Below are 288358 nucleotides of genomic sequence, written 5' to 3'. Positions count from 1 at the left end.
AGGGAGTCTACCGGGTGATCCAGGAATACGAGAGAGTGTTCAGTAAACACCCGCTGGACTTCGGGCAAGTAAAGGGAGTGGAACATCACATCCCCACGGGAGATCATCCTCCCATAAAGGAAAGGTATCGTCCCGTACCCCCTGCACACTACCAACACGCAAGGGGATGCTTAGAGACATGAAGGAGGCTGGGGTAATCAGGGATAGCTGTAGCCCCTGGGCAGCTCCACTAGTCTTGGTTAAAAAGAAAGACAACACCATGAGAATGTGTGTAGATTACCGGAAAATCAACCGTATCACACACAAAGATGCGTACCCCTTACCAAGGATAGAGGAGTCTTTGGCTGCTTTAAAATCTGCTAACTTCTTCTCCACTTTGGATCTCACTAGCGGGTACTGGCAGGTTCCTGTCGCAGAGGCGGACCGGGAGAAGACCGCATTCACTACCCCGATGGGACTTAGCGAGTTTACCTGCATGCCGTTCGGACTCTGCAACGCACCAGGAACCTTCCAACGATTGATGGAATGCTGTCTGGGACACCGGAACTTTGAGACGGTCCTGCTGTACCTGGACGATGTTATAGTTTATTCCAAAACCTACGAGGACCACCTGAAACACCTGGCGGAAGTGTTTGAAGCCCTGGCAAACTACGGTCTGAAGGTGAAACCGTCGAAGTGTCACCTGCTAAAACCAAAAGTGCAGTACCTGGGACACGTGGTGAGTGCTGACGGAGTGGCTCCCGACCCTGATAAGATCACCGCGATTAAGGAATGGCCAAGACCCTCCAGCGTAAAGGAAGTGCGGCAGTTCCTCGGGTTGGTAGGCTACTACCGAAGATTCATTCCCGGTTTCACCAAAAAGGCAGCTCCTATGCAGGACCTCCTGATAGGCCAGTCCAGGAAGGCCAAGAACCAGAAGCCGCCCTTCAGATGGGAGAAGCTGGAAGAAGAGTCCTTCCGCCAGCTCAAGATGGCCCTCACGGGGGATGAAATCCTGGCGTACCCTGATTACACAAAGGAGCTTAATAGATAGAGGCAAAATAGTAATAGTGGCCCTAGTACGCACAATGTATTCCATATCTATAGTAGATTGCCCACCTACGGACTAATCCGGTAAGGGATCATCGTGTAACACTACACAAAGAGGGGGGAGGAGGCCGAAGCCCAAAAAAAAGGATGATCCATAGTGGTAAAAAGGTATAAATTTATTAGAAATGGGGGTAAGATAACACACATAAGATGCAAAGTATAAAAAATGGCGCACACATTAGGTGGAAACACTCAGGATCAGGTGAGATATACATATGGTAGCCAATAACCAAAAGACCTGAACTGGCTAGAGCATATAGCATTTGTAATATACCACATAGCACATAGAGACCTTAAATTATACATAAACTTTACTATATAACATGACAGTAAGTCCCCAAAGGATAGTCTACCTGTACCTGGTATGTGTGCGCAAACCCCGACGCGCGTTTCGGCGGGCAGCCTTTGTCAAGGGGTATGTGCAAAGTAATCACAGTGCAGTATAAAAAGGTACAAACAGCCAATAGAGGAGGTCCACCCTGCCGCGCCCCCCCGCCAATTAATTATGCAACAACAAAGTATCTGTGAATGCCCCGCACGTGACGCGCTAGTAGGATGTAATATACCACTGTCACGGAGACCGGCATGTAGCTTAGAGAAACCGCCCACAAATATTACCCAGGAATGCAAAGCGCAAACCGGAAGTGACGCGCCCGTTCCCGAGGTAACCAGGACGCGCCCCAGCAGCGACGTCACTGGGACGTCGCCAGCTGGAGGGAGTGCAGGGACCACGGGACGCGCGCGTACAGGTAAGCAAAGCACCCTGACGGGTTAAAGAGGCGGGGAGGGGTTACAGCCACAAAAGATGGATATAAATACCCATAGAGTGGGTTTGAAAGATTAATAAATGCATTAATCATGAATATATAAAGCCAAATGTGTATAAGATTTATGGACGATTTAGACAAAATATCATATGCATGTAGTAGTATATCAATAATGTATCGAAGTATATGCAAATTGGAATACCCCTTGTCTAATGACCAATACGTAAAGAAATCGAATTGCAATAGGATATATATACAGCAATAATTATAACATACATAAACAAAGCAAAATGATATATATGATAATAATCAATACCACAATAAAGAGGGATATATGAATACAGGAAATGCAGTATAATATATTAGCAGCAATACAATCATTATAAATATATGAACCAAAATCTCATACAAAATAATAATATAAAGCCGATTGTGGTTGTAAGGGGAGGCTTTTTGTATACATCATGACACATAATTCAGATCTTGAATGATCATAAGCATCATGAGAACGCAGAATAGGACATTGGAGGACGTACCTAAGATAAAAAGTATAATTAAAATCAAAGCGAATTCAAAAAAACAAATACAGTGAATCCATGGTGTACACGTGGATGGAAGAAGGAAAAAAGAGGGGAAGGGAGAAAGAAGGAAAAGGGGGGAGAAAGGGAAGGGAAACCAGGGGAAGGGGGGGGGAAGGGGAAGGGGAAGGGGAGGGGGGAAGAGGGGAGGGGGGGGGGAGGAAATGGCAGTCACAAGAAGGGGACGAAACTTAAATTCTCATTGAGACCATGTGGATTGGTGGTGTTAAGTGTCCAAATCCACCTGGCCTCAAGTTGGGCCAGGCGTTTGGAAATGGGCCCCCCACGAATCCCCATATCTAGGCAATCAATTCCTTTAACTCTCAGCAAGTTGCCATTACATTGGTGATACTGTTTAAAATGGCGTGGGATAGTTTTAAGACTAGACATGTCAGTCTGCTCCAATGCCGCAAAAATACCCAGAACGTGTTCCCTAATCCTTATCTTGAGTTGTCGTGTGGTTAACCCAATATAGATAAGGCCACACGGACATGTGGCATAATATATTACGTTCTTAGTAAGGCAATTAATGCGTTGTTTGATTTTATAAACTTTTTGACCACTAGAGTCACAAAAATCAAAAGCTCTATCGACATTAATGCACGCTCTACATTGGCCACATGGTATACAACCATTTCTTTTTGATGAAGTATCAAGAAAAGAAGGATTAGATTCACCCACATAGTGGCTTCTAGTGAGGTGATCCCGAAGATTCTTAGATCTGCGAAATGTAATAGATGGTGTAGAAGACACAAATTTGGATAGTATGGGATCACATTTTAACACTGGCCATGCCTTGATTAATGCCCTTTTCATGGCAGGAATCTGTGTGTGGAATTTGGTAATGAATCTAACTACCTCCTTCCGTGGTTTCTCTTGCGTCTTATATAATAGATCGTGGCGTGATGCAAATTTCACTCTATGATAAGCTTTTTTAAGAGATCTCCCACTATAGCCTCGTTCACGGAATCTAGATATCAAATCTTTAGCTTGAATTTCGAAGTCTAGATCCGTCGAACAGATCCTGCGCAAGCGCAGGAACTGTCCGATTGGCACCGACTGTATTACATGGTGAGGGTGAGATGATGAAGCATGTAGAAGCATGTTAGTTGAAGTAGGCTTCCTATAAATGTTGGTCTGAACTCGACCTTCTCCATCCTTCCTCAGGGAAATATCCAAAAACTCAGCCTTCACTGCACTAAATTGATATGTAATATGAATATTAAGGTCGTTGGTGTTCAACATTTCCATAAATGGTACCAGATCAGAATCTGTAGCCTGCCAGATAATCAAAATGTCGTCAATGTACCGCGTCCAAGACAGGACGCGGCACATCGACGACAGACGATCTGACAGGAAGAGGTCCCTTTCCCACAGCCCCAGGAACAGGTTGGCGTAGGAGGGCGCAAAGGCCGCTCCCATCGCTGTCCCCTGGAGCTGCAGAAAAAAGGACCCCTTAAAAGTAAAAAAATTATGAGTAAGGGTAAATTCTAATAATTCGAGTACCAATTTTTTAATAGACTCTGGGATGTCAGACCCATCTAAGAAATATTTGGTTGCCTTTAAGCCATCCTTGTGTTTAATGTTCGTATACAATGACTCTATATCAGCTGTTACGAAAATGGTATCTGTATCTAGATATAATCCATCCATCCTGCGTAGTAGGTCCATGGTATCCTTTATAAAGGAAGGCAGGGTCTCGACAAGGGGTTGGAGTTTAGAGTCAATCCATCTATTGACCGACTCCAAGTAGTTTCCTCCCCCAGATATTATGGGTCGACCGGGGGGAGTAGATGCATTTTTATGCAATTTAGGTAAAAGATAAAGAGTAGGTATTGTAGGTTCACTAATAGTTAATGCCACAAAGAGGTCACGAGTGATCACTTTATTGTCCAATGCTTTGTTGAGAATAGCCTGTAGTTGTCGGCTGAAAGCGGACAAGGGGTTATAGGTCAATTTTTTGTAGCATGTGGTATTATTTAACTGGCGAAATGCCTCACGCTCATACATTTTCTTAGGCCAGATTACAATGTTACCACCCTTGTCCGCAGGTTTCAGCACGACATCAGACAGGTCACTCAAATATTGTAGTCTAGTCCGTTCAACCCTAGTAAGGTTATCCCTATAGATTTGACTGGGTATATTACGGAACTCATTCGTTACAATTTGTACAAACAAATCCACATTGGTACAACTCGAGAGGGGAGGAAACTTCTTGGAGTGAGGTACAATAGATGGAGGAATCTTACCATGCTCGGAAGTGGCATGTTCAGTGGCAAGCTCTTCAAGGGTTCTTAAGGCCAGTTGTTCCTCTTCTGTTGGAAACAATTTGTCAAGATTAGTGTCATGGAAATAACGTTTGAACATCAACGACCTAGCAAAAATATGTAAATCTTTAATGGCGGTGAATTGATCGAACCCAGAGGAAGGGGAGAAGGTGAGACCCTTAGATAGTAAAGATAGATCATCCACAGAGAGGACATGGTTGCTGAGGTTGATTACCTTATTATCTTTTCTCCTTTTGGCTGCTGTAATGGATTCATGTCTTCTATATGGATGAAAATTATAACCATGTTGTTTAGCGGTGCTTGATCTAGTCATCATAGATGATGATGAGGTGTCCGAAGCCTCACTACAGGACGTCACCGAAGCAACGGATGGAGTCCGTGACGAATGGGAAAAATGGTTCCTAGGCTGACGCCAACGGTAAACCGTTTTCATTTGGTAATCTCGCATATCGCGGTTAAGCTTATTGCTTTGCGAGTCATGAATCTTTTTGACCATACTGTCAATAGTAGTGTCCATTTGTGATTCGAAATGCGTCAGTTTATCAGTTGGGCAATTAGACTTCAAGTTAGTTTGTGCTACATCAATCAATTTGTCCAGATGCGTGATTGTATTGGTATTAGACTCAATCAATAGTGTCATAAAATTATTGGAGCAGACATTACATGCTTCTTCCCATTTTGAAATAAAATTCTCATCATCTATGGGGAAAGTGGGGACTACCCTTACCCTTAGGCCTCTCGGAATTATTTTGCGGTTAATGTATCTTTCAAGGAACACCCGGTTCCACCACAATTTGGTTTTTTTAACCATCATATATTGAATATCAGAGAACTGTTCATCCCAACTGTGATTGCCATCCAAAGAAACATCCACATGATCACCCCCAAAAGTTTGCTCAATTTGTGTGAGCCAAGCTTTTTCTTTGGCTCTAAAGTCCATTGTATCCACAGCAAAACCTGTGCAAAACACAGAAATAATTAGACAAAGGAGCTTAATAGATAGAGGCAAAATAGTAATAGTGGCCCTAGTACGCACAATGTATTCCATATCTATAGTAGATTGCCCACCTACGGACTAATCCGGTAAGGGATCATCGTGTAACACTACACAAAGAGGGGGGAGGAGGCCGAAGCCCAAAAAAAAGGATGATCCATAGTGGTAAAAAGGTATAAAATTATTAGAAATGGGGGTAAGATAACACACATAAGATGCAAAGTATAAAAAATGGCGCACACATTAGGTGGAAACACTCAGGATCAGGTGAGATATACATATGGTAGCCAATAACCAAAAGACCTGAACTGGCTAGAGCATATAGCATTTGTAATATACCACATAGCACATAGAGACCTTAAATTATACATAAACTTTACTATATAACATGACAGTAAGTCCCCAAAGGATAGTCTACCTGTACCTGGTATGTGTGCGCAAACCCCGACGCGCGTTTCGGCGGGCAGCCTTTGTCAAGGGGTATGTGCAAAGTAATCACAGTGCAGTATAAAAAGGTACAAACAGCCAATAGAGGAGGTCCACCCTGCCGCGCCCCCCCGCCAATTAATTATGCAACAACAAAGTATCTGTGAATGCCCCGCACGTGACGCGCTAGTAGGATGTAATATACCACTGTCACGGAGACCGGCATGTAGCTTAGAGAAACCGCCCACAAATATTACCCAGGAATGCAAAGCGCAAACCGGAAGTGACGCGCCCGTTCCCGAGGTAACCAGGACGCGCCCCAGCAGCGACGTCACTGGGACGTCGCCAGCTGGAGGGAGTGCAGGGACCACGGGACGCGCGCGTACAGGTAAGCAAAGCACCCTGACGGGTTAAAGAGGCGGGGAGGGGTTACAGCCACAAAAGATGGATATAAATACCCATAGAGTGGGTTTGAAAGATTAATAAATGCATTAATCATGAATATATAAAGCCAAATGTGTATAAGATTTATGGACGATTTAGACAAAATATCATATGCATGTAGTAGTATATCAATAATGTATCGAAGTATATGCAAATTGGAATACCCCTTGTCTAATGACCAATACGTAAAGAAATCGAATTGCAATAGGATATATATACAGCAATAATTATAACATACATAAACAAAGCAAAATGATATATATGATAATCAATACCACAATAAAGAGGGATATATGAATACAGGAAATGCAGTATAATATATTAGCAGCAATACAATCATTATAAATATATGAACCAAAATCTCATACAAAATAATAATATAAAGCCGATTGTGGTTGTAAGGGGAGGCTTTTTGTATACATCATGACACATAATTCAGATCTTGAATGATCATAAGCATCATGAGAACGCAGAGTAGGACATTGGAGGACGTACCTAAGATAAAAAGTATAATTAAAATCAAAGCGAATTCAAAAAAACAAATACAGTGAATCCATGGTGTACACGTGGATGGAAGAAGGAAAAAAGAGGGGAAGGGAGAAAGAAGGAAAAGGGGGGAGAAAGGGAAGGGAAACCAGGGGAAGGGGGGGGGAAGGGGAAGGGGAGGGGGGAAGAGGGGAGGGGGGGGGGAGGAAATGGCAGTCACAAGAAGGGGACGAAACTTAAATTCTCATTGAGACCATGTGGATTGGTGGTGTTAAGTGTCCAAATCCACCTGGCCTCAAGTTGGGCCAGGCGTTTGGAAATGGGCCCCCCACGAATCCCCATATCTAGGCAATCAATTCCTTTAACTCTCAGCAAGTTGCCATTACATTGGTGATACTGTTTAAAATGGCGTGGGATAGTTTTAAGACTAGACATGTCAGTCTGCTCCAATGCCGCAAAAATACCCAGAACGTGTTCCCTAATCCTTATCTTGAGTTGTCGTGTGGTTAACCCAATATAGATAAGGCCACACGGACATGTGGCATAATATATTACGTTCTTAGTAAGGCAATTAATGCGTTGTTTGATTTTATAAACTTTTTGACCACTAGAGTCACAAAAATCAAAAGCTCTATCGACATTAATGCACGCTCTACATTGGCCACATGGTATACAACCATTTCTTTTTGATGAAGTATCAAGAAAAGAAGGATTAGATTCACCCACATAGTGGCTTCTAGTGAGGTGATCCCGAAGATTCTTAGATCTGCGAAATGTAATAGATGGTGTAGAAGACACAAATTTGGATAGTATGGGATCACATTTTAACACTGGCCATGCCTTGATTAATGCCCTTTTCATGGCAGGAATCTGTGTGTGGAATTTGGTAATGAATCTAACTACCTCCTTCCGTGGTTTCTCTTGCGTCTTATATAATAGATCGTGGCGTGATGCAAATTTCGCTCTATGATAAGCTTTTTTAAGAGATCTCCCACTATAGCCTCGTTCACGGAATCTAGATATCAAATCTTTAGCTTGAATTTCGAAGTCTAGATCCGTCGAACAGATCCTGCGCAAGCGCAGGAACTGTCCGATTGGCACCGACTGTATTACATGGTGAGGGTGAGATGATGAAGCATGTAGAAGCATGTTAGTTGAAGTAGGCTTCCTATAAATGTTGGTCTGAACTCGACCTTCTCCATCCTTCCTCAGGGAAATATCCAAAAACTCAGCCTTCACTGCACTAAATTGATATGTAATATGAATATTAAGGTCGTTGGTGTTCAACATTTCCATAAATGGTACCAGATCAGAATCTGTAGCCTGCCAGATAATCAAAATGTCGTCAATGTACCGCGTCCAAGACAGGACGCGGCACATCGACGACAGACGATCTGACAGGAAGAGGTCCCTTTCCCACAGCCCCAGGAACAGGTTGGCGTAGGAGGGCGCAAAGGCCGCTCCCATCGCTGTCCCCTGGAGCTGCAGAAAAAAGGACCCCTTAAAAGTAAAAAAATTATGAGTAAGGGTAAATTCTAATAATTCGAGTACCAATTTTTTAATAGACTCTGGGATGTCAGACCCATCTAAGAAATATTTGGTTGCCTTTAAGCCATCCTTGTGTTTAATGTTCGTATACAATGACTCTATATCAGCTGTTACGAAAATGGTATCTGTATCTAGATATAATCCATCCATCCTGCGTAGTAGGTCCATGGTATCCTTTATAAAGGAAGGCAGGGTCTCGACAAGGGGTTGGAGTTTAGAGTCAATCCATCTATTGACCGACTCCAAGTAGTTTCCTCCCCCAGATATTATGGGTCGACCGGGGGGAGTAGATGCATTTTTATGCAATTTAGGTAAAAGATAAAGAGTAGGTATTGTAGGTTCACTAATAGTTAATGCCACAAAGAGGTCACGAGTGATCACTTTATTGTCCAATGCTTTGTTGAGAATAGCCTGTAGTTGTCGGCTGAAAGCGGACAAGGGGTTATAGGTCAATTTTTTGTAGCATGTGGTATTATTTAACTGGCGAAATGCCTCACGCTCATACATTTTCTTAGGCCAGATTACAATGTTACCACCCTTGTCCGCAGGTTTCAGCACGACATCAGACAGGTCACTCAAATATTGTAGTCTAGTCCGTTCAACCCTAGTAAGGTTATCCCTATAGATTTGACTGGGTATATTACGGAACTCATTCGTTACAATTTGTACAAACAAATCCACATTGGTACAACTCGAGAGGGGAGGAAACTTCTTGGAGTGAGGTACAATAGATGGAGGAATCTTACCATGCTCGGAAGTGGCATGTTCAGTGGCAAGCTCTTCAAGGGTTCTTAAGGCCAGTTGTTCCTCTTCTGTTGGAAACAATTTGTCAAGATTAGTGTCATGGAAATAACGTTTGAACATCAACGACCTAGCAAAAATATGTAAATCTTTAATGGCGGTGAATTGATCGAACCCAGAGGAAGGGGAGAAGGTGAGACCCTTAGATAGTAAAGATAGATCATCCACAGAGAGGACATGGTTGCTGAGGTTGATTACCTTATTATCTTTTCTCCTTTTGGCTGCTGTAATGGATTCATGTCTTCTATATGGATGAAAATTATAACCATGTTGTTTAGCGGTGCTTGATCTAGTCATCATAGATGATGATGAGGTGTCCGAAGCCTCACTACAGGACGTCACCGAAGCAACGGATGGAGTCCGTGACGAATGGGAAAAATGGTTCCTAGGCTGACGCCAACGGTAAACCGTTTTCATTTGGTAATCTCGCATATCGCGGTTAAGCTTATTGCTTTGCGAGTCATGAATCTTTTTGACCATACTGTCAATAGTAGTGTCCATTTGTGATTCGAAATGCGTCAGTTTATCAGTTGGGCAATTAGACTTCAAGTTAGTTTGTGCTACATCAATCAATTTGTCCAGATGCGTGATTGTATTGGTATTAGACTCAATCAATAGTGTCATAAAATTATTGGAGCAGACATTACATGCTTCTTCCCATTTTGAAATAAAATTCTCATCATCTATGGGGAAAGTGGGGACTACCCTTACCCTTAGGCCTCTCGGAATTATTTTGCGGTTAATGTATCTTTCAAGGAACACCCGGTTCCACCACAATTTGGTTTTTTTAACCATCATATATTGAATATCAGAGAACTGTTCATCCCAACTGTGATTGCCATCCAAAGAAACATCCACATGATCACCCCCAAAAGTTTGCTCAATTTGTGTGAGCCAAGCTTTTTCTTTGGCTCTAAAGTCCATTGTATCCACAGCAAAACCTGTGCAAAACACAGAAATAATTAGACAAAGGAGCTTAATAGATAGAGGCAAAATAGTAATAGTGGCCCTAGTACGCACAATGTATTCCATATCTATAGTAGATTGCCCACCTACGGACTAATCCGGTAAGGGATCGTCGTGTAACACTACACAAAGAGGGGGGAGGAGGCCGAAGCCCAAAAAAAAGGATGATCCATAGTGGTAAAAAGGTATAAAATTATTAGAAATGGGGGTAAGATAACACACATAAGATGCAAAGTATAAAAAATGGCGCACACATTAGGTGGAAACACTCAGGATCAGGTGAGATATACATATGGTAGCCAATAACCAAAAGACCTGAACTGGCTAGAGCATATAGCATTTGTAATATACCACATAGCACATAGAGACCTTAAATTATACATAAACTTTACTATATAACATGACAGTAAGTCCCCAAAGGATAGTCTACCTGTACCTGGTATGTGTGCGCAAACCCCGACGCGCGTTTCGGCGGGCAGCCTTTGTCAAGGGGTATGTGCAAAGTAATCACAGTGCAGTATAAAAAGGTACGAACAGCCAATAGAGGAGGTCCACCCTGCCGCGCCCCCCCGCCAATTAATATGCAACAACAAAGTATCTGTGAATGCCCCGCACGTGACGCGCTAGTAGGATGTAATATACCACTGTCACGGAGACCGGCATGTAGCTTAGAGAAACCGCCCACAAATATTACCCAGGAATGCAAAGCGCAAACCGGAAGTGACGCGCCCGTTCCCGAGGTAACCAGGACGCGCCCCAGCAGCGACGTCACTGGGACGTCGCCAGCTGGAGGGAGTGCAGGGACCACGGGACGCGCGCGTACAGGTAAGCAAAGCACACTGACGGGTTAAAGAGGCGGGGAGGGGTACCCTGATTACAGCCAGCCCTTTATCCTCTACACCGACGCAAGTAACATCGGACTAGGAGCCGTACTGTCCCAGATCCAGCAGGGGAGAGAACGGGTAATTGCTTACGCCAGCCGAAAACTGCGACCCACCGAAAGAAACCCTGAGAATTACAGCTCATTCAAGCTCTTCCTGGCGGTAGTGTGGGCAGTCACCGAACGCTTTAAGCACTACCTCGCCTCTTCCCAGTTCACCGTGTACACGGATAACAACCCGTTGACACACCTGGACACTGCAAGACTCGGTGCCCTGGAGCAGAGATGGATGGCCCGCCTGTCCAACTATGAGTTCACGATCAAATACCGGGCAGGACGCTCCAATACCAACGCGGATGCCTTGTCCAGAATGCCAAACCTACCGGACGTAGGGGAAGATCCAGAGGAACTGGAAGAAGTTGAACTCCCCGCGTTTCACCGTCATGGGACTACCCAGTATTCCCACCGTGTAAGGGGTAAGCAATCCGCTACGTTCAACCCCTTACCTCATTACAACTGGGCGGAAACGCAAGACAGTGACCCCGCCGTCCGACTAGTGAAGGAGATGCTGACTCAGCCAGATGCCCGCCTTGACCCAGACGCTCCGGAGGAGACCAAGCAACTGTGGGCTGAGAAGAGTCGACTGTTCCTTTACAAGGGGAAGTTGTGTCGCAGAATGGTTAACTCCCGGACGCATGAACTGATCTGGCAAGTAGTGGTGCCAAGAAGAGACGCGGCTATGGTACTGGAGGTATACCACGACGGAGCTGGGCACTTCGGGTGGAAGAAGCTGGAGTTCCTGCTGCGCGGGCGATTCCACTGGGTAGGCATGAGAGGAACCATCGAGAGGTGGTGCAGAGACTGTGGCCCATGCAACCTAAGAAGGAAGGACCGTGCCAGCCAGAAGACTCCCCTGCAGTCCATCGTCACCAGGCAGCCGTTGGAACTGGTAGCCTTGGACCATGTAAAACTGACCCCCAGCAGAAGTGGCTACGTCTATGCGTTAACCATCGTGGATCACTACTCCCGGTTCTTGGTTGTAGTCCCCGTCAAGGACTTAACGGCTCAAACAGCAGCTAGAGCCTTCCAGCAGCACTTCTGCCGTCCACACGGATACCCAGAGCAGGTGCTGATGGACCAAGGACCTGCCTTTGAAGCGGAAGTCTTCCAGGAGTTCTGCACTCTGTATGGCTGCCGGAAGATAAGAACAACACCCTATCATCCGCAAACCAATGGACTTTGCGAGAAGATGAACCAGGTGGTGATAGACCTTCTGAAAACATTGCCCCTGGAAGAACGCAGTCTGTGGCCTGAGAAACTGCCTGATCTGGTGGACCTATACAACCACATCCCTGTAGGTTCTACCAACTGTACCCCGGCTTACCTAATGAGAGCAAGACCTGGTAAGCTGCCTGTTGATCTGGATATGGGAGTCCTGACACCCGAGGACACTTCACCAGAAGCAGACTGGGACACAGAGAGGCAGCAGCAGTACCGGAAAGTACAGGAGAGCGTTGAGCGAAGTCTCTGTCAAGCAAGAGAAAGACAGGAGAAGACTTACAACCAGTATGCTCCCGCTGTTCCCCTGGTACCTGGAGAGCAGGTCTTGAAGAGGAAAAGACGGCTCCACAAGTTGGACGACCAGTGGGAGAAGGACCCGTACACCGTACTGCCATCAAGCCATGGAAACCCAAAAATCTGCACAATCAGTAAGGATGGAGGAGTAACCACAGCCATTGTCTCCCGAGATCACCTGAAGAAGTGTCCCGAGCAGCTACGAAACCCTAAAGAAGATCAAGAAAACCCTCGACCCGCAGAGGAAAGGGAAGAGATGGTCAGTACTGTACTCGGAGACTTCCCTCGGTCTTGGACACAAGTAAATGGCGCTGTTGTGGTACCCGTCCTCACCTTCCTCCAGCCAGCATCCCAAGTGCCTACGGAAAAACAGGTAGAGCTGGAAGAGCAGCCGGTCCAGGAGGCAGAAGACCCCACACAAGCAGACCAGGAGAATCGACCCTCTGCTTATAGTGAGCCTGCCGTGCCCCTAGTGAGCCAAAGAGTCCGTAGACAGCTGCCCAGCTTACCTTTGACAGCTCCTACACCCTGTAGCTCAGGACCGGTCAGTAAGCTCCGTAGGTCTACTAGGGCCAATAGAGGCCAGTTGCCCATACGTTGGAGGATCTAAAGTGTTCAGACTGTTTTATTGGTATTTACCTGTTTACTGTTGCTTGTAAATAATTATGTTTTTCCAGTTATTTTATAGGTGTCTTTTGTGGATTAACCGGAACTCTGTTGTATATATGTTTGGAGCGTAACCCAGGAACGGACTATAGACTGTTAAAGACTCGGGGCAGGACAGACCCCTACCTGGTTACGGCTCCCCGTTCTTTGGTGAAATGGACACCCTTATTGCTTCAAAAATTGCACCCGGTTGCGGACACGCCGTGACCACCCTAACGTGTTTTTTTTTTCCTATTGTATTGTTCCTGTTTATACCCTGTTATGTTTTCAAAAATATGTTTAGTCCCGGAGTACTAAATTTTACTAGGGGGGAATGTGGCACCCCAGGGGTCTGGTTACCACAGTAATAGCAATATTACGTCTGAGAGCAGGTGGGAGGTCTCCTGGTCAGGAACCCTAAGCATGCAACACCTCCTGCCCAGTCCTGGGAGGGGAAGAACTTCCCCTATATAAACTGGGACTGAGGCGGGGTTAGAGGAGAAGAAGAGGAGTCCCAGACAGAGACACAGTCTGGTCTGGAGTGGAGCAGATACAGGGAGAGCAAGATCAGGAGCTCTGTGGGAGCAGTGATAAAAGGGGTCAGGGACTGGAAGCTGTAGAGCTCGTCCTGACTGAAGAGATCTCACCGGACACGGAGTCCGAGGCTGTGGGGACTGATCCATACCCAGCAGCAGAAACCGACCGGCAGGGGATTTCAGGTCCTCTGGCCAAGAAACCCGAAGGCACGGTCACACGCAAGGGACCAGCACCGCCGTCGTGGAGCGGAGGCTACCAGAAGGCCCCGAGTCACCGGCCATACGGGTGAGCACCACACGGTACACTCAGGGACGTGGGCTACTTTTACCCGCTTCTAGCAAGGTAGCCAGGGAGAGTACAATTAGTTGGGGAGGCCTACAACTCCGCCTGGCCGGGGGAGATCCTATCTGCTCACGGACTGACCAGGCCCCGATCGCTAGCCAGTACTCCCGGGACGGTCTACCTTTGCCACCAGTAAAGACCCTGAACTACACCGCACCGTCTCTGAGTGGTTCCTGGTGCCTGCGTGCAATTCTGCTATCCCCATCATCCACGTCCGCTGCCCTGAGGCCATACCCCTCCCGTTGGGGGTTATACTATCCACGCTGCACAACCGTACCACCGGCCTCAGCGGTCTGCCCTGCAGCGGCGGTTTCATAACCGCATTCAACGGGTGGCGTAGTCGAACACTATAACATCTTATACTAAATTCCGCCACTTAGTTTGACACCCTGAGCACGGACCGGGTCACCGCCACGAGGACTACTAACCCCAACAGATCCGGCTCCGGGTATTCCCTGAACATGGCCCAGGGGGCGCGTCACTTAGTTCACTGCCAGAGCAGTTTTCAGCTGATAAAGGGATGGGCCGGGTGCCCGCACCCCACTGATCTCAGATCACCGGTTTATTCAACGAAGTGGCCATTTAATCATTAAAGGGGTTGTCAGACAATTTTGTTTTGATGGCCTATCATTAGGACAGGTGATGGATATCTGATCGGTGGGATGCAACATCCAGCTCCCCCCACTGATCAGCAGTTCCCGGTGCCCATGGTATGTGCTCACTTGCGGAGTGGAACTACACAGCTCTATCAACTGCATAGTGGCCACGGCTGGGCACTTCATATCCACTCTTATTGATTAGGCGTAGATTTGCATTACCCAGTTGCAGCCATTATAAAGGATAGCCCATCAATATAAAAGCAATGGACAATCCCTTTAAGTCCTGCAGAATCTCTTTATGTAGTTTCTCACCATAGCAATGCCATACATGTCAATATTAAAGAGAACCTGTAATGTCAGAAAACGCTATTTACCTGGAGATATAGAGTCAATCTGCAGGTAAATATCTTCACAATGCTACATGGCCGTCTTACTGTAAGTGCAGCTACCAGGAAAGAATTAACTTATTTCCTCCCGGGAGCTATGGGCTTTCAGTCATAGAAGTTACATTCATGGCTCACAGCACTGCTCACTATACTGTAAGCACGCCCCAGAACTTTTGATTTTCTCCGCACAGATGCGCTGCACACTGAGCTGGCAACCCAAGTGCTGGAGAGTGCTTACAGCAACTACTCATAGTGTAGTAAGCCGGCTTAAGCAACTCCTTGCATGACTGAAAGCCGATGGCTCTTGAAAGAAGTATAGTTCAGTTTCCCAGTAGCTGAACTTTTAGTAAAGCTGCCAGGAAACGTTGTAACACTATTTACCTGCAGATTATTGCTGTATCTGACGTTTTCAGCTATACCATTTTTGGTATATGGCTTTTTGATAATTTTTATTCTACTTTCTGTCAGTATGATGGAAAAGCTACATTTTTCACATGTCAGTATCTCCAGTGCTGGAGACATTGATTCACGTAGACCCATTCAAATGAATTGGTCTGTACACATCTCAGTGTGTTTCCACAGACCGTGTCCATGTGCTCCACATACTGACATGTCTGTTTTTTTGCAGATGCACGGTCCGCAAAATGTACCACACGGATGACATCCGTGTGTCATCCGTGTGACACGTACCGGTGCCTGGGAATCAGCGCTGCAGTTAGCGCTGTTCCCAAGCGCTGGGTGCTGAATGCTGCCCTCATCATGGTTCCCTGCCGGCGCTGCGATCAGCACCAGCAGGGACAATGATGACGGTAGTAGTGTCTGATCTCGCAGTGTCCACCTATAAAAATAATAAAATCCATATGCTCACCTCTCCTAGGTGTCCCCCGCTGTAATCCTCTGACCAATGCTGCCAAGGAGCAGGGGAGAATGAGTGGCTCTGGAACTGCGCTCAGTAAGTGACAGGACACGGCTTCTGAGCTCAGCTCTGGAGCCACTCATTCTCCCCGGCTCCTCTGTATCAGAGGTTTACAGCGGGGGACACCTAGGAGAGGTGAGTATATGGATTTTATTGTTTTATTCTTAGTTTTACACAGGGACACAGCGGGAGCAGACACTACCACTACCCTCATCCTTGTCCCTGCTGGTGCTGATTGCAGCGCAGGCAAGGAATCATGATGAGGGCAGCGTTCAGCACCCGGCGCTTGGGAACAGCGCTAGCTGTACACTGATTCCCTGGTGCCAGTATGTGTGATCCTGATGCAGCACATGGGCCGCACACGGATGCAACATGTAAAACGGATATCTCCGGTAACGGAAATATATGCGAAACCGGCCTAAACAGATTTTGTGGCGTTTTTTGGTGGAGATTATAGGAATCTACAGTACGTTTAATAAAGTCAGTTTTATTCACCAAAAAAACTGCAAAATCAGTGTTTTCTCATTTTCTTATTGCTATGGGTGAAAAACGCTGCAAAAACGCTTTTGTTCAATGTCCTCGTTGGGGCATACGTTCGAACCCTACAAGAAACGGGATATGGATATTTGTGCCTACAGGGCCATAGACTGTAATGATGCCGGCAGAGCAAACGTGCGCTGTGCATAATTTTCTGGAGTGCACGCCTACAGGAGGTGGACACTCAGACTTAATAGACTGCATCTGAATGTCTGCTTCCAGTATGTGTACACTTCCGAAAATGATGCCAGCAGAACGCACGTTCGCTCTGTCGGCACCATTACAGTATATGACCCCATAGGCACATATGTCTGAATCCCGTTTTGTGGGGGGGTCCGGACGTATGCCCCGATGGGGACATTGAGCGTAATATGAAGGCACAGTAAGCCAGGGATATGGTACAGATTTATACCACAAATGTGGACTTTTTTTTTCACTTTCAAGTTTAGTAGCAGAATACTTTTATTTCATATTTTATTTAGATTTTTTTATGTAGCTTTTAACTTTTACTTTATAGTCACTGATCTAATGTCCTGCAATACTTCTGTACTGCAGAATATTAGGTCTGTCTGTCTGTCTTATATTGACAGTTCACATGTAGGACCCTGCATATTCCAGGCCCCAAAGATGGCTAACCCAAAGGCCATTACTTGGCCTCAGGTTACCATAGGCTTAAGAGTAAGCCCCTCCCCTGAAATAGCCATCTAGATGCCGCTGTCACAATTGATGGCGGTATCTAAAGGGTTAAACGGCCGCGATCGGTGTTAATACCAATTGTGGCCGTTAAAGTAGGTTGTCAGCTGTGATGTACAGCTTACCTCAGCGGATGATAGTGTCGGCTCTGCATGTGAGCCGGCACTATCATCTTGCTGTACACGTACAGCCACAGCGTATGTCACCTGCAAAATCCAGCAATGGGAGGGAAAGTCACGCCTCCGCTCTCTGTGCGCTGGTGTGATGTCATCACACAGCGCCAGAGGGATGTCAACGCAGGGCCACAGCCACTATGGAGCGGCGCACTCCTCCTCTCTGCTAGGGTCAGACATGTGGTGCACCGCGGGCCGCAGATGCCTGCCTCAGGGGCCGCATGTGGCCCGCGGGCCGCTTGTTTGAGACCATTGAGTTAGCCGGATGTAACGCACAGACAAACACATACCCTCTAATCGTATGTTACTTTATCTACTGACAAGGGTAATGGACACATATAGGCCATTATGCTCTGCGGTGTGGAACACATAACTACGGGAATGCGCAGTCACGGGTACGAGTGGCGCGGCGGCAATCAGTTTATCTGGTGTTTCAGTGTAAAGTACATCACTTCCGCACATGCACACTAGGGGATGGACATTATCTGACCTCTAGCTCATGAGAAGTAGCGCAGGCGCTGTACATTATTGTAGACAGACTCCATTCTATATGTCCTATCACAATTCACCTTTAGGAATGGGAATGAGTCTCCTAGTCTGGGGAGGTTTTTTTTGCATGAAGTGGGATATTTAAACATGGACACCTGGCTATTAGGCACACTATACTGAACATCATGAATTATTATCCCTGTATCAAGCCTCCTGATGAACCTGTTGAGGAAACACGTTGAGGCGGATTATTGAAACATTCTCTGATGAGTACCATACCCTTTCCTTTATATATACCCTGAGATATATCTGGTTTTATTTAATGTATCAGTCTAATTTTTGATATACACTACCGTTCAAAAGTTTGGGGTCATTTAGAAATTTCATTATTTTTGAAAGAAAAGCACTTTTTTTTTCAATGAAACTAACATTAAATGAATCAGAAATACACTCTATACATTGTTAATGTGGTAAATGAATATTCTAGCTGAAAACGTCTTGTTTTTATTGCAATATCTACATAGGTGTATAGAGGCCCCTTTCCAACAACCACCACTCCAGTGTTTTAATAGTACATTGTGTTTGCTAACTGTGTAAGAAGGCTAATGGATGTTTAGAAAACCCTTGCACAAGTATGTTAGCCCAGCTGAAAACGGTTTGACTGATTTGAGAAGCTATAAAATTGACCTTCCTTTGAGCTAGTTGAGAATCTGGAGCATTACATTTGTTTGTTCTATGAAACTGTCAAAATGGCCAGAAAAAGAGAACTTTCGTGTGAAACTCGACAGTCTATTCTTGTTCTTACAAATAAAGGCTAATCCATGCGAGAAATTGCCAAGAAACTGAAGATTTCCTACAACTGTGTGTACTACTCCCTTCAGAGGAGAGCACAAACAGGCTCTAACCAGAGTAGAAAGAGAAGTGAGAGGCCCCACTGCACAACTGAGCAACAAGACAAGTACATTAGAGTCTCTAGTTTGAGAAATCGACGCCTCACAGCTCCTCAACTGGCAACTTCATTAAATAGTACATGCAAAACGCCAGTGTCAACATCTACAGTGAAGAGGCGACTCCGGGATGCTGGCCTTCAGGGCAAATTGGCAAAGAAAAAGCCATAGCTGCGAGTGGCTAATAAAAGGAAAAGATTAATATGGGCAAAAGAACACAGACATTGGACAGAGGAAGATTGGAAAAAAGTTTTATGGACAGACAAATCAACATTTAAGGTGTTTGGATCTCACAGAAGAACATTTGTGTAGCATCGGCATCTCTGCTCCGTACTAGGCAGAGACGCCGTCCCTCTCACCTCCCCGCTCCTGGCGCGGCCTCCTCCAGCGCTTCTTCCCCCGCTGCTTCCGGCACGCGCTCCTTCCCCGGCAGTGTGCTTAGAGCGCGCGCGCGCTCCCCCTCTCTTAAAGGGACCGCGCGCGCCGTCCTAAGGAGTCCCCGGCCAATTGCCGGAGGACCTCCCATATTTAAGGCACCTCCTCCAAAATGGAGGTGCCCGAGCAATGTTGTAGCACTGTTCACTACTCTGCTTCAGCCCTCAGGTCCCGTTGCCAGTTACCTGCCAGATACCTGCCAGATTCCTGCCAGCTTGCTGTCTTATTCCTGCCTGATATTCTGCTACCTGCCTGCTAGCCTGAGGTCCGACGGTCTGCCTTACAACTCCTGTCAGTCTGTCTATGGACCAGCTTGCCCGCTCACCTGGGAGCGCACACCTGCTACCTGCCTGCTAGCCTACCTGGAGGCTCCGCCATCACGTGCTGTGACCACCTGCCTGTCCAGTGACTCCTGCCCGCTCACTTGGGAGCGCTCATCTGCTGCCTGTCTGCTAGCCTACCTGGAGGCTCCGCCGTCACGTGCTGTGACCACCCGCCTGTCCAGAGACTTCTGCCCGCTCACCTGGGAGCGCTCATCTGCCGCCTGTCTGTTGGTCTTCCTGGAGGCTCCGCCGTCACATTCTGTGACCACCCATTTACCCAGAGACTGCCCCGGTCACTTGCCGTGACCATCTACCCTTTACCCAGAGACTGCCCCGATCACTTGCCGTGACCATCTGCCCGTTCATCCAGAGACTGCCCCGGTCACTTGCCGTGACTTCCTGCCCATTCTTCCAGAGACTGTCCCGGTCACCTGCTGTGACTGCCTGCCTGGTCGCCACCCGCTCCCTTACAAGGACCGCCCCCTTGTATAATAGCTCAGAGGTTCCGCCTCCCAGACCCGTTACAGTTTGCTCGGGCCATGGAACCCGGTGGCACCCAAGCTCCCTCGCTCTCGGACCTGTGTCATGAACTGTCCCGTCAGAGGTCCCAACAGGAGTCCATCCTGGGTCACCTGCGGAATGTCAATTCTCGCCCGGACACTCTGACTGCTCCGCCAGCAACCTCCGCCAGTGCCATGACTCGCAATCCGGCAGCTCCGCTGCCCACCAATTCCATGGTATCCTTCCCCGGACCCCGGCTTTCTGCACCTCCTCGCTTCGGAGGCGACCCCGCTCAGGCTCGGGGCTTCATTAATCAGTGCACCCTGCACTTTGAACTCCTGTCCCATCAGTTTAACTCCGACCGGGCCAAAATTGCCTTCATCATGTCCCATCTCACCGGGGAGGCCCTGGCCTGGCTAAATCCTCTTTGGGAGAGAGGAGACCCCCTGGTGTCCGACCTGCCTGCCTTTCTCACGGCTTTCCGGAAAGTCTTCGACGAACCCGGACGGAAGACCTCATCTGCATCATCCCTGCTACGCCTCCGTCAGGGAAGTCTCACTGTGGGCCAATATGCCATACGGTACCGTACCCTTGCCTCGGAGCTGGCCTGGGATAACGACGCTCTGGTATCTGTCTTCTGGGAGGGTCTGTCCGGCCGTATTAAAGATGAACTCGCCGGTCGGGACATTCCTACCACTCTCGATGACCTAATAACTCTTGCCACCCGGATTGACCTACGGTTCCAGGAGCGTGCCAAGGAGGTCACCCGTGAGAGGAGGTTTCCACGTCTAGCTCCTACTTTTCAGAAACCCGTCATTCCCTCCGTCTCTCCCCAAGTACACTCTCCTGAGCCTATGCAGGTCGACCAGACCAAGATGGTCAAAACCCGTCAGGACTTACGCCGTGCCGAGGGGAGTTGCTTCTACTGTGGCAGTATGGAGCACTTCATTCGTTCCTGCCCGGAAAAGCAGGGAAACGCCAGTGTCTAGGACCGCTCGGAGAGGTCGTCCTAGACAAAAGTAAGCCCTCTCCGTCTCTGACTCTACCGGTCTCTATTGCTTGGGGAAAGAACCGCCACTTTGAACTCGCCCACCTGGATTCCGGAGCTGCTGGAAACCTCATCTCCCAGTCTCTGGTAGAGAGATACCGAATTCCCACCAAGTCCCTGGCTGAACCATTGTCAGTCGCCTCCGTGGATGGAAGACTTCTCTCGGAGACCATCCTGTTCGTCACTGAGCCCATAATCCTGCAGGTGGGAATGCTGCACTCTGAGGAGATCTCATTCCATGTGCTGTCCGGACTTTCTCACTCCCTGTTGCTAGGTCTACCTTGGCTCCAGACACACGAACCCGTATTGAACTGGCGATCCGGAGAAGTACTCCGATGGGGTCCAGACTGCCATAGGACCTGCCTGGTCCCGGTCCGCCCACTTCGTCCTCCGCCTACTCCTGCTAATTTACCTGGTCTCCCGGCTCCCTACTGGCCCTATGCGGACGTCTTCGGTAAGAAGGAAGCAGAGACGTTGCCACCCCATATTCCATATGACTGCCCGATCGACCTGGTACCACTCCGCCCCGTGGGCGTATCTACCCGTTGTCTGCAGCCGAGACCCGGGCCATGTCTGAGTACATCGAGGAGAATCTGGCTAGGGGATTTATCCGAAAATCTACCTCCCCGGCTGGAGCCGGATTCTTCTTTGTCAAAAAGAAAGACGGCTCGCTACGTCCCTGTATTGACTACAGAGGACTCAATCTCATCACTGTAAAAAACAAATACCCCCTGCTGCTCATCTCCGAATTGTTTGATCGTCTCAAGGGCGCCAGGATCTTCTCCAAGCTGGATCTTCGAGGAGCATATAACCTGGTCCGTATCCGACAAGGAGACGAGTGGAAGACGGCATTCAATACCCGGGACGGTCACTATGAGTACCTTGTGATGCCCTTCGGTCTTTGTAATGCTCCCGCTGTCTTTCAGGAACTAGTTAACGACATCTTCCGTGACCTCCTGTACTCCTGCGTAGTGGTATACCTGGACGATATCTTGGTTTTCTCTCCGGATCTCTCCACACACCGAAGGGATGTTCGTCAGGTCCTGCTTAGGCTTCGGCAGAACCATCTCTATGCCAAATACGAGAAGTGCCTCTTCGATCAGACCTCCCTACCGTTCTTGGGCTATGTCATCTCCCAGACAGGCCTGCAGATGGATCCCGAGAAGCTCTCTTCCGTTCTAAAATGGCCTCGTCCTGAAGGTTTGAAGGCGATACAGCGATTCCTGGGCTTCGCTAATTACTATCGTCTTTTCATCCCACACTTCTCGTCTCGGACTGCTCCCATAGCTGCACTTACCCGTAAGGGGGCTAATCCCAGGACATGGTCGCTTGAAGCCGAGGAGGCCTTCCTTTCCCTAAAGAAAGCCTTCGCCTCTGCTCCCGTCCTGCACCGTCCAGACAGTAATAAACAATTCTTCCTGGAGGTTGATGCCTCCTCCTCCGGAGCCGGAGCGGTGCTCACCCAAAAATCTTCTACCGGGAGAATGGTAACCTGCGGTTTCTTCTCCAAGATCTTCTCCTCGTCTGAGCGCAACTACTCCATTCGAGACCGTGAATTGCTAGCCATCAAATTGGCACTGGGGGAGTGGCGCTATCTGCTTGAAGGGGCTCTCTACCCGGTAATTATCTACACGGATCAAAAAACCTGGCATATCTCCAAAATGCCCAGAGACTCAATCCTCGCCAGGCCCGGTGGTCATTGTTTTTTGCCCGTTTCAACTTCATTCTTCATTTCCGTCCGGTGGACAAGAACGTCAAAGCTGATGCCTTGTCCCGGTCCTTCCTGTCCTCCGATCAGGAGGAGGAGCCTACGCACATCATCGACTCCTCCAAAGTGATGAATGTGGCCCCCTTGGATCTGACTCGTCTCCCACCCGGTAAGACGTTTGTAGCTGTACCAGATCGGGAGAGGGTTCTTCGCTGGGGTCATTCTTCTAAACTTGCTGGCCATGCTGGCCAAAAGAAGACCTTCCAACTCATTTCCCGGCATTACTGGTGGCCTACCCTGCGTAAGGATGTGGTAGACTTCGTCGCGGCCTGCTCTTCCTGTGCTCGTAATAAAGTTCCCAGACATCTACCAGCCGGTCATCTCCTGCCCCTTCCCGTACCTGCTGCTCCTTGGCAACACATCGCTATGGACTTCATCACCGATCTTCCTATTTCTGCCGGTTGTACTGTCATTTGGGTTGTCGCAGACCGCTTTTCTAAGATGGCCCACTTCATTCCCCTGCCTGGTCTTCCGTCTGCACCCGAGCTGGCTAAAGACTTTATCCGCCACATCTTCCGTCTCCATGGCCTGCCCCGCCACATCGTGTCGGATCGTGGGGTTCAGTTCACCTCACGCTTCTGGAGAGCCACATGTAAGCTGCTAGACATTACCCTGGACTTCTCCTCCGCTTATCACCCACAGTCAAATGGTCAAGTGGAGCGGATTAATCAGATCCTGACCAGTTACCTCCGGCACTTCGTTGATGCTCACCACTCGGACTGGGTGGATCTCCTACCATGGGCTGAGTTCTCTTACAACAACCATGAGAGCGAATCCTCTTCCAAATCCCCGTTCTTTATAGTCAGTGGCCAGCATCCCCGGATTCCACTTCCTGTCTCCGTTTCTGTGGACAAGCCTGCTGCGGAGTCTCTTGTCAGCGAATTTTCTACTATTTGGGAGAGTACCAGGTCCGCTCTTCTTCTGTCCTCTGAGCGGATGAAGAGATATGCTGATAAGAGACGTCTGGATCCGCCTCAATTCCGTCCGGGAGACAAGGTTTGGCTCTCATCCAAACATGTGCGGCTCAAAGTACCCTCCTTCAAGTTGGGTCCTCGTTTCATCGGTCCCTTCGAAGTCCTCAGGCAAATTAACCCTGTGGCCTACAAATTAAAACTCCCGGCCACCCTACGGATTCCCAACTCCTTCCACGTATCTCTCCTCAAACCCGTTGTCTTTAACTCTTTTTCCAAAAATCCAGGTGCTCCTCCTGCTCCGGTTTCCGCTGATGACGTCTTTGAGGTAGAGAGTATTCTGGCCTCCAAGAGGGTAAGAGGAAAGACCTTTTTTCTGGTAGATTGGAAGGGGTTTGGTCCCGAGGAGAGAACTTGGGAACCCAGGGAGAACATCAACGCCCCGCTTCTCCTTGAAAAATTTCTTTCTGGCCCAAAAAAGAGGGGGCCTAAAGGGGGGGGTACTGTAGCATCGGCGTCTCTGCTCCGTACTAGGCAGAGACGCCGTCCCTCTCACCTCCCCGCTCCTGGCGCGGCCTCCTCCAGCGCTTCTTCCCCCGCTGCTTCCGGCACGCGCTCCTTCCCCGGCAGTGTGCTTAGGGCGCGCGCGCGCTCCCCCTCTCTTAAAGGGACCGCGCGCGCCGTCCTAAGGAGTCCCCGGCCAATTGCCGGAGGACCTCCCATATTTAAGGCACCTCCTCCAAAATGGAGGTGCCCGAGCAATGTTGTAGCACTGTTCACTACTCTGCTTCAGCCCTCAGGTCCCGTTGCCAGTTACCTGCCAGATACCTGCCAGATTCCTGCCAGCTTGCTGTCTTATTCCTGCCTGATATTCTGCTACCTGCCTGCTAGCCTGAGGTCCGACGGTCTGCCTTACAACTCCTGTCAGTCTGTCTATGGACCATCTTGCCCGCTCACCTGGGAGCGCACACCTGCTACCTGCCTGCTAGCCTACCTGGAGGCTCCGCCGTCACGTGCTGTGACCACCTGCCTGTCCAGTGACTCCTGCCCGCTCACCTGGGAGCGCTCATCTGCTGCCTGTCTGCTAGCCTACCTGGAGGCTCTGCCGTCACGTGCTGTGACCACCCGCCTGTCCAGAGACTTCTGCCCGCTCACCTGGGAGCGCTCATCTGCCGCCTGTCTGTTGGTCTTCCTGGAGGCTCCGCCGTCACATGCTGTGACCACCCATTTACCCAGAGACTGCCCCGGTCACTTGCCGTGACCATGTACCCTTTACCCAGAGACTGCCCCGATCACTTGCCGTGACCATCTGCCCGTTCATCCAGAGACTGCCCCGGTCACTTGCCGTGACTTCCTACCGTTCTTCCAGAGACTGTCCCGGTCACCTGCTGTGACTGCCTGCCTGGTCGCCACCCGCTCCCTTACAAGGACCGCCCCCTTGTATAATAGCTCAGAGGTTCCGCCTCCCAGACCCGTTACAATTTGTGAGATGCAGAACAACTGAAAAGATGCTGGAAGAGTGCCTGACGCCATCTGTCAAGCATGGTGGAGGTGATCTGATGGTCTGGAGTTGCTTTGGTGCTGGTAAAGTGGGAGATTTGTTCAAGGTAAATTGGATTTTGAATAAGGAAGGCTATCACTCCATTTTGCAATGCCATGCTATACCTTGTGGACAGCGCTTGATTGGAGCCAATTTCATCCGACAACAGAACAATGACCCAAAGCACACCTCCAAATTATGCATGAACTATTTAGAGAAGAAGCAGGCAGCTGGTATTCTATCTGTAATGGAGTGGCCAGCGCAGTCACCAGATCTCATCCCCATTGAGCTGTTGTGGGAGCAGCTTGACCGTATGGTACGCAAAAAGTGCCCATCAAGCCAATCCAACTTGTGAGAGGGACTTCAGGAAGCATGGGGGGAAATGTCTCAAGATTACCTCAGCAAATTAACAGCTAGAACGCCAAAGGTCTGCAATGCTGGAATTGCTGCAAAGGCAGGATTCTGTGACGAAAGCAAAGTTTGAAGGAGAAAATTATTCTTTTTAATAAAAATCATTATTTCTAACCTTGTCAATGTCTGGACTATATTTTCTAATCATTTTGCAACTCATTTGGTAAATAAAAGTATGAGATTTCATGGAAAACACAAAATTGTCTGGTTGACCCCAAACTTTTGAACGGTAGTGTATATCACAGTTGACTAGGGCTTCTGAGGTACAGCCACCAGTGAGCGGGGGCGCCATTATCGTCCCTTAGGGTGCCAACCTCCGCAGCTAGGCAGTATCCGCTTTGTTTAGGTATGGGGTAGAGTAAGGTAGTGACTGTACCAATTATTCAGCAGCATCATTGTTTACATCTGTTTATATACATCCACAGAAAGCCACTGAGCTTGTAATTTTGCTAGTTATATGTATTTATATAATAATGTTGTTAGTCCAGTTTTCAATGCATATATGTAAAAAAGGTTTAAGATTTCATTTTAGAGGGGTTTTCCCACAGTATTGCCCCCTACACACACAATATGGTACCATCCACCCCACCGACTACCCCACAGCTAATGAATAAATACTCACTGAGCCCCATTCTTGGTGTAGATACTAATGAACCCAGGACCTATGAGATATATGCCACACAATAGGTAGCAGGTTCGTATCATCCATAGTGGCAGCCCTTGCGGCCGCAATGGTGCCCATGAATTGAGACGGCTCAGCACCAAGCATGCTCTCTTTACCCATCATCACAATTTCAGTGATATCCACTTTCCCATGATGGGGATACACTGCAGGCACAATGGCGTCACTACATCACACCTGTAGTACGGAGCCTCAGTACTCACACTGCACAAACCGGAGCAGCGCATCTCAGGAAAGGGGTTGGTTGAGTAATGTGTGTGGTTTTGTTTTTTAATATCAGTAATTGGGGGGGGGGCAATTGTGGCGCCCCTGAGGGTTCGGCCGCCACAGGAATGCTGCACTTCTTCAATGGAGTGTGGTGTTCCTCCTCTGAGGTAAGTCCGGTGCGATGGTAGTTACCTAGCTTTTTGCATCCAACACCACATTTCCACCAGAAGGAGCTAGTATGCACTAGGTGCTGCTCCCCTGGTTACAGGGAGACTGGGGAACACAAAGTGGTAGGAACCAGTTAGTGGGTGTGGGTGGAGGAACAGTTAGTTTGTTACTCTTCTAATTTCATATTTAATAGAATGCCATCTTGAATCTTGGTCCTTCAGTCCTTTGATCTTGGTTCTGCTCTGGTCCTGTGTGGACCTGTCCAGCCCTTCAGACCTGTGTGGTCTCTGACAGTGTGTCTGTCAAGTGGTCGTACTGTGCTGTCAAAATACTGTGTGTTAAGTGCCTTCCCTCCGGGAGCGCAGATCCTGTGTGGGTCTGCACCGGCATGGGACACAGCCCTCGTACCCCGATCTATGGGACGAGAGGGAGGTTGCAGACAAGGAATGTCTCAACCCGGCCAAGGACCAGGATCAAGAAGGCCCGGGAGCTTTAGAGTGTGGCTCCCTAGCAAATGGGACCCGGGGAGGATGCAGACGGAGCGGAGTTCGCCACTTGTCATCTCCTACCTGATCTATTCAGAGGGATTCCAGCTGCAAGAGGGGTACCGGCCCCCGACACCCGACCTCGTACTCTATGTCCAGGACGGGAAAGCCCGGTTAGGCCCTGAGGATCCCGGCGGGCTTCGGATGGAGAGGAATTGCCACCCGAGCCATACACCTGAGAGGAGCTCAGAGGGAGACCCGGCCTATCTACACACGCACAGACGGGAAAGGGTAAAGTCTGTAGTGCAGGAACACTCTGGTGTAGGGATGCTGCCGGACACTGGACTTCCTCGGAGGTAGTCGGACCCCCGTCCCTGGTGGCCGCAGGACTCCGCGAGGAGCAGGGAGAAGCCTTGCGCTGCTTATGAGAACTGTGAGTAAAGCCTTGGAAATTCATCCCTATGGCCTCCGGACTGTTCATTACGTGCCATACCACGCCCTACTCCCGCACTACTACCCCCCCTTCATCCCGCCTTGCCTGCCCTGAGGCCGCGCTCCGCCTGTGGGGAGCAGCGAGAACTTTGGCCGCCATGACATCGGGTCTCAGCGAACTGTAGTGGCGCTGGTGGCGCATCACCAGACACCACAGGTGGCGTAGTCGACAATTACCACTCAACCCGGATAGCCCTAACATCATTTTTAATGTGACGGCCCTGGGCACGGAACGGGTCAATGCCACGACTGCATCCCCCAACGTCTGACCCAGCTCCGAGTACCCCATCTTCCCAGGGCAGGGCTTGAGAGGCGTCACATCACTGGCGTAGTCGGCAGGATGTCGTGCCCGCAGCAACGGAGAAAAGTGCCCATTGCTATCGGGTACTGTGTGCCTTACTCCTTGGACTGTTATTTTGACACTTAAAATGGCGCCCGCCCAAGAAGAATAGGCGCCATCACGCAGTGGAAAGACTGACTTTGTACACCTCCCATCGTGGGCTGGGCTCCCGCTTGGCGCCAAAAATGTGGACTGCCCCTTCCATCAGAAACTGTCCGCGGGGTAATGCCCGTCAAACTGGATGGGCTGAACAAAGGCGGGCCTGTTAGCATGCCGCCCAGGAACCGCCCTGAAAGAGGAGGAAGAAGAAGGAAAGTAACAAGGTGCGGCCATGTCAGTTGGAGCTTGGCAGTGAACAGAGGCGGTCATGGATGCCCCTGGAGAACGAAGCCATGCGACTGCTGCACCTGATCCAGGCCCTTCATCTGGCGGAGAGGCTAGTGGCAGTGCGTTGACACCGGGAGACTTCGCGTTTCTCAACCAGGAGGCCCCAGAGCTGGCTAGGCGGCAGAGAGAGGCCCAGGAGGCGGTGACGGCTGCATGGAAAGCAGAGATGCTGCAGCGGATCCGAGATCGCCGCCGAGGAGTAGAGGCTCCGGGAGCAGTCGGCCCGGAGGTCGAAGTGGAAACCGACCTGACGGCAGGTGAGGAGGCCACCCCTGCCCCGGCTGCGGAGCCCTCAGAGCTGATCCTGGACCTTATGGCGGAGTATGTACATCCCCAAGCCGTCACCTGGGAGCAAGCGTTAGCCCCCGAGCTGCAAGCGGCGGCTATCGGTGGGGGTTTGCACTGCCACGAGGTCTCTGTGACAGAGGTACCTGGAGTTGCGGAGGAGACTACCGACTCCAACCCAGATTGGTCCGCACTACTCGAGGACTTGCAGCAGCCCGTCCTAACACCGCTACCTGCACCGACGGTGACCTGGCCCGAGGCCGAAGAGTGGGCCTGGGAAAACCAGGGGGGCGACCTGATGGGCTTCCTGTGGGAGACCACGTCTGAAGCGCAGAGGAGGAGCCAGTTGTGTAGTGATCAGGTCCTCCAGCTGGCACGGGAGCGACGTCGGCGGGAGCAGCGCAGCGAGAGACTCGAAGTCCGGACCAAGGCTTCTAAGACTCGGGCGCGACTGGAGGAGGCTACCCATCCCGGTCCCCGGTAAAAGGGCAGGGTCGTGCGATTCCACCACGAGGAAGGGTGGGGGTTTATTCGGTGTCCCCTCTTCCGTGATGATGTGTTCGTCAGCAGGCTTGACGTCGAGCCGCGCCTGAAGAAGGGACACCCCGGCCGGAACCTGTTCCCGGCCGATACTGTGACTTTTGCTCGCCACCAGGGGGAGCGTGGGTGGTACGCCCTGGACGTCTGCAAAGTGTCCGGGAGTGACGTCACCACCTCCTCAGCCTCGGGTGACCGGCTACCCTCTGTCGGGAGGAATGAGTCCTTCCCTCCTCGCGAGCCCCAAGTCTAAAGCAGCCCCGGCTGCTACTGCTGTTGTTTGAAGTTATTATGATTGCTGCTATCTTTTGTGTTTTCCTTTTCTTATAGAGACTTTGGTCCCTGTGGACTATGGCAGGTGGCCGACTGCAATGTAAATATGCACCTATTTAGGTGCTCCCTATTGGTTTTATACAAAACCGTGCATACTTTCTACCTCAGACCTCAGAAGCAAAACCTGTCTGGAGTGGCATGTGTGGGGGTCCAACTCCGGATCTTCATGCCCTGCAGCCACCCCAGGGCCCACGTAGAGGGTTTAGGGCAGGTTCCTCTTGCTACTGAACTGACCGTCGTCACTTTAAACCAGTTCGCTGCCTTAATCAAAAAGTCTCTTGCCTTAATTTATAATTTTGCACTTTTATATATTTGTACTTTTATAATTTTATACTTTTGTACTTTTATACTGTTATGCGACGTTACAAGAATTGTGCCTCCCATAAAGGGATGATAGTTCTACTTATTTATATATAAAAAGAATTTTTCTGGGTGATATTCCCTTGCAGCCCGCGGACGTGCTGTCTTTTACCAGGGGGGAATGTGGCGCCCCTGAGGGTTCGGCCGCCAGAGGAATGCTGCACTTCTTCAATGGAGTGTGGTGTTCCTCCTCTGAGTTAAGTCCGGTGCGATGGTAGTTACCTAGCTTTTTGCATCCAACACCACACTTCCACCAGAGGGAGCTAGTATGCAGGGCTTGAGAGGCAGGGCTTGAGAGGCGTCACACAATCATACTTTGTAATGTCTGTGGGGGCAATCATACTGTCTGGGAGCCCTCATTCTGGCTAGATGGTCACACAGAAGAACAATTTCCTGGTGATGAGTCAGATCAGGGATAAGTAAGTGAGTTCAGTCAGTTCATTCAGTCCATCTGGTTGCGGACTTGACTTGATATGGTGTTGTGTGCAGGAGGGAGACATCAAATAGTATGTTCTGAAGGAAAGCAAAGATATAATGGCAGTGTGAATCTGGATTCCAGGCAGGAAGCATAGTGGAGACAAAGAGCAGGATAAGGTCCTTACCTTGGGTCAGGAGGCCTACTTAGATGGTACAGAACTTTGCCCTGAGTGGACAGTAGGCCTATTTAAAGAAGATTAAGTTAAGGAAGGATTCCTTATCTTAAGCAAACAATTGTCTATACTAGAGAGGAAGCCACAGTATCGCCAAACTGGGACACAAGTTTTCCTATGGAGAACTGAAGATGCAATGACATAGAAAGGAGTATGTGGCCCTCATCGAATGGACTTTCACATTACTAGTGAGGAGTCGTACCGATGCACCTCAGCCAGTGATGTCCTCACAAATCAACTGGGAGCTGAGAGTAGGTCTGAGGGCCTATAGCGACACATCTCAACCTGTATGGTCCCCACAAGGGATGATGGGCCTTCCTATAATAGTTTACTGGACTGTTGTAGCTTGTAACAAAGTTATGTACCGCTCCATGTAACCGTAAAGTTCCTGACTCTGCATAATGCAGAAGAAGCAGTCATAAAGTGTTGAAAAGTTTAGTTTTGAACTTTGGTCTCCCTCATTCATCTCCATACTGTCTGGTCAGTGCCTGCCAAATACAAAAGCAGCATGCTGTCTGCAGAGTTGGAGATATGACAAATATATATATGTGTGTGTGTGTCTGTGTATATACCCTGCTCAAAAAAATAAAGGGAACACTCAAATAACACATCCTAGATCTGAATGAATGAAATGTTCTCATTGAATACTTTGTTCTGTATAAAGTTGAATGTGCTGACAACAAAATCACACAAAAATCATCAATGGAAATCAAATTTATTAACCAATGGAGGCCTGGATTTGGAGTCACCCCAAAAATTAATGTAGAAAAACACACTACAGGCTGATCCAACTTTGATGTAATGTCCTTAAAACAAGTCAAAATGAGGCTCAGTATTGTGTGTGGCCTCCATGTGCCTGTATGACCTCCCTACAATGCCTGGGCATGCTCCTAATGAGGTTGCGGATGGTCTCCTGTGGGATCTCCTCCCAGAGCTGGACTAAAGCATCCGCCAACTCCTGGACAGTCTGTGGTGCAACGTGACGTTGGTGGATGGAGCGAGACATGATGTCCCAGATGTGCACAATCAGATTCAGGTCTGGGGAACGGGCGGGCCAGTCCATAGCTTCAATGACTTAATCTTGCAGGAACTGCTGACACACTCCAGCCACATGAGGTCTGGCATTGTCCTGCACTCAGAGGAACCCAGGGCCAACCGCACCAGCATATGGTCTCACAAGGGGTCTGAGGATCTCAGCTCGGTACCTAATGGCAGTCAGGCTACCTCTGGCGAGCATATGGAGGGCTGTGCGGCCCTCCAAAGAAATACCACCCCACACCATTACTGACCCACTGCCAAACCGGTCATGCTGAAGGATATTGCAGGCAGCAGATCGCTCTCCATGGCATCTCCAGACTCTGTCACGTCTGTCACATGTGCTCTGTGTGAACCTGCTTTCATCTGTGAAGAGCACAGGGCGCCAGTGGCGACTTTGCCAATCCTGGTGTTCTGTGGCAAATGCCAAGTGTCCTGCACGGTTTTGGGCTGTGAGCACAATTCCCATCTGTGGACGTCGGGCCCTCATACCACCCTCATGGAGTCAGTTTCTAACCGTTTGTGCAGACACATGCACATTTGTGGCCTGCTGGAGGTCATTTTGCAGGGCTCTGGCAGTGCTCCTTCTGTTCCTCCTTGCACAAAGGCGGGGGTAGTAGTCCTGCTGCTGGGTTGTTGCCCTCCTACGGCCCCCTCCATGTCTCCTGGTGTACTGGCCGGTCTCCTTTATTGAGGGTGTCTTGATAGAACATTTTTCAAGATGATAATGCATCCTGCCATAGAGCAAAAACTGTGAAAACATTCCTTGAAAGAAGACACATAAGGTCAATGTCATATCCTGCAAATAGTCCGGATCTCAATCCAATTGAAAATCTTTGGTGGAAGTTGAAGAAAATGGTCCATGACAAGGCTCCAACCTGCAAAGCTGATCTGGCAACAGCAATCAGAGAAAGTTGGAGCCAGATTGATGAAGAGTACTGTTTGTCACTCATTAAGTCCATGCCTCAGAGACTGCAAGCTGTTATTAAAGCCAGAGGTGGTGCAACAAAATACTAGTGATGTATTGGAGTGTTCTTTTGTGTGTTTGTTTTTCATGATTCCATAATTTTTTCCTCTGAATTGAGTGATTCCATAATTTTTTCCCTCTGCTTGATCTGAAAAAAATTACCCTTACTGAGTACCCAGTGCCCTGGGCTTTAAGAGCCTGACCCGTATTAGTACGTCATGGCGATCGCGCGCGCACACAAGCTGTGCGGGCGCGATCGCCGCCGGGTGTCAGCTGATAGTACCGGGTGTCAGCTGTGACAATGTGCAGGGAGTGGTCCCGCACCGCTCCCGGCACATTAATCCCAGCAATGCTGCGATCGAAGTCGATCGCAGCATTGCGGTGGCTAAGGGGAGGTGATCGGTATACTCACCTCCTCTTCCGGCCTCCAGCGCTGTCTGCCGCGGCTTCCCGGATGTTGCCATGACGACCCGATGTCGTCATGACAACATCCGGGTCACCAGACAGCAGGAAGATTTTTTGGTCATGCGCAGTACATGACCAAACTATCTTCTCACTGTGCAGCGCTGACAGCCTGTATAGAACAGGGATGGTGCTCCATTCCTGTGCTATGCAGGCGATCAGAATAAAAAAAGTGAAAGTCTCATAGTGGGGCAAAGTAAACAAATAAAAAAACTGTCAGAAAGTGAAAAAAAAATTGTAAAAAATTGTAAAAATATAAGAAAAAAAAAAAAAAATAATCCACCAAAAATAAAAATATAATGTACCCATCAATAAATATTATTATGAAAATAAAAAAAACAATAAAAGTACACATATTTTGTATAGCCGCGTCCGGAACGACCTGACCTATAAAATTGTCCCACTAGTTAACCCCTTCAGTGAACACGGTAAAAAAAAAAAATAAAGCATTGTTTTTTGCTTCATTTTTTATTATCATACCGCCAAACAAAAAATGGAATAACACGCGATCAAAAAGACGAATATAAATAAAAATGGTACCGCTGAAAACGTCATCTTGTCCTGCAAAAAACAAGCCGCCATACAGCTCCATCATCCGAAAAATCAAAAAGTTATAGCTCTCAGAATAAAGCGATGCAAAAAAATATTTTTTTTCTATAAAATAGCTTTTATTGTGTAAAAGCGCCAAAACATAGAAAAACAATATAAATGTGGTACCGCTGTAAACGTACTGACCCAAAGAATAAAGCTACCTTATCAATTTTACCACACGTGGCGTAGAATAAAAAAAAAAAAAAAAAAAAAACAATTCCTGAATTGTTGGTTTTTGTTTATTCTGCCTCCCAAAAGCTGGAATAGAAAGCGATCAAAAAATGTCACGTGCCTCAAAATGGCACCAATAAAAACGTCAACTCATCCCGCAAAAATCAAGCTGTCACATGACTGTCTGCCAAAATATAGAAAAATTATAGCTCTCAAAATATGGCGATGCAAAAACTAGATTTTACAAAATATGTGTCTTTTAGTGTGTGACAGCTGTTAATCATAAAAACCCGATATGATTCTGGTATCTCTGTAGTCGCACCAACCCGAAGAATAAGGTTGTCTAATCACTTATACCGCACTAGGAACGGCGTAAAAAATAAACACTAGGGCTGGGGTTGGGATTAGGGTTGTGCTAATGTTGGGGTTAGGGTTGTTTTGTTTTTTAAAAAAAAAAAAGAAAAAAAAGATGATGATATGGTTACTAGTGTTGAACGCAAGTGCTCGCTACTTGAGTTTGCATCGGGTGCTCGGGTATGCATTGAGTATTGCGGGTGCTCAAGTCTCCGCCCCATATGCTTCGCGGCCAAAAAAACCTCGCGGGGATTGCCTGCCATGCACGAGCGATCCCCGCATGTTTTTTTTGGAGTGTCTAATAACCGTGAAACATGCGGGCGGGGACTCGAGCATTTCAGTTGAGCACCCATGATACATGGTGCATACCTGAGTACCTGATGCAAACTCACTTGTGCTCAAGACTAATAACAACTTATTCAATATGATGACCTGATGTCATCAAATTCTGTGTTGTACCTCTGGGTTCAAAATGTTCACTATACCCCTTGATAAAATCCTTGAAGGGTGTAGTTTCCAAAATGGTGTCACTTGTTGGGGGTTTCCACTGTTTAGGCACATCAGGGGCTCCTCAAATGCAACATGGCGTCCGCTAATTATTCAAGCAAATTTTACATTCAAAAAGTCAAATGACGCTCCTTCAATTCCGAACCCTGCTGTGCGCCCAAACAGTGTTTTTTCCCCACATATGGGGTTTCTGCATGCCCAGGGGAAATTGCACAACAAATTTTGGGGTCCATTTTTTCCTGTTACCCCTGCAAAAATAAAAAAAATGGGTCTAAAGTAACATTTTTGTGAAAAAAGTTAAATATTAATTTTTTTCTTCCACATTCCAAAAATTCCTGTGAAGCACCTGAAGGGATAATAAAGTTTTTGAATGTGGTTTTGAGCACCTTGAGGGGTGCAGTTTTTAGAATTGTGTCACTTTTAGGTATTTTCTGTCATAAAGACCCCTCAAAGTGACTTTACATATGATGTGGTCCCTAAAAAAATGGTTTTGTAAATTTTGTTGGAAAAATGAGAAATCTCTGGTCAACTTTTAACCCTTCTTTTTGGTTCCAAAATTGTGCTGATGTAAAGTAGACATGTGGGAAATGTTATTTATTAATTATTTTGTGTGACATATCTCTCTGATTTAAGGGCATAAAAATTCAAATTTTCAAAATTTTCGCCTAATTTCCTTTTTTTTCACAAATAAACACAAGTGATATCGAAGAAATTTTTACCACAATCATGAAGTACAATATGTCACGAAAAAATAAATCTCAGAATCAGGGGGATCCGTTGAAGCGTTCCAGAGTAATTACCTCATAAAGCAACAGTGGTCAGTATTGTAAAAATTGGCCTGGTCATTACTGTGCAAACCACCTTGGGTTGTAAAGGGGTTAAAAATGATGGTAATCCTAATTGACCTAAAATGGGAAAGGTTTATTCTGATTTCATGTCAGATATTGAGTAAAACATGCAGATGTGTCTTTTTATATAGTGTATGTAAACTTTTGGTTTCAAATGTATATATCCAGGGGTGGGTTAAGGATAGCCAGGCCCCGGGCAGTTCAGACTGTGTGGACCCCCGGGGGGTCACGTGATGGGTCATCATATACCTGAAACAGATTATTTATGAAAAAAAATAGCTGCTGAGTGAAACTATAACCAAAAAAACCATCAATTAATATAAAATTTACCTACAGTTAAAAGATTGTTGAAGCCATAGTATTGAACAGACCAATTGTAATATGTAACAAGTCTCTTTCCAGTTGTCACAAGCTTTTCATATCAATAGTGCAGCACAAACACAGAATACTGTAGAAAGCATTTACAGTATCACATTTCCACTACAATAGAAACATCAGTCATTATATCAATAATAAAGTGTCAAATGTATAATGTAAAATAAATCTATATATATTTCATAAAGCTGCCAGGACCATAAACTGTAGAAAGTGTCCTCTCACTAAGCCTAAGCTCAAGCACACAGATAGTTTGGGGTTTGTTACTTGTTACATTTTATAGGTTAATTTGACCTTCAACCAAGGGGACTTAGTAGAGATTTGTCTCTGGAAGCGTTACCCTTTTCCCCTGTATGATGCTGACCAATCATAAACTGGAGGCAACATGGAGGGAAAAGAAGAAAACACCCCCAGATTAGGTAAGACCTGACCTTTTCTGTGTAATAGAAGACTCGTGTTTGAAGCACTACTCCAGGAACTTCGTTTAGTTGCATCATTCCAGCACTGAAATAAAAAAAACCAAAACACTAGACCGTAGCTTTAACCAGGTCACAAAGCTCTCACTAGCGGTGATTACTGTGCAGGGGAGGAGAGCGGAGGTGTGTGATTCCATGTACTGCTCTGTATCTATCCCAGGCTGTGTGGAATAATGTCCTGGGACCTGGGGTAAACGCTGAGCGCTGTATGTGACAGGTGCTGATCGGACACTGCAGCTCTCATCTCAGTCCTGTCCTGCTGCTGTGAGACTAGAGCTGTGGTGTGCGATCAGCATTTATCCCAGGTACCGGGAAGTTATTCCCCAAAGCCTGGGACGGATGCGGAGCAGTATATGGAATCTCACATCTCTGCATAGTAATCGCTGGAAGTGAGATTTTTTTTAACTAGTTAGACGTGTATTATATCAGATACAGAGAAAGCCAGTTCTGATATTCTCTGGAGGTGTGCTCTTTATCCTCTGCATGACACCTCCTGCATATTATTCGACAACGTCATACAGGGGAAAAGTAAATGCCCCCTTAGTTGAAGGGAAAATTGGCGTAAAGTTTACAAGTTAATATCTCTGCAATGGAGATGAGAAATAAAAGAAACCATGTTTTATTCATATCTTCAGTCACTTGAATGTAAAGTAACTAATTCCTCTTTAAAGGGAATCGTTTAATAATATGAACCTGGCCCAAACCTCATATATAGGCATGCAGGTCCTTGAAACCTAAATCCAATGACACCTTTATATCTTTTATCTGTTGCAGCATACTCAAGAAATCAGTTTTGTGACTGGGCAATATGATAACTAGTGGGTGACTGGTCTGATGGGCATTGTTTTTCTTAGACTAATTGTTTCACAGTCCCACTAATCATGTTATCATGCCCTGTGGGTTTGAGTGACATTATTTGCAAGAGCGGTGCCACCAACAGCTCTTTGTAAATTTCAGCATCTCTGATAATGCACAGTAAGCCAGGTGTCTACCTTGGCTTCATGGGAACACTGAGCATGGCCGGGTATGCAGCACGGACGCAGGACACAGCCAGCTGCGGAATTTGCAGAGAACCGTCTGTGAAGGCTGGCTGTGTCCTGTCATCATTGCCTGCAGTTAATACACTGTGCCCTGATAAAGTTGGGGTGAATACGCCTGACTTACTGCGAAATGTCAAAGAGCCAGTGGTAACAACGCTCTTGTAAATAATGTGACTCATGATGTCAGGGGTATAACGTGATTAGTGGGACAATTAGTCTGGGGAAAACAACGCTCCCACAACTAGTCCCCCACTACTTAGCAAATTGCAAGCCCTGTTATAAAACTGATTTTATGCATAGGCAGCAATTAATAAGCCCAAAAAAAGCCTTGTAAGAAGGGTATAAAGGGATCAATAAATAAGTGGTTACAGATTGGAGATCCTGACCGATTCCCTTTAACCCCTTTACAACCCAAGGTGGTTTGCACGTTAATGACCAGGCCAATTTTTACAATTCTGACCACTGTCACTTTATGAGGTAATTACTCTGGAACTCTTTAAAGGATTCCACTGATTCTGAGATTGTTTTTTCGGGACATATTGTACTTCATGATTGTGGTAAAATTTCTTCGATATCACTTGCCTTTATTTGTGAAAAAAAACTAAAATTTGGTGAAAATTTTGAAAATTTTGCAATTTTCAAACTTTGAATTCTTATGCCCTCAAATCAGAGAGATGTGACTCGCCCCCAGGGCCGTGGGGCACTTGGAGCCAGGCAATAGGGAGACGATGGGGGTAGTAGTGGCAACCCAGTCCGTGGCTCAGGGTGGTCAGACCAGTGGCAGTCCTTTATAAGTTTTAAGTGATGTCCGACTACGCCACCCGTGGATTGCGGTCAGTGCTAACCACCGCTGCAGCGCAGACCTCTGGGGCAGATGTGAATGTGCAGCTCAGAATAGTACAACTCCCCATGTGAAGAGTAGGGCCCCAGGGCAGTATATGACGGATGATGGAGGGGATGATTCCGACCGCGATAGCCAGGAGACGGAGGCCTCTTCAACAGTTCAGGGTCTTTATTATAACAGGTAAAACGACCCAGAAACAGGCCCGGCTAGGAGGGGGCCTGGATGTCTGAGAACAAGTGGGAAGCTGGCCCTGGTCAAGGTGAGGGTGAAGGCCTACCGTGCTCTCTGTGCTCCTTCTGGCTATTTCCCTTCTGGTAATGTACAGCCCACGTTTCCGAGCTCTCCGTGTATTCTCGCCTGCATGGTCTGCAACGTGGGTCCCTTTCTACTCCCGGCCTGTTACGGCTTTGCTGGTCTCTTCTGCTGTGGCGGAGCCTCCGGGCTTCTTAGGCCAAGGAACATACAGTCCCCTGCAGACTGGTTATCTGCTGTAGGACGTGGAATCCTCACAGCCTCAGACACCAAAGTCTGGTAGATTAGTCTCTTTATCTGCCAGGACAGGCTCACTTCGCCTTTGTTCCTGGCTCGTGGCTCTCCTACTGCCACATGTCCTCTTAGGCTGCAACACAACTGTCTCTCCCTGCTCTGGGACACTTCTCTATCCAGAGACAGGTCGTCCAGTTCTCTCTAACCCTGCCCCCAGTTCCAGCTTTTATAGGGGCAGCCTGCTCCCCCTACTGGCCTGAGACAGGAGGTATTGCATGCTAATGTTCCCCTGACTAGAGAACCTCCCCCTTGCTCTCAGACACAGCTTTATTATATTTGTGGCATCCAGGCCAGGGTGACACAGATGACATGTGGGAAATAACATTTCCCACATGTCTACTTTACATTAGCACAATTTTGGAACCAACATTTTTTTTTATTAGGGAGCTATAAGGCTTAAAAGTTGACCAGCGATTACAAAACCATTTTTTTAGGGGCCACATCACATTTGAAGTCACTTTGAGGGGTCTTTTTGACAGAAAATACCCAAAAGTGACACCATTCTAAAAACTGCACCCCTCAAGATGTTCAAAACCACATTCAAGAACTTTATTAACCCTTCAGGTGCTTCATAGCAATTTTGGGAATATGGAAGAAAAAAATTAACATTTAACTTTTTTCACAAAAATGTTACTTTAGACCCAATTTTTTTTATTTTCGCAGGGGTAACAGGAAGAAATGGACCCCAAAATTTGTGGTGAAATTTCCTCTGAGCACGCAGATACCCCATATGTGGGGAAAAAACACAGTTTAGGCGCACGGCAGGGTTCGGAAGTGAAGGAGTGCCATTTGACTTTTTGAATGTAAAATTTGCTTGAATAATTAGCGGACGCCATGTTGCATTTTTTGGAGCCCCTGATTTGCCTAAACAGTGGAAACCCCCCATAAGTGACACCATTTTGGAAACAAAACCCTTCAGGGAACTTATCTAGATGTGTGGTGAGCACCTTGAACCCCCAAGTGCTTCACAGAAGTTTATAACATTGAGCCGTAAAAATAAAATTTTCGCATTTTTCCCACAAAAATGTTTTTCAGCCCCCAATTTTGCATTTTCATAAGCGTAACAGGAGAAAAATTGCTCCATGCAGTTTGTTGTGCAATTTCTCCTGAGTAAGCAGATACCCCATATGTGGGGGAAAACCACTGTTTGGGCGTATGGCAGGGTTCGGAAGAGAAGGAGCGCCATTTGACTTTTTGATTGTAAAATTTGATTGAATAATTAGCGGACGCCATGTTGCATTTGGAGAGCCCCTGATGTGCCTAAACAGTGGAAACCCCCCACAAGTGACAATATTTTGGAAACTAGACCCCTCAGGGCACTTATCTAGATGTGTGGTGAGCACGTTGAACCCTCAGGTGCTTCACAGAAGTTTAGAACATTGAGACGTAAAAATAAAATGTTCACATTTTTGCAACAAAAATATTTTTCAGCCTCCAATTTTGCATTTTCATGAGGGTAACAGGAGAAATTGCACCATGCTATTTGTTGTGCAATCCCCCCTGAGCACGCCGATACACATTATGTTTGGGAAAACCACTGTTTGGGCGCACTGCAGGGTTCGGAAGGGAAGGAGCGCCATTTGACTTTTTCAATGTAAAATTTGTTTGAATAATTAGCGGTCGCCATGTTGAGTTTGGAGAGCCCCTGATGTGCCTAAACAGTGGAAACACCCCACAAGTGACACCATTTTGGAAACTAGACCCCTCAGGGAACTTGGCTAGATGTGTGGTGAGCACCTTGAACCCTCATGTACTCCACAGAAGTTTATAAGATGCAGCCGTGAAAATAACATTTTCACATTTTTCCCACAAAAATGTTTTTCAGCCCCCAGTTTTGCATTTTCATAAGGGTAACAGGCAGGGTTCGGAAGGGAAGGAGCACTATTTGACTTTTTGAATGTAAAATTTGCTTGAATAATTAGCGGATGTACCCCTGATGTGCCTAAACAGTGGAAAACCCCAACAAGTGACACCATTTTGGAAACTAGACCCCTAGGGAACTTATCTAGATGTGTGGTGAGCACCCTGAACCACCAAGTGCTTTACAGAAGTTTATAACATGGAGCCATGAAAATAAAAAAATCAAACTTTTTCCACAAAATGATGTTTTAGCCCCAATTTTTTTATTTTCACAAGAGTAAGAGGAGAAAATGGACCCCAAAAACTTTTGTGCAATGTCTCCTGAGTACGCCAATACCCTATATGTGGGGAAAATATAGTGTTTGGGCACACGGCAGAGTTCAGAAGGGAAGGAGCACTGTGTGACTTTTTGAACACAAAATTGGCTGGAATTGAGAGCGAACGCCATGTCGCGTTTAGAGAGCCCCTGATGTGCCTAAATAGTGGAAACCCCCCACAAGTAACCGCATTTTGGATTCTACACCCCTCAAGGATTTTATCAAGGGGTATAGTGAACATTTTGAACCCAGAGGTATGACACAGAATTTGATAACATTAGATCATCATATTGAATAAGTTGTCAATAGTCTTGAGTGCAAGTGCTCGCTACTTGACTTTGCATCGGGTACTCAGGTATGCACCATGTATCGCGTGTGCTCGAGTGACATGCTGGAATCCCCGCCCGCATGTTTCACGGTTATTAGACACCCTAAAAAAACCATGCGGGGATTGCTCGTGCATGGCAGGCAATCCCCGCAAGTTTTTTTTGGCCGCAAAGCATATGGGAGCGGAGACTCGAGCATGTCACTCTAGCACCCGCAATACTCAGTGAATACCCGAGCACCTGATGCAAACTTAAGTAGCGAGCATTTGCGCTCAACACTAGTTGCCATATCGTCATCTCTTTTTTTTTTTACTTTTGAAAAAAATCCCAACCCTAACCCCAACCCTTCTACAACCCCAACAATAACCCTAGCCCAACCCTAACCCCAATCCTAACCCTAACCCTAGCACAACCCTAACCCTAGAGTTTATTTTTTACGCCGTTCCTCGTGTGGTATAAGTGATTAGATGACTTTATTCTTCGGGTCGGTGCGATTACAGCGATACCAGAATCATATCGTTTTTTTATGATTGACAGCTGTCACACACTAAAAGACGCATTTTTTGGTAAAATCTAGTTTTTGCATCACCATATTTTGAGAGCTATAATTTTTCCATATTTTGGCCAACAGAGTTATGTGACGCTTGTTTTTTGGGGGATGATTTGACGTTTTTATTGGTATCATTTTCAGGCACATGACATTTTTTGATTGCTTTTTATTCCGATTTTTGGGAGGCAGAATAAACAAAAACCAACAATTCAAGAATTGTTTTTTTAAAAAAAAAATGTTATGCTGTTCCGCGTGTGGTAAAACTGATAAGGTAGCTTTATTCTTCGAGTCAGTACGTTTACAGCGATACTACATTTATATTGTTTTTTAATGTTTTGACGCTTTTACACAATAAAAACTATTTTATAGAAAAAATAATTTTTTTGCATCGCTTTATTCTGAGAGCTATAACTTTTTTAATTTTCAGAATATGGAGCTGTATGGCAGCTTGTTTTTTTGCGGGACAAGATGACGTTTTCAGCGGTATCATTTTTATTTACTGTACATTCGTCTTTTTTGATCGCGTGTTATTCCATTTTTTGTTTGGCGGTATGATGATAAAGCATTGTTTTTTGCTTCGTTTTTTATTTTTATTTTTTACCGTGTTCACTAAAGGGGTTAACTAGTGGGACAGTTTTATAGATCAGTTCGTTCCGGATGCGGCGATACCAAATATGTGTACTTTTATTGTTTTGCTGTTTTTTTTTTCATAATAATATTTATTGATGGGTACATTATATTTTTATTTTTGGTGGATTATTTTTTTGATTTTTTTTTTTTACTTTTATACTTTGTCCCACTATGGGACTTTCACTTTTTTTACTCTGATCGCCTGTATAGCATAGGGATGGAGCATCATCCCTGTGATATACAGGCTGTCAGCGCTGCAGATGCAAAAGATACTTTGGTCATGCACTGCGCATGCCCAAAGTATCTTTCTGCTCTCTGGTGACCCGGATGTTGTCATGACGACAGGAGAGGTGAGTATCGCGATCACCTCCCCTTGCCTCCGCAATGCTGTGATCGACTTCGATCGCAGCATTGCGGGGGTTAATGTGCCGGTAGTGGTGCGGGACCGCTCTGTGCACATAGCACCGGGTGTCAGCTATGACAATCAGCTAACACCCAGCGGCTATCTCGCCCGCACAGCCTGTGTGCGGGCGAAATCAACAGGGCGTACTAATACGTACCTGGCTCTTAAAACCCAGGGTGCAGGTACGTATTAGTACACCTTGGGCTTTTAAGGGATTAAAGTTAAAATTTCTTGGAAATTAATAGACCTGAATATTAGTGATGGGCGAGCACTAAAATGCTCGGGTACTCGTTGCTCGGGTCGAGCAAATTGAGATGCTCGGGTGTTCGACCCGAGAAACGAGCCCAATGAAAGTCTATGGGAAACTCGAGCATTTTTCAGGCGGCTTCCCTCGGTGGTCTGCAAAGGGCCTAAAAATTGCCCAAATCGATGGGAACAGTGCTCAAATGGCATGGGAACAGCATGGGGAAGAGCCCTGGAAGCATTTCTGACTCCCCGGTCACTGCTGTGAACAACGTTGTCAGATGTATTACGCCACTTTTACGGACTTACAATAAAACATACAAAAACGAAATCAAAATGGATTTTCCTGGGAAATATGTTAAGGAACATCCTTTCCAGGGTAATGACTTGTATATAAGGCAAAATAAATAACCAAAACCAAAAATACTCCTCCACACCTTGGGCTATATTCACACGTAGTGTTTTTGATGTGTTTTTGCACTTTTGGACTGCTTTCAACCATGACAAATGCATTCACCGGGAAATGTCATTTTAACATTTTACAACGTTATCTGGCCATGTGGTGTGCAAGACATGATCAGACACATCCTGTTTCATTTATGAAGGAGGGACTCTGAAGGTCACAAAGCCTATTTTTATAGGGCCATCAGGCGGCCTTTACTATTCTTAGAGAGCCATCAGCTGGCTATGCTTTGTTGTTCCCATTACTAAAGAGTGGGTATCCTATACTGTTATTGCATATGCAGTGAGTGGCAGGGCTACCCAAAATTTGGACGCACCCCAATACCCCTTTGAAGAGACGTAGAGGAGGGCCTCCTGAAAAAAAATGTTCCCATTATTAGAAAGTGGATCTCCCATTGTGTTTGCCTATGCAGTGAATGCAAGGGTTGCCAAAAAATTGGAGGCACTCCAATGCCCCTTGGAAGAGACGTGGAGGTCAGAGGGACTCCTGAAAACAATGTTCCCATTATTAGGAAGTGAACCTCCCATTGTGTTTGCCTATGCAGTGAATGCAAGGGTTGTCAAAAATTGGGAGGCACTCCAATGCCCCATGGAAGAGATGTAGAGGGCCTCATGAAAAAATATTCCCATTATTAGGAAGTGGGTCTCCCATAGTGTTGGCCTATGCAGTGAATGCAAGGGCTGCCAAAAATTGGGAGGCACTCCAATGCACCTTGGAAAAGGCGTGGAGGAGGGCCTCATAAAAAAATGTTCCCATTATTAGGAAGTGGGTCTCCCATAGTGTTGGCCTATGCATTGAATGCAAGGGCTGCCAAAAATTGGGAGGCACTCCAATGCACCTTGGAAAAGGCGTGGAGGAGGGCCTCATAACATTTTTTTCCCATTAGAAAAGTGCGGGTCTCCTATACTTGTAACGCCCATGCACTAAATGTATGGGCTGACAAACATTTACCTTTGGGGGTATACATGAACATACTGTATAATTTTTTTTTTACAGGCATCATAAACACCCTTTAAAAATTTTACGGGCATCATAAACACCCTTTAAAAAAAGTATGTGGGTGTTGCATCACTGACCACGGTCACCCTGGTGATATGGTGGTGGAGGATGAGGAGAAGGAGGAGGACAAGAGCAAATAGCCAAAATCAGGAAGCGTATACCCATGTGTGGGTCTGAAAAGATGCATGGGAATACACCTCCCAAAAAAAGACACTGGATTTGAGTTTATGTTACGCTTCTATCATTCGGTGGTGTTGAGAAGTCTGGCCCAATCCAGCCCTTGTCCATTTTTATAAGAGTCAGCCTGTCAGCATTTTCAGTTGACAGGCGGATGTGCTTATCAATTATAATTCCACCAGAGATAAAAAAACCCGCTCTGATAAAACGCTGGCGGCAGGGCAGCCAGGACCTCCAAGGCGTAGAGAGCCAGTTCATTCCACGTGTCCAGCTTGGATACCCAGTAATTATAAGGCCCAGAGGAATCATGGAGGACGTTGGTACGGTCGGCAAGGTACTCCTTCAGCATCTTCCCAAACTTTGCACTCCTTGTGAGAGAAACCCGCACCTCAGGGCCTGTGCGATGGGAGGCGCTGAGAAAACTCTCCCAGAACTTTGACAGTGTTCCCCTGCCTCTGCTGGATTGGAGTTGTGTCTCTCTCGGCTGTACTCCTTGGTTGTCCAACGAACTGTGGCCTCTGCCGTCAGCGTTTTCAGATGGGAATTTTTTTAATAGTTCCGCAACAAGGGCCTTCTGGTACTGCCCCATTTTTGTAGACCTGTCCACCTCAGGAATAAGAGATATAAAGTTCTCCTTGTAGCATGGGTCTAGAAGTGTCACCAACCAGTAATGACTGTCACCCAAAATTTTGAGAACGCGAGGGTCATGGGAAAGGCAGCGTAACATAAACTCAGCCATGCGTGCCAGACTGCTAACAGTCAAGACTTCCGTGTCCTCACCAAGAGGACGACTGACCATGCTCTCCTCCTCCTCTCTGTCCTCATGCCATCCACGCTGAACAGACGGTATGACAGTTGTGCAGGTAGTACCATCTATAGCGCGTGAAACTAGCTCCTGTTCTTCCTACTCCTCCTCCTCTTCCTCATTGTCACCCAATCCACGTTGGGAGACGAAATGAGGCTGGGCTGTGTGTAATCACCCTGTATGGTTCCTTGCTCCATCTCAACGTGCTGCACCTACAATGCATTCTCTTTGATTGTGAGCAGATAGCGTTTCAGAATACAGAGAAGTGGGATGGTGTTGCTAATTATGGCGTCATCGCTGCTCACCATCTTGGTGGAGTCCTCAAAGTTTTGGAGGATGGTACAGATGTCTGACATCCATGTCCACTTCTGAGGTCTTATGTGTGGAGTCTGAACTCCGACAGCCTTGTTGATGCTGGTAGTCAACAACTGCCCTCTTCTGCTCACAAATCCTTCCCAACATCTGCAGTGTAGAGTTCCAACGTGTTGGGACATCACACACCAGTCAGTGAGCTGGAAGCTGCAAATGCTGCTGAAGCACGGCAAGGGCGGCGGAAGCTGTAGCTGACTTTCTAAAATGGGCACACAGGCGGCGTACTTTGACAAGCAGATCTGGCAGCTCCGGGTAGCTTTTGCGAAACCGCTGAACCATGAGATTAAAACACATGGGCCAGGCATGGTACATTTGTGAGCTTGCCTTGCCTCAGAGCCACCACCAGGTTCCGGCCATTGTCACACATGACCATGCCTGGCTATAGGTTCTGCAGTGTCAGCCACAGATCAACCTGCTCTTTCAGAGCTGTCCACAACTCTTCACCATTGTGCGGTTTGTCACCTAAGCATATTAGCTTCAGCACAGCCTGTTGCCATTTGGCCGAGGCAGTGCTTCCAGCTTTTGACTGATGTGGTCATTTCGGAGATGGAGGCTGAGGAGGATGAGGTGAAGGAGCTGTAGACTGTCGGGGCAACCCTGATTGACCTAGGACCCGCAATCCTCGGCGTCGGGAGGATGTGTTCCATCCCAAGGTCCGACTGGGTCCCTGCTTCCACTATGTTAACACAGTGTGCAGTCAGCGAGATGTACCGTCCTTGCCCACAAGCACTTGTCCACGTGTCCATGGTTAGGTGGACTTTCCCTGTAACTGCATTGTTGAGGGCATGGCTAATGTTGTGAGACACGTGCTTGTGTAATGTGGACAGTACACTGGGAGAAATAGTTTAGACTGGGGACCGAGTACAGAGGGACGGCCACAGCCATCAGGTTGTGGAAAGCTTCTGTCTCCACGAGCCTAAAAGGCAACATTTCGAGCGAAAGCAGTCGCGAAATGTGGGAATTTAGTAGTGTGGCCTGTTGGGCGTTGGCTGCGTATTTGCGCTTGTGTTCCAAGGACTGGAGTATGGACAGCTGAACGCTGCGCTGGGACAAGGAGGTGCTTGATGATGGTGCTAGTTGAGAGTGTGCAATGACAGGTGCAGGGCAGGAGGCATCTTCACATACACTATGGACAGAGGATTGGCTTGCACTCACAACAGCAGAAGAAGCAGTGGTGTCACCCGCAGATAATGTTCCTGGACCCTGGGGTTCGGCCCACAAAGTCGGGTGCTTTGCTGCCATGTGCCTGATCATGCTGGTGGTGGTCAGGCTGGTAGTTTTGCTACCCCTGCGGATGCTGGCCTAGCAGGTGGTGCAAATGGCTTTTTTGGTGTTATCGGCAGAGTCTTTAAAAAACAACCAGACTCGGTAAGACCTAACAGTTGAACTGGCATCTTCTGTCATGTTGGTGTTACGGAGAACAATTGCCCACCTTCTGTCTGTGGCCAGCACACTGCTTCTTCCTGCCTGTTGGGAGGCTCTGCCCCCCTCCCCCTGTGTGCTTCTGTCCTTGCTCTGCATGTCCTCCTGCCAGGTTGGGTCAGTTACTATATCATGCACCACCTTGCCTTCCACTTCCGCACCCTGGTCCTCCTCCTGACTTTCTGGCAATTGTGGCTCATCATCGTCCACCTCTTGTGACACTTACCTACTGTCGCCTTTGTATGACCGTGGCTGCTCAAATATTTGGGCATTCCTACATGCGATCTCCTCTTGCCCCGCTTCAAGTGGACCAGGTGAGGCGCCCGAATCTACAAATGGAAAAGTGAACAGCTCTTCGGCATGTCCAAATGTGCAATTAGTTGTCTCTGGGCACTCGGCATGGTGGGAGGAAGGAGGATCAGGGTGAAAAATATGCGCTCCAGATTCTTGGCTACTGACACTTCACCATGTGGAAGACAGGGTGGTGGTGGTGGTGGTGGCTAAGTGACTGAAAGCATTATCTGTTATCGAACCAATAACCTTTTCACACTGCTCTGTGTTCAATAGTCGTAAACTGCGGTCCCCTATTAATTGGGATAGGAAGGTCGAGCAAGAAGATGTGGGTGTTTGTTATGGCACAATTTCAGCTTGCCCAAGGCCTTGGCCTCTGCATGCACCATCACGATCACCATCATGTCCAGTTCCTCATCCATTGCCACGTGCCTTGCCCATTTTAAAGGGAGGACAATATCTTCCATGTTCACTACAAATGGCAGAATTTGGAGCAAACTTATATGTGATCTGTGTGACGGACAAACCAGTTTTAAATAGCTGGCCTGTAGGTAACTATTTTTAACAGCGCTGACGTCCTGTCAATAAGTTCACTGACACACTGAAACAAAATTTCAATGGAGGCCAGAAATGGCAATATTTTCAATGCAATTATATGTGATCCGTGTGACGGACAAACGACAGTTTTAAATAGCTGGATTTTTAGCGCTGTAATATGGAAAGGACCTGGCTGTATTCTGCAGTGCCAACAATCAAATGTCCAAGATAAACGATGTTCTCTGGATTGCTTTTTAAGCAAATAATCAAAATTAAGATAAAAAATAAATTATTCCTGGCCCCTGATATCTGGGCCTATTTCTACAAATATCTGTAAAAGTGCCAGCAGACAGAACTGGAGTGGACCCTCTTGCTATGTGCACTGTAGTCTGCTATATACCCTGCCAGCATGCCTAGCATGGCAGCGCCAGGTCTGATATAGACCTGATGACGCTGTGCGGCCAGCCAAACACTGTAATGCCACAACCAACATGGCTGCGGCATTACAGTGTGTGGCAGACAATCACTGCATGTTGACTGGTGCTCTAATGATCGCCAAACATGCAGTGAGGGGACCCGAGCTCCCGCCGAGCAACCCCGGAAATGCTCGGCTAGCGCCGAGCATCTCAAGCAGTGAGATGCTCAGGCGAGCACCGAGCAGTAGCGAGCATGCTCGCTCATCACTAGTTAAGGTTCATTACAACATTCCACTCTAAAGCGACAGAATTACGTGACTGTCTTATCAAATCATGGCCCATTTTAATGGCTGACCCCATATTGGCAAAATATCTACCAGAGAGACAGAAAATCACTTTCAGAAAGGCAAAAAATCTCTGTGTTCACCTCATGAGAAGCCACTATTATCCTACCACTCCCCCTAATTTTCTGAAAAGACCACCTCCAGTAAATGGATGTGTACCATATGGTAGATGTGTGGAGTGTCCGAATGTTGAACATGCTAACTCTTTCACAGATTCCCAGGGCTCTAGGACCTATTACATCACCAAACCGATAACTTGTACCTCTAAAGCGGTGGTCTATTATGCGACATGCCTGTGTCCTAAAATCTATGTAAGGTTCACAACTAGACAACTTAAGACAAGAATACGTGAACACGTCCTAGGTATTAAAGCGGCGGTAAATGAAACTGATATTTCTACGTTAAAAACTATTCCCAAGCATTTTAGAATACACCATAAGTGTGACGCATCTAAACTTAAAGTTCGGGGTATTAACATGATCACCACTAATATTAGGGAAGGTAGAGTGAGCCAACTATTAGCCCAGAAAGAGAGCAGATGGATTTGGACTTTAAAAACACTCCATCCATTGGGCTTGAACGAAAATATTAGTTATGCCCCATTTCTCTGATCACCTATATCCACATTGTTTTAGCTATTTTGTCTTACCTTTTTATCTAGTATGGTTGGGTAGTTTTTTTTATTTTAACTTTTTCCTATTTTTTTAGTGTTCCCCTATGAGAGGTCGTCGTCTTTTTCTACCAAATTTTCATAAAGGCATTACATGGTGATTGGCATGTTTGTATACGTGATATCTCCATTTCTACCAGTCAATGACGTTGAGGACTTCCATTCTGCTATTGGATAACAAAGACATAATTGCCGGCACTATTTGGCTCTCAAGATCTGTAACTTTTTTTCTGTGTGCACATTTTTAATCCATACAGTTAATATTGTATATCTTTCGCATTTATAGATAGATATTTTGAGAGATATTTTCTTATATCTTATTATGCATTTATACTATGATCTCATATAATCATGTTAAACTTCAAGCTTTTCTTAACGATATACTTTGTTTTGTCATTGCCAATTAACTTCTCTTACTTATATATAATTGGCTATCGCCTATACCCAATATATATATATATGGTACAGACCAAAAGTTTGGACACACCTCATTTAATGATTTTTCTGTATTTTCAGGACTATGAAAATTGTACATTCACACTGAAGGATTCAAATCTATGAACACATGTGGAACTATATACTTAACAAAAAAGTGTGAAATAACTGAAAATATGTCTTATATTCTAGGTTCTTCAAAGCAGCCACCTTTTGCTTTGATGACTGCTTTGCACACTCTTGGCATTCTCTTGATGAGCTTCAAGAGGTAGTCACCGGAAATGGTCTTCCAACAATCTTGAAGGAGTTCCCAGAGATGCTTAGCACTTGTTGGCCCTTTTGCCTTCACTCTGCGGTCCAGCTCACACCAAACCATCTCGATTGGGTTCAGGTCTGGTGACTGTGGAGGCCAGATCATCTGGCGTAGCACCCCATCGCTCTCCCTCTTGGTCAAATAGCCCTTACACAGCCTGGAGGTGTGTTCGGGGTCATTGTCCTGTTGAAAAATAAATGATGGTCCAACTAAACGCAAACCGTATGGAATAGCATGCCGCTGCAAGATGCTGTGGTAGCCATGCTGGTTCAGTATGCCTTCAATTTTGAATAAATCCCCAACAGTGTCACCAGCAAAGCACCCCCACACCATCACACCTCCTCCCCCATGCTTCACGGTGGGAACCAGGCATGTAGAGTCCATTCGTTCACCTTTTCTGCGTTGCACAAAGACACGGTGGTTGGAACCAAAGATCTCAAATTTGGACTCATCAGACCAAAGCACAGATTTCCACTGGTCTAATGTCCATTCCTTGTGTTCTTTAGCCCAAACAAGTCTCTTCTGCTTGTTGCCTGTCCTTAGCAGTGGTTTCCTAGCAGCTATTTTACCATGAAGGCCTGCTGCTCAAAGTCTCCTCTTAACAGTTGTTGTAGAGATGTGTCTGCTGCTAGAACTCTGTGTGGCATTGACCTGGTCTCTAATCTGAGCTGATGTTAACCTGCGATTTCTGAGGCTGGTGACTCGGATAAACTTATCCTCAGAAGCAGAGGTGACTCCTGGTCTTCCTTTCCTGGGGCGGTCCTCATGTGAGCCAGTTTCTTTGTAGCGCTTGATGATTTTTGCAACTGCACTTGGGGACACTTTCAAAGTTTTCCCAATTTTTCAGACTGACTGACCTTCATTTCTTAAAGTAATGATGGCCACTCGTTTTTCTTTACTTAGAATTTGTATTATGGCAAGAAAAAAGCAGCTAACAGTCTATTCAGTAGGACTATCAGCTGTCGATCCACCAGACTTCTGCACAGCTGATGGTCCCAACCCCATTTATAAGGCAAAAAAAAACCACTTATTAAACCTGACAGGGCACACCTGTGAAGTGAAAACCATTTCCGGTGACTACCTCTTGAAGCTCATCAAGAGAATGCCAAGAGTGTGCAAAGCAGTCATCAAAGCAAAAGGTGGCTACTTTGAAGAACCTAGAATATAAGACATATTTTCAGTTGTTTCACACTTTTTTGTTAAGTATATAATTCCACATGTGTTAATTCATAGTTTTGATGCCTTCAGTGTGAAGGTACAATTTCCATCGTCAAGAAAATACAGAAAAATCTTTAAATGAAAAGGTGTGTCCAAACTTTTGGTCTGTATTGTATATACATTTGGGTTATGCTATTATTGTCAGTTTACCCCATTATGCTAGTTTCCTTTTCTCTCCGGTTGTATTTGACTGTATATGTCTGTGGACTGGGCAGTACGCATGGCTTCACTGTTCTCTGTGGTGTCCTCACTGGCCGTATCAATATTTGCTCCATGATGCGCGGTCACGAGGTTCCCCAGTTGCTTGTGGCATCATGGATGATGTTGCCGTGGATGCGGCGGTGATTGCCATGTGTCATGCCACTCCCTCCCCACACCCATTGGCAGAGAGACTACACACCCCCTTTTCTATTGGCTCAAGGGTTTCTAAACCCTACCCACCTTCATTGACGTCACCTCCTGACGAAGGCAGCCGTGCCGAAACGCGCATTAGGGTGAGTGCCATTGAGGACCATGTTCACATCCACTGTGGCTGTAAGTATTCTATAGGATTCATGCTACACTCTTTTTGGTGCCGTTCTTTAATCTTTTTTTCCTACTTAGGTGCATTTTCTAGTCTTTAATATGTATTAGTGTAGCACCCTGAGGACTCGGCTGCTACAGGGGTATTACACCTCAAGCCAGAGGTGTGGTATTCCACTCCCGGGTAAGGATGGAGTGTGGAACTGAGCTCAGTAGGCTGCATGCACTACATACATCCCATTTCCGGGGGACAGACCAACGGTACTCCCACCAGTTAATGTGCAGGTACGACAGTGTCTGTCCCTGGCTGGAGTGGGAGGGGGGTGGAACATCCCAGTAGTGTAGGGGCAGATAGGGGGAGCAGTCTGGGTAGTGCTAGGAGCTCATTGGGTGCTGGTCACCTGAGCTCACACATAGAGGGAGTATATAAGGTGGGAACCATCTTAGATCAGGGTCAGTCTGTCAGTCTTTTTGCAGAGTCAGAGGAAGAGAGCAGAGGAGAAGAGCAGCTCCAAGGCCAAGAGAGAGAGAGAGAGGAGAAAGAAGGACCCAGAGGGGGAGAAGAGGGAACTCCAAGAACCCAAAATTAGACCAGAGGGTGAAGAGTTGGCACAAGGGTACCGGATCCCAAGCTGGTGGAGGGCACTAATCCTTAGCCAGAGACCGGAGGTCGTGGGCAGGATCTGCCACGACCACCCACTAAATCCACCCGGAAGGCAAACCAAGAATAGGGTCAGGGAACCCAGAGACAAGGGTTTACCAACAAGAGGCCCGAGGGAGCCGGACTTAGGTGGATCCCTGGTGGGGAAGGCCAGAGAGAAGGAACGTCAGAAAGGGAGCTCAGGATCACGCTCCAGAATTACTTGGGAGTTGGCCGAGTCCAGGACCTGGTGGACGCAGCACGGCTCGGGTGGTCACTCAAGGCTGGAGTGACCAACACAAAAGCAGTAAGTAAAAACCCTGAACTGCACAGCCCGACTCTGAGTTTCATTACCATCCTCACTGCACCTCCACAACCACCATCCTCTGCAACTGACCCCCTGAGGCTATACCCCTCCCGTTGGGGGTTATACTACCTGATCTGCACACACACCACCAGCCTCAGCGGACCCTGCTGCAGCGGCGGCCGTAGTGACCGCAAATCAACGGGTGGCGTAGTCGACATAAAAGAACATCTAGTAACATCTGTAGGACTGCCACACACTGAGCTTGACACCCTGGGCACGGACCGGGTCACTGCCACTCGGAGACTACAACCCCCATCTGATCCGGCTCCGGGTATCCCCCAAACAACACTGGCCCAGGGGGCGCGTCAACTTTGGCGTAGTCGGCAGGATTACGTGCCCGCAACAACCGGGTACTGCGTGCCTGAAGAAAAGTTCACCGTTACCTTAAAAAGAAGTCTCCCGCCGGTTCCGGAGGGTCCCCGCAAACGGACCCCATCACAGGTCGTTTCCCGCCGGTTGTCCGCCATTTGCAGCTTTTTCCCGCCATCCATGGAGTTTCCCGCCACTGGGAGACGATTCCCGCCATTTCCAAAGATTTCCCGCCTTGGAAGAGCGGACGCCATTATGGGCGTGCCAGAGGGTGGCAAGAGGCCACCTCCCATCGTGGGCCAGGTCGAAGAATGGCGCCAAAAGCGGAAACCGCGCCCACCAACAGAGACTGTGATGCTGGAAGTGTCCATCAGCGTGAGAGAACTGCCCCTGGAACTGAAGTTGCCCCGGGACCACCCTCAATGTGGGCGGAGACAGAACAAGAGAGAGAAGATGGGTGCAGCCTGGAGCAGTCTGGAGAGAGCGCACCCGGAGACAAGACGTCTGGAGAGGAGTCCAGAGAAAGCCTACCCGGAGATGGAGGGAGAGTCAGGCAGCACCGACCCAGTGGTCAGGAGCCTGCTGCAAGCAACGACCCCACTAGGCTTAGTGGAGGTCCTGGCACAGCTCCCCCGAGACCGGGAGTGTGCACAGACTGCGCTGGAGAGCCTCGCATGGAGGATGGCCCGGGTACAGCGAGAGACGTTGGCGGAGTGGAGCCGAGAGATGGCCCAGCAGACCGAAACCCGTCAGCGGAGCACGCCACCCGAGACGAGGAGACAGACCGCCTCTGAGGATGGTGCAGGAGGACTGAAGGCCGGAGACGGCGCCGAGAAGGGAGCTGAACGGACGGAGGCAGGTAAAGGGGACGTCTCTACCCCGAGCCGGGAAACCGCGTGCCTGCCCCAGCTCCCCGTCGCAGAGCCCGAAGTTCCCCCTGCCGTGCCCGTCGCTGCATCGTCACCGCCGCCGACTAGGCCTCAACCGGAAACCGCGGCCGCGACCCCTGTGACGTCACGCGCCTCAACCCTGAGCGTGGCGAAGCAGGAAATACCATCGGCCTGGTCGCAAGGTCTAGTACCCCCGGGCGCCGCCATTCCAACAGCGCCCCCTACCTCCGCGGAGCTACCAGCCTGGTCGCAGGGCCGAGTAACCCAGGGCGCCGCCGTTCTTACGGTGCCCTTTGCCTTTAGGGTGCCCCAAGCCTGGTCGCAAGGCCTGGTCAACCCGGGCGCCGCTACCATCAACGCGCCCTCAACATCTAGAGTGCCGCACCTGGGTGAAAATCTATTTGCCCAGCATACGTGCCCGGATGGGCAGCCCTTTGTACGGCCCCAGGAGTACATTCAGCTGGAACTCCAGAGAGCAAGGCCCATGTGCGAGCCCCTGATTCCGGCTCCGAAGCCTGTAAAGAGGACCTCACCCCCGCTGGAGGAGGCACAGTTTGAGTGGGACCCCACCGGAGGAGATCTCATGGGGTTCACTCAAGAAACGCGGGCAGCCGCAGCAGAGCGAGTGGAGTGCTGCCGCCAGCAGTTGGCAGACTTCGAGCGAGAACGGAGAGAGAGGCGGGTCCGAGAGCAGCGGCTGCAAGAACAGAGCGCAGGGCAGAAGAGCCGGACCAGGAGGAACCCCCGTGCAGCTCATGGTCCCCGTACCACCGGGACTGTGATTAAATTCAACCTGCAGCATGGGTGGGGCTTCATTAGAGACCATCATACCCCCGGCGACGTCTTTGTGACCCGCAGAGACGTAGAAAGCCATCTGCCGGAGGGACACAGAGGTCGTGACCTGTATGTAGGGGACGAGGTCACCTTCACCCGGCACAAGTGTGCCAAAGGACCCTACGCCCTCCATGTACATCGCCTGACGGAGGAGGAGCTGCGGTGTGAGGAGGAGCAAGAGGACCCGGACGGGTCTGAAACTGAAACCAACCAACAAGAAAGAGCAGGAGGACGCCGTCGTTGAAGTACGGTAGAGAGAGACTGTAAATAGTTACCCGTCGGGGTACCAAGAACTGTTACTTATTTAAAATATGTTCCCCGTTGGGACAAAGTGTGAACTAATGCCCGTGTGTCCCTAGTTCCTAATACCTGGCCGAGGACTGAGAGCGGCCATATCCCCTTTGTATATAGTTGCGCTTGCTAAAGCGCCCCCTACTGGTTTTATGGGAAAACCATTTTTCTTCAAGAGACTGTCGCACTTTACCCGGTCACAAGTTGCACCGTGACCGGAGGAACGAGAGACAGGAATGTTTACAAGAATGTTATTTATATGAAAAGTTTATTGCTGATAATATATGTGATGTTTTATATGTTTATATGTTGATGTTTATGAAAAATAATTGGATGTTTTGGATGTTTTTATCTTACAGCCCGAGGACGTGCTGTGATTTACCAGGGGGGAATGTAGCACCCTGAGGACTCGGCTGCTACAGGGGTATTACACCTCAAGCCAGAGGTGTGGTATTCCACTCCCGGGTAAGGATGGAGTGTGGAACTGAGCTCAGTAGGCTGCATGCACTACATACATCCCATTTCCGGGGGACAGACCAACGGTACTCCCACCAGTTAATGTGCAGGTACGACAGTGTCTGTCCCTGGCTGGAGTGGGAGGGGGGTGGAACATCCCAGTAGTGTAGGGGCAGATAGGGGGAGCAGTCTGGGTAGTGCTAGGAGCTCATTGGGTGCTGGTCACCTGAGCTCACACATAGAGGGAGTATATAAGGTGGGAACCATCTTAGATCAGGGTCAGTCTGTCAGTCTTTTTGCAGAGTCAGAGGAAGAGAGCAGAGGAGAAGAGCAGCTCCAAGGCCAAGAGAGAGAGAGAGAGGAGAAAGAAGGACCCAGAGGGGGAGAAGAGGGAACTCCAAGAACCCAAAATTAGACCAGAGGGTGAAGAGTTGGCACAAGGGTACCGGATCCCAAGCTGGTGGAGGGCACTAATCCTTAGCCAGAGACCGGAGGTCGTGGGCAGGATCTGCCACGACCACCCACTAAATCCACCCGGAAGGCAAACCAAGAATAGGGTCAGGGAACCCAGAGACAAGGGTTTACCAATAAGAGGCCCGAGGGAGCCGGACTTAGGTGGATCCCTGGTGGGGAAGGCCAGAGAGAAGGAACGTCAGAAAGGGAGCTCAGGATCACGCTCCAGAATTACTTGGGAGTTGGCCGAGTCCAGGACCTGGTGGACGCAGCACGGCTCGGGTGGTCACTCAAGGCCGGAGTGATCAACACAAAAGCAGTAAGTAAAAACCCTGAACTGCACAGCCCGACTCTGAGTTTCATTACCATCCTCACTGCACCTCCACAACCACCATCCTCTGCAACTGACCCCCTGAGGCTATACCCCTCCCGTTGGGGGTTATACTACCTGAGCTGCACACACACCACCAGCCTCAGCGGACCCTGCTGCAGCGGCGGCCGTAGTGACCGCAAATCAACGGGTGGCGTAGTCGACATAAAAGAACATCTAGTAACATCTGTAGGACTGCCACACACTGAGCTTGACACCCTGGGCACGGACCGGGTCACTGCCACTCGGAGACTACAACCCCCATCTGATCCGGCTCCGGGTATCCCCCAAACAACACTGGCCCAGGGGGCGCGTCATTAGGATATACTTTTACTTTGTAGCCTAAGGGGTCAGGGCAATGATACCACTTATAAAGATCTGCTACCCCCGGTATGAGCTATCTAGATTAGTACCTATATATAGACAGCAGTATGACTAACCTCTTATATAGCAACTACTTCTGACCTACCTCATAAGCACCTGCACTTTTATTGAATGCTTCACTGCATTTTAACAATATATTCTTATTTTTTTGGCAGCCCAATTATGTATTTACATCAGAAAATAATCATGTTAATCTGTCTCATGCTCCTCATTAGTGCTCCTCCATTGTTTTACTATTAACTGTCTGTTTCTGCAATTCATATTTTTTTCCTGTATAAATTACAGTTAATAACATTTTGTAATTTTTTTCAGTATTATATGGGACTCGGACTTGAAGATTTTTCCTCGTTTCTTATGTATGGAAGACTTTGTGGGGCCCATTATTCTGTATGGAGGACTATGTGGGGCCCATTATACTGTATGGAGGACTATGTGGGGCCCATTATACTGTATGGAGGACTATGTGGGGCCCATTATACTGGACACTGGTTGGCCCACGACTTTGTCAAAGTTTTTCATTTTGGCCCTCTGCATGTTTTGAGTTTTACATCCCTGATGTAAAATCAGTATGGGTAATGTACAGTACAGACCAAAAGTTTGGACACACTTTCTCATTTAAAGATTTTTCTGTATTTTCATGACTATGAAAATTGTACATTTACACTGAAGGCATCAAAACTATGAATTACCACATGTGGAATTATATACTTAACAAAAAAGTGTGAAACAACTGAAAATATGTCTTATAGTCTAGGTTCTTCAAAGTAGCCACCTTTTCTTTTGATGACTGCTTTGCACACTCTTGGCATTCTCTTGATGAGCTTCAAGAGGTAGTCACCGGAAATGGTCTTCACTTCACAGGTGTGCCCTGTCAGGTTTAATAAGTGGGATTTCTTGCCTTATAAATGGGTTTGGGACAATCTGTTGTGTTGTGCAGAAGTCTGGTGGATACACAGCTGATAGTCCTACTGAATAGACTGTTAGAATTTGTATTATGGCAAGAAAAAAGCAGCTAAGTAAAGAAAAATGAGTGGCCATCATTACTTTAAGAAATGAAGGTCAGTCAGTCCGAAAAATTGGGAAAACCTTGAAAGTGTCCCCAAGTGCAGTTGCAAAAACCATCAAGCGCTACAAAGAAACTGGCTCACATGAGGACCGCCCCAGGAAAGGAAGACCAAGAGTCACCTCTGCTTCTGAGGATAAGTTTATCCGAGTCACCAGCCTCAGAAATCGCAGGTTAACAGCAGCTCAGATTAGAGACCAGGTCAATGCCACACAGAGTTCTAGCAGCAGACACATCTCTTCAACAACTGTTAAGAGGAGACTTTGTGCAGCAGACCTTCATGGGAAAATAGCTGCTAGGAAACCACTGCTAAGGACAGGCAACAAGCAGAAGAGACTTGTTTGGGCTAAAGAACACAAGGAATGGACATTAGACCAGTGGAAATCTGGGCTTTGGTCTGATGAGTAGAAATTTGAGATCTTTGGTTCCAAACACCGTGTCTTTGTGCGACGCAGAAAAGGTGAACGGATGGACTCTACATGCCTGGTTCCCACTGTGAATCATGGAGGAGGAGGTGTGATGGTGTGGGGGTGATTTGCTGGTGACACTGTTGGGGATTTATTCAAAATTGAAGGCATACTGAACCAGCATGGCTACCGCAGCATCTTACAGCGGCATGCTATTCCATCCGGTTTGCGTTTAGTTGGACCATCATTTATTTTTCAACAGGACAATGACCCCAAACACACCTCCAGGCTGTGTAAGGGCTATTTGATCGAGAAGGAGAGTGATGGGGTGCTACGCCAGATGACCTGGCCTCCACAGTCACCAGACCTGAACCCAATCGAGATGGTTTGGGGTGAGCTGGACCGCAGAGTGAAGGCAAAAGGGCCAACAAGTGCTAAGCATCTCTGGGAACTCCTTCAAGATTGTGGGAAGACCATTTCCGGTGACTACCTCATGAAGCTCATCAAGAGAATGCCAAGAGTGTGCAAAGCAGTCATCAAAGCAAAAGGTGGCTACTGTGAAGAACCTAGAATATAGGACATATTTTCAGTTGCTTCACACTTTTTTGTTAAGTATATAATTCCACATGTGTTAATTCATAGTTTTGATGCCTTCAGTGTGAATGTACAATTTTCATAGTTATGAAAATACAGAAAAATCTTTAAATGAGAAGGTGTGTCCAAACTTTTGGTCTGTACTGTACATGGAAATGGTAATAATGCAAAGCTGCTAATTGGACTTTGCTACAAGCCTCCTAATATAGCTGAAGACGTAGAGGATGATATGCTGCAACATATTAAAAAGGCAACAAAAACAAGTCATGGTCAAGGTGCTGGCTCCCTTGAAATTGTTCCAGAAAATGAAGTAATTCTCCCAGAAAATTATTGAAATTACACTTTTTGCTATACACGTTTATTTCCTTTGCATGTATTGGAACAACACAAGAAAACAGAGAAAAAAAGGCAAATTGAACATAATTTCACACAAAATAGGCCGGACAAAATTGTTGTCACCTTGCCAAAATTTTGGGTAAACAACTTTGTTTCAAGCATGTGAAGCTTGTTCAAACACAATTGAGGCAAGTAACAGGTGTGGGCAATATGAAAATCACAACTAAAACCAGATAAAAATGGGAGAAATGGATTCAATCTTTGCATTGTGTGCATATGTGGGCCACACTAAGCATGAAGAAAACAGAAAAAGGAGAAAAGAACTGCATAATCAATAAATTTACAACCCATACAGTCAAATATGGTGGAGGTTCAAAGGTGTTTTGCTGCCTCTGACTGTGTGCAAGGCATCATGAAATCTGAAGATTAGCAAAGGATTTTGGGTCACAATGTAGTGCCTAGTGTCAGAAAGCTGGGTTTGAGTCCTAGGTCATGGGTCATCCAGCAGGACAATGACCCCAAACATACTTCAAGAAGCACCCAGAAAATGGATGGAAACAAAGTGCTGGACAGTTCTGACCAGCAATGAGTCTGGATTTAAATCCCATTGAACACTTGTGGAGAGATCTTAAAATTGCTGTATGGAGAAAAATATTAAAATTTGAGAGTCCTTAGTGGTTGATACCATCTTTTCAGTTAGCCATTAGTCAGTAAGCTTTCGAGACTACTCAGGTCTCTTCATCAGACAAAGAATAACACAAAATCTGAAGAGTCAAATATTTATACATAATAGGGCACAGGAATAATGCAATAGATAAGACAAGTGATGTGAAGCAGAACTATCAGTTTCGGAAGGGGATAAGCAGTTGTGGCCGCAAAAATGTGTGGCCACAAGTAGATCTATTCTTTTTTAGTGTGGCGATGAGAATTCATCCAAGTTTTTGCCTGGTCTCCCCTACATACAGATCCCCAGTTGGACATTTGGTACATTTAATTAAGTACACTACATTAGTTATGATGCAGCTGAAAGTACCTGGGATCTTGTGGTCCTGATGTGAGTTGGGAATCTTTATCTTGACCGTGGTCTTTATAAATGGACAGGTTTTACATTTACAGTTGGTGAGGATGAATTTTATAAGTTTCACCACAAAGGTGAAACTATCCTTCCGGTCAGTTTGCTTTCCCTCCCAGTACCTTTTCATTCTAGCAATGTTAGGTTTCTAGGAGATTATACTCCTTCCTTTTATTTTTGGTTCTCCTTAGCTTGCCTTCTTTGCCCTATATGAATGTGTTTTTGTTTCTCATTCAGGTTTTTTGTATATTACTTCATACTTTCCTTTCCCCTTGTTGACAGTGTGTTGCAGCCTCCCCTCTGGTTCCTCAGGAGGTATGACAAACTCCTCAACGACTTATTAGGGAGTTAGGTCTGTGGTGGTGTTTTTAGTTGTGCAGCTAGGGCCTTTCTTGTCTGTACAGAGACTAGTTGGGTGTAGTTGCGGCATTCTCCCCAGTGTGGGTTCTTCGGTGGTTATCAAAATGCGCTTTCTGGTTAAAACATTTCCCACAATCTGAAAATGAAAAAGGCTTCGCCCCTGTGTGGGTTCTCTGGTGCTCATCAAAATCAGAATTCTGGTTAAAACATTTTCCATATTCTGAACATGGAAAAGGCTTCTCCCCTGTGTGAGTTCTTAGATGTTTGGTAAGAGTTGATTTCTCTGTAAAACATTTCCCACATTCTGAACATGAAAATGGCTTCTCTCCTGTGTGAGTTCTCTGATGTTTGAAAAGATATGATTTATTTGCAAAACATTTCCCACATTCTGAACATGAAAAAGGCTTCTCCACTGTGTGGGTTCTCTTGTGCTTAAGAAAACTAGATTTCTGGTTAAAACATTTTCCACATTCTGAACATGAAAATGGCTTCTCTCCTGTGTGAGTTCTCTGATGGCTGATAAGAGTTGATTTCTCTGTAAAACATTTTCCACATTCTGAACAGGAAAATGGCTTCTCTCCTGTGTGAGTTCTGTGATGTCTGATAAGAGTTGATTTCTCTGTAAAACATTTTCCACATTCTGAACAGGAAAATGGCTTCTCTCCTGTGTGAGTTCTCTGATGGCTGATAAGAGTTGATTTCTCTGTAAAACATTTTCCACATTCTGAACAGGAAAATGGCTTCTCTCCTGTGTGAGTTCTGTGATGTCTGATAAGAGTTGATTTCTCTGTAAAACATTTTCCACATTCTGAACAGGAAAATGGCTTCTCTCCTGTGTGAGTTATCTGGACTTGATTTCTGATTAAAACATCTCCCACACTTGGAGCAAGAAAATCTATTCTTCGCTGTGTGAATTTTTTGATGTTTAAGAAAAGACTTTTTGAGAGGAAAACTATTTCTATATTCTGAATGTGAAAATGGCTTCTTTGCTTTAGGAGCAGTTTGTTTTTTAATGGTTATTTTGTGACTTTGATTTTCCTTAGTAGTCGGTAATGAATCAGAAGACAGGACCTGTTTCAAAGGATCAGATGGCAGATCTTTGCTGTGAAGGGATGATGGTAAATCTGGAGAAATGGCATTCTCTTCAATTGTATCCTGTGGGATCTGAAAATTATCTGATTTGAAAATTGAAGATGTCAGCTGTCCCTCTGATCTCCTGGTACAGACATCTGCCAAGAATAAAACCAATTATTATTTTTTAATAAAAAATCCTTGAATTTTATATTTTTGAACATTTCTACTTAAACTGTCCATAAAAAAGGCAAGTTATATAAAAAAAATCACTTATTCACCACAACAATGACCATCTAATAGAAAATCTCATAGGATGAAGCAGTGGAGCGTGGTGTTCAACTGTTTGTTCATTCTGCCTCCCAAATATGGAGTAAAAGGCGCAGGCTCTGTCCAGCCACTAAGTTTAGGGTTGCTGGTACCTGTAGTACCATCGAGTCTGACAGTATGGGTGTGTGTTCTGTCTAGATGGATTATTCTGCTCCCTGCTTCAGCAATTTGGAAAGCACCACACCCTACTAAAGCTGGAAGCATATTGCCGGAAGCTGCCAGATACAGCCTTGTTCTCCTCTGGTTCAGTCCTCTGCGCTCAGCTCCCAGCTTGTGTATTTGCTTCCTGTTGTGACCTCGGCCCGTTTACTGACTACTCTTGTGTCTTCTGATTTTGTATTTTCTCTATCCTCTAGGTTCTGACCCGGCTACCTGACTATTCTTCTTTCCATCTCACTCCACCGAATAGCAGGTAACACCGTGGCCCAAGCCTAGGGGTCTCTGTATAGGTGCAGATCTATGTAGAGGGGTTAAAGGGTGATGATCAAAGTAATTTGTGAAATCTGTAAACAGGGTAGATAGTGATAAGCCTGTTCATGGTAGCTATCTTTTGAGCATTCCCAATAGCTTAATGTCGCTCCTTCCCTTCTTAACCTCCCATGTGCCCAGACAGTAGGGTACAACCATATATAGTGTATTGTCAGATTCAAAAGAAGTTGGAAAATAATTTGTAAGGTCCATTTGTTTCCTATTATCCTTTGTGAAGAATTCCAAAATTATCACCACATAAAGTGACACACATCAGATTTGAAAAATGGGGCCTGATTAGAAACATAATACTGGCTGCGGGAAGTGGTTAAATCAGAGGATTACTGAAGTAAAAAACTGTGACTACAGACAATAACACACCTACTGAAATGATCAAACTGAATGTATGAAGGGAGAAATCCAACACTAAACTGGAGTTGCACTCATTTATGGTTGACCATTTGGCGCGAACAAGCCGGAACCCCGAACACGAACCGGAATTTGAAATGCCGAACAAATTCGCTCAATACTATTTATGACGCGGAGTGAATCCATGAAACCAGGGCTGGAGCCATGCCAACACATCTCCTGCAGGCGTGAATAAATGTATATTACAGCCATCAGCCACGCACAGCTTAGAGATATATCATGGCACAGGTGTAATGTTTTTTATATGTACTTTATCACAATCCTGTTTGAAGTTAGTTGGTTTTAAAAGAAATTGAACAGTCAGGATAAAGGGAAACTCTGTTGTTATTGTACAGAAATTCACACTTGTCCCTCACTGCACATTTAATGTTATCGATCAAAAAAGCGAAGTTTGGCCAGAAAGACTGGACCTGGTCTTGTAGGGACCATATGAGCACATTCAGCAGCACAGAAGGGAGAGAAGGTGGATTCATCCAATAAGATATCGGGGTTCTACGAAGCCAACAGCATCATTACCCTCCACTTTCTCTTAGAGGCCCATCATATTTTTCTTCAAGTCATTTTTTAACTTGTCAGCACATTCTACATACGCTGTCATTTGGCTTTATAGTTTACACACCTGGGCAGGTAACGGTCAGCTTCACCTAATCCCAGGGGGTAGGTGGATCCTCCAGGTTGTAAGTTCTATAGAAAGGGGCTTTCCCAATTACACAAAGTAATTTGTATATTTTCGGACGGAGGAGAATGTTGTGGTCTAGAGCCAAAATGGTGATCACACGATTATGATACGGCCGGACTACACCAGCGATAAAGCAGCAACAGACAGGGACTGAGAAGAATCTGTGACTTCTCTGTATTCAGTGGTTACTCACCTGGGTAGTCATATGTAGGAATCTCCTCTTTACACCGCTCATCATCCCTCACATATGTTTCTGTAGTATTAATATGGGTCAGATCTTCACCCTGAAACAAATATTATAAAAGTCAAAGACAGATGGAGAAGTCACAAGTTTGATCGGCTCTAATCCTGCCATCTCCACACTAATATAAAACATAATAATCGTGGATAAAACAAAACTGAAGACATGACCTTTACAGCCGTCTACATATCATAGGGGAGATCTCATGACACCTTCTCTCCATCTACCTGATGATCCTGAGGAACATTGGGATCTTCTTGTTTACAGTCCTGTGGAAGAAGAGGACGAGGACATCTCTCTGGTGTTGTCCTCTTACTGGATAGAACTGGAGGAAACACATACAGGGACTGAATTCATTCTTTACATACAGATAATTATAGGCCGTGTGTATTTAGTCCTGTCTATTACCTGGTGATGTGAGGGGCTGGGGAACCTCCATCATGACGTCATTGTACAGATCTTTGTGTCCTTCTAAATACTCCCACTCCTCCATGGAGAAATAGACAGCGACATCCTGACACCTTATAGGAACCTGACACATACAATGATACCGTCATCCCCCGATCCCTTCATAGCGTTACTGTATAATGTCCCAGCAGTGTCACCTCTCCAGTCAGCAGCTCAATCATCTTGTAGGCGAGTTCTAGGATCTTCTGATCATTGATGTCCTCATGTATCAGGGGGTGAGGTGGAGGCCCTGTGATTGGGCTCAGGGGTCTTCTCCATCCCTCAGACACTGGGTCCTGACAGCGCTCACTAGAGGTCTTCTTCACTACTGTGTAATCCTGGTTATGGAGAGACACATTAATAAATCTCAATACAGACATTTCCAGAGTCCTCACCTTTCCAGTTCTGTTCATCTGTTATTCCCATAGATAAGAATAATGTAATGTGACGTCATCAGAATCTCTCACCTCTCCAGTAATCCGGAAGAGGATCTCTAGGGTGAGGTGTAATATCCTCTCCGCCATCTTGTCCATCATTTTCCTGGATAAATCAGGAAAATTTTCTTATATAGACGATCTTCACTGAGAGGATCCGGTATTTTAGAGATCTGAATGAGAAAAAGATAAGCTGATGGATAAGACCATTTTTCTGCAAACGATGATGCGGAATCCAAAATGTACCACGAGTACCCTTTATCCCTTAATCTGGTGTTCAGGTCTATTGCCTGTATATTAAAATCTGTGATATTCGAGCAGTACCTTCTCAACCATAAAAATTGGCCCTTGGGTTTTCCTCTTTTTATGGGGATGGGGGTGGTGGTTATCCCACTTCAATAGTTTATTAGTGCTTGAAGGCTTATGGTAGATGAGTGTCCCTAGGGTCCCATTACAATACTTCTTGATCAGTACATACAGGAAAGGCAACTGGTAATAATTGGTGTTTAAACAAAATGTACTTTTCAGGTTATATCCTCAGTACCCTCACTTTTCATCCCTTCTTTTGAGGCCCACACAGTCAGACTCTATCGGCCCTTCTCCCTGCAAGTGGCGGTTGTGTATCGACCTCCGTGCCCCTCCCGTCAGTTTGTGGATCACTTTGCCACTTGGCTTCCAAACTTTCTATCCTATGACATCCCCACCCTCATCATGGGAGACTTTAACATCCCAATAGGCGATTCCCTCTCCTCATCTGCCGCTCATCTTTTATCGCTAACTTCCTCCTTCTGCCTTTCACAGCTTACTAATTCTCCTACACATGAAGATGGAAATACTCTTTGACCTGATCTTCGCCCGGCTCTGTTCAATACATGACTTTACTAACTCTCCTCTTCCGCTCTCTGATCACAACCTTCTTTCATTCTCTGTCAAGAACTATCACCCTGCTCAAGACACCCCCACTTTCCACACTTATAGAAATATACATGCCATTAACTCCCAGAAATTTATGAAAAAGTTGCAATCATCATTGGCCCCAATCTCCTCCCTCTCATGCCCTGACTCTGCACTGAAGCATTATAACGAAACATTGCAATGCGCCCTGGATGAAGTCGCACCTCCTACACAGAGAACAACTCGGCACAGACGGCGACAACCCTGGAACACGCTGCAAACACATTTTCTCCTGCGGGGCTCCAGGTGTGCCAAACGGCTGTGGACAAAATCTAATCTGGCCGAAGATTTCCTCCATTATAAATTTATGCTTAAAACCTATAACTCCACCCTTCACCTCTCCAAACAAACCTACTTTAACAACCTCATCATCTCATGGCCCAATAATCCTAAACACCTGTTTGACACTTTCACTCTCTCCTTAATCGAACAGCACAGGCCCCAACCACCAACCTCCTCAGCACTGACGATCTGGCCAATTATTTCAAAGAAAAAATTGACCATATCCGACAGGAAATTTTCTCTCAATCCCCAAATGTTATGCATGCTCCTCCCTCCCACACTGTATCTTGCTCATTTTCTGACTTCGAACCAGTCACGGAAGAAGAAGTGACAAGGCTCCTTGCTTCCTCTCGCTCTACCACCTGCACCAGTGACCCTGTTCCTTCACATCTCCTTCAGTCCCTTTCTCCAGCTGTCACCACTCACCTAACTAAAATATTCAACCTCTACCTCTCATCTTGTATTTTTCCCTCCTTTTTTAAACACTCCAACATACATCCATTACTTAAAAAAACATCCCTCGACCATAACTGTGCTGCTAACTACAGACCTGTTTCCAATCTTCCCTTTATCTCTAAACTCCTGGAACGACTGGTCCACTCCTGTCTAATCCGCTATCTCTCAGATAACTCCCTTCTGGACCCTTTACAATCTGGTTTCCGCTTTTTACATTCTACTGAAACTGCACTCACTAAAGTTTCTAATGATCTACTAACAGCCAAATCTAATGGTCACTACTCCCTGCCGATTCTCCTGGATCTCTCTGCAGCATTCGACACTGTGGATCTACCTCTCTGACCGCGCCTTCACTGTGTCTTTTGTTGGCTCCTCTTCTTCTCCCCTCCCCCTTATTGTCGGGGTTCCTCAAGGATCAGTCCTAGACGCCCTTCTTTTCTACTTTTATACCGCTCCTATTGGACAAACAATCAGCAGATTCAGTATCATCTCTATGCTGATAACACCCAATTATACACCTCTTCTCCGGACATCACCCCTGCATTATTACAAAATACCAGTGATTGTCTTTCCGCTGTCTCTAACACTATGTCCTCCCTCTATCTAAAATTGAATCTGTCAAAAACTAAACTACTCCTATTTCCTCCGTCCACTAACCTACCTATGCCCGATATTGCCTTTTCCGTTTGTGGCTCCATCATTACTCGCCAGCAACATGCCCGCTGTCTTGGGGTCATACTTGATTCAGATCTTTCCTTCACTCCTCACATCAAATCACTCGCTCGCTCGTGTCATCTACACCTCAAGAACATCTCTAGAATCAGAAATTTTCTTACCTTTGACTCTGTAAAAACTCTTACGTAGCTCTTATTCATTCTCGTCTGGACTATTGCAACTCTTTACTTATCGATCTCCCTCTTTCTAAACTTTCCTCTCTCCAATCCGTCCTGAACGCAGCAGTCAGGGTCATATTCCTTTCCAAACGACACAACGATGCCTCTTCCCTGTGCCAGTCATTGCACTGATTGCCCATCCAATACAGAGTTCAATATAAACTTATCGCTCTTACCCACAAAGCTCTTGATGATTCAGCACCACCCTACATCACCTCCCTCCTCTCAGTCTACCACCCTACCCATGCCCTCTGTTCTGCTAATGACTTAAAACTAAAATCCTCCGTAATCCGAACCTCCCACTCCCGTCTCCAAGATTTCTCGCATGCTGCACCAATTCTTTGGAATGCACTACCCAGGACAATTTGATTAATTCCCAATACCCACAGTTTTAAGCGTGCCGTAAAAACCCATTTCTTTAGATTGGCCCATCACCTCAACGCACTTATCTAACTGTCCCAGTTTGGCCCATATTAAAATTTTCTTCAAAATCATGCTCATACCATCCATGCACTGAATAGCCTCTGTCTGTACTGTACACATAATGGCTGGCAATCAGTTCATGTAGTGTTATGTACTTACCCTATTTAGTATATTAAGGTGGTATTATACAATATATGTACATTTTACCTTTTGTGTCCCCCCTATTTCCTCATAGACTGTAAGCTTCTGAGCAAGGCCCTCACTCCTTTTAATATCTGAGTTATGCTTATTCTGGAAAGTCTGTATTGTCTGTATAAGTCCCCCCTAAATTGTAAAGTGCTGTGGAATATGTTGTCGCTATAAAAATAAAAATTATTATTATAATAAATTCAGATGTAAATCTAAGGCCCACTCTATTGATGTTGAGTTCCCCGACAAATTCAAAAGATTGTTCACTTGTCCCTGACCAGATGATAAAAATGTAGTCAATATATTAGTACCATACCCCAATATATGGCTGCCACCGCTTATGATTATCCCTGAATATTGTAGATTCCTCCCACCAGTCAAGAGATAAGTTAGCATATAAGGGGGCACAAATGCTTCCCATCGCAGTAACCCCTGAGCTGGTGGAAGTACTTCCTGTCAAAAAGAAAGAAGTTATGAGTAAGAGTGAATTTTAGAAGATCCTCCATGAAGTCAATATGTCTGCTACACTCTATTGATCTCAATTTCAAGAAACGTATTACTCCTCTGATACCATCGTCATGCGATATATTACTGTACAAAGCCTTGATATCTAGTAAGGCCTGCTCCCCTACATGCAAGTATACATCCTCGAGGGTATACCTGGAGGGGAGCAGGCAAAGGGAAAAACATTTTCCAGAGGAATTATTCCAACTGCAGGACCTCAAGCGGTACTGGGGGAACATTATACTGTGGGGGGGCATCATACATACTGCATAAGGGGCATAATGGGGACAATACATTGTGTGGGGGCATCATACATCCTGCATAAGGGGCATAATGGGGACAATACATTGTGTGGGGGCATCATACATCCTGCATAAGGGGCATAATGGGGGCATTACACTGTGGGGGCATCATACATACTGCATAAGGGGCATAATGGGGGCATTACACGGTGGGGGCATCGTACATACTGCATAAGGGGCATAGTGGGGGCATTACACTGTGGGGGCATCGTACATACTGCATAAGGGGCATAATGGGGGCATTACACTGTGTGGGGGGCATCATACATCCTGCATAAGGGGCATAATGGGGGCATTACACTGTGTGGGGGCATCATACATCCTGCATAAGGGGCATAATGGGGGCATTACACTGTGTGGGGGCATCATACATACTGCATAAGGGGCATAATGGGGGCATTACACTGTGTGGGGGCATCATACATACTGCATAAGGGGTATAATGGGGGCATTACACTGTGGGGGCATCATACATCCTGCATAAGGGACATAATGGGGGCATTACACTGTGGGGGCATCATACATCCTGCATAAGGGGTATAATGGGGGCATTACACTGTGGGGGCATCATACATCCTGTATAAGGGGCATAATGGGGGCATTACACTGTGTGGGGGCATCATACATACTGCTTAAGGGGCATAATGGGGGCATTACACTGTGTGGGGGTATCATACATCCTGCATAAGGGGCATAATGGGGGCATTACACTGTGGGGCCAGTAAAGGGGTCCTGTACTATGAGAACAATACGTTTCATAGATTCATAGAATCATAGAATGGTAGAGTTGGAAGGGACCTCCTGGGTCATCTGGTCCAACCCCCTGCTCAAAGCAGGATTCACTAAATCATCTCAGACAGATGTCTGTCCAGCCTCTGTTTGAAGACGTCCATTGAAGGGGAACTCACCACCTCTCGTGGCAGCCTGTTCCACTCATTAATCACCCTAACTGTCAAAAAGTTTTTTCTAATATCTAATCTGTGTCTCCTCCCATTTAGTTTCATCCCATTGCTTCTAGTCTTTCCTTGTGAAAATGAGAATAAAGATGATCCTTCTACAATGTGACAGCCCTTGACATATTTGTAGACAGCTATTAAGTCTCCTCTCAGTCTTCTTTTTTGCAAGCTAAACATTCCCAAATCCTGCAACCGTTCCTCATAGGACATGGTTTGCAGACCAGTCACCATTCTGGTCGCTCTTCTCTGAACTTGCTCCAGTTTGTCGATGTCTTTTTTAAAATGTGGTGCCCAAAACTGTACACAGTATTCCAGATGAGGTCTGACCAAAGAGGAGTAAAGACCGATAATGACTTCACGTGATCTAGACTGTATGCTTGTTAATACATCCCAGAATTGTATTTGCCTTTTTTGCTGCTGCATCACACTGTTGACTCATGTTCAGTCTATGATCTATTAGTATACCTAAGTCTTTTTCACATGTACTGTTGCTTAGCTCTATTCCTCCTATTCTGTATATGCTTTTTTCATTTTTATTGCCCAGATGTAGTACTTTGCATTTTTCCCTGTTAAAAAACATTCTGTTGGTTGCTGCCCACTGCTCCAGTTTATTTAGGTCTTTTTGAATCCTCTCTCTCTCTTCTCTAGTATTAGCTATCCCTCCTAGCTTTGTGTCATCAGCAAATTTAATCAGTTTACCCTCAATTCCTTCATCTAAATCATTGATGAAGATGTTGAACAATACAGGTCCCAGGACAGAGCCCTGTGGTACCCCACTTGAGACATTCATCCAGCTGGATGTGAAGCCATTTACAACCACCCTTTGAGTCCGATCACTAAGCCAGTTATGAATCCACCTAACAGTTGCCTGGTCCATTGCATACTTGGTCATTTTTTCAATAAGGATGGTGTGAGATACTTTGTCAAATGCTTTGCTGAAGTCAAGATATACTATATCTACAGCATTTCCCTGATCCACCCAGTCAGTGATTCTGTCATAGAAGGAAATTAAGTTAGTCTGACATGACTTGTTAGTTACAAACCCATGCTGACTCTGGTTAATCACTTCATTCTTATCCAGGTACTTACATACATGTTGTTTAATAATTTGTTCAAAGATCTTTCCTGGTATAGAAGTCAGACTCACCGGCCTATAGTTCCCTGGGTCCACCTTCTTCCCCTTTTTGAAGATAGGAACAACATTTGCTCTTCTCCAGTCTTCTGGGACTTCTCCTGTTCTCCAAGAATTTTCAAAGATTATGGAGAGTGGTTCTAAAATTTCTTCTACGATCTCCTTCAGTACTCTGGGGTGTAATTCATCTGGACCTGGAGACTTGAACTCATTTATGTTAGCTAAATATTCCTTCACAATCTTTCTGTTTACAGATAACTTGGATTCTTCTATTCCTTTAAAAGGACAGTGAAGATCAGTTGATGTTACATTTTCTTTCTGAGAGAAAACAGATGCAAAATAGGAATTAAAAAGTTCGGCCTTCTCAACATCCTCTCTTACCATTTCTCCATTTTCATCCTGTAAAAATCCTATAGCATCTTTGACTTTTCTTTTACTTTTGACATACCCCCAAAATCCTTTTTTATTGCTTTTGACATCTCTTGCAAGCCTTAATTCATTGTCAGCTTTAGCTAACCTGATACGTGCCCTACAGGATCTGCAGACTGCATTATAATCTTCTTTAGATATGCCTCCCTCTTTCCATTTAATAAACATTTCTTTCTTGCTTTTTAGCATGTGTTTAAGTTCTGTGTTCATCCATCCTGGTTTCCTTAAATGCTTCCCATTCTTCCTACTTTTCGGGATTGTTAACGATTGTGCTTTGAGAATCTCATTTTTAAAAATTTCCCATCCTTCCTGGACATTTTTGTCCTTAAGGACATCCAGCCATTGGATCCCTCCTATTCTTTTTCTGAGTCTCTTAAAATCTGCCTTTCTAAAATCTAACCTTGAAGTTTGAGTCTTCACATGTCTTCCTCCTCTAGTTATCCAAAATTCTATAATAGCATGATCGCTGCCTCCTAGGGTCCCAGCCACCTTTACCTCCTCAACCATTTCCTCCCTGTTTATAAGGATTAGATCCAAAGTAGCTGATCCCCTTGTTTTCTCCCCTACCTTTTGGAAGATAAAGTTGTCAGCAATAGAGGATAAGAATTTGCTTGACCTGTTAGTTTTACTTGAGAGAGATTCCCAACAAATGTCTGGATAGTTGAAATCTCCCATGACCACTACGTCATATTTTTTGGAGAACTTGGTCATTTGATACATAAAGAGTTCATCCATATCTTCAGCTTGCCCAGGTGGCCTGTAGTAAATGCCTACAATGGTGTCCTTTCCGTTGTTCTCTCCTTGTATTCTTACCCAAACAGTTTCCACAGAACTCCCAGTCTCTGAAGCTTCAATCTCTGTGCAGATATACGCTTTTCTAACATACAATGCGACACCTCCTCCTCGTTTATCAATTCTGTTTCTTGCAAATAAGTTGTATCCTTTTAGCCTTTTATTCCAATCATGTGTATCGTCCCACCAAGTTTCAGTGATTCCAATGACATCATATTCCTTTTCCTGCATTAGTAGTTCCAATTCTCCTTGTTTGTTGCCCATGCTTTGTGCATTTGTATAAAAACATTTTAGTTTGTGATTGGTTTCTCTTCCTCCCATATTTTTATTATTTAGATTTTTTTGTCTTTGTTCTTCTTTTCCACTTCCAGTAGCAGAGATCTCAATAGTATTTGTCAGCTGTATGGCTTTTTCTGGCCTTTTGCTTCCCTTCCCACATTGTTCTAGTTTAAAGCTCTTCTGATGAGTGTAGCAAGGCGACTTCCAAATACATGTTTTCCAGTCTTCGTAAGGTGCACCCCATCTCTAGCAAGTAGTCCATCGTATAGGTAATTCATTCCGTGATCCAGAAATCCAAATCCTTGTTGACGGCACCATCGACGTAGCCAGTTGTTCACCTGTAGAATCTTATTCCACCTCATTGTTCCATGGCCATCCACTGGGAGGATGGATGAGAAGACCACCTGCGCTCCCAATTCTTTCACTTTCTTGCCTAAGTCTTCAAAGTCACTGCAGATGGTTTCCAGGTCCTTTCTTGCGGTGTCATTTGTCCCCACATGTATTAGCAGGAATGGGTAGTGATCTGTAGGTCTGAAGAGTCTTGATATCCTGTCAGACACATCTTTAATTTTTGCTCCTGGAAGACAGCACATTTCTCTTGAGGTTATGTCTGGTCTGCAGATAGCGGCCTCTGTTCCTCTTAACAGGGAATCCCCCATGACCACCACTCTCCGTTTTTTCTTCACAACATTCTTCTTTCTCCATCCAGGAGGATTCTGAGGGCTTACAAGGTTATTCATTGCTGGCAAAGTCTTATTTTGCTGTATTTCTTCATGGTTCTCCTGCGTGAGAGCCTGGTACTGGTTCCTGAGTAGTATGGGTGCTGACTGCCTCTCGATCCTCCTGCTTCTGTGGGTCACATGCTTCCATTCCTCTGTTTCCTCAGGTGCAGTTCGAATTTCTTCTCTTTCTGAATCATGAAGAGATAATTCTGCTCTGTCTAAGAACTCTTCACCTTCCTTAATGATTTTCAAGGTAGTTAACCGCTCTTCTAGATTTTGCAACTTTTCCTCCAACAGGGACACAAGCTTGCATTTCTGGCATGTGAAGTTTGGCTTTTCCACTGGCAAGTCTGTGAACATGTAGCAGGATATGCAGCTCACCAAATGGCTCCTGGACTCTTCCATGTTCTTACTGTTAATGTTCTGAAAACAGTGAAAAAAGCTTCAATATGCGTGCGCCGGCAGGCGCGCGGTTTACTGATGTCCTCTTTCCAGCTCCAACAGCCAAAATCCAGTGTTCTTTGAGCTCGCGGAGACTCTTCACTTACCCCAAAATGCAGTGGGAATATGCAAATTATCTCCTCAGGACTCCTCCCCTGGTTTACTGATGTCCTCTTTTCAGCTCCAACAACCAAAATCCAGTGTTCTTTGAGCTCGCAGAGACTCTTCACTTACCCCAAAATGCAGTGGGAATATGCAAATTATCTCCTCAGGACTCCTCCCCTGGTTTCCTCCCTTCCTGTCTCCATAGTTGGGTCGTATGTATCTATTACAGGAAACAGAACAAAAACCTTATGATTCTTATAAAGGGGCAACACAAGACCCCAAAAGAGTCTCGGTGCTGAAGGGGTTAATGCCCCCTGCGCCCAGTAATGGGGTCTCCACATACCTCCACCTGCAGAGCCGCCACCACATATATGGCTGCTCTGTGCGCACAGGAGCTGTGATGAGGTCACAGGAGGGGAGGAGTCAGGGGTCACATGATCAGGGGCCTCAGTGGATGCAGGACTCTGCTGTGCTGGTTGTCATGGTGCTGGATGAGCTGAAGTTTATGTGTGGGGTCAGGAGGGGTTTACAGTGTGGATGTAGCAGAGCCGTGTGTGTACGAGGTGTACGGAGCGGAGCCATGTGTGTACGAGGTGTACGGAGCAAAGCCGTGTGTACGAGGTGTACGGAGCAGAGCCGTGTGTGTACGAGGTGTACGGAGCAGAGCCGCGTGTGTACGAGGTGTACGGAGCAGAGCCGCGTGTGTACGAGGTGTACGGAGCAAAGCCACGTGTGTACGAGGTGTACGGAGCGGAGCCACGCGTGTACGAGGCGTACGGAGCAGAGCCGTGTGTACGAGGTATACGGAGCGGAGCCGCGTGTGTACGAGGCGTACGGAGCGGAGCCGCGTGTGTACGAGGAGTACGGAGCGGAGCCGCGTGTGTACGAGGAGTACGGAGCGGAGCCGCGTGTGTACGAGGTGTACGGAGCAGAGCCGCGCGTGTACGAGGTGTACGGAGCAGAGCCACGCGTGTGCGAGGTGTACGGAGCAGAGCCACGCGTGTGCGAGGTGTACGGAGCGGAGTCGCGCGTGTACGAGGTGTACGGAGCGGAGCCGCGCGTGTACGAGGTGTACGGAGCGGAGCCGCGCGTGTACGAGGTGTACGGAGCGGAGCCGCGCGTGTACGAGGTGTACGGAGCGGAGCCGCGTGTGTACGAGGTGTACGGAGCGGAGCCGCGTGTGTACGAGGTGTACGGAGCGGAGCCGCGCGTGTACGAGGTGCGCGGAGCCGCGTGTGTACGAGGTGTACGGAGCGGAGCCGCGCGTGTCCGAGGTGTACGGAGCGGAGCCACGTGTGTACGAGGTATACGGAGGGGAGCCGCGTGTGTACGAGGTGTACGGAGCGGAGCCACGCGTGTACGAGGTGTACGGAGTGGAGCCGCGCATGTACGAGGTGTGCGGAGCCGTGTGTGTACGAGGTGTACGGAGCAGAGCCACGTGTGTACGGGGTGTACAGAGTGGAGCCGCGCGTGTACGAAGTGTGCGGAGCCTCGCGTTTACGAGGCGTACAAAGCGGAGCCGCGCGTGTACGAGGCGTACGGAGCGGAGCCGCGCGTGTACGAGGCGTGCGGAGCCGCACGTGTACGAGGCGTACAGAGCGGAGCCGCGCGTGTACGAGACGTGCGGAGCCGCACGTGTACGAGGCGTACGGAGCGGAGCCGCGCGTGTACGAGGCGTACGGAGCGGATCCGCGCGTGTATGAGGCGTACCGAGCGGAGAAGCGCGTGAACGAGGCGTATCGAGCGGAGCCGCGCGTGTACTAGGCGTACGGAGCGGAGCCGCGTGTGTACGAGGCGTACGGAGCGGAAGAAGCACGTATAAGAGACATCCACAGCAGAGCCGTGTGTGTTTGGCAGTCCTCGCCAGGTCTGTGGAGTCAGAGTTGAAATCGGTATAAAATGGACTGACTCCGACTCCTAAAATACACTGCTCAAAAAAATAAAGGGAACACTTAAGCAACAGAAAATAGCTGGTCACTTTTGAATGTTGGTTGTGCTTTCACACTTGTGATAGCATGAGACCGACTCTACAACCCATAGAAGTTGCTCAGGTAGTGCAGCTCATCCAGGATGGCACATCAATGCGAGCTGTGGCAAAAAGGTTTGCGGTGTCTGTCAGCGTAGTGTCCAGAGGCTGGAGACGCTACCAGGAGACAGGCCAGTACACCAGGAGACGTGGAGGGGGCCGTAGGAGGACAAAAACCCAGCAGCAGGACCGCTACCTCCGCCATTGTGCAAGGAGGAACTGGAGGAGCACTGCCAGAGCCCTGCAAAATGACTTCCAGCATGCCACAAATGTGCATGTGTCTGCACAAACGGTTAGAAACCGACTCCATGAAGGTGGTATGAGGGCCCGACGTCCACAGATGGGGGTTGTGCTCACAGCCCAACACCGTGCAGGATGCTAGCTATTTGCCACAGAACACCAGGATTGTCAAAGTCGCCACTGGCGCCCTAAGCTCTTTACAGATGAAAGCAGGTTCACAATGAGCACATGTGACAGACGTGACAGAGTCTGGAGACGCCGTGGAGAGCGATCTGCTGCCTGCAACATCCTTCAGCTTGACCGGTTTGGCAGTAGGTCAGTAATGGTGTGGGGTGACATTTCTTTGGAGGGCCGCACAGCCCTCCATGTGCTCGCCAGAGATAGCCTGACTGCCATTAGGTACCGAGATGAGATCCTCAGACCCCTTGTGAGACCATATGCTGGTGCGGTTGGCCCTGGGTTCCTCCTAATGCAGGAGTGTGTCAGCAGTTCCTGCAAGATGAAGGCATTGAAGCTATGGACTGGCCCGCCCGTTCCACAGACCTGAATCCGATTGAGCACATCTGGGACATCATGTCTCACCCCATCCACCAACGTCACGTTGCACCACAGACTGTCCAGGAGTTGGCGGATGATTTAGTCCTGGTCTGGGAGGAGATCCCACAGGAGACCATCTGCAACCTCATCAGGAGCATGCCCAGGCATTGAAGGGAGGTCATACAGGCACGTGGAGGCCACACACAATACTGAGCCTCATTTTGACTTGTTTTAAGGACATTACATCAAAGTTGGATCAGCCTGTAGTGTGTTTTTCCACTTTGATTTTGGGGTGACTCCAAATCCAGGCCTCCATTGGTTAATAAATTTGATTTCCATTGATGATTTTTGTGTGATTTTGTTGTCAGCACATTCAACTTTGTACAGAACAAAGTATTCAATGAGAATATTTCATTCATTCAGATCTAGGATGTGTTATTTGAGTGTTCCCTTTAATTTTTGAGCAGTGTATATAATACGTTGGGTACAGTAATTCAATGCAGTTTGTGAGGAATATTTTTCATAAGAATTTGGGAAAGTTATGAAATGTCCTATAAATGTCTGTCCTATTCCTGATCTAAGGGTCTAGACTTTTAGCTGAAAAAATGTGTCCTACCGTAAATTTATCACTTAAACATTAGCCGTGTATGAGGGAGTCGTGGAGTCAGTGTCATGGAAATTGATTAGTTGGAGGCGAAGGTTTGGCTTACCGACTCAACAGCCCTGGTCCTCGCTTGTGGGGGCCAATAGCAAAGCCCCCGAGGTGTGAACAACATACAACCCCCTAAAGTGACCCCATTTTTGACACTGTAGGTCATCTGAGGGTGTGCTGTCCTTTGTTTGAAAAGACTTTCAGCCATTTTGGGCATTACCTAATGTTACATGATTATTGTATTGTTGTGCTTTGCTGCCATCTACTGGCTATTGTTATAACATGTATTATTCCTGTGTTTTACCCACAACACCTTTCGGTCTGTAACTCCTCCTATCTCCTGCTCCTCACTTCCTTCTTCTTCATCACATCCATCTTGACTACACACGCTGCAGGACTGGAGAAAGGATTCTCTTGTTACCACTTTACCTGGCACTTCTAATACCTACAATTCCTACCCTTTCCTCATCCTTCACTTTCCCTCACCTCATCAAGAACTGTAAATAAATCTGTTGAATTCATCACTGCATCATTATTCCGGATTACCACGCGCAGGTCAGTGAGTTGACGCTATATGCCATTGCTTATACAGAGATCCGTGTCACATCCCTCATACACATCTCGCCCCATGTACATCGGTGGCAGAATAGTAACAAGAGACCTAAGTCTTCAGTATCTGTGTGCATATGCATGTCTGCTAGCAAGTCTACCATCTTAGCTAAAGCATGTCTACAAAAGGCACAGTGCATCCGTCTGTAGGAGAAGCACATCATGTTCCTGACACCACAGATGCTCCAGGAGCAGAGTCCACACTAAAGCCCCCGTCTCACATAGCGAGATCGCTGCTGTGTCACGGTTTTGGTGATGCAACAGCGACCTCACCAGCGATGTCGCTATGTGTGACACTTTGCAACGATCAGGCCCCTGCTGTGAGGTCGCTGATCTCTGCAAAGTGTCCTGGACCATTTTTTGGTCGTTGCTCTCCCGCTGGTCAGCACACATCGCTGTGTGTGACCAGCGGGAGCAGCGATCAGGCTGGTAACTATGGTAAACATCGGGTTACTAGGGGCACACGCGCTCCTAGTAACCCGTTGTTTATAATGGTTACGAGCCTGCTAAAGTGAGCGGTAACGTCCCGCTCACCGTAGCAGGCTGGTAACCATGATAAACAGCAGGTTACTAGGAGCGCGTGTGCCCCTAGTAACCCGATGTTTACCATAGTTACCAGCCTGCTCCTGCTTCAGCAGGCTCGTAACCAGGAGCAGGACATCGTGGAAAGATTCTTTCCACGATGTCGCTGCTCCCCTGATCGTTGGTGAGCCTGCCTGTTTGACAGCTCACCAGCGAACACATAGCGACGCAGCAACGATTCCTGACAGATCTTATCGTTGTCGGGATCGTTGCAGCGTCGCTAAGTGTGACAGGGCCTTTACTGCAGAGCAGGATGTACGACCAAAACGTGTAACCAAGCCGACACAATAGATCAGAGAGAACCTGAAGACAACCAGATATGAGCTCCATGATAACATAGATCATTTATGGGCAGAGTTGAGCACTATTTAGCAGCTCTTCCATGTGCTAACAATGACGCAGCAGATTTAACCGCCAAATTGAAGAGTTTATCTGCCGCCTATGATCGCTACCAGAGACTGTCTGTTAAGTACATTGCATTCCAGAGTAACTGTGATATGGATGATGCCCCAGCAGAGCTGGCTGAAAGGGAGACTCTTCTCCAAGAAAAGACCGTATTAGTGTCAGATGCCCAGGATAAGGCAGAACTCGACATCGCACACCTCCAAGAGGTTAGGTCACATTGTACAGCCTCGACCAAAATCACATCTCGGTCTTCCAGATCATCTCAGTCCAGGAAGTCAACATTGTCTGACAAGACACTGGAAATCCGTGCATCTGCAGAGGAAGCTAGAGTAAGGAGCTCCTTTGCTAGGAAGGAGGCTGAAGTAGAAGCCCAATTAAAAAAGCAGGAAGCTGAGATGGAAACTCAATTAAAAATACTCCAAGCAGAAAGGGAAGAAGCAGCAGCCCTCGCTAAACTGACGGTCCTTGAACAAGCACTAGGTTAAGATGCTAATATGAACTGCTTTATTCCAGGAGAAATGGAGGACCCAGCTGATTGCACTACAGACTATGTGCTAATACATTTACCATCTGTACCAATCCTATAGAGACTAAACCACAACTTAACCCTCATGCCACATCATTCCGTCCTGATCCGTCTCAGTCATATAAGCCAGAGAATTTACATTCCCCAGGGATACCACAAGTTAATTCTGCAACTATGACCGGGAGGTCGGACATGTCTGAATTTGCCAGATATATGATTCGCAGGGAGTTAATAAACATCAGTCTCTCAAAGTTTGATGATTGTGCCGAAAATTATAGAGCCTGGAAATCAACCTTTCAAGCAGTAATCCAAGACCTTAATCTTACCGGCAAGGAACAACTAGGTTTGCTTGTCAACTGGTTAGGCCCTGAATCAGCGGAGCGCATCAAGACAATAAGGGAAGTTCATGTGGACTATTCAGATGCAGGTCTTATTGCAGCATGGGAGAGACTGGAGCAAACCTACGGCAGCTCAGAAGCTATAGAGTCTGCCTTATTTAAGAAACTGCAAGCCTTCCCAAAAATAACTAACAAGGACAATCGAAAACTTCAAGACCTGAGTGACCTGCTAAAGGAAATAGAATTGGCAAAATTAGACCCACATCTTTCAGGAGTGAGCTACCTTGATACTGCTCATGGCGTGACTCCAGTAATTCTCAGGCTGTGTGCCCACTATGCGTTTTTCAAGCGCTTATGCTGCGGAATTTCCGCAGGGTAAACGCTTGGGAAATGGTTGGTAATCCACCCCCCCATGGTCCCCAATGACAAGCCGCACTGTCAATGCCCATGCTGCGGATTTTTCCGCAGCGTTTATGCTGCGCTCAAAAATCTGCAGCATGTCCATTAATTTTGTGGACACGCAGCGTAATCGCCGCCATTGACTTGCATTGGACCGCGTCATATCCGCATCACTGCATCTGCACAAGCGGATATCACACGGTTCAATGTGCAGATGGTACCCAGGTCTGGAGGAGAGGAGACTCTCATCCAGACCTGGGTACCATTGTACTTGTAAAAAAAAGAATAAAATAAAAAATAAAGATTATATTTACTTTCTGGCGGCCCCCGCAGCGCTTGTTCTCCTTTGCCGGCAAATCGCAAAGGACTGAAGGACCTGCGCTGACGTCATAGTCATGTGACGGCAGGTCTTTCAGTGTACTGCAGCCAGAACGGAGCGAAGCAAGACACCGGGGGCCATCAGAAGGTAAGTATAATATTTATTTTTTATTTTTTACCATTCTCTCGGGTCACACTATATCAATCCATGCCGGTTGCATGGATTTATATAGTGTGACCAAGTTGTCAAGCACTTTCCAAGTGATGCTAAAATCGATTGGAAAGCGCTTGACACCCGCATGCGGAAATACATGTGAAGAACGCTTCACATCCGCATGTACACTGTGTGCAGAATTATTAGGCAAATTAGTATTTTGATCACATGATACTTTTTATACATGTCGTCCTACTCCAAGTTGCATAGGCTTGAGAGCCAACTACCAATTAAGAAAATCTGGTGATGTGCATCTCCGTAATGAGGAGGGGTGTTGACTAATGACATCAACACCCTATATAAGGTGTGCTTAATTATTAGGCAACTTCCTTTCCTTTGGCAAAATGGGTCAGAAGAGAGATTTGATGGGCTCTGAAAAGTCCAAAATTGTGAAATGTCTTGCAGAGGGATGCAGCAGTCTTGAAATTTTCAAACTTTTGAAGCGTGATCACCGAACAATCAAGCATGGATGGGCCAGAGGCTGGATCAGTAAAGGGCAGAGAGCTCCACTCTGACTTACACGCCAGCAAGGTGGATGTGGGGTACTGGTATGGGCTGGTATCATCAAAGATGAACTTGTGGGACCTTTTCGGGTTGAGGATGGAGTGAAGCTCAACTTCCCAGACCTACTGCCAGTTTCTGGAAGACAAATTCTTCAAGCAGTGGTACAGGAAGAAGTCGGTATCGTTCAAGAAAAACATGATTTTCATGCAGGACAATGCTCCATCACATGCATCCAACTACTCCACAGCGTGGCTGGCCAGTAAAGGTCTAAAAGAAGAAAAAATAATGACATGGCCCCCTTGTTCACCTGATCTGAACCCCATAGACAACCTGTGGGCCATCATAAAATGTGAGATCTACAGGGAGGGAAAACAGTACACCTCTCGGAACAGTGTCTGGGAGGCTGTGGTGACTGCTGCACGCAATGTTGATCGAAAACAGATCAAGCAACTGACAGAATCTATGGATGGAAGGCTGTTGAGTGTCATCATAAAGAAAGGTGGCTAAACTGATCACAAATTTTTTTGGTTTTTGTTTTTGCATGTCAGAAATGTTTATTTCTAAATTTTGTGCACTGATATTGGTTTACCTGGTGAAAATAAACAAGTGAGATGGGATTATATTTGGCTTTTATTAAGTTGCCTAATAATTCTGCATAGTAATAGTTACCTGCACAAACAGATATCCTCCTAAGATAGCCAAATCTAAAAAAAAACACTCCAACTTCCAAAAATATTAAGCTTGGATATTTATGTCTTTTGGGTTGATTGAGAACATAGTTGTTGATCAATAATAAAAATAATCCTCTAAAATACAACTTGCCTAATAATTCTGCACACAGTGTATTTGGCAGGAAAAACGCATGCACAATCTGCATGCGTTTTTTCTGCCAGGGAGATGCAGAAATGCTGCAGAAATTTTCTGCTTCATTTCTGCATCGTGGGCACATAGCCTCAAGTTGCCAAAAGGCATGCAGGATAAATGGGCAGACCATGGCTCACGGTATAAAGGGCAGCATAATGTGTCTTTTCTTCCCTTTTCATATTTTTCCAGATTCGTCAGTGATCAAGCTTGGAAGAAGAATGATCCCAGCTTTGACTTCACTGAACCTACTCCACCAGCTTCATCATCATCATCATCATCATCTACAAGGTATGATAACAATATCACCAAACGTAGAGAGTTAAGGAGCACAGTATCCGTGAGAAAGACTGACGTTCCACTTACTGCACCCTCTTTTAACAAAACAAACGCTGTTGTTCCTAAAACTATGGACAGTAACCGTATGTGCCCTATTCACAAAAGACCTCACCCACTTAAGGAATGCCGTGGAGTCAGGGCAAAGACTTTGCAGGAATGCAGACATAATCTCAAGGAGCAAGGGATATGTTACAAGTGTTTCGCCTCCTCAGATCACCTTGCTAAGGACTGTATGGCTGACATTAAGTGCACTGAATGCAGTAGTGACAAACACGTTACATCTATGCATCCCACACCAGCTCCACAAAATTCACAACCTTCTGCAGCACCCAATCCTGCTCAAAATCATGGCGGGGATTTCCTGATCCAGCTGCAACTGCTGTTTCCTCCTCATGTATGGAAGTATGTGGAGAAGGGACTGGTCTTAAATGCTGCGCTAAAGTATGTCTGGTCAAGGTCTATCCAGAAAGACTACCCGACAAGGCCTCCAAAATGTATGCCATAATAGATGAGCAAAGTAACAGGTCTCTAACAAAGCCAAAACTCTTTGAGATCTTCAATATAAAAGGACAAACGGCTCCGTACACCCTCAACACCTGTTCTGGTCATATTGAGACTTCTGGTAGGAGAGCCTCTGGGTACATTATCTCTTCAATCAAGGGGAACGTGCACATACCCTTGCCAACTTTAATTGAATGTGACCAGATACCTGATAACATGGAAGAAATTCCTACGCTTCATCACCCCCACTTGAGGCACTTAACTAATGAAATTCCTCCACTGGACAGGAATGCTGATATTCTAATCCTACTGGGGAGAGACATTCTAACGGTCCACAAAGTACGCCAACAATGCAATGGCCCAGATGATGCTTCATATGCCCAAATACTTGATCTAGGCTTGGTAATCGTGGGCAATGTATGTCTGGATAAGAGTCACAAGGCATCCGAAGTCAACTCCTTTAAAACGTATGTACTTCAAAATGGTTGCACAACTCACTTCAAACCATGCTCTCATCAGTACGAGGTGAAAGAAAGGTTCTCTGACTTCATCCAAGAGCCTGACATCATTCCCACTCCCTATGGTGACGACTTAGGGAGAACAGTGTTTCGCACAACACAAGATGACAACAAGGTGGCCTTATCCATAGAAGACAAGGAATTTATTAAAATAATGGTCAGTGGATTCTTCAAGAACGAATCTGACCATTGGGTCGCTCCCTTACCCTTCAAGGGTACAAGGGCCATGCTTCCTAACAACCAAGAACAGGCCTTATCAAGTTTCACCTCACTGCAGAGAACATTGCAAAATAAGCCTGAAATGAAGGACCATTTTGTAGCATTTATGGAGAAGATATTTTGCAATGACCACGCAGAGCCAGCTCCACCCTTGCAAGCTAATAAAGAATGCTGGTATCTACCTTCCTTTGGAGTAATAATAATAATAATAATCTTTTTATTTATATAGCGCCAACATATTCCGCAGCGCTTTACAATTCAGACAATTTCCAAGAAAGCCTAAACAAATCAGAGTGGTGTTCGATTCAAGCGCCAAACATGATGGTGTATCTCTGAACGATGTTCTCCTCACTGGTCCCAACCTGACTAATAACCTGGTGGGAGTGCTCATGAGATTCAGAAAAGAGCCAGTCGCCATTACTGCTGACATTGAACAAATGTTCCATTGTTTCATCGTGCGACAAGATCACAGAAATTATCATACAGTGGTGGCCAAAAGTATTGGCACCCCTGCAATTCTGTCAGATAATACTCAGTTTCTTCCTGAAAATGATTGCAATCACAAATTCTTTGGTATTATTATCTTCATTTAATTTGCTTGCAAGGAAAAAACACAAAAGAGAATGAAGCAAAAATCAAATCATTGATCATTTCACACAAAACTCCAAAAATGGGCCAGACAAAAGTATTGGCACCCTCAGCCTAATATTTGGTTGCACAACCTTTAGCCAAAATAACTGCGAACAACCGCTTCCGGTAACCATCAATGAGTTTCTTACAATGCTCTGCTGGAATTGTAGACCATTCTTCTTTGGCAAACTGCTCCAGGTCCCTGATATTTGAAGGGTGTCTTCTCCAAACTGCCATTTTGAGATCTCTCCACAGGTGTTCTATGGGATTCAAGTCTGGACTCATTGCTGGCCACCTTAGAAGTCTCCAGTGCTTTCTCTCAAACCATTTTATAGTGCTTTTGGAAGTGTTTTTTGGGTCATTGTCCTGCTGGAAGACCCATGACCTCTGAGGGAGACCCAGCTTTCTCACACTGGGCCCTACATTATGCTGCAAAATTTGTTGGTAGTCTTCAGACTTCATAATGCCATGCACACGGTCAAGCAGTCCAGTGCCAGAGGCAGCAAAGCAACCCCAAAGCATCAGGGAACCTCCGCCATGTTTGACTGTAGGGACCGTGTTCTTTTCTTTGAATGCCTCTTTTTTTTTTCCTGTACACTCTATGTTGATGCTTTTTCCCAAAAAAGCTCTACTTTTGTCTCATCTGACCAGAGAACATTCTTCCAAAATGTTTTAAGCTTTCTCAGGTAAGTTTTGAGAAACTCCAGTCTGGCTTTTTTATGTCTCGGGGTAAGAAGTGGGGTCTTCCTGGGTATCCTACCATACAGTCCCTTTTCATTCAGACACCGACGGATAGTACGGGTTGACACTGTTGTACCCTCGGACTGCAGGGCAGCTTGAACTTGTTTGGATGTTAGTCAAGGTTCTTTATCCACCATCCGCACAATCTTGCGTTGAAATCTCTTGTCAATTTTTCTTTTCCGTCCACATCTAGGGAGGTTAGCCACAGTGCCATGAGCTTTAAACTTCTTGATGACACTGCGCACGGAAGACACAGGAACATTCAGGTCTTTGGAGATGGACTTGTAGCCTTGACATTGCTCATGCTTCCTCACAATTTGGTTTCTCAAGTCCTCAGACAGTTCTTTGGTGTTCTTTCTTTTCTCCATGCTCAATGTGGTACACACAAGGACACAGGACAGAGGTTGAGTCAACTTTAATCCATGTTAACTGGCTGCAAGTGTGATTTAGTTATTGCCAACACCTGTTAGGTGCCACAGGTAAGTTACAGGTGCTGTTAATTACACGAATTAGAGAAGCATCACATGATTTTTCAAACAGTGCCAATACTTTTGTCCACCCCCTTTTTAGGTTTGGTGTGGAATTGTATCCAATTTGGCTTTAGGACAATTCTTTTTGTGTTTTTTCATTGATGACAAATTAAATGAAGATAATAATACCAAAGAATTTGTGATTGCAATCATTTTCAGGAAGAAACTGAGTATTATCTGACAGAATTGCAGGGGTGCCAATACTTTTGGCCACCACTGTATATTATTTTCTATGGCACTGAGACAACGACACCAGCAAGGAAATGGTTGAATACCGCATGAAAGTGCACGTGTGTAGCGTCGGCGTCCCTGCCTCCTGCTAGGCAGGGACGCTGTTCCCCTCACCTCTCCGCTCCGAGCCCGGCGTCCTCCTCCCGCTCTGCTGGCAGCGCGCGCTCCTTCCCGGCCACGGTGCTTAGGGCGCGCGTGCGCGCGCTCCCCCCCTCTTAAAGGGGCCGCGCGTGCCGTCCTAAGGAGTCCCCGGCCAATGGCCGGAGGACTTCACCATATATAAGGCACCTCCTCCAAAATGGAGGTGCCCGAGCAATGTTGTTGCACTGTTCACTACTCTGCTTCAGCCCTCAGGTCCCGTTTCCAGTTACCTGCCAGTTTCCTGCCAGTTTGCTGTCTGATTCCTGCCTGTTATCCGCTTACCTGCTTGCTAGCTGAGGTCCGACGGTCTGCCTTCCGACATCTGTCAGTCTGTCTATGGACCAGCTTGCCCGCTCACCTGGGAGCGCTCACCTGCTACCTGTCTGCTAGCCTACCTGGAGGCTCCGCCGTCACGTGCTGTGACCACCTGCCAGTCCAGAGACTCTTGCCCGCTCACCTGGGAGCGCTCATCTGCTACCTGCCTGTTAGCCTACCTGGAGGCTCCGCCGTCACGTGCTGTGACCACCTGCCAGTCCAGAGACTCTTGCCCGCTCACCTGGGAGCGCTCATCTGCTACCTGCCTGTTAGCCTACCTGGAGGCTCCGCCGTCACGTGCTGTGACCACCTGCCAGTCCAGAGACTCTGGTCCGCTCACCTGGGAGCGCTCATCTGCTACCTGCCTGTTAACCTACCTGGAGGCTCCGCCGTCACATGCTGTGACCACCTGCTTATCCAGAGACTCTCGCCTGCTCACCTGGGAGCACACATCTGCCATCTGCCTGCTAGCCTACCTGGAGGCTCAGCCGTCACAGGTCGTACCTACCCTTTATCCAGAGACTGTCCCGGTCACTTGCCGTGACCTCCTGCCCGTTTACCCAGAGACTGTCCCGGTCACTTGCCGTGACCTCCTGCCCGTTCACCCAGAGACTGCCCCGGTCACTTGCTGTGACCTCCTGCCCATTTACCTAGAGACTGTCCCGGTCACTTGCCGTGACCTCCTGCCCGTTCACCCAGAGACTGCCCCGGTCACTTGCTGTGACCTCCTGCCCATTTACCCAGAGACTGTCCCGGTCACTTGCCGTGACCTCCTGCCCGTTTACCCAGAGACTGTCCCAGTCACCTGCTGTGACTACCTGCCTGTCTTCCCTGGTCGCCACCCGCTTCCTTACAAGGACCGCCCCCTTGTATAAGTTGCTCAGAGGTTCCGCCTCCCAGACCCGTTACAGTTTGCTCGGGCCATGGAACCCGGTGGCACCCAAGCTCCCTCGCTCTCGGACCTTTGTCATGAACTGTCCCGTCAGAGGTCCCAACAGGAGTCCATCCTGAGTCACCTGCGGAATGTCAATTCTCGCCTGGACACTCTGACTGCTCCACTAGCAACCACCGCTAGTGTCATGACTCGCAACCCGGCAGCTCCGCTGCCCACCAATACCATGGTATCCTGCTCCGGACCCCGGCTTTCTGCACCTCCTCGCTTCGGAGGCGACTCCGCTCAGGCTCGGGGCTTCATAAACCAGTGCACCCTGCACTTTGAACTCCTGTCCCACCAGTTTAACTCCGACCGGGCCAAAGTAGCCTTCATCATGTCCCACCTCACGGGGGAGGCACTGGCTTGGCTAAATCCTCTATGGGAGAGAGGAGACCCCCTGGTGTCCGACTTGCCTGCCTTTCTCACGGCTTTCCTGAAAGTCTTCGACGAACCCGGACGGAAGACCTCATCCGCATCGTCTCTGCTACGCCTCCGTCAGGGAAGTCTCACCGTGGGCCAATATGCCATACGGTTCCGTACCCTTGCCTCGGAGCTGGCCTGGGATAACGACGCTCTGGTATCTGTCTTCTGGGAGGGTCTGTCCGGCCGTATTAAAGATGAACTCGCCGGTCGGGACATTCCTACCACTCTCGATGACTTAATAACTCTTGCCACCCGGATTGACCTACGGTTCCAGGAGCGTGCCAAAGAGGTCACCCATGAGAAGAGGTTTCCACGTCTAGCTCCTACCTTCCAGAAACCCGTCACTCCCTCCGATTCTCCCCAGGTACACTCTCCTGAGCCAATGCAGGTCGACCAGATCAAGATGGTCAAAACCCATCAGGACTTACGCCGTGCCGAGGGGAGCTGCTTCTACTGTGGCAGCAAGGAGCACCGGATCCGTACCTGCCCGGAGAGGTCGGTAAACGCCTGTGTCTAGGTTCGCTCAGAGAGGTCGACCTAGACAAGAATAAATCCTCTCCATCTCTGCTGCTGTCAGTCTCAATTATCTGCGGGGAGAACCGTTATTTCGAACTAGCCCAACTTGACTCTGGAGCAGCCGGGAATCTTATTTCACAGTCCCTGGTAGAAAAACACCGCATTCCCACCAAACCTCTGGCTGTACCCTTATCTGTCGCTGCCGTGGATGGGGGCCTCTTACCACGTCCCATCCAACTCATCACCGAATCCATTACTCTGCAGGTGGGAATGCTGTATTCTGAGAGCATCTCTTTTCATGTTCTGCCTGGACTCTCTCACGCCCTCTTACTAGGCCTACCTTGGCTCCAGAAACATGCACCCGTGCTTGACTGGAAGACCGGAGAAGTCCTTCGTTGGGGACAGGACTGCCATAAGACTTGTTTGGTTCCCGTTCATCCCGTCCGTCCTTCTCCTACCCCAACTAATCTACCTGGACTTCCGATTCCTTATTGGTCATTTGCTGATGTCTTTAATAAAAAGGAGGCAGAGACATTACCCCCTCATAGGCCATACGACTGTCCTATCGACCTGTTACCCGGTACTACGCCTCCCCGTGGTCGTATTTACCCATTGTCCGCTGCTGAGACCCGGTCAATGTCCGAATATATTGAGGAGAATCTGGCCCGGGGATTCATCCGGAAATCTACCTCCCCGGCAGGAGCAGGCTTCTTTTTCGTTAAAAAGGAGGACGGCTCTCTCCGTCCCTGTATAGACTATAGAGGCCTTAACCAGATCACGGTGAAGAATAAGTACCCCCTTCCGCTCATTCCGGAATTATTTGATTGTCTGAGGGGGGCTAGAATCTTCACCAAACTGGACCTCCGTGGGGCGTACAACCTGGTCCGTATCCGTCAGGGGGATGAATAGAAGACGGCATTCAACACCCGGGACGGCCACTATGAATATCTGGTAATGCCCTTTGGTCTCTGTAACGCTCCTGCCGTCTTTCAAGAGTTCGTCAATGACATCTTCCGGGACCTTCTCTACTCCTGCGTAGTGGTGTACCTGGACGACATCTTGGTCTTCTCTCCGGATCTCCAGACTCACCGGAGGGATGTTCGTCAGGTCCTGCTCAGGCTCAGGCAGAATCACCTCTTCGCTAAATATGAGAAGTGCCTCTTTGAGCAGACCTCGCTTCCGTTTTTGGGCTACATTATTTCTCAGACCGGCCTCCGAATGGATCCAGAGAAACTGTCTGCCATCGAGAAATGGCCTCGACCGGAGGGGTTGAAGGCTATTCAGCGGTTCCTGGGCTTCGCCAACTACTACCGCCTCTTCATACCGCACTTCTCTTCCCGGACTGCCCCAATTTCTGCGCTCACCCGTAAGGGCACCAATCCCAGAGAGTGGCCGCCCGAAGCAGAGGAGGCCTTTCTTTCTTTAAAACAGGCCTTCTCTTCCGCCCCGGTGCTGCATCGCCCGGACGGCAACAAGCAGTTCTTCCTGGAAGTTGACGCCTCCTCCTCTGGAGCCGGTGCGGTACTTACCCAAAAATCGTCTTCCGGGAGAATGGTAACTTGTGGCTTCTTCTCCAAACTCTTCTCCTCTTCTGAGCGCAACTATTCCATAGGAGACCGAGAGTTATTGGCCATCAAGCTGGCATTGGAGGAGTGGCGTTACCTACTCGAGGGGGCTCTTCACCCGGTAATAATTTACACTGACCACAAGAACTTGGCTTGCCTCCAGCATGCCCAGAGACTTAACCCGCGCCAAGCCCGGTGGTCCTTGTTTTTTGCTCGTTTTGATTTTGTTCTTCATTTTCGCCCGGCTGACAAAAACATCAAAGCGGACGCCTTGTCCCGATCCTTTCTGGTGTCTGACCTCGAGGAAGAACCTAAACATATCATCGATCCCGCCAGAGTAATGCAGGTGGCTCCCGTGAGTCTAAATCGTCTCCCTCCCGGTAAGACGTTCGTATCGGTACCTGATCGGGAGAGGATCCTACACTGGGGTCATTCGTCTAAACTAGCTGGCCACGCTGGTCAGAAAAAGACCCTCCAGCTTATTACCCGGCACTACTGGTGGCCTACCCTGCACAAGGACGTAATAGACTTTGTTTCTGCCTGTGTGTCCTGCGCCCGCAACAAAGTCCCGAGACACCTGCCAGCCGGTCGCCTCCTTCCGCTTCCTGTACCTGCTGCCCCCTGGCAGCATATAGCTATGGATTTCATAACTGATCTCCCCGTCTCTGCCGGTTGTACGGTCATTTGGGTGGTCGCTGACCGCTTTTCCAAGATGGCTCACTTTATTCCCCTGCCAGGCCTCCCGTCTGCACCCGAGCTGGCTAAAGACTTTATCCGCCACATCTTCCGTCTTCATGGCCTGCCCCTCCACATCGTGTTGGATCGTGGGGTTCAGTTCACCTCACGTTTCTGGAGAGCCACTTGTAAATTGCTAGACGTCACCCTGGACTTCTCCTCCGCTTACCATCCACAGTCTAATGGTCAAGTGGAGCGGATCAATCAGATCCTGACCAGTTACCTCCGGCACTTCGTTAATGCCCACCATTCTGACTGGGTGGATCTCCTGCCATGGGCCGAATTCTCTTACAACAATCACGAGAGCGAATCTTCCTCCAAATCCCCGTTTTTTGTAGTCTTCGGTCAGCATCCTCGGATCCCATTTCCCGTCTCCACCTCGGTGGATAATCCGGCTGCGGAATCTCTTGTTAACAAATTTTCCTCCATGTGGGAGAGTACCCGGTCCGCACTCCTTCAGTCGTCCGAGCGTATGAAAAGACATGCTGACAAAAAACGTCTGGATCCTCCTCAATTCCGTCCAGGGGATAAGGTCTGGCTCTCGTCCAAGTATGTCCGGCTCAAGATTCCTTCCTATAAGTTAGGGCCTCGGTTCATCGGTCCTCTGGAGATCATCAGTCAGATCAACCCGGTGGCCTATAAATTGAAACTCCCGGCCAACTTGCGGATCCCTAACTCCTTCCATGTATCTCTCCTCAAACCCGTGGTACTTAATTCTTTTTCCAAGTCTACAGGTACGCCTCCTGCTCCGGTTTCCGCTGAAAACGAGTTTGAGGTAGAGAACATTCTGGCCACAAAAAGGGTAAGAGGAAAGACCTTTTTTCTAGTAGATTGGAGGGGGTTTGGTCCTGAGGAGAGAACGTGGGAGCCCCGGGAGAACATCCATGCCCCTCTCATCCTTGCTAAATTTCTGTCTGGCCTAAAAAAGGGGGGGCCTAAAGGGGGGGGTACTGTAGCGTCAGCGTCCCTGCCTCCTGCTAGGCAGGGACGCTGTTCCCCTCACCTCTCCGCTCCGAGCCCGGCGTCCTCCTCCCGCTCTGCTGGCAGCGCGCGCTCCTTCCCGGCCACGGTGCTTAGGGCGCGCGCGCTCCCCCCCTCTTAAAGGGGCCGCGCGCGCCGTCCTAAGGAGTCCCCGGCCAATGGCTGGAGGACTTCACCATATATAAGGCACCTCCTCCAAAATGGAGGTGCCCGAGCAATGTTGTTGCACTGTTCACTACTCTGCTTCAGCCCTCAGGTCCCGTTTCCAGTTACCTGCCAGTTTCCTGCCAGTTTGCTGTCTGATTCCTGCCTGTTATCCGCTTACCTGCTTGCTAGCCTGAGGTCCGACGGTCTGCCTTCCGACATCTGTCAGTCTGTCTATGGACCAGCTTGCCCGCTCACCTGGGAGCGCTCACCTGCTACCTGTCTGCTAGCCTACCTGGAGGCTCCGCCGTCACGTGCTGTGACCACCTGCCAGTCCAGAGACTCTTGCCCGCTCACCTGGGAGCGCTCATCTGCTACCTGCCTGTTAGCCTACCTGGAGGCTCCGCCGTCACGTGCTGTGACCACCTGCCAGTCCAGAGACTCTTGCCCGCTCACCTGGGAGCGCTCATCTGCTACCTGCCTGTTAGCCTACCTGGAGGCTCCGCCGTCACGTGCTGTGACCACCTGCCAGTCCAGAGACTCTGGTCCGCTCACCTGGGAGCGCTCATCTGCTACCTGCCTGTTAACCTACCTGGAGGCTCCGCCGTCACATGCTGTGACCACCTGCTTATCCAGAGACTCTCGCCTGCTCACCTGGGAGCACACATCTGCCATCTGCCTGCTAGCCTACCTGGAGGCTCAGCCGTCACAGGTCGTACCTACCCTTTATCCAGAGACTGTCCCGGTCACTTGCCGTGACCTCCTGCCCGTTTACCCAGAGACTGTCCCGGTCACTTGCCGTGACCTCCTGCCCGTTCACCCAGAGACTGCCCCGGTCACTTGCTGTGACCTCCCGCCCGTTTACCCAGAGACTGTCCCGGTCACTTGCCGTGACCTCCTGCCCGTTCACCCAGAGACTGCCCCGGTCACTTGCTGTGACCTCCTGCCCGTTTACCCAGAGACTGTCCCGGTCACTTGCCGTGACCTCCTGCCCGTTTACCCAGAGACTGTCCCGGTCACCTGCTGTGACTACCTGCCTGTCTTCCCTGGTCGCCACCCGTTTCCTTACAAGGACCGCCCCCTTGTATAAGTTGCTCAGAGGTTCCGCCTCCCAGACCCGTTACAACGTGTTTGGAAACAGTCCTTCTCCTGCAGTTGCTACATACGGCCTACATAGGACCGCCTCTGATGGTGAAGCAGAATTCGGGAAGGATGCCCAACAGTTCGTTGAAAAGGACTTCTACGTGGACGACGGTCTCAAATCCCTGCTCACAGCGGAAGAAGCCATAGATCTGCTCAAATGGACACAAGGTATGCTTTCTAAAGCTCATTTAAGATTGCATAAAATTGCCTCCAATAGTGCTGTTGTCATGAAGGCCTTTCACTCTAATGATCATGCTTCAGAATTCAGAGACTTGAATCTAGGTTCAGACAACCCACGAGTACAGAGAAGTCTGGGCTTGAGATGGAACTTGCTAAAGGACTCCTTCAGTTTTCAGGTTAGTGGCACAGAAAAAACATTTATTAAGCGTGGAGTTCTGTCAGTGGTGAACAGTCTATACGATCCACTCGGGTTTGTTGCACCCCTGACTATACAAGGCAAGCTTCTGTTAAAGCAACTTTCAGAGTCTATTAAGGACTGGGACGCACCACTCCCTGCTGACAAACAACTAAAGTGGAAGTGATGGAGGGAATCTCTTTGCGCCTTGGATAAAATCCACATACCACGTTGTTACACTCCAGCATCTCTTGCTACGAGTCAAAGGAAAGAGATCCATATATTCTCTGATGCCTCTACTGAAGCTATTGCAGCTGTTGCCTATTTGAAGGTTCTAGACTCTAACAATGAAGCCCATGTTGGATTTCTATTTGGAAAGGCTAAATTGGCTCCTAAACCCGAGCACACCATACCCAGACTTGAACTCTGTGGGGCTGTACTAGCCATCGAGATTGCAGACTTCATACAGAGTGAACTAGCTTTTCACGTGGATGACATAACATTCTACACAGACAGCAAGGTTGTTCTGGGCTACATTTACAACCAGACAAAATGCTTCTATGTCTATGTCAGTAACCGCGTTGAAAGGATCAGGAAATCCCCTAAACCTGAGCAATGGCAGTATGTTCCAACCCATCTTAACCCTGCTGACCTTGCTACTAGGCCATTGTCAGTTGGTGCCTTCGCAAACTCTTCTTGGTTAACAGGACTGGAGTTCCTTTGCGACCAGTGTGAAGAGACTGCCGTTGAAGACAGCTTCAGTCTTCAGGATCCAGACGTTGACCCAAAGATCCATCCTGAGGACAGCACCCTCATCACCAATTCCAAGGAAAAGGATGGCTTGGACTGTCGGCGATTTGATCGCTTCTCCAGATGGACAAGGCTTGTTCATGCTATTGCAAGGTTAGTCCACATCGCACAATGCTACTGCAATAAGGTCAGTAACGCTGAGTGTCGCGGTTGGCACATCTGTCATAAGCCTCTCTCTGCAGAAGACATTATTCTGAGTGAACTGTTTGTGATACATAATGTGCAGCAGAATGTTTTTCACAAGGAAATGGAATGCATACTTAAAAAGCAAGATGTCCCTAAAAACAGCCCTATTGTCGACTTAAATCCCATAATTGACAAGAAGGGTTTACTGAGAGTCGGTGGTCATTTAAACAAAGCCAAGTTGGAGGAGGCAGAAAAGAATCCTCTAATCATTCCTGGCCATCACCACATCACCACTCTGCTAATACGACATTACCATGAAAAGGTCAAACATCAAGGCAGACACTTCACTGAAGGTGCCTTAAGAGTTGCAGGCCTCTGGATTGTGGGAGCAAAGAGACAAGTTTCCCATTTAATTCATCTTTGTGTTCAGTGTCGCAAGGCAAGAGGAAATCTGCAACAACAACAGATGTCTGATTTGCCTGCTGATAGCACAAGCACAGAGCCACCGTTTACCTATATTGGTTTGGACGTTTTTGGCCAGTGGGAAGTCACTGCACGTAGGACTAGAGGCGGACATGCACAAAGTAAATGTTGGGCAGTATTGTTGACATGCATGAGTGTACGAGCAATACACATAGAAGTAATAGAATCAATGGATTCCTCCGAGTTTTATCAATGCCTTAAGACGATTCCTCGCCATACGAGGACCAGTCAAGCAAATAAGGTCTGATTGTGGAACAAGCTTTGTAGGTGCCTGTCGAGAACTACAATTAGATTCAACAGCAGTCCAGGATTTCTTGACAAACAATGGCTGTTCGTGGGTCTTGAACCCTCCTCACACTTCCCATATGGGGGGATCATGGGAAAGAATGATAGGCATCAGTCGTCGGATACTGGAGCCTATGTTGATGGACTCAAACCTCTCGAGACTCATTCATGAGACCTTAACCACTTTCTTAGCAGAAGTATCTGCTATTGTAAACTAAAGACCACTTGTTCCCATATCTACGGATTCGGAATCTCCTGCTATTCTTACACCAGCAACTCTCCTCACTCAGAAACTTGGAACCGTTCCTAACCCACCTGAAGACTCTGTGTCCGGTAACAAATATCATAGACGTTGGAAACACGTGCAACATCTGGCTAACTGTTTCTTGAGTAGATGGAAGAGGGAGTACCTTAATCTTCAAGGATGGAGAAAATGGCAACAAGTTAAACCTAGCTTACAAGTAGGAGATTTTGTTCTCATGAGACCAGAAAGCGGAAAGAAACGCATGGCCTATGGGACTTATATCGAAAACCTTTCCAAGTGAAGATGGCAAGGTGTGCAAAGTGGAAGTAACAGTCACGAAGCAAGGTGACCCCAAATCTTTCATTAGACCTATATCAGAGGTCATCTTACTTATGTCCGTTGAGAATTAAGGACTATCCATTCAACCATAAGGAACTTTCCAAGAACTGTAACCACTGGATTACAATTGGGTTGGAGACAGTTTGGCCTAGTGCGGCTTGTCCAATCCGAAGATGGGCATCCTTTGGATTGCTTAAGTAACTGTTATAGACATTCGTTTACCTCGTTTGTTATTTGTTATTGTTGCTTTGCATGCATTGTTTGTCTTTCAGGTTGAGGTATCCCTCAGTACTTGAGGAAAACACCTCCACCTCAAGACATTTAATATAGTGAAATCCAGGGATTTCAGATAGGGAGTGTGCTGTCCAGCTCTTTGTTTGAAAAGACTTTCAGCCATTTTGAGCATTACCTAATGTTACATGATTATTGTATTGTTGTGCTTTGCTGCCATTTACTGGCCATTGTTATAACATGTATTATTCCTGTGTTTTACCCACAACACCTTTCGGTCTGTAACTCCTCCTATCTCCTGCTCAGCACTTCCTTCTTCTTCACATCCATCTTGACTACACATGCTGCAGGACTGGAGAAAGGATTCTCTTGTTACCACTTTACCTAGCAACTCTAATACCTACAATTCCTACCCTTTCCTCATCCTTCACTTTCCCTCATCTCACTTCATCAAGAACTGTAAATAAATCTGTTGAATTCATCACTGCATCATCATTCCGGATTACCACGTGCAGGTCATGAGGAACAGAATCGCAGGTCAGTGAGTTGACGCTATATGCCATTGCTTATACAGAGATCCGTGTCACATCCTTGAGACACATCTCGCCCCACGTACATCGGTGGCAGAATAGTGAGTATCATTAATAGTTTAGTTTCTGCATGTATTTTGTCAATCCAAGGTTGAGATGTGAGTGTCCAGAGAGAGAGGTCCTCTTCCAGTTTCATCCACTGCTTATTTTACATAAACCTAAATCAGTCCACTGTTCTCATAAGAATCGAAGATTGATGGGATTTTTTTTTAGATCTGGCAGATGTACCCCATTTTATTCTTTGGGACGACACAATATTTTAACACGTATCCTAGGCCTCGATGTTCCCCATACAAACTTGCTGTTAGAATTGTTGAGATGGGAGAAAAAGGTCTGAGGAACGCAGACAGGAACGGTCTGGAATATATAAAGAAGATGTGGTAAAATGCCAATTTTGATCACATTAAAACGTCCAAACCAGGACAAGGGATTTAAGTTCTAATTAATTAGATTTTGAATCGTTTGTTCAAGGATGGGGGATATAATTTAAATGATACAGATCATCCAAGTTCACCGGAATTTGTATACCCAGGTACTTTCTAGCATCTTTCTGCCACTTAAAGGGAAAGTTAGAAATAAGTTATTGTGTCGGTTCAGCGTTAAAAGTTATGTTTATGGCTTCTGTTTTAGAGTAGTTGACTTTAAAATTGCTTACATGGCCAAATTCTTTTAAATCCTTTATTATAGAGGGAAATGAGATAAGTGGGTTTGAAACATAGAGCAACAAGTCATCTGCATGTAGAGCTAGTTTATAGATATGTGAGCCTATAGTAACTCCACTAGTATCTGGATTTTTACATAACGCTACCGTGAAATGTTCCATCACCAATGTGTATAGGAGAGGTGATAAGGGACACTCTTGCTTTGTCTCATTTTTAATAGAAAATGTGTCAGAATGAAGGCCGTTTACCATATTGCTTTAGGGTCAGCGTATAAGGATCGAATTTTAGACAACAAGAAAGAGCGCAACCCAATTTGTGGTAAGGTGCTCTTCAAGAAAGTCCAATGCACTGTGTCAAATGCTTTTTTAGCGTAGACAGAAACAAGGCACATTGGGAGCCCCTCGGCTTTTGCATGTGAATTTAACAACAATGTTTTATCTACAGTATATTATCACGAGCTTCTCTAACCTTAACAAAACCAACCTGATCGTTGCTAAGAATTGAGGGTAGATAGTGGGAGAGCCATGTTGTAATTATTTTAGAAAATATTTTGACGTCTACATTAATGAATGATATTGGATGAATATTAGGGCAGGTATTTGGTCCTTTTCCAGGCTTTGATAAAACCATTATATAAGCTTCAAGTGATTGGGGGGTAAGGTCTTCTGAGATTTTATTGAACACTTTAGTTAAAAAGGTAATAACAGAGGTGCAAACATCTTATAAAATCTATTACTGAATCCATCTGGCCCAGGGCTCTTCCCGATAGGAGAGGCCATTAAATCATTCCCTATCTGTTGTTCAGTGAAAGCTTTGTCTAGTACCTCCTGCTCAGGGGTCTGTAAGGAAGGAAAGTCAGTGTCCATAATATATTTATCAATTTTTGTTTCAAGAGTATTAGTGGTCTTGTCCATGAATATTATGAAGTGAGCTATAATAGCAATGAAATGCTTCAGCTATGTCAGTGGGGTTATGAATTTATAGCCGCGGTGCTCCTTTTATTTAGGATACGTATGTCCTTTGCATCCGTGGATGTAACTTCCTTGTCAATGAGAGACCACATTTATCTGTGAATTCGTACGAGTACCTTCACATGCGATCTTGATATTTTGTATACGTTTGATCTAGTAAAGACCTTCGCTCCTTTCTTTTTTTCAATCAGATCATTTTTATTTAACAAAAGAAAGAATTACCAACATTTTGTTTTTGTCATATAAACTTTGTGACAAAAAAAAATAAAAAGAAAGAAAAACCAGTAAACAATACAAGAACCGGTTTACAATGATATAAATCCCAATATCGCTCTATAGTACAATGTTTTGGAATAGTAATTTTACATTTGTACATAAATATCTGAATACTTCCTGACGGCTTATTTTATTCCCTATTGGGACATCAAAAGAAAAAGAATATATCTAAGAAGGGGCAATTGTGTGGACTGAGACAATTATTATTTGCTGACACCTTAGGTATCAGGATATAAATTCCTGGTTTACTGCAGGGATATGTACAAATGGTCCAGTATAGTATTTCTGAAGCAATACCTGGGGTAATTAACCATTGCTCCCATATGTGTATAGATTTCTTGAGAGCGTTCCTTTTTATATAATCTTCTCTTTCCAAGCATAGAGTGTTATTTATCCTGGGTTTTAGTTCTGTTATCGTTGGAGGAGAATTGTCTATCCAATGTAGGGCCAACAACTTTCTGGCTTGGAATAATATTATTGAGCGACCTATTGCAATATGGGAGTCTGGATCTACGTCCTCTCCCAGGAGTCCTAGGATACAGATTTTAGGTTCCAACTGAAGTAATATCCCAAATACAGATCGTACAAGAGCCATCACTCCCTTCCAGTAGTCGCCAATATTTACACATTCCCACGTCATATGCATCAGGTGGGCGTCATTTTGAACACATCTAGGACATGTGTCATCCGTTTGTATTTCAATTTTAAATAAAATACTTGGGGATCTATATACCCTATGAATGAGAAGAATTCGGGACAATCTTTGTGACTCTGACAATGAAAGTTTCGGTGTCAAAATCCAGTATTTCCCCCATTGCTCCTCAGATAAGGGACCCACATCCTCCTCCCATTTTGTCTTAACCATCAAAGGATATTTATCCAAATGTAACATAGTATCATAGTGAGATGTAGGTTTCCATGCAAGCAAGTGATGGCTTATTAAGGAAAAGTCTCTACAACTATATGTATTGTGTAAAGGAGAATAATACGTACAATCCTTTAAGTCTGGATGTAGTATCCTCCATACATCGACCAGTTGGAAAGAAAAGAGCACGTTTAGCAAAGCTTTTGATTGTGATTTAGATTGGTGATTCCGGTGCAGGGATGCATCTAAAGAAGGATCCAAGACAAAATTTAAGTCACCTCCAATGATGATAAGGTCCTTAGCAAAAAGTAAGTATTGACGGCCTGTCTTAATTTGGTCACAATTTGGGAGATAGTTTACCAAAGTCAAAACTTTGGAGTAGAGATCTTAAACACATACCTCCTCTCCGTGTCAGAGTGTTTCTACAATAGTATGCGGCAGTGATCTGTGCCGGCCTATACTCAGCACCTTAGACTTCGAAACAGCATTTTTCTGGGACGCCAAGATGAATAATATCTGTTAGAAAACTGAGGTACAGTATATGATCGCCTCTAAAGTGTGACTCCTGAAGAAAGAGAAAATGTACGTGCTGTTTATGCCTACGATAAAACACTTGAGCTCCTTTCTCTGGAACATTAAGTCCTCTGACATTTAATGAGCAAGTTTTCAGTTGTGTCATATTACAGTTATATGAAAAAGTTTGGGCACCCCTATTAATCTTAAGATTTTATAAAAATTGGTGTTTTTTCAACTGCTATTTCAGTTTGATATATGTAATAACTGTTGGACACAGTAACGTTTCTGCCTTGAAATGAGGTTTATTGTACTAACAGAAAATGTGCAATCTGCATTCAAACAAAATTTGACAGGTGCATAAGTATGGGCACCCTTATCATTTTCTTGTTTTAAATACTCCTACCTACTTTTTACTGACTTACTAAAGCACTTTTTTTGGTTTTGTAACCTCATTGAGCTTTGAACTTCATAGCCAGGTGTATGCAATCATGAGAAAAGCTACTTAAAGTGGCCACTTGCAAGTTGTTCTCCTGTTTGAATCTCCTCAAAACAACTGTAAAATGATCTGAAAACAAAGATTATTCAACATAGTTGTTCAGGGGAAGGATACAAAAAGCTGTCTCAGAGATTTAACCTGTCAGTTTCCACTGTGAGGAACATAGTAAGAAAATGGAATAACACAGGGACAGTTCTTGTTAAGGCCAGAAGTGGCAGGCCAAGAAAAACATCAGAAAGGCAGAGAAGAAGAATGGTGAGATCAGTCAAGGACAATCCTCAGACCACCTCCAGAGAGCTGCAGCATCAACTTGCTGCAGATGGTGTCACTGTGCATCGGTCAACTATACAACGCACTTTGCACAAGGAGAAGCTGTATGGGAGAGTGATGCGAAAGAAGCCGTTTCTGCAAGCACACCACAAACAGAGTCGGCTGAGGTATGCAAAAGCACATTTGGAGAAGCCAATTTCTTTTTTGAAGAAGGTCCTGTGGACTGATGAAACCAAGATTGAGTTGTTTGGTCATACAAAAAGGCGTTATGCATGGCGGCAAAAAAACACAGCATTCCAAGAAAAACACTTGCTACCCACAGTAAAATTTGGTGGAGGTTCCATCATGCTTTGGGGCCGTGTGGCCAATGCCGGCACCGGGAATCTTGTTAAAGTTGAAGGACGCAAGGATTCCACTCAGTATCAGCAGATTCTGGACAATAATGTTCAAGAATCCATGACAAAGTTGAAGTTACACAGCGGATGGATCTTTCAGCAAGACAATGATCCAAAACACCGCTCCAAATCTACTCAGGCATTCATGCAGAGGAACAATTACAATGTTCTGGAATGGCCATCCCAGTCCCCAGACCTGAATATCATTGAACATCTGTGGGATCAGTTGAAGAGGGCTGTCCATGCTCGGCGACCATCAAACTTAACTGAAAAGGAATTGTTTTGTAAAGAGGAATGGTCAAAAATACCTTCATCCAGGATCCAGGAAATCATTAAAAGCTACAGGAAGCGACTAGAGGCTGTTATTTTTGAAAAAGGAGGATCTACTAAATATTAATGTCACTTTTCTGGTGAGGTGCCCATACTTATGCACCTGTCAAATTTTGTTTGAATGCAGATTGCACATTTTCTGTTAGTACAATAAACCTCATTTCAAGGCAGAAACATTACTGTGTCCAACAGTTATTACATATATCAAACTGAAATAGCTGTTGCAAAAAACACCAATTTTTATAAAACATTAAGCTTAAGATTAAAAGGGGTGCCCAAACTTTTTCATATAACTGTATATGAAAAAAAGGGGGAGGGGAGGAGAGAAAGATTAAAAGAGGAAGTATAGACAGTAGATAGTAACGTCTACCTCTCAGTGTCTAAGAAGTATAGATTATGAATATATCGAAACAGTAGGAAATTGCGAAACAAGCAGATCCCAATGCAAGTCCCTAACTGGGGGTTGTCTTTACAGGTGTAAGTCAAACCTTCAGTCCTAGGCTTCCTATTAGTGGGAACCATGGAATACATAGCGAGTAAAGCAATACAGCCTGATATTACAGTAATATAATGTGAAGTCAACTTAAACGCCGTTCTAAGATATGAACGGAGACATTATGTATAGCGGAAGAGTGGCACCTAATGCTCTATTTACATATATCTTATTATATGCTTAAAGAAATAAGTAAGCATCGGCAAACTGTCTCTCATCAGGGAAGACAACATTCATTTCAGGAGCTCATATGATTGGCAGGTTCCTTTCTCGTCTGGGTGCATCACCATAAAGTTCCTGATCCATTGAACACCTTCTGTGACGTGCTGGAACTCTCTGTGGCAATGGTGGAGCAGGTGGCCAGTCAGATATATGGATTCTGGGAATGTCCAGGACATCACAGAAAGGTCTCGTCACTTTAATCTTTCAAAGTATACAATGTTCCATTTTTTTTGGACCTGCAGCTGGAAAGGTACCACAGGGGTAAATCAGGCCATTTTCCCGGATGGCATCAAGTAGTGGTTTCAATACCCTTCTTTTAGCAAGTGTCATTCAGGATAGATCTATGATCGATTGTATACGTTTTCCATTGAAAATCACCAGGACCCAACTCCGCTGCTTTCCTCACTACGGCCTCTTACATTGAAAAAAATGTATGTGACAGATAATGTCCTTTGGATGCTCAGGATCTGAACCATAATTGCCTAATGTATGGTGCGCCCTGTCGGTCTCCAGCTCCTTATCAATAGGATCACCAAGGATATTATTGATTAATGTCAGTAGTGTTGGCATAATCACTTGTGCATTGATGCTTTCAGGTATACCCCTTATCCAGATATTATTGTGATTTTCATGGCCATCAACCAAATTAAACAGACTGTTTATTTATGAGCATTTTGATGGTCCACGTCTTGTAGGACATCAGCCTCTAATCTCTGTACCTTGTCAGTAACCTGTGACAGGCTAGAAGTGAGGGGACGTATTTCAGTATTGTATGTGGTCTCCAGCCTTTGTATATATTGCTGCATCTATTGTTTAGTAGGGATAGATGCAATCTGATATACAAATAAGTTATGTTGTTCATATCAGAATTCCCTGTGGCTGGGGGGTAAATGTCCCTGTGAAGCAAGCACTGCTCAGTATGTGGGTTTCGGTGAGAGTACAGGGAGATTTATGGAGCTGTCTGGCATCATGAGGGTTAAGACTGCTTCTTGCTGAGATGAGGCAGTAATAGCTCTGGAGCAGGAAGATAAGACTTTCCATAAGAAACTGCATACCAGACATGCTGACAGAGGTGGAGGACCTCAGATTAACCTCCGATCTCATCTTTCTTTCCTATATCAGACGTCATGTTTGAGGCTGTAAATTGCTTATAATTCCCCCAGGAACACGGTCTGAAGAGAGTGTTTTCATTGTGTGCCTTCTCTCGGTGCTATGTCCATGCCATGTCCTTCCTGTTGATGTTCAATACATCCAAAGGTGGCGTTGATTGGGGACAGGATTGTGTGATGTAACAACCTTATGTGAGCACTGGAAACACAAGTTGTGACACCAATGGAACGGTGCCAGAATGGGAGGTGCGTATCATTGTTTTTTATTTTAACATGGCCAAACATGAGGAATGAGAAGGAGTCGTCCTAGTAGTGGAAAACCCCTTTAAAAAGATACAATTTTAGATTAGAATGAAAAACGCCTCTCCCCTGTGTGACTTCTCTGAAGTTTAAAAAAAGTTGATTTCCAAGGAAACCATTTCCCACATTAAGAACATAAAAATGTCTTCTCTCATGTGTCTGTACTTTGGTGACTAAGAAGTGATGATTTATTCACAACACATTTTCCACATTCTGAACATAAAAAGGCTTCTCCCTTGTATGAGTTCTCTGATGCTTGTTAAGAGATGATTTATCAGCAAAACATTTCTCACATTCTGAACATGAAAAGGGCTTCTCCCCTGTGTGAGTTCTCTGGTGATTAACCAAAACTGACTTCTGGATAAAACATTTTTCACATTCTGAACAAGAAAAAGGCTTCTCCCCTGTGTGAGTTCTCTGGTGACTAACCAAAACTGACTTCTGGCTAAAACATTTTACACATTCTGAACAATAAAAAGTCTTCTCCCCTGTGTGAGTTCTCTGGTGATTAACCAAAGCAGATTTCTGGCTAAAACATTTTCCACATTCTGAACAAGAAAAAGGCTTCTCTCCTGTGTGGGTTCTCTGGTGTTTAACCAAATCTGATTTTCGGCTAAAACATTTCCCACATTCTAAACATGAAAAAGGCTTTTCCCTTGTATGAGTTCTCTGGTGACTAACCAAAGCTGATTTATGTCTAAAACATTTCCCACATTCTAAACATGAAAAAGGCTTTTCCCTTGTATGAGTTCTCTGATGCTTGTTAAGAGTTGATTTATCAGCATAACATTTTCCACATTCTGAACAGGAAAAAGGCTTCTCCCCTGTGTGACTTCTCTGGTGTATAACCAAACCTGATTTCCGGCTAAAACATTTCCCACATTCTGAACAGGAAAAAGGCTTCTCCCCTGTGTGAGTTCTCTGGTGTATAACCAAATCTGATTTCTGGCTAAAACATTTCCCACATTCTGAACAGGAAAAAGGCTTCTCCCCTGTGTGAGTTATCTTATGTCTGATAAAACTTGATTTCAGCTGTCCCTCTGATCTCCTGGTACAGTCATCTGGCAAGAATAAAACCAATCATTATTTATGAATAACATATCCTTAAAATTTATATTGATGAATATTTCTACTTAAACGCTCTTCAAAAATGCACTTTATGTAAAAGTATCATTATCTACCAAGAAAACATCGCAGAAAAATCAACCTTACCAACACCAATCAGATAACAAATGCACTAGCAATTTAGTGTTTGTTGGGTGTACTGGGGTGTCTGTCCATGTGGGGTGCACTTATATAGTGCTGGACAGCCCCCCTGATCTAATAGTATGGGCATCATCACTATCCTAAGCCAGACACTGCATCACACCTACCTGTGTGACTGGCATCCTATGCAAGCTTCATCTGTGTGCATCTTTAATACTAGGCAACCACCTTCTCCATGAATTGGTAGGTTTGTGAGTGGTAGCTTCATCAGTATTTTGCACCTGCGCTGCCCCCACCTTTATCATGGGGGTCTGCGGCATCCTGTAGCATTTGTTATATGATTTGGTGTTAGTAAGGCTGTATCTTTTTCTGTGATTTTTTTTTAATTTTGCCCTATGTTAGCCGTCATTATTCACCAAGACAATAACAGTTCACAGTCTAATAGAAAACCTCATAGGATGAACCAGTGGAGCGTGGTGTTCAACTGTTTGTTAATTCTGCCTCCCAAATATGGAATAAAAAGCCACCAAACAATGTTATGTAGGCAAAAATAATATCAATAAAAACTTATACTCATCTCACAAAAAACAAGCCCCCACTCAGGTCCATCACCTGTCAATGGAAAACCAGAGGTTTCCACATTATTAGTGGCTCAAAGGCTTTTGAAAAGCAACATGGCTTCCATAAACCAATCCAGCAATATCCGCTCCCCCAAAGTCAGATCTCCCCCTCACTTCTGAGCCTTGCAGTGCGCCCAAAACACATTTAGCATCCATGTATTTGACATTACTATAGTGAGAAGAACCCACTTAATTGATGGTGTGTGTCTCCTGGAGCACAATCTGGTCACTATGTGTTGGGTAATGAAACTATATATTTGTAATTTTCACTCTCCAACATCCACTGCATGCTAATTTCTGGAAAGTGCCTGTGGAGTCAAAATAGTCACTACTCCTATAGATTATATCACTGAGGGTTATAATTTCCAAAATGGAGTCACTTTATGGGGATTTCTACTGCTCTGGTTTTTGGCAATTTGGTCACATTAGGGCTTCTACAAATGGTGGGTCCCATCTCCTCTGAGATCTGCTCCTGCGACGTCTGCTTCTCTCACCAGGAGCCGCCTTATTCATCCTGCAGGCGGCGCTGGTGATGGAGGATACATCAGAATTAGAAGCTCTGGGCGGCGCAGGCTCTGTCCAGGGTTGCTAGGACCAGTAGTACCATCCAGTCTGGCAGTATGCTTCAGGCAACTGGAAAGCACCGCACCCTACTAAAGCTGGAAGCATATTGCCGGAAGCTGCCAGATACAGCCTTGTTCTCCTCTGGTTCAGTCCTCTGTGCTCAGCTCCCGGCTTGTGTATTTGTTTCCTGTTGTGACCTCGGCCCGTTTACTGACTACTTTTGTGTGATTTTGTATTTTCTCTGACCTCCTGGTTCTGACCCGGCTATCTGACTATTCTTCTTGGCATCTCACACCACAGAACATTAGGTAACACGGTGGCCCAAGCTTAGGGGGCCTCTGTCTAAGTACAAATCCATGTAGAGGGGTTAAAGGCAAACCCTGGGATCTGGATAATGGAGTAGATAGCGCTAAGCCTGTTTGTGGTGGCCATCTTTTCAGCTGCCAGGTGACAACGAACAGTGCCCCCAATACATTGTGTCTGCACACTATCCCAGCAAGATCTGCATTCAAATAGCTAAATGGCGCTCCTTCCCTTAACCTGCCATGTGCCCAGACAGTAGTGTACAGCTGTATATAGGGTATTGTCAGATTCAAGAGAAGTTGGAATATTATTTGTAAGATCCATTTGTTTCCTATTATCCTTTGTGAAGAATTCCAAAGTTATCATCATATAAAGTGACACACGTCAGATTTGAAAAATGGGCCCAGATAGGAACACAAAACTGTCTGCAGGCAGGGGTTAAATCAGAATATTTTGGGCACTAACTACTGTAGTCAAAACTGTGAGTAACAATAACACATCTACTGAAATGATCAAACTCAACAGTCTCCATCAGTAAGTAGTGAGTAACTTGTGGTGAAACCTCTCTGGGGTAATTAGAGTATGGGGCTCGGGGGCTCTTGGCAATCTAAACTATCGTAAGGGACAATATTTTCTGTCAAATGAGTTTCAAGAAGAAATATTAGACGTTCAAAGAGAACTTGTTATAATACTGCAGAGCTGAGGTGTCTTAAATTTAGCTTAGAGATATATCATGGCACAGGTGTAATTTTTTTTGTTGTTTAGTTTATCACAATCCTGTTTGAAGTTAGTCGGTTTTAAAAGAAATTGAAAAGTCAGGATAAAGGTAAACTCTGTTGTTATTGTACAGAAATTCACACTTGGCCTCACTGCACATTTAATGTTGTTGATCATAAAAGTGAAGTTTGGCCAGAAAGACTGGACCTGGCCTTGTAGGGACCATATGAGGACATTCAGCAGCACAGAAGGGAGAGAAGGTAGATTCATCCAATAATATATCAGGGATCTAGGAAGCCAACAGCATCATTACACTCCGCTTTCTCTTACAGTCCCATCATAATATTTTTCTTCAAGTGATTTTCTGGCTTTGTGGTTTACAGATCTGGGCAGGTAACGTCTCCTAATCACACGGAGTAGGTGGATCCTCCAGGTTGTAAGTTCTATGGAAAAGGGTTTCAAGGCCCAAATCATTTGAACAGTTTTGGGTGGAAGAGAATGTTGTGGTCTAGAGGCAAAATGGTGATCACACGATTGTGATACAGCCGGACTACACCACCGATAAAGCAGCCACAGCCGGTGACTGAGAAGAATCTGTGACTTCTGTGCATTTAGTGGTTACTACTCACCTGGGTAGTCATATGTAGGAATCTCCTCTTTACACTGCTCATCACCCCTCACATATGTCTCTATAGTATTAATATGGGTCAGATCTTCACCCTGAAACAAATATTGTAAAAGTCACAGACAGATGGAGAAGTCCCATCTATGATCAGCTTTAATCCTGCCATCTCCACCGTTCTCATTACACAAGTATAAAACATATAATACTGGTGGATAAAACAAGACTGAGCACAAGACCTTCACAGCCGTCTACACATCATAGGAGAGATCTCATGACACCTTCTCTCCATCTACCTGATGATCCTGAGGAACATTGGGATCTTCTTGTTTACAGTCCTGTGGAAGAAGAGGACGGGGACATCTGTCTGGTGTTGTCCTCTTACTGGATAGATCTGGAGGAAACACATACAGGGACTGAATTCATTCTTTACATACAGATAATTATAGGCCGTGTGTATTTAGTCCTGTCTATTACCTGGTGATGTGAGGGGCTGGGGAACCTCCATCATGACGTCCTTGTACAGATGTTTGTGTCCTTCTAAATACTCCCACTCCTCCATGGAGAAATAGACAGTGACATCCTGATATCTTATAGGAACCTGACACATACAATGATACAGTCATCCCCCCGATCCTTTCATTGTGTTACTGTATAATTTCCCAGTATTCCCAGCAGTGTCACCTCTCCAGTTAGCAGCTCAATCAACTTGTAGGTGAGTTCTAGGATCTTCTGGTCATTGATGTCCTCATGTATCAAGGCTTGAGATGGTGGCCCTGTGAATGGGCTCAGGGGTCTTTCCCATCCCTCAGACTCATGGACCTGACGGCGCTCACTAGAGGTTTTCTTCACTACTGTGTAATCCTGGTTATGGAGAGACACATTAATAAATCTCACTACAGACATTTCCAGAGTCCTCACCTCTCCAGTTCTGTCCATCTGTTATTCCCATAGATAAGAATGATGTAATGTGACGTCATCAGAATCTCTCACCTCTCCAGTAAGCCGGAAGAGGATCTCTAGGGTGAGGTGTAATATCCTCTCCACCATCTTGTCTCTGTCCAAATCCATCTTTGATGGGTAAAATCAGGAAAATTCTCTTTAATAGATCTTCACTGAGAGGATCTGATATTGTAGGGACCTGAATGAGAAGATGATGAGCCGATGTAACATCATAAAAATCCTGTGTAAGAATACAATTACTGGAGATAATAAATGGAAACATATGAGATTTATTATTTTACAGTATTTTGTTTTCTTTTTTACATCTAGTAATAAAACCTATATACTTTAGGCCACAGACAACAAGCAGTTTCTTCCTTGGAGTCTGCAGCTGAATACGTTTCTCATAGACTCATCTTCCATAAAGCTAATTCTCGTCTCATTTACCGACACTGGAATCGGCATTAGCAATACTGCAGGAGATATTCATTACACGTGACATGAGAAATAACTACTTCATGAGGGCGACATCTTCATCTTCTACTACGGCTCTAGAAACATATTTAGCCAGAGTGCTTCACTGACTACATCTCCACCAGCTGTCTATATGAATGTTTCCCGTCTTCCCGGGACTGTAATCTTCTATCACATTAGATCTCATGTTTGATTCACACACAGAAGTTTGAGGCTTTGACACATGGTAAGGTTTTTAATATTATACAGAGTAGGACTATCCCGAATGGGTTCACCTTGCCATGGTGGGATAGCTTTCATGCTATTTTTGATCAAAAACAGACCGCCAGGGGGAGCCGCCTGAAAAATGCTCGAGTTTCCCATAGACTTACATTGGGCTCGTTGCTCGGGTCGAGCACCCGAGTATTCCAATATGCTCAACCCGAGCAACGAGCACACGAGCATTTTAGTGCTCGCCCATCACTAGTTCTGAGTTTAAATCCCTGGTGCAGAAAAAATAAACTTTTGTTTTTTAAATGATGCTGGCGAGCACACAAACTTCACTGATGCTTGGCTTTGATATCTGACTTTTCTCACACATCAGAATAAGAATCACAATTACTAAGTATTATCATGGTTAATCTCATAAGCCAAGAAAAACCTGTAGGGACACTGAACTTTTTATTATTAATTATTATTATTATTACTATTATCCTTTCAAACCAAAACTATGTGACACAGATGCCTTACCATTAAACTGTAGGTTCATTATTTGATTATTTAGGTAGTGATATATAATTATAATAATTACATAGCAAAAGTAAATTGGGAGTTTGCAGCCAGTTCTTGGGTGGATGGAAAGAAAAATTGACAAAAAAGAAATGTTATCATTAGACCCCTTTAAGAAATTATGCAAATGAACAGTCACTTGGAAATAGATATGTAGTAAATTAGTACCTCCCAATTTACTTTGGCTATGTAATTTACCATGCAAATACACAGCGTGTCTGAAACTCTTAACACGTCAGGATGACAATCAAAATGTCAGATATTAAAAGTAAAACACCCCTGTAGTTTGTGTACTAAACAGGGATAGTTAAAAAAAATAATAATATTTCTATTGGGATTTGAACTGTGACACTTTAGTTTCAGAGGCTGATGCCTTACCATTGAGCTATCCAGGCAAGTGATAGTAACTGGCAGCTTTTCTTGTCTTATGAGATCAACCATGAAAATACTCAGGGTGACTAAAAGTCATTGTGATTCTGATTCTGGTGTTTGAAAAAAGTCACACATCAGACTCACACATCAAAATCAAACATCATTTGAATTTGTCTTGCTTGCAGTCTGTGCATAAGTCCCAATGAGTTTCAATCAGATTTGCAATGAAAAGCATATAACCAGATGGAACTCCTAGGTTTCTTCAACTGAGTTAATAGCTCAGTGGTTAGTGCACTGGAGTCTTGATACAGAATTTTAGGTTCAAGTCCCAACAGCGAACAGTGACTTTTTTTATTATTATTATTACAGTTGTAAAAGTCACTTATCAAAATCACTTTTCAGAAACACTTGTCAGACAGGGTATTTAGCCTCAAACTGACATCATTATGATGTTTGATTTTGATATCTGATCATGTCTTAAAATGGACACTGTACTCCTGTGACTGTGTTAACCCCTCTAGTTGCTGGATGCTTCTGGAGTACAACACTTCCTGTCTCATGTGCTTGTGTTACTGCTAATAGTTGCTGAATGCTTTTAAAGCAACAGCACTACTTCTGCATGTCACACTCTGCAACAGCACTACTTCTGCATGTCACAACGGGCATTGCAGAAAATGACCTTGGTGGATGACGTTCAGGCCTTCCTAACGTTGTTTGAAAGGGTCGCTGAGAGGGAGAAACTTGCGCCAGAGCAGTGGGCTGAGGTATTGGTGCCATACTTGACGGGAGAGCCCCAGAAGGTGTACTATGATTTAGCTTTGCAGGACGCCAAAGGGTAAGGCAAGTTAAACACTGAGATTCTCGCCCACTTGGGGGTGACAATGACTATCAGGGCACAGTGGGTTCACCGCTGGGGAAATTCGCGGGACAAACCACCTCGCTTCCAAATGTTTGACCTGTTGCACCTGGTCCAGAAGTTGCTGGTACCGGATTCACCTACACCCGCACAGATGGTAGAGTGGGTGGTGATGGACCGGTTTGTGCACTCCCTGCCAAGGCCCATACAGGCTTGGGTTGCCCAGGGTGATCCCTGGAATGCGGATGACCTGGTTGGACTGGTCAAGAGATACCAGGGGGTTGAAGGTTCCTTGGGAAGGCAGCCCACTCCATACTGGGGTTCCCAACAGGGGGCGGAGACTCAAAAGGGGGTGAGCCATCCAAGGTCCAAAGGGGCGGGGGAGGTGGTGCCTAAGGTCCCTACAGGTGATGATGTTTACTGGAGGAGCCACGGCCCAGGCCATATAGCCGCCCATTGTCCGCTGAGCCGATGGACTGCAGCATAGGACGCCATTGTTCCTATTAAGCTTATCTGACCTGCAGTGTGAAATGTCAACCCAGCGAGGGGCCACAAGCATGTTCTGTGAAGGTGAACAGACAGGAGGTAACGGCACTGCTAGAATCCGGGAGTCTGGTGACCCTTATGATGGCCACCCTTCCTCTTCAAACGATCCCGGGGAAAAAAAGTTGGCATTCGGTGCATTCATGGTAATGCTAAGGACTAGCCCATGGCCAGAGTAGACATTGAAATGGCTCACAGTACTGAGTCCCACGAGGTCAGCGTCATTCAGGACTTGTTGCACCCTATTACTATAGGCTGGGACTTTTGTTTGTTTTGGGATGTGTGGGGGAAGAGTTCCGGGTTTGCTGGCTCAGATAAGAAACCAGTTAACCCTGAGGAGGCATCACCACACCCAGAGTCAGACAGGTTTCCCTTTTGTGTCCTTATTGGGGATAAGGAGGTAGTGCCCCCCGAGTCTGCCATTCCGGAGTTAGGGGTGACCAGTGAGAATTTTGGGTTTGCCCAACATAGGGACCTAACTCTGAAGGAAGCCTTTAATAATGTCACTGTCATAAATGGGGTTACACAGGAGCCGGGGGTCGACACAAGGTTTCCCCATTTTATGATGAGTGGGGAGTCGTACCGGGTCAAGAAAGTGAGGGAGGAGCGAGTGGAGCAGTTAATAGTGCCGGGCCCCTATAGAGAGAAGGTGTTGGACATGGCCCATTGACATGTCTTGGGGAGATATCTGGGAGTGGAAAAAACACAGGAATAGATTGTGCAGAGGTTCTATTGGCCGGCTGTAAATATTGCAAGTCTTGCCCTACACGCCAGTTAACCGCCCCCACCTCTCACTTTCAAAGTCCCCTTGTGCCTTTGCCCATTATTGTAGAGCATTCAAGAGAATTGCTATGGAAATTGGTTGGTCCCCTGATTGAATCTGCTCGTGGGCAACATCAAAATACACTGCTCAAAGAAATAAAGGGAAAACTCAAATAAAACATCCTATATCTGAATGAATTAAATATTCTGATTGAATACTTTGTTCTGTACAAAGTTGAATGTGCTGACAACAAAATCACAAAAAAATCATCAATGAAATCAAATTTATTAACCAATGGAGGCCTGGATTTGGAGCCACCCCCAAAATTAAAGTGGAAAAACACACTACAGGCTGATCCAACTTTGATGTAATGTCGTTAAAACAAGTCAAAATGAGGCTCAGTATTGTGTGTGGACTCCACGTGCCTGTATGACCTCCCTACAATGCCTGGGCATGCTCCTGATGAGGTTGTGGATGGTCTGCTGTGGGATCTCCTCCCAGACCTGGACTAAAGCATCCGCCAACTCCTGGACAGTCTGTGGTGCAATGTGACGTTGGTGGAAATTTGCTCACTGAGTTCCTTTGGAGCTTGTGAATCCAGTCTGGAAATCCACTCACTTTCCATTTTGAGGATACATCTAATGAGATCACCTTCTCTCACATTGGGTTTAACCACCTCAATGATGCAAAAGGAGATGTCTCTGGTTTCACCTCAATGTACACTGTTCATGTGTCTCACTAATGAGGTGTCCCGGCCATGGCGTATATCACCCAAATGCCCCCCCCACAATCCTCTTGGTCGTGCATACATAATCTAGGGGGCAGTTGCATGTGGCCACATATACAAGTCCTGAGGTTTTACAGTTGGAATAATCCCTCTGGAAAAAGGCTTCAACCGTAGATGAACTCGAGAAAGATTTATATGGTCTCATGCAATTATATGTACAACTTTCTCCACAACTAAAGAAACCACAGATTCTTCTACCTAGCCAAGTTTTTATAGAAACTATGCACTAAACGGTCCATAATTGACCAACCCTTTATGAAAGTTATTGTGGGAGTAGATCCCACAGCACCCTCAGGTAAGGGTCGACCACAAGTACATACTAGTGTTTTCTGAGGATATTAAAGATAAGGTCACTCTGATTGTGACAAGTTCCTACTACTTGTGTTAGCCCATATTTTTCTTGGTTAGGCATGGAGGAGTGTCCGTCTATCCTGTTTTTCTGCAAACAATTGTACGTAATCCAAAATGTACTGTGGGTACCTTTTTCCTTGAATCTGATGTTCATGTCTATTGCCTGTATATTAATATCTGTGACATTAGAGCACTTTCTACTCAACTGTAAAAATTGGCCCTTGGATATTGTTGTTTTTTTTTTAGTAATTTAATAGTTTATTAGTGCTCATAGGTTAATGGTAGATGAGTGTCCCTAGGGTCCCATCCCGTTCTTTCTTGAGTAAGGCAACTGGTAATAATTAAACTCTGATATAAATCTAAGGCCCACTCTATGGATATTGAGTTCCCTGACAAGTTCAAGAAATTGCTCACTCGTCTCTGACCAGATGATAAAAATGTTGTCAATATATCTACAGTTATATGAAAAAGTTTGGGCACCCCTATTAATCTTAAGCTTAATGTTTTATAAAAATTGGTGTTTTTGCAACAGCTATTTCAGTTTGATATATGTAATAACTGTTGGACACAGTAATGTTTCTGCCTTGAAATGAGGTTTATTGTACTAACAGAAAATGTGCAATCTGCATTCAAACAAAATTTGACAGGTGCATAAGTATGGGCACCTCACCAGAAAAGTGTCATTAATATTTAGTAGATCCTCCTTTTTCAAAAATAACAGCCTCTAGTCGCTTCCTGTAGCTTTTAATGATTTCCTGGATCCTGGATAAAGGTATTTTTGACCATTCCTCTTTACAAAACAATTCCAGTTCAGTTAAGTTTGATGGTCGCCGAACATGGACAGCCCTCTTCAAATGATCCCACAGATGTTCAATGATATTCAGGTCTGGGGACTGGGATGGCCATTCCAGAACATTGTAATTGTTCCTCTGCATGAATGCCTGAGTAGATTTGGAGCGGTGTTTTGGATCATTGTCTTGCTGAAAGATCCATCCCCTACGTAACTTCAACTTTATCACTGATTGTTGAACATTATTGTCAAGAATCTGCTGATACTAAGTGGAATCCATGCGTCCCTCAACTTTAACAAGATTCCCGGTGCCGGCATTGGCCACACAGCCCCAAAGCATGATGGAACCTCCACCAAATTTTACTGTGGGTAGCAAGTGTTTTTCTTGGAATGCTGTGTTTTTTTGCCGCCATGCATAACGCCTGTTTGTATGACCAAACAACTCAATCTTGGTTTCATCAGTCCACAGGACCTTCTTCCAAAAAGAAATTGGCTTCTCCAAATGTGCTTTTGCATACCTCAGCCGACTCTGTTTGTGGCGTGCTTGCAGAAAAAGCTTCTTTCGCATCACTCTCCCATACAGCTTCTCCTTGTGCAAAGTGTGTTGTATAGTTGAGCGATGCACAGTGACACCATCTGCAGCAAGTTGATGCTGCAGCTCTCTGGAGGTGGTCTGAGGATTGTCCTTGACTGATCTCACCATTCTTCTTCTCTGCCTTTCTGATGTTTTTCTTGGCCTGCCACTTCTGGCCTTAACAAGAACTGTCCCTGTGTTCTTCCATTTTCTTACTATGTTCCTCACAGTGGAAACTGACAGGTTAAATCGCTGAGACAGATTTTTGTATACTTCCCCTGAACAATTATGTTGAATAATCTTTGTTTTCAGATCATTTGACAGTTGTTTTGAGGAGCCCATGATGCCACTCTTCAGAGGAGATTCAAACAGGAGAACAACTTGCAAGTGGCCACTTTAAGTAGCTTTTCTCATGATTGCATACACCTGGCTATGAAGTTCAAAGCTCAATGAGGTTACAAAACCAAAAAAAGTGCTTTAGTAAGTCAGTAAAAAGTAGGTAGGAGTATTTAAAACTAGAAAATGATAAGGGTGCCCATACTTATGCACCTGTCAAATTTTGTTTGAATGCAGATTGCACATTTTCTGTTAGTACAATAAACCTCATTTCAAGGCAGAAACATTACTGTGTCCAACAATTATTACATATATCAAACTGAAATAGCTGTTGCAAAAACACCAATTTTTATAAGACATTAAGCTTAAGATTAATAGGGGTGCCCAAACTTTTTCATATAACTGTATATCATACCCCAATATATGGATGCAACCACTTATGTTCATCCCTGAATATTGTGGTTTCCTCCTATGAGCCCAGGAATAGGTTAGCATACGAGGGGGCACAGGGGCTCCCCATCGCAGTACCCCTGAACTGGTGGAAGTACTTCCTGTCAAAAAGAAATATGTTATGAGTAAGAGTGAGTTTTAGAAGATCCTCCATGAAGTCATTATGTCTGCTACACTCTATTGATCTCAATTTCAAGAAATGTCTTACTCCTCTGATACCATCCTCATGCGGTATATTAGCGTACAAAGCCTCGATATCTAGTAAGGCCTGCTCCCCTACATGCATATATACATGCTCGAGGGTATACATGGAGGGGAGCAGGCAAAGGGAAAACCATTTCCCAGAGGGATTATTCCAACTGTAAAACCTCAGGCGATACTATGGGAACATTATACTGTGTGTGGGGGGGATGGTGGTAGTGTAGGAATATAATATACACCTGTTTAAATGGAATGTGCTCATTCCCTTGTAATCTTGATATATTTCATGTTCATCCCATGTGCAAGATACACAAGAAATCCATAATATCTCTACATATGTTTGGACCTGTATGTTTTTATGTTCATTCTTTTTATTTATTCCTGATCTTCATTCTTTTTTTTAAACTGTGTGGGGGGCATCATACATCCTGCATAAGGAGCATTACACTGTGTGGGGGCATCATACATCCTGCATAAGGGGCATAATGGGGGCATTACACTGTGTGGGGGCATCAAACAACCTGCATAAGGGGCATAATGGGGGAATTACACTGTGTGGGGGCATCATACATACTGCATAAGGGGCATAAAACATCCTGCATAAGGGGCATAATGGGGGCATTACACTGTGTGGGGGCATCATACATACTGCATAAGGGGCATAATGGGGGCATTACACTGTGTGGGGGCATCATACATACTGCATAAGAGGCATGATGGGGGCATTACACTGTGTGGGTGTAATGCACACGCCCGGGCTGAGCGGTGTGTGCGTGTGATTGTAGTGATTCCACTGGACCGTGCCGGAGAGCGAATGCCTGGAGGGGCGTAACTAGGTATTCACCCGATCCGACCAGGGTCGCACGACGGCATACGACGCCAGTGCACCAAGGAGGAACCGAGCAGAGGGACCAGGTGCTACTCCAGGACAGACCCCGGACACGGCTGTTGACCCACACAGGGGAATACAGGAACAGACTGGTTAGGCTGGCGCACAGACTGGTGGGTATAGGCAGGCACGACTGGTATGCAGGCAGGGGGGTACAGGCAAGCACAGCTAGAGTGCAGACAGGGAGGCACTAGCAGGTAGGAACACAGGCGGGATAGGACCCAGTACACACTGGGACTCAGGAACAGAACCACAGATGTGGCGGAAAAACACAGCAGAGTGAGGCCGCCCAGAGAGGTGAGCGAGAACAGGGCAGGACAAGACCGCCTGGAGTGGTGAGCATGAGTAGAGCAGGACAAGGCCGCCAGGAGCGGTGAGCAAAGGGTCAGAGCTGAGCGAGACTGCCGGAGCAGTGAGCAAGAGTAAAGCAGGACGAGGCCGCCTGGAGCGGTGAGCAAGAGTGGAGCAAGACTGCCGGAGCAGTGAGCAAAAGGATAAGAGCGGAGCGAGACTGCCGGAGCGGTGAGCAAAGGAGTCAGAGCAGGCTAGAACCGCCGGAGCGGTGAGCAAAGGAGTCAGAGCAGGCTAGAACCGCCGGAGCGGTGAGCAAAGGAGTCAGAGCAGGCTAGAACCACCGGAGCAGTGGGCAAAGGAGTCAGAGCAGGCTAGAACCGCCGGAGCGGTGAGCAAGGCAGAGCAGGGGGGGGGGGACAGGGCTCTGTTCACACGGAACAGACAGGAAGAGAAAGGCAGAGCCAGATACCCACAGGGTACTTGCAGTGAAGTAGCGAGTGGACCACAAACTCACAAACGGGAGTACAGAGACAACAAGCAGGAGTTAGGTACGGGTTCAGACTCTGCAGAAAAAGGAAGGGAACGGACATCGGACATAGAGGCAAAACAGGTAAAGGATAGGAGAGAGTTCAGACTGGAACTGAGTGTACGGAGGAGACCGACACTGCAGAGGGATACAGGAGCGGGTCTGGGAATACGGCCCCCAGAGAGGCGGGAGGAACAGGCTAGGAGCGTGTTCAGACAGGACAGACAAAATACAGGAGCGGGTCTAGGTAATCGGCCCCTAGAAGGCGGGAGGAACAGGCTAGGAGCGTGTTCAGACAGGCCTGGAAATACAGCCTCCAGGAAAGGCAGACAAGAGAACACAGAACGGGACCTGGCACCTTCAGAGTGCAAGCACACACTGAATGAACCACTATGCTCAGGCAGGGATTGATTGGAGCAGCTGAGCTATATACCAGGTGACAGACAGCAATAGGCTGAGGACGCACAAGGGGTGTGACCCACAGCAGGTACAAAAAGCAGGAAGTGATCGGGCGCCGCCCTTAAGCAGCAGAAACAGACACAAACAGACAGCATGGAGGGAAGCCAGAGAGACATTCTGGACTGGAGATCAAGTGCGCGCTCTTGCACAGTGGGAGATGGACCACCATGCAAGGACGCCGCCAGGTATGTTACAGTACCCCCCCCTTACGCCCCCTCTTCTTCAGGCCTGCCAGAATCTTCCGCAGGGAAATCGAGGACCAGTTGTTCACTTCAAGGAGATCACTTCCACTGTCCACAGGAAAAACTGATCCCATCTGGTTAGCTAGGATGCTACCTCCTATCCAGCCATCCTCAGCAATAGACGAAACGGGTGGAGTACCAGGAACAGCACACAAGGAAGTCTCTCCACATATTTTCAGGTGGCACCCCAGAGGGTACAGGAGACAACTGGAAGTCCTTCACCGGGTTGGAGGGGGACAGAGACTTGGGGGTAATCTCTGCTTCGAGGTACATCTTGTCAAGCTCACAGGAAGAAATAGACGGGTTATCAGGTACATAATGAGGAAAAGTCACTGTCTCTTTGTTATCTGGTGGTACCCCGGAGAATTCAGGAAACAACTGGAGGTCCTCCGCCGGGTCAGAAGAGTGCAGAGGCTCAGAGAAAACATCTGCTTCAGAGTACACTAGGTCGGACTCACTGGAGGAAGCAGGCGAGGTATCGGGTACCGAGTATAGGAAAGTCTCTGTCCATTCACCACCAGGTGGCACCCCAAAGGGTTCTGGAGACAACTGGAGGTCCTTCGCCTGGTCAGAGGAGTGTAGAGACTCATGGGTAACCTCTGCTTCAGAGTACACTAGGTCGAACTCACTGAACGAAGCAAGCGAGGTATCAGATCCAGGATATAGGAAAGTCTCTGTCCATTCACCACCAGGTGGCACCCCAAAGGGTTCTGGAGACAACTGGAGGTCCTCCGCCTGGTCGGAGGGGTGTAGAGACTCGGGAGTAACCTCTGCTTCGGAGTACACTAGGTTGGACTCACTGGACGAAGCGAGTGAGGTATCAGGTACAGAGTATAGGAGGGTCTCTGTCCTTCCGCTACCAGGTAGCACCCCGAAGGGTTCTGGAGACAACTGGAGGTCCTCCGCCTGGTCGGAGGGGTGTAGAGACTCGGGGGTAACTACCACTTTGGGGTACCCATTGTCAGGCTCACAGGACGAAGCGGACAAAGTATCGAGTACCGGGTGTAGAGAAGTCTCTCTCCATTTGTCATCGAGTGGTATCCCGGAGGATTCAGGAGGCAACAGGGGGTCCTCCACCAGGTAGTAGAGGTGCACAGACTCTGAGGTAACCACAGCTTTGGAGCATCCTTGGACATGCACACCGGTTAAAGTGGGTGAAGCATCTGATGCCGGGTGCAGGAAGTTCTCCTGTGTGGAGTCTGGATGGGCAGAAGTCTCTTCGGGCAGGAGAACCGGTGCACTACCCACGCACATTACCCGTTGGGGCTTCTCCGGGATACAGGGAGATGAAGCTTCAGTAGGGACTTCAAGGTTGGGGTCAGGAGGTCTCAGGGAGGACAGACGCTGGCGTGACGGCTTGCCTCTACGTCTAGCACGTCTGGACTGCCTCTTGAGGTTGGGAGAAGTATTCCGGAAAGAATAAATCACCCTGTGAGGATTCTGGGTGGGCAGTAGTCTCATTGGGCTGGAGGACTATTGCGCTACCCACACACATTACCCATTGGGGCTGCTCCGGGATATTGGGAAGTGAAGCTTCAGCAAGAGCCTCCGGGTTAGGATCATCAAAGACCATTAGAAAGGCCACCAGGAAGGCCATTAGGTCCAGGAGGATCGGATCCTGTGTTTCATATAGGGGGTTGATCCATTCCAAGGCATCACCCGCCAGGTAAGACATAATGAATGCCACCTTAACCCGATCGGTGGGAAAACATAGAGGGTAGAACTTGAAGTGTAGCATGCATTGCTCCACAAATGCACGACTTTGTCTTGGATCCCCATAGTAACGTAGCGGATCCGCAGGAACGAGAGCAGATAGATCCATCTGGACGGGTGCGTAATTCGCCTGGAACTCAGCTAAGAAAAAAAATGTTTTATTTATTTATTTTAATGCATGTATTCGCTGGAAAACTTCTCAGAGAGTGAAGGCCGTGGGGCTCAACGGGAACCATGGCCTGAGCATGCTGTAATGCACACGCCCGGGCTGAGCGGCGTGTGATTGTAGTGATTCCACTGGACCGTGCCGGAGAGTGAATGCCTGGAGGGGCGTAACTAGGTATTCACCCGATACGACCAGGGTCGCACGACGGCATACGACGCCAGTGCACCAAGGAGGAACCGAGCAGAGGGACCAAGTGCTACTCCAGGACAGACCCCGGACACGGCTGTTGACCCACACAGGGGAATACAGGAACAGACTGGTTAGGCTGGCGCACAGACTGGTGGGTATAGGCAGGCACGACTGGTATGCAGGCAGGCGGGTATGCAGGCAGGGGGGTACAGGCAAGCACAGCTAGAGTGCAGACAGGGAGGCACTAGCAGGTAGGAACACAGGCGGGATAGGACCCAGTACACACTGGGACTCAGGAACAATACAGGCAGAGGGGTACAGGCAAGCACAGCTAGAGTGCAGACAGGGAGGCACTAGCAGGTAGGGACACTGGCGGGATAGGACCCAGTACACACTGGGACTCAGGAACAGAACCACAGATGTGGCGGACAAACACAGCAGAGTGAGGCCGCCCAGAGAGGTGAGCGAGAACAGGGCAGGACAAGACAGCCTGGAGCGGTGAGCAAAGGAGTCAGAGCAGGCTAGAACCGCCGGAGCGGTGAGCAAAGGAGTCAGAGCAGGCTAGAACCGCCGGAGCGGTGAGCAAAGGAGTCAGAGCAGGCTAGAACCGCCGGAGCGGTGAGCAAAGGAGTCAGAGCAGGCTAGAACCGCCGGAGCGGTGAGCAAAGGAGTCAGAGCAGGCTAGAACCGCCGGAGCGGTGAGCAAAGGAGTCAGAGCAGGCTAGAACCGCCGGAGCGGTGAGCAAAGGAGTCAGAGCAGGCTAGAACCGCCGGAGCGGTGAGCAAAGGAGTCAGAGCAGGCTAGAACCGCCGGAGCGGTGAGCAAAGGAGTCAGAGCAGGCTAGAACCGCCGGAGCGGTGAGCAAAGGAGTCAGAGCAGGCTAGAACCGCCGGAGCGGTGAGCAAAGGAGTCAGAGCAGGCTAGAACCGCCGGAGCGGTGAGCAAAGGAGTCAGAGCAGGCTAGAACCGCCGGAGCGGTGAGCAAAGGAGTCAGAGCAGGCTAGAACCGCCGGAGCGGTGAGCAAAGGAGTCAGAGCAGGCTAGAACCGCCGGAGCGGTGAGCAAAGGAGTCAGAGCAGGCTAGAACCGCCGGAGCGGTGAGCAAAGGAGTCAGAGCAGGCTAGAACCGCCGGAGCGGTGAGCAAAGGAGTCAGAGCAGGCTAGAACCGCCGGAGCGGTGAGCAAAGGAGTCAGAGCAGGCTAGAACCGCCGGAGCGGTGAGCAAAGGAGTCAGAGCAGGCTAGAACCGCCGGAGCGGTGAGCAAAGGAGTCAGAGCAGGCTAGAACCGCCGGAGCGGTGAGCAAAGGAGTCAGAGCAGGCTAGAACCGCCGGAGCGGTGAGCAAAGGAGTCAGAGCAGGCTAGAACCGCCGGAGCGGTGAGCAAAGGAGTCAGAGCAGGCTAGAACCGCCGGAGCGGTGAGCAAAGGAGTCAGAGCAGGCTAGAACCGCCGGAGCGGTGAGCAAAGGAGTCAGAGCAGGCTAGAACCGCCGGAGCGGTGAGCAAAGGAGTCAGAGCAGGCTAGAACCGCCGGAGCGGTGAGCAAAGGAGTCAGAGCAGGCTAGAACCGCCGGAGCGGTGAGCAAAGGAGTCAGAGCAGGCTAGAACCGCCGGAGCGGTGAGCAAAGGAGTCAGAGCAGGCTAGAACCGCCGGAGCGGTGAGCAAAGGAGTCAGAGCAGGCTAGAACCGCCGGAGCGGTGAGCAAAGGAGTCAGAGCAGGCTAGAACCGCCGGAGCGGTGAGCAAAGGAGTCAGAGCAGGCTAGAACCGCCGGAGCGGTGAGCAAAGGAGTCAGAGCAGGCTAGAACCGCCGGAGCGGTGAGCAAAGGAGTCAGAGCAGGCTAGAACCGCCGGAGCGGTGAGCAAAGGAGTCAGAGCAGGCTAGAACCGCCGGAGCGGTGAGCAAAGGAGTCAGAGCAGGCTAGAACCGCCGGAGCGGTGAGCAAAGGAGTCAGAGCAGGCTAGAACCGCCGGAGCGGTGAGCAAAGGAGTCAGAGCAGGCTAGAACCGCCGGAGCGGTGAGCAAAGGAGTCAGAGCAGGCTAGAACCGCCGGAGCGGTGAGCAAAGGAGTCAGAGCAGGCTAGAACCGCCGGAGCGGTGAGCAAAGGAGTCAGAGCAGGCTAGAACCGCCGGAGCGGTGGGCAGAGGAGTCAGAGCAGGCTAGAACCGCCGGAGCGGTGGGCAGAGGAGTCAGAGCAGGCTAAAACCGCCGGAGCAGTGGGCAAAGGAGTCAGAGCAGGCTAGAACCGCCGGAGCAGTGGGCAAAGGAGTCAGAGCAGGCTAGAACCGCCGGAGCAGTGGGCAAAGGAGTCAGAGCAGGCTAGAACCGCCGGAGCAGTGGGCAAAGGAGTCAGAGCAGGCTAGAACCGCCGGAGCAGTGGGCAAAGGAGTCAGAGCAGGCTAGAACCGCCGGAGCAGTGAGCAAGGCAGAGCAGGGGGGGGACAGGGCTCTGTTCACACGGAACAGACAGGAAGAGAAAAGCAGAGCCAGATACCCACAGGGTACTTGCAGTGAAGTAGCGAGTGGACCACAAACTCACAAACAGGAGTACAGAGACAACAAGCAGGAGTTAGGTACGAGTTCAGACTCTGCAGAAAAAGGAAGGGAACAGACATCAGACATAGAGGCAAAACAGGTAAAGGATAGGAGAGAGTTCAGACTGGAACTGAGTGTACGGAGGAGACCGACACTGCAGAGGGATACAGGAGCAGGTCTGGGAATACAGCCCCCAGAGAGGCGGGACGAACAGGCAAGGAGCATGTTCAGACAGGACAGACAAAATACAGGAGCGGGTCTAGGTAATCGGCCCCTAGAAGGCGGGAGGAACAGGCTAGGAGCGTGTTCAGACAGGACAGACAAGATACAGGAGCAGGTCTAGGTAATCGGCCCCTAGAAGGCGGGAGGAACAGGCTAGGAGCGTGTTCAGACAGGCCTGGAAATACAGCCTCCAGGAAAGGCAGACAAGAGAACACAGAACGTGACCTGGCACCTTCAGAGTGCAAGCACACACTGAATGAACCACTATGCTCAGGCAGGGATTGATTGGAGCAGCTGAGCTATATACCAGGTGACAGACCGCAATAGGCTGAGGACGCACAAGGGGTGTGACCCACAGCAGGTACAAAAAGCAGGAAGTGATCGGGCGCCACCCTTAAGCAGCAGAAACAGACACAAACAGACAGCATGGAGGGAAGCCAGAGAGACATTCTGGACTGGAGATCAAGTGCGCGCTCTTGCACAGTGGGAGATGGACCACCATGCAAGGACGCCGCCAGGTATGTTACAGTGGGGGCATCATACATACTGCATAAGGGGCATTACACTGTGTGGGGGCATCATACATACTGCATAAGGGGCATAATGGGGGCATTACACTGTGGGGGCATCATACATACTGCATAAGGGGCATAATGGGGGCATTAAACTGTGTGGGGGCATAATACATCCTGCATAAGGGACATAATGGGGGCATTACACTGTGTGGGGGCATCATACATCCTGCATATGGGGCATAATGGGGGCATTACACTGTGTGGGGCATCATACATTCTGCATAAGGGGCATAATGGGGGCATTACACTGTGTGGGGGCATCATACATCCTGCATAAGGGGCATAATGGGGGCATTACACTGTGGGGGCATCATACATCCTGCACAAGGGGCATAATGGGGGCATCATACATACTGTATAAGGGGTATAATGGGGGCATTACGCTGTGGGGCCAGTAAAGGGGTCCTGTACTATGAGAACAATACATTTCCTCCCTTCCTGTCTCCATAGTTGGGTCGTATGTATCTATTACAGGAAACAGAACAAAAACCTTATGATTCTTATAAAGGGGCAACACAAGACCCCAAAAGAGTCTCGGTGCTGAAGGGGTTAATGCCCCCTGCGCCCAGTAATGGGGATCTCCACATACCTCCACCTGCAGAGCCGCCACCACATATATGGCTGCTCTGTGCGCACAGGAGCTGTGATGAGGTCACAGGAGGGGAGGAGTCAGGGGTCACATGATCAGGGGCCTCAGTGGATGCTGGACTCTGCTGTGCTGGTTGTCATGGTGCTGGATGAGCTGAAGTTTATGTGTGGGGTCAGGAGGGGTTTACAGTGTGGATGTAGCGGAGCCGTGTGTGTACGAGGTGTACGGAGCGGAGCCGCGCGCGTACGAGGCGTACGGAGCGGAGGCGCGCGCGCACGAGGCGTACGGAGCGGAGGCGCGCGCGCACGAGGCGTACGGAGCGGAGGCGCGCGCGCACGAGGCGTACGGAGCGGAGCCGCGCGCGCACGAGGCGTACGGAGCGGAGCCGTGTGAGTACGAGGCGTACGGAGCGGAGAAGCGCGCGTACGAGGCGTACGGAGCGGAGCCGCGCGCGTACGAGGCGTACGGAGCGGAGCCGCGCGCGTACGAGGCGTACGGAGCGGAGCCGCGCGCGTACGAGGCGTACGGAGCGGAGCCGCGCGCGTACGAGGCGTACGGAGCGGAGCCGCGCGCGTACGAGGCGTGCGGAACCGCGCGCGTACGAGGCGTGCGGAACCGCGCGCGTACGAGGCGTGCGGAGCGGAACTGTGTGTACGAGTTGTAGGGAGCAGAGCCGCGCGTGTACGAGGTGTACAGAGCTGAGCCGTGTGTACGAGGTGTATGGAGCGGAGCTGTGTGTACGGAGCGGAGTCAGGTGTGTACGAAGTGTACGGAGCGGCCAAAAGCAAAGCCCTCCAGGTGTAAAGAACATACGACCCCCTAAAATGACCCCATTTCGGACACTGTACCCATGAGGGAAGTCATCTGAGGGTGTAATGGTTCTTACGTTCTTATCCCACAGGTGTCTCACTGATTTCTTTACCACTTGTTTGTGTGTAAATAATATTACATTTGTTCAGAGCCGCAGCGAGGGGTTCAGCCAGGGGTGGACACACCGCCGATGCAGCCACACCCGGGCCCAGAGGTGAAGGGGGGCCCATGCAGGAAGGGGCGTAGTGCTCAGGCAGCAGACCATGCAGCTGCTATGGTGCCCCTTAGCATCAGGGCTGATGCTGCTTAACCCCGTCCACTCCCACCCGTAATGATTTTTGATACTCAGGGCAGAGTGTGGACAATGAAAAATGGGGCATGTCATGCAGGAGAGAGGCCGCTGGCCAATGAACGCTGCCCCATCAGACTGATAAGAGCGCTCATTGGCTGCTCTCTGTCCTCCTGCAGGGTCTTACAGGGGGCCTTCTGCCTCCTGCGGTTCCTTTCCCAGCAGCATTTCCTCAAAGAGTAGAGGGTGAGGGAGGAGAGTCCACAGCATCAGACAGCACGCAGGGGCAGGAAGCTGAAATCAGTCCTGTCTGCTGTGTACCCTCCACCACAGTGGGTTCTGCAGCCCTCTCCAGAAGACCGTGATATCATGAAAGATTAGTATATGAGTGTATGTATATCTGCGGAGCTGCCGCCAGGAATTTCAGACCCCTTACTGGCAAAAAAATTTCGGGCCCCTTGAGACTCCGCCCAGGCTCCATCCCAGCTCCACCTCCACTCCTCAAACCTTCCACAGTCACACCGCCCACTCTTGGAAAAACTCCACTTCTGCACCACATCCTTATCAGTCACACATTAAGGGTATGTGCCCACGCTCAGGAGGAGCCTGCAGCACCGAATACAGCCCCCAGAGAGGCGGGACGAACAGGCAAGGAGCGTGTTCAGACAGGACAGACAAAATACAGGAGCGGGTCTAGGTAATCGGCCCCTAGAAGGCGGGAGGAACAGGCTAGGAGCGTGTTCAGACAGGACAGACAAGATACAGGAGCGGGTCTAGGTAATCGGACCCTAGAAGGCGGGAGGAACAGGCTAGGAGCGTGTTCAGACAGGCCTGGAAATACAGCCTCCAGGAAAGGCAGACAAGAGAACACAGAACGGGACCTGGCACCTTCAGAGTGCAAGCACACACTGAATGAACCACTATGCTCAGGCAGGGATTGATTGGAGCAGCTGAGCTATATACCAGGTGACAGACAGCAATAGGCTGAGGACGCACAAGGGGTGTGACCCACAGCAGGTACAAAAAGCAGGAAGTGATCGGGCGCCGCCCTTAAGCAGCAGAAACAGACACAAACAGATAGCATGGAGGGAAGCCAGAGAGACATTCTGGACTGGAGATCAAGTGCGCGCTCTTGCACAGTGGGAGATGGACCACCATGCAAGGACGCCGCCAGGTATGTTACAGTGGGGGCATCATACATACTGCATAAGGGGCATTACACTGTGTGGGGGCATCATACATACTGCATAAGGGGCATAATGGGGGCATTACACTGTGGGGGCATCATACATACTGCATAAGGGGCATAATGGGGGCATTAAACTGTGTGGGGGCATAATACATCCTGCATAAGGGACATAATGGGGGCATTACACTGTGTGGGGGCATCATACATCCTGCATATGGGGCATAATGGGGGCATTACACTGTGTGGGGCATCATACATTCTGCATAAGGGGCATAATGGGGGCATTACACTGTGTGGGGGCATCATACATTCTGCATAAGGGGCATAATGGGGGCATTACACTGTGTGGGGGCATCATACATCCTGCATAAGGGGCATAATGGGGGCATTACACTGTGGGGGCATCATACATCCTGCACAAGGGGCATAATGGGGGCATCATACATACTGTATAAGGGGTATAATGGGGGCATTACGCTGTGGGGCCAGTAAAGGGGTCCTGTACTATGAGAACAATACGTTTCCTCCCTTCCTGTCTCCATAGTTGGGTCGTATGTATCTATTACAGGAAACAGAACAAAAACCTTATGATTCTTATAAAGGGGCAACACAAGACCCCAAAAGAGTCTCGGTGCTGAAGGGGTTAATGTCCCCTGCGCCCAGTAATGGGGATCTCCACATACCTCCACCTGCAGAGCCGCCACCACATATATGGCTGCTCTGTGCGCACAGGAGCTGTGATGAGGTCACAGGAGGGGAGGAGTCAGGGGTCACATGATCAGGGGCCTCAGTGGATGCAGGACTCTGCTGTACTGGTTGTCATGGTGCTGGATGAGCTGAAGTTTATGTGTGGGGTCAGGAGGGGTTTACAGTGTGGATGTAGCGGAGCCGTGTGTGTACGAGGTGTACGGAGCGGAGCCATGTGTGTACGAGGTGTACGGAGCAGAGCCGCGTGTGTACGAGGTGTACGGAGCAGAGCCGCGCGTGTACGAGGTGTACGGAGCAGAGCCGCGCGTGTACGAGGCGTACGGAGCAGAGCCGCGCGCGTACGAGGCGTACGGAGCGGAGCCGCGCGCGCACGAGGCGTACGGAGCGGAGCACGTACGGAGCGGAGCCGTGTGAGTACGGAGCGGAGAAGCGCGCGTACGAGGCGTACGTAGCAGAGCCGCGCGCGTACGAGGCGTGCGGAACCGCGCGCGTACGAGGCGTGCGGAGCCGCGCGCGTGCGGAGCGGAACTGTGTGTACGAGTTGTAGGGAGCAGAGCCGCGCGTGTACGAGGTGTACAGAGCTGAGCCGTGTGTACGAGGTGTATGGAGCGGAGCTGTGTGTACGGAGCGGAGTCAGGTGTGTACGAAGTGTACGGAGCGGCCAAAAGCAAAGCCCACCAGGTGTAAAGAACATACGACCCCCTAAAATGACCCCATTTCGGACACTGTACCCATGAGGGAAGTCATCTGAGGGTGTAATGGTTCTTACGTTCTTATCCCACAGGTGTCTCACTGATTTCTTTACAACTCGTTTGTGTGTAAATAATATTACATTTGTTCAGAGCCGCAGCGAGGGGTTCAGCCAGGGGTGGACACACCGCCGATGCAGCCACACCTGGGCCCAGAGGTGAAGTGGGGCCCATGCAGGAAGGGGCGTAGTGCTCAGGCAGCAGACCATGCAGCTGCTATGGTGCCCCTTAGCATCAGGGCTGATGCTGCTTAACCCCGTCCACTCCCACCCGTAATGATTTTTGATACTCAGGGCAGAGTGTGCACAATGAAAAATGGGGCATGTCATGCAGGAGAGAGGCCGCTGGCCAATGAACGCTGCCCCATCAGACTGATAGCAGCCAATGAGCGCTCTTATGTCTGTACTCCTGCAGGGACTTACAGGGGGCCTTCTGCCTCCTGCGGTTCCTTTCCCAGCAGCATTTCCTCAAAGAGTAGAGGGTGGGGGAGGAGAGTCCACAGCATCGGACAGCACGCAGGGGCAGGAAGCTGAAATCAGTCCTGTCTGCTGTGTACCCTCCTCCACAGTGGGTTCTGCAGCCCTCTCCAGAAGACCGTGATATCATGAAAGATTAGTATATGAATGTATGTATATGTGCGGAGCTGCCGCCAGGAATTTCAGACCCCTTACTGGCAAAAAAATTTCGGGCCCCTTGAGACTCCGCCCAGGCTCCACCCCAGCTCCACCTCCACTCCTCAAACCTTCCACAGTCACACCGCCCACTCTTGGAAAAACTCCACTTCTGCACCACATCCTTATCAGTCACACATTAAGGGTATGTGCCCACGCTCAGGAGGAGCCTGCAGCACCGAAGCTGCGGAATAGCCGTGCGGCTTCTGCCCTCAATTTATGCAATTGAGTGGCACGATTTTTTTTTTGCACATGTGGAGTTTTCTCATAGATGTTAGTCTGTGGAGAAAGTCCACATGTGGACCCGCAAGAGAAATGGACATGCTTGCAGGTCTGAAAGACGTACTGCATGTCAGTTTCCGTGGGTGATCCATAGGTCCACAGAGTCGCATAGTGGACATGGCATTTCTAGAAATCCTATCCACTATGCTGTAACACCTGGCCGCTGCAGGTTTGATGCTGCATAAGCATGCAGTGTCAAACCCACAGCGGCTCCTGACCATATGCACATACCCTAACAGTTCCCATAGAACACCATATCACATATATAGCAGCAGCTTTTGTTTTGGCCAAAAGATTTTGTAAGCCGCCGCCACGACAAGGTAGACTCTTCTGGCAGGGCCCTACTCTACTCTAACCTATTAAACATTTCTTAAAATATCCAGTACTCTATTTAGGTATATTTTTCTTTAAGGGAATATGTCACAAAGATTTTTTCAAGTAATATCACATACAAAGGGACAAAAACCGTCACACCATGACCGGACTGCATATTACCACCACATAGTGACCAAATAATACCACATACAAAGAATACCGACACACGATGACTAGACCACATATCACCACATAGTGACCAAATAATACTACATACAAGGAACAAATACCATCACATCATGGCCGGACCACATATTACCGCCACATAGTGACTGAACAACACCACATACAAGGAACAAATACCACCACAGCATGACCAGACCACATATAACCACCAGATAATGACAAAATAATACTACATACAAGGAACATAGAATTAAACCTCATACCCTTGTTCATGCATATTTGTATCCCACCCTGTATATAAACTGTTTATTGCAGGAAATTTGTGTGAAAACCACCGATGTTAGGAAATACACCCGCATCTGATCCGGTGCAAAGCATAATATCCTGGCAAAGGATCATAGAGCCGCAGATATACCGAGCATTATCAATCATATCAATGGGAGGCAAATAGATGCATCATTGTAAAACAGACGAAAACAAGTATGTACAAAACACTGGTGAGATTACTGTAGAACATTGCAATGGTGAATCAGATTAGATGGAATGTACAAATCCATGCTATCCAGGAGTTGGATGTATAACAGATCAATTGCAATGGGATACGTCTGCATAGAGTCTGATGCAAAACTTGATTGTGAGGCTGTAGGTATAGCAAGCATTTCTATCTGTATCAATGAAAAACAGATTGTCATGGAAATATTGAAAATCTTTTCTTCTCCCCTGTCATAAATATTAAGAAGTCTCTCTCCCAGACTCCTCTTCCCTCCTCCCCTATATTACTTGTCCATGGGAGAAGAGCTGACACTTTGGCCAGTGGCCTCTATGCAAATTAACACACACAAGAAGGGCCTTGTAGGCAAATGCTGGCCCAAAAGGTGCTACCAAACCCAATTAACACTGTCTTGTGATAGACTTACAGCTTAATGAGAAGGTTGTATTCCCAGTGCTTTAAAGGGAATGTAACAAAGGCCTGCAGATGGGCCGAAGCCGATACGGAATATGGAACAACTAAAGTTCCATATGTCCAATAATAATGGGGTCTATATTTTGGGTGGCAGGGTCAGCTAAGGAACAATATGGATATTTTCCTGTCGCTGTAAGCCCCTCCGCGAGCTGTGGCGAAAAGTAGCAAAATGGACGGCAGCTATACCGTGTGTGGTCTCTGGAAAAAGGTAAAATCATAACAGAACATATGGAGTCACTTTCGGGCCTCTACGATCAACCCACGATAAGTTATCGCAAAAAACAGATATCTAATAAAAATATGAAGGCTGGAGACCAACCCCCGTGATGTCATCAAGGGGGTGTGTAGGCAGGTCTCCCCTTAGGCATAAAAGCATCCACAGAGCATTGATCAGCACTTATGTTGGAAGTTACATATTTTGTGTAGTATGGGTCACATTCGCTGAATGGGCATTGGATTGCTTCCCTCCACCTATACTGAGTCGTCCCTGCGAACTGTATAGAATAAGTTGAGAATTGAAAGACACATTACTGTAATGTGTTGCCTGACAAAGGTTTTCTATAGAGTGTGGTGTCCACTTTATGAGATGTTACTATCCCTGTCAGGAAAATATCCAGAAATGGAGTGGAAATCAAAGGTTCACTGACAGTGCATTTTATATTTAAGGAATAAGAATTCAAATACAAAACAAATTGTGACACTAACTGGGGGTCACCTCTCCATACTAAAAGTACATCATCAACATATCTACCAAACCAAAAATTGTGCTCAAAAATTGATTATCATCAGAAAAAATGTAAATTTCTTCCCACCACGACATGTACAGAATAGCCAAAGATGGTGAGAATTTGGAGCCCATGGGGGCTCCCAGTACTTGTAAATAATATTTAGAATCAAACATAAAATTGTTGTGGGACAACAAATATTTTATGTTATAATGAACCTTTTTAAATTCACAGAATATCCACTATATATATTTAAATGGTGTTGAACAGTAATGACGGCCAATGCGTGAGGGATGGAGGAATACAGGTTGACAACATTGCTGGTGACAAACCTATATTCTTCTTGCCACACGAACCTGTCAAAAACCCTCAGGACAGACGTAGTATCTTTCACATAGCCTGGTGTTGGAATAACCAGAGGATACAAATGTTCACCAGCCATTGGCTTAAATTCTCATTCAATGAACCCATACCCGAGATAATAGGGCGAAGTGTGGGGGAGGGGAAATACCCTTGTGTGTTTTGGGGAGCCCATGAAAAATGGAATAATCAGGTAACAGCCAGCGCTGAATTTTGTTATTAAACACCGATAAATAAATGCCTTCCTCCAGAATAGTGGACATTGTTTTATACAAATTGGTAGGATTCATAGAGAGCACCGGAGCAGATTTCATATATCAATAGTTCTAATAGCACATACTCCGGGGCATCAAAACATTTTGTGTCCATACATAATACTGATCTCACACATTTTTCTTTCTTTGGTCTTGTAAAAGTTAATTATCCGGTAAGGGGTGGAAACAGACAGAAACCCCTTAATATGCGTGAAGCCTTCTGGATCTGTCGTGTAAATACTAAATACCCTTCGGGTAATGAATTTCCGCAATGACCTGTTTTACATCTATTGATGAAATCCATACTGGTTTATTCCCAGCAGACCATCTATATGGTGACATTCCAGGTTTTCTCAATTTATTTTGTGTTTTTCCGGTTATTATTTGCCGGTGTACTTATTTGCCTTTCTGTATATTGCGCTATCATCGCTGATTCATCTTCGCAGAACGCACATAAATGATGCAAATATCTTAAAGATTTTTCAGCAATGACTGAGTATTTCCATTGCAATGTTCTGCAGCTTATTTATCTTCCATTTCTCATATATTTATTTATGTCCGTTTTTTCGCAATATAATTCAATGATTTGTTTTTCGTTGATACAGATGGAAATTCCCGCTACATCCACAGCTTCACGATTAAGTTCTGCATCAGATATTTGTTTTTGTCAGTTTTATTATAATGTAATTACCTGTTTTTCATTGATACAGATAGAAATGCTTGCTACATCTATAGCCTCACGATCAGGTTTTCCATCAGACTCTATGCAGACGTCTCCCATTGCCATTGATCTGTTATACATTCAGCTCTTGTATCATGGATTTGTACTTCCATCTAATCTGATTCGCCATTACAATGCTCCACAGTAATCTCACCAGTGTTTTGTACTTGTTCTCGTCTGTTTCACAATGATGCTGTGTTGGCTGTAGTGGAAAAGGTGTCGGTCCCCGTTATACTATTTCTACTCTTCCGCAATTGATGCCACTTTGGTGGTGTCAGCCCCTAATTTAGGGAAATGAACACTCCTTATTGGGTCTCCATCTGCTGGGTTGGCGGTAGGTCCCCATTATACTAGTTCTACTCTACTGAAATTGATGCCACTTTGGTGGTGTCAGGCCCTAATTTTTTTCATTTGAAGACTCCTGATTGGGTCTCCATCTGCTGGGTAGGCTGAAGTGGAAGAGGTGTCGGTCCTAATTATAACATTTTTACTCTGGTGAAATTGATGCCACTTTGGTGGTGTCAGCCTTTAATTTTTTGGAAATGGGGAAACTTCTGCTTGGGTCTCCTTCATGTGTGTTTCCGATCACAGTAGGCCTCCCAGACCGGCAGGCTTCCACTTACTTTCAGTCAACTGCCTTCCTTAAATTTTTGTACCAATACTAATCTATAAAATTCATATTTCTGCCATAAGAGTGTGGCTGAGCATAAAAGCAGGTTGAGCTGTTGCATGTGTTATCAGGGCTCTCAGCACAGCAGACCTACACCGATCCCTCACCCACCTTGTCTGAATTTGAAGTTCAATTCAAAGCTGTAAATGCTGGCCCAGACCGTGATACTTCATGCATGGCCTATGGCTGATTGCTGCTGTGCCATTATAAAATTTGTACTGTGGGTCAATTGGGCCAATTTCATGACACCCTACCAGCGTCCATGCCCTGATGACCGGGTATTTATGACAAGGAGGGAAAGGTTTTTAAAGATGATCAAGCAGTACCTGGCTGACAGGCTCACTCTGATAATAATGAACAAAGCCTGGATTAGCCCTGACTTTTCCACACCACCAGATGACAGCAGCACATAAAGCATTTTTAATCTTCAATATTTGAATGAGGCCTGCCAGTTGATGCCTTCTAGAGTCAATGAATGACCCTGCTTATAGTTTTTTCCTTTCTTTGCACTTTATGAGTGTAGAAGTGCCACTACACTTTGTTCACAATATTTGAATGAGGCACTACAATTGGTGCCTTCAAGGGTGTATGAATGACCCTGCTTGTAATTTTAGGCAGGATTTGCACTTAGGGCATAGCCTTTATGAGTCTAGGAGTACCACGACATCACAATTTGAACAGAATGTGTATGAGGCCCTCCTTTACAATATAATAATTTTATTTCTATGGCGCCAACATACAGTACAGACCAAAAGTTTGGACACACCTTCTCATTTAAAGATTTTTCTGTATTTTCATGACTATGAAACTTGTACATTCACACTGAAAGCATCAAAACTATGAATTAACACATGTGGAATTATATACTTAACAAAAAAGTGTGAAACAACTGAAAATATGTCTTATATTCTAGGTTCTTCAAAGTAGCCACCTTTTGCTTTGATGACTGCTTTGCACACTCTTGGTATTCTCTTGATGAGCTTCAAGAGGTAGTTACTGGAAATGGTCTTCCAACAATCTTGAAGGAGTTCCCAGAGATGCTTAGCACTTGTTGGCCCTTTTGCCTTCACTCTGCGGTCCAGCTCACCCCAAACCATTTTGATTGGGTTCAGGTCTGGTGACTGTGGAGGCCAGGTCATCTGGCGTAGCACCCCATCACTCTCCCTCTTGGTCAAATAGCCCATACACAGCCTGGAGGTGTGTTTGGGGTCATTGTCCTGTTGAAAAATAAATGATAGTCCAACTAAACGCAAACCGGATGGAATAGCATGCCGCTGCAAGATGCTGTGGTAGCCATGCTGGTTCAGTATGCCTTCAATTTTGAATAAATCCCCAACAGTGTCACCAGCAAAGCACCCCCACATCATCACACCTCCTCCATGCTTCACGGTGGGAGACAGGTATGTAGAGTCCATCCGTTCACCTTTTCTGCATCGCACAAAGACACGGTGGTTGGAACCAAAGATCTCAAATTTGGACTTATCAGACCAAAGCACAGATTTCTACTGGTCTAATGTCCATTCCTTCTGTTCTTTAGCCCAAACAAGTCTATTCTGCTTGTTGCCTGTCCTTAGCAGTGGTTTCCTAGCAGCTATTTTACCATGAAGGCCTGCTGCACAAAGTCTCCTCTTAACAGTTGTTGAAGAGATGTGTCTGCTGCTCGAACTCTGTGTGGCATTGACCTGGTCTCTAATCTGAGCTGCTGTTAACCTGCGATTTCTGAGGCTGGTGACTCCGATAAACTTATCCTCAGAAGCAGAGGTGACTCTTGGTTTTCCTTTCCTGGGGCGGTCCTCATGTGAGCCAGTTTCTTTGTAACTCTTGATGGTTTTTGCAACTGCACTTGGGGACACTTTCAAAGTTTTCCCAATTTTTCGCACTCACTGACATTCATTTGTTAAAGGAATGATGGCCACTCGTTTTTCTTTACTTAGAATTTGTATTATGGCAAGAAAAAAGCAGCTAACAGTCTATTCAGTAGGACTATCAGCTGTGTATCCACCAGACTTCTGCACAACACAACTGATGGTCCCAACCCCATTTATAAGGCAAGAAATCCCACTTATTAAACCTGACAGGGCACACCTATGAAGTGAAAACCATTTCCGGTGACTACCTCTTGAAGTTCATCAAGAGAATGCCAAGAGTGTGCAAAGCAGTCATCAAAGCAAAAGGTGGCTACTTTGAAGAACCTAGAATATAAGACATATTTTCAGTTGTTTCACACTTTTTTGTTAAGTATATAATTCCACATGTGTTAATTCATAGTTTTGATGCCTTCAATGTGAATGTACAATTTTCATAGTCATGAAAATACAGAAAAATCTTTAAATGAGAAGGTGTCCAAACTTTTGTTCTGTACTGTATTTCACAGCACTTTTAATTGTAGAGGAGAATTGTACAGACAATAAAAGACATTACAGAATAACAATCACATAAATCTACAGATGCCAAGAGGAGTGATGGACCTGCTCGCAAGCTTACAATCTATGAGGAGATAGGGGGGACACGAAAGGTAGACGGTAACAATTGTTTGTATTGTAACTCTTTCAGCTAAAATTTCCCATAGACGAGCATCCGAGCATTAGGAATTGCTCAGTTTGAGTAACAAGCATCCGAGTATTTCAGTGCCTACTCCTCCCTAAAAAGCTTTCAAGTATCTCATTGATAAATTCCCAAAGTTGAGTGAAGAAAGGATAAAGGAAAGAGTCTTAATTGATTCATATGCTTCTCCAAGATAATGAGTTTCTCTGTTGCGGAGAAAGGAAAAGGCTGCATGGGTAGCATTTGCATTAGTGATAACTAATTTTTTGGGAAACTCAAAAGCAGATAACTATGAAGCGTTGGTGGAAAGTCTCCTCAAAACCTATAAGGATCTGGGTTGTAACATAAAGATTAATTTCTTACATTCGCTTCTAGACTTTTTTCCATCAAACTGTGGAGCAGTGAGGGACGAGAATGGTTAGAGATTTCACCCAGATACTGCGGCAATGGAGAAAAGATATCAAGGAAAATGGAATCCATCAATGCTTGCAGATTAGAGTTGGACAATTGTAAGAGGTGATCGGATGCAGAAGTACAAGAGACAAACAAAAAAGTTGTCACTGAATGAGGAGCAAATTTTGTAATGCAATTTCTGTAACTGTTTATAATTCACAATAGTGTTTGCACAGATTTTAGTTACTTGAATTGTTGCCAAGTTTCCTCTAAATAAATATCAGAAAAATGGCATAACAAAATATTCTGCATCTTTATATTTGCAAAAGTAATTATGTTTCAAAGTCCTGAAACTTTTATGCATTAATTATATGTAGCAGTACAAGGAAAACTCTTGGATATCATAGAAACAAGAGACAACTAAAAAAATTCATTGTCAGATTTGAATTCACAAGGTCAAAATCATTAAGAAATGGCTCATTTCATAAATTAACCTGACAACTTTTGAAAATTTGTAAAAAACAGTGTTACATCTGAAAGATCCTTGAGCTAGTCAGGTGGAAGGTCCTTCAGCTACTCACTCAGGATGTGCAGGTCCCGGTACCTTCCTCTCCTGCTCTACATCAATCGGTTAGATAAGTGTGGTGCTGGAGGAGAGAGAGAGCAGTTCTCTCAGTGATCAGGAAGGACACTGTATGAATTTTTCCTCAGTCACTGGAAGCTGCCTCCAGTCTATAAGACGCACTCATTTGTTAGCAAGATGTTTATCTTGCTAATAGTGTGTCTTATAGTCCACAAATTATGGTAAGTTCTGAAGTAATTCCCTTTCTCATTTAATTATATGACTGTCTGGTATATGTTTTTGTACAATTTGTCAATAACATACATAGTTTCTCCCTGTCTGAGTTATTTTGATGGCCAACAAAATACAATTTTCCAATAACTCACTTTTTAAAATCCAGGTATGATAATAGCTTCTCTCTGTGTGGGATTTTTGATGTTTAAAAGGGTTGTCCAAGTAGTGGACCCCATGTTTGGTTCTATTAAACTTCAAAAACTTATAAAAACCCATGCATGCGCCGTTCCAGCGGGGTCGGCATGTGTGTTCCCGGGGCTCATGTGAGGTTGTTACGTCATGGGTGCCCTGCGCCCAATCAACGCTGTTGTCACAGTCCCCACCTCCAGACAAATCGAACATCACAAAGGAGCCAGAGAGCAGCCACAACCAAAGGCTTCCTGTTGATGTTCAATACGTCCGAAGGCGGGGACAGTGAAACCGGCACTGATTTTGCGCAGGGCTCAAGTGATGTAACAACCTCATGTGAGCTCTGGGAACGCGAGTCCCGACACCGCTGGAACGGCGCTGGCACGGGATCTGAGTATGAGTGTTTTCATTTCAAGGAGGCCAAATATGGTACAATTTTCAGTTAAAACATTTCCAAAATTCTGAATATGAAAAAGGCTTCTCCTGCGTGTGAGTTCTCTGATGTTTATTAAGAGTTGATTTCCAAGTAAAACATTTCCCACATTTAGAACATAAAAAAGGCTTCGCCCCTGTGTGACTGCTCTGGTGACAAAGAGATTATTCCTTCACACAACATTCCTCATTATGAACAGGAAAAAGGCTTCTCCCCTGTGTGAATTCTCTGGTGCCTAACTAAATTTGATTTATCTACAAAACATTTCCCACATTCTGAACATGAAAAAGGCTTCTCCCCTGTGTGAGTTCTTTGATGTTTATTGAGAGTTAATTTCAGGGTAAAACATTTTCCACATACTGAACAGGAAAAAGGCTTCTCCCCTGTGTGGGTTCTTTGGTGGTTATTAAAGCTTGATTTGTGGTTAAAATATTTTCCACATTCTGAGCAGAAAAAAGGCTTCTCCCCTGTGTGAGTTCTCTGGTGGCTAACAAGATTTGTTTTCCGGGTAAAACATTTTCCACATTCTGAACATGAAAATGGCTTCTCCCCTGTGTGAGTTCTCTGATGCATAACAAAATCTGATTTCTGGCTAAAAAATTTCCCACATTCTGCACATGAAAATGACTTATACCCTGTGTGATTTCTTTGGTGGATAACAAGCTGTGCTTTCCGGTTAAAACATTTCCCACATTCTGAACATGAAAAAGGCTTCTCCCCTGTGTGAGTTCTTTGGTGACTAAAAAGAGATGATTTCTTCACAAAACATTTCCCGCATTCTGAACATGAAAAAGGCTTCTCCCCTGTGTGAATTCTCTGGTGCCTAACTAAATTTGATTTATCTACAAAACATTTCCCACATTCTGAACATGAAAAAGGCTTCTCCCCTGTGTGAGTTCTTTGATGTTTATTGAGAGTTAATTTCAGGGTAAAACATTTTCCACATTCTGAACAGGAAAAAGGCTTCTCCCCTTTGTGAATTCTCTGGTGCCCAACTAAATTTGATTTATCTACAAAACATTTCCCACATTCTGAACATGAAAAAGGCCTCTCCCCTGTGTGAGTTCTCTGGTGGCTAACAAGATGTGCTTTCTGGTTAAAACATTTCCCACATTCTGACCATAAAAAAGGCTTCTCCCCTGTGTGAGTTCTTTGGTGACTCACAAGAGCTGATTTATGGCTAAAACATTTCCCACATTCTGAACATGAAAATGACTTATCCCCTGTGTGATTTCTTTGGTGGATAACAAGATGTGCTTTCCGGTCAAAACATTTCCCACATTCTGAACATGAAAATGGCTTCTTCCCTGTGTGAATTCTCTGGTGGCTAACAAGATCTGTTTTCTGGTTAAAGCATTCCCCACATTTGGAACAAGAAAATCTATTCTCTGCTGGGTGAAGGTTTTGATATTTAAGAAAAGACTTTTCGAAGGGAAAACTATTTCCATATTCTGAAAGTGAAAATGTCTTCTTTGCTTTAGGAGCAATTTGTTTTTTAATGCTTATTTTGTGACTTTGATTTTCCTTAGTAGTCAGTAATGAATCATAAGACAGGACCTGTTTCAAAGGATCAGATGACAGATCTTTGCTGTGAAGGGATGATGGTATATCTGGAGTAATGGCATTCACTTCAATTGTATCATGTGGTATCTCAAGATCATTTGATGTAAAATTTGAAGATGTCCGCTGTCCCTCTGATCTCCTGGTACAGTCATCTGCCAAGAATAAAACCAATTATTATTTATGAATAAAAATATCCTTGAATATTATATTTTTGAAAATTTCTACTTAATGTCTGTGAAATGGCAAGTTATGTAAAATATTGAATTATTCACCAAGACAATGACAGTTCACAGCCTAATAGAAAACCTCATAGGATGAACCAGTGGAGCATGATGTGTAAAACTGTTTGTTCATTCTGTCTCCCAAATATGCAATATAAAGCCACCAAACAATGTTATGTAGTCAAAAATGATACCAATAAAAACTTCTACTCATCTCACAAAAAACAAGTCCCCACTCAGGTCCATCATCTGTCAATGGAAAACCAGAGGTTTCCACATTATTAGTGGCTCAAAGGCTCTTGAAAAGCAACATGGCTTCCATAAATCAATCCAGCAATAACCACTCTCCCAAAGTCAGATCTCCCCCTCACTTCTGAGCCTTGCAGTGCGCCCAAATCACACTCAGCATCCATGTATTTGGCATTACTATAGTGAGAAGAACCCACTTAATTTACGGTGTGTGTCTCCTGGAGCACAATCTAGGCACTATGTGTTGGGTAATAAAATGGCATATTTGCAATTTTCACTCTCCAACATCCACTGCATGCTAATTTCTGGAAAGTGCCTGTGGAGTCAAAATAGTCACTACTCCTATAGATTATTTCACTGAGGGTTATAATTTCCAAATTGGAGTCACTTTATGGGGATTTCTACTGCTCTAATTTTCTGCCATTTTGTCATATTAGAGCTTCTGCAAATGGTTTGTCCCATTTCATCTGGATTTGCTCTTGGGACATCTGCTTCTGTCACCAGGAGCCGCCTTATTCATCCTGCAGGCGGCGCTGGTGATGGAGGAGACGTCAGAACCAGAAGTTGTAGGTGGCGCAGGCTCTGACCAACCAGGAAGATTAGGGTGCCTGGGACCTGTAGTACCATCCAGTCTGCCAGTATGGGTGTGTGTGCTGTCCAGCTGGAGTAATCTGCTCCCTGCTTCAGCCAACTGGAAAGCACCGCACCCTACTAAAGCTGGAAGCATATTGCCGGAAGCTGCCAGATCCAGCCTTGTTCTCCTCTGGTTCAGTCCTGTGTGCTCAGCTCCCGGCTTGTGTATTTGTTTCCTGTTGTGATCCCGGCCCGTTTACTGACTACTCGTGTGTCTTCTGATTTTGTATTTTCTCTGCCCTCCTGGTTCTGACCCGGCTACCTGACTATTCTTCTTCCCATCTTACACCACAGAACAGCCTGTAAATTTAGATTCTGACATTTTGGAAAGGCAATGGAGACCTTATTTTTAAAGACTACCAGGGAATTGCAGACTCACATAAGTGAGGCAGGCCAATCCCACCACAAATCATACAAATAGAATAAAGAAAACACGTTACATCCCCAAATATCAACATATGTATGAGGGAAGAGCTCCAACACTAAATCAGAGTTGCACTCGTTTATGGTGGATCATTGGAGCTACTATGAGTCCTGACCAGGAGAGTAGAGAAAGTATTAATGCCCCCATTTCAGGAGAGATTGTGCAGTAATCTGAATTCTTTAGGATTGAAAACATAATGGAATTTATGACGTGGCGTGAATCCATGAAACCAGGGCTGGAGCCAACACATCTCCTGCAGGCGTGAATAAATGTATATTACAGCCATCAACCACGCACAGCTTAGACATACAGTGGGGGAAATAAGTATTTGATCCCTTGCTGTTTTTGTAAGTGTGCCCACTGACAAAGACATGAACAGTCTATAATTTTAAGGGTAGGTTAATTTTAACATTGAGAGATAGAATATCCACCCCCCCCCCCCCCAAAAAAAAAACAAAACAAGAAAATCACATTGTATAAATTAGATAATTTTTTTTTGGCATTTTGCAGTGAGAAATAAGTATTTGATCCCCTACAAACCATTATGAGTTCTGGCTCCTACAGACCAGTTAGATGCTCCTAATCAACTCGTTATCTGCATTAAAGACAGCAGCCGTACATAGTCACCTGTTTAAAAAGACTCCTGTCTACAGACTCAATTAATCAGTCAGACTCTAACCTCTACAACATGGGCAAGACCAAAGAGCTTTCTAAGGATGTCAGGGACTAGATCAAAGACCTGCACAAAGCTGGAAAGGGCTACAAAACCATAAGTAAGACGCTGGGCGAGAAGGAGACAACTGTTGGTGCAATAGTAAGAAAATGGAAGAAATACAAAATGACTGTCAATCAACATCGATCTGGGGCACCATGCAAAATCTCGCCTCGTGGGGTACCTTTGATCATGAGGAAGGTGAGAGATCAGCCTAAAACTACACAGGGGGAACTTGTTAATGATCTCAAGTCAGCTGGGACCACAGTCACCAAGAAAACCATTGGTAACACATTATGCCTTAAAGGTTTAAAATCCTGCCGCGCCCGCAAGGTCCCCCTGCTCAAGAAGGCACATGTGCAGGCCCATCTGAAGTTTGCCAATCAACACCTGGATGATTCTGTGGGTTATTGGGAGAAGGTGCTGTGGTCAGATGAGACAAAAATTGAGCTCTTACAAATTAACTCAACTCGCCGTGTTTGGAGGAAGAAGGATGAGTACAACTCTAAGAACATCGTCCCAACTGTGAAGCATGCTGGGGGAAACCTTATACTTCGTGGGTGCTTTTCTGCAAAGGGGACATGACGACTGCACCGTGCTGAAGGGAAGATGGATATGGTCATGTATTGCGAGATTTTGACCAAAAACCTCCTTCCCTCAGTAAGAGCAATGAATATGGGTCGTGGCTGAGTCTTCCAGCAAGGCAATGACCCAAAACGTACAACCAAGGCAACAAGAGAGTGGCTCATATGGGACCATATGAGCACATTCAGCAGCACAGAAGGGAGAGAAGGTAGACCAGCCAATAAGATATCAGGGTTCTAGGAAGCCAACAGCATCATTACCCTCCGATTTCTCTTACTGGCCCATCACATTATTTTTCTTCAACTGATTTTCTAACTTGTCAGCACATTCTACAAACGCTGTCATTTAGCTTTGTAGTTTACAGATCTGGGAACGTACCGGTCAGTGTCTTCTAATCCCAGGGGGTAGGTGGATCTCCCAGGTTGTAAGTTCTATAGAAAAGGGCTTTCAATGCTCAAAGCCATTGCAACAGTTTTCGGTGTAGGTCAATTTTGTGGTCTTGTGGCAAAATAGTCATCACATAATTGTTATACGGCTGGACTACACCACCGATAAAGCAGCCACAGCCAGTGACTGAGAAGAATCTGTGACTACTCTGCATTTAGTGGTTACTACTCACCTGGATAGTCATATGTAGGAGTCTCCTCTGTACACCGCTCATCATCCCTCACATATGTCTCTGTAGTATTAATATGGGTCAGATCTTCACTCTGAAAACAAATATTGTAAAAGTCACAAGACAGATGGAGAAGTCCCATCTATGATCAGCTCTAATCCTGCCATCTCCATCGTTCTCATTACACAAGTATAAAACATATAATACTGGTGGATAAAACAAGACTGAACACAAGACCTTCACAGTCGTCTACACATCATAGGGGAGATCTCATGACACCTTCTCTCCATCTACCTGATGATCCTGAGGAACATTGGGATCTTCTTGTTTACAGTCCTGTGGAGGAAGAGGACGGGGACATCTCTCTGGTGTTGTCCTCTTACCGGATAGATCTGCAGGAAACACATACAGGGACTGAATTCATTCTTTACATACAGATATTTATAGGCTGTGTGTATTTAGTCCTGTCTATTACCTGGTGATGTGAGGGGCTGGGGAACCTCCATCATGACGTCCTTGTACAGATCTTTGTGACCTTCTAAATACTCCCACTCCTTCATGGACAAATAGACAGCGACATCCTGACACCTTATAGGAACCTGACACATACAATGATACTGTCATCCCCCCTATCCCATCATAGCATTAATGTATAATGTCCCAGCATTCCCAGCAGTGTCACCTCTCCAGTCAGCAGCTCAATCATCTTGTAGGTGAGTTCTAGGATCTTCTGGTCATTGATGTAGTCATGTATCAGGGGGTGAGGTGGAGGCCCTGTGATTGGGCTCAGGGGTCTTCCCCATCCCTCAGACACAGGGGCCTGACAGCGCTCACTAGAGGTCTTCTTCACTACTGTGTAATCCTGATTATGGAAAGACACATTAATATATCTCCCTCCAGACATTTCCAGAGTCCTCACCTCTCCAGTTCTGTCCATCTGTTATTCCCATAGATAAGAATGATGTGACATCATCAGAATCTCTCACCTCTCCAGTAAGACGGAAAAGGATCTCTAGGGTGAGGTGTAATATTTTCTCTGCCATCATGTCTCTTACCCATCAAAGATGGACATGGACAATCAGGAAGATTCTCTTCTATAGAAAATCTTCACTGAGAGGATCCGATATTGTAGGGATCTGAATGAGAAGAAGGGGAGTCGATGTAACATCATACAATTACTGCAGATAATAAGGGGAAACATATGAGGGGATTTATTATTTTACAGTAGTTTTCTTCTTTACATCTACTAATAAAACCTATATATTTTAGGCTACACACAACAAGTAGGTTCTTCCTCGTCTCGGCAGCTGAATACGTTTCTCATAGACTCATCTTCCATAACGCTAATTTTCGTCTCATTTACAGACACTGGAATCGGCATTAGCAATACTGCAGGAGATATTCATTACACGTGACATGAAAAATAACTACTTCATAAAGAGGATGACATCATCTTCTACTACGGCTCTACAAACATATTTGGCCAGAGTTCTTCACTGACTACATCACCACCCGTCTATATGAATGTTTCCCGTCTTCCCCGGACTGTAATCTTCTATCACATTAGATCTCATGTCTGATTCACACACAGAAGTTTGAGGCATTTCTAAATCTTTTTTGTTTGTACAAACACCACAGAGAGAAATTATTTGATATCAAAGTCTCCATGTACAGTGTTTATGGGGTTTATTTCTGGCCTTAGGCTTTCCTATATTACAAGAAAAACACCAGAAAAAAGCAGATAATAAAATGTTTCAAAAGAAAATTGGCACCAACAATTCTGTGTAAAAAGAAAAAAACATGAAAAAAGCAAAAGACACATTTTATTTTTTAACACGTTAAAACATTTGATTTTTAAAAAATACTGTATTTTTCGGACAATAAGGCGCACCTAGGTTTTAGAGGAGGAATATAGAAAAAAAAATTAAGCAAAACATGTGGTCATGATGCACTGTTAAGGAAAGGGGGTCTGCTGACACTGTTATAGGGGCAATGTCCCCCAATTCTGTTAATATCCCCCATCCTGGTATATATGGCCCCCTCCTTCCTGTTATATGTGGCCCCCATCCCCATCTGCATGGCACCCCTCATTCCCATCCAGATATGAATGGAACCCCTAATCCCCATCCTGATATGCATGGCACCCCTCATCCTCATATGCATGGCACCCCAATCCCCCATCCTGGTGTGCATGGCACCCCTTGATCCATATCCTGGTATGCTAGGCACCCAAATACCCCATCCTGGTATGCATGGCACCCCAATCCCCCATCCTGGTATGCATGGCACCCCTTGATCCCCATCCTGGCATGCATGGCACCCCTCATCCTTGTATTCATGCCCCCCCTCATCCTGGTATGCACGGCACCCCTTGATCCCCATCCTGGTATGCTAGGCACCCCTCATCCTGGTATGCATGGTACCACTTATCCCTCTTCCTGATCTGCATTGCACCCCTCATCTCTCTTCATGATATGCATGGCACCCCTCATCCTAGTATGTATGGTACCCTTCATCCCTCTTCCTGATATGCATAGCACCCCTGATCCCCATCCTGGTATGCATGGCACCCCCTGATCCCCATCCTGGTATGCATGGCACCCCCTGATCCCCATCCTGGTATGCATGGCACCCCCTGATCCCCATCCTGGTATGCATGGCACCCTCTGATCCCCATCCTGGTATGCATGGCACCCCTGATCCCCATCCTGGTATGCTTGGCACCCTCTGATCCCCATCCTGGTATGCTTGGCACCCCCTGATTCCCATCACGCTGCACACACAAAAATAAACAATTATACTCACCTCCTCTCTCCTCCAGCGCTGCGTCCTGCTCGGTTGCCGACACTCTCACTGTGTGAGCCGTGCATGGCATTACTGCCATGCGCCGTCACACAGTGTGAGATGCTGTGCCGGAATAGTCACTGCTCCCCGCGCCAGAACTGTGTGCTTGGGGAGCAGTTACCATTCACTCTCCTTAATAGCATGCACACTGTACCCGCAGCGCGGCTCCTGCTGCCACTCTGCGGTCTGTGTGCCCGATGTTAGAGACCATGAATATGCACTACAACCCATGGGAGTGGATTCTAGTGAATATTCATGATCTTTAAAAGCAGACCGTAGAACAGCAGCAGGAGCCGCGCTGCGGCTACAGTGTGCAAGCTATTAAGGAAAATTAATATTAATTGCTCTCCACGCCCATAGGCATGGGGAGCAGTGCATATTCATATTCTTTAGCAGCGGGCACAGCGTAGGCTGCAGCAGGCGGCTGCTGCCTCCTGTGCTCCGCTCATCCCCCGCTGCCGCTCCCCCCACAGCCCACAGCCATAGGTATAGAGTACGGGGCACAGTTCAGACTATAAAACGCGCTTTCCTCCAAAATTTTGGTGGAAAAAGGTGCGTCTTATAGTCTGAAAAATACGGTAACTCTTGAGCACCAGAATATCGATGAACACCGCAGAGATGGCACAGGTGCAGCGGCACCTAATAATGGTGTCTGGGCCTGCAATGTATGAAAGTCTATTAGGTCGGGCAAGAGGAAGCGTCCAATAAGTTACGTTTTAACACCCCTATACACACAAAGAGTAAAGTGGCATGAAAGCACTGATTTTGGGTGGTTTGATCGACTATATAAAGTATTTGGGGGCCTCCTGACAGATGATATCAAGGTAGAGAAGGATCTGGCATCATGAATTTCAGAGGCTAATCCGTTTGTTCTTCCTGTAGATAATCCTCACCTAGAGGAGTCTGGAGGCGACTCTCTCATACAGACAACAGGAAAGCTGGAATATTTCTGTGTATGGGGGAGTCGGGAGAGATAGCCAACTGCGAAATGACGGTTCAGCCAACACTTATCTCATGTGTATGGGGCAATTAGTATTACACTGACAGGCAGTGACAATACACCGCACTACAGTAGTGCAGTGCATGACCTGAATATTCAGAGGCTTGTATGCTGTATGATTGCACTAATCAGAGTTGTTTAAAAAATGTTTAAAGTGAAAAAAAAATCAGTTTTAGCAACAAGAAATATCCGTAACATTGTGCAATGAGTCTGTTATCCCTATGTTAATTAACTCACGTCCATAATAACTATATTATACTCAATTATCCTATACACATTCTATACACAGTGGCGTAGATAGAAATCACAGATCCCATAGTTGATGGGAGGTATGTATCACTGAGGTGGTTGTTCTCTGTGATATAAACCATAAGCATTGCTCTAGTGCACATAGTAGTAAGAGGCTTGTTTGTGCATCCAGGTCAGGTTTACGGGCAGCCGAACAGATGTGCGGGTCTGGCTGCCCGCACACCCTACCCCTGGGTGTAGTTCACATTGTAAAATGTATTCTGTTTCTCTCACACATGGTCTGTGTGTGGACGTAAGAAGGCCTCCTGCGTGATGTCTCAAGACTGAGCTGGTATACTGGATGCTATCCAGCCTGTGTGACCTGGACTGTTTCTAAAGTGCCATTGTTGGAACTGTTTACTTTGTTTTGCCTGCATTGAAAGGCTGTTTATTTTCTTTCCTTGTGGCATGGTTTATGAAGCACGAATAAGCTAGCCTGGATGTTTAAATAGAAACTGTTCCTGTGATACCTCACCACACACCCAAGTGAGTAGTGTTACCACATTTGGTGTTAGAATTGCGGGCAGCATTCTCAGGGAACATGTGTGACTGCTACAGAGGTGCTGCATTTCCTGGGTGAAGGGAGCCATAAGCCAGAGAGCAATGTCAGACAGCATGGAGGACCTGATTAAACACCTGGTGCAAGCCCAGCAGCAGTAGCACCAACAACAGTAGCTGGCACAATAGGAGACAAATAAGCTGCTTATGCAACAGATCCAGCAACAGCAGCACCTAAAACAGCAGCATCAGTTTGAATTGCTCGCAGAGGCGGTTTGTGGCACGGCGGCAGCTCCAACTCCAAGGTCAGCTGATAATTATTCCATCCGTAAGGCTGTGAGGAGAGTTTTGGAGAAAATGACCCCGGGTGACGACATTGATACCTTTTTGAAAGTTTTTGAAAGGGTCGCCGAGAGGAAGAAAGCAGTGAGAGCAATGGGTGGAAAAGCTGGCACCTTACTTACCAGGGGAGCCCCAGAAGGCGTTCTATGACTTAGCCTTACAAGATGCCAAAGAATATGTGAAACTGAAAACTGAAATTTTGGTGAGCCTGTGAGCGACAATGACTGTCAGGCCACAACGGGTTCAACGCTGGGCGTACCACCGAGACAAACCCCCTTGCTCCCACATGTTTGATCTGCTGCATCTGGCCCAAAAATGGTTGCAGCTGGAGTCCTATACCCCTGCACATATGGCAGAGCATCCTGTGTGATGTCTCAAGACTGAGCTGGTATACTGAATGCTATACAGCCTGTGTGTTCTGGGCTATTTCTAAAGTACCATTGCTGGAACTGTTTACTTTGTTTTGCCTGCACTGAACGGCTGTTTATTTCCTTTCCTTGTGGCATGGTTTATGAAGCACCAATAAACCAGCCTGGACATTTAAATAGAAACAGTTCCTCTGATACCTCAACACGCACCCAAGTGACCAAAGATAGGGGGAACTGGTCTCAGTAAGTGCTCTTCAACAACCATATAACCCAAAAGAGGAAAAGGAATCAGGAGAGTGTCAAGATGAAATTATAATTTTATTACAGAAAAGGTATAAAAACAGGCAATTTCCAATGGAATAAAATAAAAGGAGGAAGACGCTGACACCAAGTACTACATAAATCAGGGAGTATACGTCAGTAAGGCAGGGAACTGTGTGTCATAGACGGAGAACCAGGGTCTAAAGAATAATCGATATTAAGTAGGCAAAGCCTAATGCAAATGCAACATGGTTCCTCAAACAGTACACCCAAAAGGATCACAATAGGTACACAACACGATCCTATAAGATAATAAAGTGCCAATGCATCAATTAGGGAAGCAGCAATACATGTAACGTGCTTAGTGCATCATAAAGACAGTAATGTATATAACCCAAGCTCCTACACTAGAAATGCTCGCAAGGTGGCTATAGAACAGGGGTCTCAAACTCGGCTGGGTATATGGGCCGCACATGGAAAAAATTTGAATTTGGGGGGCCGCATTCTTTGTTCAATGTGACATTTTTAGTGATACCATTTTTTTTGCATACACCTTTTGAACATTTTTGCCGTGTTTATTTTTTTATGGCTTGGGTCGTTATGGATGTGGCGATAATAAACGTGCACTTTTTTGTGTTTACTTTAGTTTACATATAAAACAGCATTTTTAGTGCCCAATATTTTTTCATGCTTTATTTTATTTTTTATTTTTTTTACAATTTTATTTCCCCCAATTGGCCACATACAGTAATATTGTCTTACAATTAGCATCATATAGTAATAATGGAAAACATCTTGTAGTAATGTTCCCCATCCAAGTCCCCATCTTGTACTAATGTGCCCCATCCAGGTCCCCATCCTGTGGCTATGTGCCCCATCCAGGTCCCCATCCTGTGGCTATGTGCCCCATCCAGGTCCCCATCCTGTGGCTATGTGTCCCATCCAGGTCCCCATCTTGTGGCTATGTACCCCATCCAGGTCTCCATCTTGTGGCTATGTGCCCCATCCAGGTCCCCATCCTGTGGCTATGTGCCCCATCCAGGTCCCCATCCTGTGGCTATGTGCCCCATCCAGGTCCCCATCCTGTGGCTATGTGTCCCATCCAGGTCCCCATCTTGTGGCTATGTACCCCATCCAGGTCTCCATCTTGTGGCTATGTGCCCCATCCAGGTCCCCATCCTGTGGCTATGTGCCCCATCCAGGTCCCCATCCTGTGGCTATGTGCCCCATCCAGGTCCCCATCCTGTGGCTATGTGTCCCATCCAGGTCCCCATCTTGTGGCTATGTACCCCATCCAGGTCTCCATCTTGTGGCTATGTACCCCATCCAGGTCCCCATCCTGTGGCTATGTGTCCCATCCAGGTCCCCATCCTGTGGCTATGTGTCCCATCCAGGTCCCCATCCTGTGGCTATGTGTCCCATCCAGGTCCCCATCTTGTGGCTATGTACCCCATCCAGGTCCCCATCTTGTGGCTATGTACCCCATCCAGGTCTCCATCTTGTGGCTATGTACCCCATCCAGGTCCCCATCCTGTGGCTATGTACCCCATCCAGGTCTCCATCTTGTGGCTATGTACCCCATCCAGGTCCCCATCTTTTGGCAATGTTCCCCATCCTGGCGCCCATCTTGTACTAATGTGCCTCATCCAGGTCCCCATCTTGTGGCTATGTGCCCCATCCAGGTCCCCTCTTGTGGCTATGTGCCCCATCCAGGTCCCCTCTTGTGGCTATGTGCCCCATCCAGGTCCCCTCTTGTGGCTATGTGCCCCATCCAGGTCCCCTCTTGTGGCTATGTGCCCCATCCAGGTCCCCATCCTGTGGCTATGTGCCCCATCCAGGTCCCCATCCTGTGGCTATGTGCCCCATCCAGGTCCCCTCTTGTGGCTATGTGCCCCATCCAGGTCCCCATCCTGTGGCTATGTGCCCCATCCAGGTCCCCTCTTGTGGCTATGTGCCCCATCCAGGTCCCCTCTTGTGGCTATGTGCCCCATCCAGGTCCCCTCTTGTGGCTATGTGCCCCATCCAGGTCCCCTCTTGTGGCTATGTGCCCCATCCAGGTCCCCTCTTGTGGCTATGTGCCCCATCCAGGTCCCCTCTTGTGGCTATGTGCCCCATCCAGGTCCCCTCTTGTGGCTATGTGCCCCATCCAGGTCCCCTCTTGTGGCTATGTGCCCCATCCAGGTCCCCATCTTGTGGCTATGTGCCCCATCCAGGTCCCCATCCTGTGGCTATGTGCCCCATCCAGGTCCCCTCTTGTGGCTATGTGCCCCATCCAGGTCCCCATCCTGTGGCTATGTTTTCCCTGTGCTGTTCTTCACACACATAAAATAGAAAAAAAAGATGATTCTCACCTATCCTCCGTTCCCTCGGCGTCCTTCCTGCAGATGTGGCCCGCAGGCACCACAGAGTCAGACCCCTTGACGATCCCGACCTGGTTCAGGAGGAGCCGCCGACAGCAGCGCTGCATTGCCGCACAGAGACTGTCTCCCAGCACAGCATTTCCAATGTCAGCCGCCGGCCAATCAGAGGCCAGCAGCTGACATCTGCATATGGCAATGACGTCATACTCGCTGCGCTGACACGCAGATATCAGCTGCTGGCCTCTGATTGGCCGCCGGCTGGCATTGGAAATGCAGTGCTGGGAAACAGTCTCTGTGCGGCAATTCAGCGCTGCTGTCGGCGGCTCCTCCTGGACAAGGTCGGGATCATCAAGGGGTCTGTGCCTGCGGGCCGCATAAAGCAGCCTCAGGGGCCGCATGCGGCCCGCGGGCCGCGTGTTTGAGACCCCTGCTATAGAAGATGTACACAATAGCTATATATGGATAATCCAGTCCTAAAGCAGTTTATAAAGTACATGTGCATAGCTCAAATAGCAATATCAGTAATGGCCACATCTAAGATAGCACCAAAGGTAAATGTATACATAGGCTGCTGTACAGATCTAGTATGTTAGCAATATGATGATTGAGGGATCAAGAGATTAATAGATATATGTGTGTCCAAAACAGATCAGACAGTTCTTGGGGTTGTACTCATCCTTCATCGTCCTCGAAACATGGCGAATGGAGTGGATACCAAAAAGTTCTATATTGGTCTCATCTGACCACATGACCTTCTCACATGCCTCCTCTGGATTATCCAGATGGTTATTGGTAAACTTCAAACGGGCTTAGACATGTGCGTTATCAGGGGGACCTTGCGTGCCCTGCAGGATTTTAATCCATGACGGCGCAGTGTGTTACTAACAGTAATGTTTGAGACTGTGGTCCCAGCTCTCTTCAGGTCATTGGTCAGGTCCTCCCATGTAGTTCTGGGCTGATTTCTGACCTTTCTCAAGCCTATCCCAGCCTTGTGCAGGTGTACAATTTTTTCTTTGGTGTACTTAGACAGCGCTTCGGTCTTGCCATAGAGGAGAGGTTGAAGTGTAATTGATTGTTTGGACAGGTGTCTTTTATTCAGATAACGAGTTCAAACAGGTGCAATTAATACAGGTAATGAGTGCAGAGTAGGAGGCTTCTTAAAGAAAAACTAACAGGTCTGTGAAACAGAATTCTTTCTGGTGGGTAAGTGATCAAATACTTATTTCATGCAATAAAGTGCAATTTAATTATTTAAAAATCATACAAAGTGATTTTCTGTTTTTTTTATTTTTAGATTCTGTCTCTCACAGTTGAAGTATACCTACGTTAAAAATTACAAATTATAGACTTCTCTATTCTTTGTAGGTGGGAAAACTTGCAAAATCGGCAGTGTATCAAATACTTATTTTCCCCACTGCATGCATGCATGTATATATACAAACTGTGGGGTTTAGTACTCACTCGGCTGCGGTTGAGGTAGGCACAAGGCGCGTTTTCATTAGAAATCCAGGTTGGTATATTTTGCTTGCATCAGACCTTCCAAGACCTGAATTGGAGGTAAGTTAGCAGCTGATCTCACCCAACTCTTTCAGCTGCTCTTAAAACCCAGCCCCATAATCCGGGCCCATTAAACACTTCTCAGCAATATGTGTGCTGGAGCCTGCTTTTCAAAATCCTACATCCCTGAGGTTGGGCACCTCGGGGACATATACCTCCCATCCACGACCTGTCCGGCTGCAACCTTACATACCCCCCTTCTGCACAAACCGGGGGGCTTGGCACCTTCTGCCAACATACAATAGACCCTTGATAGGGCATCAGCATTCCCATGTTGTTTCCCAGGCCTATGCTCCACCTGAAAACTAAAATCCTAACACATGGTAATGAGCTATGTCTAACACACTGCGTCTATAGGGCCCTGGCACCGACAACTGCTCTATTACCTGAACCCTTGGCTTGGTTACTCTGTACAGCAAATCCCCATTCACAGCAAAATGAGGGAACCGACTGTCGGCCCCCGGCTCCTGAGGCACTCCATTTAACACGGTAACATTTTTCAGAGTTAAGCCCCTGAGTTGGGGGGTTCCGAAGTTTCCCTCGGACACTTCCAGCTCAGGGATATTGGCTTCAGGGGACGCAGTCTCATCCTCATCGCCAACAAACAAACACATGGGAAACTCGTCTGTTACGGCCTGTGGTGAGGTTTCTTCAGGAGTGATCTGGCGGTGGTCCGAGCAACCAGGTGTCCCCGCTTTCCCCTACATGTCCCAGAATAATGCAAAGTCCCGTCCGATTATTATCGGGTGCAGCAAGTCTTTAATGACCCCCACTTCCTGAGCTGTGGTGCCACAGTCCGTGTTTACATCCACCCGAGCTACAGGGTAGTTTTTAGCATCCCCATGGATACACTGGACACCCACCACCTTCCCAGGAACCAACCGATGAATGAGTGTGGCCCTTATCAGGGTCATCAAACTTCCTGAGTCCAACAGTCCAGACACTTGCACCACTTTTACGGACACTGAGCACGCCTGAGGGCCCTCGCCATGTTGAGGAACCGCGCTGCAGGCGGGGTAGGCCAAATAGGAGCAACGCCAGCCTATGTTGTAGTCCATTGGCGCAGAGTTCATGGGACACCGGGCAGCTATATGGTCAAAGATATGACACCTCCAACAGAGGATGGTATGGGACTGATTACCCAGCTGTGATTCAGCAACCTCCTGGGACTTTGGACGCCCACCCAGTGAGGATTTAGTCCCCTTCTTTTGGGAGCCATCCCCCCCTTTGTGAACCCCAGAAAGGTGACCTAACCCCGGCTTGATCAGTCAGGGCGCCCTCTACCGCCCGGTACCTCTCCACTAGGCCCACCAGGTCATCTGTATTTTGGGGATCTCTCTGGGCAACCCAGGACTGAATCGACTTCTGCAGAGAGTGGATAAACCAATCTATGACCACTCTCTCGACTATCTAGGCTGGGGAACAAGTCTCTGGCTGTAGCCACTTCTGAACCACGTGCAGAAGGTCACACATTTGTGACCGGGGAGGTTTGTCCCTGTGGAAGTCCCAGAGGTGGACTTGCTGTGCCCTGACTGCCAGTGTTACGCCCAGCCGCGCCAGGATCTCAGACTTAAGTTTGCTATATTCCTTAGCGTCTTGCAGGGCCAAATCAACGTGGTACGCCTTCTGTGGTTCCCCTGTCAGATATGGCGCTAGAACCTCCGCCCACTGCTCCGGTGGTAGTCTCTCTCTGAAACACAGCCAGGAACATGAAACGTCATCCCCCGGAGACATCTTTTGCAACGCCCCTCTCACAGTTTTCCTCACCTGGGTCTCGTCACTTCATCACCTAAGTTGGAAGAGTGGCTACAACAGATCCCAGGAGCAACATCTGAACACTCTGTCCAGAAAAGAGCAGTACTGGGGACAAGTAAGATCATGCGCAGAACCCTCCAACTCCCAGAAGTTATCAGCTCCTCCGTGCTGCCGGACAACTGTTGTTGGCTGGCGGCCTTCACCCAGGACATATACGGTTTCCTGTAGCAGTCACACTGCCTCTTGGGATTCGTGCGTTTGCTTCTAGCACCAATTGTAGGGTTTAGTATTCACTCAGCTGCGGTTGAGGTAGGCACAGGGAGCGTTTTCATTAGAAATCCAGGATGGTTTATTTTGCTTGCATAAACCGCTCAGGACACAAACACAAAATATCCTTTTCCTGGCACAAAACAAGGTATAACAAAACAAAACTCAAAAATAACAAGTCCATACAGAACGGCCACAGACGTTTAAATGAAGTCCTTTTCTCTGCCTTCAGCAGAGTCTGATCAGCACATGCAAGGTCTGCTCACCTTGCAAAACACACAGACAGACTGAGACAGACACAGCTGTCTTAAATCAGTCCTTCCAAAATCTGGACTGGAGGTAAGTGAGCAGCTGATCCCACCCAGGTCTCTCTGCTGTTCATAAAACCCGGGCCTATTAAAAACCTCTCAGCACTATGTGTGCTGGAGCCTGCTTTTCTGAGTTCTACATCACCGAGGCTTGGCACCTTGAGGACACGACCTGTCCAGCTTACAACACACACACACACACACACACACACACACACACACACACACACACACACACACACACACACACATATACATATATATACACTGCTCAAAAACATAAAGGGAACACTCAAATAACATCCTAGATCTGAATGAATGAAATATTCTCATTGAATACTTTGTTCTGTACAACGCTGAATGTGCTGACAACAAAATCACACAAAAATCATCAATGGAAATCAAATTTATTAACCAATGGAAGCCTAGATTTCGAGTCACCCCCAAAATTAAAGTGGAAAAACACACTACAGGCTGATCCAACTTTGATGTAATGCCCTTAAAACAAATCAAAATGAGTCTCAGTATTGTGTGTGTCCTCCACGTGCCTGTATGACCTCCCTACAACGCCTGGGCATGCTCCTGATGAGGCTGAGTATTGTGTGTGGCCTCCACGTGCCTGTATGACCTCCCTACAATGCCTGGTCATGCTCCTGATGAGGTTGTGGATGGTCTCCTGTGGGATCTCCTCCCAGACCTGGACTAAAGCATCCGCCAACTCCTGGACAGTCTGTGGTGCAACGTGACGTTGGTGGATAGAGCAAGATATGATGTCCCAGATGTGCTCAATCGGATTCAGGTCTGGGGAACGGGCAGGCCAGTCCATAGCTTCAATGTCTTCATCTTGCAGGAACTGCTGACACACTCCAGCCACATGAGGTCTGGCATTGTCCTGCATTAGGAGGAACCCAGGGCCAACCGCACCAGCATATGGTCTCACAAGGAGTCTCAGGATCTCATTTCGGTACCTAATGGCAGTCAGGCTACCTCTGGCGAGCACATGGAGGGCTGTGCGGCGTCTCCCGACTATGTCACATGTGCTCAGTGTGAACCTGCTTTCATCTGTGAAGAGCACAGGGCGCCAGTGGCGACTTTGCCAATCCTGGTGTTCTGTGGCAAATGCCAAGCATCCTGCACAACCCCAAGCTGTGGACGTCAGGCCCTCATACTACCCTCATGGAGTCGGTTTCTAACAGTTTGTGCAGACATATGCACATTTGTGGCCTGCTGGAGGTCATTTTGTAGGGCTCTGGCATTTTAAGGGTAGGTTAATTTTAACATTGAAAAATAGAATATCCCAAAAAAAAAAAAAGAAAGAAAATCACATTGTATAAATTAGATGAATTTATTTGCATTTTGCAGTGAGAAATAAGTATTTGATTCCTCTGGCAAACAACACTTAATGATTGGTGGCAAAACCCTTGTTGGCAAGCACAGCAGTCAGATGTTTTTTGTAGTTGATGATGAGGGATGCGCACATGTCGGGAGGAATTTTGGTCCACTCCTCTTTGCAGATCTTCTCAAAATCATTCAGATTTTGAGGCTGTCGCTTGGCAACTCGGAGCTTCAACTCCTTCCATAAAGTTTTCTATGGGATTATGGTCTGGAGACTGGCTAGGCCACTCCATGACCTTAATGTGCTTCTTTTTGAGCCACTCCTTTGTTGCCTTGGCTGTATGTTTTGGGTCATTGTCTTGTTGGAAGACCCAGCCACGACAAATTTTTAATGTCCTGGCGAAGGGAAGGAGGTTGTCACTCAGGATTTTACGGTACATGGCTCCATCCATTCTCCCATTGATGCAGTGAAGTAGTCCTGTGCCCTTAGCAGAGAAACACTCCCAAAACAAAACACTTCCACCTCCATGCTTGACAGTGGGGATGGTGTTCTTTGGGTCATAGGCAGCATTTCTCTTCCTCCAAACACGGCGAGTTTAGTTAATGCTAAAGAGCTCAATTTTTGTCTCATCTGACCACAGTACCTTCTCCCAATAACTCACAGAATCATCCAGGTGTTCTTTGGCAAACTTCAGACGGGCCTGCACATGTGCCTTCTTGAGCAGGGGGACCTTGCGGGCACTGCAGGATTTTAAACCTTTAAGGCATAATGTGATACCAATGGTTTTCTTGGTGACTGTGGTCCCAGCTACCTTGAGATCATTAACAAGTTCCCCCAGTGTAGTTTTAGGCTGATCTCTCTCCTTCCTCATGATCAAGGATACCACATGATGTGAGATTTTGCATGGTGCCCCAGGTCAATGTCGATTGACAGTCATTTTGCATTGCTTCCATTTTCTTACTATTGCACCAACAGTTGTCTTCTTCTCACCCAGTGTCTTACTTATGGTTTTGTAGCCCATTCCAGCTTTGTGCAGGTCTACGTTCTTGTCCCTGACATCCTTAGAAAGCGCTTTGATCTTGCCCATGTTGCAGAGGTTAGAGTCTGACTGATTAATTGAGTCTGTGGACAGGAGTCTATTACACAGGTGACTATGTAAGACAATTGTCTTTAATGTAGATAACGAGTTGATTAGGAGCGTCTAACTGGTCTGTAGGAGCCTGAATTCAATGGTTTGTAGGGAATCAAATACTTATTTCTTACTGCAAAATGCAAATACATTTATCTAATTTATACAATGTTAAAATTAACCTACCCTTAAAATTATAGACTGTTCATGTCTGTCAGTGGGCAAACTTACAAATACAGCAAGGGATCAAATAATTATTTCCTCCACTGTAGCTCATCACCCCAAGAACACCATCCCCACAGTGAAACATGGTGATGCCAGCATCATGCTGTGGGGATGTTTTTCAGCAGCAGGGACATGGAAAATGGTCCGAGTCAAAGGGAACATGGATGGTGCAAAATACAGGGATTTTATTGAGCAAAACCTGTTTCAGTCTGTCAGTGATTTGAGACTGGGATGGAGGCTCACCTTCCAACAAGACAATGACCCAACACATACTACTAAAGCAACACTCGAGTGGTTTAAGGGGAAACGTGTATATATTTTGGAGCATTCTAGTCAAAGCCAAGACCTTAATCCAATTGAGAATCTGTGGTCAGACTTGAAGATTGCTGTTAAGGACAGGAGAGTGGTAGACTGCTACCACTCTCCTGTCCTTAACAGCACTGCTGAGGAAATGGCACGTGTGCCCATTGGGAGGGCTCTGTGGGCCCCCTACGGTACATGTGCCATAGGTTCACAACCACTGGCATAGAACATCCATCCATCCCTGGGCTACAAGACAAGACCTTAGTCTCGATCCTATCCCTTTGACGACATTCCACAAAACTCCTGACTAAACATTGTGGCTTCTTTTTCTCCTTCACTGGGATCAGTCAGCCCCGTCAAAGCTAAGTGTGCATTAGTGGAGGTATTTTTTTCAGTCCGAACTCATCACGTGGGACTGAATGTGAAACTCCCTGTGGTGACTGCTCCACTGCATCTACTTCCACACAATGGGCCTAGGGGCTGAGAAAACTATGGATTAAGGCCCCTGAGATAAGGTCACTGAATGAAAGCATTGATTCCTGAGGATGAACTGACGAGCAAAAAAATCACTAATAAAACACAACAATAAGATCAATGGCACAGGTGCTCCGTGCTGGAAAAAGTCTGATAGTCTTTAGAACCAGGGCTGTGGAGTCAGAGTGGTGGAGTCGGAGCCCATAATGGTGGAGTCGGAGTAGGTATGAAATGGACTGACTCCGACTCCTAAAGTATATAATAAATTGGTTACAGTAGTTCAATGCACTTTGTGGGGAATATTTTTTCATAAGAATTTGGGAAAGTTATGAAATGTCCTATAAATGTCAGTCCTATTCCTGATATAATAGTCTAGACTTTTAGCTGAGATTAATCTGTGCTACAGTAAATTTATCACTTAAACATGAGCCATGTATGAGGGAGTCAGAGTAGTGGAGTCGGTGTCATGGAAATTGAGGAGTCGGAGTTGGAGGTTTGGCTTACCGACTCCACAGCCCTGTTTAGAACAAGGCCAGTTCCTCACACTTCTTCCCCACATTTTAAGCACGGACACGAAAGTAAGTGGTCTCACCTTTATGGCAATGAAACTTTGTATCATCCAGTTTCCTCAAAGCATATTCCATGTCACCCTTGTGAATAAACTCCACAATCCCCATTCCACCCTGGTGTACATCAGCATACTAGACATCTCCAGCTTCTCTCAAATGATCTTTCTGATCCTGCCAACTCCCCAATGGGGGGGAAGCCCTGAGACAAGAATTCTGTATTTAGTTTGCTGGGGCAAGTGTCTGTTCCTCCCGCAGGGTCCTCCATATCCACCCCTTGATCTCCGGTTTGTCCTGGGAAACTCAACACGTACCCGATGAGAACCAAATTTGTATCCATTGCAACCAACCCCAGAGTGCTGACCACCAGCTAGGGGGATGGTCACTTGGCGGCCAGGTAAATATTGTTCTGGGGGGACAATATGTGGGCTGACCAGGGTGATGGGAGAGTCAGTTTCCCGAAGTCTCTGGGCCTCCTCCCTAATGTCATTTACCTCCCCCAGGTCAAATTCCTTCATGGTAACAGTCATTGCATTTTGTGTATTACTCACCACTGGTGTGGGGGGTTAGTCTGCATGTTGAGATTGCTCTGCTCATTCTCGGCTGATGAAGTGTGAACCGGTCCTTGGCTTCAGGTTACGACATTGGGCCAGTGTCACACCAATCCTGCTCCTAGGTTGTGATGTGGGCTAAAACATTCCCGGCATTCCCTGTCAAAGTGTCCCATACGTCCACAGTTATGGCAGCCTAAGTCCCCCTCGCCTTGACGCAGACCGTACTTGGGGGCTTGGGAAACTTCCTCATCTTTGTGAAGTTCGAAATCCCCACAGTTCCTCCTCTGGCCGATCCATGGGTCTCGTTGGCTGTACTTCCACATAGCCCTTGTCGATTATCAGGCCATTCATCAGCCAATCTTGCAGCCTCATCCAGGCTGAGTGGTTTTCAATCCGCCACTATTTCTTTTAAGTCACCCGGGAGTTTAGACAAATTGTTCCAGCATGAATATATCCAAGACATGTTCTGCTTCCCGAGCCCTCAGTCCTTCTATCCACCGAGTGCATGCCATATGTAGTGTGTTAACAAACTCCCGAGGCGTGTGTGCACCGAGCTTGTCAGTCTCCTGAAACTTCCTCCTGGTAGTTTTCAGGTGTGACGATATACCTCTCTAGTAATGCGCTCAATGTGTAAAAATCTGGGCCAGTCACTAACTGACACCTCATGCAGCAGGCAGACGTTCTTAAATAACCGGAGATGTTCATCAATATCCGAGGTGTCCTCACTAAACTGTGGTATATCCCTGTACCTTAAAGATGCAGGCCCCTCTCTCCTGTTATCCACTGTCCTCTGTGCTGGGGAGTGTGGGAGTACTGCTAAATGAACACCCAGATATTTGCTTAGCACTGCCGCCCACTCTATCTCCATGGCGCACTCTCCTAGCACGTCCAGCATCCTCCTCAACTCAGTCAGTCAACCCTCCACCATCTGGATGACAGGCCTGGGCTGTGGTCCCTCCACAGATATGCCCTCCTCCACGTCTGAACTGACCTCCTCCTGTGGTTGTTCCCGGTCCCAGTCGTCCAAGCATTGTATAAGGGTCACCCGGCTGTCCTCCGGCAACCAATCTAGCTCTCACTCAGAGCAAAGGGCTCTCAGCAATTCCTTCCTGAGCCTCTTGTAGATTGAGTCTGCCATCTCTTCTGCCAAGACATCATTCAGTAAATTTCCCTGGCATCCTGTCCAGATATAGGTGATCCCACTGTTGCCACCACTTGTGAAGATCTGAGGTTGTGCATTGTAAAGATTCATCTAGGCAGGTTAACGGTTCATCAATATTTTATTCCTTACATCAAGGTTTTTACAACAACTCCAGGTAAATGGCCAGAATACAATTGTCTCAGTCCACAAGATCCCTTCCCTGGGACGGTAGTTCCATTGCCTTCGTACCAGGCGATAACCACTGTCTCCCAACTTTTTGTTGGCCTACAGCTTAAATATCTCCAGCCAGTATAGTCTGTATTCATATTCCATGATCCTCCAGATGACAGATAAAACGAAGGAAGCACAGGTATCTAGTAGCAACAGTCCATTAAGAAAGTTTAAATCCAAACGACAGATCCCACAACTGTAGCACGTTTATCCAGCCCAGTCGGTACTGATCTCCAAAACTCCATAGACCATCCATCCATCCCTGGGCTACAAGACCTCACTGAACAATGTGGCTTCTTTTTGTCCTTCACTGGGATCAGCCCCCTCAAAGCTAAGTGTGCATTAGCGGAGGTATTTTTCCTCAGGCTGAACTCATCACATGGGCTCCCCAGGATCTACTTTCCCCATCCACACAATGAGCCTAGTGGCTGAGAAAATAATGGCTTAAGGCCCCTGAGATAAGGTCACTGAACAGAAGCATTGATTCCTAAGGCTGAACTGACAAGTAAATAAATCACTAATAAAACACAACAAGATCGATGGCACGGGTGATCCATGCTGGAAAAGTCTGATAGTCTTTAGAACAAGGACGGCTCATCACATTGTCCTATTTGTTGTTTGCTTCATAACAAATAAAACCAAATGTTCACAGTTGTCAGCATGTTCTTAACATGAACTGATACAAATCCTCAAAAAAACAGTGATATTTTAGGCTGTGAGGGAGCAAAACATGAACAATGCCAAGGGGGCAATTCCTTTCACAAGCCACTGTGTGTATAAGATGCATAATGGGGGCATCATACTGTGTGGGGCATCATACATATTGCATAAGGGGCATAATGGGGGCATTACACTATGTGGGGGCATCATACATCCTGCATAAGGGGCATAATGGGGGCATTACACTGTGGGGGCATCATACATCCTGCATAAGGGGCATAATGGGGGCATTACACTGTGGGGCCAGTAAAGGGGTCCTGTACTATGAGAACAATACGTTTCCTCCCTTCCTGTCTCCATAGTTGGGTCGTATGTATCTATTACAGGGAACAGAACAAAAACCTTATGATTCTTATAAAGGGGCAACACAAGACCCCAAAAGAGTCTCGGTGCTGAAGGGGTTAATGCCCCCTGCGCCCAGTAATGGGGGTCTCCACATACCTCCACCTGCAGAGCCGCCACCACATATATGGCTGCTCTGTGCGCACAGGAGCTGTGATGAGGTCACAGGGGGGAGGAGTCAGGGGTCACATGATCAGGGGCCTCAGTGGATGCAGGACTCTGCTGTGCTGGTTGTCATGGTGCTGGATGAGCTGAAGTTTATGTGTGGGGTCAGGAGGGGTTTACAGTGTGGATGTAGCAGAGCTGTGTGTGTACGAGGTGTACGGAGCGGAGCCGCGTGTGTACGAGGTGTACGGAGCAGAGCCGCGTGTGTACGAGGTGTACGGAGCGGAGCCGCGTGTGTACGAGGTGTACGGAGCAGAGCCGCGTGTGTACGAGGTGTACGGAGCAGAGCCGCGTGTGTACGAGGTGTACGGAGCAGAGCCGCGTGTGTACGAGGTGTACGGAGCAGAGCCGCGTGTGTACGAGGTGTACGGAGCAGAGCCGCGTGTGTACGAGGCGTGCGGAGCAGAGCCGCGCGTGTACGAGGCGTACGGAGCGGAGCCGCGCGTGTACGAGGCGTAGGGAGCAGAGCCGCGTGTGTACGAGGTGTACGGAGCAGATCTGCGCGTGTACGAGGTGTACGGAGCAGAGCCGTGTGTGTACGAGGTGCACGGAGCAGAGCCGCGCGTGTACGAGGCGTAGGGAGCGGAGCCGCGCGTGTACGAGGTGTACGGAGCAGAGCCGTGTGTGTACGAGGTGTACGGAGCAGAGCCGTGTGTGTACGAGGTGTACGGAGCAGAGCCGTGTGTGTACGAGGTGTACGGTGCGGATCCGTGTGTACGGAGCAGAGCCGTGCGTGTACGAGGCGTAGGGAGCGGAGCCGTGCGTGTATAAGGCGTAGGGAACGGAGCCGCGCGTGTACAAGGCGTAAGGAGCAGAGCCGCACGTGTACGAGGTGTACAGATCGGAACTGTGTGTACGGAGTGGAGCCATGTATGTGCAAGGTGTACGGAGCGGCCAATAGCAAAGCCCTCGAGGTGTGATGAACATACGAACCCCTAAAATGACCCCATTTCGGACACTGTACCCACAAGGAAAGTCATTTGAGGGTGTAATGGGCGTTCTTACGTTCTTATCCCACAGGTGTCTCACTGATTTCTTTACCACTCGGTTGTGTGTAAATAATATTACATTTGCTCAGAGCCGCAGCGAGGGCTTCAACCAGGGGTGGACACACCGCCTTTGCAGCCGCACCCCGGCCCAGAGGTGAAGGGGGGCCCATGCAGGAAGAAGGGTAGTGCTCTTGATGATTTTTGATACCCTGGGCAGAGTGCGGCCATTGAAAAATGGGGCATGTCATGCAGGAGAGAGGCCGGTGGCCAATGAACGCTTCCCCATCAGACTGATGAGAGCGCTCATTGACTGCTGTGTCTGTCCTCCTGCAGGGTCTTACAGTGGGTCTTCTGTCTCCTGCTGTTCCTTTCCCAGCAGAATTTCCTCTAAGAGTAGGGGGTTGGGGAGGAGAGTCCACAGCATTGGACATCACACAAGGGCAGGAAGGTGAAATCAGTCCTGTCTGCTGTGTCCTCCTCCTCCACAGTGGGTTCTGCAGCCCTCTCCAGAAGACAGCAATATCATATAAGATTAGTATATGAGTGTATGTATATGTGTGCAGGGCTGGCACCAGGAATTTCAGGCCCCATGCTGGCAAAAACTTTTTAGGCACCCTGGAGACTCCGCCCAGGCTCCACCTCCACTCCTCGAACCTTCCACAGTCACACTGCCCACTCTTGGAAAAACTCCACTTCTGCACCACATCCTTATCAATCACACATTAAGGGTATGTGCCCACGCTCAGGAGGCGCCTGCGGCCCCGAAGCTGCGGGATAGCCGTGCGGCTTCTGCCCTCATTTTATGCAATTGAGTGGTGCAATTTTTTTTTTTAGTACATGTGGAGTTTCCTCATAGAAGTTAGACTGTGGAGAAAGTCCACATGTAAACCCGCAAAAGAAATTGACATGATGCGGGTCTGAAAGACGCGATGCATGCCAGTTTTCGTGGGTCATCCATTGGTGCACAGAGTCGCATAGTGGACATGGGATTTCTAGAAATCCTATCCACTATGCTGTAACACCTGGCCGCTGCAGGTTTGTTCCTACATAAGCTGCAGTGTCAAACCCACAGCAGCTCCTGACCATGTGCACATACCCTAACAATTCCCATAGAACACCAGATCACATACAGTGCCTTATGAAAGTATTTGGCCCCCTTGAACTTTTCTAACTTTTGCCACATTTCTGGCTTCAAACGTAAAGATATAAAATTCAAATTTTTTTCTGAAGAACCAACAACAAGTGGGACGAAATTTATTGGATATTTTAAACTTTTTAAAAAATTAAAAAAGTGGGGCGTGCAATATTATTCGGCCCCTATACTTTCAGTGCAGCAAACTCACTCCAGAAGTTCAGTGAGTATCTCTGAATGATCCAATGTTGTCCTAAATGACTGGTAATGATAAATAGAATCCACCTTGTGTAATCAAGTCTCCGTATAAATGCACCTGCTCTGTGATAGTCTCAGGGTTCTGTTTCAAGTGCAGAGAGCATCATGAAGACCAAGGAACACACCAGGCATGTCCGAGATACTTTTGTGGCGAAGTTTAAAGCGGATTTGGATACAAAAAGATTTCCCAAGTTTTAAACATCTCAAGGAACACTGTGCAAGCGATCATATTGAAATGGATGGAGTATCAGACCACTGCAAATCTACCAAGACCCGGCCGTCCCTCTAAACTTTCATCTCGAACAAGGAGAAGACTGATCAGAGATGCAGCCAAAAGGCCCATGATTACTCTGGATGAAATGCAGAGATCTACAGCTGAGGTGGGAGAGTCTGTCCATAGGACAACAATCAGTCGTACACTGCACAAATCTGGCCTTTATGGAAGAGTGGCAAAAAGAAAGCCATTTCTCAAATATCCATAAAAAGTATCATTTGAAGTTTGCCACAAGCCACCTGGGAGACACACCAAACATGTGGAATAAGGTGCTCTGGTCAGATGAAACCAAAATCAAACTTTTTGGCCACAATGCAAAACGATATGTTTGGCGTAAAAGCAACACAGCTCATCACCTTCAAAACACCATCCTCACTGTCAAACATGGTGGTGGCAGCATCATGGTTTGGGCCTGCTTTTCTTCAGCAGGGACAGGGAAGATGGTTAAAATTGATGGGAAGATGGACGGAGCCAAATACAGGACCATTCTGGAAGAAAACCTGTTGGAGTTTGCTAAAGACCTGAGACTGGGACGGAGATTTATCTTCCAACAAGACAATGATCCCAAACATAAAGCAAAATCTACAATGGAATGGTTCAAAAATAAACATATCTAGGTGTTAGAATGGCCAAGTCAAAGTCCAGACCTCAATCCAATCGAGAAACTGTGGAAAGAGCTGAAAACTGCTGTTCATAAACGCCCTCCATCCAACCTCAATGAGCTCGAGCTGATTTGCAAGGAAGAATGGGCAAGAATTTCAGCCTCTCGATGTGCAAAACTGATAGAGACATACCCCAAGTGACTTGCAGCTGTAATCGCAGCAAAAGGTGGAGCTACAAAGTATTAACTCAAAGGGGCCGAATAATATTGCACGCCCCACTTTTCAGTTTTTAATTTTTTTAAAAAGTTTAAAATATCCAATAAATTTCGTTCCACTTCACGATTGTGTCCCACTTGTTGATTCTTCCCCCAAAAATTAGAATTTTATATCTTTATGTTTGAAGCCAGAAATGTGGCAAAAGGTAGAAAAGTTCAAGGGGGCCAAATATTTTCACAAGGCACTGTACATAGCAGCAGCTTTTGTTTTGGACACAAGATTTTGTAAGCTGCCGCCACGACAAGGTAGACTCTTCTGGCAGGGCCCTACTCTACTCTAACCTATTAAACATTTCTTAAAATATCCAGTACTCTATTTAGGTATATTTTTCTTTAAGGGAATGTGTCACATACATTTTTTCAAATAATATCACATACAAAGGGACAAAAACCATCACACCATGGCCGGACCACATATTACCACCACATAGTAACCGAACACCACATGCAAGGAACAAATACCACCACACCATGACCAGACCACATATTACTACATACAAGTAATACTATATACAAGGAACTAGAATTAAACCTCATACTTTTGTTCATGCATATTTGTATCCCACCCTGTATATAAACTGTTTATTGCAGGAAATTTGTGTGAAAACCACCGATGTTAGGAAATACACCCACATCTGATCTGGTGCAAAGCATAATATCCTGGCAAAGGATCATAGAGCTGCAGATATACCAAGCATTATCTATCATATCAACGGGAGGCAAATAGATGCATCATTGTAAAACAGACAAAAACAAGTATGTACAAAACACTGGTGAGATTACTGTAGAACACTGCAATGGTGAATCAGATTAGATGGAATGTACAAATCCATGCTATCCAGAAGTTGGATGTATAACAGATCAATTGCAATGGGACAGGTCTGCATAGAGTCTGATGCAAAACTTGATCGTGAGGCTATAGGTATAGCAAGCATTTCTATCTGTATCAATGAAAAACAGATTGTCATGGAAATATTGAAAATCTTTTCTTCTCCCCTGTCATAAATATTAAGAAGTCTCTCTCCCAGACTCCTCTTCCCTCCTCCCCTATATTACTTGTCCATGGGAGAAGAGCTGACACTTTGGCCAGTGGCCTCTATGCAAATCAATACACACATGAGAAGGGCCTTGTAAGCAAATGCTGGCCCAAAAGGTGCTACCAAACCCAATTAACACAGGCTTGTGATAGATTTACAGCTAACTGAGAAGGTTGTATTCCCAGTGCTTCAAAGGGAATGTAACAAAGCCCTGCAGACGGCCCAAGCCAATATGAAATAACTAAAGTTCCATATGTCCGATAATAATGGGGCCTATATTTTGGATGGCAGGGTCAGCTAAGGAATAATATGGATATTTTCCCGTCTCTGTAAGCCTCTCTGGGGAGCTGTGCCGCAAAAGTAACAAAATAGCAGACGGCAGCTATACCGTGTGTGGTCTCTGGAGAAAGGTAAAATCACAACAGAACATATGGAGTCACTTTTGGGCCTCTGCGATCAACCCACGATAAGTTATCGCAAAAAAAAAGATATCTAATAAAAATATAAAGGCTAGAGACTAGCCCCCGTGATGTCATCACAGGGGGTATGTGGGCAGGTCTCCCATTAGGCATAAAAGAATCCACGGAGTATAGATCAGCACTTATGTTGGAAGTTACATATTTTGTGTAGCACGGGTCACATTCGCTGAACAGGATCGGAGTGCTTCTCTCCAACTATACTGAGTCGTCCCTGCGAGCTGTATAGAGTAAGTTGAGAATTGGAAGACAACAGTAATGTGTTGCCTGACAAAGGTTTTCTATAGAGTGTGGTGTCCACTTTATAAGATGTTACTATCCCTGTCAGGAAAATATCCAGAAATGGAGTGGAAATCAAAGGTTCGCTGACAGTGGATTTTAAATTTAAGGAATAAGAATTCAAATACACTTAACTGGGGGTCACCTCACCATACCAAAAGTACATCATCAACATATCTACCAAACCAAAAAATGTGCTCAAAAAATGGATTATCATCAGAAAAAATGTAAATTTCTTCCCACCACGACATGTACAGCATAGCCAAAGATGATGAGAATTTGGAGCCCATGGGGACTCTAAGTACTTGTAAATAATATTTAGAATCAAACATAAAATTGTTGTGGGACAACAAATATTTTATGTTATAATGAACCTTTTTAAATTCACAGAATATCCACTATATTTATTTAAATGGTGTTGAACGGCAATGATGGCCAATGCGTGAGGGCTGGAGGAATACAGGTTGACAACATTGCTGGTGACAAACCTATATTCTTTCTGCCACACGAACCTGTCAAAAACCCTCAGGACAGACGTAGTATCTTTCACATGGCCTGGTGTTTGAATAACCAGAGGATACAAATGTTCACCAGCCATTGGTTAAATTCTCATTCAATGAACCCATACCCTAGATAATAGGGCGAAGGGGGGGGAGAGATACCCTTTTGTGTTTTGGGGAGCCCATGAAAAATGGGATAATCGGGTAACTGCCAGCGCTGAATTTTGTTATTAAACCCCGACAAATAAATGCCTTCCTCCAGAATAGTGGACAACATTGTTTTATACAAATTGGTAGGATTCATAGAGACCACCGGAGCAGATTTCATATATCAACAGTTCTAATAGCACATACTCCGGGGCATCAAAACATTGTGTCCATAGAGAATAATGATCTCACACATTTTTCTTTCTTTGGTCTTGAAAAAGTTAATTATCCGGTAAGGGGTGGAAACAGACAGAAACCCCTTAATATGCGTGAAGCCTTCTGGATCTGACGTGTAAATACTAAATACCCTTCGGGTAATGAATTTCCGCAATGACCTGTTTTACATCTATTGATGAAATTCATACTGGTTTATTCCCAGCAGACATCTATATGGTGACATTCCAGGTTTTCTGAATTTATTTTGTGTTTTTCCGGTTATTATTTGCCGGTGTACTTATTTGCCTTTCTGTATATTGCGCTATCATCGCTGATTCATCTTCGCAGAACGCACATAAATGATGCAAATATCTTAAAGATTTTTCAGCAATGACGGAGTATTTCCAATGCAATGTTCTGCAGCTTATTTATCTTCCATTTCTCATATATTTATTTTTGTCAGTTTTTTCGCAATATAATTATTTGTTTTTCGTTGATACAGATAGAAATTCCCGCTACATCCACAGCTTCACGATTCAGTTCTGCATCAGATATTTGTTTTTGTCAGTTGTATTTTAATGTAATTACCTGTTTTTCGTTGATACAGATAGAAATGCTTGCTCCATCTATAGCCTCACGATCAGGTTCTCCATCAGACTCTATGCAGACGTCTCCCTTTGCCATTGATCTGTTATACATTCAGCTCTTGGATATCATGGATTTGTACGCTCCATCTAATCTGATTCGCCATTACAATGCTCCACAGTAATCTGATTCACCATTACAATGCTCCACAGTAATCTGATTCGCCATTACAATGCTCCACAGTAATCTGATTCGCCATTACAATGCTCCACAGTAATCTGATTCGCCATTACAATGCTCCACAGTAATCTCACCAGTGTTCTGTACTTGTTCTCGTCTGTTTTACAATGATGCATCTATTTGCCTCCCGTTGATATGACAGATAATGCTCGGTATATCTGCGGCTCTATGATCCTTTGCCAGGATATTATACTTTGCACCAGATCAGATGCGGGTGGATTTCCTTGTAAATCTTTTACTATGTAATCAATTTTGATTAGCATAATTTTTTCCCCTTTATATGTTCATTGTTATAGGTTTATAGTTTCTCCATAAATATTGCATATTATTTTATATTATTTTTTACGTGTGTCAGATCGATAAGAACAATATTTCTATTCACAATTTAGACATTGATGCGTTTTATCTGTTTATTGGACCTTGTTATTACGATGCTCTATATTGAATCTATCATCCATCTCATGTATACATGTTCCTGTCCCTCTATAATCAGTATATCCTCCCACCTTCCGTTGCTATGGTTGATGGCATTTGCAATGTTCTGACCCTGTGATCTCACACCTGTACACTTAATCCCGGTGTTGTATTCCTATATGGGATAATCCCCTGGCAGCTAACACCGGTGGTCTTCACACAAATGTCCTGCAATAAACAGTTTATATACAGAGGGGGATACGGATATGCATGAATAAGAGGATGAGGTCTAATTCTATCTTATTTTTCACCATCATGGTGTTTTGCATTTCTGTCTGTATTTGGTCTCGTTGCCTTCAATGTGAACTGTGGCCTGGATTTTCTTCACACCTTTTGCATGTCTAATTGATTTCTCATTTCGTGTCATGTGACTCCATTGTGCTTGTATATATATATATGACTTCATTGTCCTTTTCTCATCTGCTATAACTATGGGCGCAACCCTAACGCCAGAAACGCATAAGAATTTTACATTTTTTGTTTTTTTTTAAATGATCCAATACATTTCTGTCATATTTTACCTGTTGGAGTGCTGATTTTCTCCTTTTCGTTTTCTTCATATGTCTGTGCTCACCAGTGGGACCGGCACCCTTCAGTGGACTATCTTCACCCTGTTTGGATTCAGCGTTGCAGCTCCCTAACCCTCCCTCCTGTTTCTTCACAATATTTTAACACGTATCCTAGGCCTCGATGTTCCCCACACAAACTTGCTGTTAGAATTGTTGAGACGGGAGAAAAAGGTCTGAGGAACGCAGACCGTAACGGTCTGAAATATATGAAGAAGATCTGGTAAAATGTCCATTTTGATCTCACTAATACAACCAAAGCAGAGCATTGGTTTCAAGTTATAATTCATTCGATTTTCAACCATTTGTTCAAGGATGGGGGATATAATTTAAATGATACAGATCATCCAAGTTCCCCAGAATTTGTATACCCAGGTACTTAATTGTGTCTTTCTGCCACTTAAAGGGGAAGTTAGAAATTAGTTATTGTGTCAGTTCAGGGTTAAAAGTTATGTTCATGGCTTCTGTTTTAGAGTAGTTGGCTTTAAAATTGCTTACATGGCCGAGTTATTCAAATTCCTTTATTATAGAGGGAAATGAGATCATTGGGTTTGAAACATAGAACAACAGGTCATCTGCGTATAGAGCTAGTTTATAGTGATGTGAGTCTATAGTAACTCCACTAATATCTGGATTTGTGTGTAATGCTACCGCTAAATGTTCCATCACCAATGTGTATAGCAGAGGTGATAAGGGACACCCTGGTCTCGTCCCCTTTTTAATAGAAAATGTGTCAGATAGAAGGCCGTTTACCCTATCGCTTTAGGGTCAGTGTATAAGGATAGAATTTTAGGTAACAAGAAAGAGTCCATCCTAATTTGTCATAAGGTGCTCTTCAAGAAAGTCCAATGCACTGTGTCAAATGCTTTTTTAGCGTAGGCAGAAACAAGGCACATTGGGATCCCCTGTTTTTTTGCATGTGAAATTAACAACGTTTTATTTTTATTATCACGAGCTTCTCTGCCCTTAATGAAGCCAACCTGATCGTTCCTGACAATTGAGGGTAGATAGTGGGAGAGCCGTGGTGTAATCACTTTAGAGAATATTTTGACGTCTACATTATTTAATGATATTGGACGAATATTAGGGCAGGTATTTGGTTCTTTTCCAGGCTTTGATGAAACCATTATATGAGCCTTAAGTGATTGGGGGGCAAAAGGGGGAGTCTTCTGAGATATCATTGAACACTTTGGCTAAAAATTGTAATAACAGAGGTGCAAACATGTTATAAAATCTATTATTGAACCCATCTGCCCCAGGGCTCTTCCCGATAGGGAATGATTTAATGGCCTCTCCTATCTCTTATTCAGCAAAAGCTTTGTCTAGTATCTCCTGCTCAGGGGTCTGTAAGGAAGGAACGGCAGTGTCCTTAACCCCTTAACCCCCAAGGGTGGTTTGCACGTTAATGACCAGGCCAATTTTTACAATTCTGACCACTGTCACTTTATGAGGTAATTACTCTGGAACGCTTCAACGGATCCCCCTGATTCTGAGATTGTTTTTTCGTGACATATTGTACTTCATGATTGTGGTAAAATTTCTTCGATATCACTTGCGTTTATTTGTGAAAAAAATGGAAATTTGGCGAAAATTTTGCAATTTTCAAAATTTTAATTTTTATGCCCTTAAATCAGAGAGATATGTCACACAAAAGAGTTAATAAATAACATTTCCCACTTGTCTAATTTACATCAGTACAATTTTGGAACCAAAATTTTTTTTTGTTAGTGAGCTATAAGGGTTAAAAGTTGACCAGCGATTTCTCATTTTTCCAACAAAATTTACAAAACCATTTTTTTAGGGACCACATCACATTTGAAGTCACTTTGAGAGGTCTTTATGACAGAAAATACCCAAAAGTGACACCATTCTAAAACTGCACCCCTCAAGGTGCTCAAAACCACATTCAAGAACTTTATTAACCCTTCAGGTGCTTCACAGGAATTTTTGGAATGTGGAAGAAAAAAATGAACATTTAACTTTTTTCACAAAAATGTTACTTTAGACCCAATTTTTTTTATTTTCACAGGGGTAACAAGAAAAAATGGACCCCAAAATTTGTTGTGCAATTTCCCCTGGGCACGCAGATACCCCATATGTGGAGAAAAACACTGTTTGGGTGCACGGCAGGGCTCGGAAGGGAAGGACCGCCATTTGACTTTTTGATTGTAAAATTTGCTTGAATAATTAGCGGACGCCATGTTGCGTTTGGAGAGCCCCTGTGTGCCCAAACATTGGAGCTCCCCCACAAGTGACCCCATTTTGGAAACTAGACCCCCCAAGGCACCTACCTAGATGCATAGTGAGCACTTGGAACACCCAGGTGCTTCACAAATTGATTCATAAAAATGAAAAAGTGTTTTTTTTCACTTTTTCATTTTTACGAATCCATATGTGAAGCACCAGGGGGTTCCAAGTGCTCACTATGCATCTAGATAGGTGCCTTGGGGGGTCTAGTTTCCAAAATGGGGTCACTTGTGGGGGAGCTCCAATGTTTAGGCACGCAGGGGCTCTCCAAACGCAACATGGCGTCCGTTAACAATTTGAGCCGATTTTCCATTCACTTTGTTAGCAGACACCATGTCGCGTTTGGAGAGCCCCTGATGTGCCTAAACAGTGGAGCTCCCCCACAAGTGACCCCATTTTGGAAACTATACCCCTCAAGGATTTTATTAAGTTTTTTTGGCCGCGAAGCATATGGGGCGGAGACTCGAGCATGTCACTCAAATACCCACGATACTCAATGCATACCAGAGCACCCGATGCAAACTCAAGTAGCGAGCACTTGCGCTCAACACTAGTCGCCATATCGTCATCTTTTTTTCTTACTTTTGAAAAAAATCCCAACCCCATCACAACCCTAACCCCAAACCCAGCCCTAACCCTAGCCCAACCCTAACCCGAGAGTTTATTTTTTACGCCGTTCCTCGTGCGGTATAAGTGATTAGACGACTTTATTCTTCGGGTCGGTGTGATTACAGTAATACCAGCATCATATGGGGTTTTTATGACTGACAGCTGTTACACACTAAAAGACACATTTTTTGTAAAATCTAGTTTTTGCATCGCCATATTTTGAGAGCTATAATTTTTCCAGATTTTGGCAGACAGTCATGTGACGGCTCGTTTTTTTGCGGGATGAGTTGACGTTGTTATTGGTGCCATTTTCAGGTACGTGACATTTTTTGATCACTTTTTATTTCGATTTTTGGGAGGCAGAATAAACAAAAACCAACAATTCAGGAATTGTTTTTTTTTATTCTGTTCTGCGTGTGGTAAAATTGATAAGGCAGCTTTATTCTTTGGGTCAGTACGTTTACAGCGGTACCACATTTATATCGTTTTTCTATGTTTTGCACTTTTACATAATAAAAGCAATTTTATAGAAAAAATTATTTTTTAGCATAGCTTTATTCTGAGAGCTATAACTTTTTTATTTTTCGGCTAATGGAGCTGTATGGTGGCTTGTTTTTTGCGGGACGAGATGACGTTTTCAGCGGTACCATTTTTATTTATATTTGTCTTTTTGATCGCGTGTTATTCCATTTTTTGTTTGGCGGTAGGGTGATAAAGCATTGTTTTTTGCTTAGTTTTTTTTTTTTACCATGTTCACTGAAGGGGTTAACTAGTGGGACAGTTTTATAGGTCAGGTTGTTCCGGATGCAGCGATACCAAATATGTGTACTTTTATTGTTTGTTTGTTTTTTTATAATATTTATTGATGGGTACATTATATTTTTATTTTTGGTGGATTTTTTTTTTTTTTTTTCACTTTCTGATAGTTTTTATACTTTATTACTTTGTCCCACTATGGGACTTTCACTTTTTTTATTCTGATCGCCTGTATAGTGCAGGGATGCAGCACCATTCCTGTGTTATACAGGCTGTCAGGGCTGCACAGGGAGAAGATTCTTTTGTCATGCACTGCGCATGTCCAAAAAATCTTCCTGCTGTCTGGTGACCCGGATGTTGTCATGACGACATCGGGTCGTCATGGCAACATCCTGGAAGCCACGGCAGACATCGCTGGAAGCCGGAAGAGGAGGTGAGTATCTGCGATCACCTCCCCTTGCCACCGCAATGCTGCGATCGACTTCGATCGCAGCATCGCGGGGGTTAATGTGCTGGGAGCGGTGCGTGACCGCTCCCTCCACATAGTACCAGGTGTCAGCTGTGACAATCAGCTGACACCCGGCGGCGATCGCCATGACGTACTAATACGGGTCTGGCTCTTAAGTCCCAGGGCACAGACGCGTATTAGTACGTCTAATGTTGTTAAGAGGTTAATATAATTGTCATTTTTAGTTTCAAGAATATTAGGTGGCATGTCGTGGTATTGTCCATGAATATTATATAGCGAACTATAAAAGAAACTAAATGCTTCCGCTATGTCAGAGGGTTTATGAATTTCTGGCCCGGGTGCCCCTTTTATTTTGGATACGTATGTCCTTTACACGTGTGGATGTAACCTTCTTGCCAATGAGAGACCACATTTATCTGTGAATTCGTACGAGTACCTTCACATGTGACCTTGGCATTTTGTATATGTTTGATCTAGTAAAGACCTTCGCTCCTTTTTTTTTTTCAATCAGATAATTTTTATTTAACAAAACAAAGAATTACCAACATTTTCTTTTTTTAAATAAACTTTGTGACAAAAAAAAATAAAAATAAAAACCAGTAACAATACAAGAACCGGTTTACAATGATATAAATCCCAATATCGCTCTATAGTACAATGTTTTGGAACAGTAATTTTACATTTGTACATAAATATCTGAATAATTCCTGACGGCTTATTTTTTTCCCTATTGAGACTTCAAAAGAAAAAGAATATATCTAAGAAGGGACAATTGTGTGGACTGAGATTATCATTTGCTGACACCTTGGATATAAGGATATACATTCCTGGTTTACTGTAAGGAAATGTACAAACGATCCAGGATAGTATTTCTGAGAAGGTTCTTTGAAGCAATACCCGGTGTATTTAACCATTGATCCCATAGGTGTATGGATTTCTTGAGAGCGTTCCTTTAATATAAGATCCCCTTTCCAAGCATAGAGTGTTATTTATCCTGGATTTTAGTTCTGTTATTGTTGGGGGAGAATTGTCTATCCAATGTAGTGCCAACAACTTTCTGGCTTGGAATAATATTATTGAGCTAGCTATTGCCATATGGGAGTCTGGATCTACGTCTTCTCCCAGGAGTCCTAGGATACAGATTTTAGGTTCCAACTGAAGTTGTATCCCAAATACAGATAGTACAAGAGCGATCACCCCCTTCCAGTAGTCGCCAATATTTACACATTTCCACGTCATATGCATCAGGTGGGCGTCCTTTTGACCACATCTAGGACATGTGTCATCCGTTTGTATTTCAATTTTAAATAAAATACTTGGGGATCTATATACCCTATGAATGAGAAGAATTTGGGACAATCTTTGTGACTCTGACAATGAAAGATTCGGTGTCAAATCCAGTATTTCCCCCATTGCTCCTCAGATAACGGACTCACATCCTCCTCCCATTTTGTCTTAACTAACAAAGGATATTTATCCAAATGTAGGGCCAGTAACTGCCTATAAATAAGGGATATTAGACCTTTTGTATCCACTGCTTTAGCAATGGTATCTATTGGGTGATGTCTATCAATCAGTATGACGTTTATTCTAGTACCCCTATCCTCCCACTCACTAATATTATTTAGCTTCTATAGCTCTGGTAAGTTATAGGTGTGCCATAAAGGAGTATAGTTTGTGTACTTTCCAATCCCCAGAATATTTTTACCCCTATCCCACACCTTATATATTAACTTTAGTGTACGACATTTTAAGTCATTTTCTCGAGGAGGCCCCATATCTAGTACCGAGAATGGAAGCTTCCACTTGGTTCCTTCCATAAGTAAATGCCCTGAAATTACACAATATTTGCGAGTACCCCATCCATGAAACTACTTTTAGCTCCCTTCTAGTGTTAAGCCGGTCTACATATACCTGGAGGCAAGCAGATCATTTATGTTGTTTGTCAAGGAGATCAATCTGCTCAAGCAAATGAGACTTTAGCTGTTCTCTCCTTTTTTTAGCTTTTATCTAGGTTTTATTATTATACCTCTGAGGACACATGTGAGTGCTTCCCATTTAAATGGTAAGGCAGTTTCATCATGCTCATATATTTGAAGGAGTCTATAGTCTCAAGAAGGTCTGAGACACAGAGCGAGTCTTTCAGCAGATTATCATTTAGGTTCCAACATCTGAAGCCTTGGTGGAGGCCGGCATAGTCAGATCTATAATATAACCGGGGATGCGTGTGTCTGTCTGAAGCCTTTATAGACTGTGCAAGCGCGACACGCCTGCGCAGACTGGCTCCAGACAGAAGCAGGCATGGAGTCGTTACAGGTAAGAGGAGTGTGTATGGCGCCGGAGATCATGGTATGCGTAGACACTGAATGCATACCGCGATCTCCGGCGCCATACTTACCTGACCGGGAGGAGCGTTGCCGCGGTGCCTCTCTTCGCCGGAGACCGGGGCAGAAGTGAAGGTGTCGGAATCAGCACATACACATAGCGCTATTTGCAGTGTGTCTTCAGCAAAATGGCGCCAGACAGCGCAGTATGGGCATGCACGTACTCTGGCGCCGCACTCCTCCCCCAGCCTCCGGCAGAACAGAACACCGCAGCGCTGGAGCACAAAGAAAGGTGAGATTAAGTGTTTATTTTTTTGTATGTGTGCAGCGTGAAAGGGATGAGGGGAGCCATACATACCAGGATTGGCGGGTGAGGGGGCAACACATCAGGATTGGGGAATGAGGGGAACCAAGCATACCAGGATGAGGAATGGGGTGCCATGCATACCAGGATGAGGGGGACCACACATTCCAGGATTGGGGGGTGAGGGATGCCATACATACCAGTATAGGGATGAGGAGTGCCATGCATACAAGGATTGGTGGGTGAGGGGACCAAGCATACCAGGATTGGGGGGTGCGGGGTGCCATGCATACCAGAATAGGGATGAGGGGTACCATACATACCAGGATAGGGATGGGGTAACATGCATACCAGGATAGGGACGAGGGGTACACTACATACCAGGATAGGAATGCAGGGCACCATGCATACCAGGATGAGGGATGGGGTACCATGCATACCAGGATAGGAATGCGGGGTACCATGCATACCAGGATAGGGATGGGGTACCATGAATACCAGGATAGGGATGAGGGATACTATACATACCAGGATAGGAATGCAGGGGGTACCATGCATACCAGGATGAAGGGTACCATGCATACCAGAATAAGGATGAGGGGTACCATGCATACCAGTATAGGGATGAGGGGTGCCATGCATACCAGGATAGGGATGAGGGGTGCCATGCATACCAGGATAGGGATGAGGAAGCCATATATACCATGATTGGGGATGAGGCGTGCCATGCATACCAGGATGAGGGATTGGGTGCCATGCATACCAGGTTTCTGGGATGAGGAAGCCATACATACCAGAATTGGGATGAGGGGTGCCATGTATACCAGGATGAGGGATGGGGTGTCATGCATACCAGGATAGGGATGAGGGGTACCATACATACCAGGATAGCAATGCGGGGTATCATGCATACCAGGATAGGGATGAGGGGTACCATGCATACCAGGATGAGGGGTACCATGCATACCAGAATAGGGATGAAGGGTACCATGCATACCAGTATAGGGATGAGGGGTGCGATACGTACCAGGATAGGGGATGGGGTGCCATGCATACCAGGATAGGGATGAGGGAGCCATATATACCAGGATTGGGGATGAAGCGTGCATTGCATACCAGGATAAGGGATTGGGTGCCATGCATTCCAGGTTTCTGGGATGAGGGGTGCCATGTATACTAGGATGAGGGATGGGGTGCCATGCATACCAGGATGAGGGATACCATACATGCCAGAATAGGGATGAGGGGCACCATGCATACCAGAATAGGGATGAGGGGCACCATGCATACCAGGATAGGAATGAGGGGCACCATGCATACCAGGATGAGGGATGGGGTGCCATGCATACCAGGATTGGGGGATGAGTGGTGCCATGCATATCAGGATGAGGGATAGGGTAACATACATACCAGGATTGGGAATGAGGGGTGCCATGCATACCAGGATTGGGAATGAGGGGTGCTATGCATACCAGGATGGGGATGAGGGGTGCCATGCATATCAGGATGGGGGTGAGGGGTGCCATGCATACCAGGATGGGATGGTGGGGACAGGATGGGGGCAGCAGAAATACCAGGAGGGGGGCAGCACATATAACAAGCATGGGAGACCATATACCAATAAAAATGCTCGCCACCCGTGCATAGAAAAGTTCAATAGCTAGTTACAATATACAGGAGCATGATCTGACCATACAGCAGTTCCTACCTGAGATGTAGGTTGCCATGTAGGCAAGTGACGGATAATTAAGAAAAGGACTATACTGCTATGCATATTGTGTAAAGGAGAATAATAGGTATAATTCTTTACGTCTGGATGTAGTATCCTCCATACATCGCCCGGTTGAGACCAAAGCACAATTAGCAAAGCTTTCGTTTGTGTCTTAGATTGGTGACTCCAGCCCAGGGACGCGTCTAAAGGATCCAAGACAAAATTAAAGTCACCTCCAATGATGATAAGGTCCTCCGCAAAATATTTTAGTTTGTTTAAGTAATGACAGCATGTCTTAATTTGGTCACAATTAGGGAGATAGAAGTTTGCCAAAGTCAAAATTTTGGAGTAGATGGAGATCTTAACAAACACATACCTCCTCTTCGTGTCAGACAGTGTTTCTACAATAGTATGCAGCAGTGATCTGTGGCGGCCGATACTCAGCACCTTAGACTTCAAAACAGCATTTTTCTGGGACACCAAGATGAATAATATCTATTAGTAATCTGAGGTACAGTATATGATCGCCTCTAAAGTGTGACTCCTGAAGAAAGAGAAAATGTACGTGCTGTTTATGCCTGTGATAAAACACGAGCTCCTTTCTCTGGAACATTAAGTCCTCTGACATTTAATGAACAAGTTTTGAGTTGTGCCATACTATATGAAAAAAGGGGGAATGGAAGAGAGAAAGATTAAGAGCAAAGAGGAAGTATAGACGGTAGATAGTAACGTCTACCTCTCAGTGTCTAAGAAGTATAGATTATGAATATATCAAAACAGTAGGAAATTGCGAAACAAGCAGATCCCAATGCAAGTCCCTAACTGGGGGTTGTCTTTACAGGCGTAAGTCAAACTTTCAGTTCTAGGATTCCTATTAGGTGGAACCATGGAATATAAAGCAAGTAAAGTAATAAAGCCTGATATAACAGTAGTATCATGTGGACTCAACTTATATCCTGGTCTAAGATCTTATATGAACTTAGACATTCTATATAGTGGAAGAGTGGCACCTAATGCTCTATTTAGATATATCTAATTATATGCTTAAAGAAATAAGTAAGCATCGGCAAACTGTCTCTCATCAGGGAAGACAAGATTCATTTCAGGAGCTCATATGATTGCCAGGTTCCTTTCCCATCTGGCTGCATCACCATCAAGTTCCTGATCCATTGAACACCTTCTGTGACATGCTGGAACTCTCTGTGGCAATGGTGGAGCAGGTGGCCAGTCAGATATATGGAATGTCCAGGGCATCACAAATAGGTCTCATGTTGCTTGGATCTTTGAAAATATACAGCTGGAATGGGTACCCCCAGGAGTACATCAGGCCATTTTCCCGGATGGCATCAAGTAGTGGTTTCAATACCCTTCTTTTAGCAAGTGTCATTCAGGATAGATGTGTGAGCAATTATATGCGTTTTCCATTGAAATCACCAGGATCCAACTCCTCTGCTTTCCTCACAATGGCCTCTTTTACATTGAAAAAATGTATGCGAGAGATAGTGCTCCTTGGACGCTCAGGATCTGGGCCATGATTGCCTATTGTACGGTGCGCCTTATAAATCTCCACCTCCTTATCAATAGGATTACCAAGAATATTAGTGAATAATGATTGCAGTGTTGGCATAATCACTTGTGCATTGATGCTTTCAGGTATACCCCTTATCCAGATATTATTGTGATTTTCTTGATCATCAACCATATTAAACAGATGGTTTATTTACTGCCTGTGAAGATCTAGTGTTAGTTTCTGAGCATTATGATGGCCTCTAACTTGGACATTATCCTCTAATCTCTGTAACTTGTCAGTAAGCTGTGACAGGATAGAAGTGAGGGGACGTATTTCAGTATTGTATGTGGTCTCCAGCCTCTGACTATATTACTCCATATCTTCTTTAGTAGGGCTAGACGCAATCTGATATACAAATAAGTTATGTTGTTCCCCATATCAGAATAACCCGTGGCTGGGGGGTAAATGTCCCTGTGAAGCAAGCACTGCTCAGTATGTGGGCTTTGGTGAGAGTACAGGGAGATTTGTGGAGCTGTTTTCTCGTGAGGCCGACATTAAGAGAGAAGTTGGTGCAGGACTGACAGTCTGGCATCATGAGGGTTAAGACTGCTTCTTTTTCCACGCTGAGGTGAGGCAGTAATGGCTCCGGAGCAGGAAGATAAGACCTTCCATAAGAAACGCTGCATACCAGACATGCTGACAGAGGTGGAGGACCTCAGATTAACCTCCGATCTCTTCTTTCTTTCCCATATCGAACGTCATGTTTGAGGCTGTAAATTGCTTATAATTGCCCCAGGAACATGGTCTGAAGAGAGTGCTCTCAGTGTGTGCGTTCTCTTGATGCTGTGTCCAGGCCATGTCCTTCCTGTTGATGTACAATACGTCTAAAGGTGGCGTTGATTGGCAGCAGGATTGTGTGATGTAACAATCTTGTGTGATGTAACATCCTTACGGAAACACGAGTTGTGACACCAATGGAACTGCGCCAGAACAGGAAGTGCGTATGAGTTTTTATTTTAAAAAGGCTAAACATGAGGAATGAGAAGGAGTTGGTCTAGTAGTGGACAACCCCTTTATGAAGATATAATTTTCGGTTAAAAATGAAAAAGGCTTCTCCCCTGTGTGACGTCTCTGAAGTTTGTTAAGAGTTGATCTCCGTGTAAAACATTTCCCGCATTAAGAACATGAAAATGGCTTCTCGTCTGTGTGAGTTCTCTGGTGACTAAGAAGTGATGATTTCTTCACAAAACATTTCCCACATTCTGAACAGGAAAAAGGTTTCTCCCCTGTGTGAGTTCTCTGGTGCTTAACCAAATCTGATTTCCAGCTAAAACATTTCCCACATTCTGAACAGGACAAAGGCTTCTCCCTTGTGTGATTTTTCTTGTGCGTAACCAAAACTGATTTCCAGCTAAAACATTTCCCACATTCTGAACAGGAAAAAAGCTTCTCCCCTGTGTGCTTTCTCTTGTGCGTAACCAAAACTGATTTCCAGCTAAAACATTTCCCACATTCTGAACAGGAAAAAGGCTTCTCCCCTGTGTGAATTCTCTGGTGCTTAACCAAATTTGATTTCCGGCTAAAACATTTTCCACAATCTGAACAGGAAAAAGGCTTCTCCCCTGTGTGAGTTCTCTTATGCTTAACCAAATCTGATTTCCGGCTAAAACATTTTCCACATTCTGAACAGGAAAAAGGCTTCTCCCCTGTGTGAATTCTCTGATGGCTGATAAAACTTGATTTCAATCTAAAACATTTTCCACATTCTGAACAGGAAAAAGGCTTCTCCCCTGTGTGAGTTCTCTGATGTCTGCTAAAACTTGATTTCAATCTGAAACATTTTCCACATTCTGAACAGGAAAAAAGCTTCTCCCCTGTGTGAATTCTCTGATGGCTGATAAAACTTGATTTCAATCTAAAACATTTTCCACATTCTGAACAGGAAAAAGGCTTCTCCCCTGTGTGAATTCTCTGATGGCTGATAAAACTTGATTTCAATCTAAAACATTTTCCACATTCTGAACAGGAAAAAGGCTTCTCCCCTGTGTGAATTCTCTGATGGCTGATAAAACTTGATTTCAATCTAAAACATTTTCCACATTCTGAACAGGAAAAAGGCTTCTCCCCTGTGTGAGTTCTCTGATGTCTGCTAAAACTTGATTTCAATCTGAAACATTTTCCACATTCTGAACAGGAAAAAGGCTTCTCCCCTGTGTGAATTCTCTGATGGCTGATAAAACTTGATTTCACTGTAAAACATTTCCCACATATGGAACATGAAAAAGGCTTCTCCCCTGTGTGAGTTCTCTGATGTCTGATAAAACTTGATTTCAATCTAAAACATTTTCCACATTCTGAACAGGAAAAAGGCTTCTCCCCTGTGTGAGTTCTTTTATGCTCAACCAAATATGATTTCCGGCTAAAACATTTCCCACATTCTGAACATGAAAAAGGCTTCTCCCTTGTGTGAGTTCTCTGATGTCTGATAAAACTTGATATCAATCTAAAACATTTTCCACATTCTGAACAGGAAAAAGGCTTCTCCCCTGTGTGAGTTCTCTTATGCTCAACCAAATCTGATTTCCGGCTAAAACACTTCCCACATTCTGAACATGAATAAGGCTTCTCCCCTGTGTGAGTTCTCTGATATTTGATTAAACCTGATTTCTCTGTAAAACATTTTCCACTTTCTGAAAAAGAAAATGGCTTCTCCTCTATGTGACTTCTCTGGTGATTAACAAGATCTGATTTCTGGTTAAAAAATTTCCCACACTTGAAACAAAAAAATCTATTCTCTGCTGTGTGAATGCTTTGATGTTTAAGAAAAGACTTTTCGAGGGAAAAACTATTTCCATATTCTGAACATGAAAATGGCTTCTTTGCTTTCGGTGCAATTTGTTTTTTAATGCTTATTTTGTGACTTTGATTTTCCTTAGTATTCGGTAATGAATCAGAAGACAGGACCTGTTTCAAATGATCAGATGATAGCTCTTTGCTGTGAAGGGATGATGGTATATCTGGAGTAATGGCATTCAATTCAATTGTATCCTGTGGGATCTCAAGATCATCTGATTTAAAAATTGAAGATGTCGGCTGTCCCCCTGATCTCCTGGTACAGTCATCTGCCAAGAATAAAACCAATTATTATTTATGAATAACATATCCTTAAAATTTATATTGTTGAATATTTCTACTTAAACTCTCTGTAAAAATGCACTTTATGTAAAAGTATCATTATTTACCAAGAAAACATCACAGAAAAAATCAGCCTTACCAACACCAAATCAGATAACAAATGCATTAGCATTTTAGTGTTGGTTGGGTGTATTGGGGTGTCTGTCCATGTGGGGTGCACTTATATAGTGCTGGGCAACCTTCCTGATGTAATAGTATGGGCATCATTAGGCTAAGCCAGACACTGTGCATCACACCTACCTGTGTGACTGGCGTCCTATGCAAGCTTCATCTGTGTGCATCTTTAATACTAGGCAACCACCCCCTCCATGAATTGGTACGATTGTGAGTGGTTGCTCCATCAGTATTTTGCACCTGCGCTGCCCCCACCTTTATCATGGGGGTCTGCGGCATCCTGCTAGTGCATTTCTTATATGATTGGTGTTGGTAAGGCTGTATCTTTTTCTGTGATTTTTTTTATTTTGCCCTATGTTAGCCATCATTATTCACCAAGACAATAACAGTTCACAGTCTAATAGAAAACCTCATAGGATGAACCAGTAGAGCGTGGTGTTCAACTGTTTGTTAATTCTGCCTCCCTAATATGGAATAAAAAGCCACCAAACAATGTTATGTAGGCAAAAATAATACCAATAAAAACTTCTACTCATCTTACAAAAAACAAGTCCCCACTCAGGTCCATCATCTGTCAGTGGAAAACCAGAGGTTTCCACATTATTAGTGGCTCAAAGGCTTTTGAAAAGCAACATGGCTTCCATAAACCAATCCAGCAATATCCACTCTCCCAAAGTCAGATCTCCCCCTCACTTCTGAGCCTTGCAGTGCGCCCAAACCACATTTAGCATCCGTGTATTTGACATTACTAGTGAGAAGAACCCACTTAATTTATGGTGTGTGTTTCCTGGAGCACAATCTGGGCACTATGTGTTGGGTAATGAAATTATATATTTGTAATTTTCACTCTCCATCATCCACTGCGTGCTAATTTCCGGAAAGTGCCTGTGGAGTCAAAATAGTCACTACTCCTATAGATTATTTCACTGAGAGTTATAATTTCCAATATGAAGTCACTTTATGGGGATTTTTACTGCTCAGGTTTTCTGCAATTTGGTCACATTAGGGCTTCTGTAAATGGTGTGTCCCATCTCCTCTGGGATCTGCTCCTGCGACGTCTGCTTCTCTCACCAGGCGCCGTCTTATTCATCCTGCAGGCGGCGCTGGTGATGGAGGAGATGTCAGAACCAGAAGCTCTCAGCGGCGCAGGCTCTGTCCAGCCACTAAGATTAGGGTGCCTGGGACCTGTAGTACCATCCAGTCTGGCAGTATGGGTGTGTGTGCTGTCCAGCTGGAGTAATCTGCTCACTACTTCAGCCAATTGGAAAGCACCGTACCCTACTAAAGCTGGAAGCATATTGCCAGAAGCTGCCAGATACAGCCTTGTTCTCCTCTGGTTCAGTCCTCTGTGCTCAGCTCCCGGCTTGTGTATTTGTTTCCTGTTGTGACTCCGACCCGTTTACTGACTACTTTTGTGTGGTTTCGTATTTTCTCTGACCTCCATGTTCTGACCCGGCTATCTGACTATTCTTCTTGCCATCTCACACCACAGAACATTAGGTAACACTGTGGCCCAAGCTTAGGGGGTCTCTGTCTAAGTCCAAATCCATGTAGAGTGGTTAAAGGATGATGAGCAAGGCAAACCCTGGGATCTGGAAAATGGAGTATATAGCGCCAAGCCTGTTTGTGGTAGCCATCTTTTGAGCTGCCAGGTGACCATGAACAGTGTCCCCAATACATTGTGTCTGCAAACTATCCCAGCAAAATCTGCTTTCAAATAGCTAAATGCCGCTCCTTCCTTTCTTAACCTGCCATGTGCCCAGACAGTAGTGTACAACCGTATATAGGGGATTGTGGGATTCAAGAGAAGTTGGAATATTATTTGTAAGGTCCATTTGTTTCCTATTATCCTTTGTGAAGAATTCCAAAGTTATCACCATATAAAGTGACACATGTCAGATTTGAAAAATGGGCCCAGATAGGAACACAAAACTGGCTGCAGGAAGGGGTTAAATCAGACTATTTTGGGCACTAACTACTATAGTCAAAACTGTGAGTATAGACCATAACACATCTACTGAAATGATCAAACTCAACAGTCTCCATCAGTAAGTAGTGAGTAACTAGTGGTGAAACCTCTCTGGGGTAATTGGAGTATGGGGCTCTGTCAGACGAGTTTCAAGAAGAAATATTAGACATTCAAAGAGAACTTTTCATAATAGTGCAGAGCTGAGGTGTCTTAAATTTAGCTTAGAGATCTATCATGGCGCAGGTGTAATGTTTTTTTTTTAGTTTATCACAATCTGGTTTGAAGTTAGTCGGTTTTAAAAGAAACTGAAAAGTCAGGATAAAGGGAAACTCTGCTGTTATTGTACAGAAATTCACACTTGGCCCTCACTGCACATTTAATGTTGTAGATCATAAAAGTGACGTTCAGCCAGAAAGACTGGACCTGGTCTTGTAGGGACCATATGAGCACATTCAGCAGCACAGAAGGGAGAGAAGGTAGATTCATCCAATAAGATATCAGGGATCTAGGAAGGAACACCATCATTACCCCCCGCTTTCTCTTACAGGCCCATCATTATATTTTTCTTCAAGTGATTTTCTGGCTTTGTGGTTTACAGATCTGGGCAGGTAACGGTCAGCGTCTCCTAATCCCAGGGAGTAGGTGGATCCTCCAGGTTGTAAGTTCTATGGAAAAGGGTTTCAATGCCCAAAATCATTTGAACAGTTTTGGGTGGAGGAGAATGCTGTGGTCTAGAGGAAAAATGGTGATCATATGATTGTGATACGGCCGGACTACACCACCGATAAAGCAGCCACAGCCGGTGACTGAGATAAAACTGTGACTTCTCTGCATTTAGTGGTTACTACTCACCTGGGTAGTCATATGTAGGAATCTCCTCTTTACACCGCTCATCACTCCTCACATATGACTCTATAGTATTAATATGGGGCAGATCTTCACCCTGAAACAAATATTATAAAAGTCACAGACTGATGAGAAGTCCCATCTATGATCAGCTCTAATCCTGACATCTCCACTGTTCTCTTTACACAAGTATAAACCACGTAATACTGGTGGATAAAACAAAACTGAACACAAGACCTTCACAGCCGTCTACACATCATAGGGGAGATCTCATGACACCTTCTCTCCATCTACCTGATGATCCTGAGGAACATTGGGATCTTCTTGTTTACAGTCCTGAGGAAGAAGAGGATGGGGACATCTGTCTGGTGTTGTCCTCTTACTGGATAGATCTGGAGGAAACACATACAGGACTGAATTCATTCTTTACATACAGATAATTATAGGCCGTGTATATTCAGTCCTGTCTATTACCTGGTGATGTGAGGGACTGGGGAACCTCCATCATGACGTCCTTGTACAGATCTTTGTGTCCTTCTAAATACTCCCACTCCTCCATGGAGAAATAGACAGTGACATCCTGACATCTTATAGGAACCTGACACATACAATGATACCGTCATCCCCCGATCCTTTCATAGCGTTACTGTATAATGTCCCAGCATTCCCACCTCTCCAGTCAGCAGCTCAATCATTTTGTAGGCGAGTTCTACGATCTTCTGGTCATTGATGTCCTCAAGTATGAAGGGGTGAGATGGATGCCCTGTGATTGGGCTCAGGGGTCTTTCCCATCCCTCAGACACAGGGTCCTCACAGCGCTCACTAGAGGTCTTCACTAATATGTAATCCTGGTTATGGAAAGACATATAAATCAATCTCACTCCAGACATTTCAAGAGTCCTCACCTCTCCAGTTCTGTCCATGTGTTATTCCCATAGATAAGAATGATGCAATGTGACGTCATTAGAATCTCTCACCTCTCCAGTAAGCCGAAAGAGGATCTCTAGGGTGAGGTGGAATATCCTCTCCGCCATCTTGTCTCTGTCCATATCCATCTTTGATGGGTCCATAAGGAAAATTCTCTTAAATAGAAGATCTTCACTGAGAGGATCCGATATTGTAGAGACCTAAATGAGAAGATGATGAGCCGATGTAACATCATAAAAATCTTGTGTGATAATACAATTACTGGAGATAACAAGGGAAACATATGAGGAGATTTATTATTTTACAGTATTTAGTTTTCTTCTTTACATCTACTAATAAAACCTATATATTTTAGGCCACAGACAACAAGCAGTTTCTTCCTTGGAGTCTGTAGCTGAATACATTTCTCAAAGACTCATCTTCCATAAAGCTAATTCTCGTCTCATTTACCGACACTGCAATCGGCATTAGCAATACTGCAGGAGATATTCATTACACGTAACATGAGAAATAACTACTTCATGAGGAGGACGACATCTTCATCTTCTACTACGGCTCTAGAAACATATTTAGCCAGATTTCTTCACTGATTACATCTCCACCGGCCGTCTACAGTCATGGCCAAAAGTATTGAGAATGAGACAAATAGTAATTTTTCCAAAGTTTACTGCTTCATTTTTTGTAATGGCAATTTGCATATACTCCTGAATGTCAAAGAGTGATCAGCTTAACAGCAATTACTGTACTTGCAAAGTCAATATTTGCCCAGAAAATGAACTTTAACCCCCAAAACACATTTCAACATCATTGCAGTCCTGCCTTAAAAGGAGCAGCTAACATCGTTTTAGTGATTGATCCATTAACACAGGTGTGGGTGTTGATGAGGACAGGGCTGGCGATCAATCAGTCATGATTAAGTAAGAATGACATCACTGGACACTTTAAAAGGAGGCTGGTTCTTGGTATCATTGTTTCTCTTCAGTTAACCATGGTTATCTCTAAAGAAACACGTGCAGCCATCATTGCACTGCACAAAAATGGCCTAACAGGGAAGAGTATCGCAGCTACAAAGATTGCACCTCAGTCAACAATCTATCGCATCATCAAGAACTTCAAGGAGAGAGCTTCCATTGTTGTCAAAAAGGCTCCAGGGCGCCCAAGAAAGACCAGCAAGCGCCAGGACCGTATTTTAAAACTGTTTCAGCTGCGGGATCGGACTACCAGCAGTGCCGAGCTTGCTCAGGAATGGCAGCAGGCTGGTGTGAGTGCTTCTGCATGCACTGTGAGGCGAAGACTCTTTGAGCAAGGGCTGGTTTCAAGGAGGGCAGCAAAGAAGCCACTTCTCTCCAGAAAAAACATCAGGGACCGACTGATATTCTGCAAAAGGTACAGGGAGTGGACTGCTGAGGACTGGGGCAAAGTCATTTTCTCTGATGAATCCCCTTTTCGATTGTTTGGGACATCTGGAAAACAGCTTATTCGGAGAAGAAGAGGTGAGCGCTACCACCAGTCTTGTCTCATGCCAACTGTAAAGCATCCTGAAACCATTCATGTGTGGGGTTGCTTCTCAGCCAAGGGAATCGGCTCACTCACAGTCTTGCCTAAAAACACAGCCATGAATAAAGAATGGTACCAGAATGTCCTCCAAGAGCAACTTCTCCCAACCGTCCAAGAGCAGTTTGGCGCCCAACAATGCCTTTTCCAGCATGATGGAGCACCTTGCCATAAAGCAAAGGTGATAACTAAATGGCTCATGGAACAAAACATAGAGATTTTGGGTCCATGGCCTGGAAACTCCCCAGATCTTAATCCCATTGAGAACTTGTGGTCAATCATCAAGAGACGGGTGGACAAACAAAAACCAACAAATTCTGGCAAAATGCAAGCATTGATTATGCAAGAATGGACTGCTATCAGTCAGGATTTGGTCCAAAAGTTGATTGAGAGCATGCCAGGGAGAATTACAGAGGTCTTGAAGAAGAAGGGGCAACCCTCAAATATTGACTTGTTGCATTAACTCATTCTAACTGTCAATATAACCTATTGGTACTCATAATATGATTGCAATTATATTTCTGTATGTGATATAAACATCAGACAAACACTAATAAAAACCAGAGGCCAGAAGATCATGTGAAAATATAATTTTGGTGTCATTCTCAATACTTTTGGCCATGACTGTATATGAATGTTTCCCATCTTCCCCGGACTGTAATCTTCCATCACGTTAGGTTTCATGTCTGAACAGAAAAAAGGCTTCTCCACTGTGTGAGTTCAGGTTTGGTTAAGCACCAGAGATTTCCGGCTAAAACATTTCCCACATTCTGAACAGGAAAAAGGCTTCTCCCCTGTGTGAGTTCTCTGATATTTGGTTAAACTTGATTTCTCAGTAAAACATTTTCCACTTTCTGAACAGGAAAATGGCTTCTTCTGTGTGCGACTTCTCTGGTGATTAACAAAATTTGATTTCTGGTTAAAAAAAATTCCCACACTTGAAATAAAAAAAATCTATTCTCTGCTGTGTGAATGTTTTGATGTTTAAGAAAAGACTTTTCGAGGGAAAAACTATTTCCATATTCTGAACATGAAAATGATTTCTTTGCTTTAGGAGCAATTTGTTTTTTAATGCTTATTTTGTGACTTTGATTTTCCTTAGTAGTCGGTAATGAATCAGAAGACAGGACCTGTTTCAAATGATCAGATGACAGATCTTTGCTGTGAAGGGATGATGGTATATCTGGAGTAATGGCATTCACTTCAATTGTATCTTGTGTGATCTCAAAATCATCTGATTTAAAAATTGAAGATGTCAGCTGTTCCTCTGATCTCCTGGTACAGTCATCTGCCAAGAATAAAACCAATTATTATTTATGAATAACACATCCTTAAAATTTATAATGTTGAATATTTCTACTTAAACTCTCCGTAAAAATGTACTTTACGTAAAAGTATCATTATCTACCAAGAAAACATCACAGAAAAAATCAGCCTTACCAACACCAAATCAGATAACAAATGCATTAGCATTTTAGTGTTGGTTGGGTGTACTGGGGTGTCTGTCCATGTGGGGTGCACTTATATAGTGCTGGGCAGCCTTCCTGATGTAATAGTATGGACATCATCAGTATCCTAAGTCAGACACTGTGCATCAAACCTACCTGTGTGACTGGCGTCCTATTCAAGCTTCATCTGTGTGCATCTTTAATACTAGGCAACCATCCTCTCCATGAATTGGTATGATTGTGAGTGGTTGCTCCATCAGTATTTTGCACCTGCGCTGCCCCCACCTTTATCATGGGTGTCTGCGGCATCCTGCTAGTGCATTTGTTATATGATTTGTGTTGGTAAGGCTGTATCTTTTTCTGTGATTTTTTTTATTTTGCCCTATGTTAGCCATCATTATTCACCAAGACAATAACAGTTCACAGTCTAATAGAAAACCTCATAGGATGAACCAGTGGATCGTAGTGTTCAACTGTTTGTTCATTCTGCCTCCAAATATGGAATAAAAAGCCACCAAGCAATGTTATGTAGGCAAAAATAATATCAATAAAAACTTCTACTTATCTCACAAAAACCAAGTCCCCACTCAGGTCCATCATCTGTCAGTGGAAAAACAGAAGTTTCCACATCATTAGTGGTTCAAAGGCTTTTGAAAAGCAACATGGCTTCCATAAACCAATCCAGCAATATCCACTCTCCCAAAGTCAGATCTCCCCCTCGCTTCTGAGCCTTGCAGTGTGCTCACTCAGCAACCATGTATTTGACATTACTATAGTGAGAAGAACCCACTTAATTGATGGTGTGTGTCTCCTGGAGCACAATCTGGGCACTATGTGTTGGGTAATGAAATTATATATTTGTAATTTTCACTCTCCAACATCCACTGTGTGCTAATTTCCAGAAAGTGACTGTGGAGTCAAAATAGTCACTACTCCTATAGATTATATCACTGAGGGTTATAATTTCCAAAATGTAGTCACTTTATGGGGATTTCTACTGCTCTGGTTTTCTGCAATTTGGTCACATTAGGGCTTCTGTAAATGGTGTGTCCCATCTCCTCTGGGATCTGCTCCTGCGACGTCTGCTTCTCTCACCTCCTTATTCATCCTGCAGGCGGCATTGGTGATGGAGGAGACGATAGAACCAGAAGCTCTGGGCAGCGCAGGCTCTGTCCAGCCACTAAGATTAGGGTTGCTGGGACCTGTAGTACCATCCAGTCTGGCAGTGTGGGTGTGTGTGCTGTCCAGCTGGAGTAATCTGCTCCCTGCTTCAGCCAACTGGAAAGCACCGCACCCTACTAAAACTGGAAGCATATTGCTGGAAGCTGCCAGATACAGCCTTGTTCTCCTCTGGTTCAGTCCTATGTGCTCAGCTAACGGCTTTTCTCTGACCTCCATGTTCTGACCCGGCTATCTGACTATTCTTCTTGCCATCTCACACCACAGAACATTAGGTAACACTGTGGCCCAAGCTTAGGGGGTCTCTGTCTAAGTCCAAATACATGAAGAGGGGTTAAAGGATGATGAGCAAGGCAAACCCTGGGATCTGGAAAATGGAGTAGATAGCGCCAAGCCTGTTTGTGGTAGCCATCTTTTGAGCTGCCAGGTGACAACGAACAGTGTCCCCAATACATTGTGTCTGCACACTATCCCAGCAAAATCTGCATTCAAATAGCTAAATGCCGCTCCTTCCCTTTTTAACCTGCCATGTGCCCAGACAGTAGTGTACAACCATATATAGGGGATTGTCGGATTCAAGAGAAGTTAGAATATTATTTGTAAGGTCCATTTGTTTCCTATAATCCTTTGTGAAGAATTCAAAAGTTATCTATAATATAATCGGCTAAGAGTCCCTCTGTCCGAAGCCTCGATAGACTGCGCATGTGTGACGCGCAGTCTGGCTCCAGACAGAAGCAGGCATCCAGCCGTTACAGCAGGTAAGAGGAGGTGTATGGCGCCGGAGATCGCGGTATGTGTAGACACTGAACGCATACCGCGATCTCCGGCGCCATACTTGCATACTTACCTGACCAGGAGGAGCGTTGCGCCTCTAATCTGGCCGGAGACAGGGGGCGGAGTGAGGCGTCGGATCGGCGCGTGCACATAGCGCTATCCTTCGCCATTTTACTGAAGACACATTTACAGTGTGTCTTCAGCAAAAGGACGCCACTCTCCTCCCCCGGCCTACGGCAGAACAGGACGCTGCAGCGCTGGAGTACAGAGAAGAAAGGTGAGTATAACTGTTTATTTTTTTTGTTTGTGTGTACAGTGTGGAAGGGATGAGGGGGCCACACATATCAGGATTGTGGGGTGAGGGGACCATGCATATACCAGGATTGTGGGGTGAGGGGACCATGCATATACCAGGATTGTGGGGTGAGGGGACCATGCATATACCAGGATTGTGGAGTGAGGGGTACCACGTATACCAGGATTGGGGGTGAGGGGAGCCACGCATACTGGGATTGGGGGTGAGGGGAGCCACGCATACTGGGAATGGGGGTGAGGGGAGCCAAACATACCGGGACTGGGGGTGAGGGGAGCCACGCATACCGGGACTGGGGGTGAGGGGAGCCATGCATACCGCGATTGGGGATGAGGGGGGCCACGCATAACGCGATTGGGGATGAGGGGAGCCATGCATACCGCGATTGGGGATGAGGGGAGCCACGCATACCGCGATTGGGGATGAGGGGAGCCATGCATACCGCGATTGGGGATGAGGGGAGCCACGCATACCGCGATTGGGGATGAGGGGAGCCACGCATACCGCGATTGGGGGTGAGGGGGGCCACGCATACCGCGATTGGGGGTGAGGGGGGCCACGCATACCGCGATTGGGGATGAGGGGGGCCACGCATACCGCGATTGGGGATGAGGGGAGCCAAGCATACCGCGATTGGGGATGAGGGGAGCCAAGCATACCGCGATTGGGGATGGGGAGCCACGCATACCGCGATTGGGGATGAGGGATGGGGTACCACGCATACCTGGATTGGGGATGAGGGTGCCATGCATACCAGGATAAGATGGTGGGGGCAGCACAAATACCAGGAGGGGGGCAGCAAATACCACACATACCAGCATGGGAGACCATATACCAATAAAAATGCTCACCACCCGGGCGTAGAACGAGTTCAGTAGCTAGTCACCATATAAAGTGGCACACGTCAGATTTGAAAAATGGGCCCAGATAGGAACACAAAACTGGCTGCAGGAAGGGGTGAAATCAGACTATTTTGGGCACTAACTACTATAGTCAAAACTGTGAGTATAGACCATAACACATCTACTGAAATGATCAAACTCAACAGTCTCCATCAGTAAGTAGTGAGTAACTAGTGGTGAAACCTCTCTGGGGTAATTAGAGTATGGGGCTCGGTGGCTCTTGGCAATCTAAACTATCGTAAGGGACAATATTTTCTGTCAGATGAGTTTCAAGAAATATTGACATTTAAAGAGAACTTTTTATAATAGTGAAGAGATGAGGAGTCTTAAATTTAGCTTAAAGATACACCGGGTCACATGTGTAATGTTTTTTTTTGTGTAGTTTATCACAATTTGGTTTGAAATTAGTCGGTTTTAAAAGAAATTGAAAAGTCAGGATAAAGGGAAACTCTGTTGTTATTGTACAGAAATTCACACTTGGCCTCACTGCACATTTAATGTTGTCGATCATAAAAGTGAAGTTTGGCCAGAAAGACTGGACCTGGTCTTGTAGGGACCATATGAGCACATTCAGCAAAACAGAAGGGAGAAAGGTAGATTCATCCAATAAGATATCAGGGTTCTAGGAAGCCAACAGCATCATTACCCTCCACTTTCTCTTACAGGCCCATCATAATATTTTTTAAGTGATTTTCTGGCTTTGTGGTTTACAGATCTGGGCAGGTAACGTCTCCTAATCACAGTGAGTAGGTGGATCCTCCAGGTTGTAAGTTCTATGGAAAAGGGTTTCAATGCCCAAAATCATTTGAACAGTTTTGGGTGGAAGAGAATGTTGTGGTCTAGAGGCAAAATGGTGATCATATGATTGTGATACGGCCGGACTACACCACCGATAAAGCAGCCACAGCCGGTGACTGAGAAGAATCTGTAACTTCTCTGCATTTAGTGGTCACTACTCACCTGGGTAGTCACATGTAGGAATCTCCTCTTTACACCACTCATCACCCCTCACATATGCCTCTATAGTATTAATATGGGTGAGATCTTCACCCTGAAACAAATATTGTAAAAGTCACAGACAGATGGAGAAGTCACATCTATGATCAGCTCTAATTCTGTCATCTCCACCGTTCTCATTACACAAATAGAAAACACATAATACTGGTGGATAAAACAAGACTTGAACACAAGACCTTCACAGCCGTCTACACATCATAGGGGAGATCTCATGACACCTTCTCTCCATCTACCTGATGATCCTGAGGAACATTGGGATCTTCTTGTTTACAGTCCTGTGGAAGAAAAGAATGGGGACATCTGTCTGGTGTTGTCCTCTTACTGGATAGCTCTGGAAGAAACACATACAAGGACGGAATTTATTCTTTACATACAGATAATTATAGGCCGTGTGTATTTAGTCCTGTCTATTACCTGATGATGTGAGGAGCTGAGGAACCTCCATCATGACGTCTTTGTACAAATCTTTGTGTCCTTCTAAATACTCCCACTCCTCCATGGAGAAATAGACAGTGACATCCTGACATCTTATAGGAACCTGACACATACAATGATACAGTCATCCCCCCGATCCTTTCATAGCATTACTGTATAAAGTCCCAGCATTCGAAGCAGTGTCACCTCTCCAGTCAGCAGCTCAATCATCTCGTAGGTGAGTTCTACGATCTTCTGGTCATTGATATCCTCATGTATCAGGGGGTGAGGTGGAGCCCCTGTGATTGGGCTCAGGGGTCTTTCCCATCCCTCAGACACAGGGTCCTGACAGCGCTCACTAGAGGTCTTCACTAATATGTAATCCTGGTTATGGAAAGACATATAAATAAATCTCACTTCAGACATTTCCAGAGTCCTCACCTCTCCAGTTCTGTCCATCTGTTATTCCCATAGATAAAATTGATGTAATGTGGCGTCATCAGAATCTCTCACCTCTCCAGTAAGACGGAAGAGGATCTCTAGGGTGAGGTGTAATATCCTCTCTGCCATCTTGTCTCTATCCATATCCATCTTTGATGGGTCCATAAGGAAAATTCTCTTAAATAGAAGATCTTCACTGAGAGGATCTGATATTGTGTAATAATACAATTACTGGAGATAATAAGGGGAAACATTTGAGGAGATTTATTATTTTACAGTATTTAGTTTTCTGCTTTACATCTAGTAATAAAACCTATATATTTTAGGCCACAGACAACAAGCAGTTTCTTCCTTGGAGTCTGTAGCTGAATACGTTTCTCAAAGACTCATCTTCCATAAAGCTAATTCTCGTCTCATTTACCGACACTGCAATCGGCATTAGCAATACTGCAGGAGATATTCATTACACGTGACATGAGAAATAACTACTTCATGAGGAGGACGACGTCATCTTCATCTTCTACTACGGCTCTACAAACATATTTAGCCAGAGTTCTTCACTGACTACATCTCCACCGGTCGTCTATATGAATGTTTCCCATCTTCCCCGGACTGTAATCTTCTATCACGTTAGTTCTCATGTCTGATTCACACACAGAAGTTTGAGGCTTTGATACATGGTAAGTTTTTTAATATTAAGCAGAGTAGGACTATCCAGAATGGGTTCATTTTACCATGGTGGGATAGCTTTCATGCTATTTTTGATCAAAAACAGTGTTACTAGGAACCCTATTTTATTTAAATGCACGTTTGGTTTTTATTTATTTACAGCAGGGTTTATGATCATTTTTCTTCTTATAGTTTTTTTCTCATTTATGGCCATAGTAAACAAGCATTTATGTGCTGCATGGATACCAACTTAAACCAAGCTCAAATTCTGTGTTTTTTTAACGGGCACCATAGTGGCCCTGTGGGCTGCTGCTATGGATGATACACCCCTAACTATCCAACTATCATATGGTAAAAATCTCATAGGTCCTGTATTTATTAGTATCTGCACGAAGAATGGGGCTAAGTGAGTATTTATTAAAGGGAATCCACTCCCCAAGGCCAGCAAGCATCAGAATCTTCACTGAATAAAAAGCCATTTCTCAGCAAACAGACCTCTAATATGAGGCATAAAGGTATGTATAGATTCACATTTCTATCACCTGTATGCCAATATTAGAGGTCAGATAAGTTCCAGGGGGTGACAGATTCCCTTTCATCAGCCGTGGGGTAATCATAAAACCAGATATGTATCAAAGTATTCTAAGTTGGTTAATGGTTGTGTAGTCAATGGGAGGCATGTGTCACAGAGATGGCTGGTCTGTGTGATGTAACCCGGAGTGTTTCTCTAGGGCAGATAAGCACTAAGAGGATCGTTTGGTGCATCTGGGAGCCGGGTTACGGGCAGCTAGGAGAGAATGGACGTGTCCAGCTACCCCCCACATACCACACCTCTGGGTGTGGTTAACAGCCTATAAAATGGAGGCTGTTGTTTGGCACATGGTCTGTGTGTTTGGAGGGAGAAGGCCTCCTGTGTATGTTTGTCTTCAGACCAAGCCAGGACACTGGACGCTACCCCAGCTTGTGTGCCACACAGGCCTGGCTGAGCAGAGACCTGCTAAAGACATTTACTTTGTTTGCCTGATCTAAAGGCTATTTTCTTTTCTGTTTGGCTTCTGGGTTTATGAAGCAATAAACCCACATGAACTTTTAAAGGAACATGCCTCCTGTTTTCCTCCTGTCACACCCAAGTGAGTAAAACCTCCACAATTAGTGTTAGACTTGCGGGTAGCATTACCAGCAGAGACGTGTGACTGCTACAGGATGGACTGCATGCCCTGGGTGAAGTCTGTCGCAAGCCAGCAAGCATCGCCAGACGAAATGGAGGACCTGCTGAAACACCTGGTCCAGTCGCAGCAGCATCAACAGGAGACCAACAGGCTGTAGTTACAGCAGATCCAGCAGCACTAGCAGAAACAACGTCAGCAGATGCAGCTTCTGGCAACCGCCATCCAGGACAGGATGAGCGCTCCAACCCCAGGTCCGACTGAGGACTCCCATGTCCGGAAGGCGGTATGATGGGCTTTGCAGAAAATGACCCCGGGGGATGACGTTGAGACCTTCCTGATGGTGTTTCAAAGGGTGGCCGAGAGGGAGAAATTTCCACAAGAGCAGTGGGCAGAGGTATTGTCGCCATACTTGACTTGGAGAGCCCCAGAAGTACGCCTAGTAGGCGTACTATGATTTAGCTTTGCAGGATGCCAAAGAGTATGGCAAGCTAAAAAAGTGAGATTCTCGCACGCTTGGGGTTGACAATGACTATCAGGGCACAGTGGGTTCGTATCACCAGAACAAACCACCTCTGTCCCAAATGTTTGACCTGCTGCACCTGGTCCACAAGTGGCTGCAGCCAGAGTCCTCAATGCCTGCGCAGATGGTAGAGTGGGTGGTGATGGACCGGTTTGTGCACTCCCTGCCGAGGCCCATACAGCCTTGGGTTGCCCAGGGTGATCCCCGGTATGCGGATTAACTGGTCGGACTGATCGAGAGATACCAGGGGGTTGAAGGTTCCTTGGGAAGGCAGCCCACTACATGCTGGAGTTCCCAACATGGGGTGCAGGCCCAAAAGGTGGTGGGACTTCCAAGGTCCAAATGGACGAGGGAGGTGGTGCCCAAGGTCCATACAGGTGATGTTGTTTGCTGGCGGTGCCACGGCCCAGGCCATATAGCCGCCCGTCATCCCCTGACCCTTGAGCCGATGGACTGCAGCATAGGACAACGTTGTTCATATTATGCTTATCCGGCCTGCAGGGTGAACTGTCCACCCAGCGAGGGGCCACAAGCATGTCACATGAAGGTGAACAGATGGGAAGTAACGGCACTGCTAGACTCCGGGAGCCTGGTGACCCCCTCCAAATTATCCCGGGGAAAAAAGTCGGCGTTCAGCGCATTCATGGTGATGCTAAAGACTACCCTACGGGCCAGAGTGGACATTGAAATGGCCCACGGTACAGAGTCCCACGAGGTCGGCGTCGTTCAGGACTTGTTGCACCCTATTATTATAGGCTGGGACTTTTGCTTGTTTTGGGATCTGTGGAGGAAGGGTTCTGAGTTCGCTGGCTCAGATAAGAAAAAAATTAACCCTAATGAGATATCACCACACCCAGAGTCAGACAGGTTTCCTTTTTGTGTCCTTGTGGGGGATGAGGAGGTAGTGCCCCCTGAGTCTGCAATTCCAGAGTTAGGGGTGACCAGCGAGAATTTTGGGTCAGCCCAACATAGGGACCTAACTCTGAAGGAAGCCTTTAATAATGTCACTATTATAAATGGGGTTGCACAGGAGTCAGGGACTGACACAAGGTTTCCCCATTTTATGATGAGTAAGGAGTTGTTGTACCGGGTCAAGAAAGTGAGGGAGGAGAGTGTGGAGCAGTTTATAGTGCCGGGCCCCTTTAGACGGAAGGTGTTGGACATGGCCCGTTCACATGTCTTGGGGGGACATCTGGGAGTGGTTAAAACGCAGGAACGGATCGTGCAAAGGTTCTATTGGTGAACACTGGACATAATTTCAAAAAACATCACAGTAAAAGATAATACCTTACCCACACCAGGTCAGATTGCCAATGCACTGCAGGATGCAGCAAGCCTGCATCATAAAGGCAGGGCCAGCACATGTGCAAAATACTGAAGCAGACAGCCACTCACTAACCTACCAAATTCATGGAGGGGGTGACTGTGTAGTATTATACATGCACACCGATGGAGTCTGCATAGGGCGGGTGCACAGTGCAAAAAAGATTAAAAATAGTGTATAAGATAAATACACCACATGATAAATACCCCACCAGGCCTCTTTAGTGTTGGCTGGGTGAATTGGGGCATATGTCTTGTGTGCTTGCATGTATATAGTGCTTGGCAGCCCGTCTGATCTAAGGCTATGTGCCCACGATGCAGAAATGCTCAGGATTTTTTCCTGAGCGTTTCTGCATCTCCCTTGCAGAAAAAAATGCATGCGGATTGTACATGTCTTTTTCCTGCCAGGGACATGCGGAAGTGAAGCGTTCTTCACTTGCGTTTCCGCATGCGGGTTGACAAGCGCTTTCCAAGCAATTTTAGCATCACTTGGAAAGTGCTTGTCAACTTGGTCACACTATATAAATCCATGCAACCAGCATGGATTTATATAGTGTGACCTGAGAGAATGTAAAAAAATAAATCTATACTTACCCTCCGATGGCCTGCGCTGTCTTGCTTCGCTCGGTCCCGGCCGCCGGCAGTGGTAGACTGAAGGACCTGCCAACGTCAGCGTCGTGTGACCCGTCACATGACTCTGACATCAGAGCAGGTCCTTCATTCCATCGCTAAGTGCCGGGAAGCAAGGAGGAGTGCACTGCGGGCCGCCAGAAGGTAAGTATATATTTATTTTTTATTTTATTCTTCTTTTTTTACAGCTTTTTTAATGGTACCTGGGTGTGGAGGAGAGTCTCCTGTCCTCCACAACTGGGTACCATCCGCACATTAGAACGTGCCAATTACGCAAGTATAGATGCAGTCTTTCGGAATTGGCGCGTACTAATGCAAGTCAATTGCAGCGAAAACGCAGCGCTTCCGCAAAATAATTGGTAGTGCTGCGTTTTTTCCGCAATGATAATCCGCACCGGAAATTAAATTTGCGGATTATCACTGGGGAACATTGCTGCCCTTCTACATGCAAAAACGCTGCGGAAAAGCATTAAAAACGCATCGTGGGCACACAGCCTAATAGTATGGGCGTCATCAATAGGCTGCAAGCCAGACAATGTGCATCACACATATCTGTGTGACTGGCGCCCTATGCAGACTCCATCGGTGTGCATGTATAATACTACACAGCCACTCCCTCCATGAAATGGTAGGTTAGTGAGTGGCTGTCTGCATCAGTATTTGGCACATGTGCTGGCCCCGCCTTTATCATTGAGGCTTGCTGCATCCTGCAGTGCATTGGTAATCTGACCTGGTGTTGGTAAGGCATTATCTTTTAGGCTATGTGCCCACGATGCAGAAATGCTCTGGATTTTTTCCTGAGCGTTTCTGCATCTCCTTGGCAGAAAAAACGCATGCGGATTGTACGGAAGTGAAGCGTTCTTCACAAGCATTTCCGCATGCGGGTTGACAAGCGCTTTCCAAGCGATTTTAACATCACTTGGAAAGTGCTTGACAACTTGGTCACACTATATAAATCCATGCAACCGGCATGGATTTATATAGTGTGACCGAAAGAATGGTAAAAAATAAATATATACTTACCTTCTGATGGCCCCCGGTGTCTTTATCCGATGCGTCCTGGCTTGCCGGCAGCTCGCGGTAGACTAAAGGACCTGCCATCATCAGCGGTCGCGTGACCCCTCACATGACTAATTGACGTCATGGCAGGTCCTTTTCAGACCATCGTGAGCTGCCAGCAAGCCAAGACGCATCGCTAAGGACACCGGGGGCCATCAGAAGGTAAGTATAATGTATATTTTTTATTTTATTCTTTTTTTTACAGGTTCTATGGTACCCGGGTCCGGAGGAGAGTCTCCTCTTCTCCAAACCCGGGTACCATCCGCACATTGAAACGCATGGATTCCGCATCTGCAGATGCAATGATGCGGATTCCATGCGTTCCAATGTAAGTCAATGGCGGCGAACATGCCGCGCTTCCGCAAAATAATTGGTAGTGCTGCGGATTTTTCCGCAATGATAATCCGCAGCGGAAATTTCCGCAGCATGTGCACAGCACATGGGATTATCATTGGGGAACATGACAGACCTTCTACCAAGCGTTTAAGCGTTTCTGCAGCGGAATTGCCGCTGCGGAAAAGCTTAAAAAACGCATAGTGGGCATACAGCCTTACTGTGATGTTTTTTGAAATTATGTCCAATGTTCACCATTTTTAATGTTTAGTGTTAGGACTCGCAAGTATGAGGACCCTTGACGTTTGGGTTGCGAGCTTCTGTATTTTGGCCAAAATATCGACCAACACCTCATGTGGTGTATTTATCTTCTACACTATTTTTCATCTTTTTTGCACATTTTTTTGCAGGATGAGGCCAGGCCTCTTTAGTGTTGGCTGGGGGAATTGGGGCGTCTGTCTTGTGGGGGTGCACGTATATAGTGCTGGGCAGCCCGCCTGATCTAATAGTATGGGTGTCATCAACAAGCTGCAAGCCAGAAACTGTGCACCACACTTATCTGTGTGACTGGCGCCCTATGCAGACTCCATCGGTGTGCATGTATAATACTAGACAGCCACCCCCCTCCATGAATTGGTAGGTTAGTGAGTGGCTGTCTGCATCAGTATTTTGCACATGTGCTGGCCCCGCCTTTATCATGGAGGCTTGCTGCATCTGGTGTTGGTAAGGCATTATCTTTTACAAAGGTTCTATTGGCCCAGATGTCACCGGGAAATATTTAAGTATTGCAGGTCTTGCACTACGTGCCAGTTAACCGACCCCACCTCTCACTTTTGAAGTCCCCTCGTGCCATTGCCCATTATTGAAGTGCCGTTCGAGAGAATTGCTATGGACTTGGTCAGTCCCCTGGTTGAATCTGCTTGTGGGCATCAATTTATATTGGTTATCCTGGACTATGCCACACGCTATCCTGAAGTGATTCCACTGAGAAACTCCTCCGCAAAGAATAAATCCCGTGAGTTGGTCCACGTTTTTTCCCCCCCAACAGGCTTACCAAAGGGAGATACTCACTGACCAGGGAATTCCCTCTATGAGTAAGGTGATGAGGGAGTTATGCAAAGCCCTCCAAATCTCCCAACTGAGGACTTCAGTATACCATCCTCAGACGGATAGCCTAGTCGAAAGGTTTAACAAGACTCTGAAGAGTATACTGAGGAAGGACATAGAAAGGGACAGTAGAGACTGGGACTGTCTCCTACCATATCTGTTGTTCTCCAACCGAAAGGTTTCACAGGCCTCTAGAGGGTTCTCGCCATTCGAACTTCTGTATGGCCGACATTCGCAGGGTCTTCTGGATGTCACAAAGGAAATCTGGGAAGCCGAATTCACGCCCCATAGGAGCGTCATCGAGCATGGTTGCTCTGATGCAGGAGAGGATTGTGAAGGTGATGCCCATTGTAAAAGAACATCTCCTCCAGGCACAAGAAGCTCATGCCAGAGTCTACAACCAGTCAGCCAGAGTGAGGCACTTCAATCCGGGAGACCGGAGTCCTCATGCTAATTACTACGGTGGAAAGTAAGTTCTTGGCCATGTGGCAAGGGTGGAAAAAGTGGGTGAAGCGAACTACAAGGTTCATCAACCGGGACGACGTAAGCTCTACCAGATATACCACATCAACCTCATCAAGCCGTGGCAAGACAGAGAGGCTGTGGAAGCTCCATGCTTGCTGGGCAAGCTAGAAGGTGACGTTGGAGGAGTCGCAATAGCGGAAATGCTAACGAAGGCCAAGAAACAGCAGTGTTGGGAGTTGATGCAGAAGAATAGGGATCTGTTCTCGGAATTGTCGGGCTGCACAAGGGTCATAGAACACAAGGTTCTGACGAAGCCACATGTGCGGGTGAACTTGAAGCCCTATCAGATACCTGAGGCCCGACAAGAGTTGATATCCAAAGAGGTAGCTTGTATGCTGAAGCTCAGTGTCATTGAAGAATCCAAGAGCAGTTGGTCGAGCCTGATTGTCTTGGTCCCAAATCCCAATGGTGAGTGGAGATTTTGCAACGACTATCGGAAGTTGAATGAGGTTTCCAAATTTGATGCATATCACATGCCACGCGTCGTCGAGCTGATCAAGAGGCTTGGGCCAGCAAGGCACATAACCACCTTGGATCTGACGGAGGGATATTGGCAGACCCCCATGGCACAGGTAGCCAAAGAGAAGACTGCGTTTTCTACGCTGGACGAATGCTTCCAGTATGCCCGTATGCCGTTTGGACTGCAGGGGGCCCCTGCAAAATTCCAGAGAGCTATGGATTGCATCCTTGCATCCCATAAGCAATATGCTGCAACATACCTGAACAATATTATTATCTTCAGTCCAGACTGGGAGAGTCATCTGGAAAAGATTCAGGCTGTGTTTGATGCTCTGAGGAAGGTGGGGTTTTCAATAAACTCAAAGAAATGTGGCATGGGGAAATAAGAAGCCAAGTACTTCGGATATGTAATGGGTAGAGTCAAGATAAAACCCCAAAATATTAAAGTAGAAGCAATCCAAAATTGGCTGAGACCGGTGTCGAAAAAGCAAGTCAGAGCCTTCCTGGGAATCGTGGGATACTACAGGAAAATTCATCCCAAACTTCGCCATGATGGCCGCACCCCTGACTGACCTCCTTAAAGGGACAAAATCAGCCAAGGCCAAGTGGACAGCAGAGGCGGAGACGTCCTTTCAAAAGATGAAACTGGCTCTGTGTAGGCAACCGGTCCTGGTTGCCCCGGACTTCAAGAAAGAGTTTATACTCCAGACAGATGCCTCAGATGTCGTGTTAGCAGCAGTCCTTTCCCAGGAGATACACGGGGAGGAGCACCCTGTCCTCTACCTGAGTAGAAAGCTGTTCTCCTGCGAGAAAAATTATTCGGTCATAGAGAAGGAACGCTCGGCTATAAAGTGTGCGGTGGACACCTTACCGTACTGTTATTTCGAAAATTTAGATTATTATCCGACTATGCTCCACTCAGATGGATGAGGGAAAAAAGTGAAAAAATGCCAGAGTCACCCTCGGGTTTTTAGCCCTACAGGACTCCTACTTCCCTGTAGAACATAGAGCAGGGAAGCTACACGGTAATGCCGATGCTCTCTCGAGAATCCCCTGTCTGGTAGTAAACGGTGTCAACCCCACAGGTTTAGGCGGGGGGGTATGTAAGGTGGCTAATGGTCGCGTAGTCCATGGGAGGTATGTGTCACAGAGATGGCTGGTCTGTGTGATGTAACCCGGAGTGTTTCTCTAGAGCACATAAGCACTAAGAAGATCGTTTGGTGCACCTGGGAGCCGGGTTACGGGTAGCTAGGAGAGAATGGGCGGGTCCAGCTACCCACATACCTCATCTCTGGGTGTGGTTAACAGCCTATAAAATGAAGTCTGTTGTTTGGCACATAGTCTGTGTGTTTGGAGGTAGAAGGCCTACAGTGTATGTTTGTCTTCAGACCAAGCCAAGACACTGGACGCTACCGCAGCTTGTGTGCCACACAAGCCTGGCTGAGTAGAGACCTGCTAAGGACATTTACTTTGTTTGCCTGATCTAAAGGCTATTTGCTTTTCTGTTTGGCTTCTGGGTTTATGAAGTAATAAACCCATATGAAATTTAAGAACATGCCTCCTGTTTTCCTCCTATTGTACCCCAGTGAGTAAATCCCCTACAATATGTATAAAGGAAAGGGTATGGTACTCAGAGAATGTTTCAATAATTCGCCTCAATGCATTTTCCCAACAGGTTCATTAGGAGGCTTGATACAGGGATGATAATTCATGATGTTCAACATAGCGTGCCTAATAGCCAGGTGTCCATGTTTAAATATCCCACTTCATCCAAAACCCCTCCCAGACTATGAGGCTCATTCCCATTCCTAGAGGTGAATTGTCACAGGATATACAGAATAGAGTCTGTCTACAATAATATACTGCACCTACGCTACTTCTCATGAGCTAGAGGTTCGATAATGTCCATCACCTAGTGTGCATGTCCGGAAGTGACGTGCTTTATGCTGAAACACCAGATAAATTGATTGCCGCCGTGAAACTCGTACCTGTGACTGCGCATGCCCGTAGTCATCATTCCATCTAGGATCATTGTCCACAAATGTGCATGCCCATATGTCTGCGTTCCACACCGGAGTGCATATGGTATTGGATTGCATTCCACCAACAGAAAAATCCTCTGAGATCAGTATCATGGGAGACTAAAAACAAGTATTGCACATCCTTCCATCATGCAATCGGCATGTGGATCTACTTTATCACTACAAAATATATGGGATGGTGGCCCACAGTATACTCCTAAATGGTCATATTTGACCCCTATTGCATAATTAGAGATACACAAGGAACACCACACTTGTTAGTTACTAAATAGTATAATTGGGATATAACTGATAAGAAATAATTCTGATATAGAAGCTCAGATCTCTTGATGAAGTAAAACAATATGTGAACCTCGTTCACAGGGAACTGAGTAGCAATAGGTAGAGTATAAAATCCTAAAATGTAATCCAGAATGGGGCTGTATTCATACAAAACAGGCATAGGAAATTTGCTCATTCAGTCCCTTAGGGCCTAGTGAATCCAGTCTGGAAATACATTCACTTTCTTTTTTGAGGATACATCTATTAAGATCACCACCTCTCACATTGGGTTTAACCACCTCAATGATGCAAAAGGAGATGTCTCTTGTTTCACCTCAATGTGCACTGTTCATGTGTCTCACTAATGGGGTGTCCCAATGTCACGCCAGGTGTGAGTGCAACACAGAGGAGAAAGGGAAAGGGAGCCCAGACACTATGGAAAAGGGGGAAGAGGTGACCTCCTAATCTGGACTAGCATCACCCTGTCTCCCCCTAACGTCTCTATACAGCCTCCGCAGCTGTCGCCCATCACATGCCTCGCCCAACTATCCCTGTCGTAAGGCTATAGCTGGGGGTGGAAGGAGATGAGCACTAGTCAACCTCCGCTAGCACTCTAAAGACAAAAGGGAAAGACAACACAGGGGAATTAAAACTTTGCTTTAGAAGAAACTCCAACAGGGCACACGGCCTCAAGACTCCAAAGAGGACGTGATACTGCTTCAGCCAAGTTCCAAGTAGAAATGAGTATACCCGGCGACGCCAACATAGACACACCAGGTATATATACACCCAGACTAAATGGAGGTAGAATCTGGGTCCTAAACACAGCCTCTCATCTAGGCAGCTGTCTGCATTGCCAAACGTGGAGATCTCCTGCAAACCCCTGCAGGGCGACTGTCTGTCACCTCTGACACACCCGTGACACCCAACCATGGCGTATTTCGCCCAAATGCCCCCCCCCCCCCCCGACACTCCTCTTAGACTGCCTCTTGGTCGTGCTTACATAACCTAGGAGGTAGGTGCATGTGGCCACATATACAAGTATACAAGGTTTTACAGTTGGAATAATCCCTCTGGAAAGAGGTTTCACCTGTAGAGGAACTCGAGAAAGATTTACATGGTCTCATCCAATTACATGTACAACTTTCTACACATCTAAAGAAACCAGATTCTTCTATCCAGCCATGTCCCCTTGGGTGCAGTTTTTTTTAGAAACTATGCACTAAACGGTCCCTAATTGACTAACCCTTTCTGAAAGTTATTGTGGGAGCAGATCACAAAGCACCCTCAGGTCCAGGTCAGCCACAAGTACATCCTAGTGTTTTCTGAGGATATTAAAGATATGGTCACAAGTTCCTATTACTTGTGTTATCCCATATTTTTCTTGGCGTCTTGGTTAGGTATGTAGAAGTGTCTCTCTCTCCTGTTTTTCAGCAAACAATCGTGCGGAATCCAAAATGTACTTTGGATACCTTTTTCCCTGAATCTGGTGTTCATGTCTATTGCCTGTATATTAATATCTGTGACATTAGAGCAGTTTCTTCTCAACTGTAAAACATTGGCCCTTGGATATTTTTTTTTTTTTAGTAGGATGCAGTGGTGGCTATCCCACTTTAATAGTTTATGGTAGATGAGTGTCCCTAGGGTCCAAACCAGGGCTGTGGAGTCGGAGTCGGTGCCCATTTTGGTGGATTCGGTATAAAATGGACCCACTCAGACGCCTAAAATATATAATAAATTGGGTACAGTAGTTCAATGCAGTTTGTGAGGAATATTTTTTCATAAGAATTTGGGAAAGTTATGAAATGTCCTAGAATCATAGAATGGTAGAGTTGGAAGGGACCTCCTGGGTCATCTGGTCCAACCCCCTGCTCAAAGCAGGATTCACTAAATCATCTCAGACAGATGTCTGTCCAGCCTCTGTTTGAAGACGTCCATTGAAGGGGAACTCACCACCTCTCGTGGCAGCCTGTTCCACTCATTAATCACCCTAACTGACAAAAAGTTTTTTCTAATATCTAATCTGTGTCTCCTCCCATTTAGTTTCATCCCATTGCTTCTAGTCTTTCCTTGTGCAAATGAGAATAAAGATGATCCTTCTAAAATGTGACAGCCCTTGACATATTTGTAGACAGCTATTCAGTCTTCTCTCAGTCTTCTTTTTTGCAAGCTAAACATTCCCAAATCCTGCAACCTTTCCTCATAGGACATGGTTTGCAGACCAGTCACCATTCTGGTCGCTCTTCTCTGAACTTGCTCCAGTTTGTCTATGTCTTTTTTAAAATGTGGTGCCCAAAACTGTACACAGTATTCCAGATGAGGTCTGACCAAAGAGGAGTAAAGACCGATAATGACTTCACGTGATCTAGACTGTATGCTTCTGTTAATACATCCCAGAATTGTATTTGCCTTTTTTGCTGCTGCATCACACTGTTGACTCATGTTCAGTCTATGATCTATTAGTATACCTAAGTCTTTTTCACATGTACTGTTGCTTAGCTCTATTCCTCCCATTCTGTATATGCTTTTTTCATTTTTATTGCCCAGATGTAGTACTTTGCATTTTTCCCTGTTAAAAAACATTCTGGTTGCTGCCCACTGCTCCAGTTTATTTAGGTCTTTTTGAATCCTCTCTCTCTCTTCTCTAGTATTAGCTATCCCTCCTAGCTTTGTGTCATCAGCAAATTTAATCAGTTTACCCTCAATTCCTTGATCTAAATCATTGATAAAGATGTTGAACAATACAGGTCCCAGGACAGAGCCCTGTGGTACCCCACTTGAGACATTCATCCAGCTGGATGTGAAGCCATTTACAACCACCCTTTGAGTCCGATCACTAAGCCAGTTATGAATCCACCTAACAGTTGCCTGGTCCATTGCATACTTGGTCATTTTTTCAATAAGGATGGTGTGAGATACTTTGTCAAATGCTTTGCTGAAGTCAAGATATACTATATCTACAGCATTTCCCTGATCCACCCAGTCAGTGATTCTGTCATAGAAGGAAATTAAGTTAGTCTGACATGACTTGTTAGTTACAAACCCATGCTGACTCTGGTTAATCACTTCATTCTTATCCATGTACTTACATACATGTTGTTTAATAATTTGTTCAAAGATCTTTCCTGGTATAGAAGTCAGACTCACCGGCCTATAGTTCCCTGGGTCCACCTTCTTCCCCTTTTTGAAGATAGGAACAACATTTGCTCTTCTCCAGTCTTCTGGGACTTCTCCTGTTCTCCAAGAATTTTCAAAGATTATGGAGAGTGGTTCTAAAATTTCTTCTACGATCTCCTTCAGTACTCTGGGGTGTAATTCATCTGGACCTGGAGACTTGAACTCATTTATGTTAGCTAAATATTCCCTCACAATCTCTCTGTTTACAGATAACTTGGATTCTTCTATTCCTTTAAAAGGACAGTGAAGATCAGTTGATGTTACATTTTCTTTCTGAGAGAAAACAGATGCAAAATAGGAATTAAAAAGTTCGGCCTTCTCAACATCCTCTCTTACCATTTCTCCATTTTCATCCTGTAAAAATCCTATAAATGTCTTGCCTATTCCTGATCTAAGAGTCTAGACTTTTAGCTGAGAAAAGCCTTAGTTACTTACCGGTAACGGGATTTTTCGGAGCCCATGACAGCACCACGAGAGAGAGGATCCGCCCATCAAGGACAGGAAACCTACAGGTTAAAAAGGGCGGCACCTCTCTCTCGCCTCAGTTTAGTTAACAGAGCATGAGAGGACCGCCAAGGTTAGTTACAATAAACACATCATTACATTAAGTACATTACTTTCACCAACTTCTCCCAAAGGTGCACAAAACAAAGGAAAGCCAACTCTACGGGAGTGCAAAACACCAGTGAAAGGAGGGAATATACGGGTGCTGTCATGGGCTCCGAAAAATCCCGTTACCGGTAAGTAACTAAGGCTTTATTCGTTCTCCCATGACAGCACCACGAGAGAATTACAGAGACGAAAGGAAATTAGGGAGGGATCACCGCTTGAAGCACCCTTCTCCCAAAGGTGAGATCAGCAGAGACACCCAGGTCCAATCTATAATGCCTATAAAAGGTAGAAGGAGAAGACCAAGTGGCAGCCTTACATATCTCTTCGATGGAAAGCCCCGTTTTCTCCGCCCAGGAGGTTGCTATCGCTCTGGTGGAATGAGCTCTCAACCCCTCCGGAACCTCCTTATTCCCTGAGGAGTAGGCGAGGGATATGGCCTCTCTAATCCATCTTGCAATCGTAGACTTTGAGGCCTTACAACCCTTTCTAGCCCCCTGATGGCATATAAATAGGGAATTATCCTTCCTAAAACTGCGTGAAATCTGTAGGTATTTGAGTACGCACCTCCTCACGTCTAAAGTGTGTAGCCTCTCCTCCTTTTGATTTTTGGGGGGAAAGCAAAAGGTTGGGAGAACTACCTCCTGAGTTCTATGGAACCGAGTGACTACTTTTGGAAGAAAGGCTGGGTCAGGTTTTAATACAATCCTATCATCCAGAATCTGAGTAAATGGCGGACATATGGAAAGAGCCTGTATGTCACTCACTCTTCTGGCTGAAGTCAGGGCCACTAACAGGGCTGTTTTTAGGAGAATAATTTTTGGGGAGGCTAAATCTAGGGGCTCGAAGGGAGGATTAGTTAAGGCCTCTAGGACCAAATTCAAATCCCAGGGAGAGGATTTTGCTTTGATAATGGGTCTACACCTAAAGGAAGCTTTTATAAATCGTGCTATCCAATAATTAGCTGCAATATCGGAAGAAAACAAAGCTCCCAAAGCCGACACCTGTACTTTTAAGGTACTAGTGGTAAGCCCCAATTCTAAGCCCCGCTGCAGAAACTCTAGTATTTTCCCAATAGGGGGCCCCTCCTCTGATTTAAATTCAGTAAATGATAAAAACTTCCTCCAGGTCCTCGCATAAATGCGGGTGGTAACGGGTTTTCTGCTAGACAAGAGAGTATTTACTACATTTGCGGGGAATCCCTTGTTGGTTAACAGCACCCTCTCAAATTCCACGCCGTCAAATGGAGACTCGAGGCTGGAGTAAGGGAAACCGGACCCTGTGTGAGAAGGTCTGGAATCTCCGGAAGGATCCAGGGATCTGATATGGATATTTTTCGGAGACAAGGGAACCACGGTCTTTTGGGCCAAAAGGGGCATATGAGTATTACTCTGGCCCTGTCTGCCCTGATCTTCCTTATAACTGCTGGAAGCAGGATCATGGGAGGAAATGCATATGTCAGAGGGAATTTCCAGGGAACCATAAAGGCGTCCACTGTCAGGGGTTCTTCTCTGGGGTCTAGGGAACAGAATGTTGTCACCTTCCGGTTGCATTTCGTCGCAAATAAGTCCACTGTCGGAAGACCCCACATTGCCACAATTCTGGAGAAGATTTGAGGATTCAAGGACCATTCTCCCTCTTTTATGGAAATATGGCTTAGGAAATCCGCTGTGACGTTTTCTTTCCCTTTTAGATGAATAGCCGAAAGGGAGAGACAATGATATTCAGCCTTCTGAAAAAGTCTGTCCGCTACCCTCATTAAGTCTCTTGAGCGGGTTCCCCCTTGGTGATTTATATAAGCTACCGAGACTTGATTGTCCGAGAGTATACGGACATGCTGGCCCTGTAAGGAACTTGTTGAACGCATAATCCACCGCCAAAAGCTCCTTAACATTTGATGACAACTGTATCTCACTCCTTGACCAGGTCCCCTGAACTAAGTTCCCATTGAAGTGAGCTCCCCAACCTGCAGCACTCGCATCTGTAGTTAAGACTGCCATCGGCTTACACTCCCAGGGGACCCCCCTAGAAAGATTATCGTGTCATAACCACCAATGAAGGGAATGTATGGCCCGAGGACACAGGGTAAACTCACGGTCTAAATGTCCTTCTAGGACTGAGTTGTTATACAATACATCCCACTGAAGAGCCCTTGAATGAAATTGTGACCAACGAACTGCGGAAAAACTCGAGGTTAAGGTCTCTAATAACGACATGGCTTTACGGAGTGACATAGAGGGTTTATCCATACACTGTCTTACCAAACCCTGGATTCTTGTGATTTTTTCTTCAGATAAATAACATAACCGTTTTTTAGAATCTAACATGACCCCCAGATACTGCTGAGCTTTGAGTGGAGTTAATCTAGATTTTTCCAAATTTAGAAACCACCCCAAGCCCTCCAAGACAGACATGGTCACCCGAAGGTGGGCCTCGCATTGAACAACAGAGTTTCCCACTATCAGGAGATCATCTAGGTAAGGGATTATTAGAATGTCTCTTTCTCTTATATGGGCCATAACCTCTGCCATTAATTTGGTGAAAATTCGCGGGGCTATTGCTAACCCAAAGGGAAGTGCAGTGTACTGAAAGTGTTTAACCACCCCCTTAATTTCAATGGCCAGCCTCAGGTATTTCTGATAGTAACTATGAATGGGAATATGGTAATGCGCATCCTTGAGATCGAGAACTACAATATAACAGTGGGGAAAAAGCAACTTTATTACTGTTTTCAAGGATTCCATTTTGAAAGTGTCTACTTTAAGGAAGCTATTTAAGGATTTTAGATTTATAATTGTCCTGAAACTCCCATCCGGTTTTGGGACCAAGAAGAGCGGGGAGTAGAATCCGAGACCCTTTTCTGAATCCGGAACCTCAATCAGGACGTTTTTCCTTATTAAGACTTGAATTTCCGATACGAGGGCAGTCTGGCGTTCTGGGGAGGAACTAGAGGGAACAATCATGAATCTCTTGTGAGGAAAAGCTTGAAATTGAAATTTTAGACCATATTTAATCAGGCTCAAAATCCAATTACTATGAGAAATCTGTTCCCAAGCTGGGGAAAATAATGACAATCTCCCTCCCACCTGGGCTGATTGTGCATTCCCTGGCTTCTGCTGATTTTTTGGAGATGAACCAAAGAGAAGGCCTCTACCTTTTCGACCTCTTTCTTCGGACTTGTCCGGTTCCCTGAAGAATCTTCTTCGGATGAATTTTCTTTTCCGAAACGATCTCTTAAAGGAGGGTAGAGGTACTGATGGAAAACACTTCTTAGGATCTCCGGCCTTCTCCAATAATTCGTCCATAGTCTGGCCAAAGAGATATTCCCCTTCGCAAGGGATTGCACACAGCCTGGACTTTGTCTGTACATCCCCAAGCCAGCATTTAATCCATAGCGCTCGTCGAGCCGCATTTGACAGAGCTGATGACTTTGCTGCGAATCTGACTAAGTCCGCAGACGCATCAGCAAGAAAGGCCGCTGCACCCTGAATCAGTGGAAGGGAAGAAATAATCTCCTTCCTAGAGACACCATCCCTTAGCTGACTGTTTAACTGTTCCAGCCAAACCATCAGGGCTCTAGATATGCAGGTGGCTGCTACTGCTGGTCTCAGTGCTCCTGCAGCTGTCTCCCATGCACCTTTTAAGAAGGTACCGGCTCGTCTGTCCAGGGGGTCTTTTAATGCTCCCATGTCATCAAACGGGAGGGAAGTCTTTTTTGCCGCTTTAGCGACAGCAACGTCCAGCTTTGGTGCTTTTGACCAAGAGGAACATATGGCATCCTCAAATGGGTACCTCCTCTTGAAAGATGGAGGAACACTGCCCTTCCTGTCGGGTTTTTTCCACTCTCTATCATTGAGGTCTTTTACTCTTGTATTCACGGGAAAACGTTTTCTCTTTTTCTGACCTAATCCACCAAACATTAAGTCCTCCACAGACTTTTCTGCCCTCATGTCTACAATGCCCATGGTAGACCGGACAGCTTTTACCAAGGCATCAACCTCCTGCAGAGGAAAACACTGTCTATCCGATTCACTATCAGAAGAAGAGAGAGCGGAGGAGGAAATGTCAGATATCTGGACCCGGCTCAGGTTCCCGAGAAATATGAGTAGATTCTGAGCCTTGCAAAGCCTTGCCTATTTCCTCTCTAATTAAAGTCTTTAGGTCCAGGGACAACCCAGAGGTTTCCTCCGCCATTACTTTGTTAATACACAGCTGGCACAATTTCTTATTATATGCATCTGGGAGCGGATTGCTGCATAAGGCACATTCTTTATGTTTCGTTTTAGCTGAACATTTCTTGCTCTGAAAGAGGAGTTTATAGAAAGAAAAAAGGAGGAGGAAACTATTAGTAGAACTTCCACGAAGATTCCACTTACCCCACAGAATATCTGGTACCGTAGAAGCAGAAGAATCCATCATAAAAGGCGGGGAATCACGCTGAACCGGACTATTTTTTCTGCTCTTAGTGGTGAACGACTAGACCCAGACCGGGAATAACGTTGCACCACCAGTTGTGAGGGCTCCCCAGAGGGCTGCTCCTGCAGCAGCTGCTCTTGCTGAGGTGAAAGCTGCTCCTATGAATCTCCCATGTCTACCAAGGTAACAATGGGCTGGGAAGCACCTTTGTATGTTGCCAGGACTCTTTTATACTGGCCATGCCAGGTACCATGTGTGTTTTTTTTTCTTTTTTAGAACCCAGGAGGGAGTCAATTGTTCCCACGTGGTTCCCCCCCCAGGTGGGCTCACCGCCGCCTGCCCAGCTGACGTTGTCCTCCTCGTGGCTTCGGCGTCCTCATGCTCGCGCGCACTTCCTGGTTGCGCGCGCGAGCTCCGCCCACTTCCGGTGACGTCCCCGACGCACCGGAAATACGTCACAGGGCCGCGCCTGTCACGTGCCCCGCCGGCGCGGCCGGATCTCCTGCCTCGTACTGCCTGCCGCAACGCACATGGAGGTGCCCCAATGAGCCCTGCCGTGGCGTCTCCAGAGGCCCAGGACAGACAGCTCCATCCAACGCCCTGTGGCTCCCTCTGGGGCAAGAGACCATCTTCTGCAGGTAAGCCTGCGAGGTCTCCCATCATGGACAGGAAACCTAAGCTGAGGCGAGAGAGAGGTGCCGCCCTTTTTAACCCGTAGGTTTCCTGTTCTTGATGGGCAGATCCTCTCTCTCGTGGTGCTGTCATGGGAGAACGAATAAAATGTGTCCTACTGTAAATCACTTAAACATGAGCCATGTATGAGGGAGTCGGAGTCATGAAGTCGGAGACGGTGTCATGGAAATTTAGGAGTAGGAGTCAAAGGTTTGGCTTACCGACTCCACAGCCCTGGCTCCCATCCCGTACTTTCTTGATTGGTACATCAAGGAAAGGCAACTGGTAATAATTAAACTCTGATATAAATCTAAGGGCCACTCTATGGATATTGAGCTCCCTGACAAATTAAAGAAATTGTTCACTCGTCCTTGACCAGATGATAAAAATGTTGTCAATATATCTATATCATACCCCAATATATGGTTGCCACTACTTATAATCATCACTGAGTATTTTGGTTTCCTCCCACCAGCCCAGGAATAGATTAGCAGATGAGGGGGTACAGGGGCTCCCCATCGCAGTACCCCTGAGCTCGTTTAAGTACTTCCTGTCAAAAAGTAAGACGTTATGAGTAAGAATGAATTTTAGAAGATCCTCCATGAAGTCATTATGTCTACTACACTCTATTGATATCGATTTCAATAAACATCTTACGCCACTGATATCATCCTCATGCGATATATTACTGTACAAAGCCTCGATATCTAGTAAGGCCTGCTCCCCTACATGCATGTATACATGCTCGAGGGTATATGTAGGGGAGCAGGCAGAGGGAAAACCAACTCCAGAGGGATTATTCCAACTGTAAAACCTCAGGACTTATTCCAACTGCAGGACCTCAGGCGGTACTGTGGGAACATTATACTGTGTGGGGGCATCATCCATACTGCATAAGGGGCATAATGGGGGCATTACACTGTGGGGGGCATCATACATACTGCATAAGGGGCATAATGGGGGCATTACACTGTGTGGGGGCATCATACATACTGCATAAGGGGCATAATGGGGGCATTACACTGTGTGGGGGCATCATACATACTGCATAAGGGGCATAATGGGGCATTACACTGTGTGGGGGCATCATACATACTGCATAAGGGGCATAATGGGCGCATTACACTGTGTGGGGGCATCATACATACTGCATAAGGGGCATAATGGGGGCATTACACTGTGTGGGGGCATCATACATACTGCATAAGGGGCATAATGGGGGCATTATACTGTGTGGAGCATCAAAAATACTGCATAAGGGGCATAATGGAGGTATTACAATGTGTGGGGCATCATACAGTGGTGGTCAAAAGTATTGGCACCCCTGCAATTCTGTCAGATAATACTCAGTTTCTTTCTGATAAAGGTTGCAATCACAAATTCTTTGGTATTATTATCTTCATTTATTTTGTCTTCAATGAAAAAATACTAAAAAGAATTGTCTTAAAGCCAAATTGGATATAATTCCACACCAAACCTAAAAAAGGGGGTGGACAAAAGTATTGGCACTGTTTGAAAAATCATGTGATGCTTCTCTAATTCGAGTAATTAACAGCACCTGTAACTTACCTGTGGCACCTAACAGGTGTTGGCAATAACTAAATCAGCCAGTTAACATGGATTAAAGTTGACTCAACCTCTGTCCTGTGTCCTTGTGTGTACCACATTGAGCATGGAGAAAAGAAAGAAGACCAAAGAACTGTCTGAGGACTTGAGAAACCAAATTGTGAGGAAGCATGAGCAATCTCAAGGCTACAAGTCCATCTCCAAAGACCTGAATGTTCCTGTGTCTTCCGTGCAGTGTCTTCAAGAAGTTTAAAGCCCATGGTACTGTAGCTAACCTCCCTAGATGTGGACAGAAAAGAAAAATTGATGAGAGATTTCAACGCAAGATTGTGCGGATGGTGGATAAAGAACCTCGACTAACATCCAAACAAGTTCAAGTTGCCCTGCAGTTCGAGGGTACAACAGTATCAACCCGTACTATCCGTCGGCGTCTGAATGAAAAGGGACTGTATGGTAGGATACCCAGGAAGACCCCACTTCTTACCCCGAGACATAAAAAAGCCAGGCTGGAGTTTGCCAAAACTTACCTGAGAAAGCCTAAAACGTTTTGGAAGAATGTTCTCTGGTCAGATGAGACAAAAGTAGAGCTTTTTGGGAAAAAGCATCAACATAGAGTGTACAGGGAAAAAAAAGAGGCATTCAAAGAAAAGAACACGGTCCCTACAGTCAAACATGGCGGAGGTTCCCTGATGTTTTGGGGTTGCTTTGCTGCCTCTGGCACTGGACTGCTTGACCGTGTGCATGGCATTATAAAGTCTGAAGACTACCAACAAATTTTGCAGCATAATGTAGGGCCCAGTGTGAGAAAGCTGGGTCTCCCTCAGAGGTGATGGGTCTCTCTCAGAGGTCATGGGTCTTCCAGCAGGACAATGACCCAAAACACACTTCCAAAAGCACTATAAAATGGTTTGAGAGAAAGCACTGGAGACTTCTAAGGTGGCCAGCAATGAGTCCAGACCTGAATCCCATAGAACACCTGTGGAGAGATCTCAAAATGGCAGTTTGGAGAAGGCACCCTTCAAAATTTCAGGGACCTGGAGCAGTTTGCCAAAGAAGAATTGTCTACAATTCCAGCAGAGCATTGTAAGAAACTCATTGATGGTTACCGGAAGCGGTTGTTCGCAGTTATTTTGGCTAAAGGTTGTGCAACCAAGTATTAGGCTGAGGGTGCCAATACTTTTGTCTGGCCCAATTTTGGAGTTTTGTGTGAAATGATCAATGATTTGATTTTTGCTTCATTCTCTTTTGTGTTTTTTCATTGAAGACAAATTAAATGAAGATAATAATACCAAAGAATTTGTGATTGCAATCATTTTCAGGAAGAAATTGAGTATTATCTGACAGAATTGCAGGGGTGCCAATACTTTTGGCCACCACTGTACATACTGCATAAGGGGCATAATGGGGGCATTACACTGTGTGGGGGCATCATACATACTGCATAAGGGGCATTACACTGTGGGGCATCATACATACTGCATAAGGGGTATAATGGGGGCATTACACTGTGTGGGGGCATCATACATACTGCATAAGGGGCATAATGGGGGCATTACACTGTGTGGGGGCATCATACATCCTGCATAAGGGGCATAATGGGGGCATCATACATCCTATATAAGGGGCATAATGGGGGCATTACACTGTGTGTGGAGCATCATACATACTGCATAAGGGGCATAATGGGGGGCATTACACTGTGTGGGGGCATCATACATCCTGCATAAGGGGCATAATGGGGGCATTACACTGTGGGGGGCATCATACATCCTGCATAAGGGGCATAATGGGGGCATTATACTGTGGGGGGCATCATACATCCAGCATAGGGGCATAATGGGGGCATTACACTGTGTGGGGGCATCATACATCCTGCATAGTGGCATAATGGGGGCATTACACTGTGTGGGGGCATCATACATACTGTATAAGGGGCATAATGGGGGCATTACACTGTGGGGGGCATCATACATCCTGCATAAGGGGCATAATGGGGGCATTACACTGTGTGGGGCATCATACATACTGTATAAGGGGCATAATGGGGGCATTACACTGTGGGGGGCATCATACATCCTGCATAAGGGGCATAATGGGGGCATTACACTGTGGGGGGGCATCATACATTCTGCATAAGGGGCATAATGGGGACATTACACTGTGTGGGGGCATCATACATACTGCATAAGGGGCATAATGAGGGCATTACACTGTGGGGGGCATCATACATCCTGCATAAGGGGCATAATGGGGGCATTACACTGTGGGGCCAGTAAAGGGGTCCTGTACTATGAGAACAATACGTTTCCTCCCTTCCTGTCTCCATAGTTGGGTCGTATGTATCTATCACAGGAAACAGAACAAAAACCTTATGATTCTTATAAAGGGGCAACACAAGACCCCAAAAGAGTCTCCGTGCTGAAGGGGCTAATGCCCCCTGCGCCCAGTAATGGGGTCTCCACATACCTCCACCTGCAGAGCCGCCACCACATATATGGCTGTTCTGTGCGCACAGGAGCTGTGATGAGGTCACAGGAGGGGAGGAGTCAGGGGTCACATGATCAGGGGCCTCAGTGGATGCAGGACTCTGCTGTGCTGGTTGTCATGGTGCTGGATGAGCTGAAGTTTATGTGTGGGGTCAGGAGGGGTTTACAGTGTGGATGTAGCAGAGCCGCGTGTGTACGAGGTGTACGGAGCAGAGCCGCGCGTGTACGAGGTGTACGGAGCAGAGCCGCGTGTGTACGAGGTGTACGGAGCAGAGCCGCGCGTGTACGAGGAGTACGGAGCGGAGCCGCGCGTGTACGAGGTGTACGGAGCGGAGCCGCGCGTGTACGAGGTGTACGGAGCAGAGCCGCGCGTGTACGAGGTGTACGGAGCAGAGCCGCGCGTGTACGAGGTGTACGGAGCGGAGCCGCGCAGGTACGAGGTGTACGGTCGGAGCCGCGCGTGTACGAGGTGTACGGAGTGAAGCCGCGTGTGTACGAGGTGTATGGAGCAGAGCCGCGTGCGTACGAGGTGTACGGAGCGGAGCCGTGTGCGTACGAGGTGTACGGAGCGGAGCGTCGTGTGTGTACGAGGTGTACGGAGCAGAGCCGCGCGTGTACGAGGTGTATGGAGCAGAGCTGCGCGTGTACGAGGTGTACGGAGCAGAGCCGCGCGTGTACGAGGTGTACGGAGCAGAGCCGCGCGTGTACGAGGTGTACGGAGCAGAGCCGCGCGTGTACGAGGTGTACGGAGCAGAGCCGCGCGTGTACGAGGTGTACGGAGCAGAGCCGCGCGTGTACGAGGTGTACGGAGCGGAGCCGCGCAGTTACGAGGTGTACGGTCGGAGCCGCGCGTGTACGAGGTGTACGGAGCAGAGACACGCGTGTACGAGGTGTACGGAGCGGAGCCGCGTGTGTACGAGATGTACGGAGCAGAGCCGCGCGTGTACGTATCTGTGCGCTGTAAGGTGGCTTCCGGACAGGTCATGGATGGGAGGTATGTGTCCCCGAAGTACCAACCTTCGGTGATGTAGGACCCGGAGAAGCAGGCTCCAGCACACATAGTGGTGAGAGGGAGTTAATGGGCCCGGATTAAAGGGCCGGGTTTTACGAGCAGCTGAAAGAGCTGGGGGTGGGGGGGGGTCAGCTGCTCACTTACCTCCAGTTCAGGTCTTGGAAGGCCTGATTTAAGACAGCTGTGCCTGTCTCAGTGTGCTGTGTGTTGTGCAAGGTGAGCAGACCTTGCATGTGCTGCTCAGAGTCTGCTGGAGGTAGAGAGAAGCACTACATTTAAACGGCTGAAGCCGTGCTGCATATGGACGGGTTATTTTGAGTTTTGTTCTATTATACCTTTTGTGCCAGAAAAAGGCTGTTATGTTTTGTTTTCCTGGTTGGTTTATGGACATTTTATAAACCACCAGTTTGTTTTTGAACCTGCGGACTGCATTCCTGTGTGAACCTGCGCCGGCCCGAGAGCTTATCTGTCACAGATTGGTGGAGAATGCGGGCACAAATCCCAAGGGGCAGTGTGACTGCTACAGGAAAACGTATATGTCCTGGGTGAAGGCCGCCAGCCAGCAAGGTTCGTCCGGCAACATGGAGGAGCTGATAAAGCAACTGGTGCAGGCGAATATACCTCAGCAGCAAGCTCAGCAGACCAACAACAGTTCCAGCTTCAACAGCAATAGATACAGCAGTGACAGCAGCAGGAACAGATGACGCTCCTGGCGTAGGCCCTCCGTATCGGAGAAGCCGCACCACCTCCAGGCCAAAGCGATGAGACCCAGGTGAGGAAAACCGTGAGAGGGGCGTTGCAAAAGATGACTCCGGGGGGTTGACGTCAAGGCGTTTCTGGCCGTGTTTGAGAGGGTGGCGGACTATGAGATACTACCACCAGAGCAGTGGGCGCCATATCTGATCGGGGAACCACAGAAGGCGTATTTTGATCTGGCACTGCAGGACTCTAAGGAGTATAGCAAGTTTAAGGCTGAGATCCTGGGGCGGCTGGGCATAACCCTGGCAGTCAGAGTACGAGTCCACCTCTGGGACTTCCACAGGGACAAAACTCCTTTGTCACAAATGTTTGATCTTCTGCACCTGGTACAAAAGTCGCTGCAGCCAGAGACTTGTTCCCCAGCCAGATGGTAGAGAGAGTGGTCATGGATCGTGGATCGGTTTGTCCACTCTGCCGAAGCCGATTCAGTCCTGTGTTGCCCAGGGAGATCCCCAAAATGCAGACAACCTGGTGGGCCTAGTAGAGAGGTACCGGGCAGTAGAGGGCTCCCTGGGTGGTCTAGCAGTGGTTATGTCACCTTTCTGGGGCTCCCAAAAGAAGGGGACTAAATCTTCACTGGGCGTTCGTCCAAAGTCCAAGAGGCAGATGAATCGCAGCTGGGGAATCAGTCCCAATCCATCCTCTGTTGGAGTTGTCATGCCCCTGGCCATATAGCTGCTTGGTGGCCCAGGAACTCTGAGCCAATGGACTGCAGCATAGGCCGGCATTGCTTCTACTTTGCCTACCCTGCCTCTAGTGCGGTTCATCAACACGGCGAGAGCCCTCTGGCGTGCTCAGTGTCCGTGAACGGGATGCAAGTGTCTGAACTGCTGGACTCAGGAAGTTTGGTAACCCTTATAAGCGCCAAACTCCCTCATTGGCTGGTTCCTGGGAAGGTGGTGGGTGTCTGGTGTATCCATGGGGACGCTAAAAAATGTCCTGTTGCCAGGGTGGATGTAAACACGGACTGTGGCACCACAGCTCAGGAAGTGGGGGTCGTTAAAGACTTGTTGCACCTGATAATAATCGGACGGGATTGTGCATTATTCTGGGACATGAGGGGGAAAGTGGTGACACCTGGTTGCTTAGATGACAGCCAGAACACCCCTGAAGAAACCTCGCCGCAGGCCGTAACCGAAGAGTTTCCCATGTGTGTTTGTGGGCGATGAGGATGGGGCAGCATCTCCTGACGCCAACATCCCTGAGCTGGAGGTGTCCAAGGGAAACTGTGGAACTGCCCAACTCAGGGATTTAACTCTTAAAGGGACATTTGATAATGTGTCTATACTTCACGTTGTTGCTCAAGAGCCGGGGGTGACACCAGATATCCATACTTTGCCGTCAATGGGGACTGAGTCACCAAGGTGAGAGGGGAGCTCGTCGAGCCAGTTGCTGGTGCTGGGAACATACAGTCGTAAGGTATTAGACATGGCCCATGCACATGTGTTAGGTGGTTGCCTGGGGGTAGAAAAAACACAGGAACGAATCCTCCAGAGGTTGTATTGACCCGGTTGTCACAGAGAAATTGTAAATTATTGTAGGTCCTGTCCCACCTGCCAGCTGACCACTCTGTTGACACGCCTCCGGTGCCGTTACTTATCATCGAGGTGCCCTTTGATCGCATAGCCATGGATCTGGTGGGGCCCCTGGTAAAGTCCACCAGATGGCATCAGTGCATCCTAGTGGTACTCGACTATGCGACATGGTATCCGAAGGCTGTGCCGCTACGTAACTCCTCCTCCAAGTATATAGCTCGGGAGTTTGTCCATTTTTTTTCTAGAACGGGGTTACCTAAGGAGATCCTAACGGATCAAGGGACCCCATTTATGTCAAAGGTGATGAGAGAGTAGTGCAAAACTCTGCAAATCACACAACTACGGACCTCAGTCTACCATCCACAGACGGATGGCTTGGTGTAAAGGTTTGGCAAAACCTTGAAGGCAATGTTAAAGAAGGTCGTAGAGAGGACGGCCAAGACTGGGACTGCCTACTTCCGTACCTTCTCTTCTCCATCAGAGAGGTACCACAGTCCTGTACTGGATTCTCCCCTTTTGAACTGTTGGATGGCTGACACCCCCAAGGACTCCTGGATGTGGCAAAGGAGACCTGGGAAGCGGAGTCTATACCCTGCAAGAGTGTAATCGAACACGTGGCCCAAATGCAAGAGAGAATTGCCAGGGTGATGCCCATCGTGAAAGAGCACCTCCTCCAAGCACAAGAGGCGCAATCTAGGGTGAACAATAGATCAGCACAAGTGAGACACTTCAATCCTAGGGATCGGGTACTGGTACCTACAGCGGAGAGCAAATTCTTAGCCAAGTGGCAGGGCCCCTACGAAATAGTTGAAAAGGTTGGTGAGGTCAACTATAAACTCTACCAGCCAGAGAGAAGGAAGCCCTACCAGGTGTACCACGTCAACTTGATTAAGCCATAGTGAGATAGGGAACCCGTGGAAGCTTCGTGTTTAGTGGCGGAGCCTGACGCTTATGTGAAAGAGGTCAAGGTGGCAGAGTCACTGTCACGTGCCCAAAAGCAACAGTGCAAAGAGTTGCTACATTAAAATAAAGACCCGTTTTCGGAGTTGCCAGGACTCAATCAGGCCATAGAGCATGAAGTACTCACAGAGCCTCATGTTCATGTCAACCTAAAACCATATCGGACCCAGAGGCCTGCAGAGAGGTGATCTCGAAAGAGGTGAAGCGGATCCTGAACCTGGGAGTCATTGAGGAGTCCAAGAGTGGCTGGTCCAGTCCTATAGTCTTTGTGCCGAAACCAGATGGAGAATCGCGGTTTTGCAACGACTATCGGAAGCTGAACGAGGTCTTGAAGTTTGACGCCTACCCAATACCTAGGTTAGATGAACTTATTGAAAGGCTAGGACCCGCTCGGTACATCACCACCCTGGACCTCACCAAAGAATATTGGCAGATTCCCCAGTCCAAAGAGGCCAGAGAGAAGATGGATTTCTCGATGCCAGACGGATGTTATCAATACATCAGGATGGCTTTTGGGTTGCAGGGAGCTCCGGCCACCTTCCAGAGAGCCATGAACCGGATCTTAGCACCCCGCAAAAAGTATGCAGCGGCCTACCTAGATGACATCATCATATTCAGCCAGGACTGGGAACGTATTCTTGGAAAAGTTCAAGCCATACTTGACGCCCTAAGGAAGGCGGGCTTTACCATCAACCCGAAGAAATGTGCCATGGAGATTGAAGAAGCAAAGTATCAGAGCTACGTGGTTGGTAGAGGGGAAATAAAACCACAAATAAATAAGGTCGAGGCGATCCTGAACTGGCCACAGCCCCTCTTGAAGAAGCAGGTCAGGGCATTTCTAGGCATCGTGGGCTGCTATCGAAGATTTGTCCCTAACTTTGCCCTGATAGCAGACGGATCTGCTGAAAGGGACGAAGTCAGCTATGGCCAAGTGGTCCACGGAAGCTGAAGTGGCCTTCCAGGAATTGAAACTGGCCCTCTGTAAACAGCCAGTCTTGGTGGCGCACAACTTCTCCAAAGAGTTTGTGGTCCAGATGGATGCATCGGATGTCGGGCTGGGAGCAGTCTTGTCCCAGGAGATTAACAGAGACGAACACCCTCTAATGTACCTCAGTCGAAAACTGTCCACATGCGAGAAGAACTACTCTATAGTGGAAAAAGAATGTTTAGCCATCAAGTGGGCGTTGGACACTCTGAGATATTGCCTGTTAGGTAGATGGTGCAGGTTAGTGTCGGACCATGCCCCACTGCGGTGAATGCGAGAAAAGAAGGGGAACAATGCCCGAGTAACTAGATGGTTCCTAGCCCTACAAGATTTTAGTTTCCAGGTAGAGCATAGGCCTGGGAAACAACATGGGAATGCTGATGCCCTGTCAAGGGTCTGTTGTATGGTGGCAGAAGGTGCCAAGGCTCCCGCTTTGGGCAGAATGGGGGTTTGTAAGGTTGCTACCGGACAGGTCGTGGACGGGAGGTATGTGTCCCCGAAGTACCAAGCTTCGGTGATGTAGGACCCGCCGAAGAAGCAGGCTCCAGCACACATAGTGCTGAGAGGGAGTTAATGGGCCCGCATTAAAGGGCCGGGTTTTACAAGCAGCTGAAAAAGCTGGGGGAGGGGATCAGCTGCTCACTTACCTTCCGTTCAGGTCTTGGAAGGCCTGATTTAAGACAGCTGCGCCTGTCTCAGTGTGCTGTGTGTTGTGCAAGGTGAGCAGATCTTGCATGTGCTGCTCAGAGTCTGCTGGAGGCAGAGAAAAACACTACATTTAAACGGCTGAAGCCGTGCTGCATATGGACTGGTTATTTTGAGTTTTGTTCTGTTAACAGCTTTTTTTCTGGCACAAAAAGGTATATGTTTTGTTTTCCTGGTTGGTTTATGGACATTTAATAAACCATCACTTTTGTTTTTGAACCTGCAGGCTGCATTCCTGTGTGAAACTGCGCCTACCCAATTGCTGATCCGTCACAGCATGTACAAGGGGTACGAAGCGGAGCCGTGCGTGTACGAGGTGTGCATAGCCGTGCGTGTACAAGGCGTACGTAGCAGAGCTTTACGTGTATGAGGTGTACGAAGTGGAGCCGTGTGTTGTGGTGTTTACAAGGCGTTCTTTATACTCCATTTAAAGTCTGGCAGTTGTGTGTTGTTCCAAACTATTCACACTTGGTCGCTAACCAATACCATACTACAAGGTCAGTACCTAAAACCGTGGTCGTCATACATATCAGATATTACTGTGGTACTAATCCAGAAATTTTTAGGGAACCTGTCAAATATTTCCTCACCTACTGTACTCACCCATCCCTTGTAGATTGTGAGCCCTCGCCGGCAGGGTTCTCTCTCCTCCTGTACCAGTCGGTGACTAATTTTTGTTGAAATTATTGTACTCATTGTTTGCTATGTATACCCTGTTACACATGTAAAGCACCAAGGAATTAGTGGCGCTATAATAATAAATAATAATAATTATACTCCGTTTAACCCCTTAAGGACCGAGCCACTTTGTAGGTTAGTGACCAGGCCATTTTTTTTCAATTCTGACCATTGTCACTTTATGAGGTAATAACTCTGGAACGCTTCAAACGGATCCCCCTGATTCTGAGACTGTGTTTTTTTTTTTTTTTTTGTGACATGTTGTACTTCACAACATTGGTAAAATTTCTTTGACATGACTTGCGTTTATTTGTGAAAAAAAATATGGAAAATTTCTAAAATGTCACAATTTTCATACTTTGAATTCCTATGCCTTTAAATCAGAGAGATATTTCACAAAAAATAGTTAATAAATAACATTTTCCACATGTCTAACATATCTACTTTATTTCAGCACAATTTTGGAACCAAATTTTTTTTTTATTAGGTAGCTATAAGGGTTAAAAGTTGACCAGCGATTTTTCATTTTTCCAACAAAATTTACAAAACCATTTTTTTAGGGACCACATCACATTTGAAGCGACTTTGAGCGGTCTATATGACAGAAAATACCAAAAGTGACACCATTCTAAAACCTGAACCCCTCAAGGTGCTCAAAACAACATTCATGAAGTTTATTAGCCCTTCAGGTGCTTCACAGGAATGTGAATGGAAAAAAATGAACATTTTATTTTTTCCCACAAAAATTTGACTTTTGTCCAAAATTTTGCATTTTCACAAATCTAACATGAGAAAATAGACCATGCAATTTGTTGTGCAATTACTCCTGAATACGCTGGTATCCCATATGTGGTGGAAGACTAGTGTTTGGGGGCACGGCAGGGCTCGGAAGGAAAGGAGCACATTCGACTTTTGCAACAAAAAATTGGCTGGAATCGGTAGTGGACGCCATGTTGCGTTTCAAGAGCCCCTGATGTGCCTCAACAGTGGAAACCCCCACAAGTGACCCCATTTTGGAAACTAGACACGTCAAGGAATTTATCAAGATATGTGGTGAGCACCTTGAACCCACAAGTGCTTCACAGAAGTTTGACGTTGAGCCGAGAAAATAAAAAAATCTTATTTTTACCACAACACTTCTGTTTTATGCCCAAATTTAGCATTTTCAGAATAATAAAAAGAGAAAATGCACCATACCATTTGTTGTGTAATTTCTCCTGAATACGCTTATACTCCATATGTGGTGGAAAGCTAGTGTTTGGGGGCTCGGAAGGAAAGGAGTCCCATTCGACTTTTGGAATGCAAAATTGGCTGGAATCGTTAGTGGACGCCATGTCATGTTGGAGAGCCCCTGATGTGCCTAAAGAGTGAAAAATCCCCACAAGTAACACCATTTTGAAAACTACACTGTAGCATCGGCGTCTCTGCCCCCTGCTAGGCAGAGACGCCGTCCCTCTCACCTCCCCACTCCCCACGCGGCATCCTCCTGCGCTCCTCTTCCTGCTGCTGCCGGCGCGCGCAGCTTCCCGGGCACTGTGCTTAGGGCGCGTGCACTCCCTCTCTCTTAAAGGGGCCGCGCGCGTCGTCCTAAGGAGTCCCCGACCAATAACCAGAGGACCTCCCATATATAAGGCACCTCCTCCAAAATGGAGGTGCCCGAGCAATAGTTGATGCACAGCATACTTACCTCTGCTTCAGCCCTCAGGTCCAGTTGCCAGCCTGACTACTGTTCCAGTCCGCCAGTCTGACTACTCTCCAGCCCGACAGTCTGTCTTCCGTTCAACCCGCCAGTCTGTCTATGGGCAAGTCCGCCTGATTACCAGGAAGCACCTGCCAGTTACCTGCCTGATACCTGCCGTGCCTGCTAGTCTGCTCACCTGGGAGCACTCGCCTGTTACCCTCCTGTTACCTGCTAGTCTACATGGAGGCTCTGCCGTCACTTGCCGTGACCACCTGATGGCCTACCTGGAGGCTCCTGCTGTCACCTGCTGTGACTACCTGTCTGCTAACCTAGAGACTTCAGCCTGCTCTGCCGTCACGTGCCATGACCACCCGTCAACTAACCCAGAGACTTCTGCCTGCTTGTTGTGCCCATCCGCTATACCTGTCAGTCCCAGTCTTCTGACCCATGGGAGCCACCTGCTCTCTTACAAGGTCATCCCCAGAGTAGCACCTGGTCCCTCTGCTCGGTCCCTCCCTGGTCACGGAGTCGTTAGCCGCCGTACGACCAGGGTCGGTCTGAGTTGATACTTAGTTATGCCCCTCTGGGTCCCTCCTTGCACCGTGGCACAGAGGTTCCACCACCCAGATCCGTAACAGTTTGCTCGGGCCATGGAACCCGGTGGCACCCAAGCTCCCTCGCTCTCAGACCTATACCAGGAGGTGTCCCGTCAGAGATCCCAACAGGAAACCATCCTGAACTTCCTGCGGAGTGTCAACTCCCACCTGGACACACTGCCTGTTCCTCCTTCGTCCACCTCGAGTCGTACGACTCCCGCTCCGGCAGCGCCGCTGCCCACCAATACCATGGCATCCAGCCCCCGTCCCCGCCTTTCTGCGCCTCCTCGTTTTGGTGGCGACCCCGCCTTAGCTCGAGGTTTCATAAACCAGTGCACCCTGCACTTTGAACTCTTGGCACATCAGTTCATCTCCGACCGGGTCAAAGTGGCATTCATCATGTCCCATCTCACTGGGGAAGCACTGGTATGGCTAAATCTCTTGTGGGAGAGAGGGGATCCCCTGGTGTCCGACCTGTCGTCTTTCCTCGCTGCTTTCCGGAAAGTCTTCGATGAACCAGGGCGAAAAACCTCTTCAGCCTCCTCTCTGCTACGTCTCCACCAAGGGAGTCTCACCGTGGGCCAATATGCCATATGGTTCCGTACCCTCGCTTCTGAGCTTGCCTGGGATAACGAGGCTCTATTGTCCGTCTTCAGGGAGGGTCTTTCCGGTCGGATTAAGGATGAGCTAGCCGGTCGGGACATTCCTACCACCCTGGATGACCTGGTGTCACTCGCTACCCGGACTGACATCCGGTTCCAAGAAAGCACCAAAGAGACCACCCGGGAGAGAAAGTTCTCCCGCCTTGCTCCTACTTTCCAGAGACCTGCCTCTCAACCAGTCACTCCCTGGGCGCACTCGCCCGAACCCATGCAGATCGACCAGACCAAGATGGTCAAATCTCGCCAAGAGTCACGTCGAGCCGAGGGGAGCTGTTTCTATTGTGGCAGTAAAGAGCACCTGATCCGTTCCTTCCCGGAGAGGCCAGGAAACTTCAGTGCCTAGGACCACTTGGAGAGGTCGCCCTAGGCAAAAGTAAGCCCTCTCCATCCCTGACTTTGTCTGTCTCTATCTCCTGGGGAGAGAACCGTCTCTTTGAAACTGCTCATCTGGATTCTGGAGCTGCTGGAAACCTCATTTCCCAGTCCCTGGTAGAGAGATACCGAATTCCCACCAAACCTCTGGCTGAACCATTGTCTGTCGGCTCCGTGGATGAAAGACTCCTTCCGGTGACCATCCTGCTCATCACTGAGCCCCTAACCTTGCAGGTGGGAATGCTGCACTCAGGGAAGATCTCCTTCCATGTGCTGTCCGGACTCTCTCACTCCCTATTGCTAGGTCTACCCTGGCTCCAGACACATGAACCCGTGCTGAACTGGCAATCCGGTGAAGTACTCCGATGGGGGCAGGACTGCCATAGGACCTGCCTGGTTCCGGTTCGCCCGACTCATCCACTACCTACCCCAGCTAATTTACCCGGTCTACCGGCTCCTTACTGGTCCTACGCGGATGTCTTCGGTAAAAAGGAAGCAGAGACACGGCCACCTCATAGGCCATATGATTGCCCGATTGACCTGGTATCTGGCGCCACTCCACCCCGTGGGCGTATTTACCCGTTGTCGGTGGCCGAAACCCGGGCCATGTCTGAATACATTGAGGATAATCTGGCTAGGGGATTCATCCGGAAATCTCTCTCCCCGGCTGGAGCCGGATTCTTCTTTGTCAAGAAGAAGGATGGCTCGCTACGCCCCTGTATTGATTATAGAGGACTCAATCAGATCACGTAAAAAACAAATATTCCCTGCCGCTCATCTCCAAGTTATTTGATCACCTTAAGGGCGCCAGGATCTTTTCCAAGCTGGATCTACGTGGAGCGTATAACCTGGTCTGAATCCGTCAAGGTGACGAGTGGAAAACGGCATTCAATACCCGGGACGGTCACTATGAATACCGTGTGATGCCCTTCGGTCTCTGCAATGCTCCCGCTGTCTTCCAAGAACTGGTCAACGACATCTTCCGTGATCTTCTTTACTCCTGCGTGGTAGTATACCGGGACGATATCTTGGTCTTCTCTCCGGATCTTCCCACACACCGGAGGGATGTTCATCAGGTCCTGCTTAGGCTCAGGCAGAGCCACCTCTGTGCAAAATACGAGAAGTGCCTCTTCGAGCAAACCTCTCTTCCATTCCTGGGCTACGTTATCTCCCAGACAGGCTTACAAATGGATCCCGAGAAGCTCTCTGCTGTCCTAAAGTGGCCCCGTCCGGAGGGGTTGAAGGCGATTCAGCGATTCCTGGGCTTCGCCAACTCCTATCGTCTCTTCATTCCGCACTTCTCTTCCCGGACTGCTCCCATTTCTGCGCTCACCCGTAAGGGAGCAAATCCTAAGGTATGGTCGCCCGAAGCTGAGGAGGCCTTCCTCTCCTTAAAGCAAGCCTTCTCCTCTGCCCCGGTTCTGCACCGTCCGGACTGCAACAAACAATTCTACCTGGAGGTTGATGCTTCCTCCTCCGGAGCCGGAGCGGTGCTCACCCAAAAGTCTTCATCCGGGAGAATGGTAACCTGTGGCTTCTTCTCCAAACTCTTCTCCTCGTCTGAGCGCAACTACTCCATTGGAGACCGAGAATTGTTAGCCGTTAAATTGGCGCTGGAGGAGTGGCGCTACCTGCTTGATGGGGCTCTATACCCGGTGATCATCTATACGGATCACAAAAACCTGGCATATCTCCAAAATGCCCAAAGACTCAATCCGCGTCAGGCCCGGTGGTCTTTGTTCTTCGCCCGCTTCGACTTCGTCCTACATTTCCGCCCAGCGGACAAGAATGTCAAAGCCGACGCCTTGTCCGGATCCTTCCTCTTCTCCGATAAAGAGGAGGAGCCTATGCACAACATCGACCCCTCCAAGGTGATGAAGGTGGCCCCCTTGGATCTGACTCGTCTTCCACCCGTTAAGAAGTTTGTATCAGTACCAGATCGTGAGAAAGTTCTTCGCTGTGGTCATTCATCTAAACTAGCCGGTCATGCTGGCCAAAAGAAGACCTTCCTGCTCATCACCCGGCATTACTGGTGGCCTACCCTGTGCAAGGATGTGGTAGACTTCATCTCAGCCTGTTCGTCCTGTGCCCGCAACAAAGTTCCCAGACATCTACCAGCCGGTCATCTCCTGCCTCTTCCCATACCTGATGCCCCGTGGCAACACATTGCTATGGACTTTATTACAGATCTCCCTGTCTCTGCCAGTTGTACTGTCATTTGGGTGGTCGCCGACCGCTTTTCTAAAATGGCTCACTTCATCCCTCTGCCTGGTCTCCCGTCTGCATCTGAGTTAGCTAAGGACTTCTTCCTTCACATCTTCCGTCTCCATGGCCTACCCCTCCACATCGTGTCCGATCGAGGGGTTCAGTTCACCTCACGTTTCTGGAGAGCTACGTGTAAGCTGCTGGATGTCACCCTGGATTTCTCCTCTGCTTACCATCCACAGTCCAATGGTCAAGTGGAGCGGATAAACCAGATCCTTACCAGCTACCTCCGGCACTTTGTTAACGCTCACCATACTGATTGGGTGGATCTCCTGCCATGGGCCGAATTCTCCTACAACAACGATGAGAGCGAATCGTCTTCCAAGTCTCCGTTCTTTATAGTCTATGGTCAACATCCCCGAATTCCGTTTCCCGTCTCCGCTTCTGTGGACAACCCTGCCGCGGAGTCTCTGGTCAGCGATTTTTCCACCATTTGGGAGAATATTAGGTCCGCACTTCTTCAGTCCTCCCAGCGGATGAAGAGATATGCTGACAAGAGACGTCTGGATCCGCCTCAATTCCGTCTGGGAGACAAGGTTTGGCTCTCCTCCAAACACGTTCGGCTCAAAATACCTTCCTACAAGTTGGGCCCTCGGTTCATCGGTCCATTTGAAGTCCTTTAAACAAATCAATCCAGTGGCCTACAAGTTAAAACTCCCAGCCACCTTACGGATTCCCAACTCCTTCCACGTATCTCTCCTCAAACCAGTTGTCTTTAATTCTTTTTCCAACAATCCAGGTTCTTCCTCTGCTCCGGTTTCCGCTGAGGATGTTTTTGAGGTAGAGAATATTCTGGCCACCAAAAGGGTAAGAGGAAAAACCTTTTTTCTGGTGGATTGGAAGGGGTTTGGCCCAGAAGAAAGAACTTGGGAACCCAGGGAGAACATCCATGCCCGCTGCTCCTTGAAAAATTTCTGGCCTAAAAAAGAGGGGGCGTAAGGGGGGAGGGGGGGGTACTGTAGCATCGGCGTCTCTGACCCCTGCTAGGCAGAAAATAGAAAATTAGCGTGCACACTGTCAAATAGAGTTGAGGTGCAGATGCAATGGACTGGAAATGTCCTCAAATCACGTAAAAATTAATTCATCGCAAACTCATAGGAAGTTTTGCTTTTTAGTGCCAATTTATTCATACAAATGAAATGTAGGAAAAATAACAGTGGTGAAGGCGACAATAGGTAGACGTTTCGGCCACACTGGCCTTATTCATTAAGTCGCTATTGTATCAAGTTTGTTTTAGTAGGAAGGCACCATAGAATGTAGAGAGAAGTTGCAGTCAGAAGCTTAACAAGACAGGGGTTCATCAGCCTGTGAAGAGCTGCAGTTCCTGTATCAGGGGTGTCTCTAGATGGGGAGTCCCATAAATGGTAGAAGTGGAGGGTACAGGCAGCGTTCCCACGTTAGGCCTAACGTGGGAACGCTGACTGTACCCTCCACTTCTACCATGACATGAGGGTTGCAAACGGTAGAAGTGAGCACACAGCTTCTGTACTTTGTGAAGCAGCTCATCCAGGCCAGGATAGTGGCGGAGAAATCGCTGTACCACCAGGTTGATTACGTGAGCCATGCAAGGCACGTGTGCGAGCTTGCCTCAGCCTAGGGCCGCTAACAGGTTCGCACCGTTATCGCACATGGCCTTCCCTGGCTCTAGATTCAGCGGAGACAGCCATTGCTCAAACTGAGCCTGGAGAGCTGCCCACAACTCTTCACCTGTATGACTGCGATTTCCAAGGCATATTAATTTGAAGACTGCCTGATTATGGTGAGCCCTGACTGCGCATTATGGAGGTGGTGTGTATTCGCTCCGCACCCTTGGAATGCGTGTCTCGTTAAGGCCGAGGTTATTTGTGCAGTTGGAGGCCCTAGAGGTGGAGGACGCATAAGCAGGGGAGGAAGTGGGAAATGCAGAGGTTTCTTCTGCAAGCCTTGGGGATTCCAAGATTTGTGGATCAGCCCCTTCCCCCACGGCCACCAGAGTCACCCAGTGCCCAGTCAGCGAGATGTAACGCCCTTGGCTATGCTTAGTCGTCAAGGTGTCTGTGGTGAAATGCACCCAGGCACACGTAGATTTAGACAAGGAAGGATGCAGTGCTCCTCGTGCTTGCATCACTCCATGTCTGTGCCATAGGGTGAAATGTAACCTCCTCGTCTTCCTCCTCCATCTCCTCTGATGAGCTACTCCGCTGCGTCACTCTGAGTTCACATCAAGTAGGATCTTCAACCTCGTCATCATCCAATGTGTTATCCCATTCCCCGCCCTCAGAGTGACCCCTCTCCTCTTGTTGCCCTGACAGCACAGTACAATCCGCATGAGCCTCAGGTATCCGAGTCTCATCTGGATCACCTCCCTCCCCTGTGGTTAACGTCTGGTGATGAGGTTCAGGAACCTGTTCTTACCCTACTTCGTCCTGCCCCGAATCCAAGCTAAAAAAATTTTGGGCATCGGTGCAGATGCTTTCCTCCCCTTGACTCTGTGACTGTTTGGAGTACACTTCTGATGCCCATGGTGTAGAATGGGTGAATAGTTCTACAGACTCGCCCATCTGTGGTTCGCTACAGTCAGCTGGGCAGTTGTGACGAGGGGAAAACATGAGTAATTGGGGTGCCACCTCTGAGGACTGTACTGCGTGTGATGTTGAGGTGGAGGAAGAGGCGGAGACGCCACTGGAAGCAGAGCTTGCCATCCACTGGAGCACCTGCTCTTTCTGGGCCTTATCAACAAGGCGTATCGCTGTGCGGCTGCCAAAGGACTAACATAAGTTGTCAGTTGTCTTTGGATAGGACCTGTTTGTGTTGGTTCACTAGTGCTTTCACTAACATTACCACATACCCCACATACACCTTGAACACCAAGCCTATTCCCCCTTCTACCACGCCCTCTCTTTTTCCCACTCATGTTGGTCAGATACAGACGTAGGAACAAACAATTAACTAAAGAAAAATACGTTTTTTTCCTGTGCAATAGCTCAGCACACACCTGAATTTCAGTGACACTAAATGACAAGGTAAGATATGGCCTGCCGTATAACATTACTAACAGACAAAAGAAATTTGTTAGTGTGCATGAGGCCGATAAAACCTACGAGATGTTCTCCAAACAATTTCAAACTGAGATGTCCCCTGCTGTATTACTTTAGGAACAGAAGAAATTATTTTTTTTGAATGTGGATGAGGCCAGTATGACATAGAATATATGCTCCAAAGTATTTCAAACTCAGATGTAGCCAGCTGTATCACTTTACTCAGAGCTAAAAATATATTTGGGTTACTCTGCATAAGCTCTGCGTCCAGCTGACTTTGACCACCACTGACGTAGTAGCTGGTTTATAGCACTCTATGACTTTTGGCACAGGAAAAAATATTTTTTGGACTGGGCCAGGTAAGAGAAGTTTTTGTTTTTTTTACTGTGAAACCAGGACAAGTTCAACTCCACTAAAATAGGATCCGCCTTTTAACAGACTGGATCAACTTTGCCACAGTAAAAAACTTTTGGTGGACTCTGTCTGCCAACCAAAAATATATATAGGTTTGACTGTGCGTACAAGCTGAATTTGACCGCCACTGACGTAGTAGCAGGCTTATAGCACTGTATGACTTTTGGCACAGGAAAAAACATTTTTTGGACTGGGCATAGCAAGAGTGAAAATGTATTTTTTCACTCTGAAACCACCTGAAGTTCAACTCCACTAAAATAGTATCTGACACTAAAAAAATATTTAGTGCACACAGCTTTCAATATCACAATAGCAACAGAAAAATAGCAGAACACAATTTCAACCCCACTAAATGAAAAGGTGCACTGCGCTTGCTTGATCACATTAGCAAGTGCAAAAAAAGATTCAAGGTGTACTGAGACATGGAGCTCTATACCAGCGGTGCACAGCACTATTGTATGGCATTGGCCCTCTGTTTCTGTCAGAATCTCAGTACTTGCACAAGAACACCAAAAATGTGCTGCCCCAGCGGTTGCAGAGGTACACAGGCCAGGAATTATCTACACTATCTGACTACCACACAAGCGCCCATCTATCTAGCTAATATCTCTCATTACACAGGAGAACACTGAGCTGCGTCTGCGTCCAGCAGTGACATGGATATAATGGAGCTGAGGGAACATGGCCGCTTTTTATATTGAGAGGACATGTGATTTCTGCAGCCAATTGCAGAAGCCCTTATGTCTGGACAGTGTAAATGCTTCCTGCGCTATGATTGGCTGGCTGCGCTTTCCTCAGTTAAAGTTACCGCCCACAGGAAAAAAGAAAAGTGCGCCGCTGATCTGACCTGTTCTAAGCTCTCCACAGCCCCCACACTCACCCGACACATATCACCGCCCATCATACACTTGCACTATGCTAGCAAAACTGTTCAAAACGTTGTGGTTGCCCTGTATTCATGGTCCCGTGCAAATTCTTAAACTTTTCAGATTTTAAGAAAGTTTGCTCGCCTTTGTGATCACGAATCCGAACGTGTCATATTCGTGCCGAATTTGAAACTTTCGCACATTCGCCGAACAAATTCGCTCAACACTAGTGACGACCACAGTTTTAGGCTGTGGCCTTGTAGTGTAGTATTGTTCAGCGACCAAGTGTGAATAAGTTCAACAACACACAGCTGGCTGACTTTAAATCGAGTATATTTGGTATGCTCCACAAAATGTCTTATTATGTCAGTAATATGGGATCAGGTGTGACGACCATGGTTTTAGGCTGGGGCCTCTTAGTATAGCATTGTTCAACCACCAAGTGTGAATAGGTTCAACAACACACAGCTGGCTGACTTTAAATAGAGTATATTTCGCACGCTCAACAAAATGTCTATTATTACGGCAGTAATATGGGATCAGGTGTGATGATGGAAAATTGTCTCCGCTTTACAATACAGCAATGTGAATAAAATAAAACAAAATGCCTGTATTCTGCTAACAAGCATATGGAGCAGCAAAATGGTGTACTGTATTGCTTTTTAAGCTACTAATCAGGATTAAGATTAAAAAAAATTAGCCCTGGCCCCTGATATCTGGGGCCATGTCTACAGATATCTGTAACAGCAGGAGCAGACAGAACGTGCAATGGACCCTATTGTGCTGTATACAGTGTCCACAAAACCTGCCTGCCTAACTCCTGCTATCACCACTGAATATATGCAGCTGGATTAGTCCTCAGAAGGACTGTTAGTTCAGATGGATATCTATCTTGGTGTGGAATACCTATACCTAACTATTACACCGCCAATTCTGTCCTTCACACAGCAGCACCTCTCCCTACTCTGCTTGTTTCCAGGTTAGACTGTGATGAGCATAGGGGCACCAGGTCTTATATATACCTGATGACGATATGCGGCCAGCCAATCACTCTAATGCCACAACCAAGATGGCTACGGTATTACAGTGAGTGGCAGACAATCCCTGCATGTTCACTGGCTCTCTTAAGAGTACCAGACATGCAGGGCAGGGACCCGAGCTCCCGCCCAAGCATCCCGGAAATACTCGCCAAGCATGTCGAGCAGCGAGATCCTCAGGTGAGTACCGAGCAGTGTCGAGCACGCTCGCTCATCACTACTTCTGATCTTTGGGCACCACCACATCCACATCCCCGTTCCTTAAAGTCACCCTTTCCCATATTGAATGCTTTATGAAAAAAAATCCCTGGCTTTATTTTTCACAAATACCCTCACAGATGTGTTATGTATTAAGTCCCTGTATGTAGCAATGTGTGAGTAATTTTTTTTAGCTTTATTAGACACTGCAACTGCAGACTCAGGAAAATTACTGGTAAATAGTGACGTTTGCGTATCTCAGGAGGCTTTGTGCCAGTCGCACAATTGCTAGATAAATATACGCTATTTCAGCAATAGGCCAGAAATATTATTTAGCTGAAAAAATTGTTTAGTATAAGCTGGTACTGAGGAATATTATTTTGCTCTAAAAAGAGCTGTTTTATATATTATGGTACTGGATATGAAACCCTGCCTCTCTCCGTACTCCCATAATCTGTTGCTACATTATACACAATGCACAACCTACAAAAAGAGTGGCGTGACAGAGCCCAAAAAAGAGTCAGGTCAACATCATAATGATTCCAGATAAAAGATCTGTTTTATTTTGTATCAAAGATATAAAAAGGAGGTCCCACGGACACTCCTAAATAGAGCACAACCAATAAAATAGTAGGTCATAGGTGAAAACCACACAAAGGACAGAGAGACAACCATGTGAGTCCACAAATATGGGTACATGAAAAGAAGTGACAATATTATCAATTCAGGTGTCTTGCTGGGGCCCCGACGCGCGTTTCGCGTGAGGCTCTTTGGGGAGCGTTGTGCCAGGATAACACATATGCATGATTGTATACTGTGCTTGTAAGTTATGTTAAACAACCAAAATATCCAGATCAATATATACTAAACGTCTGGACAAAGAAGAGATACCAGCTGCATATAAAAGGTAGGTGGTGACAGATATAAGGTAATTAATTTGTCTACCCATACCTTATCCACAACTCAACTAACACTCTTAGAGAAGGGCCCTATCTATTCTCCCGCTCATCACCTAGACAAGTTCACGACTGTGAAAGATACACATCTATTTGCAAGGAAACTCATTTACAAAAAATTACATTACAAAACAGCGTTACATGACCTATTTCCTACCAGAGAAGAAAGGGAAGCATTGGAAACCCTGGAATCTCTGGAGGCAGAAAGTAATTCAGAGGTTAGTGACTTTCTCCATAATCTATTTAACAAATCTAAGAAATTTCCAGCCCTCAGCTTATGTCCTGCCATTGAGGTATTCAGGATGAAGTTGGTGCCGGGAAAAAATCTGCACTCCTCCGTGGTGAAGAAATTTGACGAGAGATTGTATTTATATTATATTGTAATTATATTTTGTATTTGGATGATTCAATTCCAGAGGTTATATTACTTGTTTTATGGTTTTTATTATATATCCATAAGAGTGTAACTAGTCGATCAATATTTTCATTTAAACTATTCATCAATATTTCATTTTTTTTTTTCTGTAAACCGTTTGTTGTTTTTGGCGCCAAGAATAACAGCGGGCTTTTTTTACCACGTGTGGATTTATGTATATAAGACCGTTTGATGAATCGGTCTACATCAGCTATGTACCTGAGGAAGTGGACGGGACGTCCACGAAACGCGCAGCAATCGTAGCTTTTAGTAATAAACTACAAGATTGTTAATTATATACAATCTCTCGTCAAATTTCTTCACCACGGAGGAGCACGGTTTTTATTCCAGGCACCAACTTCATCCTATTACAGAGATTACTGGTTGATGACACTTCTAGACCCACGCTACAAGGAGAACTTTCTATCTCTTATTCCTGCAGCGGACAGGTCTGCTAAAATGAGGCAGTACCAGAAGGCCCTTGTTGTGGAATTATTAAAAAAATGCCCATCTGAAAACTCTGGAAGCAGAGGTCACAGTTCGTTAGACAACCAAGGAGTACAGGTGAGACAGACATAAATCCAATCCAGCAGAGGCAAGGGAACACTGTCAAAGTTCTGGCACAGTTTTCTCAGACCCTAATATCGCACAAGCCCTGATGCGAGTAGTATTCTCACAAGGAGGGAAAAATTTGGGAAGATGCAGAAGGAATACCTTTCCGACCGTACCAAAATCCTCCATGATTCCTCTGTGCCTTATAATTATTGGGTATCCAAGCTGGACAAGTGGCATGAACTGGCTCTCTACACCTTGGAAGTCCTGGCCTGCCCTGCCGCTAGCGTTTTGTCAAAGAGGATTTTTAGTGCCGCCGGGGCATTATAACTGATATATCTGATAGGAGCATCCGCCTGTTAACTAAAAATGCTGACAGGCTGACTCTTATAAAAATGAACAAGGGCTGGATTGAACCAAACTTCTCAACACAAATACAAATTCTAACAATCTATTCAGTAGGACTATCAGCTGTGTATCCACCAGACTTCTGCACAACACAACTGATGGTCCCAACCCCATTTATAAGGCAAGAAATCCCACTTATTAAACCTGACAGGGCACACCTGTGAAGTGAAGACTGTTTCCAGTGACTACCTCTTGAAGCTCATCAAGAGAATGCCAAGAGTGTGCAAAGCAGTCATCAAAGCAAAAGGTGGCTACTTTGAAGAACCTAGAATATAAGACATATTTTCAGTTGTTTCACACTTTTTTGTTAAGTATATAATTCCACATGTGTTAATTCATAGTTTTGATGCCTTCAGTGTGAATGTACAATTTTCATAGTCATGAAAATACAGAAAAATCTTTAAATGAGGAGTGTCCAAACTTTTGGTCTGTACTGTATGTGTGTATGTCCGGGATTGGCATCTGCACCGTCGCAGCTACAGCCACAAAGTTTGCACAGTCACACGTCTGGACCCCGAGAGCGTCATAGCCTATGTTGTGAGGCGAAATTTTAACCAAGCGAGTTCCAATTCACCAAACAACTTTGCCCCTATCTACATAATGGGGAAAAAATGAAAGGAAAAGTATTGGAGACAAATTGACAGCTGCCAGATGTGAACAAGGGGGACTTAAAGAATGAGAGTGATGGCGCCAAAGAGTATAGACCGTACAGTTGCTAAGGTGGGGCCCCGACATGGTATACTCACCACACACGGGGATATGAACACTAGAGTTGAGCCACCCCCGTAGTGTTCAGGTTCGGTTCGGTTCGAACACCGGTATGTTCGCCGAACTGTTCTTCGAAGGGTTCGTCGAACACCGTTAAAACCAATGGCAGGCAAACAAAAACACATAGAAACACATAGAAAACACATAGAAAACACGTTCAAAGGTGTCCAAAACCTGACAAACTGCTCAGAAGACACAACTAACACATGGAAAAGTGACAAGTACATACAGTCATGTGAAAAGAAAAGAGGTGGAGGAGTAAAAGGAGGAGGAGACACAGATATAGGCATGTCATGCCCTTTTAAAATCAAGAAAGGCTGGAGTAAAAATCTAAATCAGCCTACCAACACCCAGACGTCGTGACAAGAAAATTAAAAAAATAAATATCTCTAGGTATAATGGCGGTTCCATTCAGAACACTTTCCTTACAAGACGTAGTGGTATCCCCGTTGGGAGTCGTGCCAAAAACGGAACCCAATACATTCAGACTAATCCACCATTTGTCATATCCAAGGGGCAGGTCAGTAAACGACAACATAGTATATACTGTACATCCTTTGACAAGGCAATCAGGCGGGTCAAGAAGTTGGGAAGGGGCACCCTAATGGCCAAAACAGACATTGAGGGGGCGTTCCGGTTACTTACTACCTGTGCCTCCGAATAGTGTCCGCCTATTGGGCTGCTTCTGGGGAGTAGCATTCTATATAGATCGCTGCTTGCCCATGGGGTGCTCCAGATCCTGCTCACTATTTGAGGCGTTTAGTTGCTTCCTCGACTGGGTCGTCATGGACGTTTCTAAGGGGGCATATATTATCCATTAGCTCGACGACTTCTTATGCCTGGGCCCAAAAGATTCGCCACAGTGTGAATACATGTGATAGTCCACCTGTGAGAAGGAGAGAGCTGGAGGGAGAGCGGACACCACAGAGCCGAGGGGTTAGATGGAGAACGGAAGAAGGAAAGAGGGTGAGGGAGGTAAGGGAGTACAGTGGAAGGCCGGCCTGAGCTCCCCCACGTTCCTCCTGCTGGGCGGGGAACAGCCCTGGAAAGAAAAGCCGCTTGCGTATCCCTTTGAAGTTACGGGCGCAAGCGGGAAAAGGGACTACGCTGGAGTGTGAAGCCGACACAGCCAAGCCGTTCCTGCCCGTGCGACCTCCGTGTCGCCGAGTTTGTGCCAGAGCTGCGATGGACCCTGACGGCCAGCCCCCCTCTCCCAATACTGGTGCCGGTCCACTGGTGGGTCGAGACCCCCTGCGGTGGAGGCAGGTCTAAGCTCTGTAATTTGAATGAATACACTTTAAATCCTTTTTCAAGGATCTATTGGAGGGCAAGTCTGGTGCCAGCAGCCGCGGTAATTCCAGCTCCAGTAGAGTCAACTAAAGCTGCTGCAGTTAAAAAGCTTTTATAAGGATCGAGCTTGGCGGTTCGCCGCAAGGCGTGCTACCGCCAGTCCCAGCCCCTTTGCCTTGGGGCGCCTCCCCGATGCTCTTCACTGAGTGTCCCGGGGGCCCGAAGCGTTTCATTTGAATAGATTAAGTGTCCAAAGCACAGGTGGTGTACCTTTCTTAACAGCTGGGCTACTTCGCTGACTAGCAGACACTGCTATTAGGCCCAAAGTATTGCCTGGGCTAGATGAAGTTAAAAATTTGTAATTAGATCTAGAGGCAGTGTAGCTTGCAAAACAGCTGGGTTACTCCGCTGACTAGCAGACACTGCTACTAGGCCCAAAGTATTGCCTGGGCTAGATGTAGTTAAAAATTGTTATTAGATACACAGGCGGTGTAGCTTGCTTCACAGCTGGGCTACTACGCTGACACTGAAGCTTTGGAGCAGACCTCTGATTCCCAGGCTATAGTATGAGTAAACAGCTCTTCAGACTCAACCATCTGTGTTACCCCAAGCTATAGTGAATGTAGTTTCTTACGGTTAAAAGGGTGGGGGGAGCGACCCGACCCACCTGGAATTGACAATGCCAACGTTATGTAAAACACAGCAATGGGACTCCAAAAAGAGTCTCCATTTTTTCCAAAAATTGTGTCACAGACACCACTTAAGTGGCATCAATTGCCCCAGAGTTGCTTAAAATGGTTGGTGAGGTGATTTTCACAAATCCTCAAGCTTTTAGTCTCCTAAGGATGACACAGGTGTAGAAAAGTCCTTGCGGATCCATGATTTGTTCATAATTATGAACGCGAGTCTGTCTACATTGTCAGTGGACAGCGGCGTGTGCTTATTTGTCAGCACACCACGAGCAGCACTGAACAGAGAGAACGCTGGTTGTGGGGCATGACAAGATCTCCAAGGAGTAAGTGGTGAGCTCAGGCCATTTTTCTAGATTGGAATCCCAAAAATGAGCAAGGGTCCAGTGACACAGTCATGGCTTCGATGTTCACTTTGAGATACTCCTGTACCATCCTCTCTAGGCGTTGACTATGTGTCAGACTTCTTGTCTCCTGTGGCCTTGCAAAGGATGGTCTAAAAAAGTGGTGAAACGATTCCACAAAATTGCTGTTACCAGCAGATATGGTGTTACTGTTATGGTTTGAGTGATGAAGACTCGACAGTCCCACGGTTGGCAAGTTAGAACTGTGAGATTCACTACGTGCACCACTGGTGTTTTGTGGAAAAGCACATGTAAGATTTTGTAACAGCCTCTGCTGATACTCCTGCATGCATGAATCCCTTTCTATGGCAGGAATTATTTCAGCAAATTTACTTTTGTTCCGGGGATCTAAGAGTGTGGCAACCCAGTAGTCGGGATTACTTCGAATTCTGACAATCCGAGGGTCATGTTGCAGGTAGTGCAGCAAGAAGGCACTCATGTGTCTTGTGCATCCAGGAGGCCAAGTCCTTGTTGTGTTGGTGGCGAGGTAAGAATCAGGCTTCCTTCCTCTGCCCTCTCCCCCCAACCTCGCACAACAGAAATGTGATCAAGGTCTCCCTCATCTGATGAGTCTTACATGCCCATCGCCAGTTCGTCCTTCACTTCTTCCTCGGCTCCTGCACCTTCTTCAACAGTTTGGCTGCTACCATGCGCCCTCGTTAATCACTCTCCCCCACTCTCCCATGCCTGCCGCCTTGGTGCTGCCGACCGTCTGGACCTTGGAGATGTTATCCCTTCCGCATATGACTCCTCCTCTACTTCTTCCCCCTCCTCTTGCCCCACCACCTGACTCCGAATTCTGTTTAATGTGTGCTCCAGCATGTAAATCACCGGAATAGTCATGCTGATAATGGCATCGTCAGCACTAAACATCTTCGTCGCCATTTCAAAACTGTGCAGAAGGGTGCATAGGTCCCTGATCTGAGACCACTCCTGCAGCGTGATTTGCCCCACCTCTGGATCTCGTTGGCCCAGGCTATACGTCAGAACGTATTGCACCAGGGCTCGTTGGTGCTGCCACAGTCGCTGCAACATGTGCAGAATTGAATTCCACCGTGTCGGCACGTCGCATTTCAGCCGGGGAACTGGCAGGCCCAACGACTTCTGTAGAGATGTAAGTCGTTGAGCTGCGGGATGCGAATGGCGGAAGTGAGCACACAGCGACCGTGCCCTCTGCAGAAGGCCATCTAGTCCGGGATAGTGGGCTAAAAATTGCTGGACAACCAGGTTCAACACGTGAGCCATAAAAGGCGCGTGTGTGACATTGCCCCGGCGAAGGGCCGCACCCAGGTTTGCAGCATTGTCGCACACGGCCTTCCCTGGCTGCAGGTCCAGTGGAGCCAACCATTCATGAAACTCGGTCTCCAGAGCTGACCACAACTCCTCAGCTGTGTGACTCACATTTCCCAGACATTTCAAAGTAAAAACCGCCTAATGCCGTTGAGCCCTGCTGCCAGCATAGTAAGGAGGTGTGCAGGATCCCTTCTGCGCAGTTAGAAAGCTTGTGGCATGACCAGACAGGCTTTGGGTGCAAGTGGAGGACCGAGAGGAGGTTGAGGAGGCAGAAGCAGTGGAGGAACTTCTAGATAAAGAGGATTGACGCACAAATCGTGGGGACGGCAAGATTTGGACAGCAGCCCCTTGTCCTGCTGTCACCATAGTTAGCCAGTGCCCAGTCAGCGACATGTAACGCCCCTGTCCATGCCTACTCGTCCAAGTGTCGGTGGTGAAATGCACCGTCACACACAGAGTTTCTCAAAGAAGCGGTGATGTTGTGTGCGACATGCTGGTGTAGCGCAACCTAACCTCGTCGTCAATAGCATCCTCGTCCACCTCCTCTGCTGACCTCATCGACTGGCTGTGGGTTGACAGTAAGTGGGATCTCCAACCTCATCATCATCACGTTCTCACACCTGTCGTCCTCAGAGCCAACCTCTTCCTGCCCTGACCGAAAAGTCAAGTTGTCGCTCCAATCAGGTATCCGAGTCTCATCATCGTCTTCATCATTGTCTCCACCAACAGGAGTTACAGTTTGGGAACGAGGGTCTACATTATGCTCAGAACCTTCTTCATCTGGTCCTGGATCCGACTCATAAAGATTCTGGGTATCAGTGCAGATCATTTCCTCGTCTGGATTCACAGAAGCTCTGGAGCAGACCTCTGATTCCCAGGCTATAGTATGAGTAAACAACTCTGCAGACTCAACCATCTGTGTTACCCCATACTCAGACGGGCAGCTGTAGACTTGGGAGCTGTGAGGAAGAAAGTGCGATTGGGGTGACACCTCTGAGGACTGGAATATTTGTGATGTTGAAGTTGAGGTGGAGGAGAGCCCACTTGAAGGAGCACTTGATATCCGTTGAAGCACCTGCTGTTTTTGTGCCTCATCTGGAATTTGTAGCGATGGGCGTGTCCGTAAGAAAGGGATCGTATCACATTGTCCACGAAAAGAAGTAGACATCTTAGTTTGGCTGGAAGATGGTCTTTCTTCTGCAGATGTTACTGTTGCTTTAACACCTACCCCACGGACACAACCTTTTTTTCCCTTTCCAACACGCCTATTCCCCTTTCCACCAGCAGCAGGCCTTTTGACACTCATTTTGGTGGTTAACTAATTGACAACTCTGTAGTTGTTTGCACAAAAAACGATGGATGGAAACCGAGCAGAGTTGAGTGGCCAAACTGTGGTACTAGCCCAAAAGGATTGGCTGGGTTAGATGCAGTAAAACAATTTTATTAGATACACAGGCTGTGTAGCTTGCTTCATAGGTGGGCTACTCTGCTGACTACAAGACACTGCTACTATGTCCAAAATGATTTACTGGGATAGATGCAGTAAAAAATTGTTATTAGATACACAGGTGGTGTAGCTTGGTTCAGATGGGCTACTCCAATGAGTAACAGACACTGCTACAGACCCAAAATGATTTACTGGGCTAGATGCAGTGAAAAAGTTGTTATTAGATACACAGGTGGTGTAGCTTGGTTCAGATGGGCTACTCCAATGAGCAACAGACACTGCTACAGGCCCAAAATGATTTACTGGGTTAGATGCAGTAAAAAATTATTATTAGATACAGAGGTGGTGTAGCTTGGTTCAGATGGGCTACTCCAATGAGTAACAGACACTGCTACAGGCCAAAAGGATTGGCTTAGCTACATTTAGCCAAATGCTGTGAAAAACACTTGCACAGCACTGGCACAGACCTGCCTGGCAAAAAGTGCTAGGAACTGCTGTAACCTAGCCCTCAAAAGGGCTGCAATTACAACTAGTCCCTACTCCCTAAACCGATCTGTCTATTTAACAGCAAATTCGCTCCCAATTCACACAGTTATACTGTATAGCCCACACAGAAGCAGCGGTGCCGTCTAACACTCAGCTGAAGCAGTGAGAAAATGGTGGCGACGGGGAAAATGGCTGGGTCTTATAGGGCAAGGACATGTGACATACACAGCCAATGACACATGCCCTTGCTTGTGTAAAAATAAAAGCACTTCACTGCGTGTGTGCGCTGCTGATAGGCTGACAGACTGCACCGCCCCACTGTAAATGCGGGAAAGAAAAAAAAAATGGAGATAGGCATTATTTCTGCAGAGATCTATCCCCTGCCCCTCCCCCCACCCACTTTACACTGAAACTGTCTATTAACATTGATTAACAGGATTACTGTGAACAAATCCAGTTTCGCCTTTGGTGCACGAACAGTTATCGAACATAACCTCGAACAGCCGAATTTTTTTCAAATCGTTCGGGTTCGTCGAACGACTCGAACACCGCCCAAAACAGCTCGAATTTGAGATTGGTGAACAGTCCCAGTCGAACACCGCTCATCTCTAATGAACACACACACAAAATGCGCCACACACTACAACGTGCTTGAACACATATACCACCCTCAGCACACACAAAACTCATCTCCCAAAGATTTATCAGGCTGCCAATAGCAACCAATCACAGCTCAGCTTCTATTTTGCTACAGTTAATTAATCTGAGCTGTGATTGGTTAATATAGGCAACAAAGGACATTCTCATTAGAACATACAGAACGGCCCTATGTGTAAAAAAAGGCAGAAAGAAACATGGCTGATGCAGTTGGACAGTGCCAGAATCAGCCTAAATATACCAACTCCGAAGAACATGATAAAAAGGAGGAACAAGGAGCAAAATGGTAAAGAGCAATAGAAATTTTAATAATTAAGTTCAATAAATAAACATCATCACATAGGTAATATAGTCATAGCATGGAACGAGAGAAAAGTGCATACTATCCGGAACACCCAGTACTCATAAGCTCATAACCCCCAGACCATTGCATTGGGTAAAGGCAAGGAAGATGGGAAAGAGCACGGCAGGCAAAAAAGAAGAAATAAAATATAAACCAGGGGTACACACAATATCCATTTAAGGCAGGAGTCTGCCATAATAACATGTAGCCCTGGTCAGTAAGTAACAAATGCCTTACCAAGGGATAGATGGAGAGCGCGGGGAAGGTGGTAAACCGTGGTAAGAAGGAGCCCCAATGTACGTTTCGACTAGCAGTTTCTTGGCTTTCTCAAGAGGCTATCCCTTGGTAAGGCATTTGTTACTTACTGACCAGGGCTACATGTTATTATGGCAGACTCCTGCCTTAAATGGATATTTAACTTAATTATTAAAATTTCTATTGCTCTTTACCATTTTGCTCCTTGTTCCTCCTTTTTATCATAAAGGACATTCTCAGTATAACAAAGCTTGTGTAAGGTAATAAGATGTCAGTTAGGATGTGTTGGTGGAAAGGCTGATGTCAGTCACATTACTTGTATGTGAGAGGATATAGAAACTGCCAGTTACAGACTATTTTTACCACAATAATGCCTCATAAGAAAAGGAATTTCATGGCACAAATGTCAGCTGATGCGAAAAGAAAAGCAGCATTACAGGCCAATGAAAAATGTGAAGACCGAGAAACAAGGCTGACACACATGAGAACAGCAGCTGCTTCATCAAGAGCCAATGAACTTTCTGAGCAGAGGGAAGCAAGGCTTGCAGAAAAGAGAACAAGAGCTGCTTCCTCAAGAACCAATGAACTTTCTGAGGAGAGGGAAGCGAGGCTTGCAGACATGAAAACAAGAGCTGCTTCCTCAAAGGCCAATGAACTTTCTGAGGAGAGGGAAGCGAGGCTTGCAGATAAGAGAAGAACAGCTGCTTCCTCAAGGGCCAATGAGTCATCTCAGCAGAGAGAAGGCCGACTTGCCACTAAGAGAATTGCTATTTCTTCCACCAGGGCACAGGAAATGGTTGGAGATTTGAAACATGTTGGCTTTTGTTACCAGTCAGACCATAAACTATCAGGATAATTCTAAAGTTCAGATAGGAAAAATGGATATGGTCTCTTAATAATTACATTTCTATTTGTTTTGTTTTATTTGTGTGGAGAATAAATTTTTGTTAACACATTCTATTTTGCTAACACCATTTATTAACCCGGACGAAGCCGCGTAGTACAGCTAGTACAGTATAAATAGCATTCTAGCAACCTTTATAAGCTATGCATTGGTGTTTACATGGTGTATAGAGTTTTCTATTAACGTGTACAGAGCACAGAGCATTTTAGTGACCTTTATACAATGTACAGAGCATTCTAAGGGTCTTATATACTTCACAGAGCATTTTAATGACCTTTATAGTGTATATACAGTAGATCAATGTACTGACCTTAGTACAGTATACAAAGGATTATGGTGATGCTTATACAAAACATAAGGAATTATATTGACCTTTATACCGTACATAGAGAAGTTTAGTGACCTTTACACAGTACACAACATTCTAGTAAAGATATAAACACTTGTTACATCAAAACACACTGACACTTATGGGTTGAAAAAGTAATTACACCTATTATATAAAAATGTTCTATCACATGAAAAACTTGGTTAATAATGAATTATCTATTATTGATTTATTATTCCAAACATAATTTATATTAATATTTTGATAATAATTTGATGAATATTACTGATTGCTATGTTACACTGTGATATTATAGGTTAAGAAGCTGCCAGATTTGGTATTAGATTAGGGAATGAAGACTTCAATCAAGTTACTGCAATTATGAATTTTATCTTAATAAAGACTTTTGATATTTCTAAATTCCAGAGATTCTCAAAAGTTACAAGAAGAAACAGCCGCTTTCCGGAAGTCCCAGAAGGCAACAATGATGTGAAGGCGGAGTGATAATAGACTGTGTCAATTACAATACATTCTCACCACTGACCACCAGGACTGCACAGGACGAGGATCCTATGATGCTAAATGAACTATGTTATTTTCATCACGTTCCAGTGGTTTCTTATCACCTGCAAAGCTTCAATGAAAGCTGGTGAATAATAAAGGAGTGTCAGGATGCTATCACCCTGACAAATGTGCATTAAAGATTAAGTACTGGGGCTCAGAAGGGAGGGGGTATTTGGATTTGGGAGCGCAGAATTTGCTGAATTTCTTTTGGGAGGGCGAGAGCCATAACGCTTTTCCAGAGCCTTTGTACTACCAGTAACGTGGAAGCCTTCTATATTTCAATTGACAGATGACGGACCTTAGTACCTACCGACCTGGACATATGGATACGTCCAAGGTCGTAAAGGGTTAAGAGCCATCTGAGATAGACTTAAGACACTAACAAAATAAGGGGAATATCAGTTACACTAACTAAAACCACAGATAGACTAAACAAAAAAAAAAGAAAAAAGAAAAAAACAACTTAAAAGATAAGCAAGACAAATAAGAGGTCAATTATGTGAGAGTACTTTGTCAATGCCGAGGTAGGCACACAACTCCGACAGACACCCAAATACATGCCTAAGTAACCTCAGCGGTCTTTTCCTGTTTTTCTGGAAGGGACAGTTTGCCAGACGTTCTCCCTTCGACATGGGTTCAAATTTTCCTCTGGAGGATGATCTGAGATGTTGAAGTCCCATCTTCTCAGTAGGTCTCTACCCTCTTCGTATATTGCGATGGAGTGCCAGGCATTGCTGTGGTTAATGAGGAGATTTAAGGGGAAGTCCCAACTGTAAATGATCATGTTCTCCCTGAGACTAGAGGTAATGGGGGACAGATTCCTGCAAAAGCAAATGGTAGTAAAGGACACATAATAGAAAATCTTCACTTGGTTGAAAGTTTTGGGGAGTTTCCATTTCTTTCTTGAGCAGAAGATCAGGTACTCTTTAATATGAAAGAAGTGGATTCTGGTTAGGACATCACGTGGAAGGTGTTTAGGGAGCAGGACCCTAAGGCTTTGTCAATAATGATATCATGGCTGGAGCCGTCTGGTCATCGTTCCTGGGTAATGGGACAGTGCTGGAGCTATATTAATAGGACAGGTGCTGAGGTAGTCGCTAAATAATGGCACAGGCTGCCAGAGCACTGCAGTCAAGGGGCAATCTTCTTCGGATGCCAAGTCATGCCCACTTCACTGTCAGATTTTAATTCAGAAGGTCAAAATCATTAAGAAATGGCTCATTTCATAACTAAACCTGACAACTTTTGAAAATATGTAAAACAGTGTTACATGATCTGAAAGGTCCTTGAGCTAATCAGATATAAGGTCCTTCAGCTGCTCACTCTGGAAGTGCAACCTCTGTGAAGGTCCCGGTACCTTCCTTTCCTGCTCTGCATCAATCAGTTACATAAATTTGGGGCTAGAGGAGAGAGAGCAGTTCTCTCAGTGATCAGGAAGGACAGTGTCTCAGCATTCTCCTGTTACAGGAAGCTGCCTCCAGTCTATAACACCTACTCATTTATTAGCAAGATTTTTTTCTTGCTAAAAGTGTATATTATAGGCCAAAAACTATGGTAAGTTCTAAGGTAATTTCCCTTTCTCATTTAATTATACGATTGTTATGCTTTTGTACAATTTGTCAGTAACATATATAGTTTCTTCCCATTTGAGTTAATTCTTGATACGAGTTTTCCAGTAATTCATTTTTCACACTATGTATGATAATGACTTATCTCTGTGTGGGATTTTTGATGTTTAAAAGGGTTTAACAACCCCCTCTCATTCCTCTTGTTTGGTCCTATTAAGATAAAAACACTTATACAAACCTCCCATCACTTGCATTCTCAGGGTTCATGTGAGGTTGTTACGTCATGTAAGCCCTGCTCCCAATCAGTGCTGGCGTCACTGTCCCCACTTTCAAACAAATCTAACCTCACAAAGAAGTCAGATAGCATCCATTTCCCTGGCTTCGTATTGATGTTCAATATGTCCGAAGGTAGTGACAGTGAAGCCGACACTGATTAGGCTCAGGGCTCGTGTGATATAACAACCTCAAGTGAGCCCAAGGAACGTGAGTCCCGACACTGCTGTACCAGCGCCAGCACAGGATCTGAGTATTAGTGTTTTTATTTAATCAAGGCAAACATGAGGCATAACAACGGGAGTAGTGGAAAACCCCTTTAAGAAGATACAATTTTCGAGTAAAACATTCCAACATTCTGAACATGAAAAAAGAATTGAGAATTGATTTTCAAGTAAAAAAAAATCTCATATTAAGAAAATAAAAAATGTTTTTACCCTGCGTGACTTCTCTGGTGACTAAGAAGAGATTTATTCAGAAAACATTTTCCACATTCTGAGCAAGAAAAAGGCTTCTCCCCTGTGTGGGTTCTCTGGTGCTTAACAAAATCTGATTTGTGGTTAAAACATTTCTCACACTCTGAACAGGAAAAAGGCTTCTACCCGGTGTGAGTTCTCTGGTGCCTAACAAAATTTGATTTCTGTGTAAAACATTTCCCACATTTTGAACATGAAACAAACTTTTCCCCTGTGTGAGTTCTCTGATGTTTGAGAAGACTTGATTTCTCTGTAAAACATTTCCCACATTCTGAGCATGAAAAAGGCTTCTCCCCAGTGTGAGTTCTCTGATGTGGAATAAGACTTGATTTCTCTGCAAAACATTTCCCACATTCTGAACATAAAAAAGGCTTCTCCCCTGTGTGCGTTCTCTGGTGTTTGATAAGACTTGATTTATCTACAAAACATTTCCCACATTCTGAACATGAAAAAGGCTTCTCCCCTGTGTGAATTTTCTGGTGGCCAAGAAGATGCGCTTTCAGGTTAAAACATTTCCCACATTCTGAACATGAAAAAGGCTTCTCCCCTGTATGACTTCTCTGGTGACTAACAAGATATGAATTCCAAAAAAAACATTTCCCACATTCTGAACATGAATATGGCTTCTCCTCTGTGTGAGTTCTCTGGTGACTAACAAGGTCTGATTTCTCTTTAAAACATTTCCCACATTTGAAACAAGAAAATCTATTCTCCGCTGTGTGAATTTTTTGATCTTTTAGAAAAGACTTTTGGAGGGGAAAACTATTTCCATATTCTGAACGTGAAAATGGCGTCTTTGCTTTAGGAGCAATTCGTTTTTTAATGCTTATTTTGTGACTTCGATTTTCCTTAGTGATCGGTAATGAATCAGAAGACAGGACCTGTTTCATAGGATCAGATGACAAATCTTTGCTGTGAAGGGACGATGGTATATCTGGAGTAATGGAATTCACTTGAATTGTATCCTGTGGGATCTCTGGATCATATGATTTAAAAATTGAAGATGTCAGTTGTCCCTCTGATCTCCTTGTACAGTCATCTGCCAAGAATAAAAACAATTATATATTTTTGAACATTTCTAGTTAAGTTATCTATAAAAATGCCAAGTTATGTAAAAATATTGAATTATTCACCAAGACAACCTCATAGGATGAACAAGTAGAGTGTGGTGTTCAACTATTTGTTCATTCTGCCCCCCAAATCTGGAATAAAAAGCCAACAAACAATGTTATACAGGCAAAAGTGATACCGATAAAAACTTCTGCTCAACTCACAAAAAAAAACCCACTCAGGCCCATCATCTGTCAGTGGAAAAACAGAGGTTCCCACATTATTAGTGGCTCAAAGGTTCCAGAAAAGCAACATGGCTTCCATAAACCAATTCGGCAATATCCGCTCTCCCAAAGTCAAATCTTCCCCTCGCTTCTGAGCCTTGCAGTGTGCCCAAATCACATTTAGCATCCATGTATTTGGCATTATTCTAGTGAGAAGAATCCACTTAATTTACGATGTGTGTCTCCTGGAACACAATCTTGGTACTATGTGTTGGGTAATAAAATGGTATATTTGCAATTTTCACTTTCCAAAATCCACTGTGTGCTAATTTCCAGAAAGTGTCTGTGGTTTCAAAATAGTTACTACTTCTAAAGATTAATTCATTGTGGGTTATAATTTCCAAGATGGAGTATCTCTGGTTTTCTGCCATTTTGTCATATTAGGGCTTCAGCAAACGGTGGGTCCCATCTCCTCTGGGATCTGCCCCTGCAACGTCTGCTTTTGTAACCAGGAGCCACCTTATTCATTCTGCAGGCAGCACTAGTGATGGAGACATTGGAACCAGAAGCTCTGGGTGGTGCAGGCTAGGGTGCATGGGACCTATAGTACCATCCAGTCTGGCAGTATGGGTGTTTGTGCTGTCCAGCTGGCGTAATCTTCTCTCTGTTTCAGCCAATTGTAAAGCACTACACCATACTAAAGCTAGGAGCATATTGCCCGAAGCTGCCAGATACAGCCTTGTTCTCCTCTGGTTCAGTTCTTTGTGCTCTGCTCCCCACTTGTGTATTTGTTTCCTGTTGTTACCCCGGGCCATTTATGGACTCCTTCTGCGTCTTCTGATTTTGTATTTTCTTTGCCCTCCTGGTTCTGACACGGAAACCTGACTATTCTTCTTCCCATCTCACTCCACAGAACATTAGGTAACACCGTGGCCCAAGCCTAGGGGTCTCTGTGTAAGTCCAGATCCATGTAGAGGGGTTAAAGCGTGATGGGCAAGGTAATCCCAGGGATCTGGAAAACGGGGTAGATAGTGCCAAGGCTGTTCGTGGTGGCCATCATTTGAGCTGCCTGGTGACCATGAACAGTGCCCCCAATACATTGTGTCTGCAAACTATTTCAGCAAAATTTGCATTAACCCCTTAACAACCATGGGGTTTTCCATTTTTGTGTATCTCAGAGCTATAGCATTTTTATTTTTCAGGCAATATGGCCATGCGAGGGATTATATTTTGCGAGACAAGTTGTACTGTTGAACACCATCACTGGTTTTACCATATCGTGTACTGGAAAACAGGAAAAAAATCCAAGTGCGGTCAAATTGCAAAAAAAAGCAATTCCACAGTTGTTTTTTGGAGTTTCTTTTACCACGTTCACTGAATGCTAAAACTGACCTGCCATTATTATTCTCCAGGTAATTACAAGTTTGTAGACACCAAACATGTACAGGTTCTTTTTATTTAAATGGTGAAAAAAAATCCAAAATTTGCTAAAAAAAAAAAAAAAAAAAAAAAAGGCGCCATTTTCCGAGACCCATAGCGTCTTCATTTTTCGTGATCTGGGGCAGAATGAAGGCTTATTTTTTGCGGGCCGAGCTGACGTTTTTATTGATACCATTTTGGGGTAGATCCGATGTTTTTATCGCCCGTTATTGCATTTTATTACAATGTTGCGGCAACCAAAAAAATGTAATTCTGGAGTTTAGAATTTTTTTCTCATTACACCGTTTACTGATCGGATTAATTATTTTTTTAGATAGATCGGACGATTCTGAATGCGACGATACCAAATATGTGAATGTGGGTTTTTGTTTTTTGTTTTTTTAATTTTGAATGGGGCAAAACGGGGGTGATTTAATTTTTTATATTTTTTTAATATTTTTAAAAACATTTTTTTTTTACTTTTTGCATGCTTCAATAGTCTTCATGGGAGACTAGAAGCAGCACTTGCCCGATCGGCTCTGCTGCATAGAGGCGACGAGCAGATCCTCTGTATGCAGCAGAAATGCTCACTTGCTATGAGTGTCGACCACTGGGCGGCGCTCATAGCAATCAGGACATGACAACCATAGGGGTCTGCCATGCGCGGCTGTTGCGGGCACATGTCAGTTGTATTCATCAGCTGAGATGTGCTCGGTTCAGTGTGGGCTCAGCACCGGAGCCTGCGCTGAACCGTGGGTGTTAGATTCAAGAGATGTAAAATAATTTGTAAGGTCCATTTGCTTCCCATTATCCTTAGTGAAGAATTCCAACACTTATCACCACATAAAGTGACACATGTCAGATTTGAAAAATGGGGCCTGATTAGGAACAGAAAACTGGCTGCAGGAAGGGGTTAAATCAGAGTATGTTGGGCACCAACTACTGTAGTCAAAACTGTGACTATAGACAATAACACATCTACTGAAATGATCAAACTTAACAGTCTTCATCAGTAAAAAAAGAGTAACCAGTGGAGAATGTTATGCTCTAGCGGCAACATGGTGATCACACGATTGTGATACGGCCGGACTACACCACCGATAAAGCAGCCACAGCCGGTAACTGAGAAGATTCTGTTACTCTGTATTTAGTGGTCACTACTCACCTGGGTAGTCATATGTAGGAATCTCCTCTTTACACCGCTCATCACCCCTCACATATGTCTCTGTAGTATTAATATGGGTCAAATCTTCACCCTGAAACAAATATTGTAAAAGTCACAGACAGATGGAGAAGTCCCATCTATGATCAGCTTTAATCCTGTCATCTCCACCGTTATCATTACACAAGTATAAAACATATAATACTGGTGGATAAAACAAGACTGAGCACAAAACCTTCACAGCCGTCTACACATCATAGGGGAGATCTCATGACACCTTCTCTCCATCTACCTGATGATCCTGAGGAACACTGGGATCTTCTTGTTTACAGTCCTGTGGAAGAAGAGGATGGGGACATCTCTCTGGTGTTGTCCTCTTACTGGATAGATCTGGAGGAAACACATACAGGGACTGAATTCATTCTTTACATACAGATAATTATAGGCCGTGTGTATTCAGTCCTGTCTATTACCTGGTGATGTGAGGGACTGGGGAACCTCCATCATGACTTCCTTGTACGGATCTTTATGTCCTTCTAAATACTCCCACTCCTCCATGGAGAAATAGACAGCGACATCCTGACACCTTATAGGAACTTGACACATACAATGATACCATCATCCCCGCCTATCCCATCATAGCATTAATGTATAATGTCCCAGCATTCCCAGCAGTGTCACCTCTCCAGTCAGCAGCTCAATCATCTTGTAGGTGAGTTCTAGGATCTTCTGGTCATTGATGTCCTCATGCATCCGGGGTTGAGGTGGAGGCCCTGTTATTGGGCTCAGGGGTCTTTCCCATCCCTCAGACACAGGGTCCTGACAGCACTCACTAGAAGTCTTCTTCACTACTGTGTAATCCTGGTTATGGAGAGACACATTAATAAATCTCACTACAAACATTTCCAGAGTCCTCACCTCTCCAGTTCTGTACATCTGTTATTCCCATAGATAAGAATGGTGTAATGTGACATAATCAGAATCTCTCACTTCTCCAGTAAGCAGGGAGAGGATCTCTAGGGTGAGGTGTAATATTTTCTCTGCCATGTTGTCTCTGTCCATATCCATTCTTGATGGCTAAATCAGGAAAATTCTCTTAAATCTAAGATCTTCACTGAGAGGATCCAATATTGTAGAGACCTGAATGAGAAGAAGATGAGCCGATGTAACATCATAAAAATCCTGTGTAATAATACAATTACTGGAGATAATAAGGTTAAACAAGAGGAGATTTATTATTTTCAAGTATTTAGTTTTTTTCTTTATACCTACTAATAAAACCTATATATTTTAGGCCACGAACAACAAGTAGTTTCTTTCTCGAAGTCTGCAGCTGAATACATTTCTCATAGACTCATCTTCCATAATGTTAGTTTGCGTCTCATTTACCAAGACCGGAATCGACATTAGCAATACTGCAGGAGATATTCATTACACGTGACATAAGAAATAAATACTTCATGATGAGGACGACATCTTCATCATCTACTACAGCTCTAGAAACATATTTGGCAGAGTCTGTCACTGACCACATCACCACCGACTGTCTATATGAATGTTTCCCGTCTTCCCCGGACTGTAATCTTCACGTAAGGTCTCATGTCTGATTCACACGCAGAAGCTTGAGGCATTTATAAAAACTTTTTTGTTTCCAAAAACACCTCTGACAGAAATTATTAGATACCAAAGTCTCCATGTACAGTGTTTTATGGGGTTTATTTCTGACCTTAGGCTTTCCTATATTACAAGAAAAACACCAGAAAAAAAGCAGATATTAAAATGTTTCAAAAGAAAATTGGCAACAACAATTTTTGTAAAAAAAAATCATGCAAAAAGCATAAGACACATTTTGTTATTTTTAACATGTTTACAATAGTGATGAGCAAGCATTCTCGCCACTATTCGGTACTTGCCCGAGCATCTCAGTTCTCAAGATGCTGAATGCTTGGCGAGTAATTTTGAAACGCTTGGGCAGGAGCTCGAGTACCCGCCCTGCATGTTTGGCACTGTTTAGACAGCAAATTAACATGCGTTAACTGTAATGCCTCAGCTACGTTGGCAATAGCGTCAATGGGTCTATATAAAACCAAGGACCCTTTGATCGTCACAGTCTAACTGTCAAGCAGGCAGAGTAGAGAGAGCTGGAGATGAATGAGGGAAAGAATTGGCGGTTGTTTTAGTGAGGTATTCCACAGCATTACAAATCTATACTAACAGTCCTTCTAAGGACTAATTTTGATGCATATTAATCCTGGTGATAGCAGGAGTTAGCCAGGCAATAATTGTGTAGAGCATATACAACAGAATAGGGTCATTGCATTTTACTTCTGCTGCTGTTTCTCATATTCATAGCCCTAGATATCAGGGCTAATAATCTTTTTGCTCTTACTCCTGATTATTTTATTGAAAGTCAATATAATACACAATTTGTACTGCTCCATTTCCTTGTTAGCAGAATACAGCCAGATTTGGTTGATTTTAATAGAATTGCAGTAATGTGGAAGCAGAGAAACTTGTCCATCATCAGAAGTGAATCCTATATTATTGCAGTAATAATCCAGACATTTTTGGGAACGTACACAAATATTATACTGCATTTAAAGTCTACCATGTGTGTTCAGACCTATTGCTGACCAATACCATATCGATTAGGCCACTGCCTAAAACCATGGTAATCAGACGTGATCCTATATTACTGTGGTAATAACCCAGACATTTTTGGTAATGAGACAAATATTATACTCCATTTAAAGTCTGCCAGCTGTGTGTTCAAACCTATTCACACTTGGGTGCTGATTAATACCATATGTATTAAACTACTGCATAAAACCATGGTCATCAGACGTGATCCTATATTACTGTGGTAATAACCCTGACATTTTTAGGAATATGACAAATATTATACTCCATTTAAAGTCTGCCAGTTGTGTGCTCAAACTTATTCACACTTGGTTGCTGACCAATACCATATCTATTAGCCTACTGCCTAAAACCATGGTCATAAGACGTGATCCTATATTACTGCGGTAATAACCCTGACATTTTTGGGAACATGACATATATTATACTCCATTTAAAGTCTGCCAGTTGTGTGTTCAAACCTATTCACACTTGGGTGCTGATTAATACCATATGTATTAAACTACTGCATAAAACCATGGCCATCAGACGTGATCCTAGATTACTGTGGTAATAACCCTGACATTTTTAGGAATATGACAAATATTATACTCCATTTAAAGTCTGCCAGTTGTGTGCTCAAACCTATTCACACTTGGCTGCTGACCAATACCATATCTATAAGGCCACTGTCTAAAACCGTGGTCATCAGACATGATCCTATATTACTGCGCTAATAACCCTGACATTTTTGGGAATGTGACAAATATTATACTCCATTTAAAGTCTGAAAGTTGTGTGTTCAAACCTATTCACATTTGGTCGATGACCAATACCATATCTATTAGCCCACTGCCAAAAACCATGGTCATCAGACATTATCCAATATTACTGTGGTAATAACCCTGACATTTCTGGGAACGTGACAAATATTATACTCCATTTAAAGTCTGCCAGTTGTGTGTTCAAACCTATTCACATTTGGTTGCTGACCAATACCATATCTATAAGGCCACTGCCTAAAACCGTAGTTATCAGACGTGATCATATATTACTGTGGTAATAACCCTAACATTTTTAGGAATATGACAAATATTATACTCCATTTAAAGTCTGCCAGTTGTGTGCTCAAACTTATTCACACTTGGTCGCTGACCAATACCATATCTTTAAAGCCACTACCTAAAACCATGGTCATCAGACGTGATCCTATATTACTGCTGAAATAACCCTGACATTTCTGGGAACTTGACATATATTATACTCCATTTAAAGTCTGCCAGTTGTGTGTTCAAACATATTAACACTTGGTCGCTGACCAATATCATATCTATTAGGCCACTGCCGAAAACCATTGGGAATGTGACCAATATCATACTCCATTTAAAGTCTGCCAGTTTTGTGTTCATATCTATTCACACTACTATTAATAACAAATGGCCTAAGAACCTTGTCAACGTAAATATCTGTAAAAAGTGGCCATTATAGAAAAATTTGGACAGAGGAAATCATATTCTTAGTAAATTAGTAAAAAAGAATATGATTTCTTCTGTCCAAATTTTCCTATAATGGTCATTTTTTACAGTCTCCCCAAAATACACAAGTTGTCCCCTTAAGGGCCGGCCAATTGTAGCAGAAGTCGACAGCCTGACTCAGAATTTAGGTATTTACCTTGACAAGGTTCTTAGGCCATTTGTCATAAGTCTGAATTTGTACAGTACAGACCAAAAGTTTGGACACACCTTCTCATTTAAAGATTTTTCTGTATTTTCTTGACTATGGAAATTGTACATTCACACTGAAGGCATCTAAACTACGAATTCACACATGTGGAATTATATACTTAACAAAAAAGTGTGAAACAACTGAAAATATGTCTTATATTCTAGGTTCTTCAAAGTAGCCACCTTTTGCTTTGATGACTGCTTTGCACACTCTTGGCCTTCTCTTGATGAGCTTCAAGAGGTAGTCACCAGAAATGGTCTTCCACCAATCTTGAAGGAGTTCCCAGAGATGCTTAGTACTTGTTGGCCCTTTTGCCTTCACTCTGCGGTCCAGCTCACCCCAAACCATCTCGATTGGGTTCAGGTCTGGTGACTGTGGAGGCCAGGTCATCTGGCGTAGCACCCCATCACTCTCCTTCTTGGTCAAATAGCCCCTACACAGCCTAGAGGTGTGTTTGGGGTCATTGTCCTGTTGAAAAATAAATGATGGTACAACTAAACGCAAACCGGATGGAATAGCATGCCGCTGCAAGATGCTGTGGTAACCATGCTGGTTCAGTATGCCTTCAATTTTGAATAAATCCCCAAGAGTGTCACCAGAAAAGCACCCCCACACCATCACACCTCCTCCTCCATGCTTCACGGTGGGAACCAGGAATGTAGAGTCCATCCATTCACCTTTTCTGCGTCGCACAAAGACACGGTGGTTGGAACCAAAGATCTCAAATTTGGACTCATCAGACCAAAGCACAGATTTCCACTGGTCTAATGTCCATTCCTTGTGTTCTTTAGCCCAAACAAGTCTCTTCTGCTTGTTGACTGTCCTTAGCAGTGGTTTCCTAGCAGCTATTTTACCATGAAGGCCTGTTGCACAAAGTCTCCTCTTAAAAGTTGTAGAGATGTGTCTGCTGCTAGAACTCTGTGTGGCATTGACCTGGTCTCTAAGCTGAGCTGCTGTTAAACTGCGATTTCTGAGGCTGGTGACTCGGATAAACTTATCCTCAGAAGCAGATGTGACTCTTGGTCTTCCTTTCCTGGGGCGGTCCTCATGTGAGCCAGTTTCTTTGTAGCGCTTGATGGTTTTTGCAACTGCACTTGGGGACACTTTCAAAGTTTGCCCAATTTTTCGGATTGACTGATCTTCATTTCTTAAAGTAGTGATGGCTACTCATTTTTTTTTTTACTTAGCTGCTTTTTTCTTGCCATAATACAAATTCTAACAGTCTATTCAGTAGGACTATCAGCTGTGCATCCACCTGACTTCTGCACAACACAACTGATGGTCCCAACCCCATTTATAAGCCAAGAAATCCCACTTATTAAACCTGACAGGGTACACCTGTGAAGTGAAAACCATTTCTGGTGACTACCTCTTGAAGCTCATCAAGAGAATGCCAAGAGTGTGCAAAGCAGTCATCAAAGCAAAAGGTGGCTACTTTGAAGAACCTAGAATATAAGACATATTTTCAGTTGTTTCACACTTTTTTGTTAAGTATATAATTCCACATGTGTTAATTCATAGTTTTGATGCCTTCAGTGTGAATGTACAATTTTCATAGTCTTGAAAATACAGAAAAATCTTTAAATGAGAAGGTGTGTCCAAACTTTTGGTCTGTACTGTATATCAGAGACACTAGTGACTTATTGATGAAACTTGAATGCATATATGTAGACTAGGACGTCATGCTAGCTAACATTGATGTTGAATCCTTATACGCATCAATACAACATGAACATTGTCTGGAAGCAGTGAACTTTTTCTTACATAACAGAGAACATCTATTCGCTAAAAACTATGACTTGGTTTAAAGGTCACTTGACTTTTGTCTTAACAGAAACGTGTTCCTCTTCGACCAAGAGCACTTCCACCAGCTCGGAGGGGGGGTGGGGGGGGGGGCAATGGGGAGTCCCTGTGCCCCATCACACTCCAATCTTTACCTGGGCTGTTGGGAGGAAACGGTCATTTTTGGGGATTACCCAATGGAGGGCAGTGAAAGGATAACCCTGCGGATAAGATATATAGATGATATCCTAATTTTCCGGAAAGGAGACTCTGCAAAGTTTGACACTTTTGTTAAGGCACTTCATCAGAATAGCCTATGGTTTACCTATGAGATGGGTAGGGATTCTCTACCTTTTTTTTGGATATTCTTATTTGTAAAAATGAGGGTGGTATCATCACCACTCAGACATACCGTAAAAAAACAGCCACTAACTCATTGTTAAAGTGGGAGAGCAATCACCCCTTGCCTTTAAAAAATGGCATCCTCAAAGGGCACTTTATGAGGGTCCGGAGGAACGGTTCAGAAAATACGGTATTTAATCAACAGTCCAGAGAGCTGCATGAGAGGTTTATCGAAAAAGGATACCAGAGGAAAGTTCTGTCTAGGGCATTTGAAGCGACCTTGGCGAAGGATCACACAGCCCTCCTAAACCCCCCCCCCCACGACTTGAAGAACAAAATATCTGTACGCTAATTACCACCTACTCTAATAAGGTCCACAAGATCAAAGAAATTATCCAGAAACATTGGAAAATCTTGCACATGGATGAGGACATTGGTAGTTATGTCAGGTCTACTCCCAAATTACATACCGCAGTGGTAGATCTCTCAGGGATAGGCTTGTACATAGCCACTACGTCTCAAAGTCAGAAACAGATTGGCTGCAATCTATGGTCAAGGGCTGTTTCAGATGTAGTGGCTGTGTGGCGTGCAAGCCCATTGTGCAATGTAAGACATTTGACAGTAAAGTCACTGGTAAAATGTATGAAATAAACTCCTTAATTAACTGCAGATCCTAGGGGATTATCTACAAAGCTACTTGCCAGTGTAATGTTGAATATATTGGTAAAACCGAAAGAAAACATAGAAAGCGAATAGGAGAACACTTACGAGATCATAAATAAAAGAGAATCAACGTTAGCAAAACATGTCAACAGCATACATCAAGGACGAGGTGATTGTGTCATATATATATATAAAAAACCCTGATTTGGTTTATTTTTTTATATCATTTTATTGCGGCTTATGACTAGACCCCAAGATGTATGGTGGTTTAGACCCTCCCTGGCCTGTCCAGCTGATGGTGAATGTAATGTGGTCAGCAGCTATGCTTAAACTCTTAAGGGGTGGGACAGCACATTAAAGGATTGACACAAATGGTCAGCGCAGTCCCTATGTTGAGTGTTTTCCCTGCTATATTTGAGATGGCAAACACCATTAACTATGGATGGGATTTAACATTTGACAGGTCATCTTTTATGATAACTGTGTACATATGTTTTTCCCTTTTCCTTTAACTGCAGACAGCGATAGTGTTTCACAATAATCCCTGACTAAATGCCTGTAAGACACTATCCTTACTGCTATAGGTCACCCGTACACGAATCTCAGATAAGAGAGGTAATATTGTATAAGAAAAAATAGATTTTAACCGCCTCCAAAAAGGTTTTTTGGATGTGGCAGCAACATACTGTGAAGGGATGCAAGCAACCCTGCCTGCTTTCATGAATTTGAGTAAAAATCACCGTTAAAAAATATGAATCGGTCAATGAGTGCATGGAAAATATCAATCAAGTAATTGATTGATTGAGATGGATTCGACGACAATGAACAAAACTCATCTCCAGATGATGATACCTTGCATCTGCCCCTATTGTAAATGCAGTTAAGACTGGTATCAATAGGGAATAGATTTTTTTTTCAGCATGGAGTATAATACAATAATCCCTGACTAGATGTCTGTATTATACTCTGTGCTGAAAAAAAAAATCTATTCCCTATTGCTAACGCTGTTAGCTGCTTTTAAAATAGGGACAGGTGCTAGATGGTATTATCAGATGGAAATGCGTGTTCATTCTGGTCGCATACATCCCTACAACAATCCTAGATAGATTTTTTTCCACGCATTCATTGACCTATTCATAATTTTTAACGGTGATCTGTAATTAGAAATTGAAAAGCACACAGGGTATCTTGCATTCCTTCACAGTTTAGTGTTGCAATGTACCAAAAAAACCTCTTTGGAGCCGGTTAAATTCTATTTTCTATTGTACTATATTACCTCTCTTATCTGAGATTCGTGTATGGGTGACCTCTAGCAGTTGGGATAGCGTCTTACAGGCATCTAGTCAAGGAATATTGTATTACACTCTGTGCTGCAAAAAAAATCTATTCCTTATTGATGATGCTGTCAGCTGCTTTTAAAAAGGAACAGGTGCTAGATGGCATTATCAGCTGGAAATGAGTGTTCATCCTGGATATGTCTGATCATGTTTCACACACCACATGGCCAGGTAAGGTAGTAAAATGTTAAAATTACATTTACTAGTGAATGTATTTTTCACCATTGAAAGAAATACAAAAGTGCAAAAAAGCATTAAAAATACTTTGTGTGAACATAGCCCAAGGTGTGGAGGATTTTTGTTTTTGGTCATTTATTTTGCCTTATATATAAGTTATTACCCTGGAAAGGATGTTTCTTAATATTTTTTTTCAGGAAAATCCATTTTTGCTTTGTTTTTGTATGTTTTATTGTCAGTCCATAAAAGTGGTATAATACTCTGACAACATTGTTCACAGCAGTGACCTGAGAGTCCAAGATGCTTTCAGGGGTCTTTCTCATGATGTTCCCATGTCATTTGAGAACTGTTTATATTGATTTAACCAATTTTTAGGCCCCCTCCAAATTTTGGGGGGATAAGGGGGCGGAAAAATGCTAGAATTAACCATTGACTTCCATTGGGTCGAGCACCAGAGCATTATGCTTTGCTCGACCCAAGCAACAAGCACTCAAACATTTTAGTGCTCGCTCATCACTAGTTAAAAAACATTTGTTTAAAAAACATTAACTCTTTTGGATGCCAGAACATAAATGTACATCGCAGGGTGGCACAGGTGCGGCTGCAACAAAAACACTGGCAATTTAACCACTTGCTGCTGTGAAAAGCAAACATGGCATCTAAGATGGTTTGACAGAGTACGGCTCAATGCCCCTCCTCCCCCAAGTACTCGATAGTATGTGGCCGCCTAGTTACTACAATACTTAAATGCCTAATAATGGTGTTTGGGCCTGCAATGCACGAAAGTCTATTAGGCCGGACAAGAGGCAGCGTCCAATAAGTTACCTATTAACGCCCCCATACACATTAGACTAAAGTTGCATGAAAGCACTGATTTCGGGGGGTTTGATCGACTAAATAATGTATTTAGGGGACTCCTGACAGATGATGTCAGGGCAGAGAAGGATCTGGCATCCTGAATTTCAGAGGTTAATCCGTTTGTTCTTCCTGTAGATAATCCTCCACTAGAGAAGTCTGGAGGCGACTCTCTCATACAGACCACAGGAAAGCTGGAATATTTGTGTGTATGGGAGAGTCTGGAGAGATAGCCGTCTGCCAAATGACCATTCAGCCAACACTTATCTCATGTATGGGGCCGTTAGTGTTACATGACAAGCAGTGATAATACACAGCACTACAGTAGTAGAGTGCATCACCGGACCAATCAGAGGCTTGTACAGTAGTGTTCAAAATAATATCAGTCCTATATGACTAACCAGATTAATCACAGTTTTTGGTATATATTATATTACCACATGTCACACTTTACCAGTTGGTGCAGTAGATTCTAAGAAAACCAACAGACTCCGCATTCATGATCTGCAGGTTTTTGAGTCTGTGTATTTGAATAATTAATTGAAAGAGTGAGTGTTCAAAATCATAGCAGTGTGGAGCTCACTTAGTGAGGTCAATCATTCTGTGAAGAAACAGGTGTGAATCAGGTGGCCCTTATTTGAGGGTGAAGGCAGCATATATTGCTGATTCCCCTCCTCTTAATGCAAATAAGCTCTAAATGCTGGACATCATAAATTGCTAGTATTCATGATGACAGCATGAAAAATCATCAAATAATGTCTTGCTTACAATTGTTTTATGCACACTTTAAGAACATTTTCTGTGGCTGTATCCATTGTATAATATTTTTGCAATTGGACTCACATATTTACATATTAGAATTGGCAGTTCAAATAGGGGATGGGTGTGCTGATGGGTGGGTTTCCCTGCTGCCTTCCGGCTCACATGCCGCACTTATCCGGAGTGTTGATGCGCTTGGTGCGCATGCGCAGACGGACTCCCTCTGATCCCCGCTGCCGTGCGTTCCACATGACGTCACAGGAAGCATTCTTCCTGGAACACACGGCGTTCTAAGATCTGCCAGAAGTGACGTGTGTGTTGCCGGATATCCCGCCTGCATGCGCCGATTAGACGCGCTGTAACGCTCACACCTGTTGCTATTATCCAGGGGGGGTTATAATCAAGCAGACACCGTTAATACACAGGTCCCTTGAGGAAGCAATCCATGTGAAATGCTCATTGGGGCAGTTTGACAGGACAGTCGGGCTCGGTATCTCATGGGTAAGGACGGCCCTATTATGGGGTCTATTATTTCCTTAGCAGTGTTAGCTCACCATTATAACTTAGCAATTAATAGATATTAGCTATTTCACTGCGAAATAGGGGGTGTAATGATAATTACAACCTTAGAACAGTTACTAAACATCACACCTTTTTATAGCCCTATTACCCATGCATCAATATCATATTTTCATTGATATATATGTGCCCTGACCTGCACATCTTTCTTGTGTATTCGCCATACAATTTTCATTTTTTCTACTATTTTTGTATAAGATTTTAATAATGAATTAATAAAATTTGTATTTTTTTATTACCATCCATCTTTAATTTTATTATGGGATTTTTTGCTCCATTCGTTCTTTTTTGGTTATGGTTTATAAAGAAGTGCAGACAATGATCGGCTGTTCAGATAAAATGATCTCCAATGCTTTAAAATGAAAAGCAAAACAAGAAAGACGTGGAAGAAAATGGAAGACTACAATTCGAATGGATCGAAGAATAGCCATAATGACAAAGGCTCAGGCAATGATCAGCTCCAGGATGATCAAAGTCTCAAGTTACTTGTGAGAACTGTGACAATTAGAACACGCCTGTGTGAAGCTAATTTCTTAGCAAGAAGTCCCCGTAAAGTCCCACTGCTAAAAAAAAGACATGTACTGAAGCGCATACAATTTGTCAAAAAACCTGTCCTTAGCAGTGGTTTCCTAGCAGCTATTTTACCATGAAGGCCTGCTGCACAAAGTCTCCTCTTAACAGTTGTTGTAGAGATGTGTCTGCTGCTAGAACTCTGTGTGGCATTGACCTGGTCTCTAATCTGAGCTGCTGTTAACCTGCGATTTCCAAGGCTGGTGACTCGAATAAACTTATCCTCAGAAGCAGAGGTGACTCTTGGTCTTCCTTTCCTGGGGCAGTCCTCATGTGAGCCAGTTTCTTTGTAGCACTTGATGGTTTTTGCAACTGCACTTGGGGACACTTTCAAAGTTTTCCCAATTTTTCAGACTGACTGACCTTCATTTCTTAAAGTAATGATGGCCACTAGTTTTTCTTTACTTAGCTGCTTTTTTCTTGCCATAATACAAATTCTAACAGTCTATTCAGTAGGACTATCAGCTGTGTATCCACCAGACTTCTGCACAACACAACTGATGGTCCCAACCCCATTTATAAGGCAAGAAATCCCACTTATTAAACCTGACAGGGCACACCTGTGAAGTGAAAACCATTTCCGGTGACTACCTCTTGAAGCTCATCAAGAGAATGCCAAGAGTGTGCAAAGCAGTCATCAAAGCAAAAGGTGGCTACTTTGAAGAACCTAGAATATAAAACATATTTTCAGTTGTTTCACACTTTTTTGTTAAGTATATAATTGCACATGTGTTAATTCATAGTTTTGATGCCTTCAGCGTGAATGTACAAATTTCATAGTCATGAAAATACAGAAAAATCTTTAAATGAAAAGGTCTGTCCAAACTTTTGGTCTGTACTGTATATACACTGCTCAAAAAAATAAAGTGAACACTTAAACAACAGAATATAACTCCAAGTAAATCAAACTTCTGTGAAATCAAACTGTCCACTTAGGAAGCAACACTGATTGACAATCAATTTCACAGGCTGTTGTGCAAATGGAATAGACAATAGATGGAAATTATTGGCAATTATCAAGACACACTCAATAAAGGAGTGGTTCTGCAGCTGGGGACCACAGACCACATCTCAGTACCAATGCTTTCTGGCTGATGTTTTGGTCACTTTTGAATGCTGGTTGTGCTTTCACACTCGTGGTAGCATGAGACGGACTCTACAACCCACAGAAGTTGCTCAGGTAGTGCAGCTCATCCAGGATGGCACATCACTGCGAGCTGTGGCAACAAGGTTTGCTGTGTCTGCCAGCGTAGTGTCCAGAGGCTGGAGGGGCTACCAGGAGACAGGCCAGTACACCAGAAGACGTGGAGGGGGCCGTAGGAGGGCAACAACCCAGCAGCAGGACCGCCTTTGTGCAAGGAGGATCAGGAGGAGCACTGCCAGAGCCCTGCAAAATGACCTCCAGCAGGCCACAAATGTGCATGTGTCTGCACAAACGGTAAGAAAACCGACTCCATGAGGGTGGTATGAGGGCCCCACGTCCACAGATGGGGGTTGTGCTCACAGCCCAACACCATGCAGGACGTTTGGCATTTGCCACAGAACACCAGGATTGGCAAAGTTGCCACTGGCGCCGTGTGTTATGCACAGATGAAAGCAGGTTCACACTGAGCACATGTGTGACAGACATGTCAGAGTCTGGAGACGCCGTGGAGAGCGATCTGCTGCCTGCAACATCCTTCAGCATGATCGGTTTGGCAGTGGGTCAGTAATGGTGTGGGTGGCATTTCTTTGGAGGGCCACACAGCCTTCCATGTGCTCGTCAGAGGTAGCCTGACTGCCATTAGGTACCGAGATGAGATCCTCAGACCACTTGTGAAACCATATGCTGGTGTGGTTAGCCCTGGGTTCCTCCTAATGCAGGACAATGCCAGACCTCATGTGGCTGGAGTATGTCAGCAGTTCCTGAAAGATGAAGGCATTGAAGCTATGGACTGGCCCGCCCGTTCTCCAGACCAGAATCCGATTGAAGACATCTGGGACATCAGGTCTCACTCCATCCACCGTCACGTTGCACCACAGACTGTCCAGGAGTTGGCGGATGCTTTAGTCCAGGTCTGGGAGGAGATCCCACAGGAGACCATCCGCAACCTAATCAGGAGCATGCCCAGGCATAGTAGGGAGGTCATACAGGCACATGGAGGCCACACACAATGGTGAGCCATTTTGACTTGTTTTAAGGACATTACATCAAAGTTGGATCAGCCTGTGATGTGTTTTTCCACTTTAATTTTGGGGATGACTCCAAATCCAGGCCTCCATTGGTTAATAAATTTGATTTCCATTGATGATTTTTGAGTTATTTTGTTGTCAACACATTCAACTTTGTACAGAACAAAGTATTTAATGAGAATATTTCATTCATTCAGATCTAGGATGTGTTATTTGAGTGTCCCCTTTTTTTTTTGAGCAGTGTATATATATTTATTTGGTGGAGTCATATACCCCAACTCTGCAGACTGCATGTTGCCGTTGTACTTTGCAGGCCAGGACCAGATGGTATGGAGATGAATGAGGGAGACCAAAGTCCAAAAATAAACTTTTCTTTACTTAACAAGAACTATCACCGAGCTTTCTCAATTCACGTGCATTATGGCGGCCACGTGGGCTGTCACTATGGATGATACGCCCCTGCCTATTCAATTATTGTGTGTTAAATATCTCACGGGTCCCGGGTTCATTATTATCTGCACCAAGAATGGGGCAAAGTATTTATGTCACAGGTTTACCGTGACAGAGAAGAGCCAGGAGACCGCAATCTGATGTCTTTTACTCCTGCACTGATTAGAGGCCCTTCACCTGCATATTAAATGGTGCTGGTTTCTTTTAGCAGTGCAGGTGTTAATCTATTTTAGTTGAGAGCTCCTGGAAGCTTGCTGCTCATGCTCTCTGCTGATCAGAGTTGGCCACTCGCCTCTCCTATTTATACTGGCCTATGGCAATCAGGAAGTGCCAGAGTTAGCTTTTTTTCCTGTCCTTCACTCCCTGGTGTTTTCCTCTGTTGTTTGTGAGTTCATATTTGTATGATTGGTATTTTCTTTTATCCCTGTTTGTATTACTTTGTTAGTCTGGTTAGTGTATTGCCATATTCTACTACTCCCCTTTTCCCTGGGTGAGGGAAGGGAATAGACTGAGGGTGGATTCAGGAGCTCACAAGGTATGTGGCCCCAGAGTCTTCACCATTAGAAATAATCTGGGAAGCAGGGATAGCTAGGGAGCCCCTAGAGTTAGGGACAGGGAAGGAGCCTCTGGCCCCAGGATATAGAGTTGTGACATTAAAGGGAATCTGTCACCCCCTGCACTTTTCTGACGTCTAATATGGGCACACAGGTGACAGAAATGTGAATCTATACTTACCTGTATGCCCCGTATTAGAGGTCTTGCGGCTGTGAATTTGCTTTTCATTACTCCTGGCTTGCGATAGGTTCCCGTCCGGGGCACGTGAAGGAACCTCGGCCAATTGTTTAATTTAAATATTTCTCCCCTCCCCTGCATGTCACAGTGTCCTGTGACATGCAGTTCTTGTGGCTGGATCCCCCGCCTGTGCACTTCACCTGTTTTTACAAGGTGCAGTTCCCTTCTGTTTGTGTATCCTTGTAGAGCAGGGAACTTATGTGCAGGCGCCGGCGAGTCACCCTGACTTCCCGACACCTGCTCTCTAGATCTCAGCTCTAGACTTGTACAGAGACGACAGCGAAATTGGCCTTGCAAAAACAGGTGAAGTGCAAACAGGAATAGGTTAGCATACGAGAGAGCCCAGGGGCTCCCCATCGCAGTACCCCTGAGCTGGTGGAAGTACTTCCTGTCAAAAAGAAAGAAGTTATGAGTAAGAGTGAATTTTAGAAGATCCTCCATGAAGTCATTATGTCTGCTACACTCTATTGATCTCGATTTCAAGAAACGTCTTACTCCTCTGATACCATCCTCATGCGGTATATTACTGTACAAAGCCTCGATATCTAGTAAGGCCTGCTCCCCTACATGCCTGTATATATGCTCAAGGGTGTACATGTAGGGGAGCAGGGAGAGGGAAAACCAATTCCAGAGGGATTATTCCAACTGCAGAACCTCAAGCGATACTGGGGGAACATTATACTGTGTGGGGGCATCAAACATCCTGCATAAGGGGCATAATGGGGGCATTACACTGTGTGGGGGCATCATACATCCTGCATAAGGGGCATAATGGGGGCATTACACTGTGTGGGGGCATCATACATCCTGCATAAGGGGCATAATGGGGGCATTACACTGTGTGGGGGGCATCATACATCCTGCATAAGGGGCATAATGGGGGCATTACACTGTGGGGCAGTAAAGGGGTCCTGTACAATGAGAACAATACGTTTCCTCCCTTCCTGTCTCCATAGTTGGGTCGTATGTATCTATTACAGGAAACAGAACAAAAACCTTATGATTCTTATAAAGGGGCAACACAAGACCCCAAAAGAGTCTCCGTGCTGAAGGGGTTAATGCCCCCCGCGCCCAGTAATGGGGTCTCCACATAGCTCCACCTGCAGAGCCGCCACCACATATATGGCTGCTCTGTGCGCACAGGAGCTGTGATGAGGTCACAGGAGGGGAGGAGTCAGGGGTCACATGATCAGGGGCCTCAGTGGATGCAGGACTCTGCTGTGCTGGTTGTCATGGTGCTGGATGAGCTGAAGTTTATGTGTGGGGTCAGGAGGGGTTTACAGTGTGGATGTAGCAGAGCCGCGTGTGTACGAGGCGTACGGAGCAGAGCCGCGCGTGTACGAGGCGTACGGAGCAGAGCCGCGTGTGTACGAGGTGTACGGAGCGGAGCCGCGTGTGTACGAGGTGTACGGAGCAGAGCCGCGTGTGTACGAGGTGTACGGAGCAGAGCCGCGTGTGTACGAGGTGTACGGAGCTGAGCCGCGTGTGTACGAGGTGTACGGAGCGGAGCCGCCTGTGTACGAGGTGTACGGAGCAGAGCCGCGTGTGTACGGAGCGGTGCCACGTGTGTACGAGGTGTACGGAGCAGAGCCGCGTGTGTACGGAGCGGTGCCACGTGTGTACGAGGTGTACGGAGCGGAGCCGCGTGTGCACGAGGCGTACGGAGCGGAGCCGCGTGTGTACGAGGTGTACGGAGCGGAGTCGCGTGTGTACGAGGTGTACGGAGCAGAGCCGCGTGTGTACGAGGTGTACAGAGCTGAGCCGCGTGTGTACGAGGTGTACGGAGCGGAGCCGCGTGTGTACGAGGTGTACGGAGCAGAGCAGCATGTGTACGAGGTGTACGGAGCAGAGCCGTGTGTGTACGAGGTGTACGGAGCAGAGCCGTGTGTGTACGAGGTGTACGAAGCGGAGCCGCGTGTGTACGAGGTGTAGGGAACGGAGGCACGCGTGTATGAGGCGTATGGAGCGGAGCCGCGCGTGTATGAGGTGTACGGAGCGGAGCCGCGTGTGTACGAGGTATACGGAGCGGAGCCGCGCGTGTACGAGGTGTACGGAGCGGAGCCGCGCGTGTATGAGGTGTACGGAGCAGAGCCGCGCGTGTATGAGGTGTACGGAGCAGAGCCGCGTGTGTACGAGGTGTACGGAGCGGAGCCGCATGTGTTCGAGGTGTACGGAGCAGAGCCGCGTGTGTACTAGGTGTACGGAGCGGAGCCACGTGTGTACGGAGCGGAGCCGCGTGTGTACGAGGTGTACGGAGCGGAGCCGAGCGTGTACGAGGTGTACGGAGCGGAGCCGAGCGTGTACGAGGCGCATGGAGCAGAGACGAGCGTGTACGAGGCGCACGGAGCAGAGCCGCGCGTATACGAGGCGCACGGAGCAGAGCCGCGTGTCTACGAGGTGTACGGAGCAGAGCCGCGTGTGTACGAGTGTGTACGAGGTGTACGGAGCGGAGCCGCGTGTGTACGAGGTGTACGGAGCGGAGCCGCGTGTGTACGAGGTGTACGGAGCAGAACCGCGTGTGTACGAGGTGTACGGAGCGGAGCCGCGTGTGCACGAGGTGTACGGAGCGGAGCCGCGTGTTTACGAGGTGTACGGAGCTGAGCCGCGTGTGTACGAGGTGTACGGAGCGGAGCCGCGTGTGTACGAGGTGTACGGAGCTGAGCCGCGTGTGTACGAGGTGTACGGAGCGGAGCCGCGTGTGTACTAGGTGTACGGAGCGGAGCCGCGTCTGTACGAGGTGTACGGAGCGGAGCCGAGCGTGTACGAGGTGTACGGAGCGGAGCCGAGCGTGTACGAGGCGCATGGAGCAGAGACGAGCGTGTACGGGCGCACGGAGCAGAGCCGCGCGTATACGAGGCGCACGGAGCAGAGCCGCGTGTCTACGAGGTGTACAGAGCAGAGCCGCGTGTGTACGAGTGTGTACGAGGTGTACGGAGCGGAGCCGCGTGTGTACGAGGTGTACGGAGCGGAGCCGCGTGTGTACGAGGTGTACGGAGCGGAGCCGCGTGTGTACGAGGTGTACGGAGCGGAGCCGCGTGTGCACGAGGTGTACGGATCGGAGCCGCGTGTGCACGAGGTGTACGGATCGGAGCCGCGTGTGTACGAGGTGTACGGAGCAGAGCCCCGTGTGTACGAGGTGTACGGAGCAGAGCCTCGCGTGTACGAGGTGTACGGAGCAGAGCCGCGTGTGTACGAGGTGTACGGAGCGGAGCCATGTGTGTACGAGGTGTACGGAGCAGAGCCGCGTGTGTACGAGGTGTACGGAGCGGAGCCGCGTGTGTACGAGGTGTACGGAGCGGAGCCGCGTGTGTACGAGGTGTACGGAGTGGAGCCCCGTGTGTACGAGGTGTACGGAGCAGAGCCTCGCGTGTACGAGGTGTACGGAGCAGAGCTGCGTGTGTACGAGGTGTACGGAGCAGAGCGGTGTGTGTACGAGGTGTACGGAGCGGAGCCATGTGTGTACGAGGCGTACGGAGCGGAGCCGCGTGTGTACGAGGCGTACGGAGCGGAGCCGCGTGTGTACGAGGCATACGGAGCGGAGCCGCGTGTGTACGATGTGTACGGAGCGGAGCCGCGTGTGTACGAGGTGTACGGAGCGGAGCCGCGTGTGTACGAGGTGTACGGAGCAGAGCCGCGTGTGTACGAGGTGTACGGAGCAGAGCCGCGTGTGTACGAGGTGTACGGAGCAGAGCCGCGTGTGTACGAGGTGTACGGATCAGAGCCGCGCGTGTACGAGGTGTACGGAGCAGAGCCTCGCGTGTATGAGGCGCACGGAGCGGAGCCGCGTGTGTACGAGGCGTACGGAGCGGAGCCGCGTGTGTACGATGTGTACGGAGCGGAACCGCGTGTGTACGAGGTGTACGGAGCAGAGCCGCGTGTGTACGAGGTGTACGGAGCAGAGCCGCGTGTGTACGGAGCGGAGCCATGTGTGTACGAGGTGTACGGAGCAGAGCCGCGTGTGTACGAGGTGTACGGAGCAGAGCCCCGTGTGTACGAGATGTACAGAGCAGAGCCGCGTGTGTACGAGGTGTACGGAGCGGAGCCGCGTGTGTACGAGGTGTACGGAGCGGAGCCGCGTGTGTACGAGGTGTACGGAGCGGAGCCGCGTGTGTACGATGTGCACGGAGCAGAGCCGCGTGTGTACGAGGTGTACGGAGCGGAGCCGCGCGTGTACGAGGCGCATGGAGCAGAGCCGAGCGTGTACGAGGCGCACGGAGCGGAGCCGCGCGTGTACGAGGTGTACGGAGCGGAGCCGCGCGTGTACGAGGTGCACGGAGCAGAGCCTCGCGTGTGTACGAGGTGTACGGAGCAGAGCCGCGTGTGTACGAGGTGTACGGTGCGGAGCCGCGTGTGTACGAGGTGTACGGAGCTGAGCCGCGTGTGTACGAGGTGTACGGTGCGGAGCCGCGTGTGTACGAGGTGTACGGAGCGGAGCCGCGTGTGTACGAGGTGTGCGGAGCCATGTGTGTACGACGTGTACGGAGCGGAGCCGCATGTGTCCGAGGTGTACGGAGCGGAGCCGCGTGTGTACGAGGCGTACGGAGCAGAGCCGCGTGTGTACGAGGTGTACGGAGCGGAGCCATGTGTGTACGAGGTGTACGGAGCAGAGCCGCGTGTGTACGAGGTGTACGGAGCGGAGCCGCGTGTGTACGAGGTGTACGGAGCGGAGCCGCGTGTGTACGAGGTGTACGGAGTGGAGCCCCGTGTGTACGAGGTGTACGGAGCAGAGCCTCGCGTGTACGAGGTGTACGGAGCAGAGCTGCGTGTGTACGAGGTGTACGGAGCAGAGCGGTGTGTGTACGAGGTGTACGGAGCGGAGCCATGTGTGTACGAGGCGTACGGAGCGGAGCCGCGTGTGTACGAGGCGTACGGAGCGGAGCCGCGTGTGTACGAGGCATACGGAGCGGAGCCGCGTGTGTACGATGTGTACGGAGCGGAGCCGCGTGTGTACGAGGTGTACGGAGCGGAGCCGCGTGTGTACGAGGTGTACGGAGCAGAGCCGCGTGTGTACGAGGTGTACGGAGCAGAGCCGCGTGTGTACGAGGTGTACGGAGCAGAGCCGCGTGTGTACGAGGTGTACGGATCAGAGCCGCGCGTGTACGAGGTGTACGGAGCAGAGCCTCGCGTGTACGAGGCGCACGGAGCGGAGCCGCGTGTGTACGAGGCGTACGGAGCGGAGCCGCGTGTGTACGATGTGTACGGAGCGGAACCGCGTGTGTACGAGGTGTACGGAGCAGAGCCGCGTGTGTACGAGGTGTACGGAGCAGAGCCGCGTGTGTACGGAGCGGAGCCATGTGTGTACGAGGTGTACGGAGCAGAGCCGCGTGTGTACGAGGTGTACGGAGCAGAGCCCCGTGTGTACGAGATGTACAGAGCAGAGCCGCGTGTGTACGAGGTGTACGGAGCGGAGCCGCGTGTGTACGAGGTGTACGGAGCGGAGCCGCGTGTGTACGAGGTGTACGGAGCGGAGCCGCGTGTGTACGATGTGCACGGAGCAGAGCCGCGTGTGTACGAGGTGTACGGAGCGGAGCCGCGCGTGTACGAGGCGCATGGAGCAGAGCCGAGCGTGTACGAGGCGCACGGAGCGGAGCCGCGCGTGTACGAGGTGTACGGAGCGGAGCCGCGCGTGTACGAGGTGCACGGAGCAGAGCCTCGCGTGTGTACGAGGTGTACGGAGCAGAGCCGCGTGTGTACGAGGTGTACGGTGCGGAGCCGCGTGTGTACGAGGTGTACGGAGCTGAGCCGCGTGTGTACGAGGTGTACGGTGCGGAGCCGCGTGTGTACGAGGTGTACGGAGCGGAGCCGCGTGTGTACGAGGTGTGCGGAGCCATGTGTGTACGACGTGTACGGAGCGGAGCCGCATGTGTCCGAGGTGTACGGAGCGGAGCCGCGTGTGTACGAGGCGTACGGAGCGGAGCCGCGTGTGTACGAGGCGTACGGAGCGGAGCCGGGTGTGTACGAGGCGTACGGGGCGGAGCCGCGTGTGTACGAGGCGTACGGAGCGGAGTCGCTCGTGTACGAGGCGCACGGAGCGGAGCCGCGCGTGTACGAGGTGTACGGAGCGGAGCCGCGCGTGTACGAGGTGTACGGAGCGGAGCCGCGCGTGTACGAGGTGTACGGAGCGGAGCCGCGCGTGTACGAGGTGTACGGAGCGGAGCCGCGTGTGTACGAGGTGTACGGAGCGGAGCCGCGTGTGTATGAGGTGTACGGAGCGGAGCTGCGTGTGTACGAGGTGTACGGAGCGGAGCCGCGTGTGCACGAGGTGTACGGAGCGGAGCCGCGTGTGTACGAGGTGTACGAAGCGGAGCCGCGTGTGTACGAGGTGTACGGAGCGGAGCCCCGTGTGTACGAGGTGTACGGAGCGGAGCCGCGCGTGTACGAGGTGTACGGAGCAGAGCCGCGCGTGTACGAGGTGTACGGAGCAGAGCCACGCGTGTACGAGGTGTACGGAGCAGAGACGCGCGTGTACGAGGTGTACGGAGCAGAGCCGCGCGTGTACGAGGTGTACGGAGCAGAGCCTCGCGTGTACGAGGAGTACGGAGCAGAGCCGCGTGTGTACGAGGTGTACGGAGCAGAGCCGCGTGTGTACGAGGTGTACGGAGCAGAGCCGCGTGTGTACGGAGCGGAGCCATGTGTGTACGAGGCGTACGGAGCGGAGCCGCGTGTGTACGAGGCGTACGGAGCGGAGCCGCGTGTGTACGAGGCATACGGAGCGGAGCCGCGTGTGTACGATATGTACGGAGCGGAGCCGCGTGTGTACGAGGTGTACGGAGCAGAGCCGCGTGTGTACGAGTTGTACGGAGCAGAGCCGCGTGTGTACGGAGCGGAGCCATGTGTGTACGAGGAGTACGGAGCGGAGCCGCGCGTGTACGAGGTGAACGGAGCAGAGCCGCGCGTGTACGAGGTGTACGGAGCAGAGCCGCGCGTGTACGAGGTGTACGGAGCAGAGCCGCGCGTGTACGAGGTGTACGGAGCAGAGCCTCGCGTGAACGAGGTGTACGGAGCAGAGCCGCGCGTGTACGAGGTGTACGGAGCAGAGCCTCGCGTGTACGAGGTGTACGGAGCAGAGCCGCGTGTGTACGAGGTGTACGGAGCAGAGCGGCGTGTGTACGAGGTGTACGGAGCAGAGCCGCATGTGTACGGAGCGGAGCCATGTGTGTACGAGGCGTACGGAGCGGCGCCGCGTGTGTACGAGGCGTACGGAGCGGAGCCGCGTGTGTACGAGGCATACGGAGCGGAGCCGCATGTGTACGATGTGTACGGAGCGGAGCCGCGTGTGTACGAGGTGTACGGAGCAGAGCCGCGTGTGTATGAGTTGTACGGAGCAGAGCCGCGTGTGTACGTAGCGGAGCCATGTGTGTACGAGGTGTACGGAGCGGAGCCGCGTGTGTACGAGGTGTACGGAGCGGAGCCGCGTGTGTACGAGGTGTACGGAGCGGAGCCGCGTGTGTACGAGGTGTACGGAGCGGAGCCGCGTGTGTACGAGGTGTACGGAGCGGAGCCGCGTGTGTACGAGGTGTACGGAGCAGAGCCGCGTGTGTACGAGGTGTACGGAGCAGAGCCGCGTGTGTACGGAGCGGAGCCATGTGTGTACGAGGCGTACGGAGCGGAGCCGCGTGTGTACGAGGCGTACGGAGCGGAGCCGCGTGTGTACGAGGCATACGGAGCGGAGCCGCGTGTGTACGATATGTACGGAGCGGAGCCGCGTGTGTACGAGGTGTACGGAGCAGAGCCGCGTGTGTACGAGTTGTACGGAGCAGAGCCGCGTGTGTACGGAGCGGAGCCATGTGTGTACGAGGAGTACGGAGCGGAGCCGCGCGTGTACGAGGTGTACGGAGCAGAGCCGCGCGTGTACGAGGTGTACGGAGCAGAGCCGCGCGTGTACGAGGTGTACGGAGCAGAGCCGCGCGTGTACGAGGTGTACGGAGCAGAGCCGCGCGTGAACGAGGTGTACGGAGCAGAGCCGCGCGTGTACGAGGTGTACGGAGCAAAGCCTCGCGTGTACGAGGTGTACGGAGCAGAGCCGCGTGTGTACGAGGTGTACGGAGCAGAGCGGCGTGTGTACGAGGTGTACGGAGCAGAGCCGCATGTGTACGGAGCGGAGCCATGTGTGTACAAGGCGTACTGAGCGGCGCCGCGTGTGTACGAGGCGTACGGAGCGGAGTCGCGTGTGTACGAGGCATACGGAGCGGAGCCGCGTGTGTACGATGTGTACGGAGCGGAGCCGCGTGTGTACGAGGTGTACGGAGCAGAGCCGCGTGTGTATGAGTTGTACGGAGCAGAGCCGCGTGTGTACGTAGCGGAGCCATGTGTGTACGAGGTGTACGGAGCGGAGCCGCGTGTGTACGAGGTGTACGGAGCGGAGCCGCGTGTGTACGAGGTGTACGGAGCGGAGCCGCGTGTGTACGAGGTGTACGGAGCGGAGCCGCGTGTGTACGAGGTGTACGGAGCGGAGCCGCGTGTGTACGAGGTGTACGGAGCGGAGCCGCGTGTGTACGAGGTGCACGGAGCAGAGCCGCGTGTGTACGAGGTGTACGGAGCGGAGCCGCGCGTGTACGAGGCGCATGGAGCAGAGCCGCGCGTGTACGAGGCGCACGGAGCGGAGCCGCGCGTGTACGAGGTGTACGGAGCGGAGCTGCGCGTGTACGAGGTGCACAGAGCAGAGCCTCGCGTGTGTACGAGGTGTACGGAGCAGAGCCGCGTGTGTACGAGGTGTACGGTGCGGAGCCGCGGGTGTACGAGGTGTACGGAGCTGAGCCGCGTGTGTACGAGGTGTACGGTGCGGAGCCGCGTGTGTACGAGGTGTACGGAGCGGAGCCGCGTGTGTACGAGGTGTGCGGAGCCATGTGTGTACGACGTGTACGGAGCGGAGCCGCATGTGTCCGAGGTGTACGGAGCGGAGCCGCGGGTGTACGAGGCGTACGGAGCGGAGCCGCGTGTGTACGAGGCGTACGGAGCGGAGCCGCGTGTGTACGAGGCGTACGGAGCGGAGCCGCGTGTGTACGAGGCGTACGGAGCGGAGTCGCTCGTGTACGAGGCGCACGGAGCGGAGCCGCGCGTGTACGAGGTGTACGGAGGGGAGCCGCGCGTGTACGAGGTGTACGGAGCGGAGCCGCGCGTGTACGAGGTGTACGGAGCGGAGCCGCGCGTGTACGAGGTGTACGGAGCAGAGCCGAGTGTGTACGAGTGTGTACGAGTTGTACGGAGCGGAGCCGCGTGTGTACGAGGTGTACGGAGCGCAGCCGCGTGTGTACGAGGTGTACGGAGCGGAGCCGCGTGTGTACGAGGTGTACGGAGCGGAGCCGCGTGTGCACGAGGTGTACGGAGCGGAGCCGCGTGTGTACGAGGTGTACGAAGCGGAGCTGCGTGTGTACGAGGTGTACGGAGCGGAGCCCCGTGTGTACGAGGTGTACGGAGCGGAGCCGCGCGTGTACGAGGTGTACGGAGCAGAGCCGCGTGTGTACGAGGTGTACGGAGCAGAGCCACGCGTGTACGAGGTGTACGGAGCAGAGACGCGCGTGTACGAGGTGTACGGAGCAGATTCGCGCGTGTACGAGGTGTACGGAGCAGAGCCTCGCGTGTACGAGGAGTACGGAGCAGAGCCGCGTGTGTACGAGGTGTACGGAGCAGAGCCGCGTGTGTACGAGGTGTACGGAGCAGAGCCGCGTGTGTACGGAGCGGAGCCATGTGTGTACGAGGTGTACGGAGCAGAGCCGCGTGTGTACGAGGTGTACGGAGCGGAGCCGCGTGTGTACGAGGTGTACGGAGCGGAGCCGCGTGTGTACGAGGAGTACGGAGCGGAGCCCCGTGTGTACGAGGTGTACGGAGCGGAGCCGCGCGTGTACGAGGTGTACGGAGCAGAGCCGCGCGTGTACGAGGTGTACGGAGCAGAGCCGCGCGTGTACGAGGTGTACGGAGCAGAGCCGCGCGTGTACGAGGTGTACGGAGCAGAGCCGCTTGTGAACGAGGTGTACGGAGCAGAGCCGCGCGTTTACGAGGTGTACGGAGCAGAGCCTCGCGTGTACGAGGTGTACGGAGCAGCGCCGCGTGTGTACGAGGCATACGGAGCGGAGCCGCGTGTGTACGATATGTACGGAGCGGAGCCGCGTGTGTACGAGGTGTACGGAGCAGAGCCGCGTGTGTACGAGTTGTACGGAGCAGAGCCGCGTGTGTACGGAGCGGAGCCATGTGTGTACGAGGAGTACGGAGCGGAGCCGCGCGTGTACGAGGTGTACGGAGCAGAGCCGCGCGTGTACGAGGTGTACGGAGCAGAGCCGCGCGTGTACGAGGTGTACGGAGCAGAGCCGCGCGTGTACGAGGTGTACGGAGCAGAGCCGCGCGTGTACGAGGTGTACGGAGCGGAGCCGCGCGTGTACGAGGTGTACGGAGCGGAGCCATGTGTGTACGAGGCGTACGGAGCGGCGCCGCGTGTGTACGAGGCGTACGGAGCGGAGCCGCGTGTGTACGAGGCATACGGAGCGGAGCCGCGTGTGTACGATGTGTACGGAGCGGAGCCGCGTGTGTACGAGGTGTACGGAGCAGAGCCGCGTGTGTATGAGTTGTACGGAGCAGAGCCGCGTGTGTACGTAGCGGAGCCATGTGTGTACGAGGTGTACGGAGCGGAGCCGCGTGTGTACGAGGTGTACGGAGCGGAGCCGCGTGTGTACGAGGTGTACGGAGCGGAGCCGCGTGTGTACGAGGTGTACGGAGCGGAGCCGCGTGTGTACGAGGTGTACGGAGTGGAGCCGCGTGTGTACGAGGTGTACGGAGCGGAGCCGCGCGTGAACGAGATGTACAGAGCAGAGCCGCGCGTGTACGAGGTGTACGGAGCAGAGCCTCGCGTGTACGAGGTGTACGGAGCAGAGCCGCGTGTGTACGAGGTGTACGGAGCAGAACGTTGTGTGTACGAGGTGTACGGAGCAGAGCAGTGTGTGTACGAGGTGTACGGAGCAGAGCAGTGTGTGTACGAGGCGTACGGAGCGGAGCCGCGTGTGTACGAGGCGTACGGAGCAGAGCCGCGTGTGTACGAGGCATACGGAGCGGAGCCGCGTGTGTACGATGTGTACGGAGCGGAGCCGCGTGTGTACGAGGTGTACGGAGCAGAGCCGCGTGTGTACGAGTTGTACGGAGCAGAGCCGCGTGTGTACGGAGCGGAGCCATGTGTGTACGAGGTGTACGGAGCAGAGCCGCGTGTGTACGAGGCATACGGAGCGGAGCCGCGTGTGTACGATGTGTACGGAGCGGAGCCGCGTGTGTACGAGGTGTACGGAGCAGAGCCGCGTGTGTACGATTTGTACGGAGCAGAGCCTCGTGTGTACGGAGCGGAGCCATGTGTGTACGAGGTGTACGGAGCGGAGCCGCGTGTGTACGAGGTGTACGGAGCGGAGCCGCGTGTGTTCGAGGTGTACGGAGCGGAGCCGCGTGTGTACGAGGTGTACGGAGCGGAGCCGCGTGTGTACGAGGTGTACGGAGCGGAGCCCCGTGTGTACGAGGTGTACGGAGCGGAGCCGCGCGTGTACGAGGTGTACGGAGCGGAGCCGCGCGTGTACGAGGTGTACGGAGCGGAGCCTCGCGTGTACGAGGTGTACGGAGCGGAGTCTCGCGTGTACGAGGTGTACGGAGCGGAGTCTCGTGTGTACGAGGTGTACGGAGCAGAGCGGCGTGTGTACGAGGTGTACGGAGCAGAGCCGCATGTGTACGGCGCGGAGCCATGTGTGTACAAGGCGTACTGAGCGGCGCCGCGTGTGTACGAGGCGTACGGAGCGGAGTCGCGTGTGTACGAGGCATACGGAGCGGAGCCGCGTGTGTACGATGTGTACGGAGCGGAGCCGCGTGTGTACGAGGTGTACGGAGCAGAGCCGCGTGTGTAAGAGTTGTACGGAGCAGAGCCGCGTGTGTACGTAGCGGAGCCATGTGTGTACGAGGTGTACGGAGCGGAGCCGCGTGTGTACGAGGTGTACGGAGCGGAGCCGCGTGTGTACGAGGTGTACGGAGCGGAGCCGCGTGTGTACGAGGTGTACGGAGCGGAGCCGCGTGTGTACGAGGTGTACGGAGCGGAGCCGCGTGTGTACGAGGTGTACGGAGCGGAGCCGCGTGTGTACGAGGTGCACGGAGCGGAGCCGCGTGTGTACGAGGTGTACGGAGCGGAGCCGCGCGTGTACGAGGCGCATGGATCAGAGCCGCGCGTGTACGAGGCGCACGGAGCGGAGCCGCGCGTGTACGAGGTGTACGGAGCGGAGCTGCGCGTGTACGAGGTGCACAGAGCAGAGCCTCGTGTGTGTACGAGGTGTACGGAGCAGAGCCGCGTGTGTACGAGGTGTACGGTGCGGAGCCGCGGGTGTACGAGGTGTACGGAGCTGAGCCGCGTGTGTACGAGGTGTACGGTGCGGAGCCGCGTGTGTACGAGGTGTACGGAGCGGAGCCGCGTGTGTACGAGGTGTGCGGAGCCATGTGTGTACGACGTGTACGGAGCGGAGCCGCATGTGTCCGAGGTGTACGGAGCGGAGCCGCGGGTGTACGAGGCGTACGGAGCGGAGCCGCGTGTGTACGAGGCGTACGGAGCGGAGCCGCGTGTGTACGAGTCGTACGGAGCGGAGCCGCGTGTGTACGAGGCGTACGGGGCGGAGCCGCGTGTGTACGAGGCGTACGGAGCGGAGTCGCTCGTGTACGAGGCGCACGGAGCGGAGCCGCGCGTGTACGAGGTGTACGGAGGGGAGCCGCGCGTGTACGAGGTGTACGGAGCGGAGCCGCGCGTGTACGAGGTGTACGGAGCGGAGCCGCGCGTGTACGAGGTGTACGGAGCAGAGCCGCGTGTGTACGAGTGTGTACGAGGTGTACGGAGCGGAGCCGCGTGTGTACGAGGTGTACGGAGCGCAGCCGCGTGTGTACGAGGTGTACGGAGCGGAGCCGCGTGTGTACGAGGTGTACGGAGCGGAGCCGCGTGTGCACGAGGTGTACGGAGCGGAGCCGCGTGTGTACGAGGTGTACGAAGCGGAGCTGCATGTGTACGAGGTGTACGGAGCGGAGCCCCGTGTGTACGAGGTGTACGGAGCGGAGCCGCGCGTGTACGAGGTGTACGGAGCAGAGCCGCGTGTGTACGAGGTGTACGGAGCAGAGCCACGCGTGTACGAGGTGTACGGAGCAGAGACGCGCGTGTACGAGGTGTACGGAGCAGATTCGCGCGTGTACGAGGTGTACGGAGCAGAGCCTCGCGTGTACGAGGAGTACGGAGCAGAGCCGCGTGTGTACGAGGTGTACGGAGCAGAGCCGCGTGTGTACGAGGTGTACGGAGCAGAGCCGCGTGTGTACGGAGCGGAGCCATGTGTGTACGAGGTGTACGGAGCAGAGCCGCGTGTGTACGAGGTGTACGGAGCGGAGCCGCGTGTGTACGAGGTGTACGGAGCGGAGCCGCGTGTGTACGAGGAGTACGGAGCGGAGCCCCGTGTGTACGAGGTGTACGGAGCGGAGCCGCGCGTGTACGAGGTGTACGGAGCAGAGCCGCGCGTGTACGAGGTGTACGGAGCAGAGCCGCGCGTGTACGAGGTGTACGGAGCAGAGCCGCGCGTGTACGAGGTGTACGGAGCAGAGCCGCTTGTGAACGAGGTGTACGGAGCAGAGCCGCGCGTTTACGAGGTGTACGGAGCAGAGCCTCGCGTGTACGAGGTGTACGGAGCAGCGCCGCGTGTGTACGAGGTGTACGGAGCAGAGCGGCGTGTGTACGAGGTGTACGGAGCAGAGCCGCGTGTGTACGGAGCGGAGCCATGTGTGTACGAGGCGTACGGAGCGGAGACGCGTGTGTACGAGGCGTACGGAGCGGAGCCGCGTGTGTACGAGGCATACGGAGCGGAGCCGCGTGTGTACGATATGTACGGAGCGGAGCCGCGTGTGTACGAGGTGTACGGAGCAGAGCCGCGTGTGTACGAGTTGTACGGAGCAGAGCCGCGTGTGTACGGAGCGGAGCCATGTGTGTACGAGGAGTACGGAGCGGAGCCGCGCGTGTACGAGGTGTACGGAGCAGAGCCGCGCGTGTACGAGGTGTACGGAGCAGAGCCGCGCGTGTACGAGGTGTACGGAGCAGAGCCGCGCGTGTACGAGGTGTACGGAGCAGAGCCGCGCGTGTACGAGGTGTACGGAGCGGAGCCGCGCGTGTACGAGGTGTACGGAGCGGAGCCATGTGTGTACGAGGCGTACGGAGCGGCGCCGCGTGTGTACGAGGCGTACGGAGCGGAGCCGCGTGTGTACGAGGCATACGGAGCGGAGCCGCGTGTGTACGATGTGTACGGAGCGGAGCCGCGTGTGTACGAGGTGTACGGAGCAGAGCCGCGTGTGTATGAGTTGTACGGAGCAGAGCCGCGTGTGTACGTAGCGGAGCCATGTGTGTACGAGGTGTACGGAGCGGAGCCGCGTGTGTACGAGGTGTACGGAGCGGAGCCGCGTGTGTACGAGGTGTACGGAGCGGAGCCGCGTGTGTACGAGGTGTACGGAGCGGAGCTGCGTGTGTACGAGGTGTACGGAGTGGAGCCGCGTGTGTACGAGGTGTACGGAGCGGAGCCGCGCGTGAACGAGATGTACAGAGCAGAGCCGCGCGTGTACGAGGTGTACGGAGCAGAGCCTCGCGTGTACGAGGTGTACGGAGCAGAGCCGCGTGTGTACGAGGTGTACGGAGCAGAGCGTTGTGTGTACGAGGTGTACGGAGCAGAGCAGTGTGTGTACGAGGCGTACGGAGCGGAGCCGCGTGTGTACGAGGCGTACGGAGCAGAGCCGCGTGTGTACGAGGCATACGGAGCGGAGCCGCGTGTGTACGATGTGTACGGAGCGGAGCCGCGTGTGTACGAGGTGTACGGAGCAGAGCCGCGTGTGTACGAGTTGTACGGAGCAGAGCCGCGTGTGTACGGAGCGGAGCCATGTGTGTACGAGGTGTACGGAGCAGAGCCGCGTGTGTACGAGGCATACGGAGCGGAGCCGCGTGTGTACGATGTGTACGGAGCGGAGCCGCGTGTGTACGAGGTGTACGGAGCAGAGCCGCGTGTGTACGATTTGTACGGAGCAGAGCCTCGTGTGTACGGAGCGGAGCCATGTGTGTACGAGGTGTACGGAGCGGAGCCGCGTGTGTACGAGGTGTACGGAGCGGAGCCGCGTGTGTTCGAGGTGTACGGAGCGGAGCCGCGTGTGTACGAGGTGTACGGAGCGGAGCCGCGTGTGTACGAGGTGTACGGAGCGGAGCCCCGTGTGTACGAGGTGTACGGAGCGGAGCCGCGCGTGTACGAGGTGTACGGAGCGGAGCCGCGCGTGTACGAGGTGTACGGAGCGGAGCCTCGCGTGTACGAGGTGTACGGAGCGGAGTCTCGCGTGTACGAGGTGTACGGAGCGGAGTCTCGTGTGTACGAGGTGTACGGAGCAGAGCCGCGTGTGTATGGAGCGGAGCCGCGTGTGTACGAGGCGTACGGAGCGGAGCCATGTGTGTACGAGGTGTACGGAGCGGAGCCGCGTGTGTACGAGGTGTACGGAGCAGAGCCGCGTGTGTACGAGGTGTACGGAGCAGAGCCGCGTGTGTACGAGGTGTACGGAGCAGAGCCGCGTGTGTACCAGGTGTACGGAGCGGAGCCGCGTGTTTACGAGGTGTACGAGGCGGAGCCGCGTGTGTACGAGGTGTACGGAGCGGAGCCGCGTGTCTACGAGGTGTACGGAGCGGAGCCGCGTGTGTACGAGGCGTACGGAGCGGAGCCACGCGTGTACGAGGTGTACGGAGCAGAGCCACGTGTGTACGAGGCGTACGGAGCGGAGCCGCGTGTGTACGAGGCGTACGGAGCGGAGCCGCGTGTGTACGAGGTGTATGGAGCAGAGCCGCGTGTGTACGGAGCGGAGCCATGTGTGTACGATGTGTACGGAGCGGAGCCGCGTGTGTACGAGGCGTACGGAGCGGAGCCGCGTGTGTACGAGGTGTACGGAGCGGAGCCGCGTGTGTACGAGGTGTACCGAGCGGAGCCGCGTGTGTACGAGGTGTACGGAGCGGAGCCGCGTGTGTACGAGGTGTACGGAGCGGAGCCGCGCGTGTACGAGGTGTACGGAGTGGAGCCGCGCGTGTACGAGGTGTACGGAGCGGAACCGCGTGTGTACGAGGTGTACGGAGCGGAGCCGCGTGTGTACGAGGTGTACGGAGCGGAGCCCCGTGTGTACGAGGTGTACGGAGCGGAGCCGCGCGTGTACGAGGTGTACGGAGCAGAGCCACGCGTGTACGAGGTGTACGGAGCAGAGCCTCGCGTGTACGAGGTGTACGGAGCAGAGCCTCGCGTGTACGAGGTGTACGGAGCAGAGCCTCGCGTGTACGAGGTGTACGGAGCAGAGCCGCGCGTGTACGAGGTGTACGGAGCAGAGCCGCGCGTGTACGAGGTGTACGGAGCAGAGCCTCGCGTGTATGAGGTGTACGGAGCAGAGCCGCGTGTGTACGGAGCGGAGCCATGTGTGTACGAGGTGTACGGAGCGGAGCCGCGCGTGTACGAGGTGTACGGAGCAGAGCCGCGCGTGTACGAGGTGTACGGAGCAGAGCCGCGCGTGTACGAAGTGTACGGAGCAGAGCCGCGCGTGTATGAGGTGTACGGAGCAGAGCCGCGCGTGTACGAGGTGTACGGAGCAGAGCCGCGCGTGAACGAGGTGTACGGAGCAGAGCCGCGCGTGTACGAGGTGTACGGAACAGATCCTCGCGTGTACGAGGTGTACGGAGCAGAGCCGCGTGTGTACGAGGTGTACGGAGCAGAGCGGCGTGTGTACGAGGTGTACGTAGCAGAGCCGCGTGTGTATGGAGCGGAGCCATGTGTGTACGAGGCGTACGGAGCGGAGCCGTGTGTGTACGAGGCATACGGAGCGGAGCCGCGTGTGTACGATGTGTACGGAGCGGAGCCGCGTGTGTACGAGGTGTACGGAGCAGAGCCGCGTGTGTACGAGATGTACGGAGCAGAGCCGCGTGTGTACGGAGCGGAGCCATGTGTGTACGAGGTGTACGGAGCGGAGCCGCGTGTGTACGAGGTGTACGGAGCAGAGCCGCGTGTGTACGAGGTGTACGGAGCGGAGCCCCGTGTGTACGAGGTGTACGGAGCAGAGCCGCGCGTGTACGAGGTGGACGGAGCAGAGCCTCGCGTGTACGAGGTGTACGGAGCAGAGACGCGCGTGTACGAGGTGTACGGAGCAGAGCCGCGCGTGTACGAGGTGTACGGAGCAGAGCCTCGCGTGTACGAGGTGTACGGAGCAGAGCCGCGCCTGTACGAGGTGTACGGAGCAGAGCCTCGCGTGTACGAGGTGTACGGAGCAGATCCGCGTGTGTACGGAGCGGAGCCATGTGTGTACGAGGTGTACGGAGCGGAGCCGCGCGTGTACGAGGTGTACGGAGCAGAGCCGCGCGTGTACGAGGTGTACGGAGCAGAGCCGCGCGTGTACGAGGTGTACGGAGCAGAGCCGCGCGTGTACGAGGTGTACGGAGCAGAGCCGCGCGTGAACGAGGTGTACGGAGCAGAGCCGCGCGTGTACGAGGTGTACGGAGCAGAGCCTCGCGTGTACGAGGTGTACGGAGCAGAGCCGCGTGTGTACGAGGTGTACGGAGCAGAGCGGCGTGTGTACGAGGTGTACGGAGCAGAGCCGCTTGTGAACGAGGTGTACGGAGCAGAGCCGCGCGTTTACGAGGTGTACGGAGCAGAGCCTCGCGTGTACGAGGTGTACGGAGCAGAGCCGCGTGTGTACGAGGTGTACGGAGCAGAGCGGCGTGTGTACGAGGTGTACGGAGCAGAGCCGCGTGTGTACGGAGCGGAGCCATGTGTGTACGAGGCGTACGGAGCGGAACCGCGTGTGTACGAGTCGTACGGAGCGGAGCCGCGTGTGTACGAGGCATACGGAGCGGAGCCGCGTGTGTACGATATGTACGGAACGGAGCCGCGTGTGTACGAGGTGTACGGAGTAGAGCCGCGTGTGTACGAGTTGTACGGAGCAGAGCCGCGTGTGTACGGAGCGGAGCCATGTGTGTACGAGGAGTACGGAGCGGAGCCGCGCGTGTACGAGGTGTACGGAGCAGAGCCGCGCGTGTACGAGGTGTACGGAGCAGAGCCGCGCGTGTACGAGGTGTACGGAGCAGAGCCGCGCGTGTACGAGGTGTACGGAGCAGAGTCGCGCGTGTACGAGGTGTACGGAGCAGAGCCGCGCGTGAACGAGGTGTACGGAGCAGAGCCGCGCGTGTACGAGGTGTACGGAGCAGAGCCTCGCGTGTACGAGGTGTACGGAGCAGAGCCTCGCGTGTACGAGGTGTACGGAGCAGAGCCGCGCGTGTACGAGTTGTACGGAGCAGAGCCGCGCGTGTACGAGGTGTACGGAGCAGAGCCTCGCGTGTATGAGGTGTACGGAGCAGAGCCGCGTGTGTACGGAGCGGAGCCATGTGTGTACGAGGTGTACGGAGCGGAGCCGCGCGTGTACGAGGTGTACGGAGCAGAGCCGCGCGTGTACGAGGTGTACGGAGCAGAGCCGCGCGTGTACGAGGTGTACGGAGCAGAGCCGCGCGTGTACGAGGTGTACGGAGCAGAGCCGCGCGTGAACGAGGTGTACGGAGCAGAGCCGCGCGTGTACGAGGTGTACGGAGCAGATCCTCGCGTGTACGAGGTGTACGGAGCAGAGCCGCGTGTGTACGAGGTGTACGGAGCAGAGCGGCGTGTGTACGAGGTGTACGGAGCAGAGCCGCGTGTGTATGGAGCGGAGCCATGTGTGTACGAGGCGTACGGAGCGGAGCCGTGTGTGTACGAGGCATACGGAGCAAAGCCGCGTGTGTACGATGTGTACGGAGCGGAGCCGCGTGTGTACGAGGTGTACGGAGCAGAGCCGCGTGTGTACGAGATGTACGGAGCAGAGCCGCGTGTGTACGGAGCGGAGCCATGTGTGTACGAGGTGTACGGAGCGGAGCCGCGTGTGTACGAGGTGTACGGAGCAGAGCCGCGTGTGTACGAGGTGTACGGAGCGGAGCCCCGTGTGTACGAGGTGTACGGAGCGGAGCCGCGCGTGTACGAGGTGTACGGAGCAGAGCCATGCGTGTACGAGGTGTACGGAGCAGAGACGCGCGTGTACGAGGTGTACGGAGCAGAGCCGCGCGTGTACGAGGTGTACGGAGCAGAGCCTCGCGTGTACGAGGTGTACGGAGCAGAGCCGCGCGTGTACGAGGTGTACGGAGCAGAGCCGCGCCTGTACGAGGTGTACGGAGCAGAGCCTCGCGAGTACGAGGTGTACGGAGCAGAGCCGCGTGTGTACGGAGCGGAGCCATGTGTGTACGAGGTGTACGGAGCGGAGCCGCGCGTGTACGAGGTGTACGGAGCAGAGCCGCGCGTGTACGAGGTGTACGGAGCAGAGCCGCGCGTGTACGAGGTGTACGGAGCAGAGCCGCGCGTGTACGAGGTGTACGGAGCAGAGCCGCGCGTGAACGAGGTGTACGGAGCAGAGCCGCGCGTGTACGAGGTGTACGGAGCAGAGCCGCGTGTGTACGAGGTGTACGGAGCAGAGCGGCGTGTGTACGAGGTGTACGGAGCAGAGCCGCTTGTGAACGAGGTGTACGGAGCAGAGCCGCGCGTTTACGAGGTGTACGGAGCAGAGCCTCGCGTGTACGAGGTGTACGGAGCAGAGCCGCGTGTGTACGAGGTGTACGGAGCAGAGCGGCGTGTGTACGAGGTGTACGGAGCAGAGCCGCGTGTGTACGGAGCGGAGCCATGTGTGTACGAGGCGTACGGAGCGGAACCGCGTGTGTATGAGGCGTACGGAGCGGAGCCGCGTGTGTACAAGGCATACGGAGCGGAGCCGCGTGTGTACGATGTGTACGGAGCGGAGCCGCGTGTGTACGAGGTGTACGGAGCAGAGCCGCGTGTGTATGAGTTGTACGGAGCAGAGCCGCGTGTGTACGTAGCGGAGCCGCGTGTGTACGAGGTGTACGGAGCGGAGCCGCGTGTGTACGAGGTGTACGGAGCGGAGCCGCGTGTGTACGAGGTGTACGGAGCGGAGCCGCGTGTGTACGAGGTGTACGGAGCGGAGCCGCGTGTGTACGAGGTGTACGGAGCGGAGCCGCGTGTGTACGAGGTGTACGGAGCGGAGCCGCGTGTGTACGAGGTGTACGGAGCGGAGCCGCGCGTGAACGAGATGTACGGAGCAGAGCCGCGCGTGTACGAGGTGTACGGAGCAGAGCCTCGCGTGTACGAGGTGTACGGAGCAGAGCCGCGTGTGTACGAGGTGTATGGAGCAGAGCGTTGTGTGTACGAGGTGTACGGAGCAGAGCCGCGTGTGTACGGAGCGGAGCCATGTGTGTACGAGGCGTACGGAGCGGAGCCGCGTGTGTACGAGGCGTACGGAGCGGAGCCGCATGT

The 288358-nt window shown here is 47.1% G+C and overlaps 3 protein-coding genes and 1 pseudogene across 5 annotated transcripts; all 4 read right to left on the bottom strand.

Annotated features, from left to right (window-relative positions):
* Positions 1–59909: 59909 nt before the first annotated feature.
* Positions 59910–62169, bottom strand: LOC141205538 (uncharacterized; the record flags this gene model as incomplete). Its single annotated transcript, XM_073664106.1, has 1 exon — positions 59910–62169. A coding segment is annotated over one exon (798 nt), but the record flags the coding sequence as incomplete, so codon positions are not given.
* Positions 62170–101616: 39447 nt separating this feature from the next.
* On the bottom strand, positions 101617–124166 carry LOC141205557 (uncharacterized; annotated as a pseudogene).
* A 13243-nt stretch (positions 124167–137409) lies between these two features.
* On the bottom strand, positions 137410–253867 carry LOC141205556 (uncharacterized). 3 transcript variants are annotated; one of them, XM_073664125.1, is made up of 16 exons: positions 215006–215289; positions 207710–208012; positions 194538–194696; positions 194232–194408; positions 194025–194148; positions 193844–193941; positions 193554–193644; positions 189108–189265; positions 186474–186623; positions 186168–186344; positions 185971–186094; positions 185791–185888; positions 185503–185593; positions 180618–182494; positions 165140–165152; positions 137410–138692 (listed from the first exon to the last, which is right to left on the bottom strand). In XM_073664125.1, exons 3-16 carry the CDS (start codon positions 194628–194630, stop codon positions 137545–137547), a joined length of 4419 nt encoding a protein of 1472 aa, XP_073520226.1. In that variant the 5' UTR covers positions 194631–194696; positions 207710–208012; positions 215006–215289; the 3' UTR covers positions 137410–137544. The 3 variants fall into 3 exon arrangements, with proteins under 3 accessions (XP_073520226.1, XP_073520227.1, XP_073520225.1); XM_073664126.1 differs by lacking the exons at positions 165140–165152; positions 185503–185593; positions 185791–185888; ... (8 more) ...; positions 207710–208012; positions 215006–215289 and adding exons at positions 187814–187818; positions 253165–253255; positions 253454–253551; positions 253635–253867 and having other exon boundaries at positions 137410–138682; positions 180847–181259; positions 188960–189265; XM_073664124.1 differs by lacking the exons at positions 165140–165152; positions 180618–182494; positions 185503–185593; ... (10 more) ...; positions 207710–208012; positions 215006–215289 and adding exons at positions 142362–142452; positions 142653–142750; positions 142834–142957; positions 143041–143220; positions 143345–143419 and having other exon boundaries at positions 137410–139070.
* Positions 253798–255103, bottom strand: LOC141205559 (oocyte zinc finger protein XlCOF29-like). Its single transcript, XM_073664128.1, has 2 exons — positions 254152–255103; positions 253798–254022 (listed from the first exon to the last, which is right to left on the bottom strand). Exons 1-2 carry the CDS (start codon positions 254227–254229, stop codon positions 253798–253800), a joined length of 303 nt encoding a protein of 100 aa, XP_073520229.1. The 5' UTR covers positions 254230–255103.
* Between the last annotated feature and the right edge of the window lie 33255 nt (positions 255104–288358).

This window comes from Phyllobates terribilis, unplaced genomic scaffold (assembly GCF_046119375.1).
Source record: "Phyllobates terribilis strain yellow unplaced genomic scaffold, ASM4611937v1 Scaffold_140__1_contigs__length_4765195, whole genome shotgun sequence".
Classification (NCBI taxonomy): domain Eukaryota; kingdom Metazoa; phylum Chordata; class Amphibia; order Anura; family Dendrobatidae; genus Phyllobates; species Phyllobates terribilis.
Note: the sequence above shows the minus strand (reverse complement) of the source record. Positions and strands in the feature narration are given on the sequence as shown.

Excerpts from the sequence above, each read along its gene's own strand:
- LOC141205556 (XM_073664125.1), bottom strand. The coding sequence starts at position 194,630 with ATGGACCCATCAAAGATGGATATGGATAGAGACAAGATGGCAGAGAGG. Across the intron at positions 193,942-194,024 it reads TCAGCTCCTCACATCATCAG|AGCTATCCAGTAAGAGGACA; the intron begins GTAATAGACAGG and ends TGTTTCTTCCAG. Across the intron at positions 185,594-185,790 it reads ATGTTCCTCAGGATCATCAG|GGTGAAGATCTGCCCCATAT; the intron begins GTAGATGGAGAG and ends TATTTGTTTCAG.
- LOC141205559 (XM_073664128.1), bottom strand. The coding sequence starts at position 254,229 with ATGGATATGGACAGAGACAACATGGCAGAGAAAATATTACACCTCACC. Across the intron at positions 254,023-254,151 it reads TCTCCCTGCTTACTGGAGAA|GATTACACAGTAGTGAAGAA; the intron begins GTGAGAGATTCT and ends CTCCATAACCAG.